We start from the raw sequence: 224294 nt of genomic DNA on the forward strand, positions 1-224294 counted from the left end.
AAAATGTGACTTTTTTTTTTTTTTTTTTTTTTTTTTTTACTGTTTACTTTAAGCATTTGATCTGCGTACATGACGACAGTATTGGCTTTTTATAACAGATTGGCATCAGCATTGGATTACAACTTGTTACATGCTAATAGATTTTAATTCCCAATTCAATAGAGGTAAAGGAGAATATGTAGAGTTTCTTTGAAATTGAGCGAAAATCACAGAATTTCCAGAGGCATTTTTATACATATATTTATAAAAAGCTTAAGTATTTCCTTGTAACTTTTGTTTAAAAAATCAATTAACGGCTACAGGTAGATAATAGTTTATCTAGATAATAGTTTATCTACCTGTAGCTCTTGCCCTAGCTAAATTCAAGCGATATCAACATTGATGGTGCTCATACAAGAGGCAAATGTGAGACGGCAGAGTGTTATAAAAAGGTTTGAGAGTAGAGAGAAAAGTGAGTTCAGATTTTGGAGGCATAACCAGCAGGTGGGAAGGACAGCTGGTGGAGTGAGGTACAGGTCTTTAAAGTTTAAATGACTAACAGTATGGAGAAGAAGAGACAAACGTTTGATAAAAACACAAAGTACAGTTGGTATATTTGTTAAGTTTTAATACTCAGTCTCTCTAATTCACCATACGACAGTCAAACTCCGGAATCCTGGAAAACAAAACGAATCTGTTACACCAGCGATCCAATCTTGAATGAGCCACCAATGGAGGATGGATGGAAGAATCCCTGTCATTCAGTTTGTACTTAAGTGCTAGTAGGTTTACTGAAACCTTAAGGTTACAATGTTGCCATCTCTTCTACTTTGACCCAAATTAAAGTTTCTCAATATTTAACTAATGCTTTGTCAAATCGGGGAATCCTTAGCTAGCATTGTCAAATTGACATTGAGGGAAAGGAATCTTTTTAAACTTTTGCAAACTGGGAATATTTACGGTATTTCTTTGTGGTGTTTGTGTTAATTAACATGACTTTTGGATATCTGTAGCTTTTTAAGTTGGTAAATGTTTGGACTATCTGATGTTTGGATTCAGTTTTTCTTTCACTACAGACCAATCCAAATAAACATTCTGATTTAGAAATTTTGGTTTTCAGGGAATTCGTCTTGATTGATTTTGCATATTTTTCTGCCTGCTGTGAAAATTTCTGATTATTTAAGTCAGTTATGTCCGAGTGTTTGGGCAGTCCTAGCCATGCTCTTCTGCTCATCGACTGGCCTGCTAGCTTGTGTTAAGGACCCAGCCTAATTGGATTTATGTGCGGGAATGTTTTGCAAAGCCACACTTGTGAAATACCTCCACATCTGCTGCCCATTAGCGGTGGACATAACACACAACAGAAAGGGAAAAGCCCCCAACGCCTTGATTCATGTGACCGCTGCCCTGCTTTTATTGCAGCAGAGGAAGAGGGCTCGTGGCATTGTTTCAGCACAGCAATCACAACCTTATCTTTTTCTCCCATGCTATCATTTCATTATTTAATTAATTTTTTTGGATAATTCTTTAATCCCAGAGTTCATATGTTATCTCTTTATGACTCCCTTTATGCTAAAAGCTGCTAGTGTTTCCACAGCTCTTGTAATTTCTCTCCAGGTACAGCCATTTCGTCCATGGAGGTTTGCTGAATCTCTTTCATCTCTTGCCTTTCGGTCCTAAGAATTCTCTCGTCGAATCCGTTTTCCCTAATCTTTCCAACAGGATTTATTTTCCATCTGCTAAGTCAGCAGAAAGTCAAGTCTTATTCTTTGTGTTCTCGTGCCCAGCATTTGGACAGTCATTTATCTACGTCAGTACAAGTTCCATCGTGAAACCCTTTCCCTTGTCACTCCCCAAGGCAAGGACGTCCTCCTGTTTCATCCTTCAGTAGGCACAAGGAGAGTCTACCAAGGGGGTCTGACAACCCCGTCGACCCCTCATCTGTCATCTGCCAGGGGAAAAGCACCCACCTAATTGGGGGGAAACCACTGAGATGTTGGAGGGCTGGTGTGGAGGTTGTTATTCTTGTGTTGGAGGGGTCAGAGGTGGAAAAGGGGAGATCACACCGGTGATTAGCCTCCTTCATGTGCAGGAGTGGAGGGACGCATGGACAGGGAGAGTGTTTGTTGGGCAGCTGGGGTGAAAAGCAATTAAAAGGAAATGGGTTGAATTTAGCTTTTAGGATCATCAGACCTGTTAATGTCTGTGCATTGGGTCAAGGTGTTACACACCGGCAGACCAACACTTGGGCTAGAATGATAAAAAAGTCACAATGGTTTTAGTCAAATATTTTAAGTGTACATGATCAAATGCAGCTCATATGGGAACTCCATGGTGCCTCAGTTGTTTGAAATATGTGATTTTACTCCTTAAACCACAGTCTCCAAAGCGCTCATATTGTCAGTAATGAGAGTCCATCAGTCTAAATCCCACACATGTTGGCAGTTCAAAATAAGGAACAAGTCAAAAAATAAGGCTGTTTGGGGAATTCTGTCAGGTTTTGGCCGCAGAAGGAGATGCTTTCACAAACCGCTTTTTCTCCCTCTAACCATCCACCTGATAATGACACATCTCCACAGGTCTTCCCACCTCCGCCTTCTCACAGTTTCTGTCCACACCTCTTTCTGTGCCTAAGCCATGAAATGAATGCGTGGGTGTGACGAGAGCAAAAAAAGTTGTGAAACGCAAAGGATCCAGGCTTTAGGATCCATGCAAAATGTCCCAGAAAGTAGTACTATCTCTTAAAAAAAAAAAAAAAAAAAAAAACTGAATAGAATTGGTTGAAAATATGAGCCCTAAAGTACAACTAACAGCATAACTAACACAAAGACATCAGTGATTATAAAATTTGGATATAGACCTCACCTGGGTCTATACAAACAAAAATTCTCAGAGTCCTCTCAGAGATCTCCTGAATTGGCCTAAAAAAATCAAACGAGGAGTTTGATCTAGCTGTTGTCTAGGGACTGTGATTGGTTGTTGTTGTTGGTAAATAACTAAATGGAACATTACTGACACCATTTGGCATGGAGTAGGGACCACTAGTATCTTATGGAAGCAAAATTTTATGAAAGAGCTGAGAAATTTGGAAATTCTACTATTTTTCTTAATATTATGTCACTGGGACCTACATTTAATCCCTTAATGATTCCTTCTTTGGTTTCTACTGAACCAAGCAGGAAGAATCTAACATATTTTGTATGTTGGCCCTTTTTAATATTAGTACCGCTAATGTCTTTTATTTGTTGTTGTTGTTGAAAATTCTGAATGGCATTTCAACCACCTAAAGAACCCATTCTGTTTACTGCCAGCCTGGCAGGTACAACTATAGGAAGCTGTAGTGCTGACTCTGCACTACAGAGGTGAAATTATAAGGTCCTGGAACATCAACAGAAGCCATTAAATAATGGTGCTTATACCTGGCACTGTGATGTTAGATGATGAAGTTATGTGACAACCCTGGGCAAAGAGATTTACTCAGCAATCCAACACTACAAAATACATTGTGAACGATGGCAACAGCTCAAAGCACATCAGCAAAATAACGCAAAAGGTCATAAAGAATGGAAAATATGAAAACTGTGACATGGCCAAGTATATCGCCTTATTTAAATCTAAGAAAACAAAAAAGAAAGAGCAAGTATGCAAACTGTCCCCTGTAGCAAAGCACAGCTGAAACCACTCTACATAAACCTTATAAAAGGCTGGATCCTCCAAGAGAAAGAAATCTTTGTTTTACAAAGGATTTAAAGCTGTCTTTAAATGTAAATCTAAGAATGATTCCTGGTGGAGAGATCTGTGCTTTAACATGACAGATTAAAAAGGTGAATACCCTGCAGCTAAACATATGCAGATAGTCCGATTCAGATCTATGTAGGATGGATCAGTTGAATTAGCTACATTCTACTTCATTGTCAGTCGATGCCTTAAGGTATTCCCAGCCTAGAAGCGGAACATAGTCATGTGTATCTTGGAGTTAATTCTAAAAGGGAAATCTCCGGAGGACCCAGAAGGCATCCCAATCTTGCTGTTGTTGAATTTTTTGCTCTATATACTGATACTGACAATGTTATTTGGTCAGTGGAAACTTTTGGTGCCAACAGTAATGGCATGTTTGAAAGTTATTTCCAGCACCTCACTAAGGTGTGTTGTTTTGATTGAACGGAAGAGTTACTTCGCTTTTTGATCAATAACAAAAGGATCTTGTAAAGACACTTTTGAATAAGCTAAACCTTTTTACTTAAAGGTAAGTTAGTTGCACCAATTATGCATTGAACCAGTAATTATAATAACATATTGATCCCATACATCACAGGGCTACCAAACGTCGCCTGATTTAATTAAGAAATGATTGACAGTTTGGAATCCTCTGCAATGATCCTGGTCTGAGAACAATAAATCATGGAAGTTAATACTCCCTTTGCTTTGCTTTGGTTTGAACAAGCACTTCTACTTCCAACATCGTCTCCCTAGATGCATAATCAGCTGTCAAACCTAACTTATTTACCTAGTGCTTTTTAAGCACTTGGGACAGGGTGAGGTGTAATTCAAAAGGTACCAAACTACAAAAACTTACTCCAAGACCGCTTTTTTTCCGAGCGTCTGGATTTCTTCTTTCCACTGACACTGATTGACGTTGCGAGCGTGATGTGTGCATGGTGGACCATGCTGCTACGTGCCTGTTGCCAGGGTTTAGAACCTTAAATTTGCAGCCCCAAGAGCACTCACACACACACACACACGCACACACACACACACACACACACACACACACACACACACACATGCACATTATATCCACATGCACCTCTACACCTGCTTGTCCACTTCTGCACACACCAAAGGGAGGATAAAAAAAAAGACCTAAGACAAAACAGAAATGACCTGCACGCGTCATAATGAGAGCAGGCCGGGTGTCTGGCATTTACCTCAAACCATTTCGTTTTCCCGCTGCTCTCTCTGGAGGGCTTTAAGTCCACCGCCCGTTAACGGCTGAAGTGTGGATTTCCTGTCAAATAAGGGTTAGAGCCCAACAAAAGTCCCCTACTCTCGTACCTAAACGGGATCATTTACAGCTGCCCCACTTAAACACACACACTTCATGTCTTACAATGTCCCAAATGGGATGTATACCAGATCTGTAGTGCTCAATGTTGTCTTTGTAGTGAGCATATTGAGCCTTTATGGTACTTTTAAACTCCAGTATCAGCGTAACATCCCTATAATAAAGGTATTGTAAATTTCTGTGAGGCAGTGGACTTTATCCAGTCATATCCTTAAACTGCATCCTGTAAAATGTCTTTATAAGGTCAGCTTCAAACGTTTCACTGGAATATGCCATGAACAGACTCTTGGCACCGTTTCTTCCCTCATAATCTGTTTATGCTTTGAGGACTGTTCGACCAGGACAAACATTCCCCCAGTCTCTGACAGATATTTTTCATCCCTTTCAAGATTGGATTTTCATCAGAGTGGTCAGCTCTTTTTGTAGCAGTGTATCACCAAACTAGGTCTGGGTAATATGGTCTCATATCTTAGACAGAATTTGATCTCAGGCTGTTTGGATTGATTGTGTCTGTGCACAGCAATTTTATGTCTCGACACTTTCTCTTTTAGATTTTGGTCTGGGGTTTAGCTGGGCTGAATTGAACTGGGTGTCTGTGGGATGGATGGGTTTAGTATAGAAATAAGGTGAGATGCTTTGTTATCTGGGCTGATCAGAGTGGAGAACTACAGGTTAGGGTAAAGGTAGAGTAGAGTAAAGGTACTCTACTCAAGGGCTCGCGATCTACAGCTTCTCTTCAAGTCCCTGGTCCAACAGACTTGAATAAAATAGATTCAGATTCTCCAAAGTCCTGCTAATAATCTTAAGTATTTCATTCAGGTGTGATAAAACAGGTGAATACCCCAGAGTTAGGGTTTTAGCTTCCTGGGAGGGTTTCTGAATCTCTGGGAGGAGATCCTGATACAAACCCAGAAATCACTGGAAGGAAGTGTCCATCAGTTATGGCCAGGAACACCTTGGATCACAAGAATAAGCTCACACTGTTCCTAGGCAGAGTAATGGATGAGTTTCCCTCCTGGGCTCATGGCCTGATCTTATAAATGGAAGAATATTTCACCAGAAAGGTGTGGAGGAAACCAGTGAATAATATATAGAATGCGATAGCTGCACTGTTCTTTGATAGATTTCTTTTCCTGTGACAGAGGCTAAGGGAGGGAATGTGGATCCCTGGGTAAAACTATTTTCCACGGGTGAGAATTTATCGCTTAACAATACAATAACCTCGAGAATATTAACTCATTTCTCTATTTTCCATGCCTCATTTGTCTTATGCAGGAGCTTCTTCCAGCTGCCTTTATGTATAGGTGTGATCTAATCCTGATGGTGTCAGATTTTAACATGGCACTATCCACTATCTAACCTGGATGGTTAGATCAAGGGTAGGTAAAAGTCAACATTTAGTTGACTTTTACCCAACTAAATGTTTAAATTGCTTTAGAAAAGCACTGAGTGGTCCTGCACACGTTTAGCCATTATCCCAGGGTATTGTTTAAAACTCATCACTTTCTGTCAAATTTAGTTGTGCTTAAACATGTGGAGAACTTGAACATAACTTTAAATTTCTCCTAGAGGCAAGAAACAGCATCGAGTTTACACTTCTGTAAATCTTTATCTAGAACCATGACTTGACATTGGTTATGTATTTTTATATTAATCTTCAGATCCTTTACCTCTGATAGAGAAGAAGAAAAGCCACTAAAAGCTATGCAGTGCACCGTTTAATAAATGAGTGGCTAAATCTAACACGGGGATAGTTAATGCTTGGAACGGATGATGGTGATCAACCCTATGTCTCTGAGTCAGAAAGTTTCCCATATTTTCCATGTATTTTCAGTTGAAATTTTCAAGCCTCAAGTCAGTCTGATTGATTGAAGCTTTATCAAAACCAGGATCTCATAGATTTCTTTGTTTGTTTCAGTTGGCAAGAGTTTCGTGTCGAGCTCTGGCAAAGCCTTTCAGTGTGTTCTAGGACCACTTGCTGAGCTACATCTGCTTGTTTTGCCAATCCATTATGTCTGTGATCCCTTTCTGGTTCTGCTTTAGATATTGTGAAACTAGCTAATTCTCTAAGGATGCAATCAATACTTTAGACCAAGTGCTTTTCTAGTGCTCCATGTAAAGAATCCCATCTGTCTTTTCAACTGAGCCAAAGGGAGGATCACTGAGGAGACACACCAGAGAACCTTGTCAAAAAGATCCCGTCTGATATTAGGTCCAGCACCGTTCAACATCATTATCTTCACAACTTCTTTATTCTTTATCTGGCTTAGCAAAGCCAAATTAAGCACAGGCTTCCGATTGTTTTTGGCTCATGAAAGGTCTTTACCATCAATAAACTCTTACAAGACAACTTAAGTACAGTACAACAAGTTGAATGAAGTTTCTGCGATTCACCAAGTCCCATCTGAAAAGTCACACTCTATCTTGAAAAGATGTGACGGCACATGAATGCTAAACAAGTGAAGCCACAAGTCAGTTAAAATTTTAAATGCATTCATGGCATATTCATTTAGGACAATTAATGATAATTTCTCTATGGCGAAAGGAGACTACACCATGCAAAAACTTTAAAGCATTGTAAGAGCAGGAGTAGGATATACATTCCATTTATCTTAATTTTTTTTTTTGTAACTCACATAGGGTCAAGTTATTAATCTAGATAAATATATAATATTCCCAACTCTCTTTTCTGGAGTGAAGTGGAAGATTTTCCTCAATTTCTCATTTTCACTTTCCCAAGATAAATCTTACTACATCTGATTCATGGATGTGCAGTCGACAAATCTGCAGCAACTGTGCGATATTATAGGCCAAGACCACAGAATGTTTCTGAGAACTTGTTAAATCTATGCCACAAAAACGTTAAGCTAGTTCTGAAAGCAATAAGAGTCCATCTTGATACCAGCAAGTTATATTTAACTATATTAGAATTTAACATTTTGGACACAAATGTTTTGTTGTTTTGTTTTTTTTTTGTTTGTTTGTTTTTTTTAAAATAGTGTTTTCACTCGACCCAGAAAAAAAAATAACCACTTAAAAATAATAAAACTCAAATAAATCACATTCAGCCTTGTGAGTGTATGTAAAGTTCAGACCGGAACTGTCGTCAGATTTAGCAAAAATTGCGGGAAAAAAATCATAATAATAACAATTTGGCTTTATTTTGAAAATGTCTTCCGGAAGCAGCGTGCTGTAGAGTGAAGGCTTTGACAGCGGTGAGGCATAGAGGAAGGCATGGTGCGGGTGGGGGGTGCTTACAAACTTTGGCGAAAAGGGGTTGAACCGAGGACGTGTGTGGCTTCTGAGGGGAAAAGTAGCATCCGTGTGAGGAAGGCGAATCTCCTGCAGATCATCAGTCTCTCTGTGGACTTGAACCGGCAGCCGTGTCAGTCACTCTGTTGATCCGGATTCTACTCTGATCCCTAAAGTCTGGATCCAACCATGAGTGCAAACGTGTGGATTTACCAGGTTTTGGTGTGCTTCATGGTGATTTTTGTGGATACAGGTAGGAATTGTGAAGCTTGGATTCTGTTGGATGTTAGATTTGCTTTTAAAATTGGACAAATAAACCAAAAAAAAATTAGATGGCATAAAGTGCATTTTTAATTTCACATTCGTGTCATAAATGTACAAAAAAATCAAATATTTGGCTAAAAATTATAATATCTGAAAGTTGCTTGTTATTTTCCTTTGAAAATGGAAGAAACTTTTATTTACAGTTTCATTTTACTTCAAATGAAGCTGAGCAGCTAATAATTTAAGCTGTTTCAACTATGAAATTTCCTAACATTTCAATTTGCAAAAAACCTTAAACTGCAAAAAAAATTGACACCATTGATGTCGGATCAGCACATCAGCTGATTTGACAACTTTCCCCTCAGAGATTTTTTTTAAACAGTTCATCATTAAATATTAAACAGTCTGACACCCAGCTGCAGAGAAGATGCCTCAAAACATGTTGTGAATTATCACTGCACCCGCCTTCAATTAAATGTATCCAAATGAGCTGGGTGTAAATTATTGGTTATCTGAACGCTTGTCCCAGCTCACATCTGTCCAGCCAAAAAGGTCAACAAGTAAAGCACTGTGTCTGTAGTTACCACCTCTAGGGGTGTTGACCCTGACCTTTGACCGCACCAGAGGTGGGAACAGTAAAAATGTGCACCCAGGACCGGGGTGTTTGTGCATCTAGATAGAAAAGATGTGTGAAACAGAGCAAGAAGCAAGGCATTACAAAGCAGGGAGTCAGTGTGTGTGCGTGTGTGTGTGTGTGGTGGACTGGGGTGGAGGGAGGTTAACATCTGGCTGCTCGATACTCCAGCACATTTGCACCCTCCAAAACAGATGTATTGTCTGCTTAATTCCCAGACAGAGCCTCTAACCTGCTTCTTTCCTGTTTTTCTTCTATGGCAACGCGCCTGGAAAGTGAATGTTTTTGAAACGGCCACAAAAATGTTGTCATCCATGGAGGCAAATAATTTTTGAACGTAGGAGAATTGACATACACCGCGCATGGTGAAGCATGGCGGTGGAACCACCATGCTGGAAGCTGATCGGATGCAGGGTAATCCTGGAGGAATTACCCTGCTGGAGATTCACCTTCCAGACTCACCTTAACACACAGCCAGAGCTATCTGAAATGATGACCTGCATCATCATCATCTCGGATGATGCAGTCAAAATTCATCCCTGAATCCAAGTTAGAATCAAAACCAGGAAATTGATGTGTGTACAATCCTTCTCTAAGCTGAGCAGGAGCTTATATGAGTTCTTTTGTGATTGTTGCGAGCTTTGTAGGGGACACAGGTAACATCAAGTGGAGTGTTCTCTGATCAGATTGGAACAAAATTAAACTGTTCAGCCTAATTGAAATGCAGTGTGTGAAAGAAAATGAACAGTACAGATCTCACTCGACGCATCATTTATACAGTGAAAAATGGCGGCGACAGTGTCATGGTGAGGAGCTGCTTTTCTTTGTCAACCGCATGAAAACTGGTGTGACTTTACAGGAAGATTTGTTGTTTTTGGGTTTTTTTTTCAGCTGAAAAAAAGGCAGCTGTGCACAATTGAGGATGGAAAGTAGTTGAGGCAGGGGGCGGAGCTTCACCTTTTAACAGCGAAGGAGAGTAAACTTCCACATCACGCCATATTCATGAGGCAGACTGGTTCAGTCAAATGATCTCCAACTTAAAGTAAAAGTTTCAGTCTTCCACTATTCCCTCCCCATCCACATTTTTCAAATGTAAATTCGAACCTGTTTCGTCTAATATGGCTGCCTCTTCCCATTAAATCCCGTCGCTCTCGCCCCCCCTGAGCACCTTTTATCCTTATCCTCATGCTTCAACAAAATACATGGGAGATATGTGGAGATAGCAGGGGTCTGAGTGCAAGGAGAGGAAGAGACTAAGTGAAATCTAATTGAGCGGCCTGGCCAGACATCAGGGCTGGAACAACACGGTGATGACTGCCAGATGTGGTCCAGTGGAGCCCAAACATTAATAACATGTCCTCCCCTAAAACCATTTTCAACCACGACAAGCCTCTAAACGGTCCACAGTTTACAGAATCCTAAGTACACACACAGCGTCTTGTGTTGGGTCTTGGCACGGGGGCATGCGGCTGTAACTCGGTAGCAAAAGATTTTCCTGGATGATTTATGTCGCACTTGCCTTTAATTACAAACTTAAAGTTTAAAGGTGCCTGGGAGCACTAGAAAACTACAGTTGCGGCAGAACTCAATCCGGCTAAAGGAAGAACTTTTTTCTCTTTTCCAGAGCAGGTAAAAATGAATGATTCGTGTCACAAAATGTTCGTTCTAAAATATGATGCTGTCCTATTTCTGAACCCTCCGTGATCCCATGTGCATTGTGCCACATTTTTTGCAATGATAGACTTCTCTTTTGATGTGCTTCTTCCAAAGAAACTCCTTTCAACAAAGCTCTATAAATAAGGCAAGAAAGAAATATAATGGGTCCATTTGCGCTGCCGACAGCTTGACGGTTCATTTTCCACACACACTGTTTTCTTTTTTCCTTTTCTTACGTTTCCAAAAGCCGAGAGGCTATACATTGAGCATCATACATAAAAAAATGTATCTTTCTACTAGAAATTGAACGTTTTTCTGGCACGCAGGGTCGCTGAAAAAAAGTTCTGGTTGCTCAATATAAGAAGAAATAAACGAAAAGTCAGCATTGTTAAACAGCAGGACTTCTCATAAGTCTTAACTAACGCTTACAAAATCAGGAACGCAAGATTATGAAATTGCTTTCCGTAGGAGTCGTGATAACTCATAAATACATCAGTAACTTAAAACTGAACCCTGCCAAATATGACAGAACTGGTGTGGGAGGAGAAGACCTTAGCCAGTAAAATATGAGATCTGCTTTCATGAGGGTATACAATGCAGCATATAGGCTTGTTGACAGGTGTCGGTTTCCTATGTCAGTCCTCACAGCACAAGGCAATTTAGCGTAAAGTGCACACGTGCTGTTTGAACAAGACTTTCATCCCTGAGAACATTTCACTTTTGTTTTTCTGACATTCTCTGTAAACCAGCAGAGATAGAAGGGATTAGACGTCCGCTGCTTCCAAAACATGCAAACATGAAGTGGTTTCCTTGAAGGGAGAACCCGGCACCGAATGGCAAAGTGCAATTCTAAAAAGAATCGGCTCTGACAGGAATTTGCTAGCCACTTTCAAAATCAAAATTGCCTTTGATGTTGTGCCAACGGTTTGCTGCAAAATTGCCACTGAAAATTTGATGAATGAGTCTCCTGAAATGTACCAAACAAGCTGCAGAATATTACGGGAAAGATTGCGCAATGTGCAGTAAGACAATAACTGTTAACATGCAAATGACTTGAGTCATGCCGTTAAAAATAAGGTATTTTGGGTGGTGATAAAATAAACAATGCAGAAGTTCAGACCTGTTTTTAAAACGTACTTGTAACCCTTTGAAGTTCATTTGAGTTGAGTGCGATTCTAAATAAAAAATGTTCCTCAGGTCTTAAGAGGTGTGTCTGTAAGTAGCTAAAGTAATTGCTGCTCTAAATTTAATTAAATAGTAATTAATTTCTGTAAATAGTACAACAATTACTTCTGGAGCTTTCCAGAAGTAATTTTCAGGATTAAGTCAGAACTAGCCGACTTAACGTCAGCTAATTGATTAAGTCAGCTATTAGCTGACACTTACACTGAAACTTTCATTACTTGTTCTTTAAGATTTTATTTAGATACTTCATAGGACTTACCTAGAAACCTGCCTGGAACATTTGTAGAACTTGCTTTTCAGTTACTTATCAGTTGTTAGTTTCTTGGAACTTACTGGATACTTTGTGAGAAAGTATCACTACATTCAGGAAAGTAATCTCTAAAGATCAACGCAAAAACTACTTGGAAGTTGTTGAAAATGTAACTCCTTAAATTTCTCCTAGAAATATAAGCCGAGTTTCTGAAAGTACCCTGCAAGTTTTTAGGAAGCAAATTCTTATAAAAATCGCACCTCTGTACGTTTTAGGTTGCTGTCAAAAACCCCGTCGTCAGTCTTTACAGAAGTATGAAAAGAGTGAGAACCACATGCTGATTTGCACAGACTGTCCTCAGACTCCAGTGGTACAAAATAGCCGCTCACAAGAACACTGCGCGCGAAAATGCAAGAAGAAAAACTCCATTTGCAGGTGAGTCATAGCTTTTTTATTTATTTATTTTTTGTCATTTCTCTGAATTCACTTGATTTCCCTGCATCCCTGTCCCGCGCAGCACCGCCGTCCCTCCTGTGCGTCTGCTTGTATTTACATACTTTTGTTGTTTATCATGTGGTCATCTTTCAACTGCGTGTGTCCGCAGAGCTTTCAACTTTCAAAAGGCCAACAGGAAATGCCACTTGCTTCCTTTTGACCGTTTCACCCACGGTGCACAGAAGCAGGCCAACATCAACTTCACTTTATGCGAAAAAAAAGGTAAATGTTATCGTTTTCAGAGGCACGTCGGTGTTTTTCTCATGAGAAAAGTGGAGGAGCAAAGGATTTTCTCAAGTTGTTTGTAGTGGTGACACATGTGTGTCAGCTCGTTAAGTCTTAAGGTGTTTGCTTTCCCTGTTGACATTTTCAAAAGATATGAATCTCTTTACGCCCAGCAGTTGACTCACTCTGGTGTGGAAAGTCAGTGCTTAAACATCTAGGCTTAGGTGAAACATAAATAAAAAAAATTAAAAAATATATATATTGCTTGCTTTCACCCAGCACAAGAGCTTTGCCTAAAATGTAAGCTGTTGAATCTATCACTTTAGAATTTATTGTGGAGTTTAAAAAAGCTCCCTCCTGTGACATTTAATGAACTTCTGGGACTTGAGATAACTAAATGCTCCAATAACTAAATATTTCCTTTTGACCATACATGGCCAACTATGTCTGAATCAGTTCATGTCAGTACAACTTTTTGGCACCTGTACAACTTGGCACAACGACAGATAATTCATAACTTGATGTCTTCCGATGTCGCCTGTATCTTTTGTTCTCAGAATATATTAGAGAGTGCATCAGCAGCACGAAGGACAACTACAGAGGGAGGAGGTCTTGGACGAAGTCAAACATCACTTGCCAAGCTTGGTCTGATAATAACATCAATGAACACACGTAAGTCCTCTTAGTATGCATGAGTCTAACAGAAGGTCATGCTGCTGTGTTTAAATCAAACCGTGCCTCTTTAGCGTTTTTTTTTAGCATTGAAACATCCAATCGTGTTCTGTCATACTTAGACGTTTCAGATTAACAAGAATGGCAATGCTAATGCTAACATGTCATGAGCACCTACCCTGATCAACTGTTGTCGAGTGTTTCTGATACCTGGCAGTGAAACTTTCATAATTTTAGAAAAAAGTTTGGCCCATTCTTCTTCTCAGAATTCATTTTTATTCAGACACGCTGGAGCGTTTTCAGGCATAACTCTCATTTCCCTTCATGATGTTCCTGGTCGGAAGCAAAAATTGTCATCACACTTACGCTTCCATGTTTGACTGTTTATGTAATGTTCTGTTAAATCCATCCATCCATCCATTTTCTGTTCACCCTTGTCCCTAATGGGGTCGGGAGGGTTGATGGTTCCTATCTCCAGCTACGTTCCGGGCGAGAGGCGGGGTTCACCCTGGACAGGTCGCCAGTCTGTCGCCAATGTTCTGTTAAATGCTGCGGTCATTTGATACCAGATGTGGTATGAGACACATTCCATAATGTTTCACTTTTGTCGGTCTGAATTATTTTCTTTAATTGGTAAACTTTTTCACTATTCTTGCCAGTTCTCTTCAGTTCACAGGCTTGATTCTGTAATAGATGATTTTTTTTATTTTTTTTTAGTTTTTGAAAACTGTATTTTGTTTGTGCTTTGGATATTTTTGTCTATTTAATTTAAAACATGTATGACACAAAAGCAAAATAAGAAATCTCTGTGGGGAAAATACGCTTCCACTGCTATTATTTTTAGTGATTTACCAATTATTTAGTGTGAACGTTTCATAAAAGGTTCTGGTTCCTTGCTCACCAGACATTGTGTTGATCATACACTTCCTCTCGCTAAATTCCTGTAGATTAAATCCAAAAAGCTTCAAAGCTCACGTCTTTTTCTGGACTTCCAGCTCCTTCCAGGATGCTTCTTGTATTTTTCTCTGTGCCTGATACTGAACAGACCTCAGTATCTGATTTATTGTTGCTCGGTTCATCCCCTTCCACCTCGGGGGTTAAGGGAAGGTGGAGGCTCAGAGTCCGTTGAACGTTTATCCAGAGTTAAGTCAGATTTCTTTCAACACATGTAGGGATGTCCTACCCGTTGACATTTTTTATTTTTTTTTTACTCTGCTGCACCAGAGGCCATCAGGTGTATCCCAGAGGTTTTTTTTTTCTCATCTACAATAGGGCAAGATGAGTGACTTTGCAGAGATGGATCTTTGCCAGCTTCTCATTAGCAGTGCTCATTAGTTACAAGACATTTTAACTGTGGCAGAGAGGGGATTTGGGAGAGGGGATAATAACAGTTTGAAGAGGTGCAGAGTGAATAATAGAAGCGGAGCAGAATAAAATAAAGAAGGCGCAACGATTTATAGACTGAAGTCATTTTTTTGTCTTGTGTCCAGCTAAGTTCACTGAGTTACAAGCATACTGAGAGAATACACAGGTTTGCTCACAATTAAAACAGATTGCAGTGTGGCTCCTCTCCTGTTCTGTACTGCCCAATCCTGTCATCACTTTCCACAAGCAGTGGTTAACATAAGGAAACCTTTGTCATCGTTTATTTGACACATGGTCTCCGTGCTCTACTCAAATAGAAGTGGACCTCTAATGTCAAATGTTCAAATAAGAGATTAACCGAAGGGAGATTTAGTACCACTGTGGGCGTGCCTAACATGGGACTGTCCTGCTGTGTGAGAATTACCACCCCAAAGAACAATGCGCCATTTGAGGTTCAGGTAACTATTATTTTCATGCTTGGCTTATTAAGATGGTGGGGAGGAAGTATTTTCTCAGGAGGTACCCGTCAAGGAGGGCAACTTCCACCTGTTGCCTGTGTTTGAGGCTTTAACCTGAAAGCAGTGTCACCCAGTCAAGCATGGAGAATGTGCAACTCCTTCTTGTTTTACATGAGAACTGGAGGTTGATTTAGCCCTGTCGTTTGTGGAGACCCACAAATTAGTGAGATGAGTTTTGTAATATTTTGAACTTTAAAAAGAGACGTTGCGTGTGAATGTTCGTGCACTGCGTGGCAAAGTGTGATCAATGCACAAGCATCTGGTTGGTTGAAAGAAGATCTTGAAATGTTGTAAAAACAGAGAGCTTGTTTTTTTATGCACAGCATCTTAAATAAAGCTTAAGCTGGTAAAAGATGTTTGACCTTCTAATATTTTCAATGAAAAGAAAACATTGGGAGTTTTGGTAAATATTTGTGAGCTTTTAAAGTGTTTATAGGTAGACTTAATTTGTGCGTTGTTGAGGCATATACTATAGATTCAGTTGCCAGATTTATAAAACTTTTATTTTTTATGGCTAATATTAGCCAGACAATGCTAACGATGGCAGAATGTGTTCGCTCTGGAAAATTTTTCAGTTAAAAGAAAGTCAAAAATTATACTATTCTATGTAATTTCAATAAGCATTAAAATTCTTCTGTACATTTTTTCAATGTGAATGAAACGGTGAGTGCAAGAGTGAATTGAGCTAAGAAAATGTTACTTAACATTACTTGCCTAGCAACAGTTGGTCAGTCATTTTTTGCATTTTGTCCAATTTTATAAGAAAAAAATGGGATGAATATTTAGTTTATGTGCTTCAGTTTGTATCCTGAATTTCTAAATTGTTTTGTAATTATATTTGTGGATATACAAAAAGGTTAGAAAAACTTAAAAGGAGTTCTTTTTTCCCCCACTGAAATCATTGGTTCACCTGAAATACAGAGTTTGTTGTAAATTCTGTTCAGACGTTTTGCAGCAGTTACTTCAGGCCCAGATTTCGTCTTCGGTGATATCCAAAATCAAGCCAATATGTGTTGTTGGCTCAAAGAAGGAAGCATGTGTGCATAGTGTCTGACTGCACTCCAGTGGGAACAGATTTTGGCAAAATGATGAATAACTGGCCAACATCTGTTAGCGAAACATCATTACAGCTAACTTGCTCCCATGCTGCAGCCTTTTTTGCTCTCCCTAAACTTTTACTTAAAGTGGGAAAACTCATGATTCCATTTCTAAATTAACAACACTGCATTTCTTATAGAGTTCTACAGTGGACTAAGTTTGTGAGTTACACAAAACAGATGTGATCTTTGGCCCTAAGCAAAGATTCATGCTGTTTTGAAACAAGTGTTTCGTTTTAGTAACATGCATAAATGAGAACTTAGGACGGAGGACGTAGGCATGACCGTGAGGTTGAATGGTTTTTGTCCATTTTCACTGTCACACTCGTTTTATTTGATGTTAAATGACTAAGTTTTCTTCTGTTATTAGATGAAATGATTTGCATAATCAGTAAAACTTTGCAGGAGCCTCACAGACATGATACAATAGGCCTACAAGGAAGTGTTTAAACAAGTTACAGAAGGAAGAACTTTCTGTTTTTTTTTTCTTATGTTACTTGTTGGACAAGATTTTCGACATTTTCTCACGCTTTATGTTTCAGTTCTTAATCATTCGTTTTGTATTGCCTTTCTTTGGTGAAGTTCTGAAGCTTCCTCCTCTGTCATCAGTCGCTGTCTTGTGGTCTACATGAATCAGGGAGTGTTGACGTGTCAGGTTTTTATCATCCTGCCGTAGGAGAAGATGAATTTTACGCACTGTCCATTTGGCTTGGGGGGGTGTGGGGGTTCTTTACCGCCCCTTCTTTTCGACACCATGTTTGCACGGGATGCTATTTTTTATTTCTAACAGTTTCCTTGACACTAATGTGGTGTAACAGTTGACAGAGAAGGATTACCTTTAAATGTTCTCAAAGGTGGCCGGCGGAGGAGCTGCTCAGGCTGCTCCAACTGGCCCGTAGCGTAACTCTGTGCTGCTGCTGGTTACCTTGCTGTGACATTTGAGCTGCTTCACACATCACAGAGTCTGGGAATGGCTGGAATTAGTAATGTGATTATGCAAAAAGTGCTAACATGGAGAAGAGAGACGTATTGATGACTTGGTTTGCATTTGACTGCTATGAGAGATCATTCCAGGATGCAAAGAAAACGTAGCCCGCTCAGACTGCAGGTGCTTGAATTTCACACAGTTATGCATATAACATAATTAAGTTTCCCTTTGAATTTATTTGAGTTGTTATGGACCGCGCTTGCAGGCCAGTGTGATACTAAAAACACGGCTGCTACAAGCGAGCGTGCAAGCACTCCTGCCAGTCTATTTTTACGGCTCATGCTATCGGTTAACACCTTCGGCGATGTCTGTCTGTGCCTCCTTAGGTTTTACCCAGACAGGTACCCAATGCAAGACCTGAGGGAAAACTTCTGCCGGAATCCCAACAACGATCCTGGTGGTCCGTGGTGCTACACCACAGACCCCAATGTACGAGCTGAGGAGTGTGGCATACCACAGTGTTCACAGGGTAAGACAAAATCTCCTCTGCGGACAAAACGTTTCAGTTTAAGTAAACCCTAAATTGAGAGGCGCTCAAGAGTTTAATTAATGTTTGCGTAGTTTATTGGTTTCTCAATGCCTTAGGATTTGTTTCCTTTTGTGACAAGAGGATACAACGTTGTGATAATTGTTGTTTCTTTGTTGGCAGATGTTTGCATGAGGTGCAATGGGGAGGATTATCAAGGCAAAGTGGACCAAACTGAAAGCGGCAAGGAGTGCCAGAGGTGGGACTCAAAATGGCCTCATGTACACCCGTTCCAGCCCAAAAAGTAAGCAGATATCCACAACGTTGATCTTTCTCACAGACACCAGCACACACCCCTGACAGATGCTTGAATAAATGACGCTAATGCTCAGGAGAGGTAGACCTCACTAGTTGTTATGACTTACTTCCCACCCGACTTCCTTTTTTTCCTCTTTCACTCTCTCCCTGCAGGTATCGAGATAAAGACTTAAGGGACAACTACTGTCGTAACCCAAATAACCGTCTGCGGCCCTGGTGCTACACCATGGACCCCAGAACTCCGTGGGAGTACTGCAACATTACCATGTGTGGTAAGGGTGTTTTATATCTCCAGCTGGGAGCTTTGTTGACTAAAGTCTTCAAAGAAAGTGTGACAAGACCAACTGATTGTTTTTGCTCTGATTTATGACTAGATTTTTTCTCAACATCTTTCACGCTCCTAACCTTCAAACAATGTGTCACACAATTGTGAATCTGTTAAAGGCCTCAGAAGTCGACATAGTCCTTTCTTTTTTGGTTTTGTATCACCAGCAGGTTTTATCATTGAAGTTGTTACATGCAAGAACTTCAGTGGTTTTGGTGGTTGTCTGAAAATATAGTTCCCCCTTGAGAAGTCTTGGAAGTCGTCGTTTAATGTGGTGTTTGGTTTAAGATGCTTCCACCTCAACAAGGAAAAAGCAAATATGTTGTTTGTTACTGGGATCGTCTGCCTGAATAAAGAGATTGAAAATTGGACCGTGACAATGAAGGCCATTGTACCAACATGCTCCACACAGTGTTTTATGAAGGCATAAATACCCATTAAACCTTTTTGACATTTTGCAACATTACATACTCAAACTTGTATGCACTTTGTTGAGATTATGTGACAGACCAACACAAAGTCATGCCTGTTTAGTGTATGAACAGAAAGGAAAATGATGATTTTTTTTTTACAAATGAACATCAGAAACATGTATGTTGTGTATGTATTTAGTCCATTTTAATGCAATAGCCCTATATAATCCCTAATTAGTGAAGACTTCAGAGATATTTCTTCATAATTTGGCCATTGTGAGAAAGTAGCAAGTGTTGAAAGGTCATAAGAGACTCTATTTGCAAAAAAAAAGAAAGGATACATCATCCATCCACAGTTCACCATAGTCACAGTGAAACACAGTATCAGCGACTGCATGCTGTGGGAATGCTACTCTTCAACAAGTACAGGGAAGTCAGTTTGAGTTATCAGGTATCGTTGATTTCATTTTCTCAATGTAAGTTTACATAGGCATATAAAGACTTGCAGCTGCAGCTGCAACAAAAAAAAAAACTGGTTCTACTAAGTATTGACTCAGGCAGCCTGAACCATGTGTCACTTTTCCCCCCTTCATAATAGCGCACTACCTTGTGTTGACGTGTCACCGAAAATCACCCCCAAAATACACCGAATTTGGTGGTTTTCTCATGACAAAATGTGAGCATGTCCAGCAGACACGAAGAGGCTTGTACGGCAATTTGGGCTCTGAAAGGGGACAGTAGTTGTTAGTGGCATGAGCGTTGGGTTTGAATCACAACATTTAGAGACAATTTAATGTGAAAGGAGGAAAGCGATTGCAGATGCTTCCTCCCAGGGCTCGGGGGGTCAGCGAATGGTGTGATGAACATGAAAATGATGTGAATCATATGCCACGGCCCTCACAGACACTAGACTTCAACCTTACTTAACAGCAGTCGGAGACTTTGGACTTCCTGACGTCTCAGGCAGAGCTCTGTCGTCTTTAATCAACGCACAAATTGAGAATAGATCTGTTGGAAATGGTGTTTCATCAAAAAGTAAATGGAAATAATTTTGGAGAAACGCTACAGACTTTCAGTTGTTACACACCTGACACACATTATTAGGGTATAGGTGAATAATATAACTTCACTTGACTCGGATAGCATTTGGCTTTGAGTTTGATTTGTACCTTTGACAGCATTTGGTCTTCAGAGGTAATAGATGCATGGAATAAACGTTCATGTCATTAGCAAATTCTTTCCTTCTTTTGTCAAAATGCTCTGCTGTGCGCATCCTCTAAACACACGCAATGTATTTCTCTCTCCGTCAAACACACGCTCACACACACGCATGGACTTTACAGTACAGCTTATGATTTACAGCGAGGGCGGAGGTTCTTCATTTGTCCAGATGTGTGCATCCCTCAATGCCTGCCCTCGGTGAGATAAAAACCACTGACCTGTACTGTGCGGAGCACACAGACACTGGCATGCGTTGCATCAATCCAAAGAATCCCTCTTTTCCAACGGCCTTTTCGTTTCTGCCTCAAAACATTCCCGTTCCTCCTCCATCTCCAATCTTCTCATCTGTCAAAGGCTAAAGAAACAAAGACAGAGTTCCAGAGGGGAGAAGTGCCGCTACCCCAGCACTGCTAAAAGTTGAATTCCATCTGAAAATGTTTGAAATAGTTTGTTGATGGTTGAAGTGGCTCAAAGCTGACTGGTAGCGGTGCAAAGGCATTTGTAACCCCTGAAACTGCTTCAATTGAGTCAAATTCCAAAGTAAACTTTGATGTATCACATTAAGATTTTAGATGCGTCATTGTTGCTCACCCTCTCTGGACTGATACTGTGTACAACAACATTTCACTGCAATTCCAGCTGCAGGTCTTTTGGGATGTGTTTCTATCAGAATTGTACATCAATGGGCTAAACCAGCAGTCTTCAAGACTCGACCTCAGGGGCACAATGTCCTTCAGCTTTTAGGCGTGTCGCTTGTCAAACACACCTGAATCAAATGCCTGAGTTACCTCCTCCATATGCAGCCGTGGCCTCCAGAGTCTTGCTCATGATCTCACTATTTGACTGCACTGTGTTGAAGCGGAGGCACATCGAAATGTTTTGGACGCTTCACTTCGAGGCATGGAGTTTTGAAGACTTCTGGCCTGAAGGGTTTTCTCATTCTTTGCAAAATAGCTCATCTCAAATTAGTCTGTGAAAATCGAGCTTTCAAGTTTCGCCAGAGACGAGACTTGACGAACTCTTGAAAGGTTAAAGGCGCACAAATACTTTTAGAAGGTCCTGTGGATGGCTTCTCTTTTACCCAAGAAATTAACAACTAATAATATTTTTTTAGAAGATGTTATTTTGCAACAGTAAGAGTGCTATTTTAGGCAAATTGAATAATTAATGCTTGTGTGCGAGAATATGTGGCACCACTGTTGTGAACACAGTAAGAGTTTCCTATGTCAATAGCAGCATGGAAGGAGTGCTACTGTTTTTGATTAACTGTCTCTACATTAAACATGACACATTTTTTAGAGGATTAACAGCTCGCTCCTTTTCTTCCTCCCTCATTCTTCTGTTACGATTCAGCTAGTGACTTTCTCATGGCTCCCCTCACTGCGACATTTTTCTCTTGCAGACTCAGACCACAGTGAGGAAATCGATGTCAACACAACAACGTCCTGCATCCAGCAGGACGGCACAAATTACCGCGGGACGATGAACGTTACTCCAGAGGGCGTGACGTGTCAGCGGTGGGACTCCCAGTTCCCCCACAGCCACTCGTTTCTTCCTTTGAACTTCAAATGCAAGTGAGCGATGGGAAGAAAAGCAAAAGTGTTGAAACCAAATAACCTAACTGTCAACGACACAGTCATCAGCATCGTCATTTAAATTGTAGCCAATGTGTTTGTTACAGAGACCTTCGGGAAAATTACTGCCGCAACCCCGATGGAGCAGATTACCCATGGTGCTTCACCACAGACCCTAACCAGAGGATTGCAAAGTGCACCCACATCCCCAAATGTGATGCAGAAGCCACACCAAAAATAGGTAAATACGTGGGTGCATTGAAAATTAGAAAGTTTCTAAGAAGCAACCATCAGACAATTGAGCTTTCAGCTTTCACTCAAAACAAAACTATTGTTGGGCTGCAACTAATGATTATTTTAGTGAACTAAGCCTTTTTTAAACAATATTATAAGTACATTAAAGAAGCAAATAAATAAATAATTTAGTTTTATTTTAAATAAGAAAATAAACACTTTATTGCCTAAAGTGCAATAAAACTTGAACTGGGTGAAACTGAACGTATGCTGCTTGAGGACTTTTGGCTAAAACATATTTACAGATAATTTTTCATTGTTGTTATTATTAATTTTGGCTTAATTACTTCTCTGATTAAGCTGTTTTTTTAGTCAATGTAATTTTTTTGCATCCATGTTCTCCATGTAACAATTAATCAGTTACTAAATTAGTTGACAATTATTTTAGTAATCAATTTATCACAATTAATCCAATTAATTGTTTCAGGCCTAAACTCCTGTAGTACACTCCTTACTAATCTACACTAAATGTTTAAAACAGTCGGGTAAAGATAGTTAGGAGCAGAAATGTGAAGTTCAAGTTTACTAAGAGCATTTTTCATGCTGTTGTTTTTAGTCTTGCTGGTTTAAGCCATGATGTATTCAATAAGAAACATGTTTTTTTTAAGTATGTTGCAGACAAAATATTTTTCATAAACATCAGAAGCAACAAACATCTTGTAATTTGTAAAGAAAACCCCACATTCTTCCTTAGAGAACATAATTCAAATACCGAACCGCAGATGCTTAAAGACACATGTCATGTTTTTGCTAAATTACTCAGACGTTTCTGTATCACTCTCACAGGACTGAGCCCCTTGGCAGCATGCTGCCCAATGAATTCCATTTCACAGGAGAACAAAAACACCAGACTTTGGCAACAGCGCTCGCTGTCGTTTCCCATGTTCCCCTGCTTTGTATTTCAGAGGACCACACATGGCATTTACTACGAGCCCTGTGTTTTAGAACAGACATAGTATAAATGAAGTTTAAATGTTCTGTTATATGTGGGGAGCAATAGTTACACAGGCTGTCATCAACGCCGAACTGCTCCAAGCCACAAAAGGGGAGCGTGTTTTTGTTTCTCTTTGCAAATGCATAATTATGCTTCTATGCCATCCAGATATGCAGGTGTTTGTGAAACTGCATGACTCTGTTGTCCTTGGCACTCTGGTGAATTTTTAATGAGATTTTGCAAAATAACTTAACCTCACTCCTCTCCAGATTGTTATGAAGACAATGGAGAGATGTACCGAGGCGCCTTATCGACAACTCGATCAGGAATTCCCTGTGCAGACTGGGCACCTCACATAAACAGGTAACAAAGTAGAGAGAACTTGTTTTTGTTGCCGTGATAGTACAGACTTTTTGGAATTTTTTACTGGGTAAATGTTGACAGTTCAGTTCCCATCACTTTGTGAAAATCTCTTTAATATTAATGAAGCAAAGCAATGAAAACAAACAGTGAAAGGAAATCGGAGTGCCTCAGGGGTCAGTACCAGGTCTAATTATTATTCTGTTTACTGATGAGAGGAAACTCTGGGGTCCTCCCCAAGTGACCCACGCTGACTAAGACATTGCCCATTTTAGGACCTGTTGCTTTCTGCTGAAGTAAGGCTGTTGGATTTACTTAATTTACAAGAATTTTAAAAGCCAAAATGGCACAGACAGATGGACATGTTCCAGAACCGACCCCTGACCCGCGGAAGTGCTTTCTGAGGAGAACAGATCAAAGCCAATCAGCTCCCTCGTAGTCACTGCAGCCAGCAAGTCTACCCCGCTCAAGGTTAAGGGTCATCCCAGGGAAAACTGCTGAGAGCTACAGCTTGTTTAACATTCTCCTGGGAAGTGGAATTATCTTCACCCCCTGACAAATTGTTGCCCTTCGCTTGGCATCATTTTTGTGCCTGTGTGTCCAAACCCCTGCCTCGTAATTACTTTTCAAGGGTATTTTGGATATTTGAGAAGATTGCATTTAATTCTTGTACAGCCAAGTGGCGAGAAGACACATGATTAGATGTGAATTCCTACCAAGAGTACAACCAAATCGTTCCATAGAGGTTGTGGCTCCTGTTGGTCTGAGCCCTGCTGAATGCTTAGACTGCATACTTTCATACTCCCTTGAGCACCCTTCAGAAAACTCTGTTTCCTTCTATGTGCTCTGTGCAGCGAAGGCAGAGGATTCATTGCGCTATAAGAAACCCAGAGCCAAACTTTCCAGGCATGATGGGATTGCTTACAGTGTGAATCTACTGTATGTGCGCAACAGCGCAACTCCATGTGCAGTATACACAGATTGGTTATTTTTAGAGCGAAAGGGTGTGTATTAATCTTCATGATGTGAGCCAGTGTTAGCTCTCTGTTACACTGTGCACATGATAACAAATGCAATATGAGAATCTGTATTTGTGTGTTTTACAGTGGGGATTCTCACTCTACAATATCCCACGTAGGGCTGGAGAGGAACTACTGCCGGAATCCAGACCGAGACAAACATGGCCCCTGGTGTTACACGAGTCCAAATAACCGCTTGGTCTGGGACTACTGCAAGCTGAAGCAATGTGAGTCAATAAAGCGCTTTAACATATGAAACAAAATTTCAGAAACTACAGAACCTGGACGCTTCCGTTTTCATAAACTTTAAGACGCCCAGCTTATGCACCTGTTTCCAGGTGTTGTATAAACAACATGATTAATACCGAAGCCGATGTAATAGGTGTGTCTCGTGTTTGTACCAAAGTTTAACCAACCTTCCAAGAAATAACTGTCTATGAAACAAGTCAGAACTTGTCTGTTCTAAGACAAGTCTTTTCACTTTTTGTTGCTAGGTACCACATATATAAATATAACATTTTATAGAATATTATGCTGTGTAGCAAACCAAACTGAGATATATCGCAAATAACAAAGCAATCTGTGGCCATAGACGTAACCAAGCTAGCTTTGTGCCTACATATTATTTCTTTCTGCTAAGCTAAGCTACTTAAAACTACATATATAAAGTTATTTTTGAGAAACAAGTCAAAATTATTGGCTTTGATGATTAGCATAATGCTAATATATCGCCAGAAAGAATTTGGGTCTCTTTTTCTTTCCTGTTTTTGGTGCTGTGCTAAGCTAACTGGCTTCTTAATGTTTACTGTTTTTTCTCAAGCACCTCAGAGGTGTCATTCAGTTATCAAACGTTAACTGGCCTTGTTGGAAGGAGAATTATCAAACATAAAAGTGTTTGTTTTACAGCTAATCCACAGGTTTAAACCAGCATTTCAGGATGCCTTAGCCACACTGACTGAAAGTTTGTGCTGGTTTTGAGGTGTGGCGCAATATATAAAATAATTTAGCTTCACAAACTTTTGAAACCACAACAGAGCACAATAATAGCACTACTCTTCTCCATCTTGTCTGATGTCTTGTGTGATCCTTAAGCTGTGGTTTTGTTCGGCAGATAATACACATTGCCCAAACAGCTAACAGATGGTAAACCCGACTGCCAGTCTTTTATTTAAAAAAAAAAAAAAAACAACATTGGTTCCTGGATCCAACATTTTCTGTGGCTGGTTTCAATCTTGGTGCTCTGAAGAACCTCTTATGAACGGCTGCATAATGATTTCCATAATGTAAAACATGTCCTCCATGAGGTTTTTAGGTCTTGGACAAATTTATCCGCAGCGTTTGCTGTCAAAGCCTCTAACAATGATTCAGACGTGCAGATAAGTCTTTATAAAGCCTGCCATTTTCTTATGTTCCCTGCTGCTGTGAGGTCTGTTCTTACTGTTGTGATTTTCTTATATTAGGCGAGTCAGCAACAGTGGCTCCTCAACCAAACAGTAAGTATACATTTTGCTCATCTGCCCTCACTAGTCTAATCCTCCTCCTTGGTGCCCTATCTCTGATCTCCTCCCTTTTCCTTGTAATTCTTTAGATCTGACCCTTCTGTGTTCATTTACCTGGCTAAACAAATCATATTTCATGGTTGATCTTTTGAAGCTATAGTAAACATTATCAAAATATCTCCTTATATAGATCTAACGAGGCCCAAGATATCATGCTTTGTGCATATAAACACCAGAATAGTCGGAGGACATGAAGTGCAAGGAACAGATGGCGGCTGGGTTGTGAGCATTCAAAGAAAGTAAGTCAGTTTCTTTGCTTTACGGAACATTCTCAAAGTTTGCGAAGATTTGCCAAGTCATAAATTATTTCTGAAAATTGACTTAGGAAGCTTCATCGGTGTGGTGGATCACTGATCAGAGAGGACTGGGTCTTGACCACCTATGAGCAGTGCTTCACGTCCTGGTAATGATCTTTTTTCTGGTACTTTCTCCAAATAATCAAGCATACCATTGTTTTCTCTGTGTCTTACCGGTTTTTTTTTTTTTGGCTCTCCTCGTCAGTGTACCAGATCTCAAGGACTACAGCATTCAAGTCGGGCTGCGTCACCTGAATGAGTCTTCAAACCGTCCTAGATTGGGGATTTCTCGCCTGATATGTGGCCCAGAAGGATCCAATCTGGTTATGTTGAAACTAGAGAAGTAAGTACCCAGCCAGCAATGATGTTTCCATTAATCTGTTAAAATATATTAACTATCAACATGCTACTAGCTCAGTTTGGGTCTCCAGAAGATTTCTGTTTTGTCTTTTTGTCTGAGGCCTCACTTGCCTTAGACAGGGTCAGTGTCCATGCATCAACAAGTCGAAAAGTGCTGGACAAAAATGGCATCCGTGGGAATGTTCCAGGGTGGAAATGAATGCTGGCTAAAAAGAACATGGGACCCAGCAGAAATATGTAAAAAGTATCTTGACAAATCCCCAAAGCATTTGTTGAAAATATCCTGTAAATTGACAAAAGTGGAATTTTCTGGAAGGTTTGGGTCCTGATAAATGTGGAGTTTGAGAAAAAGTTGGTAAAATATGTTGGTTGTAGCGAAATGATGTTCTTGCTGCGTCAGAACCTGAACAGTTGCGTGTACTTGGCTGAACCATAACTTCTACTCTCTAATAGAAAATCCTGAAAGAGAATGCCCAGCCATGAATTTGACCTTAAGTTTAGGCTATGCAGTGGGATAAGAACCGAAACAGCAAATTCACCTTTGAAATCTTAAGTGTGGCTCGATGATAACAACCCTGTAATTAAGAGCTGGCCAAACTTCCTCTACTGGAATGTAAAACACTCCTTTTCCATTTATCATACATGCGTGATAGAGTTTGTTGTTGCTCAACAGTTTCTAGGTTTAGGGAATAATTACATTTTCACATAAAGTCAGGTTGATTTAAGGTTGTTGTTTTCCCTTAATTAATGAAATCATTGTTTGGAAGTTGTTTTTGAAATTATCCTTGATATTATTTCACAGAAATGTACACATTGATTCTCAGATTGCTTGGTTGTTTGTTTCAGTCCTGCCCCGGTGTCTGAAGGTGCGTCGACGATTCATCTCCCGGTAAAAGAGTGTCACATTGCTGAAGGCACCAACTGCACCATGTACGGATGGGGGGAAACAAAAAGTACTGCCTTTCTTCACCTTAAGTCCATCACCCTTTCAATGTTGAAGGCTGTTGAAGCTCAACTATTTATACCTTACAGTTTTTATTAAATCGCTGACTGTAGATCGGTCTCTGTTCAGATACAGGCCTTGATGAAGCCCTGAACTCCGTGACGATGCCCATGGTCGACAATGAAATGTGCTCACAGATCAAAGGGGATGCAGAGAAGAGCAGAATATGTGCTGGAGGCAACGTAGGTGAAGGCGTATGCGAAGTGAGTGTCTACAGTGTGTCTGCTTCATGTGACTGAAACAGCGTTCTTGTTTAAATGTCCGGTTGTGTAATGGATTTTATAGAGATGTTACGTGAAGTGTGTCGAATCACAGTTTAGCACATTTTAGGCTCGATTTAGCTGTACAAGAGGTTCATTATTAGAACTGTCGACTTACTGCTTGTGTCTGCGTCATTTAATTTCAGAGAGATTATGGTGGCCCCCTGGTTTGCCAGGAGCATCAACGAAAAGTTATCGTCGGTGTGAGCATCCCAAGGACAAAATGCGCCTCTGCACAGCCCGCCCTGTTTGTTAACGTTGCGTTCTACTCAGAATGGATTTACAAAGTGTTTAGACTTTACCCCAGTTTGCCGAGGAACTGATGGGTCGGTGTGGGAAGAGTCGTGTTGTGGACACTACTCGAGGCTGCCGATGAAGAGGCAATCGGGACCAGAAAGCATCGCAAGACCTGTTCAAGCTAAACCAAGCAATGAGGGAAAAACTACTTTTGGGAGAGTTGCCACTCCGTTGGAGCTCAGATTTAAAAGATGGAATGTCCCCACCTTAAAATTCCTGACAATCTGTGCTTGTTTTTGTGACTGTGGTTTTTGGCACATATGTGGCAAGTGTCCTTGTTGCGACATGTTCAGAATTTCTGATTTTATGCCATAAGACAACACAAAAGACGTTTGAGAGTCAAATGTTGACCTTCTGTCCTGGAATGTACTTGAACCTGTTTTTTTTTTGTGTGTGGCTACCAGTTAAGGTAGCTCCTCTTCGACTGGGATTTCTGTGTTTCTTTCAATTTGTTTAGCTGGGCTACAAATTGTGCTTTTTTTTACTATAAAAATTTTTTAAAAAAAATTATTGTACGGGAAAGATGAAATAACGCTGAGGGCCAAAAGTTCCACAATCCAGCAATTAGAAAATCATATATGTGTAAGTTTACGTTAAACTATAAGAAATATATTAAACCAAAGGATCTATCTCTCTCTCTTTATCTTCGAATAAATAGGTGATAATTTAAATGTGGAAGAATATTGTAAATGCATAAATCTGTAGTTGTTTTATAAAATATGTAATTAATTAGGATAATTTGAATTAATCCTATACTAGAAATATAAATGTAACTATTTCAGCATTTGTTTAATGATTTGATAGTCCTGTGTTGCAATTCAACCTAATTACTATGTTTGATTGTTATTCATTTTTACCCATCGAAGTCGATCACGGTGGTTAGCAGAATTATAGCGAACGAGATTGGTCTGCAGTTAGCCAGTCTGAACCTAGGGTCCATGGTAATGAGCCATAGCAACATATTTGCATGATAGATTAAAGTTTTAGTGTATTTATTATGGTTTATTTCTAAACACACATGCATAAATATTTATCTGTCAAATTATTTATTCTTTTATTGTGGCACTTTTGTCCTCCAGCCCAGTTTATAAATGGACTCATCTGCTCTGGTTGTCAGGTACTTTGCATATATCACAGCTGTTAGTTGTTTCAGTGTGAAAGGCATCAAGCAGACAACTGTGGAAACAGCTAAAAGAATGAAAACGTAAGCATGAAAATGTCATTAGAAAATTCCTTGTAGACTCCCTGTGAGAAAATAAGTAAGTCAGATGGTTTGTGAAGCCAAAACTGTCTGACTGTAGGTCCAGCAGAGTTAGAAAAATTGGATACATAAGATACATAAATCGTTAATATTAGTACATCGAATACGCAACAGCAGGAACCATGGCCAGCCTGGCAGTTTTAATTGTGTGCAGTAGCTGAACTACCTTTTCCCCAGTTTACTGTAACTGTTGGCTTCCCCCCTAGAGAGAGAGTCTAAGTAGGACTGAGCAAACTGCTCCAGATCTTATGCTAATATTTGTAGCATGAGAGAGAGAAGAGCCATGCCAAATATAACATGGCTGTTAGGTATCCAGTTTGGAGGGAACTGTGGCCCCTGGTGGGCTGTGTGTGGTCAGTAGAATATTTTTTCTTCTTTTATATAAAAAGTGACTGTGTGTACAGACCTGCAGATTTATTTTTTTTTTCCTGATGTGTAAATTTTTATAGGTCTTATAGATCTGGATTATTGTCGGTTTATTTAGTATCGTCGGAGAGGCTTCTTTGAACTTCTGATTGTGTGGAATATTTAAAAAAAAAAAAAAAAAACGTAGTAGGATGTAGCAATTTATATTTATTTTTTTAACTGAGAGGATGAAAATTGTCATAATTGGGTTCATAATTTGATGGTATGTTTACTTTGTGGGTTATATTACAAACATGGTATCAAAGATGTTGGGAAGCTTGGTGAAATGTGAAGAAAATAAATATACGGTTTGCTCAGACTCCACAAAAAGACAGAGATGGCTCATCAGCTGCTGAAATGTGGCTGAAAAAAGGCTTGCATAGTGAGAACTTTCTCTACTATGCAAAAACAAACCGTGTTGTGCTGTTATTCTGCTATCTCGAGCATGTGGTCTCCATGAGTTCCTGCTTTCGACCTTGATCCGACAAACTAAAGAGCAACTTTCCATCTCATTTAAGTTCATTACAAATGAGCTAAACTTCTAAAACGGACAAGAACATTTCAGGACTTTCTTTTCTTGTTTTCCTCCTCGTTTTCTGTTGTAACCTTTTGGTTCTTTTCTGATTACTATGCAAAAACAGACTTTTTGTTGGTTAGGTTTATGTCTTTACCTTTTGCTATTCAAAAGAAGCATCGCAAAAATCCTAACAATCACACTGCACAGATTTAGACTTTAAGAGTCTAAATCTGTTTTTATGAATACATAACCGGCGACAATATTACAACGTAACTGCAAATTCAAATGAAATCCAGAAAATGTGTATCTCAGCTGACAGGTGAAACCAAATGCCAGATGCTTTTATTTCCACGGGAGTTTTGTTTTGGCTATGTCCTGAATGTGTTGCAACTGTTATTTAATTCAGCCTAATGTTATGTAAATATGTAGATATGAGTTGTATATTTTGTGAACAGCACACTTATAAAATGCAGCTGCTATTTCTTTGGATCATGATATTTTTCAGATTTTTGTATCCTTTTATATTCATATTTTTAATAAACAGCCCTACAGTGGCCCATTTCTCTGCCTCTCCATGTTTTAGTTCGTATAATTCCATTCATTCTGCTTTTGGCGGCCGTGACTTTCTTCCGCTGAGAGAAGCAAACTCCTTGTGTATGATGAATATTCTTGAGTGGCTGCAGCAGCAGGGGTTATCCATACAACTAGTCGAGGAGATAAATTATAACATCCTCAGAAACGTTGGGATAACAAATGTGGAGATCGTTGGCTTAAGTGGTGTGGAGTTCACTCTGGACGAGCTTTTCAGCCAACTTTGGGGTTGCTCAACATGAGATAAGAAATGGTTTGTGCTCCAGATTTAAGTTTAATATTTGTGCCAAATCATCAGTGGAGGATTTAAGAGTTTTCTAGGGATTTCTTGCATGAAAGACAGAGGACAGGTACTGAGACCCTGCCACGCTAAACATTGATAGATATACTCAAAGTAGAAAGGAAATAATCTCTCTGGAGATTTTGTGTATTCTGTTTACACAAAGTCAGCACTTGTAAAAAGTTGCAGCTGTTTTTTTTCTTACATTTAATGGATGTAACTACTCCAGAAATTATTAATGTGTTATCTTAAAATGAATCTGTTCCACTTGCATTATGAAATAAAGAGTTTAAGAGGATGCAACTGGGAATGTCCTGTTTGTGATGGACTCAGTCCATAGTTTAGATGCTCTCCAGTTTCAAGATGGTCTTCAGCCTAGGTTGTTGACAGAAAGAAAAACTATTAAATACATGTTGTGAGTTGCCAATACATGCCTCTAAAGTTTGGCAAGTAGGTGCTATTTTTTGGTTGCCGTACTGCTAATGTACAGCTAAGATAGTATTCTTTAACATGGTAGTATTGCCCCGTTGATCCACAAGAGGGCAGTGTGATGCCCGAAACAACGGGTGTGGTTACCTTGAATTTGATTAGCTTTGGTCAAACACCTGTTTGTTTGTTTGTTTTTTTTGCTTCATTCAGGGTTGCTGTTCAGTGTTTGACAAGCACGGGGATGTTTTTGGTAATGTATATTGTTGTGTTTTTTTTCTTCCTATACATTTCTGAATGTGAATGTATTTGTTTGAAGGTGTTTATTTATGCATTATTGCATTTGTTTTCCCTCTACATTTTTTGGTTAACTAACAAAAAAGTAAAAATTGCACACACTTTTAGTGCATAAAGTCTACTAAAGCAAGTAAAAAGACCAAACAGGAGAGGTTGTCAAATGCCCTGTGCTGGCTGCCATGCCCAGTTAAACTTAGGCTTTTTTTCTTACCTCTCCCAAATAAAAGGAATCCTGACTAGGAATTGGTTTATTATTTTTCTGTCTCACAGATTCTGGTCAACAATTGTGTGTATTTTTGTTTTTGTTTACCATAAACCAGTGGTGCTTGAGGGCAATCCTTGAGAGCTACTATCCTGAGTCTTTTAGATACATCCTTTCTCACACCTGATGAAAATGAGTGAGGGCTTACCAGGCCTCTCCAGAGCTGAATAACTCGTTTGGTTAGCTGTGCTGAAGAAGAATGCTTGTAAAAGTTGCATGATCGCAGCTCCTGGGGACTCTAGGAACCCCTTCCTGACTCAAAGCTTCTGTCTTACCTGTTTGTCCAGTTTTGATAGTAGACATTAACTGAATTATTGCTGCCATTAATAATCTCTACTCCTGGATTTTGTTGCCTGTGGAAATCGAAAGTGCATACTCCTTGCACAGTTCAAGGAAAAGCACTCTCTGCTTAGTCCTTATGTCTTGAGTACTGTATTGTGTTTTCCCTCAGCAAACCCATTGACGGAGATTTGCTGCAAATAACTGTCTTCTCTTTGCCTTTCTATTTAAAATACTCAGGGCTTGGTATTGCCTCTCTGTCTTGTATACAATTATTGATGCAAGTGTTACTTTCTTTATCTCTGCAGTTTGTTTTTCTTTGCCATTGAAAGGACTTCTGGTCCAGTGCTTTTGCGTTTTTACTTCATTTGGTTTAAATTGGACTGAATGGAATTCAAGCCATAAGTCTTTGGTTTTGATTTGACTCAAAATCACATTGAAAATGATGTGTCGGTATTAGGTTGGCAATGTGGCTACTCATCTCTTTGACCATATGAAAATTAAGCTCATTGTATGAAACACATCAGCACAGAAGCAATTGTACAAATTTCTGCTTAGACGCTGTCATGTGGAGATATCATTTACTTATCCACCTTCATGGTGTTATTCCAATGAGGGTCATTTGTTAGTAGGCCATTTCCACACTGCTGACCAAGCTGTTTGCATTCTGATCCTGGGCCTTCCCCTTATGGCTAATTATCAGGGATCTCAGAGTAGTGTCTCTTTGCTCTTGTAAAGGGATTTAAAGGAACTCAATGCCTTTGCCCTGTTACAGTAATAAAAACAGATGCGGAGCCATGCAGATATCAGGTCATGTTCAGAGTTTTTGAAGCTTCACTTTTAAAGTTTCTCCCACTGGCTTTCCCTCGAAAATCTTGGAAGGTTGCCTTCACCTCCTTCTGCACTTTTGCAAAACAGCAAAGCCCACAGGCTGTTAAAGCGATAGCAACCATATCACTTTATGGTGATTGCAAATGATCCGTGCAGCTTTGATTTATGTTGACAAGTCATCAGGCCAAACAAGTCACTGACAAGAAACATGAAAGCGCTTAGGATTGAGGTCATGCAACATTTTCTAATTTATCTTTTAATTTTCTCTGTTAGCACTTGATGTACCCTCTAAAAATCTACTCCCTGTGAAGCAAGGTCTGCGTTTATTGGTTACATCAGAGCATAGAGCCTAGTATTTAAGAACTTGTTTCTGGAAAGGCACATCAGTAAAACATTCCAGTGAAAGAAAGAAAACAGTTCATCATTCCAACATTATTTAGTACATCCTGGATTGACCTTTTTTATGAGGGAAATTATTGCATCCTTTTTATCTTCTCAAATAATCAATGTGACAGAACTTTTCAATGTAATATTTTACTGAATCAATTTTCTTGTATCAATGAAACAAATCTTTTCTGCAATACTGAATTTATCGTTTTACAGTATCCATTTTGCAGAAGCAGTGTGAAGGACTTGCTGCAATGTCGGTCTTTTGTCTCCATCTACTGGTCAGAAATTCTCTGCAGTCTAGAAGGTAATTTACTCAAATCTATTAGAATTACATTTTTAACTCTACATGCTAAACTCATTCACCAGAGGTAGAAATCCATTCTCACTTTCATACCATGCCACCCGGTTGATGCACATCCTGGGGAGACGGGAAGTTCCCATTTGTTTGAAACTGGCTCCACATAAACGATGTGCTCTGCTTGTTCCACTGCTGGCAAACATGGGAGTGGGTTATGATGTCCTCAGAGGCCAGCTGGAAAGTGTTCTTTGGGTACACGTTGTCTTGAGTCAGTGGGAAAGTGACTGCATCTCTGTTGCAATGCCCTGGAGTCCTATTGACGGTCTGTGGCAACGTGTCACACAGCTGCTGAGGAACTAAGGGAGAACACATATTAATACATCTGCGCACCTGTACGCCAAACTTTCAAAGCATAAGAAACTAGAAGGGAAAAAGCAATTTCACCGGAAAATTGACCAAAATGAAGCTTAAATGTATTTAAGTGACTAGGCTCTAAAGCCTAGATATATTCTAGGCTTTGAGTTATACCATTATAACTATCTCCTTCTCTCTTCAAATGTATTATCAATGTTCAGTTAGTTAAGGGTGGCAATATAATTGTGAAGTACACAACAAAAACAAATCTAATAAAGTAATAAACCAAACTTGGCAAATAAAAATATGTGTAGCTGGCAGAGAAATCAAAGTTGCAACAAGTCAACTCTTCCTGCAAATTAGTTTTATTGGAAAATTGTAAAACTGTTCAGGTGTTTGCAATAAATGGATTGCAGGAGTAGAGTGGAAGTAGTACTTATTACAGGGAATTTGTCCAAATTGAGTACTAAATTATGCTTTTGTTCATCATTGCAATGCTAGTTATTCATTGCATTCTTCACTATTGCACCCATAAATAGAATTAGTAGAACTTTGTAAGCTAATAATTTGAACATAAAAGTGATTAGATTATTTAGCAGATTTATACTCAACTCTGATAAAAGATCTCACCAGCTGCTGTTTGAGAGAAGAAGCCACTGTGTAGCTTCCTGGAGACTCTGGGCAGGAAAGCGGTGTTTTGACAGTTTATTCTTAATGCGTCCGTTTCCTACAATCAACAATGACCGTTTTTAAAAATGTGTACATCTCTCCTTGTTAAAATTAAGACATACTTAATGAAAAAGAGGGACAGTGATATAAAATGCTTTCCACATATATTCCAATGAAAATGCTGCCCATGTACCCTTCTCCTGACTGATACCTTTAATACTTTGTAACCTCTTCAGTCTTTGTTTTTAGCTACAGAAGGCAAATTAAAAAATGCTATGAAAACACTGAGCATTAATGCAGTAGTTCAAATCATCTATTGCAATAATATTCTATAGTATTAATTTTTGGGCCATATAAAGATGGTGAATGTCCTCAAAGGACCAGTTATGTCAGAATGTATTGATAAAACCCATTAAGCTGTTAAAAATATTGATATTAATAGCTGTCTCTGGATTTGATAGGCTTCTTAAAAATAAATAATGTTATACATCTTTTCACATTTGGCAGAACACAGATTGCAACTGCTTTGATTTGATTGATAAAGTAAAATATAAGGACATAACTCTTAGCTTGAAGTTTCTATTTATGTGACCCTAGAGTCTAGAGGGCCTCATCAAAACTTATGGTTGGCCAGAATTGCCTCCAGGGCCTTCTGTTTGACATGTGCCATACATATAGAAATTTATCCTAAAAAATCTGACATTTTAATGTGTTTAGAGCCAGAAAAACTTAATGTAACTGGGTTTGCCCTCACCACTGATTGAAGCAGAGATTAAAACGACAGAACTGAAGTTTAAGTTTTAAGTTCTACAGCATCTGTAAGAGCTCAATCTACAAAGTAAATCACAACCTACCTGAGACGTAAAGCTGTGTGTGAGGGCTTGATTTAAAAGAAGGCAGTCTTTTTGCAGCTGCAGGTCTGAAACTGTAGGGGAGAGATTTGTTTTCTAAAAAAATTATGAATGCAATTTTTTTTTTTCTTGTAGCTATTTATGTGACACTTGCACAATTATTTGCAAACTAAACCCTGCTTTGCAGTGTCTCCCAAATACACAGCTGTGTTGTATTTTTGCCCCAACATCCTTACTCTTTGTTCTACCTCTGTGTTTGGTTTCCCTCCTCCATTTAGCTCGTCTGTTTGAAAACCATACCTACAAGAAGGAAATTAGGGATCATATGTCATGATGTTGAATGTGTTTGAGTATACAAACTACTATGGTGACCAAAAGTGTACCTTAATGGTGTCCTCAGGAAGTTTAATTTCAGCTGACAGTTTCTCTCTTGTATACAGATCAGCGTACTGGCTCTGGGAAAATTCTGGTTCGAGAGAGATGAGCGTGTATCTTCCTGAGCGTAAACACGGCAGAATGTCACAGGATGATGAACTGGATGATTACCTTGCTCGAGTGCTCTGCTCTGCTCCGGGGTGAAAGAGGTGCGGTTCTTGTGCCGGGCACCTTCAGGTTTCTGGTCATCAGAGTTCATCACTTGCTTGTTTACTTCTGCAGCCACAGAGTAATGATCTGCAAAAGGTTCATTGGTTAGCACTTCAGTTTGATTCCTTTGATTCCATAAAAAGAATTTTTGAAAGTATGAATTAGTTATTAAAATTGCACCTCCTAGTGTGAACATGACTTTTTCAGGAAGGGGACAATAACTTATATTGTCCAAATTAACAGACTCAAGTCATTTAATTACACTATTAAAACAAATGAGCTTTAAAAATGTTGACAGTTGGCCCTGTTTAACATTTTGTTTGATGTGCATCTGACTATTCATGTGACATTGAACATCACAGTGATATTAAAATAGCTGTCTAAGACAGTAAGTCAGAAGACTTTAGTAGTTTGTCTGGTAACAGATTTAATGGTGTCTCAAGATAGCAAACATGCCCAGTTGTGACTGACCAACCAAGTTCATTGTGAAGGTAGACAGTAGAAAGCTAAAAGAAGTTCCAAACAAACAAACAAAAAAAAACCTAAGATGTCATCAAAGGACCTAAAATGGTCTCTTGCTATTGTTGATGTGAAGGTAGATGCCTCTACAATCACAAAAACACTTCACAAATGCTACTTTCAAGGTAAGCAAAAAGTAAACCTTCGCTCTGAAAACATTAGCGAATGAGCCCTAGACCAAACTGAAGTCCTCAGGGACCAGAGTCCTTTTAAATGTGCCCCTTGAATAAAGTATGAATTCTAACCTTTTATCAGAAGTTACTTGAGAAAAAAAAAAGAAAATATTTACAAAGCTGAACCATAATTGGACTTTGAAATATGTCAGTGACTCAAAGACTTCTAGTTTAAATAAAAAAAAAAAAATAAAAAAAAAAAAAAAGTAAAGCCCTGGACCACAGTCAAAGCCCAGCTCTTGGTTTTACTGAGGTGGTGTGAGTTAAGAAAAAGAATGTATATACCACAAATCCCTCAAACAAGCAAAATCTTGAAGCTTCCAAGACATAAGTCTTCTGTTTTCCTTTCATTTAATTTTAGCTTAGAGCCCTTCACATTATAATACCTTCCAAATACTCTAAAAGCATTTTAGAGTCACATATCACCAGTAGTAGTATTGTATAAATAAATGAAATGTGATGTTTGCTTTAAAACTAAACCCATGCAGAGGGAATATTTACGGAGGGAAAACTAGAGGTCCAACAATGGACCTCTGACGGAAACCCTATTTAAATGCACATTATGGAAGAGGAGTAAGCTTTGCAAAATGTCTAAAGATGTCCTTCAAATGATTAAGATTTTGACCTTTTTAAGTAAACGCACCCTAAAAAATAGATCAGAAATTAGGTAATATATTTAGGTGAGGTTAAGGATATTCAATTTATATTTATCCGTCAACAGCAGGGATTTATTGGTATATTTAAAAACAAAATATCAGCGTGAAACTCTTCATAATTAACGAGTGTCCAACATAGTTGTCAAAGTTAAATCTTTTGATAACTTACCGTGCTCAGCTCTGAAGGGAGCATTGACCTCCATGCACTTTATTCCATGATCCGGGCGGATTTCTCGCAGAATCCTATTTATGGATGACACCTTGCAGGAAACAGCGCGTAAAACGCTTTATCAACTGCAGATAAGAGATCAAATTCAAAAGCATTCTTTATTCCACTTACACTAGGAATTTTTGCGGCTTTACAAATTCTTGCAAGTCGTTTTCGTATTTCCCAAGCAAAAATAGTTGGCGTTTCCCTCTTGCACTGGATGATTGTGGAGATGACGCCGGGGGTGAGAAGCCGAGGGCGGCTGCCTCCTATGGATTTGGGCTTCACCAGCCCTGTGCGCCTGTAACGGCACAGTATCTTGCTGACGCACCCGTTGGATACCTACAAAGACGCACTGAGTTAGATGCAATTCATTACAGATCGACTTCATTTGATCAAATCCGGTTCCCGTTGTAATTAGGTTGTTGGGGGTTTTTTCTCTCCCTGAAACATGTTTTATCTGAGTTGTTTGGATTGTGCGCACCCGGAGAATTCTGGATATTTCACTTGGGCGGACTCCCTCGGAGGCCAGCTCAATCATCCTCATTCTCTTGGACTCTGGTAGAGGTCTGCCGTTGAGAAAGTTTCCTCCTAATTGGTTGACACTTCCACCACCTTGTCAAAACACATCTTCAATTTTATAACTCAGCTTAAAACGTGCCAAAGTTTGATAGATGTTCATAAAAAGTGTAAAACTAACCTTGGGTTTGCAGACCAATGCTTGTTCCGTACATCCTCGCTTTGTACCAGGCTCCTAATTTTTCTGTGTAGGACCGAATTCAGAATGAAACTCGAAGCCTTAAACTCTAAACGACTTTTAAGATTGACAGTGTGCGGAATCAAAGCTGTTGGCGGAAATTTATAAGCCTTCAAGAGCTGAATATAACGTGGTGCCCTGCGTACTTCCTGCAACGTCAGTAAAGCTGGGAGGGAGCATGAGGGTAAAACTGGGTTTAAACTGCTGGTTGTCTGGGTGGCCATTTGTTCGTTTACTAATTTCTGATGGTAAGTGGTTGCATTAGATTTTATTGAAGGGCGTCAGAGCAAGGGGCCTGAATAGAAATACACACAATTCTTCCTTTTTCTTTTCAAGAAAAACATATTTGAAATCTATTATTGTTCTCCATCTACTTCAAAAAATATGCCCAGGCATCCTTCTCTTTACACTTCAGAATTAGGCACTACTTTCTTGGTTTGTCACCTAAAATCCCATCAATATTAATTGAAGTTGATCATTATAAGGTACTTGTAATATATTTACTTGGCAATCTTCATATTTAAGGGATGAGCTGCTAAAAAAAGAACAACCCCTAGTTCATGACAGTGCAGCATTTTTTTCCCCCTAATTTTATTCCCTCCCGTGTTCTCATCAGTTCCTTTTTGCGCAGTGACTGACAGTCTTAATTAGAGAGATTGAGGCGTGCTCAATTTTATCCTTTAAACTTTCATGTTTGTTCCATCTTCATATTTGGCAACATATTGATCCTAGCTTCCCAGGAATCAAATGAATCAGCTCCAGTGTGTTTCTGGGCTTGCAGTCACGTGACACAAGCATCCTCGTTCACAACTGAAGTGCCTCGGATTAAAAGGATCTCTGGCTTCCTCTCATAAAGCAAACATTTGGAAATCTGCTCCAATGATGACTGCCATATGGTAAAGTGCTTTTGATAAATCATAAATCCATCAGGTTGTCTCGTTTTATTACATTTTCCTTCAAAACGTGAACAAATAGACCTCGCGTACATACAAGCGCAAGGAGGAGGACCAATTGGGGGGACCTCGCTTATCCAGAAGTGGGAGGCTAACATCCTCACAGATGTTCCTTGAGCAGACAGCAGATAAAAATGCGTTGTAAACGCTTTCAAGGGGAAATATTTGACAAGCAAATATTAGCTCATGTGAAAACCCCACACAAGGCTCGTCTTTGGGCCTGTTTAATGACTAATTGAATGTCATTAGTTGGGTCCACACACACCGAAGTGGCATCGACATAAAGGCTGCGATTTTACAAAGCCATATGGCCCACATTATACATTAACCATGAGTGAAAGCACTGCAACTGTGTGTGTACAGTCAGGATGACTGGATGGAGGACAGGCGTTCTTGGACACCATCATCTCCATGCCAACCAGGATAAAGGAAGAATAAGGCGGTCGTTTTTGTTTATTATAGAAGATCTGATATGGTTGTTACTTTACATGTTACTGCTTTGCTGCAGGCATGCAACGTGCCAAATAATGCAGGTCTTAAAATGCTAGTCATAACCGATTATTAAAGCAGCAACACATTTTTATTGTGCGTAAATTGCTGTCTCTCTTCAGCAGCACCGGGTGGGAGTTTTATTGCCTTTAGTGGCACAGCCATCTTTTGCGCTTCAAATAAATGTTTCAGATGTTTGTATCGTGTATTAAACATGTACATGTGAGCATGTTGGGGCTCAACTTGGTTCTAAAGCGTTTGCAAGAGGGAAAATTCTAGCCGCGTAAAAAGATCACCAAAATCTCTCCAGAGCGCACAGAGGGGCTGCGTGCGCAAAGGAGCTGCGCACCGGCTTTGTTTCCTTCTCCGTGTTTCATGAACGCAAGTCATTCCTAAGAATTCTGGTATTTCCTATTTTTTCAGTCCCTCCTGTTGCATACGTTGCATAATTTTAGTAGACTACTAAAAACACTCACTACTAATAAATAGTCAGATGTACCATCGCCTTCCCAAAACCACCGAAAAGCCAAAGAGGACATAACTACTATTTTATGACACCTCGATCAGTTTAGTTTCATAACATAAATGAAAACTTCATAAACTAAATTATAGATGGCAAACGCGTCCCCTGTCCTTTCGTTTGAACAGTGTAGAATCGGTGCTAAGACATTTATGCATTGTAAGATGTCTCCGTTTGCAACTTTCAGCAGGTAGCATACCTACATTTCCAAAGTTTTTGTTTTTTGTTTTATTTTGTTCTTTGTTGTTTGTTTGTTGTTTGGTTTTCTTTTAATGGTTACATTTTTTGATTGGTTGACTTTTTGTGCTCTAAATGCAATCGTTAAGTTATATCCTAAAAATAATTATTTGGAACGGACTATAATTTAAAAAATGAAGTACGTTTCCCATTTGAACCTTGTAATCTTTGAAAAAGAACAGAATAAGGGTTATGCTGGCCTGAGGTGGCTGTGTCTGTTGCATTCAAGTTCAGAAGTTCACAACCAAATCTTAGCAGCTCTACATCCCTGCGAGTTATTTTCTCGCTGCCTCACGATAGAAAAACAATAGAAGGGCATGCCAAGTTCTCCAACGAAAATATACCTTCTGAAAGACAATATTTTAAAACGATAAATCTGTTTATCATTCATTTCTCGGAATTGATTGTCATCTATATAATGACTCAAAACGAGTTCTAAGACTGAGGGAACAAAAGCATGGAACTATTTTAAAACTTGTTTTTTCTAGTTAACTGTTGTTACACATACATTTGAACGAAAAACACGAATCAAATAAAAATGTTCAACAAAACGAGATGCAGAAACTCCGTTGTTGTCTCTTGTTCCCAAGTTTTTTCCGTGACTAAGGAGAATTTCTTTTTTAAAAGGTCTACTTCCTATTACATCCGGTGTTAAAACTAACAAAGCGTTTCAGAAAAAAAACAAAAACAAAAAAAAAACATCGAACCGGTTGTCAAATACAGTGGTGGTCATGTTATGATGTGGGACTTCTAGATGTGAAGGACACCAGTGAGTCCGCCTCTGATCTATTTTAATTTAAATAAATAAAGGTTTTAGAATGGGCTAGTTAAAGTCTGAACTTAAATCCGATTTAGATGCGGTGGTATGAACGTAAAAAACCTTTTCTATTCTGTACAGAAGACTGGTTGCCAGTTAAAGTACAAGCTAATCAGTAGATTTAGTGGATAATTAATTCTTTGCACAGGACCAGGTTGGTTTAGGAAGCTTCCCCCTCTCCCCGCCCCCGAAAGTATTTTTAATCATCTTAATAAACAGATAAAATAAAAAAATCTGTTTTGTATTTATAAAGATTATCCTTCATTTTGAAATTTGATTTAGTAACTTGAAACAGTGTGACAAAAACATGGACTGCCATTCAGGCTACATTTGTTTCAAAAATGTAAATTTTTTAAGCAGCCCATTTGAAACCACTAGTGGAATGAATGCCACATAAAAAAAAAAGTAGATTTTTTTTTTTACTTATGTTTTCAATTAAATTGAACTTTGTGTCATTTCAAAAACTAGTGCTGTTTGCTTCTTTTTGCATTTCAGTTTAATCGTCAGGATAAAAAAAATGTCTTCCATGAGCACTTTGTAATCCCAGTGAATTTTCTGTTATGTATTTGTATATGCATAGGGTATTGTTGCCCCCATGTTGTGCATAGTGTAGGAACAGGTCACATTCCAAAACCTCCACTCCTTGTTTCTGTATGAATCTTGTGCCATACAATGTGTAGGAGATATCACCCTCAGAAAACATAGCCAAATGCCATCAGTGGATCTTAAAACAGTGTATATTTACACAGTGGACATGATATTACCCAGTGTAGGTGCAGTTAGTGCATTCCAGTCAGTGCTTTTGAAAACATCATGGAATACTTGGCTTAAACCAACTTTTTTTAATGATGCAATTTTTTAAACGGACTCATACAACACCACCAAATGTGATCATGATGACAACTCCCCCTGCACCCCCCCATCAATTTTCTGTCTACATTCGGCTCTCTTGTGGTATTGTGGTAGGTTTCTCTTCAGAAACGTATTTGATAATATTTTAACTCGACCCTTGATGATTCAAATGCAAAAATGAAGCAAAATGTGCACCATGCACACTTTTACCAAGATTTAAGACATCACTCAGTCTGTTTGTTGTAGATGCTTAATGCGCTGAATGATTAGCTTTCTTAATATCCTCTCTAGCTGCCATCCTATCTGGAGATCAAACTACAGGGTTTTGTTGAAGAAATGGCTTATTTTACAAAAGCAGTTTACTTTAAAAATTTACAATTGGCATGGCTCCCTAACAACTTTAACCTTAGCATAGTTAAGGTTAAGGTGTGAGAATCTCATATTCTTGTATTGAGGAAGATTAAGTGGAATCTCAAGGGTGGTGCTTGATTTCACTGTTTAGTGTAACCTGAACAAAGAAATACTTCCATGCTGCATTTGGTAAATGATTTTTCTTTGGGAATTAAATTAATTAGAACTATTTGATTGCAAGGTCAAAGATATGTGGTGGGGGGCTGAAATTTAAGAGTAATCAATTATAATTTGGGTTTATTTAGCATCTTTTATTCTTAAGTGAGCTTTTGCATGTCTTTTTTAACAAGCAACTGCATAATAACATCACCTACTTTAGTCAGCCGTGTGGTCTGCAAGTACTCTGGATTATTGCACATTTGGAAAACAAATACACAGAGCAAATTTCACTGAAAAATTGTGAACCTTATCCTTAGCCATATGAACACTTTGCTTATTCCATAAATTCCAATACATATACATTTAGCTGTTTTTAATCCTAGAAAAAAATAGTAATGAAGCTGCTGTCATCAACCATTGCCTTATTCATCCTTTGTCCTGATTGGAGATGATGGTGTCTGAGAACACCTGTCTGACAGCCAATCTAAACTAATTATTTGATGATGTTGTTTAGGCCTTGTCCTTTCTAATCCTCCAGCCAGATGAAGCAGGTGGCTTCTCCAGTGAACTGGGTTCCCGCTGGAGGTTCCTGTCCTCTGTCACCATATTCTTTCTGAATTGGGCTTGTCACAAAGTCAGTACCTGTGCTTCACTAGACAGGTAGCTTTTTACCAGTTGGTATATAATAAGCTGATTTGCATCCTAAGTAAGTTTGAATCTGTCTATGTAATTGTACTGACTTGATTAGATATTTCTGTACATATTATGGACGTATTTCTCTTGTAAAACGTTGTGACATTTGTTGTAAAGTGGCGCAAATAAATTGAAATTGACTTAATAATACGTGGCTATCCTCATTCTTACTAAATCACTTTGTTATATCTGTGTTCGATAATAACCAGTTGTCTTGTACTCCTCAAACACTTTAATAAAAGTATATTTTTTCATGGGACTGCTCACACAAGTTTCTTACAGGTATGTCGCAAAAGTTCTCTTCTTCTGTCTAGGGTTTTACTATATTCTATTACTATTCTGTCTATTCTTTTCATTTATGCATTGACTTAAACTCGTGGTTGTCACCTAGTGGACATAAGCATAATGCATTCAATCATCACACTTTAAAACGTATAAAAGTAATATATTATGTGCTGCCTGATAAAATGTTCAATAAAATGAAACAAACATTGGAAATCTTTTATTAATTCGGCAAATATAAGTCCCATATAAAGTAATCATTGTCATTGCATTCCTATAGGATTTTCTGTCAGATATTGCTGATGCATTACGTGCAACTTTCCAAGAGTAAACTTTTTCTTTAGAAGTGAATCTATTCCCGGACCCTCTGAAGGCAGCACTATCTGGGGTATCACAATGCTGACGTGTCGTAGCTCTTGCCCCGGATGTCGTTATTTCAATTTGCTTACGCGGTTTAGAACGCTCTCCATTCGCTCCCATTCATTGCTCTCCCTTAGACCCGGAAAAACTTTCGGCGTGTGTGTACATGCATGGCAAAGTGTGTTTCCGGTATAACGTGAGTGTAGCTCTGTGTACTGCCTTTTTCTCTTGGCTCTCAACAGATCAGCCACTCATTTCAGAGTCCCAATCCCTCACCTGGTTCTCCATCTAACAAGCAGCGTATCTCAGCTCGGTGGACATGGCATCTGTTTCGGGTCCAGCTCCGACAGCCCCTGTTCCGGCGTCTCCTTTGCAAAGAGGAATAGTGAAAATGGTATGAATCCCAACATGTGAAAATGAGAGCTCACTGGGGAAACAGCTAGTTAGCTTTGTCAACTGATGGCTAATGGAGATTGAAACTGCGACTGGTTGTCATATACTTTGATATAGTAAACCATATGACTCAACGAAAGCAATTTTAAGTTAACTTCCAGTGTTGTCATTATTTCAATAGCAGATGTCAAGCTCTTTCAGTTTATTTGGCTGCAGCTAAAGCCGGCTAACGTTAGCTAGCTTGCTGCTAAATTTCCAGCAGAGGAAACTGAGGTTAGCACGTTTGTCTGGATATTTCAATTTAAGTGAGGAAACTACTTTCTTGGTCAGACTTGGACATATGATTGCTGTAAATGTCATTTGATTGGTTAAATTTGTTGTAGTCAACAGCCAAGCTGGGGCCAGTAGATGTTGAAAAGTTGTTGACAGATGTCAAGTTTCCCAGCTAAAGGATGGCTAACTCTTAGCTAATTAGCATTTACTGTCCAGTACCTGTGAAGTTAAACGAAAGCGGTGTGTATTGTCTGTGATATCGGTGTCAGATTTATGCTCAGCACCAGCAGCAACAAAAGTAATTTTTTTTGCAATTTGGCAAGATGCTAATTTTGTCAACTAGCCTACAAGCTAACTCGAGTATTGGGTTTAATTTCGCTTTCGTCCCTCAGTTTCATCCCAGAAACTCCAATAAAACAGGTTTATGCGATTAAATGGGAATTTTTTTAGTATATCTTCGACTAGTGGTGGCCTGGTAATTTGACTTTTTCCATTTAGGGTAGCAGAGAGCATTCTCTCAGAGCTGGTCCAAACCAGCCATGGGAAATTGACACGTAGCTCCAACTTTCTTGCCCCCTGTAATCTCTCATTCGGCGTGGTTTTGTGTGGGCTGGGTCCTCTCTCATTCATGTTTCAGTGTCAAGATGGAAATTTTACTCTCAAGTCAAGCGTTTTTTCCTCCTCACATATGGGTTTGCATAGAGAGGGGCCAGCAGACCCACAGCTTTCTGCCTGCCACCTTCCAAATTCATGAGAGGAATGTAGTGTCTTGAGATTGAAATGTTAGTATTTAAATCAAATCAAATTATTTTTGAATATTTTCTAGTATATTGTTTACTTTAAGGCAGCGGGCGGTATGAGAGACTCGGTATGTTATCCTTGAGTGAAAATATTATGGTTATGTATGACATTGACTCGAAAACATTGAGCAACAAAAGTAAAACATGACCTAATTGCTGCTGTTCAAGATAAAAAACCCAAATTTTTCACAATTTTGATCATATAGCATATTGATTTAGTCATAATGTTACTTAACATATTTCAACATTAGTATATAGACTTATAGAAACTGTAATGATTCACAAATAAGTTGTTAGAAGCGATAGCTGCGCAGAATGCTGAATCTTTTTGCCATGTTGCGGCTTACAGATAAAATAAGTATATCACAGTGTTTTTAGCTAGTAAGGTTGATTTATGGAGATCACACTTATTTATTTTTTACAGTTCTGTTATTATCTTATTGTCAAAGAGCCAACTTGTGTACCAGTTTTCTTTCAGCTTACTGACCAGCAGTGCTCGGCTGTATGGAGTGGTGGCCACGTGTTTTATGCTAATCGTAGTTTTCTGCAGCTGTAAAAAAAATCCTGGTTACGTCGGGACCTTCTTTGGCATATCATGGGGGGGAAAAAGGACTTTAAAACATTGTGGAAGTTCTTTTTTTTTAGTTTTGTTACTTTAACAAAACTAACTCTGTACACCTTAAAACAATTAAATGACTCATGCCTAGTTGCAGCATCATGAAAACAGGAATTCTACTGTAATTTGTTGCCCATTTGACATGGAATCCAGGGAATCCAGAGTTCGGAGCCAAACCAGCAACTAGACTTGCTGAAGATGGCATTCTTTGTGGTAATTGATTTGGAGGCAATATTTTTTTTTTCCTGATACTTTTCCCCTTTTAGATTTTATTTTATTTAGAAAAATATAATGAGCCAGCATAATGGTGTGTGGTGACAAATCAGGTTTATTATGTCACAATCTCCGGATAACGATGCGAAATGTAAAATACCTGAGATTACGTTCTGAATAATACCCAGGCTGGTATTTAGTAGAATCTCAGAAGACATTTTGACCTCGCCACCCAGATAATGATTTACATCAGCCATGTCCATGTTGGAGCTGAATCTGAGCAAGTAAACAGCTTCTGTGTCTGCTCATATGCTGCATCAAACAGAACAAGCTGTCATTTACTTATTTAAAACAAAAACGACACCAAATCAATTCTGTTGTCTTGCACATCTAGTGATGTTAGTGCATGTTGTTTTGACAGCTCTTCACAGCAGCATTAGTTTTATATAAATAAAGGCACATTTGTCTCAGTATTGAATTCTGTGGTAATGTGATTATGCTGCTCATTCATAAAATGAATGTCATCGTAACGAAAGCTTTAGAGGCTTTGGGCTCTTTTTTCCTTTTAATTACAACAACGTAGGCTTTAGAAGTTTTTATTATATGCCTGTAAGCATTTAATTGCTGAAGTTTTGCTGTCTCTCTCAAGAAAATGGCGTCCCTTTGAAATTGGACAAGAATGTGTTGCTGTTGTTTCTCTTTTTGTTTATCATGGCTCATCATACTGCAGAAATTACAGCTACAGGTCTTCTGTACTCCAGAGTGGTTGGACAGTTGGTGATGAACTGCGGTGATTTGATGAGTTTATCTAGCTCACATCTTAGATCAACAATGGCCAGGGATGCTCCCTGCAGACACACAGAAGAGTTTGCAGATAAAGTGTTTGCTCAGTTTCATGTAAATGCCACAGTTGTCAAACCAAAGTCTATGCTATCTTTTTTTTTGTCTTGTTTTGTATTGAGCTACATTATCACATGGCATGATTTAAGCCTGGCATTTGAATATCACACCGTCACCATGGCTACGGGCCATATGAAGCGTCTACCTCTATAGAAGTTCAATCTTTTAGATTGTCGTATTTCACATTTTGCTGCACTAATATTTGTAAGTTGAAATGTAATTTGAATCTACGCTGATAAAATTCATTTTGCATAATTTTAAAAATTGTTTTACCAAATTTTTTATTTTTTTTCATTACTTATGTGTTCCTTCCCTCTGTCTGTCAATAATTCTTGGTGCTTTTGTTTCATCCCATCAAATATATATATATATTTTTTTATAGCTGAAATAATTTAGTTGCACTGCTGACGTTTCTTCTCTCTGCTTGTTTTGATTTGTTGTCCAGGTCTTGTCAGGATGTGCCATCATTGTTCGGGGCCAGCCTCGAGGTGGTCCGCCCCCAGAGCGCCAGATCAATCTCAGCAACATCCGAGCGGGGGCAATAGCCCGCCGAGCAGCACAAGGCCAGCCCGACACCAAGGACATCCCTGATGAGGTAAACCGATTTATTCCTGTGATTCATTATTTAAATTGGCCTTGCGTTACAATGGCAGTGCATTTATAATGCAGAACAATGGAAAAGTATTTAAACCTTTGTAAACTTTTTTTTTATTTTATTTTATTTTTTTTTGCTTTACAACCACAAACCTGAACGTATTTTACTGAGATTTTATATAATGGACAAAAACAAAGGATGTCCAAAATTGTGAAGTGGATTTAAATTGTCTTTGGGCCATTGTAACACATAAATATGCTTTGGTCGTTTTTTTTTACCTGCAGTGCACTTCGTATGTGGAAAGAATAACAATAGATATTGTTTCAGAGAGAGAAAAAGTAGTATTGCAATGTGACATTAACATGAGCACTTTCTGTAGTTAGAAAATACTGCAACATCCTTCTTGCTTTGGAACAAATAAGTTTTCTTACTTGTCTAGTCCAGTGCCTGATTAGATTTCACTTCCTAATGTTTATTTTTCTTTTTAGCCCTGGGCCTTCCAAGCCAGAGAGTTTCTCAGGAAGAAGCTAATTGGCAAAGAAGTGTGCTTCACTGTGGAAATCAAGACCGCCATAGGCCGGGAGTACGGCATGGTCTACCTGGGCAAAGGTGCACTTCATGTTCATTTTGCACCATTTGTTTCCTAGAGTAAAATCATGTTACTTAAACATAATTTTTCTCCTTGTTTGCGAAACATTTCTCCATTTTTGCCATAGATACAACAGGGGAGAACATCGCTGAGTCTTTGGTGAATGAAGGCCTCGCAACAGTCCGAAGGGAAGGAATCAGAGGAAACAAGTAAGATTGTTGGGAATCTGTGGAACCCCAACAAGCAGTATTGTTTATTTTGCTTTTGATGTTAATGTACAAGCATGAAATTTCAAATGGAGGAATTTTGTTGGTAGTTTGGCTGGAGAAGAGCGATTTTCCGCCGGAAATTAATGGAGAGGAACCAGTGTCACCTCCTGTTTGTGAATCCCATAACTGTTAAAGTCCATCTAGTCAAGAGGCAGTAAATATTACTGCAGGCAGTCATCATTGAACTTGAGTTTATAGTACATTCACAATGTACACGCTGTTTAAAAAACATTGATGGTATAAGCAACCGTTCATCTAGAACGAAAGGTTATGGTTCTTTGATCTTTTTTATAAAGGCGTTTTAAAATATTTCTTTCAAAAAATTTGTTGTCACGACAAGACAAAATATTAACATCAAAGTTATTACAACAATACTGGTTTTATATGTTCAACATATAAAATCTGAACATTAAAATTGAACAGACCAGAATTGCACTGCAAGTCTGCTTAGATTCTGGCACACACTGTATTTGTTATTGAGCTCCAAATACTTACCTTGTTTTATGTACTATAGTCAAACACACAGCACTTAATCATCTTGTGTTTTTAAGACTTAAACTTTTTTATGACTGCAAACATTCAACTCCTATAATCTTTTTAAATAAAGGTGTTTTTAAAGCTCTATTCTGCTTTTAAGCATACTCTGGATGATTATTTAGCACTTTAGTGTTTATGCCATTTTAAAGATTTATATGAAGATTTTTCTCATCAGCACATCCAGGTTTATGATTTATTTAGTATTTTTACACTTGTATTGACCTAACTCGTTGATCATCTCTGTATCCAGAAACGGGAGGTTTCATTGAAGGAAAACTTTATCAGCAAAATCATATTGTTGCATCCCAATTCAATTGTGGAATACACTAGTATTGAGGCCTTAATCATATACTTTAAGCAAGACTTTATTGTATCACTGAGACTGAATATTTTCACTTTAAAGCTTTAACTTCTTCAACCATTTATGTAACAAATAGAGGAAATCACTTTTGGCAGCAGGATGTAAGCTTGTATTTCCTAAAGCTTAAGGCAGAACAACCTTGTAGAATCTGCTGGGAGAAGTACTTAAGTCCTCAATTGGCTGACTGAATTTAGATGGACCCATAGTATCCCAGATGGTGGCAGCATGCCCCTACTGCTATAATGATATCCCTCTGAAACCTTTTTTTCCGCCACATTGCCTCAATGCACTAATCCTATAAATACACGCCCCATGCTATATGACAAAGTACTGTATGTGTCCCCCAGTGGCAGTATTTGCACACGACACACATTACAAGCAATTTGACTCATGCTGCTGCATTTGTGTCTTCCAACATGAACAGAGATGATGTGAACATTTTGCCCCTAATGAAGCATTTCAAGCAGCCTGTCCAATGGCCCATAACAAGCACTAATGTAAATGATGCTTTAAGTGTAAGCTAGCATCATTTGGCCAAAGGGGAGGCCCATTACTCACTGAAGACTTGGGGTCTTTGTTTTCCCTCAGTGCATTTTGCTCCAATATCATTACTCCTCGTGACTTGCTACGTTGATCACACTAACTGTGATGTGGTGATAATTATGGAGGTGATGATAATGGTGATGGCTTCGGACAGTGCAGTCAAACATGTGCTTAGAGGACGGCTGCTGCCTGCTAACACGGCCTGGCAATTCTCCCAGCAAGTTGCCGAGGGGATCGTACACAACTTTGTGTATTTACAGATTTACGTTGATGCACACTTTGTCTTCAGCTTTGAGACATGACACTATCATAACACTTTAGAACAAAGGTTGTACCAATTCAAATATTCTCACTGATCAGATAAGGTTCATGTTTATTACTTTAGTCAGTGGTCCCCAACCTTTTTATTACCGCGGTCCGGTCAAGACTTGGCAATTTTGTTTTGGCCCGGTGGGGGATACTGGATTTTCTCCTGGAATCGGGATGTTCGTGAGTGGAATCGGTTTGTGTGCAGTGTGTTGCTCCTGCTGTGTGACTGTACACACGAACCGATCAAACCTGTTGTACTCTTATTGGCTCGTGTCGTGTGTGTGTGGTCACAGAGGTTTGGAAAATCGCCCAACAATTCTTAAATCGTGCCGTGTGAACCAGACTTGAGACTTACAAGCTCTACTCCTCTCATCTCATCTCAATCACTGCCCTAACGCTCTCTGATTCTGGTCTCTATGGTAACGTTTACATATCCCTTCAAAATAAGATACAGAGGCGCCACAAAAACGAACATTTTACTTTTGTGAAAATTTGAACTCACAATAGCGACTAATGAGAACCCTGAGCTTGTTTCTCTGTCACAAAATGGTCCCATCTGGGATTGATGAGAGACAATGACACCCGAAGTGTTGCTTATGCACAGATTGCTTGGTCTCTACATGGAGACTACTGACTTTAGTCAAAAGCAGTCTCCGTTGTCTCTTTGCACATGTATTTATCACTTCAACCAAATGCAAACTCTAAAAAGTATTAAGCTAATCTCTTAAGCAGGGTATACCAGAACAATCCAAGAATGAGTGATAATAAGTAGGTATTACAGATCATTTATCTGTTAGGGATTGATAGAGTAAAAAAACAAAAAGTAAATAATGCATTCAGTTTAAAAATGACTGTGGGATTTATAAGATGAATTTCTAGCATACAATTGATCCATCCTGGATCGAAAATATCCAAGCCTGTCACAGTAAGCAATTAATCACATAAATTGAAATGAGCACAATAATTTTCTTTCTGTTTACAGCGACTTCCTAATCCATTTCATTTATGATTTTTGTTGCATTTTTATTTCCTTTGACTGATCTTTTTATCCTTGTGTTTTATTTTGGATCTTTAAAATGTCTTCCAGTGTGGAATGTACTGTGCAAAATTATAGTTTATTAGTCTTTCACAGGGTGAAATACATTACTATGCTATTACCAGTGTGTAAACTTGTAAAAGGTTTCAATTGTTGTTTATTGCAATAATTACTTTGACAACTTACCATCGAGCTAAATTTGTTATTGTGACAGGCCTAACAACATCAGTAATGGGGTTCTTTGGAAAAGCTTAGCTTTTTAGTTTTGATCACTTCCTCTGACAGCTGACATTTTTAAAAGCCTTTAATCAATTTACTCAGTTGCCTTTGGGACCCAGAATGTTAATATTAGATAAATTAAAACTCTAGGCATTAGGCCTGATAGGTTGGTTTATAGAGGCACCACTCACCGATGCAGGAATGAGGTACATTACCAGGGCTACCAACTTTTACTTTACAGTCTCCCATTGCTCCTGTTTAACTAGAGCCCTGGAGGAGGAGGAGTTGGTGGCTATAAACACAGAGAGGCTGAAAAGCTTTCATTAGAGTCTCACTGTTCAATTACTCTGGAACTCTTGTGCACAGTTTGGGGGTGAACATGGCTTCCTACAGCCTCCTTAAACAACAGGAAGCGGTAAAAATGTTTTATCTGAAGTGTGTTTGGTTGCACAAAGGAGCCATATGGAGATAAAAGATGTAGTCTATAGAAGGCTTAACTGGAAAGTATTTCTGCTTGGCCTTTGCTGGAATAGATTAGCTCTGTACTGCACCTTGTCGACCATCAGTTTGATTTGAGCCACTGTAGTGGAGGGAGTTGCTGACCCAGAAGCCGGTGTAGCTGCAAGAAGGGATAAGTTTACTATCATCAGTCTCCACAGACAAGGTTATTAATTTTTATTTAAGAAATTTGCTTTTGAATGCTCTACATCTATGCTAGGACTTTGCAAAATCCGCCTTTCTTCCTTCCTTTTTTTCCCCTTCTTTTTTTAAGCATTTCTGGTTTCTTTCAATAAATCTTTTGGAGCTTTCTGTTCCTGTTTGGTGCTTTTAAATATTTAAGTAGCTTAGTTCTTCCATAAAGTTTGACCATCGCTGCCAAGTCAGCAAGAAACTGTCTCAGTTCAGTTCAAAGTTTGTTGTTAAATTATAGCAGTGGGCAGAATGAACTTGACTGTTTTGGCTGTGCTTCAGCCCAACTGAAGTACAGCCAAAAATTGAAATATTTTTCAGGTCCTGATAATAAAAAGAAAAGAGGAATAAAAATATTTATATTCCTAACCTAATTCCCCATCCCATTGTCTTGGTGTATTGATTCACTCATACATTCATTTGTCCATCATTTTTTCCTTTGTCCAGCTTCTACCTGTCCATCAGTTTATCTTTTATTTTTCAATTCCTTCATTTAGCTTCAGTCTGTTCAACTGTTTATTCTCATATTGTCCATCCATCATCAGTTCATCCATTTGTGTCTTTTTCTGTTTGTTGAGATGAATAGACTGTCCATGAATTTAGCCATTTGTCCATCCGTTTGTCTATTACTTATGCATCCATCTGTCCAATCATATTTTTATATTTACAAAGTTGTTCCTTAATCAATCTTTCAGTTTGTGTCTGTGATTTTGTCCATCTATCTATCATCAGTCTGTTTGTCCCTCAGTTTGTTTGTACATTTACCTCCCGTCTGTCCATCCATCTGAACCGAGAACTCTGGGAAACTGAGTCTGGAAAAGTGTAAAAATTTCAAAATGAATCATTCATAATAATTAAACACCGGCAAACTACGACTTTCAGACAACAAATGAAATATTATCAACGCAGTCTTTGTTTTTATGACGCCAAACTGCTAAAACTATTGTGCAGCTTTTGCTGGTTGAAAAAGCAAAAGCCTGATGGCCATTTAAAGTTGTGAATAATTAAAGCTTTACAAGAGCCCCGAAAAGGCATTAAGCTGCACAATTAAGGAAGCCAGCATGGAATTAATTGCGGTGTTTGCAGGAAGCCGCATTTCTGCTGCTGGTGTTGTCTCGTCCCAAAGTGCGAGGGATGAGACACCACCAACATCTGCCTTTTGTTTTTAGGCAGTTGCTAATCAGTTTTTGATTTTTATTAGGCAATTATCTTCATACTTTAGAATTATCTTGTTTTGTGTTTAGTTTCTAAACTGGCAAAAGTTTTATATATTTATTTATTTATTTTTTAAGTTTGAGTATTAAAGGTTCGCCAGCAGTTCTACAGTCTCTTTGGAGATTTGACGTTTATTAAATTTAAAAGTCTGTCCACGTTACACGCAAGCATCCATTGCAAACATTAAAATTCTATACAACCAACGTGTGAATAATTAAGATGTTTTTGCGTTCCTTTTTTGTTTTTCTTTCCAGTCCAGAGCAGGCGAGACTCTGTGAACTGGAGGACCAATCAAAGGCGTCCAAGAAAGGCATGTGGAGCGAGGGGGGCGGCACACACACTATCCGTGACCTCAAGTACACCATCGAAAATCCCCGCAACTTTGTGGACTCCTTGCACCAGAAGCCCATCAATGGTAAGGACTTCTGACAAAGGCTTGGATCATTCTTGTAAAAAACAAACAAGGCAAAGGAAGTTGGGGCATAAACACAAATTAAATATTCCTTTTTTTTTTTTTTTGTCTGTAAAGATTATCAGGATTGCATCTTTCTTGTAAGACATTCGGCCCTGCTACACTTCACAAGGCCATCCTTTAATTCTCTTCTCCAGCCTGCTCGAGTTGCAACGCTCCACTCAATTTATTTTCAGATGATGGCTGGGAACGGTGGCTCAGCTCATTTCACAACTCTTTAATTGAATGGAGAAAACGAGCAGCTGATGGCTTTTCTTCTGCTTTCATCTCTTGTTGCCGTTCGTTCTCGCAAAATTCAGGGTCATTTTAAGATCAGATGAAATTACCTGGCGTGGGCGCTGAAAATATCCAAGCGGACGCTGCGGTGGAAAGCTGAAATACCCGTGGAAAAAGTGTATCTCAAAATCTGGCTCTGTGTAAAGAATACTAATTTAAATAGTTGGCTCAACATTCCCAGAGTTAGCTAAAGATGTTTTGAAATCCATGCAAGCATTTCAAAACTCATTAATAATTATGAGAGCCTTGTTTTTGCTGACGTATTTATATACTTTGAGGTCTTCCATAGCACAGACTTCAGTATATTCTGTTTGGATGGTATTTAATTTTATTGGCCAACATAATAACTAATATGCATTTGCATCCTGTCCAGCTGAGTCAGTTGTTTGTAGAACCACATTTATCTGCAGCTACAGCTGTGTGTTTCTACTGGTTTTACTTAAAAAGAAACTGAAATGGCTTTCAATTTTTGCAAAATCTCTCAAACTTTAATAACATTGTTATGTCCATTAAAAAGCTGAACTTACCAGAATATTGTTTGTTTTTCTTTCTTCCCCTCAGCCATCATTGAGCATGTGCGAGACGGCAGCGTTGTTCGTGCCTTGCTGCTCCCAGATTATTACCTGGTCACCGTTATGCTGTCTGGTGTGAAGGTAAGTAGCATTGGATGTACTTTAGGACTTTTCAATCCTTATTTTAGTTTAAGTTACTGAATAATTACCAGGCTAATCATGAGTACATTAGGAGAAACAGCACTTTTTCTTCCCTGCTCCTCATCTGATCCACTAGTGTCAAATCTGAGCAACTCAATTCCCCATCCATCTCTTTCACCCAGTCTAGCCTTGCCAGTAGACCACTCAGGATAACTAATCTTTCTCATCTTGTACTTGAGGATATTAAATCTATTTTAAGGTGTTCTTTGTCTCAATGCATAAAGGCTTGTCATTTTTATGTCTGTTTTTATGCTGCTTTCAACAAAAGATTTAATATTACAGCTACATCTGTCAGGATATTGGACAAGCACAACAATATGTTTATGTTCACTGCATGTACAAAATGCTCCTTTACCAGTAAATGGTAATTGGATGTAAAGGATGCAATTTTACGTACTTGACTGTTGCTTCTGGTGCGACTGCAGTGTCCCACGTTCAAAAGGGAAGCAGATGGAACAGAAACACCGGAGCCATTCGCAGCAGAGGCCAAATTCTTCACAGAGTCCCGGCTTCTGCAGCGAGATGTTCAGATCATTCTGGAGAGCTGTCACAACCAGATCATACTGGGAACCATCCTGCACCCGGTAACACGCGCGAATCAGGCCTTAGTGTTGACACTGGCAGAAAACTAGGCCTTCTGTCTTATTGTGTGTTTATCTGTGAATCTTTCCCTGTCTCAGAATGGCAACATCACAGAGCTCCTGCTGAAGGAGGGCTTTGCTCGCTGCGTGGATTGGTCCATGGCGGTTTACACCCAGGGAGCTGAGAAACTCAGAGCTGCTGAACGGTGGGATGTTTTAGACTTCATGTTTAGTTTTATTGTGATTCTGATATTGAGCAAAAAAAACAAAAACCTTGTAAAACATTTTCCTCCTCTATTTGAAATACATCTTGTACAACTCAAGTAAAAAAAAACCAAAACAATATATAACAAAATGACAGGTAGTTTTATTTATGCTTAGATTCACTGAGATTCATCTTTATCTTCAGCTTTTAGCTGCCAGCCTCCCTGACCACTTTTTATTATCTGGAAAGATTATGTGGCACGTACAGCTTTTTTTGTTTTGTTTTTTATTTAGATCTTTTTACATCTTTACTCATTACACATCCTCTTGTTCCTAAGCAAACTGTTAATTTAGGTAAGTGATGGGGGACACACTCCAACCAGAACAGCTGGACTATTTAGTTTATCAGATTCCTTATAGTTGATGCTTGGCTTGTGTCCAAGTAGACAAAATGTTGAAATTGGATCCAAAAGTACATAAAATTGAGTTTTTTTCTAAGGTTTATGCAACCTGGTTATTGCAGATGGATGTTTTTGACATGTTTTTTCAAGCATATGTGTTTTTAAACCGAGTTGTATGGGATTAAAGTCACACTAAAGTTAGGAATAATTTAAATTGTCTTTTGGTCTCGTTCTTCACAGAAACGTGGGATTTGAACAGGATTGTGTAGACTTTTAGAAGCAGTTGTAGCAGATTTATTTCTGTGTCGAAGAAGGTGATTTTAAAACTAAAACTCCCTGGACGGGTCGTCAGTCTATCGCAGGGCAACACAGAGACGGACAGGACTAACAACCATGCACACACACACACTCACACCTAAGGAGAATTGTGAGGCATTGGTGCTACCAGCTGCCACTGTGCAAGCCTGGGAGAAAAACTCTATTAATTTAAAATAAAAAAAGTTAAGTGTTGCAGTTATACACAGCTTCTGTTATGCTAGGATTATGTTAGTTTAATTATTGAAATTAGTTATCCTGATAGATTGCTCGCCATAAAACGTTTAGTGTTTTTTACTATCTGACAAATATTTATTTATTTATTTATTTATTTTATGGTAGGTCTGCAAAAGAGCGCAAAGTTCGCATATGGAAAGATTATGTGGCACCTACAGCCAACTTGGACCAGAAGGACAGACAGTTTGTTGCCAAGGTAAGAACCTAAAGTGCCACAACCTTATTAGTGTTTTCTGGCACTTTATAGATTTTAATCTTTGGCATTTTCTCATTTTGTATTAACGTGTTACCAATAAAAGTCCCTACAGATACTTCACAATAAATAAGTTCCAGTTAATTTACTTATATAGCTCTGGGTTACAACAAATATTGCCTTTTGTCACAATAAAAAAAAATCTAATAATTTTGTACATCAGTAATTAAATTCAACAAATAAACTTCACTATTCCTTCCCACTCTTTGATATTAGGAACTCATTATAGTGATGCTGAGTACTACTTCTGACAATTTGTGACATTTTGCATCTTGAGGATTATCCTCTGTGTCATGTGTGAGAAAACATCACATCTGGAATAGAACCAGCAACAAATATTGATGTTTAGTAAATATACAGGGTAGGAACATTGTGAGGTGAAACAATAGCACTATCATTTTGCTGAATATGAAGAAAAATGCAGCAGCCTTGAAGCTGTTTTTGGGGGCAAATGGTCCTTATGGCAATTATATATCTGTAGCAGCATCGCAACGTGACCTCAAAAGCCAAATATTCAGAGATATTGGCTTTGGATGTTATAGACACAGCCTTGGGCACAAAAAAATTTTCTTAATATCAGGTAAAGATGGATGCAGTTCCCTCTCATTGTCCTAACTTATAGATTCAAACCTGGGAAGACTGACTGCTTGATTTGTTTTGGTACTGTGCCCTAATGTGATTATCTCCTAGAGATGACAAGTTATCTCTTCAGACTTGTCACTTTAATGTAGTTTAGCAACTGTAGCTGCAAATCATCAACTCAGTCACTGAACTCAGTCCCTTCTGTAAACATTTTTCTAAGTTGATGCTCAGACCTCATTTTGTTCAAAAATATAAGGAAAGTTGAAGGGGAAAAATAATCATTTATTCTTCCTAAAGCCTGCATTTGGTCTGTGTTCCCTCCCTCTGTACCCTAAACTTTTTAAGACGCTGAAAAATTCATAGCTAGCCTGAGGGTTACATAAAAGGTGTTGCTTAGGCAATCTGCTTGCAGAAGGGTTTTAATAAACTGTACACACAGAAGAAATCCACAAACATGGACAGTGTTTTGTTTTTTTTCTCTTATTTGAAATGAATAAAACATTTATATCATTCGTGTGGGCTGTTTTATGTCTTAGAATTACCCCATAAAAGGGGTTTGATGCCAGTGTGGGATGGACCGGTCATCAACAAGAGGCACTGATGTTCTTTAGACATATGGTCTTAATGGCTTTCAAAGTTTTTGTCTGCAAGCTGAAAACCCTTTAACTGTAAACATCTATCTTTGTATATAACTTTGCGGCTGACAGTTGTCAATCAAAACATCACCACTGACAAATCTGTCGAAAAACTAAGTGCACAATCGACGGGAGTAAGGTTACTCAGGCATGTTATTACTGCACTATATTCACCCCAGTGGCATTTGTTGCTAGTTAGTCCTGCAGTGTAAGGACTCTCAGAAGGACACGTCTATCCATCAATCCCGTCATCATCCAGTCCTCCTCAATCCATGTCGACTCAACTTTTCACTTCTTATTACCTGAGGGACGGATAGATGAAGAAGCACAGAAGGTCTGATTCCCACGAGTCTCTTTTTTTCTTTTTTATGTTTTTTTTTTTTTTTTTACTTTGCCATCTGTCTTGTCTTTTCTGGGTTGAGGATACAGATGTAGCTGTTGCCTTGTTCTCAGGTAATTACTGACCTGCACAACAATGTGTGGATTAGCTGGTTTTTCTAACTTTTTCCTAATTTTAAAGCAATTTGTCAATTGTATAAACAATTCTGGGTGGAGGCAGAATAATGCATTTCCAATGCAAATATTAGCCACATCGCCAAGATTTGGAAAATCTTGTAAGTTTTAACTTATGAGGAACTTTTGGATCATCAACCTCATAGTGATAGAAGGATAACGGGGAAGACTGAGACGGATTTGTGATTTGTATGATTTAGTAACCTAATGTTGATTCTTAACCCAGTCCTGACATTTTTCTTCCTTTTATCATCAATAGAAGTATGTTCCTGCTGCAAGCAGTTTAGCCTTATGTTTGATCCATCATCTGACCCTGATTCATGAACCATGATGGCTTGATTGTTGATCCGTTCAGTTTGTTCTGCCCTCTCCATCTCTGGCCTCCGTGTGTTTTTTGTTGCTGCAATCCAAGTGGTGATCTCAGCAAAGCCCCAGGTGTTTTTTTTTCTGCAGCCAGAGTACAAGTACAACCCACTGAGGAACAAATGTGAAATAAAGTAAAACTTTACTAAACTGAATTTAAACGTTTCTTTGATGTTTGGATCCATTTGGATAACTTGTAATCTGTCGATAGACTTGAGATGATGTGCTATGAATTGGCTGAATTGAATTGCACTCTGCACTCTGTTCTGCAATTTAACACCAACTATGACTATGACATCTGTGTCACATCCATGGAAGGCAGAAGCTGAGTTGTACGGATAAATTTATTCCAGTTTTATTACAATTTACAGCGAAATGTATTGAAAAACCAACATTCATTTTGCTTTTAGAGGTTTAACCATATATTACGTAAGTGATTTTTTTCTTGTTTTGCCAGCTTGCACTTAAGGTGAATTCAATTGTGTTCTATAGAAATAAGAATGTTGTCCCACTGAGCTCTTATACAACATTGAATTGGATTAAAGTTATACAGATCTCGATAAGTAAGAAAATTGTTACATTTCTCTTGTGTCTACCCTATTCTCTAAACTTTCCACCTTCTGTTCATCTATTCACCCATTGAATTATCCATCTCTTTACCAATCAGTCCCTTTTATAGATGTATCCATCTGTTCTTGCATCACTGCATCCATTTATCCCTTTATTAACCCTTTTGACCATAAATCCATCCATTTCTTTCTTCCTTCCTTGCTTCGTTCCATGTTTGTATGTTCCACATCTAATGCCTAATAAATTTACAAATATTACAAGATATTCATAAAGCCAGATAGCCAAACAAAAGTCCAGGTCCACCTGTGAACTTGGTCTCAGAACCTTTTGATGATTTGTTTTATTCAGGATGTGACTTAAGGTGGATGTACCTGGTTTGACGGAGTTTATAGCTGCCTCTTTAAAGAAATTCTAGGAAAAGCAGTTTCTCAAGCATTATATAGAGTTTTGTTTTTTCCCTCTCCAGAATAATTTACCCACAGTTTTGTCAGCAACTCCTTTGTTCCCCTCTGCCCAGCGACTACACTGAAGTCCTCATCATGCCCTTAGGAACAATCTGAGTTGATGTTTAGCCCTGTAATCAGGCTGACAAAACCATGTCCACTGGCAGCAACACAGAAACTAAAAGCATAGTTGTTTCTTTCTGATAAGGTGATATGACTTGAGTAATGAGCGAGTCCTGGCTAGGCCTTTACTTCCCCCAGAGTAAAAACTAACCTAATAGATTCAGGTGTCAACCAACACATTTCCCTGACAGTCGCCAAGATCCCTCCTGCGCAGTGACTGATTCTGGCTGCTGCAGTTGTCATGTCCCCCTCTGGCAGAGGGTGGCAGTAGATCTCCACCTCTAGCATCAGATTAGACAAGTGAGTCATGCTGCCAGCCTATTTGTCTTCTCGGCCCTCATGGCAACAACTTTCTGCTCCATTTTCCTATCTATTCACCATCTTTTCCTCTGTCTCTGTGCTTGTGATATTTGCACAGAGATTACACTCCGTCTCCTTGGCTCGCTCAGTCTTCCCATACGTGTTGATTTGTCCATTCCCCCCCATTCTCTCCTCCCCCCGGTACACCCCAGCAGCTTCCCGTTTCGAGTCTCTCATCTCGTGCTCTTGGACCGATAATTAGGCAGTAAAAGCTAAACCGTTTTTATTCTGTTCCTGCCACATTCTCTCTCTTGCACTTTGCTTGCTTGGGCAGGCCTCAAAATGACCTTGTTACAGTGTGAGACTGGTGTGTGTGTGTGTGTCTCGCTGTGTGATTGCATGTACCCCCTCACTCCTGCTGCCACCCCCCAACCCTTGCATTTACTCATTGCACCTTCTCTCCCCATTCCCAGTCTCTCTCCTTTCTGCTCCTTGAGTCTCTGGATCGCTCCCACTCAGCTCAGTGATTAGTGTATGATGTATTTTGGCTGCTGTTGTGGGCAGCCTATTTAGCATGTGGGTTGGTCTAATTTCTGTTCTCTGGTGGCAAATGCAAAGGCGGTCTTATTTGCTTCTGCAGAATAATGAATTTCTTGATGAGCTTGACACACCTGGCTCCGTGTCTGAAATTTGTGTCGAAGAAGCTTAAACTTTTTTTCTCCTTCAAACATAGTCTTTTTAAGCATTAGCATTACTACCACATCCACGCACACACACACACACAACCAACCACATGGCCCGAACTCCAAAGCTGCATTTTTCAATTTGCGGACTTTAACCTGAGCTCAACCTACTCTTGTGCTGCAGTTAGGCTGATGATGAGTGAGGCCATTTAAAGGAGGAGTGGGTGGCAACATGTGTAGGGCGATTGATTTCTCAGTCTCCAGCAAGTGGCCTACTTAAAGGCTCGGGGTTTGGATGTTGTTTCCATCTCAATCACATTGCACCCCCAGTCTGTCTTGTTACATGAAAAAGCTCATTTATAGAATGAGTTGAAAATCTTTTTTTGCTTACCCCCAACATAGTTTATAGGGTGTCTTCATTTCCTTAAGTCTTGCATTCGTATAGTTAAAATGAAGGCCGTAAAATGTATTAAATAAAAAAATATATATCAATACATTATTCAAAGGCATATTCTGCCAAAAGTTTGAGTTGAGCTCAGGCTTCTTCCTTCTTCTGCTAACTAGCCGCTAATATATTATTACTAACTAGCTAGATAGCTTTTCTGCATTAATCATGTTTTTTGCCACTGGCTCACTTCTTTTGCCAAGCCGTACAATACTAGATGCATTCTGTGCAAAATAAAACCTTGAAGCTTGACACTATGTTTTTTTTTTTTTTTTGTTGCTTGTAGTTCAGCAAGATTCCCCAATCACCTCCTGTATTTATAGGTTTTTTGTTTTTACATTTAACTCAAGGTGTCACTGAAAAAGCCTTAAATCTGATTTGCTGTAATCTGTAGATACCCTGGTTTATGGCATTTGTTAAGTGAATCTTGCTGTAATGGAATGCAGTCTATTGTCCCTGCAAATGACCTAACTAGTACACAGGATCCACCTGAGCTATACTGTAACGGCCTCAGTGGTTTCTTTGAGAGCTTTACTGAACAAACAACATAATTTGAGAAAGGAGATTTCAGACTGGGTCAGACAACAACCAGAATTGGAGCAGAACGGTTTAGACCAGTGGAGTCGTTAAAGCTGCTTATCTGCAAGTCTTAAAAGTTGCCCTGTTAAGATTTAAAACGGCTAAATTAAATCTATAATTTCACATCCAACCTCTGTAGAGCTAAGTTTGACACAGTGATATGGCATTTGAGCCAGCTTTGAGCTAGGCCATACCTAAAGACTGCATGACCTTTAAGGACTGGAACTGGACATGCCAGCTGTGTGGATGGGACAGGCCACACTTTTCAGATAATTTGTAAAAAAATATAGATAAATCAAAATGTTGAAACCCAACTTTTCTGTAAAGTGATAAACATCTTCCTGTCCACTGTGATTTTTTTTTTCTAGTTTAGCATAAAACCTTGTAAAATGGGTAAATTTGAGGTTGTAATACAACAAAATGTGAATAAGTCCAAAGACTGTGAACACTTTCAAAAGGCACCATGGTTACTCTTGCAAACATCTCTAAGCTTGTCCATCTTTCAGAGGATGTTTGTTTCTTTTTAAGCTTTTTTTTCTCTTCCACTCTGTCTCCTCATCAACCCTCCCTGCTCCCAATCCCCTAGATAGGCGAACGTCCTCGTCCTGTCCTCTAAACCTCACTGCCCTGCTGGGAGGCCTTAGCTCACTTAGTCAGTCAGGACTTCACTCTATTTTAACTCACTTTCAGTGCCTTCTGCTCACAATTTAGCCACACTGTTGTCCTCCTACTTTTGACTGAATCTCTTCCTCTCCATTTATCCTTTTCGTGCTCCTTCACTTCCCATTTTTCTTTCAGACTATCTGTTCGCTCACTCACTCAGCAAAATGCACTGCTTGTGTTTACGCTCCTCCACTTTTCTTCAATGCAGGGCTCTGATGACCCCAAAGAGTGTGTACATGTATTTGAGATGAAGCAGGGTTTTTAAAAATACTTTCTTAGGTTCTTATTAGTGCTTCTCAGATTTGGCTGCTAATACTGCATCCTGAGCTTGTTTTGACAGGTATTGCCTTTTGTCATTGCAGGTGATGCAGGTGGTCAATGCTGACGCCCTCGTGGTCAAGCTCAACTCTGGAGAATATAAAACCATCCATCTGTCCAGCATTCGCCCCCCGAGGAACGAGGGAGAGGTACAGAGAGACCTGTCAGACTGTACATATGATCACCTTTACACACACTAACTTGGTGTTTTCCAGTTTTCAGTATACAGTCAATAATATCCTCATTCAGAGCAGTTTGTCTCTTGATTCCCCCTTTTTTCACATTGGGGATTCTCTATCTACAAACAATTGATATTAATTTTGACCACTTGATGGCGCCCCAAGTTGGGACACATGCAAACACAGTAAAACACTTGCACACACCCAGTGGTTGCAGCACTGCAGAGAGTGAGGCTAATCGATTTTTTTTTTTTTTTTTCCCCCCCTCCCCTATTTTATTTTATTTTTCTACCACACTCTACATCTTTACTTCGAATCCGCTCTGGACTGTGAAAACACTCATACACGGGCACATACCACTGACCATGTGACGCTGGGGAATGCATATTTATTGACACAGATGGAAAAAGCTGCGTCTATGCAGTGATGCCGAGACACAGATGTCTACTGTGTGGGATGTCTCTTGATCATCCGTCTATTTTTCATTTAATTCTTTTGTATTGTTTCCTCTTCGAACTGAGCTTCTGTCAAGACTTTAGAGTAAAATCTTTGAATCCCTGTTCGTCTTAGAGACTTCATTAGCAGCATGTTTACTTAGAAAGCGATCAGTGGCACCTGGCAAAAAAGGTGCAAATGTTATGCATATTTAAAATCAGTTGACGCTATGTGTAGTGTGATATTAATTAATGAGAAAGTCATGCTGCTTGTTTCTGCCGCTCCTGTTGTAAAAGTCAGCTTGCACATCTTTAAGAACTCTTTTTGTTTTGTGTGTGTGTGTATTTAAATTGTTTTTAAGTTTCTCATTCTATTCTGTTTCCTTTTAATTGTTTATTCCCTCCAGCCTTTTTTTTTTTTTGTTGCCCTTTTGGTTTTTATTCCCCGCCCTCATTACTACTCCTTCTTTCTTGCTTTCTTCACTGCCATTGTTGGTGCCTCTCATCATTAAGATGCTGCTTTGTATCTTCCCTTGCCTTTCATCTGTTTTTCTCTTCTCTCTTCTTCACTGTCACTTTCTACCATCCTTTCTCCCCAGGGCATGCACACTGTGGTTAGGATGCTGACCTGCACCACTGCCCCTTTTCTGTGTTAATTCTTTATCTCTATGTGGTTGTGACAAGCTTTTGGGTAAAAAAAAAAAAAAAAAAAAATTCCCCCTGTTTAGTCTTTCTCTCTTATTCCTCCGAGCTCACTGCTTGTCCTCGTAACTCTTCTGTCCTAGTTTTAATTTTTAATTCTACTTTTCTACCTTTCCAGATTTAATTTTCCAATTTCTTCTATTTTCCCCTTTTTGTATGTTACGTTCCATTTTTCCTGTTCTCAGTGTTTCTCTTTATGCTGTCTGTTACTTCGTCTTCTCCTGCGCCAGATGCTTCAGCAGTATGTGTTTTGTGCTTCATTACACTGTCGTATGTTACAGGGAGCTCTGGAGAGGGGAGCACAGATGTGAATCTGATGTGTGTATTGTATTGCTGTGACACTGGAACACTTGCGTTCTGCTATTATTTCACCTCATGCATATTTATTTGTGTAGCTTTGTTTCATCATCAGACTGCTGCACGGATATTAATAAGACTAATCCTGCAATGAAAATGTAATTTCTAAATATGCAGACGGTCATTAAGGCACCTGATCGCATTTTTATCTGATTAAATAGCGATAAAAGAAACAGATGCATATTGAAATACTTTGCAGTTCTTTGTTTACATGTGAATTTATTCTGATTTAGTCACTGTTGTGACTGCAGATGTGTGTTCCCTTTTTAGATCTTACATTGTTCATAAAATGTTGCAGCGTTAGTGTTATTTTTTTAACAAGGGTTGTACATGGTGCTACTGCTGGTGTTGTTTGTTAGCTAGTTATTTTTGTCTGAGCTAAAGAGCTCCCTGCCTGTCTGTACTGCTGTTTGCTCAGCTTTGAGTGTTGTCGCTATGGCAGCAGTGCAGAGTTATGATAGGTTTGCAGATGAGACCCTTTAACTGGAGCTTTTCTGAAATTTCTTTTAACCGAGCAAAATACAGTGCATTGTAAAAGTTTTCATACTATTTAACATTTTTTGGTACGTTTTATGTCACAGCTATTATTTTCTTGATTATGGGATTACTACAAAGCAACACGTCATTGTAGTGCAGAAGTAAAAAGGGTACATGGTAACATTCTTCTTTTTTCTGTAAAGCTTGACAGGCTGTTCCATCCAGACCCCCTCTACTCTAACACCCCAGATAAAATCCAGTACAAACAGTTGCTGTTGTAGGAAACAACAAATTCAAATATAAACATTGAAGTTTGAGGTTTTAACATAACAAAATGTTGCCATCTTTACAGAGCACCCTTTTTTGCATTCTGTCCAGTGTCATTTCGTAGCGGAGTCTGTGCCTGGCCACTAAATTAAGCAAGCTGTTACTGGATATGAGCTTAATTTCATGCCCTGTCCTGTCACCTTTACAGTTGCAGATGTAATGTTTCTCCTTCAGTTACTGGAGGCCATTGTGGACAGTGTAATCATCCTCTTATTACAGCTGCATGAGTGGTTTTGATAGCAAATAAAATAATTGTAAAGTATCGGCAGAGAGACAAAACGCGTAGCGTGTTTAGCCGAAAGCTGAGGGTTGGGCTTAGTGAGTGTCAGGTTGTAATAGCTGTATTTTTGCTGGCTTTTCAGCCGTAGGGGTGACTCTCATCTTAAGGTCAAGACAAGAGGAGGTCACAGCAGGTATCTTTCAGCTGGAGGCGCTACACACACCGACATCATGTTGGCTAACATTGTCATGAGCGAGGCAGTTTCTTCCTTACAGTGCAGCAGATGGACGTAAAGACATTGTTGCGGTTTGAAGCGCAGTTTTCACACACATGCACACAGACACACACAGACGTGGCCATTTAAGCTTGGTTAGGCTTTGTCAGGAAACATCTTGTAAATTGGCGTCAGACCATACACAAAGATGGGCTCAACAGACAAGCTGTACAGTTTCTGTGTTTATAAAGACATTTCAGTTGTTTGTGTTCTAGCTAATAAATGGGTGAAACAAAAGAAACAAAATAATAAAACTGCTTGGAGAATTAAAAATGTGAGAATTTTGTTAATATACTGTTTATGAATATATGCAGATTTGTTTGGATGTCTCCAGGGATTTCTTGTGCCAGTTGTTTTTGGCTGGATGTGTGCTCTGTTAGACGGTTTATTCCGCAAGCAAGCCCATTTATGTGTGTGTGTGGTGTTTAGTAGTATGCAGGCCAGATGCAATGTACCAGTGCACTGATGAACTGTGACAGGTCCTGCCAAGCCCCTTTCCACTCCCCGTCTCCTCTAGTTCGTTTTAGTCTCCCAACACCACAACTCTCCCCTTCCCTCTCATGACTATACTAATTGTGCTCAGACTGACAGATTAGTGGACCAATGGTGTGTGCCTGCAGGAAAACATGGGACACAAGTGTCCTCACTCGCTCTCATATCTCTTTATCCTCTCTGTCCCCCCCGTTACCATTATGGCATATCGTCAGATGTGAGATATTTTTAACTTGAGAGTTGAAGTCGTTATTTTTCTTTGTTTCCTCTTCATCCCCTCTAACCGCTCCCCCCTTTTTTTGTTTATTCACATGTGTAGTAGGACAAGCTGGGTGTATGCCTTTGAGTATCTCACTGTTGCACCCACTCACTCTTTTATTAGTGTGCGTGTGCCTTTACTCTGCATCCATAAAATCTCGAGTGTTTTTTGGGTGTTTTTACGTCTTACGGTTTATGTAGAGTTTAGCGGTGCTAACGGATGAAACTGAGCAGTCACCTTGCTGTTCTTGCATAAGACTGGCTCATCCCAGTGCTGCAGCGTATAGCTCTGCCTACTCGTTTAGCCTCTCTGCAGCTCTCCCCTCGGGACGCCGTGTCGCTTGAGCGGGTGTTAATTCACTGGCCACTTTATTAGGTACACCTGTTCAATTGCTTTTTCACACAAATGGCACATCAGCCAATCAATGCAGTTTGGCACCTAGACGTGAAAACAATTTGCTTTAATTCAAGCATGGCATCAGAGCAAGGAGGAAAGGCGATTACTTATTGACCAGTTCGAAATGGTCCCAGAAAGTCGAACACGTCGAACTTTGAAACACAGTGCCCACCGGGTGTCTACCCTGTCAACCAAGAACAGGAAATGCACACTGCAGCTCACACTGGTCAACTGACGAATGGGGAACAATATTACCTAGTCCAAGACTTGAAACATTCACATGGCAGAGTAGGAATTAGGCGTAAATGACATGAGCAAGCGTGGGTCCATCCTGTCTTGTATAAATAAGTTTGGCTGCTGCTGGTGGTTCAGTGTTCTGGAATGATATGTTTTAACAAGGTTTAGGCTCCTGAGTACTAACTAAATATTGTTTAAACAATTGAGTCTTGCTTACCTCAGTATCTTTGCTGTCGATGTCCATCATGTACCCACATTTAGACTTTATGTACTTGTTCAGTGACATTTCTATTACATTTTATTTAGGTATATCAGAGTAAAAGGGAGGTAAACACAAAGACTTTTCACATTTTTAGGGTTTTAATTGAGAATTTATAAACTATGCATTTGTTTTCTTTGTGTTTCTCTGTTAGATAAATTTCTAGATAAAATCAAAATTTCTTGATTTTAATGTGATAAAATGTAAGCATACAAAAAGTCTTGACATCTATGTAGCCCAAAGAGTTTACAGTGTTATAACTTATCATTATCAGCACATGACTTATCAAACAGTAACAAAAAAACGATAGTTTGCATCCAGATTTTAAATAGGAATTGTTGGTGCTAGTAGCTAAATATGAAATGAATATTTACTTCTATTTGTGTTGTTTGTCCTTAAGAAATTTTCAAAAGTTGATTCTAGCCTGTTTCTTATTGCTTTCACTAAGTGTGTGGTGCAGCAGCTACAATTGGACAACCAGTCCACACTTTATTTTTATATTTTCACAGCCCCCTCTCAGCATGGTGCATTAGTTCACATCAGAACTTGCATAATCAGAGATATTACAAACAACTGAGAAAACAGTGGCATTTGTTATGTAATTGTCTGAAGAAGCTGCAGTTTTATAATTGGTTTTGAACCAAGACTGCTATTCTAACAGATATCAAAAGGTCTTTTGGATTTATTACTAACCAAACATAAAAATACACTTTATTGGACATTATTAAACATTTGACACAATTAAATTTAAATGTGCTTTGCATGTTGTAGCAAAATTATTTGTTCTAGTTCAACACAGACACGCAACACACACACAGTCATGCAAAAGGGCAATTTTGATTTGCCAATTAAATTGACTACCAATTTTTTCGGGGATTTTGCCAGGGTACATGGAGAACATGAAACTTTACACAGAGAAACCTCAATCCAGGATGCACACTTAAGATTGTTTTGCTACAGGGATAAAAGTTTCTTTTAGGACAACTGTAGATATTAATGCTGAAACATTCTCATCTGGTGAAGTAGAGATAAAACGCTCAATGAAAATGTCAGTATTCTGATTTTGACATTAATGTTTTGGAGCACAATCACTGACGACAGAGAAGAGTTACCCATTTCATGACACAGTGGTGCAGAACTGGCAAAGTAAGACAGATTGGTAGCAATTATGCCTCCTTCTCGAATGACGGGCTGCATGTTCCTGCTTAGCAGTTGAAATGGCTAAGACTTGGCCTGCTGTTTTGTTTGGGAAAAGAAAATGGAGCACACATTCAGGAGTATTAATGTACGGTAAGAAATAAAATGTTGGTAAAAATGTTTTAAAGAAGTGTAAGAGAAATTTTTCCATTTGTTTGAATGGAACGATAAAGTGGCTGAAAATGCCATGGTAATATCCAGCACAAGTGCTTTTAAATTGCAGGAAAGTATAGATTTGAGCAAACGTCAACAGCCAGTCAAACACTAAGTAAAGGTCACCAGACACAGGGTGCCTTTTAGACATCTTAGATGGCATTACCAGCACTTAATGGAGTTTGATGGAAGTTTTGTTGAGACTTTGCAGGTGTCTGGCTTTTACAATAACATACAAGATAACACAGGTACCTTTGTGTATCGTTATCAGGCACAAGGGTACTTGTATTGGTATGTTGGAGACATGTCAAATCTCCAACATTTGGATTTTTTTGTTGTTGTTGGAGTTCTGAAATGATTCTTTTACTGTTTCTTCTAGAATGGTGGTGTGGTTATTTTTCCTCACTCCTTGTTACATTCCTATCTTTAGAAATCTGGCATATGTGTCAAACAGGGTGCAATAGCTATGACTGATCTAGCTGCACTCCTAGCTAAACGAGGTTACTTGTATTAGAAAGGGGGTAAGAAGGGTGAAATAATTGATTTATTTTTCCATTACATATTTTACAAACTGGTTAGTATCTTTCCCCAAAGACGGACCTTTTTTCTATTGTGTGCTCAGATTTGATGAACAGTTAACATCTGTACATCTCTGAGAGTCCTTTGAATTGTGAGAGGAAGCAACTTGGTTTTTAGGTCGTAGATGCAAGAGATGTCGGGATTTCCTATCTCCAAAATGAGCCGGTCATTTTGGAATAAGTAATTACTGAAACAGAGTCTCAGTCAGATACTTTGATATAGATTAGATTGACAACTCTGTATAACCCCTTCATTCCTTAATGGGTCTTTCTGCCTTGTCGCGCCCTTCTGAGCTTTTCCTCTTAGTCAGATTGGCCACCAAAGTGTAGCTTCTATACAACCTGAGCAATTTTGATCTGATTATCTGAAATCTCCCTTTTACAGAACGATTGCGCTAACCGTCCAATTTAACATTATTCTTTATCATCAGAGAAACCTGCTTAGGTTTCTTGCATTCTCTTTGTGCTGCCTGAATGTGCTGGAAATTGCTGCTTGGGAGAGAGAGGGAGAGATTGAACGTTCTCAATCAACTCCCATGTTGCTGTGCACTGCCGGTTTGCCGGCTGATAAAACTAGCCTATAAAAATGTTTCCCATTGACTTTGACCTTTGGTTTTCAATATCATAGCATTTAACAATTTGTTTTGCAACTGTTGTTGGATCATTTCAAGTCTTTTAATGCACAGATCCATAGATAATTGCCCAGAGTTTGATATTCGACTGATTCAATAATGAAATCTGCACACACATTGATAGTTGGATTTGTTTTGTGAAACTCTGATCATATGCTTTGATAAATAAAACCTAATGGGTCTTAACACCATTATTTGTAACAAAAGGTAATGCCTGATCTGCTGGATAGCTTTAGATTCACTTATTCTAAAATACTGTCCAGCTTCTTTTTTCTTTTTTTTTAAAGTTTTTCTTTTCTCTTGGGCTACATTTTTCATAGCCCCCCAAACTCTGAAGCCATTTAACGCTTATGCACGGATGTTTGAGTCATGTTGTTAAGCACACAACAGTAAGTGTTGAGTGTTTGTCTAAGACTCCCAGAGCTTTGTGTTGTCAAAAAATAATGCCCTCATTGTTTGAGACGCATGCATGCAGAGTGTTTTATTTATTTATTTTTTCTCCTCCCAAAAGAGTGGTTACGTACAAACAACACTCCACTCAATCAGCTAAATGCAAAATTGAGGCCTACTACTGTATACTCCCCCAACATCAGAAAATGACATTCTCCTGAGTCATGAGTTTGCTCTTGATGTTTTAGAAGCATAAAAGTGCTTCCAGCAGTAACATCCACACATTTGCAGCCTCAGACCCTGCAGCCCTGCGACACTGTACAATCCAGCATGCACCATGCCTCTGCAGCAGTCAAAGATGATTCCCGAGCCCTAGCCGGTAATATAGAATGAAGGGAATTCACCCCAAATAGAACAAAACTCCCCCCGAGGATAGCGAGCGGGAACAGTTTTTATTGGGTTACGGCTGAGACTTAGCTGCGACTCTCTCCTCTATCTGTAACCTTACTGCTGCGGCATAATAACAGTTTATGGATGATGGTACGGAGAGGTTGTCTGGAGTAATTTAATGACGCTGATGTTGTCAGTTTATCCGGTGAATCAAGCCAAATGTGGCTCCATTGCAAAATAATTAGACTAGTCACAATATTTTTCACTTTATCAGTGTGGGGGAACCTTTTTTGTTCTTTTTGACTGGGAAAAGAAGGCACGTTTGTTTTTCAGATTGTTTAAATTGCATTTAACCACAGATGCACGATGTTTCATTAAGTCCTACTTTCTGTTAGCAACTCCTAATGGCAGGGCTTTGTCACTTTGACCTTGCTTTTGTCGATTTTTTTAGCTGGTGTACATCATAGGATTCCTTTTTGAATGCGCCACTCCTTCTGCACTTCTTCTCTAATTGGAATACAATGCTGACATTTACGCTCTTTCAGTGATGCAGTTGTCTTTCTACAGCCTATTAGCTGAAAGTTACATTTTTAGATTCACCGCTTCTGTTTAGATTCTATTCTCCTTTTTTGTAGAAATATTACTATTGTCCTTTTGTCAGATATATACAATTATATACAATAATGAATTGAAGCAAAGCCACTGGCAGTATTGTTTTGCAATCTTAATGTATTGAAATTACTTCAAGTATTTCAATTGTCAACTGCCAGTTAGTCCAACCAATGTATTTCTGCTTTAACATCATGGAGGACTGAAAAAAATATGGGATTTAACAAAATTATGCCCCAGTAGTCAATAGTAAGATCTAATAACAAAATATAAAAGTTGTATTTGTAACACTCTGAACAAAATCTATTAAATTTAAGTGCATGGTAACTTTCACCATAACATTACTACTGATTTGATGGAGGTGAAGCACTTGGACCGTCTCGGGGGGCCTCTGGTTTAAAGTTTGGTTTTCCTGCTTCAACTCTCCTGAGTCAGATAGTGGTATTATCTCACAAGCGGGTCACAAAGAGTTGCGGGAACCTGCTAATCACTCTTTCATTTACGTCAGACATGTTTAAGCAGGAGCATATCTCAAACACCTAGGACACCTGGCCTGGAGGACTGAATTTTCTCTCCCCTGAACTCCATGAAACTGACTTTCTGAATCACCTTTTGGCTGAATATTGAGGGATTTCCACTTGGTATGTGTGAGAGCAGCTCAAGGAATTCACATTTCGCTGATTCAGCACGGGAAAGTGGATAGTAAGGAGCTGATTAAATGAGGAAGGGACAAACACATTTATCTCATAATTTAATATAGCCAGCAAAGGCCAGTAACAATTCTGTTATTTTGCAGCTTTGCCACGTCGAGTGACAAAGCATCATAGGAAGATTTGTGCCAATCAAACGCTGCCTTTTAGAGTTTATCTCCCACCAATTTCCTCATGAAGACGGTAATTGATCCCTAAACATTTATACCTCCAGATACATCTCCTTTTTCCCCTTCTTTTTTTTTCCGTCTCAGTTTGCCCCACATTTCATGTTGCCTTTCCATTCTTGCCAGCATTTTGTTTTTGTCAATTTTGTACCCATGCAGAAGGAAAACAAAAAGTCTCCAAACTCTTTTTAAAATCTCTTTTTGTCATAAAAAGTGAGATGGATGAAACATTTAATTGATTTTCCACCTGTGTGTCGTCTTATTATATTACCTTATTTTTCTCAGCAGTTTGACATTTTTAATCATAAGTTATCTTTAAGAACCTCAAGACTTATTTTAATCTTTTTTTTCTCTAGATACTTGATGTTAGTTTCCATCTCTTAGGAATGTAAGAGTTTATGACCCCTGATCAGTTGTGAGCGACCTCATTCTGAGAGATATTTATTAGTGACATATGCACAATCGGAATGGAGGACTTTAAGCTGCTTATAGAAAATGACTTCCAAATCATTGGTTGCCGAAGCTTGTATGAAATGACAGTTGTTGAGCCCTGAGGAAGATGATCTAGTCAAATCAACCAGAACCGCTTCTCTGCACATCTGTTTGTGCCCCACCTCATAGCTCGGAACAGCTGTAGTCATTAAACATGAATAAAAAGTATTTAAGTCAACAGGAGATGAGGAATAAACCTGCTGATGTGTGTTTTGTTTAAAGACTCATTATACTTTTTAAAAAATGATTAAGCTACAATAGCGCTGTACTGGATATTCAGGAAGGGAGCATACCGGTAATGTCATTCATAGTCTAGCTTTTCCTGACAGCGGGTGTAATTTTATTTCCAGTTGCCTCCTGGTTATTTAATTTATCATGCTCCAGCAAAAGGACACCTGTCACTCTTTGTGCCTGCTGGTAATTTTGCTGAAGGAGTGATGAGTTTCTAAGTTTTCTTTGAAAATGCAAATAAGTTCCATTTGTGGTCTTTTCTCAGAGGGTAGCAGAGCATTTTTGAAGGGAGTTCTTTTGTGTGCGGCCGTGTACGTTATATCTGCGGTTGGAATACTGGCTTGTTGCTGTGCATCTGTTTTTAACGTAAAGAGTTTCTGCCTTGCCCTTCTGTCTGTGTCCGTGACAACTTTGTATCGAGAGCAGGGAAGCTGTGCCTGTTTGAGCAAAAATGTGTTTGCCATTCACACTTAAATATTTCATTGGGTCCAGGCTCTTGTGTCTGCCAAAATGGATAGAAATAAAACAGAGTAAACAAACTAACAGCATTAAACCTTTTGGATGTTTTCGTATGGGTTGAAGTAGACTCTTTTTTCACATTTTGTCACTAATGATAACACACTTAAACATATTATGCTCTGCATATATCGATGCTGATGTCTTTTGCTACTCATTAGATTGAGTGAATTTTTGTACAGCAGTTTTAAAAAAAATACAAATTCAGAACTGGATTTCATGGTCTGTTCTAACACATGAATATAGTTTCATTTTAAGCATTTCATTTTAGATCATTTGTGGAGCACTCAATTAATGTTTGACCAATCTCTGTAAAACTCATTAAGCCTTTAGAGAACCAATTGCAACCAGATACAACAGAGATGACTTCTGATGGCTGGATTTTATTCTGGGGTTTCAGAGAAAACGGGGATTCATTCAAATGCATTTCCAAGATCTTTTACTTTTTTGGAAAAAAAGCCTTCATAACCAGGCATTGTTTTCCTCCCACTTTAACTTTTGTGTTTGTCTGTTGTATAATCTGAAACCTGCATCTCATGGTTTGTTATCAACCTTTAAATGTGGAATATAAGTTAAGTTTCTCTTCTTCTGTCTTTTTCTTTTCTCCTCACCTCCTCCCCATCCCTTCATCTGTATTCAGGAGAAGAACAAGGACAAAGACAAACGATTCCGTCCTCTGTATGACATCCCGTACATGTTCGAGGCCCGGGAGTTCCTCAGGAAGAAGCTCATCGGTAAAAAGGTAAGAACCTCTCTCTGATATATATTTTTTTCTTTTTCCAAGCTCTGAGCCATTTCTCTTTTCTTTTTTTTTTTGTTCTCTTCGCTATATGAATGAGTGTGATTTCTTTTTATCAGCGTCTTTGAATTCCATAATAGTTGTAGATAAAACCACGCAAAATGACTATAAGTGCTCCCTGCACCTTTTTCATTGACAGACAAATGTATTTCAGAGCTGGATATCTATTTCCCTCTGCGCCTGAGTGTGAATACCAAGTGCTCATGGTAGATGTCCTGGGGCTTACCGCTGGCCCGGATGCACCCTTTAAACAAGCGGTCTTGATTTCCCCCTCTTGTGTCTATTGATCTACTTGGTTTGTACACCTGGGGGGGCTGCTGTGATTTACTCACATCTGACCCGTTAGAGCTTAGCAGAGAGTTAAACGCTCCTCCAGACGCATAGCAGGCCTTCAGATTTCCAGCGTAGCTTGTGTAAAATATGAATATATCCAGCAATGAATGTAAGCTGATTATAAACAGAATTGACCTAAAGTTGGTAAAGTGTTTGGAAAATGTAACCTTACTTCTTCCTTTTTGTTTTCGCCAAATACAAACAGATGGCTTTATGAAAGGAACATACTAAACTTTTTTTTAGTTTTGAAATAAAGTTTGGATTGATGGGTTAGGGTCGCACTTAGAATTCCAAAAACATCTGCATAAATGCAACACTAAGATTTTTAAATTCTGGCAAAAACAAGAGTGTTTTTAAGTTTCGGTCTGTACTTCGGTGTGACTGAGAATGTACAATAGCAGCGTATTGATGACTGGACTCCGGCAACCCTGATAGTAGCTGGAGCAAACGGTTCACTTGCGCTTTCATAACAGCACAACTGAGGCTGTTAAACAAAAACATGCACCCACTCAAAGTCAAAAGCCACAAGAGTTCCTTCTGGCTCTCTGTATGGGAGTGAGATTCATATCCCCGTCCCAGCTTCTCATCACAGTCATTTTAATCCTCCTCATTAATGTTTTTTTAATGACAAAAAATTCAGCCCAAAGCCGGTTTTCATCAAGTGAAGCGAGAATAATGATTCTGTTTATTTGTTACGTTTGTGTTCCCAAATAATGGGGTGTGGAAACGGAGAAGCAGCAGCCTGTGTTTGGTGTGAATAAATTCACCACCTACTGCATTAAAACAGAGTTCATGTCTGTGTCTTATGTGCACATCTTAAAGATTTGTTGGCACCTCATGTTAAAATAAAACTTGCACATATCTACACACTCTCTGGCCATGTTTATAGATGATTTCGCAGCTTTCCTTGTGAAAAGCAAAAGCACCCAGCTTCGAACAGATACGGGGAAGTATTAACAGTTCTAATGTTTTCAACTTTAAGTTGTAAACTCGTGCATAATTTGTTATTATATATCTTGCTTTGACTTCATCGAGCTTCTAAACTTAACTCTGCTTAATTGTTCAACGCTGCCTCAAGCAAATTGCTGTTTGTGTTGTTTATTGTAGTGGGAGCTGCGCGTAATTGTTTGCTTCGAAAGGAGTTAGCTCCTTAAGTGAGTTGACTTGGCTTGTTTCCACTGGAGTCGGTGGGTCTGTTTGCAATGTATATTGGAATTCATTAAATCACATCTGAACAATTGTGAGCACATACCGGCACATCTCGTGTCTTCAGAGATATGCATCTGCTTTTATAAGGGATTATTATGTCTTGACGCAAAGTAGCCTGAATGCAAATGCAACCTGATTTATATTTTTAATATGAAAAGAGCATAGTAAACCTCAAACACACTACTGGAGGTAAATTAGCATTTTCTGTCATGCTCACATTCTATCTAGTTGCTCCTCTTCGGTATATCTACTTATGTTTCATATTTTCTGTTTAGCATTCCACAAAAGCCCATTTCTTTTGAAGACATAAAAAAGCTGCACGTTAAAGTTTGATTAACTTCACCTATGTGTCCTGTAAAAAAGAATAAAAGAATCTCCATGAAGTAGATTCCAGTAGAAACAGACTTTACTTTGTAGCTATTAATTAGGGATATAAAATTAGATTTGGATTTGGCCTCGACTGGTGACGAAAAACGTAACATCGTTTTTGTTTCTGACCAGTGAACCAGTTGACAGCAACACTCATAAATGTGGACACTGCTATTGAGTGAGAAAGAAACAGTGGCATTTTTTGTTTTTATGAAGCTAAAGGAAGCACACAGATACATGAGGCTGTTTCTGTGTGCATGTGGTTCATCAAGTTGCAAGAGAGCAAGACTTTTAGCAGGTAACCAGAATGCTGAATTGAGCACTCACAGGTATTCTGTTTTATCATTTTTAGACTTTCAACTTCTTAATAAACATGAAAACTTTGGAAATCCTGGTAGCTTTTTCGGTATTTCTTAAGGATCAAACTTTCCAGGAATGTACACACAGAAACTACAGTTTTAGTTTAGCTTTCTAGTTGTTCTTATTCACAGTATAAGTAACAAAAGATGGTTTAAGTAAAACTCTGTCTAACACACGCTAATTTAAAAAATACTAGGTTTGTTTTTCTGCATTCAGGTTGTGCACATACTGAACCTGAATGCTACAGTCCAGGTTCTTTAAGCTCCAAATGTCCCAGTCAAAATTCTGACTATATGGAGGAGCATTCTGCCTTTTTCCTCTCTCTCTCTCTCTCTCTCCCCCTCAGCTGGAAATGAGGATAATCTGGCCTCTGGTTACATGGAGAGCACATCAGTGCAGTTCTTAAAGAGAAATGGGAGTCAGCCAAAATTTATTACAGGAAAGGCTTTATTAAAAAAAAAGAAAAAGAAATGAGATTGGAAAGGGTCACAAAAATCTCATTGGTGTATCTCATGTTGCAATTTTTCTGTCTAGAGAAAAAAAATGGAGGGTTCCAATTTTTATCTTATTATGTAAATAATAAAATAATTGTGTTAGATAGTATATAATATATGTTTATAATGGTAGATAATTATTAGGTAAAGTAAATGCTACCACAGCTTTTTGGTCACTTTATGTTTGAATGTTTTTTGTTGTTTTTTTTAATGGAAAATGAAAATAGCCATCTTAGCAGTTTGGGACTGTTTCAGTAGCTTCCCTCCATTCTGCTTCCCTCCAGGCAAACCAAATTATACTTTGAATAATTTTGACACATTTTTCAAACATTTTAATTGAGTTTTTCTTTTTCTTTTGAACTCTGTCTCACTCGGTGGTGTTTCCTTGAATTTCTAAACATGATTTTCTTTCACTGTTTAAAGCAGTCAAATGCAATCAGTCTGTGGCACTTTAGCAATATGAATAATTTTTTTAATATATAAATGTTCAGGTTTCCAGCAGGGCCTTAAATTTGATCATCTCAATCACCTGCTCCAGATATGTCAAGATGTTTCATGTTTGGCCTTAAATTAAATTTTGCAATTCATTCACACTGAGCAAAAGTATCGAGATATTATTTCACAGTGAAGAAAAATACAAATGGTTACTTTCAGTGATTTAGAATCTCAATATCAAAACTGGCAAAGATTTAAGCATCTGTCTATGCATATCTCTGTATGTTCCTCCATATTTGATTAATATTGATGCTTCATCTTCCAAGTGTGCTGGCGTTTACTGTGAAGTTCTGTTCAAGTGGAGAGCTGCTGTCCGTTTTCCAGCAGCACAGCTTCCTCACTTCTTACCCTGCAAGATCAATACAAGGAAGAGGCTCTGGGAAGTTGCTTCTTTTCCATTCCTTTATTGTTGCCAAGATACAAGGCTAAACCTCCGAGTTAAACCTTCTGTCACCCTGTATCTGTTTTTTATTTTTTTTATTTTTATTTTTTTCAAATATTTTCATAAGTCTGAAAAAGCTGTGGGCTTTAGCTGCCTTGGCAACAAGAGTGATTTAGTTTGGATAGAATGAAATCTCTGTGGTGAATGTTTGAGTTCAGTACTCAACCGTCAAGTCTTTTATAATAATCTGTTCTATCACGGCCTATTTGGCTTGTCACTTTGCATGCGTGGTGCACCGTTGTGTACAGGAGCATGTTGCATGTCAACAAATGGAGGAATTTAACTGACCCACTTGCTTTATTGTCAGATAATAACAGTAATAAACTGTTTGAGGACAGGTCTGTGTCTTTATTTATCAGTAATGGCATTAATAGTGGCCTGCTGTTCATCCAAATATTTTACCACAAATGTTTAGAACAAGAAGCTGTGAGCAATTTCACATTTTGTCATTTTACAACGTGAAACTCCTTTTTTCCTGGGACTTGGTAACAGATCAACACAATGAATCACATAATTGTGATGTAGAGACAAGAATGCAAGATTATCAATTGCTTTTACAAAACAAAATTAAAAAATGTCATTCAAGTTGTATTTATTAGGAGGTCTCAAAAATAAAATTTATTGCAACTAAACTTCTTCATGCTAAAGGAAGTCAACAATCCTACATATGCAACCACATCCGTAATAGAAGGGTTTAGTTGAGGTGGCCGTCTTCATCTTCAAGAGCCCTCAAGTATCAGAATGGCCCCATTTAAAATCTAGAGCTAAACCGATGGCGGATTAATGGCAAATTTACTGGATGCAGATTCTGTCCGTCCAACTGAGTTTGAGCCACTTTGTGAAAAAAAATGAACAAAAAAAAAAGTCTCTAGATGTGCTGCTTCTAATTTCAAATCCACCCAACAAGTTTCAGAACTTTGGAAATCATTTACTGTCTTTGCACTTCACATGTGCAAATATAAACAATTGAAGTTTTTGGTAGTAAGATCAGCAAATATGGAAAGGTAGGTGGGGAATGGTGACTTTTACAAGACATTGCACAATGTTGGTTAGTTTATTTTAAAGTTATACTTCAGAATGTCTGAATGCTTCATTATTAGCAAACCCATCGTTTTTCGCTGCTATAAGCTGAGGTTTCAGCCAGTACAGTTCATTTTTTAACTTCCACAACACAAGTGACTACAATTGTAGATTTCTTTCTTTCTTTTTTTAAATTGATAAGCAATCTACTTTAGCACCATCAGGCTCAACCAGAACCCCAGCAAAATTACTGTCAATGTTTAACTACTGTCAATTCTCAGTTGAAGCCTACCAGCCATCTTAGAACAAAATATATTTCATAATGTAGGGAACATGCAGATTTTTTTGAATCTACTACATCTTCTAGGACGTGACTGAGCATTAACTGCCAGTCTCAGTGCGCTAAAGCTGAAAGCTCTAATGCCACTGCTGCGATTTAGGGGAATAGAATTACATCAATTTTTTTTTTTTACTATTAAAGCTCCCCATTTCTTTTATTTTTAAGGAAAGCTTGGTGCATTTGATCTTTTATAAAGCACATCTAATATCCATATTCAGAAGACCTTACTTCATTTCGTGGCAGGAGAAATCTATAGTTGATAACTGTGAGCCAGAAAAGAGGTGAGTCGCTACCTGGAATGGTCTTTGAAAAGAACTTCACAGTAATTCTAGCAGGTGTGCATCTTTTATCGGGTGTATTCTGTCAGAACTTGAAAATAGTTTTAAAATTTTCTTTTCAAAAGCAAGATTAAAATTCCATAGTTGTTTCCAGTCATTAGTTTTATAGCTATAGAGTGTTTTCAGACATTCTGCATTTTGCCATCTTTGAATAACTTATATTTATGCCCAATAAACCTCTTCTAAGTTATCCCCTTACAAAAAATGCAGTGAGGCATTTCCTTATTTCCCTCTTCTCCCTGTCACTCCAACTCTGTCTGTCTCGGGCTTCCTTATATCCATCCCCACCCGCATTCAAATGGCAGAGCTTGCATGGTGACATAATCCCAAAAAGCTAGATTTGGCTAACTTTATAAGTAGTGCTTTTTGCGTGCCTGAGTCTCAGCTTCATCAGAAAAAAAGAAAAAAGTCAAATGGAAATGTTGCATTAAGCCACTTATCAGGGTTGAGCACATTCGGATAATCCTGCATGCTCAAAGTGGCTCCTGTTATGCAGCTGCTTGTGTAGCACTGTTAGCAACAGAGCTTTTGCCTCTTATTGGCGGGTATATAAGTGAGCGAATGTCTTATGCACGGTTTGGTATTTGATGTAGAGAATGTGAGAGTCGACGCTGGTTCTGGGGCGAATTCTAGATTGGTTTTCAAGCAGATTTAGATATTTGATAACCTAAGTAAAGCTCCATTTTAGATCTCCAATTTCTCCTTTTTTATCAACACATTTTTGTTGTCCCAGAATCAGAGCTGGTTGTTACATTAAATTGATTATGACCTTCTAAAACACAGCCTTAAGCACTCGCCTCCCGATGGCCTCTGATCGCGTTTTTGTTCTCCTTCCAGCTTTAAAAAAATAAAAAATAATCACAACTCTGCCTCTCTTTTGTGTTTGCCTCATTATTTTTTATTGCCTGATGCAACATACAGTATGGCCGTATCAGTTCCTATGTTTAGAAGGTGCCTCAGATCTTAGAGCTTTGATGTTCAGTATTTATTTTGATGTTCCAACACACTCCTATAAAGCTTCCAGTATAGCTGCTCTTACCTGCACATACGTCTTTTCTTCTCCTGTACCCTCTGATCTGTGGCCATATCATTTCTGCCAAGAACATTATCATCCTTAAATGTGATGTGTATATTGGAAATGGCCTGCACCAATTTAATGCGTTTTTGTGGTTTAATTGTTGTCAGATGTGTTTTGAAATATGGCTAAAGCAGGAAAGACAGCTGTGTGATCATCGTTCAGTAGAATGTGCTGGAGACGGTTGCTCATTTTAGTCGCAGCAAATCTTAACCTCCCACACTTTTCAAGGTAAGCAGCCTTTCACTCTGTTCCTGTCTGGGGAAACCACTCATGTGGAACCCATGCTGGGCTGGAGTATTGTTAATCACAATGTGGCTCATGTTCACGTTTACATTACAAGGCTTTGTACAACTTGCCTCATGTAGTAAGACCACATGAACTGGTAAATCTAAAATATCAAGAATATTATTTTAGATAATAGATGTAGACAAGCAAAGGCAAGAGACTGTCTGATTTTCAGTTCCCAGCTGAAAATCGACAGCATTCACCTGCTGATCCCAGTTTTAGCCAATTTGGATTTCTCTTACTCTGTTTTGCATCTTCTGTTAGAGACTTGCATAATTTGCAATTGTAAGCATTAGTCTAATCTCTCCAGAGATCTGTGGCCCTTAACTCTTAGATTGTCAGACTCAAAATTTTTAAACCCAGCAATATGGGCAGAACATTCAGAATTAAACAGACCGATGTTGCTGTAAAATATTGTATTCCAGATATCTATCAAAGTTGGCAAAGTTGCTCCTTCATATATGGATCAAAGGGGATACTGTCCGAAAAGCAAATAAGTTACCATTTCCCCTCTGGCTTCGTCCGTCTTTTCTGAGTAACATGTTCCTCACTATAAAGTGTTGGGCCTAAATACGAGCCCTTAAAATGTCATAAAAATCAATAGTATGTCATAAAATCTGCATATTTGGGTCTTTAACTTGTAAGTTTAAGACATTTTTGGCTTCTGCAGTTCTTAACTGTGCTATGGCACTCATTTGTACTGAGATTTAGAGCTCTGGCTAAGGAATTTGACTGTTAATGTACTGTGACAAGACCCCAGACGCAGAGAAGAAATGAACCCTGTCGAAAGGAATTCCCTAAAATTCAAGTGTTCCTGAAAAATATTTTTTTCTTCCTTGAAAAGACTTGATAAGGATTTCAGGAGCTGGCTGAAAACCTTTTCATCTACAACTGCGATTGACATAAAGATTATGGTAAACTGAATGTAGGGAAAACATTGACCCTCTGTTTAAAGGCAGTCAGCAACATATAGTAATAGAGCCCCCTATTTTATGTAGGTCTTAAATTTAAATCATTGCAACCTTTGAAAGTCTTACATTGAACTTACGGGACCTTTAATCAATCAATCAATCAAACTTTATTTGTATAGCACATTTCAGCAGCAAGGCATTTCAAAGTGCTTTACATCAAATCAAACACAAAAATACAATGCAACATAGAATAAACAATCAAAACACAACATAGTCAGATTCCGTTAATAAATTTGCAATTGATTACGTTTCGAATACAACTCTAAACAAGTGGGTCTTTTAAGAAAGTGTGACATTCACTGATCCGATTTCAGAGTTTCTGACCTGCTGGTCACCTGTCAGAGCTCTTTATCACTCATGTAGACATGTTGTATACACAATTCCTTTGGCAGAAGCAGCCAAGTTTTCCTATGCCTTTCGTCACCTCAGCAGAACAAACACATTTAGTCTCACACCTCGACTGGTGTTCTTATCGCTCCTCCGGCTCTCTGATCCATTCACTGCCTTTTCCCTCTCTGTTTCCCCTCTTCTGGGGGGTTCTAATGGATGGATTTGTCTTATCCAGAGATCTGTTAGATGGCCTGTGGAGAATGGGCCTAGAACCTCTCCAGTCGAGCTCCTCTGGCAGTAGTTTGTAATATGTTCTGTCCTTGCCCAGTAGGGTTTGAGTCTTTTCAAGAAAACTTTAGTTTCTTTGTCTCCTCATCCATTTTGTTATAATCATCTCTAAGCTATGTTGCTTTTCCATTATGTTCCTCTCTTCTCAATCTTTTTCATCTTTGTGTTTTCCCACGCAGCTAACTGTGACCAGCTAACATCTCCTCCACTGCTTTGTATTGGAATAACTTGCTCTACTTTGAATCCTCTCTTTGCCATAGACATGTAAATTCTCCCCTCCTTCATTTCTTGAGATTTTCAGATCCCTTCATTGCACTTAAAATGGGAACAATCTACTTTATCCTTCATCACGCCTCTTTCACATTCTCGCTGGGAGGAGCCAAGTGTTGTGGAAGAGACGTTAGCGACAGACGACGCGCTAGCCTAATGAAAAGCACCCCTGGAGTCCTTTTAATTTCCCTCCTCCTCAGAAATTGCTAATGGTTCTTGGTGCCAAGCAGCACTCAACTGCCTCCTTCCTTTTTCTCATCTCTTCCCACCGTCCTCGTCGTGTCGCTCTATTGACAAGCTGCCATTGTTCTTTCCTGTCCCTGTAATAGGCCTGTGTGTGTTGTCTGCGCCTGAGTCAATGGCGCTGCGATGCACAGCCAGATTCCTCAGTTTTTTTTTTTTCTTGCTCGTCTGACACACTTTACATGCAGCTCCTAGTTGTGTGTGTGTATGCGCGTGTGCCGGTGTGCCTGCATTTCTCCCTATTAGCGCTGTCTACATGCGTTTGGCCCACAATACTGGCTTCCCCTGTCACATGCCTGTGGAGACGTGCACATGCACACAGCTGAGTGACAACATTGTATCTTCAGGGTGAGTGGGTTGGAGTGTGTCCCCAGGGAGCTTTGTTAGGAACGCACTGTGTAGGGTCATTTGGGTTCCATCGCTGCTCTGTGCGTGCGGGCGTGTGTGTTGTCCCAAACACCCTCAGTGTGTTAATACTACTCCTCTGGGGAGTTCCACAATGCTGCCTGACATGATTCACACTGACTGGGGGTGACCTTGAGAAATGGGACAAACAAAAACCATAATAAAAATAAGGGAGCCACATACATGGAGGAAACACTCCCCACACTAATTATTGGAGTAACTGATGCCGCTCACTGCTCTAGACGTTTGTGTGCGCGTTTATTTATTTATTTATTTTTTTGATTGGCCTGTGTGTCCTACAGGTCAATGTCACAGTGGACTACATCAGAGCTGCCACTGGTCCAGGAGAAGGAACACCTGCCTTCTCAGAGCGCACCTGTGCCACAGTGACAATCGGAGGAATGTGAGTAATAATTTAGTCTGCCAAGCTGAGAAAAAACTACTGTGTACCTTTTTATTTCCTTTTTTTTCCAGGGGAGTTTGTTACAAATACACTGCCTTGGAAAAGCTGTTTTATGTTAGGACAGCAAGCTTCAATGCCTTTAGTTGATATTTTATGATATAGGTCGACTTTAGTAGTGTATAATTGTAAAGTAAATGGAGAATGATGGGAATTTATTTTTCCATATGTCTGACAAGTGGTTGTGCGTTTACAGCTGCAACCGTGGGAGGTTTGTTTCTAACAGCACAGGACATAGAAAGGAGTGCTTCCTTGAATATGCAACAGAATCTTGATTGGATTTATCTCTCGACTTTGACTGGGCCATTCTATCTCATGCACATGCTTTGCACTAAACCACTCCTATCATAATCTGAACTACATGTTTAGAGAGGTTTTAATGCATCCATCATTGTATCCTCGCTGACGTGTCTCAACTTCTGTGCTGAAAATAAACATTCCCACAGCATGATGTTGCCACCACTAAGCCTGTTGCAAAAGGCCGTAAATCAATTAGTCACATGATGAATTAACATGGGCTTGATGATCACAAAACTGGCAGCGTCTAACAATATTTTTATCAGGGCAATTTTCTTTACAGGGACTTCATAATCCACTGTATTTAAGGCTTCAGTTGTTTGGTTTTAATCTCCATTTTATTTGTTGTTACTGGTTAAGTTTTTTGTTTTGGATATCTTTTTAGATTCCAGTTCCAGTGTTAAGTTTTCTTTGGAAATTAAAATGTAATGATTTTTGAGAGAGTTTACTTCAATTACTTTGCTGCTATTATTACAATTGAAAATGATATTTAACCAACATTATGGTTTATCACAAAAGGACCAGTAGCCACTGCAGATTTTACATCGTACATGGTGTGTGTAGGTATTGACCTACACACAGTATCTGTTAACTGCTATGCGTTTTGTGCATAGGAACCATGATGTTCTTTTAAAAGTCTCTGGCTCACAGGAGAGTGTTTTATTTTGAAGTATCAGAGTGGAGGAAGCCAAATATGAGAGCACTGCACACTTCTCTGATTTTTATTAGTAATACAGTTTGAAACTTGTGTATCATTTCTCATCGACTTCACAATAATGTATTGCTTTGTTGGTTGAAATAAAATACAATATGTTTATGGTTGTAACTGAAGTAAATGTGGAAAAGTTCAAGGGCTATTAATACTTTTGCAAAGGGCAGGACAAAATCAGATCATGCAGCAGTTCAGGTTGACTTTATCAACATATTTCATTTTACTATTTTAATTTCATCTGATAGAACACCACAAGATCATTTGCGAATGCTTTGAATTTGTAAGCCTGTTAATCAGAACTGAAGCTGCTGCTTTGTTCTGAGCAGGGTCACCTGAGTGCAAGCAATTATATTCTATCTGCAAGCCTGTCTTTGAAGGAATTTGGTTTATCAGTTTGTCATTTTCTTTACACAAGATCACAGATATAAACGCTTTTCAGAGGTTGAAATTTAATCAAAACCATCGCAGAGCTTTAATGCGACATTGCTAGAAAAGAGGCTTTAGAAGTCTGTTTTTTCCTCAAAAGAACTTTTGAAAATCACACTCGTCCTGTTTTTTTTATTTTTTTTATTATTTTTTCTTTCTATTGTTTTTTTCCCCCTCCGCCAACAGTATCATTGGAGCCATAAAGCAGCATCACACGAACACACACAGACAGGCAGGTCTCTCCTATCATCCTACCAGCTGTCTCAAATGTGGTGGCACAGAGGTCAGGTCTACTCATGTAAGCAGTTGTTTAGAGTCTTCATTTGGACCACACCACACTGTGATTCTCCTGGATAACAGTTGGCAGAGTCCCCATGAACACTACAGTCAGGGTTGAGGAGGTTAGTGAGATGGAAACTCTCAACCCCTCTGAGCCCCAGTGGGTGAGTTGGGTATTTTTGGTTATTATCTGTAATAATTACTGTATTAAAGAATTGTTTGTGGCAAGACTTGTTTCATTTCATGCTCTTACAGTTTTGGAGACATTTTCAGAATCCAGTGGATTTTTTAATTTTTTTTCAATGTTGATTATTCAGTTAGATTGTACCCACATGGGAGTTAGTAGTCACTCCCATAGCTGACGATTAAGTCATTTTCTAAATACAAGTTGGGATCAGCTGAGTTTGAGCAAAAAAAAAGTGGTGTTTTAAAATGGCTGAAAACTGCTTAAAAAATATTGATGCTCATGGTTTGTGAAATAAAGGAGTGCCACATGTCATAAGCATAGAAGTAATGCCAGTCACATAACAGTTTTTGGCAACGTATGGTACAAATAAAGAGGGGATGAAGGAGCCAGTGGACTCGAAGCCAGAATGAAGGGTTTTCTTGAATACAAAGGGTAAAAAAAATGATCTAAACTGTCTTAAATTCAAATCATTTGTTTAACTTTTAAATGCATATATTGTCTTTGCTCCTTTCTCCAGGGTGACCACACCTTCTTAAAAATATCTTAAGTTCTAAAATAATGGCCTTAGATTTTTTTATTTTTTAAATTAAAGACATAAGACCTGTTGTTCACAGGTCTTATGTCTTTAATTTAAAAAATAAAAAATCTGGGGCGTGCTCCAGTGGCGTAGAAGGTAGCGCGCCCCACGTCTGGAGGCCCTCAGTCCTAGACGCGGCCGTCGCGGGTTCAATTCCCGGACCCGATGACATTTGCCGCATGTCTTCCCCCCTCTCTATCCCCCTTTTCTGTCAGCCTACTGTTGTATAAGGGACACCTGAGTCCACAAAAAACCCCCTGGTGGGGAAAAAAAAAATAAAAAAACCAAAATAAAACTAATAAAAAGACTTGTTGTTCACAGGTCTTAGATTTTGTCTTGAGGACTTTTAACAATATAATTTAATATACTTTTGTCAGGCAAAAATTTGAGTTGCGCTTAGACTTCTACAGTGCATGTGACTCTAGACTGTTGTGGCTACTGGTAACTCACTGCTAGCATACCCTTGCTAGCTAGCCTTTTTGCGGCTATTATGGATAAATGCAGATCAATCACCAGTTGGCTGGATGAATTTCATACATTTCTGTGGAGATGCATGTTTTAAGTTTTGTTCATAATGGCCTTGAAACGTCTTGGTAACACTTTATTTGACGGCGTGTGCATAAGACTGACATAACACTGTCATAAACATGACATAATACCTGTTGTGAACATAAACGAGTTTACCTGAATGTTTGACTGTTGTCTTGAAGTGTCATTTGGTAAATAATGATACTTTAAAGCAAAGCTGCTTTAAAAGTTGAATTAAAAGTGCTTAATTTGTAAATATTGACACTTTAATGCAAAATTGGCACTTTTAATGGACTTTCAATGCAACCTTTAGAGCAACTTTGCATTAAAAGTGTCTTTATTTAGACACTTCATAACAACAGTCAGACATTCTTAAAAGACTCCTTCATGTTCATGACAGATGTTATGTCACGTTTATAACAGTGTTATGTCAGCCTTATGCACACGCCGTCAAATAAAGTGTTACCAAAGTCTAAAATTTGAGTTGGTAAAACCAGCAGAAGCCCAGTTCTTGGTGAACCTCATCCCTCATATGTTTGGGAACATACATTGAAACGTCTAACAGTTTAAAATGACACCAAATATAGGGATTCTCTTTCTCATGTCTTATGAAATGGAGTGTTAAAGTGAACTGTCCCCTTTGTTTCTGCCAGTAACATAGCCGAAGCTCTGGTCAGTAAGGGTCTGGCCACAGTCATCAGGTATCGACAGGACGATGACCAGCGCTCCTCTCACTATGATGAGCTGCTCGCTGCAGAGGCACGGTGAGGAACTCCACTGCTTTTTCTAAATCTTTTACATTGTGGATTCATGATGGTTTGTGTGTTAGAACTTGGAATAAAATGGAGCTTTGAACTACTTGAAGCACCTTGCAGTTATGTTTTAAATAAACTTGATAAATTAGTCTTTGTAATGACCCTGAGTGTTTTCCCTCTGATGTAGGTAAGGTTACCCCCTTGCTAATTCTTTAAATTTATTTTAATAGTGTCACCGTAATTAGTTCCTGCCCATCAGGCTGGTGATTCACTTCCCGAGGAAACATGTCTCTGCTCTTAAATATTTACTCACACACTTAGTAATGACCCCTGTGCTTTCTCTGCCTCTGTCCCTTTTTAATTTTTTCCCCCCTTTTTTGGTTTCTTTTTGTATGCCTGGGCACACATACACCATCCCAGGCGCCAGACATTAAATCAGAGTCTCTCTTTACTCAGGCCCTATGAATATAATTATGTGGAGGTGCAGTGGAGAGATTTAGTACAAGCTTTATTACTCTGCCATAGATTAAGATCTGCTTGCTGTAGGTAGAGCAGATGCAGCTGCAACCTTTTTTTTATAGCGTTAACTCTTCCCTTTCTCTTGTCTTTCAGTGTCACCGGCCATCTGCCCCTATTTCTCCTCCTGCCCGTTCTTGCTCTCTCTCTTCCTTTTGTTCGTTTTGTCCTTGTTTCTTCTCCTTTGCTGCTTCCCGCTATGTCCTTCTACGGGCTTGCTCTTCTGGGTCTTCTTTCCCTCATTTCTTTTTGTCACTTTTCCTTCCCTCTGCTGCTTTTTCTTTCTCGCTCTCTCTCCGTCCCTGGTGGGGTCCTATAAGAGACGATGAGCGGTTTCCGTCTATTGCCTTAGTTATATTTTTAGCTCCCATTGCATAAAGCCAATGGCCCACAGCCTTCAAGGAACCTCCTTTAGGCTATTAAAATGCACATCTTTACTGTACATGGCTGCAGAAATGTAGCTGCTTTATCTAAGCAGCACTTTTGTGGTCCATCCCAGTGACCCAGTGGACAACAGGACCTTCGACTTTATCTTCATCGAATGTAATCCGGCAGGCTTATTAAGGCAGCTCTAACTAGCGCCAATCATCATGGAAGACCCTTAGCTGCCTCTAAAGACAGATCTTTTCTCTTTTCACATTCATGATGCTAAATCATCTCACCATTATGATTCTTCTATGACTATGGCCTCTCTTTCTTTAATACTAACCCCAAGCCTTAAAATGGAGAAAGTGGGGTTTTTTTTGGGTTTTTTTTTTAATTCAATGTACAGGTGGTTTTCTGTAAATTAGAATACCCAGTTAAACAATTCAAAAGATGAAATGTTTTAGATTTTAACTTACTAATTATGGTAATTAAAATTGGGCTACGTAACCATGCAGAACATTGCTGACATAAGTCATGCTGCAGTTTCCATGAGGATGTTTACTGTTCAGGCTTCTATCAATGGAAAGTTTGGTGGAAGGAAAGCATATGGTAGCTAAAGAGACATATGTAGTAGAATAACTTTAGAATGTGGTTTGTGTTCTTAGGAATTATTCAAATTTTCTCAAAATATATTTTTGGTTTTTATTCACTGTATACCATGAATATAAACCTTATAGAAATAAACTCTAAATAAATAAATCTATGTATTTTCACTGTGACTTTTTGAATTGAACTACTGGATTAAATGAACATTTTGACAAAACCCTTAATAGATTGAGATGCTCCTGTACATTATGCATATGTGGAGGCTGTATTGTATGGATGCATTGATGGATTTCTAATGGTGGTGTTGTTTGAATGCAGGGCCATCAAAAACGGAAAGGGGCTGCACAGCAAAAAGGAGGTCCCCATCCACAGAGTGGCTGATATCTCGGGGGTATGCATCTTTTTTTAATTATTTTTAATAATACATGTACACTCATCCTACGCAGGGAAAGAAGGTGGTTTGCATGATGTGGATAATAGGATGAGCATTCATGTGCTGTGGCTATAATTGGAATTAAATCGTTTTAAATGTGGAGTCATTTGCACATAAACATCATAACTCTTAAAAGATACGTTGGGGCCAGTAATTCTCAGAAAATGATCTATAATCATTGACTCATCCTTAGTGGCCTCTAAAAATAAACCTCATTAATAAAAGCATTTCGGTCCTTGCCTGTTTACGTGTGCTCAGGGGCTTGATTGAGGCGTCATTTGGCTAATGAAGCCTGATTGGGAGGGCTCATCACACGAACATTATTGTGGGAAATCCATAAAAGCGTGCAGTAAAGGTTGATTGCTGCACTGTTTTTCATCTTTTTTCATATGCTCAAGCCAGGAAGCTGTTTTTATTTCACTGAAAGGAAGTTTAGTCTTTTAAGATTGTAATACAATAAAGAGCATTTAAATAGGTGTGCGTTAGTTTTTACCCAAATGGAAACTTGCACCTGTCTATTTTTATAAAGTGGATGTGATCCAAAAACTTCTGATTGATAATCCGTGACGTACTGCTTTTAGTTATATTGAGAAATGCGTCTAACTGGATGTTCTGTTTTTTCTTTTATTTTGATCAGCAGTGACCGTTTGAGAAATTTCCTATCAGCATATGGTATCACATGATATATGATGTACAACCACTACAGCCGTGCTTATCACTGACATGGTAGACAGTTTGAAACTGGAGCTCTTTAATAATTTCCTTTGCTTTAAAATATGAAAGCTGGTTTACAAAGACTCTGTACACACACGGCATGTTCTCTCCTCAGCTTCTAATTTAATTAGCGTCTACTAATGTCAGTAAGGCCAGAAGGAAATATTTTGAATGTTTTTATTAATCATATATTAGAGCGTGGAAGGTTTACAGCGATTAACAATTTGGAGAACCGCAACAAAGAGTCTTTAAATCACCAAGCCTCTATGAAAACCTTTGGTTTCAATAGGTTTGCACACACTTTGGCCTGTAATTGTGAAGGGCACTCGAGGAAAAAAAAAAGTGTATTTCTTCTAACAGAAAACCTTAAATCACACACTACAAATGGATTTATTTAGCAAAAAGATAGAACTGCCTTACTATAGTGGTATTTTGTGTAGCCTTTTTTATTTCCGACATGTTCTACAGCACTCTGTAGCTTCACTACATTTGTACCTATTAGCTGCACCCTGTCACTGGGTTCAGGTCAGCGCCATTATCTCGCTGCAAACCCTCCCTTTTCTGTCTGTCTCCAATAAGACATGCTTGATTTGCAGCACAATCTAGGACTGTTGCCAGCGATTGCCAGCATGTGTAGATGTGCTCTTGCGTGCACACGCACGCACACACATGCACCAGTTGTTTGGCAAGGCTAATATAATGAGCATTCTTTAAAGCATTACAAGGACCAAAATAGCATTGTTGCTCACCAGCCCCAACATACTTTTCCCCTATCCCTCAAAATACACACCCATCCTCCTTGTGGAAATACACACACCTATACGTCAGCATCCTTTAGTGAAGGTCTTTTGAAAAGGATTATGCACATTGAGTGGGATGCAGTCACAAATAGTGCAGAGATAGGTTTATAAATGTATACTGTAGGAGATGCACAGAGGTGGTGGGAGGAGAGTGGATAAAGCACTTGACTCACCTCGTGCCTCTAAAGGTTGCATAATGAGGTCCTCTTCTTTCACTTGTCTCTCCCTTTTTCTGAACCAAGTTGGGCTGCACAGCCCACACATGCTGCAGGTGCGGTAAATGTTTGTGTGAACTGGAGTGTCATCTCCCACTCGAGAGGTTATTTTGGAATGTAGTGGGTGGAGTTCAGGTGGAACATCTTATGGCTAAAGTATATACCCCTCACTAATGCATTCTGATTTGAGCCCCGCTGATGACATGAACTTCATTTTGTTTCTAGTAAATACACGGCTGCTTTGGGCTGTGTCACTCCCCCTGTGGAAAAAATAATGAAATGAAAGAAAATATTGATAAATTGTTGTTACCGGAACACTGTGAACTCTCATAAATTTGCTTTAGCAAATGGTAAACTGGTTTGTTTGCTCCGACTTTGTGTCTGAGCCTTTGTTCCTACTCCTGTGTCCACGCTGGCTCATCCAAACACAACACTGGTCCGTGACTCACCGGTCTGTTGTGCCTACATGCTCATGCCTGGAGTAGGCTCACATTAAATTATTTTTTTAGCGTTTATGAATCTTCCCTTGCTACTGAAGCACTAGTGCTGCCTGAATACACGATTTAGCTCAGCTTGTAATTTTTGGCCCGAGTACACCAATAAGTTGTGACTCACTCTTGCAGACAGAGATGGGAGCGGGAAGGGAGAGAATTATTTTTGATTGCATGAGGTTCCAGATATATCACTGAGAAGGAAGGCAGACATCATTAGGCCAACTGTGATATGAAGATATGTGGAAAAAGCAGGCTTTAACTTGGTCTTGTTCACCTTTTGCAATATGAGAAAAATTAATCTTAAAAGCCATATGCCATAATCATTTTTTTTAGAACTCTTCTCTGTCATTGACATTCTGTGAATAAAATTGAGAAAAACACCAAAATACATGGAAATGAATAACGGCAGCCATGGAAGTGACAAGCCAGTAACTTTAAATTGGCATACTTTAACTAATTCAGAACAGTTTATACCCTCAATTAGGAATACCAAAGACTCCAGGTGGGTTTGAGTTAATAAGGTGACGATTTGGAAGTTGAGAGAAATGTTACTGAAGTGCAGTAGCTTTGAGCCCAATCATGCTAGCACCATATTGATGGATTTGAACTCTTCATGTGGTATTTTTGCACAGTGACCACTTCAGGCAAAAAAATTAAACTCAAAATGCATTCAGAGGATTTCTGCTTTGGTTCTACCAGCATTTTCACTGACGTGCACAGACATACTTGGATAGGATCCTTTGCCTGCTTTGCATAAACATGATGTGCAGTGATTTTTGAAGTCTCACATTTGATGAAACAATCAGTCTGTTTTTCTCGTGAAAGTTTGAATGGATTACACTATTGTAGCTGCCAAAAGAGTCCACATCTTGTCATGCCATTCAAACATCTTTAACAATTTCCTTCTATAATCAAGAAAACTCTTCTTCATTTGGCTCAGGCACTGAGAAAGAAGTGTTTTGTTTGAAGCTAATTGTAATGGCTCTACATGCGGGGTGATTCCTTTTTTTTTTTTTTTTTTTTGGTGAGAGAATTTAAATATATAAAATAATCCAAAGATATTCACAGATATTTCTTTCAAACATTAAGTACAAAAAAATCAAGCAGAAAAAATAAAAATGATGATATAAAGGAAGCATTTTCCTTTCATGGTATATTTTTGTTGTTTTAGTAGTTTGTCTGATGACTCCTTATTATCTTGTCTTTTTTTTTTGTAAATCAAAAACAAATTTGAATTCACTTAAGGTTTTCATAAAAACAATGCGAACTCTATTTTTTTTTTATGTATTCTTCAAATATTTCAAGACTTTGACTCTAAAATGCTGCTATTTGCCTTTTAATTCTCTTTCTTTCCTGCAGGAGACACAGAAAGCCAAGCAGTTCTTGCCTTTCCTGCAGAGAGCAGGCCGGTCAGAAGCTGTTGTCGAATATGTCTTCAGTGGATCTCGTCTTAAGCTGTACATGCCCAAAGAGACCTGTCTCATCACATTCCTTCTTGCTGGTAGGTTTGCCTTTCTAATGTCAATGTCCTTTCAATTCTGCCATCTAAGTCAGTGGATCTAAGTAAATAGTCAGGTTTCCTAGAACCACAATACTGACAAAACATTTGAAAACACCAATATAGCATGACTTTTTCAGTATTTTTCCACTTAAAGGCAAAAAGGGGGAAAAGACTTGTTCTATTTGAGGGATGTAGTTTCATTGTGATTTACAATTTTACTCCGAAATACATGTTCCCAAAGTGGATAGTGAAATTGGGTTTTTCCTTTTGAAAAGAGGATCTTCCAGTATTCTAGTAGCAATGTGGCTGACTTGTGTTTTTGTGATAGCTGCAGTAATAAAACTGTTTATTTGCACTTCTAGCAACTTGTTACTTGGAAAACTATAAAAACTTCCACACAAAGGCAGTCATTTACAACCTATAGTTGTGAACATTTTGGAAGGCGAGTTAGATACTCCTAGATTCATGTTTATGCCTTCTGGAAAATAGCCACTGACAGTTGTTGTTGATTCACCTTTTTTTTAGCTTCAATTTAAACTTGCAGATATTGTAATGTACTACTGCACTTCTATTTGAGTAGGTTGAAGCAAATGTTCTCTTTCTGTAAACTACTCATCATTTTGGCTCTTTTTTATTAGCTCTTCATCAATGTTTATTAGCTTCAAATTTATTTTGCAAATGGTTTATCCCCTAATTTGTTTTGGCTCTCACTTGTCCACCAAAGTGTCAACCCTGGTATTTCTACAACAAGAGTGAAGAGACTCTTGGATCTAATAGTTCCAGCTACATGAAAGTTAATTCCTTATACCCTTCATTTTTGGAGTAAGACTATCAACAAATGGCTATTTTGCTCTGAGAGGGGTGCAGAACTAGTGAGTAGCAAAGTATTAACTAGATGTTTTTACAGCAAGAGTAAACGCATTTTTATCCCAAGAGTTTTTGCTTTCTTAAACTTTAAGAAGGTCAAGCTGTGAAGACTCGATATGTTCCCAGAATATCAACGTGTACCTTTTGGCATTTCAGCAACAGCCAGTTTATTTCCCCTGCTACAGATAGTAATCGCTTGTCTTGTACCTCATAAACAGCAACTCGGGGGATATATGTTGAACTAAACAGAACTGCAACAGTAATGCATCTGATCAAAAGCGGAACAAACTTATAATTACAGGCATATTTCTGAAGAATTCAAATATTATTAAAGCTGTCACATTAGACCCATCGAAACGCATTTCCACCCATAGAAATGTTTGCACCTTATACTTGGATCGGTCATCTTTTACATGAGTTCCTGCATCAATGTAGTGTGGCATGGAACCTCCTGATTGCTTTAATGGTAGGTTCCTCTCAAGGCTCTGGTTGTTCCTGTTGCTTGTGGATGTTTTTCTGTCTATAAAGTTGCTGCTCGACAAGCTGGCCGTTTAGACTCCTCGTGGATATCACAAACATCAAAAGTAGCAGTGAAAAGTCAAACTTTTTAAAATTCATTTTAAAAAAAAAAGTTATCTAAATGGCTAATTTAAAAATCTTAGAAGCAGTCATTTAACATAAAAATATCTGACCTTGTAATCCTGATTGAGCATAAAATCAAGAATTTAGTTATTACTCCTCATTATGGTCATATTATGCGGTTCTTGAGAGAGCAAAATTAAATCCACTGAGTGAATGGGATCCCATTGGTCATTGTTGGTGTGCCGTTAATTTGAATGGGTGATAATTAATATAATCCATGATAATAGTCTCATTTCTTTAAAAAACATTTGGAAGGACATTATCATTACACCATTTGATGAAGGTAGGAAACGTTTCTCTAAAATCTGATTTTGTAGCCTGAAGAAAAGAACATGACAATCCAATCAGGGAGCGTCCATTGCTCCTTTTTTTTTCTTTTTTTTTTTTTCTAAACACCTTTTGTGAATGTCTCTGTTAACCTTGAGACCATGGTGGTAGACATAAATCTGATGGACTTGTTGAGAAACTGGGAAGGTTTTTTTTTTAAAAAAAATAAGAAAATTCAATGTCATCAATTACAATGTGAGCATGGTACTGATGGAAAAAAGAATAGTACACAGCATTGACTCCACAATGTTGGTAAGGCATCATGTTAAGATACATTTTATATACACAATCACATTGTTGTTGGCAAATCTTAAGTTCAACAACAGAGCTTAAATCAAGGTTGTCATTGGAAAAGCATTGTCTCCAGGAAATGAGCTGTATACCTTTGAATCAAATATACAACTTTGTTTTCTTTAAGATCACAATTGATACCATTTTCATCTCTTTGCCTTTTTTCTTTTTGTTGTCAGTTTGAGATGAAGCAGTATATCTAGTAGGCCACGACCTCAATGTTTTTGTGCGTGACGTTTTTAGTTGTATACTTGATTTGTTTTGACGCAACTGATGTCAAACCCATACCACTACATATGAAATGAAGCCCATCTATCTGCGTCTAATCTCCCTGCTCTCTATCTCTGACCACTTTCCTGTCCCTGTCACATTTTGAATTTGCTGTGGATTTTCTGTAATACAAATTGACTCAAAATTGTGCTCTCTTATGGATTTGTTTAGTTAAGCCCCTCTGCAACAATGCTCTGTTTTTTTATCTTGTTGATTGATGTGATTTCTTAAGCTGATCTGTTCCACCTTGAAACAAGAACAGTTCCAGCTCTTCTGTAAAAACCTCAAATGAAGAACTTGAGTAAGTAAATGTAAACTTGGAGGGTTTTAGGAAGGAAGCTAATCATTACAATTCATTCACCTAATTTTAAAGTCAAATCATATTTATATATGATTTCTAAAAGCTGGGCCCTGTTGTTGTCTGGGTGTTAAGTAAATAGTGATTGTGCACACAGAAAATATTCAAATGATTTTGCAGTTAAAACAAGCACTGCATTATTAATCTGTTTTATCATCTGTTTAAATAATTTATTCACTCTGGCCATATTTTTTTTATTATTGTTTAGCAATATTGTGGGAAGCCATTCAAGAACCAACTGTTTACAGGAGCTCTGCAAAATAAATTATCCCAGTGCAGGAAGAGATGTAACATTCTAATTTAATTTCTAATAATACACCACAATTCTCACATTTAACATTTGCACTCCTTGAATTAAATTGACTGTTTTCTATTGTGTAGTTTGTTGTCCCATGGTAACTGTCCTTATTAGACACTTTGTCAATGGGTTTCTCCATTTAAACACCTCAGAGCTCGAGTCTCTTCCTACCTTTTCAGTGTTTCCTGTTAGATCGAGTTGGTGCTATAAGGAGAAAGAAAATAGGGTCACAGAAACAAAGCACAGCAGCACCCCCATGACTTCAAAAAAGACCGGAGGTGTGCATCTGGAGTTCAAGGGTAGTTCCCCTTACTCTCTTCCTACAGCCCTTTAACTTTCTTCTTTTTACTTGCTGGCCTATGCAGTGTCACTTCCAAAAGTAAGTTTCTAAAAGGTGAAAGAGTAATCCTGCGTGTTCATTTTTTTTTTTCTTTGAAAAAGGAGGGCACCTATACAGAATGGATAGTAGCTAGTAGCATAGCACTCTGGGTTTTAAAGCTTGATGAAAGAAGTTTTAGCGATTGGAAGGGCAAAGAGGATGAAAAGAAACATACCTATGGAAAATAAAACAAAAAACACAATTTCTTTGTGAGGTATTTGGCCATAAAGCTCTGCAGAGACTAGAGAGAGACAAAGCAGTGAGGAGGCTGTAAAAGTTTTATTGGCTTAAGTAGCTTTTACAGAGTTTCTCTTGCAGAGAGAGCAACAGACATCATAGGTGAAAAGTACTTACAAAATTACTGAAAGTTCTTTATCTCTGTCAGAGAGATGGAACAACGTCACCCGGACACAGAGATTCTAATGTCTGCAAAAAGCTTTAACCGTCTTTTGTTTGTTGACATGTTAAAATATGGAAGTGAGTGCTCTGGTTAAATTTGGAAGGAAAAAGAAAACACTTCTCATCACCCTGACCACATTGTTCTCACTCTACTGGTAGCATCAAACTGCGGGGATGCTATTCTTGCCACAGTCAAAATTCAGACTTAAATAAAGTTGAGTGGGGAAAAAATATACCCATGAATGATCTCTGTGTAATCAAACTGAACCTGGGCTATTTTTCACAACATCCAGTCTCTAGATCTAGAGAACTGATTGAGAAATACTCCAAAAAGGCTGCAGCTAAACGTTTCTTTTTTCTTGCTTACCTTGAAGGCTGCTGCTCCATCTTGATCTAACATAATAGACAGAGATTTATAGACGTTACACAGCAACATGTCAAAACGTTAGGGGTATGAAGGACACTCTTTTTTTTTTTTTCCCTTTTTTGTAAATGTTCAACCAACAATCTATGCTTTGCCAAAGGATGTGTTAAAAGGCTTACAGAAATGTTTCCCATCTTTATTGCCACCATAAGTGTAATTTAAGGCATCTGTATTTTTCTAACACTAGAAATCTCAGGCCCTGGTTACCTTGAAGTCTGGAGATGGATTTCTATAGTGGCGTAAAATTTACTGCACAATGAGCTACAGTATACATCAGCCTTTAGACAAATCAATAATCCACCATATTCTCTGTGTGCTTCCTTGAGATGAAGAAAAAGCTCTCAGAAGCACTGCAAACATGCCTAGAACTAATATTTAACTTTAATAAATAACGGATTGAGGTTGCTGCACACGCTAAATGATTTATAGATTGTGCTGCATCAGTTTGCTTCAGCGAAGGTGATATGAGATCCATACAGAGACAACAAGTTTTGCATTCGTTATGTATTTTAATGAATTGTTTTACTATGCCAGATCTTACAAATCCAGTGTTTAAGGGGAAATAAATCTCAGCATTTTTGTTCCCCTCAGGAGATTGGATTGGGTGTTTGCCTTAGGCTTGTTGGAGACATTGGGGCCTTATATTAGGGAGTCATAGAGGGATGATGTTGGGCCAGGAGGATGGATTGAGAGGATAAAGGCAAGAGGTAGTCCGACCAAATCCTTGGCTTTAGTTTTTCCCCTAACATTATACTCTTTGTCTGCTCTCTCCATCTGCCCTCTTTATCCTTCACTCACTCTCCCCAAATATTGCCACCTACATTCTTCACCCATAGATGGACCTTTTTTCCTTGGCCTGTGTCCACTGAGGCAGCTGTGAAGACGGAGATATTCAAATAGGGGATTGTCACCTCGCAGTTGCATACTGCATAGGACAACAAAGATTAATGAGATGGAAATTTAAATGGAATGATGCTGTTATGGGTGATAGAGGGAGGAAAGATGAGGTTTAGATTTGAATCCGTACACATTTAGATGCTTACACCCTCCTCCGGTTTGTAGTTTGCTTGTCACATTGCTAATTATATCCTGTTGACAGGCTGTCAAAAATCAAGACTTGGTAACTTAATAACATTAAAAAAAGACTCTAATGGCATTCATACTGAGCTGCCTCAATCCTGCAAGTATCAATTTATACCTGCAGACATGCCAAAAGCGAGAGCGCGAGTGTCTGGCGGGTTATGAGCACAAACGTCAAAGGCTAATCAATATGCACATCATTAGCATAGGAATTTGCGACATGATGTATATTTGGATAAGCTTCACTGATGAGACAAATGCACAGTAGCAGCTTCTTCCCCGCTAGGGCAATTTCCATGAGATGAAGCTCATTATTTGGCTTGGTTTATGGAGAAAGAAGCTAACTCAATCCAGTTTATTTTATGGTGGTTTAACTGAACACTGTCATTTATAAAATACAAGATAAATACCTCAAGTTAGCGCTTCTGACATTCTACAGTTACTAACATTGAAATTGTCCTTTGTTTGTACCATTTCTAAATGAATAGTTTGGTTGTCATTACAAAAGATAATAAGTAAATTACTATTAATTGATTTGAATCCAAAATATGCAAAGTATGTAAAATGTGGTTGTTTTGTTTCACAGCAGAGTAGTTGATGACTCAAGCTGCAAGGTTTTCATTGTGTTCATCAGAGAGATTGTAAGGTGGAAAAATGTGTGTGTCTGTTGGTTTTCACCAGAGACACTGTAATGCTGACCTGAAGGGGAAAGTCTTAATAGTTTGTGTCCAACATGTGTGGGGTCTGCAAAGATGTTAGTTGCTCTTTTTCTACGCCAAGTCATTAGTTAAAGTTGATGTCCCTACCACTGTTTGTAAGTCCAGGACCTATATTACTTATACTTCGACGGAGTGCAAAATTTGCATGGATATTACTTTAAAAAAATAAAAAAAATAAAATTATTTTGCCAAGCACTGCATCCAAGCAGTGATTTCTGATTGCTGTATTTCCCAAATTAATATTGTGATGATTGCAATGTGATATATTGCAATATATATTTATATATCCAAATTAAACTTAATGCATTTTCTCAGTGGGGTGACTCTTCCACTCTCTGTGGTGAAACTGCACACTTTTCAGATATGCCTTCAATCATACATACGCACTCTGAGATCAATGTCTTGTACATAAAATTGAGTGATTGATATGGTGGATTGACATCTGGTCACCCTTTTCAGGCTAGGATGAGAAGCCATGTTATTCTCTTCGCAGTCTAACATCAGAACAATCACCGTACATCTTGTTTGTCTCAGAGATCAGATAAGATGGATTTCCTGGAGTATGACCCAGATATTTATCTTGGTGTCAGGCCTGAGTTATGCATCTCAGTGGAGGTTAATGTCTGCTGTGCTAAGTGGCTCTCAGGTTGACTTCAAATGCTGTAAGGAAGAGGGACTACAGTATGTGTGGAGGAATTACAGGAGTACAATCGGGTGATGTAAAGAACTCTGCAGTGTGCATTTTATAAAGACGTCACAGCTGTGATCATTGTATCAGTGTATGACCTATAATAAGCCTTTTGCTGGGCTTTTTCCCTTTGGTATATTAAAGCTTTGTGGGCATGTTTTCTCCTCTTAAAGAGTTTTGACTTGGTTGAAAATGGTTGCTCCTGTGGGCCTGTAAACCCATGTAGTTTATAAGCTTTTCAATGAAACTTGACTTCTTTGTGTATTACATTCACGAGTATTCTTTCCTGAGGATTATGCTCGGGGAAAAACACAATTCCACCCCTTATCATTGCTGCAGCCAACCCAAGCAGAAACTTTATATCTCCCTCCCTGCAATTACTTTATGCACCATTTTTTTGCAAACCGCGTGCAGTATTTTGCCTTTCTGTAGCCCTCCCTATCTTGTCTTTTTCATTTCCTTTATCCTGCATTCCTCATCTCTTTTTTTTTTTTATATGCACACAGTGTTGTAGTCACTGAGTCCCATGTGTAAGCCCTGTCCTGGTAAACTTCTATAAATACTTCCAGATGATCTTGGCCATCAAGTGTGTCCTCCTCTTTCTCTATGAAACAAAAAAAAATATTATTTTAACAGATTTTTTTATGCATGGCTTCTACAGTCGGTAAAAAAAAAGAAAGAAAACATATGGTGCCACTGAGATTTTTGTTTTGCCTGTTTTTGTCAAATTTTAATTTAGATAATCAAAATATGCTGATATCAGACAAAGGTAACTTGATTAAATGCAAAATACAGGTTTAATAAAATCATAATTTAAGGAAAAGAGGCCAACCAAACCAAATTTGCTTAATGTGGAATTAGAATTAACCTCATTCTTAAATCATGAATTCATTGCCAACAACAACAGTTTCACCAGCCACACAAACAAGGCTAAAATATCTTGGAATACAACATACCTTGATATGACAGACATTCAGTATCTTAGAAACAAAGTCATTGACATTTATTGTTTTGTTAAGGGTTTGAAAGCAAACTCTTAAACTTTAGGTTTCCAGTGAGAACAATTACAAATGGAGGTAACATTAGACAGACTTGGCGTCAGCCTACCCGACATACTCCAAGAGTGATTATTCAAGAAGCCATCTAAGGTAACTGAGATCACCTCATTTTCCTTAGTTAATGTCAGCTAAATACCTCGTAATTATGTGCAGCATCACTATTTCACATATCCAAGTAAATACCTCTCCAAAAGCAATTACACTAACAAGATGAAAAAAAAGGTTGGATGTTTATATTAGTAAGTATGACATACTTGACTGTATAGTCAAGTATTTTACTATACAGTAATCTCAGTTGAAATCAGATCGGTTTACGGTTCGTGTCGTTTATACTACACAGCAGACTTGATGCAGATCTTCCTGTACAGGAACAATAATCTTAAACTGGACTGAACAGTTTTCTTTTACTTTCCAGTGCAGCATGTCGCATGGCCTCATTTTGCCTTTCCAGGGTCATTTTCCCTTTCCTGCCAGTGTGAATTCGCTGATAAATCTTGCTCTTGTCCTTTTAAATGGGACAGGCATGGCCATGTAAGGAACAGAACGTACAAATTGACAAAATGAGATTAAAAAAGCCGGTGGCTTTTCCAATCCAGTTATATAATTATACCAGGAGCAGTGAGCTTGCTCAGTAGGTGAATATTTTAGGGAAATACAATGAGCAAATCAGGTTTTGACTTTCATAAAAAGCAACAGTTTTTTTCTAAAAGCTGTAAGAAAATGCACCAAAAAATATTTATTTTGAATGTTACCTTTTTTTAACATAATTACATGTCCTCAGTTTCCCTGTGTCTCTATAGTAGCCTATAGAGATCTTTCTTTTGCAAGTACTGCAGCGAAGATGTAAACTCACCTGGTACATAGTGTCCTACATTGTGATTATAAGACTCTGCTGTAGCCACAAGGTTATTAAACCCCACTATAATGAAACACTTCGTAGTCATTTCATGTATTATCTTATCAATGAAATCAAAAGATAGCTGACCACACACAGTTCAAAGAAGACAGAAACTTTTTGAAGAAGCCTAATACAAAAAAAAATCTTAGCTGTGAAATCCAAATCCTGGGATTTTGCAGCAAGATAGCCACACACACCAGTGAGTCATCAGATTGCCCTAACAAATCTGATTTTGCTTCTCTGTCATGTGTATTTGCGAGTCTGGCCTGAGGCAGTATATCTGTCATCCCAGAGAAGCTCATTAAATTAAACCCCAAGTCAAATGGGAAAGAAAGACCCTAGGAGAGAGTGGTTGCTTTATTAGCAATATGCTGGAGGCTTTAACTCACAGCAGAGGCTATCATCAGATTACTCAACATTAAGCAGCTCCAACCTGCTTGTTGGTGTGTTGTGCTTTGCTGAAGCAATTAAGGTTTTTATTCATTTATTTATTTATTCATAAATTCCAACAAACAAAATTATGGGTAAACATTTAGATAGCTAAGTATTTAAGTGCACAGGTAAAACATTGTTCCTTATGCTTAACAAACATTACGGGGAAATAAGTATTTGCTCAAATAGAGCTAAAAACTAAAGTTTTCTTAAACTGTGGTCTGCTTTGTTGGTTTGAACATCAAACCATTGGCATACCCCCGGCTGTGAAGCTAATCTTCTCCCCATTATAACCTTCGAGATTTTCCAAGATGGCGTTTAGCATATTTGCTAACAAGATTGATTCCTATTGGTGTTAATGGGTCCTCCAGAGTTGCCGTGTATAAAATTTTAAATCTCCCTCATGCATAAAATTTGTTACAAAACCAACCACATTATATTAACTCTTTCATTGAGTTAATTTAAACAAATATTTAATATATTTATTCAAACATGTGGATACAACTGGTTGGGCACGGTTGAAGTAGTCATTTATGTTTTAATGAAGTCTTGGAGTTTCGTCATCTTGGCCAGGACATTCTTGGTAATGAGATGTTAAATTTTTCCTTAATTTTGACATTTCCTATGGAAATTATATGATACGCAGGCAAGTACAAATTACTAGTATGAAATGGTAACATATAGGCAAGAAATGGGACAACTTTGCCGAATTTTGACTCAAACAATTTTGTCATGTTTGTATAGGTATCGAATGTCCACGTAGTTCCCGGAACACGCCTGGTGGAATGCAGATGGCCGAACCCTTCAGCGATGAAGCCATGCTGTTCACTAAAGAGCTGGTGCTACAAAGAGAGGTAAGTAAAGACTCACGACATCCCATGCTGTGGTTTTATCGTCTCTTGTTGTTTCTCTCCCCACGTCTTCCAAGTTCTTAACGTTTGGACTTTTTGGCTCCTGCCTTGCTGTTCAACACATATATTAGCATGAGCTGTAAGTTGCTGCAGTTTACTGTAGCAGTAAATTAGTTTACTTTAAAGTCAACATTCCAAAATAGGGAAGCATTAATATAAACTCGTATAAATGCTAACAACTATCCTGAATAGCAGAAAAAAGTGTGCTATAATGCGTGTAGCAGATTTGACCGCTTTCCATTTAAGCCAATTTAACATAATGGTAGGGTTGGTTTAATGTGTAAAAATGCTTCAGCTCTCATAGACCTTGGATTTGTGTTTAAAGGGAAATAGTATTGTGTGATGCAAGTAGTGTGTCTTTAAAAAAAAACACCTAATCATTTATTCCTCTCAGGTGAAAATGCTTTTTCATATTAAAATGACAGGTTTATCCTATCTTGTCAAGACAGTTTTTATAAAGATGGGACCACTGACTTTAATAAGCTGATTAAATTGTTTACTCCCAGTTGAACTTTATCACAGCATTTATACACTGTACTTATCTCCCGAGTGATGTCAAATCTCATAAAAGTTCAGAAAAGGGTTTACACAATCTGTAAGAAAGAAAAAAAATAACCTCCCTCTCCCTTTGGACTATACACACACATACACACACCATCCTTGCTTGCTTAGTCCCTTTTGACAGAAAGCTCACCTGATACTGGATCGGTGCTCCTGGACTTTAAAAACTCCATCCAGTATGTGGCTATTCATTCACATGCTAATAGGTTTTTATAAGAAGCAGTGAACGGACTAAAGCTATGATGGAACTAGCTATAATCCCGCCACCACTTATCCAGGCCACACACATTTTCTCTTTTGCTCTTTTTTTCCACTCTTTCTTCATCCCTATCTCGTCTGAAAAGAGCTTTTCTGTGTGGGGTGGCTGACTCCACTGTCCTCTGCTGTTTAATTGTCATGGAAATGGAGTCTTAGCCAGTGGTCCAGGTGGAGCCATGTTAAAAATGATGTGTGTGGGGCAAACCGACAACCTTTGCAAAATCCTTGAGTGGGAAATAATGGATGCAGAGAGCAGGGGAATTTGATTGACAAGGATGCCCTATGAATCTATGCAGAGGTGCTGACGGACTAGATGTTGTTTTGAATTTTGGATGTTTTTACAGATGTCAATCTACATAAATGCATAGTTTGTAGGACTGAAAAGACTTTCACTGAAGCTTTGTCCAATTTCATGCCTATTAGTGCAGAATGAAATGTCTTATTCACATGGCCAACTAAATTATCAATACAAACATAAAAGAATAATCACAAAGCACATGTTTCAAAGCATTTTTCTAGACTTTTAATTTTGCCCCTGATTGTCATCCAGGAATTTTGTTCATGGTTGGTGATCATTGCTGTTCTTCTTGCAGCTATTATAGGGCATTTAGTTACCCTTTGACAGTACTTCAAACATTAGTTTATTGGCTTCACACCAATTAATGGAAACTAAATGAAAAAAATTCTGAAGTTTGCTTCAGTTTTCTGCTGCTCTTCTTCAAACTTGTTGTTGGTGATCCTAACTTCTAGTAAAAGGCAGCATATGCCTTTTATTTAGGGAACCTCAAGTCAGTAAAGCCATTTAAATAAAAAATTTCAAATGTTTTTATTTTACCTAAAATTAGCATTACAACTCAATCTACACTTCTTTTAGAGAGTATTCAAAACCCTTGAACTTTCACACTTTGTCGAATGCATTGACACACTTCAGTGTTTTCTCTTTTTTAAATTTATTTCATAAACCAGCACAACACATTAATTAGAAGTGTATGTTAAAATTATACTTGAAATAAAAGTTATTTTACAAATGTAAATCTTTCTAATGAACATCTGAAAGCTGAAATCTTGGCACTCTGCAAAAATATCTCAACCTCAGAGCATCTGTGGACAACAATTTTTGCCACAAATTCTTCATTGAAATTTGGCTTGAACTTTGAGCTATTCTGAAATATAAATTTGATCTGTGCCATTCCTGTGTAACTCTGGTTGTATGTGTAGGAATGTTGTCCTGCATGGAAAGTGAATCTCTGCTCCAGTTTCAAATGTAAATCCCCCAGGGAGCTAGTAGTTGTAATGTAACGAAATGTGAGAGTTAAAGGAGTATGAATGGCTTCACGAGGCGCAGTAAATAATTTAACACATCGCCCAGCTGTACTGTCCCTGGTCGTTTATGTACAGCTACATATTCAATTAAACTGTTATTATGCACATAACCTTTTTTGTCCCCACACACACCCTCTCATACTTCGCCTTCCCTGGCCAGTCATTCGTAGTGTCAGCAAGTTTTTCACAGGTAGGTGGGAGTTATCAAGCATGACCGAGCCATATAATGAGTCCTGAGCCCAGCGTGGGGGTTGATTGGCTGGCTGCACTGACCTGCTGTTTGGGCTAATACCAACACAAACACACTCTCACAGGAATACAATCACCTACATGGACGCAGTAAGGCCTTTCCCTTGGTCTACTGACTCTTTCTTTCGGAGTATGAAAAGAAGACCTGATGTTAACAAGACTAGAATGACAAGTGTGCAAAAACATGACATTCCATCTAGCTGGAACATTCACAAGCGCGTGTAATGTTCTACAGGATCGGGCAGCCTGAGATAGAGTTGGATTGAAGAGGTGAGAGGAAGTGCTGAGGCTATAATGAGGCAAGTTAGTTGCAGCAGAATTGAAGTGATGATGAAAGATGTTGGAGGTAGAACACATCTTTTTTTTATTTTTTATTCTTCATATTCTTTATTCAAGCAAATTCAGCTGAAAGACATTATCAAGCTGCGCCACACTCCGGCATGAATTTGGATATTTGACTGTTGATCGTCTCTGAATAGCATCTGATTGCGGGAGCTTTCAAAGCTGCTCCTAAGGTGTCTCAGGTGAATAACATTTGATTTGACTTTTGGTGGCATAGTCGTTTGCATTCATTAAACATTTTTCTCACTAGTGCTTCTCAGCACTGTTTTGCATTTTCAAGCCCTTTGAGTTAGTAACTTGTTGACTCTGTTCTTTATTTGGGGTCTTCAACCTTCTACATACAGATGCGGTTTATTGCTCTCTAATTAGTTGTTTGTCTTGTTCTTGTATCCTTTAGAAGCTAAGTTTGAATACAACCATAAAGTAATCTCTTCTGGTATATTGGGAAATACCCTTTTTATATTTTTTCCATCAGTAGTTTGCTTTCATGTCCATTTATGCAAAGCTTGTTATTTCTTTTGAGGCAAACATTCATGTTTAGTGTGGCATGTAGTAAACTGGGAAGCTTTGGTTTGTTGCCCCTGTATCTGTTCCATCACTTCCCCCTGATTATTACTCATTTCATTTGCTTCAGTCTTAATTATTTTTACTTATTTGAAAAATCCCTTTAGTGTTTATCATCTTAGGCGTCTCACACCACCCCTGCCCTCCCTTATTTCCGCCTGCCTCTCCCTATTCCTGCTCCCTCTGTGCAGTTTTAATCTCTGACAGACACTGCTCCCATTCCCAGCATGAAACCAAAACAGTGGCGCACAATTCTGAGGGGTAAAAAAGAGAAAACGTCGGTAAACACCAACCCCCAGATATTCCGTTTTCTGTTTTGATGTCTTCCGTTTAATTTCTCTCACATCCCACCTTCCATTGACAAAAAAAACCCCTCCATTCACTATCTTAGTCACAGACTCTCCGTGTTGATTTTTCTACATGCTTTAAGGTAGCAACTTCAAAGGCTCAAGCTAACCATAAGGGAACTGAGCACTGACATTTTCATTCAAACAGAGTCAGTGCTATTAATGAAAGACATAAATTGGTAGAACAATATTTATACCTTTCTTACTGCCTCATTAAAATGCCGCTCATCTAACAGTGTCATTCAAGCTGAGATCACAGTGTGCTGCTGCCATTAAAGCAATGTGCCTCACCTAAAAGTTGGAAGCTATTTTTAAAATCCTGTGCAAGTTTCTGAATATAAAATCTTCCTGTCTGTGGGAATCTGTGGAGCAGTTAATTTGCTTATACATTTTCCGTACACACAGTTCAGGTCAAAAGTTCAAGTGCGCTCACCATAGCGCTGGAGGTTATATTTGCTTTGGGCTATTAATTAGAAATTTTAACACATCTTCAACTTAAACACAGGTGTTGCTGGAATAAGTTAGAATTAGCCAATCTAAACAATGTCAAAATTATACTTGTAAGACTAAATTTATGTACACACATGAACATATACGGTTATTGTCTTGGGGATCGATAAACTTCCAGATTAGTTGGTTGATTATTTGACCTCACCTATTAGTTGTCTTTTATTGTTATATTTCATGGCAGAGATTCAAATTTAACCACATTCACAGAAAATGTTTGTGTACTTTGGATCAGGGCTGTCCAATAGCTTATAGCATGTCTGCTTTATCTATCCTGAAACTAGTTTTGATTATCATGCTGGAGCACTCAACTGTGTCTAAAGTTGAACTTAGAAACTAAGCAGAACTTAAAACTATTTCTTTAAGATGAAGACTTGAAGAATTTGATGATTGTTCCACATCATAATAGTTGACAGTTCTCTCAGGTTTGAAAACCTCACTTAACTCCTCCAAACTTACTTATTATTCACTGAAATCAAGTAACTCTGATCTGTTCAGAAAAATTTTTTGTCCAGAAGCCCTTATTGGCTGCCGCAAATTTCAGTTGAGGTTCAATTTGTCGATTTTTGGAGTCCGTAGTTATGTAAAATACCAGTGTCACTGTCTGCAGTCATCTTGGTGTTGGAGTTTTTTCAAATTTATGGCATGGCTGAGCCAAGAATGTACCAGGACCTGATACAACTCCTGTGTGGATTAGAGAGGAAAAAAGCAAACTGTGCAGTAATAATAAACTTTAGAATCCAATTCTTCTAACAGTTCGTTCATTTGTTGCTGGATAAAGAACTGTTCAAGTAAATCATTCAGAGCCATATCGATACAGATTCATGCCCTTGACTATTTTAATGTCTCACCAAAACTACAGCATAGTTTCAATATTCAATATTCTAGTAGTCTTTCTACTTTTTATTTTTGAATCAGTGGGTTAGATGAATACGATCCACTTTTAAATTCCTTTTTATATAATTTATTAAGAACTGACCACCTGGTGGGTGAGGAAGCAAAAACCGAGGAGAGGATATGAATTTGTTTAAGCGGTTACGAGAGCAGGCTAAGTGGACTGCCTAGTGTTCTGCCTTCGTTCTGTCAGTTAGTTGACCTCATTCAGTCTGGGTGGTCTCTCATCGTCTGTGCTGCCCCGGCTGCCTACTCATATCTTTTATCTTGCACATTTAAATTCTCCGGAACTTGTAGGCTTGAAAGCAAAACATGCATGGAAAGCTTTTGATTACAGCCCAACAGCTCCGACTAAATCTGTACATTCATATTCATACACATTCATATCTTGCCTTATGCTGATTTCATTTTGGTACACATTTGGTTGCACAGCAAAAGGTTGATTTTTTTTTTTTTTTTTTTTTTTTTTTAAGAAAATCTGCCTCCCAGAGTTTTACTAAACTTTAAACTAGTTGGTTTTATGCATATCCTGATTTCTCCCAGTTATTTTAACTCCACGGAAGGAAAAGTAAATTTTAGGTTCTAGAACTTACCTTTCTCTCTGTGGTCCTTTAAAAGGGGTCCCCTCACACCTGCATCCCCCAACCTTGTGAGATCAAAACTGCACCAGACTGCCACTGGTAGGGGTTGGCACAGACTGCCTTTAGACCTGCAGGAGGCTGTGTTGTCGAGCATTGATGAGTCACTCTGCCAGCGTGGTATCACAGATGCCTTGCTAATGCCTGCCTCTAGATCTCTCTGCCTTAATAACAGTTCTTGGTGAGCATTTTAATTAAATGCAAATAAACCCAGTACCTTTGTAATATCTAGAGGATTTTGCTTTCTGTTCTCCCTGTGTGTGTGGTAATCCCTATAAAACCTCTACCATAGGTGCACAGTGGCAACTGGATAATTGAAGTGTTACTTGTCTGTCTTTTGTCTATGCCTGTTTGTGGTCAGTGCAGCTCTGATCAATATGTTTGACTGTCTTCACACATTTTTTGTGAAATGTCTCCTTCATGGATTTGACCCTCTTTTGTGTGTTTATTGTCTCACTCATGCCTGCAGGATAACATTCTTTTTTTTTTTTTTTTGCATCATCCGTGCTCTCACATTGATTTCCGATCAAGCTTAAATTATTTTGGCATGGGGTCGATTGCAAAATTGCTTGATCTCACAGTCTATCTGCTCCACTTCATCCCTCCTTTGCTGTTGCACTCGATTTTTACCATATAGTCCCAGTTTCCCTGCACTGGCTTTGTTTTCCAGTCATGTGCTTCAGCATACCCATGTACTCTGTGTGTGTGAGTGTGTTTGAGAGAGAAAGGGAAGAGACATAGAGAGCGAACATGTAGACAAGATGAATAATGCATAGTGTGGTTTCCTGGTCAGTGAGACAGACGGTAGGGACTGAACTGCCCCTAAGGTCCTTTTTTCCCCAATCACGTTTTGCAGTTAAACAAACCACAAATATGAAAGGCAGCTCTACTTATGCTTTATAGCAATAGACGATATCCATCCATGTCCAATAATAACTTTGCACCATTGGACCTTGTGAGCATCTTGGATTGTGACATTAGAGCCTTGAAAAGATTTTCAGTTTTTCACATTCTATCATGTTAAATTACACATTTAAATATATTTTAGTGGGTTTTCAATGTAGTAGCATGATCCTGGCCATTTGTTTCCTGTGCCATTCTGCTCGATTTAAATCTCTCTTCACAGACAGTCTGGGTTTTCTCCCATTGACTTGGATTCCTCCGGTAGAATTTCTGCCTTATATGAATGATGACGCTGATTTTCTGTGCTGTTTTTGAGTTGTAGTCTGTGTGTAGTTTTATCAGTGGCAGCAGAGGAAGTGAACAGGATTGTTCAGCCTGTGTTGGCTACATTTCCAAATATTGAATTAATGGTTCAGCTTAGCACTTCTTTCTTCACTTCAAAGCATGGTTGTTTACAGCACATACAATATCTGGTAAGCTTTATAGCGTCAAATTGGCACATTAACGTCACGGGCAAACATTACAGATTGAGTAAAATTTTAAACTTCAACTGAGCTCACTGTATCTGTAAGCTGGACCCTTTTATGGCTTTTTTTCCAACAGTGGCTTTGCTTTAGCCCTTTACCACCATAGTTCACTGTTCAGACAGTGAACTAACAGTTCACTGTCCCACCATAGACAGTGAACTATGGTGGGTAATGTTTAGTGTTCCTTTTCTGCCACACTTGACTTTCTTTTCACCTCACAACTTTGTGCTACTTTGCGTTGGTCTCTAACATACCACCCTAGTACTTTAAGGTTTTTGTTCTAGATGGGGCGAGTACTTTTTTAAAGGTATATTATTTTAGTTGGTAGCCAAAAAAGACAGACAGCAATATATAACCCAGATGGGGCTTTTAATGATTTCAGTCGAGTACCAACAGCAAAAATCAATCCTAAGCGGTAGATGAGGATATTAAAACTTGTAAATCTTGTCTCACAGCTGTCAATTGATCGTCACATAGCACCACATTTTGCAATTAGTTTAATGGTTTGACAAACCTAAGCGGGGCTCAAAAGAATTCCTCTAAGTGCTTAAGTTATACTCCTTTTTATCAAATCCATTTATTCATCCTTCTTCTACACTCTTTCAAGTCCATCCTAGCTGTGAGTGATAATTGAGCTGTAATTGTGTCTGTTTTAGTGCTGTTGCTCAAAACAGTAGCTGCAGGACAAGTGGCAAGCCATGCTAGTTTGCAATTTAAATAGAGATTGTATCTGTAATTTAAAGGCTGACCTTGAAAACCACATTAGGAGCATAAAGCCATTAACAGTTGTAGCCGAGTACTGACCATAAGTTTCGTTCCCCATAATAGCCTATTTGCATGACTTTGGACTAATTGGTGTCACAAGTGGAGTTCATCCTCTGATTTTTGTAGCTGTTTTTACTTAAAGCCCGACTCAGCCTGTTTGTGTGTGTCAGTTTCACTGTTGGGTGACTTCGCTCCTTGAAAGTAGTGAATTATAGCCTGAAGGTGAACCGAGTGGCCCACATAAACGAATTCGCACCAACGCGGGGACGGAAAGATGGATTGTACTGAATGGAGATAGAGATTTGAGAGGAAGGGAGAAGCCTGCCCACCGCTTTATCGCTGCAATTCTTTTTACAAGAGCGACCTTCTGTGTAGAGCGCATGTGATGGCATTCCAACTTCAAAGTCCACCATGATAAGCATAACCTGCAAAGAGCGTGGACACACCGGCGTACGCTGTACTTGGGGGAACATCAGAATCCTCTTAGCCTTTTTCCTCTTCATGAAGGGCACTGCAGTACTCTTCCACATCAATAAGGGCAATAGTTTAATGCTCTTCATGAAGTGGCATTTGCTTCTTCTTTCAACTGTCTTTTTTTTTCTCTGCCTTTTAGGTTATACTTTTGCATGAAAATCTTTACCTGATGATGATAATGACTGAGATGCATAATTCAGCTGGCTGAAATTCAGAATGTGTTTCCATTAAATCAGACAAACAGAAAACAATTGAAATAAACTGAAAGCAGATTTTCATCAAGTAAGTCAGTCTTTGGTCATCTGATTCTCCATGTCCTGTTCTAGCCCATGAAGCAGCTTCACTGTTACCGGTTCTTCCTTAATTTGCTGCTATTGTTGTTCACTTCATTAGCATTTTATGTTCCTTGCTAAATTAATGACAGCATTTTCAGAGCCTCATCTCCATTCTTCTTTCTGTGTTGTGGTTGCTTCCCATTACCCTTACTTGCCCTTTAATCAGTTTAGGCTTGATGTTCCTTCAGCGTCCTTTTTGATCCAGAACTACAAGAATAAGTCAGACACTCTAAAACCACACAAGCGGCCAGAATGGCTCTGCATTTTGAATTTTCATTCGCCACCTGGGGCCTCAGTACATAGTGGCGCTTTAATACTAAGAAAAACGGAAGATGTGGAACCTCATTATATGTTTACGTGTTAAAATTTTTTTTCCTCTAACCTTTAAAATTAGAGGTGGAATTGGTATCAGAAACTAATAAACAGTCATTTTCTAATTAGCACAAAATATATTAGTCTAACCAATATTGCATCCCAACACTCCCTGGTGAATGTCATGTTGCACATGTTGATATTGCTTTGAGGATTGCATTATCAATTGATCCAAAATAGAGGTGGATGAAATTAGCTGGATATGCTGTTGGGATGTGAAATGTGTGTTCATGAAATTTGGAAGATATTAGCACTCCTAATAGTATTATTTGAACTCGGATAGTACAATGATGCTATATTCTGCATATATTGTGCAGTTCTAATTTGATCATATATTTAAAAGTAGGCTGTTTTCAAGGCGGCATGTCGACTATTTAAAATGCTGTCAAATATTTAAGAGACTTGGAATTGGCTAAGATCTGTACAAGCAGGTCAGCAATGGTCCAGCAATTTTTGATTGGTGCATCTCTAATTAACATAAATATACTGTACTCATGTAGTGCTAAGATGGCGCCCAACTTTGATGTATTTTCATACCATATTTGCCGACTTGCTGTCCTTTATGTTCTGGATAGCTCAGGAGACTGAACATACTCTGCATCCTTTATCATGTCACTCGAATCTGATTAGCCAGCCTGAGGAAAAGGCTCTAGGCATCCATGATTTATTTCTTCTCAGATTAATCCTTTGTTTTTTCCTACAGTTGAACTACTACGCAAATATGTAACACAATGGCAGCGGTGACAATCGGATATGCGCTCTCCTCATTCACATTTATCAAGTACATTTGAGGGAAAATAAAAAGTAATGTTGTCATTGCATTGAGGTCAGTTTTGACAGAAAAACTACTTTTATCATACAAATTCACATATGTGGTGTGTAAAGAGAAATCCTTTATGCAAGAAGATTGAGAGTGAGTGTATGGGTGAGCAAGGACGAAGCAGACACTGGCCTCTCAGTGCTAATAGTTCCCTTGACAACACAGCAGTTGCCACACATCGTTGCCTTGGCTGTAGGGTTAAAATGCATCACACACACTGGAGTCAGCTGTCATCATAAAGAATCTGTCAGTCTCAGTGCCTTTGCATTCTATAGTTCCTGTCCTTCGTCCTTTTCCGCATCGTTTGTTTTTAGACCCCAACAAACAAACGGATACACACCAACTTTGGTGAAGACCACCTTCACTTTCTCCCTCTCCACGCTCTCCTGCGCTTCATGTCAGTCTGCCGTCACTTCCTCAGTTATTGAGTTGTCAATGACTGGCTTCTGCTGCAGAGGTGACACACCTAGTCCACCCAGCTCCTCCTGTCAGCTCGTCTGTTTTTATTTACTTCTCCATCATTTCCACCACTATCACACATTTGCCTTTACCTTTGTGCACGGCATGTGGACCCTGTGTAAGTAGGCGTATACTATCAATTCAAAGATGTGAATAAAAAACAGCCAAATAAAGGCTTGAAAGAGGAGCGATTTTAAGTGGGAATCCTTCACCAGCTTACCCCAGCATAACTTTCTCACACCTGCAACTCTTATCCCCATCTCAGCGTCTCCTTCCATCTCCCTATTCTCATTCCGTTTCTTTATATCCCTTACCAACAAGAGAGGCTATCTCTGTAGCTGTGTCAGCGATCAGCATCTCCTCACTCCTCCTCCCCTTCTCCATCGTTTTCTATGTTTCCCAGGGGACAGTCAGGAGCATAAAGGGAAGAACAAGGCTTGCAAAATCTATTCAAAAGAAAAAAAAAAACGAACGGGGATTGGACTCATGGCTTTGAATTCTGACAGATAAAGCTAATAGCAAAAGTGGGCGCCAAGCAGGGAGATGTGCGCGTGTGTGTATGTGTGCAATAGCTTCTGCAGAGCCCAGCTATAGAAATCCAGTTTCTTTATGCTCTGTGCTGGTTGACTTTCTGAATGTGTAGGGGTGTTTGCAGGGGAAGTTCCAAGAAAGGCTGGCCTGAGTACTGCAGTGATTTTTTTTTTTTTTTTTTTAAATGCTTCTTCTGCCAGCTGGATCTCTTAACGTCAGAGTGTTTACTGTTGTTTTAGTGTGGTCAGTTGGGCTACTCTAAAAGTGATTAATACTGCCAAAGCTTATGGTTCCTTATCCCCGCTGGTGTGTTAGTCTGCTTATCTGACCATCCAATATTGAAGTGCAGTCATTAATTTTGGCATGGAATTTTTATCACTTTTTCAGGGAGATTCAAAGATACCTTCTGGTGGAAAGTTGTAGAACACAGAAATAAAGACAAAATATGTTGGCCTAATAATTTTTAATATTTCTTTTAGTCTTAGCTTCTGATAAATTTAAAACCTGAAAATGCGTAACATTTCTGTAATCTGGACATTTATTTATGTATTTTTTTACTGCTTTTTTCAAGTGAGGGGGAAAAATCTGTCTGTAGAATTGAACTCCTATAAGTTAATGCTACTCTTGGCAACCTACAAGCTGACACCGAGATTCTTATACACAAACTTTAATAGATTGTATTTTAAAAATTCTCTGATCGAGCTCCAGCTAAAGTAATTTTAGGCTTGCAACCGGCATTTTATAGTGTTTTTCTGCTGCTAGCATCAATAGGAGTTGTATTTAAAACTTGTGCTTGTTTGCTCCTTGGCCTGTAGCTTTTCTGTCAGATTGACATTTACCGCAGCCGTCTGACACACCAACATTTGCTTTCTCAAACACCTTCCGTTGCCGTATCGTTCGTCTGTCACCTCACTGTAACTCCTTTGTCACTTTTAGTGTGGAATTGACACCCTTGCTCACGTGCATTCGTTCACAGAAAGTTGTGCACACACAGTTATTATCTCCTGGAACAATACTAATAGATGCATGTACTGCTGTGAGCAAACGGTTTGTGCCTCTGCTGCCAACAGTGGGAGGGTGAAGGCTTGCCAAGTCTCTCCTACCCTGAGCTTCCTCTATCTCTTTTGCTTCTCTCCCCTTCATAAATGCTAACCTTTCCTTGTTGCTTTCCAATATCTGTTACATTCTGATGTTTACTTCAAGTGCTGTGGCTCAGAACCTGATTTAAGAGCATTGTGCTTGATTCACACCAAATGTATACTTCTTGATAAAACACAAGGACACATTACTCTTATTTCTCATTGTGTTTATTAAGCACAAGTGAGACACAAGGCAACAGAGCAATGGGGAGACTTAATGCCTAATTATTGGCATCAGTATTGAGCAGGTACAGTGGAGTGAGCCAGTTTGTTGATAATGAGGTCACTTGATTGTGGGCCCGGTCAACAGTTTATTTATTGAAAAGTTTTGCAGTGGCCAAAATGATTACATTGCAAGTTGATGACGATGTCAATAGGGTACTGGGGTAAAGGAATCCTACATAGAGAGTATGGGCTTCTATTTGTTAATGGTGTAATGCTTAAAATTAATGCTGATTATAGTTGTCTGGAAACTGAAAACTAATGTTTACTTGCAACGTTTCCTTTCATTTGGAATAAGCTTGAAAAGATCAAATTAAGCAGAAATGTTACAATTGTGACGCCAAAGTCCAATTATTTTAATTTAAAATGTCTGACCTTACACAGTCCAGGCAGGGCCTTTCCCCCCATGTCTGATAATTCTGTTTTTCATAACAGGACAATGCAAATAAAGAGCAATGTTTCAGGCTGTTCCTTCAATTTTTGTGTGTCAATAGAACAACAAAACAACCCTGTGACATTCATTTGAAAAGCTTTTCCCAGCAGTGCACACAGAGCCTAGCATTTAGTAAATTGGTGAAAAAGGAAAACATAATCTCGAAAGACAACAATAGATATGTGGAGATAAATCACCTAAAGACTGAGTTGGAGCATTTTTAGCCTAATTGGCCTTGGCTAGTGACTGGCCAGCTGGAAATCAAATCCTCTCCAGCCCCCCTCTTTTTTGACCACATTACACAGAGAGCTGCTACCCTGCCCTGACAACAACACTTATCAGTCTAGATATTGTTACTGACAGAATAGAAATCGGTATCAGTGTATGATATCTGTGACATTTTTTTTAAAATATGATCAGACAAGGAATGGATAAAAGAAGGAAACCTGTTTCCTATAACATGATCAGACATTTTTGCATGCCTTTGCAATAGAGCAAGACATTCAGCAGATAACAGGAAAGCTAAACGGCCAGTTTACTCTATTTTTATTATTTTCAACCTTTGTTTTGAAATATGCTGGATTTGTGAATATTGGCAGCCATTTTAAAGTCTTGGAAATAATGTAAGTAACTATGTTCTGTAGATATTTTACAGAAATTGCTGTTACAGTGATGCCATGCTACCTCACTAATTGCCATCATAAAGTTAATGTTGGTTTACAATGTATATTGTTTTGTAATTTTGTTTTTGTTTCACATTTTTGACATAATTTTAAAGCTTTGAAATCACACTTTGAAAGTAACTCAAATTCTCCCAAAAACACTTTTCTTTTTCTTTTCATAGTTGGAGATATTGCCAACACTTTTTTAAAAAAAATACAACTCCATGTTGTCTTAACTTCTACTGTTGACAACTCCTCAGAACAGGAACTTTAGAAAAATAATACTTCCTGTGCTTGTCTTTTGTCTTTGTATTATCAAGTGTTGTTACATTAATCAAAATTGGCTAAAATCGATAACGAAAACCCAAGATCTTGAACTGGCTACAGAATTGGAAAGGTGTAGAGGGGGAAAAAATGACACATTTGTGTGTCGTACATTTTTCACCCAGATAAAGTACAGTCATGTATCTGTAGCTCAGATGTTGAACAGAGGCCAGAATCCAATTTAAAGGAAACATGAAAAATCACCCAAAGTGGAATTAGAACTGAAATCCGGCACAACTACACAGGCCACTTCATTAAACTTCTTTTTTTTTTTTTTTTTTTTTTTTTTTTTCTATCAGCAGTTGATTTAAAAGGATTCTATTGGTGCAAGTAGTTGCATTGCTTATATTTCACTGCGTCTGGAGATTTTTGTTTTAGTGGACAGAGAAAATCTACACATGCACAGATTGAAACCCTCCCAGTGGTTTGCTGTAGCAGCTGAATAATTTTGCCACCACATGAAAACAGGCTAAATCCGCGGTTGCTGTACGCAGCTTTTTAGGGGCTTTCATCTTGGTGTTGCTTTCATTTGCCATTCTTTGCTCAGCAGTGCACATTTTCTTTGCAAGTCTTTGACATTAGCACACTGCTTGTTATCTTGACGTCCACACCAGGGCAAATTTATGATCCAACACTTAGAACAAAATGAATCCTACGCTCTTTCTAAAGTGTCAGATAGAAGGATCTTATCTGATACAATCTCATTCCAGTACCCAGTTGTTCTCCTAAATATAGTTAAGTAGAAGCCTGAGTTTGACTAAAATCCTTGGCTCTTTTTAAAAGGATATTTGTAGACTGGCAACAATGCTCGGAAAGAAAAATGGAATGATTTAAAAATTAAATGCTCAACAAGAAAAATTTAAAATATTTAACTGTTATCTGGTTAAATTAAATACATTCACAATATAATTTATTTAACAGATTTAAGCATGTTTTTTATTTGCTCTACGTCTGATTAGTTTAAGTTGGATGATGCATATCTTCCATAGGAGATACTCTTTATATATATATTTTTTATTACAGTGTAAGAAGTTTTTATGTTACAGGCTAAATGTACTGACTTCAACATCCTATTTTAGAAGGACAATGTCAAGCTTGTTAATTTTTTGCCAATTTACCATTTAAAAAAAGTTATGACATAGTGACACAGTTTTAGCATACTGGAAGGTTGCAGATATTCTTCTTTAAGAAAGTATTACCCATTTGAACAGATCTTCACTTGATTCAAATATAAATAACTGGAAACAAGGGTATTCCTCTGAAGTATGCCTCTGAAGTGAACAGCATCACATTTCAAAGCGACGCTTTGTAGGTTTTAACTTCAGGTTCTCGCAAAGTTTATAAGCAGGTGATGTATCACCTGTGGTGGATTGTAGTGGTTTACAAAAATTTTATTTCTTGAAGGTTTAGACAGTCCTTTTAGGGATTATGTAATCGGAGACTAGCAATCATTTTACGTATTAGAGGTGGAAGGCAGTACACCACCAATGACCAGGACCACCTAATCTAAAAGCATGATTGGTGCAACTGCATTGATGCAGTTTCTTGTCGCTAGTCATTTTCCTGTTTTAAATAATGTTCAAGTTTTTTTTTCTTTTGTTTGTTTTTTATAACTGTAGATTAACAGCTTTACAATCACCAATATCCCTTCACCCAGATCTTCTGTATCCTACAAAAGCAAAGTCCCAGAATTTCTTGTCAGAACATTATTCACAGGCTTCCCTTGTCTTTCATGTGCTATTCTTTTAAACAACATTCTTTGATAGTATTTTGTGGTGCGACGGACATAACAGCATGTTGTCTGGTGGTGCAGTATGTACACACATCTTTGGTGATGCTGTGCCTGTGATCATGATTTCTCTCCAGGACATAAATCTCAACAAATGCAGTGAAATTAATGGCCAGTGGCTTCCATTTTTCTTTCTTTCCTCTGCACAAATTTGTGTGCAGGCTTTGTCTTTGAGTGTTGCTGCACGCACACAAATGTCATCATATCAGACTCCCCCTGTTCTGTGATCTCCATGGACTTGATTTACTACACACACGCGCACTTGTCTCTCGGACTCTGCCATTGGACGGAATCTTAAAACTGAGGCTCCATCGTCTCAGGCTGCTAAGAAAACACAGGGATGTTTTTCACCCACCAAAAGGGCAATAAACTCTGTCTCACAGGGAGTAACACACTTGAGTGGTTCTCCTCAGAGCAGAAATAGGTCACTCAACCCACCTGCAATTCAGTCTCAGTTTTTGCTTTAGAATCTGTTTGCGTTTGACCACGACATAACCAAGTTCTTGGCGTAGACTAAAGCCTGAGCAACACTGGGATGGTAGCCAGCAGTATACTGACATTTTTATGTCTCTAGCTCGATTGACCTCAGTAATAACAAATCATTCCACAGTCTGGGTGTTGAATATGAATATTTGCATTAATTTCCGAGCAGTGAAAGTTAGAGGCATGGAAAAGCATAAATCTCTATCAACTAATTATATCCGTAATATGCCAACATCGTCATCTTTATCACTGATATTAAACCAGTCGTGATATTATTAAAAGATATAATTAATTCACATTTTGAGTGAAGTTGTACTCCTAAGAGTTTTTTTTTTTTTTTTTGTTTTGGCTTGCCTGTATGGAACCATCCATGTTTTGCTGGTATTCCTTCACCTTTCTTCCTGCTTCCTGTACATTGAAATTAGGACCAACCATGTCTTTGGCCACAACTCAAGTTGAGTCACAAAAAAAAACAACACTCAGACCGTCTTGTTTTCCAGTATCACGCAGACTAGTGTGACTACAGAAATTCTAGTCTTTGCACTGTTAATCTAATGTAAACCTGGACTGTTTGAATAGTCTGAGCAACAAGAAGTACAATATGGACAGCAATCTACTGAACAAAGGTTTCTAAGAGATGAAGCAATTACTACTTCATCTCTAAGGTGTCTCTTAGAGATGAAGTAGTAATTGTAAGTGAAGCTACAATTTTCTCTATTTGTATGTAGAATTGAAATATATTCAACCTCTCCCTCTTGTTGCTGCATAGTGCTGTTCAACTGGCTGAAAGACGGCGGATACTCTTCTCTTTCAGTCATAAGAAATAATAACTAGGCTGTTCTGAACAATTTTTGATCATGAAAAACAGTCAGATATTGGCAACTATCACTTTTATAAAGGTGTCGCTGATTAAAAAGTACCTTTGGCAAAGAAATGAAAGGAAACTACCTCAACTATTAAAAACCCATCTGGCGCCTTGTTTTTACGCAATTCAAGCTGGATGAGCAGTTTCAGCCCAAATTACACAAAATGAACTATAACTTGCACAAAGCAGAGGATAACAAATCAGGATTGCAACCCAGCATCTTTTGCTTTCAGCCTTTCCTTAATTCTAATGCATGTGAAAGTAAATCATTCCAGATAAATCACTTGAAAGGAATAGTTGTTTTGAAATGCAACTTTTAAACATGACCCTGCTTCCACAATTGTAGGTCGTTCCTGGTTGCAAAGCTCACGTCTCTATTTTCATATTTTTCAAATCTGCCAAATTGATTTGAGCTGAAAAATTTACAAAAAAACACTCAAAAATCAGCATGATGCCTTCCATTAACCGTCTCTTCTCATGAATGTACTTCCACACACTTGTAAGCATAATGTAGACAATGTCGGTGTGACCACTCTGTTAAATGAAGAGAACCTTGTGATGCATTGTAACTTGTTGTCAGTGTGGTTAAAATTTGGTTGATAAATGACTCGAGCGTCTGAGAACACTGCTTCGTAGTCCAGGCTATTTTAATGGAATTTGATTAGAGCTGTCCCATTGACTGCAGTGTGTAGTAATTAACGTTGAAAAAAAAATCTAATTAACAGATTGCATCAAAATAAATGGGTTTCAAAATGTTCGCTCTGAGTTACTAAATGAGCTTCTGCTTTAAACTGAATGGAATAGCAAGGATGCTGTTTGCTCTTCCTGCTGGTTCAAGGGCTTCTGCCTGTGAGAGCAGGACACATTCACATGGTCGCAGCGCATTGTCCCCACAGTTCCATTTTCTCTAACCTCTTGATCCTCCCACCCTCTGCTGCTTTATTTGCCAGTCTCCCTTACTCAAGTACCCCCAGTTGTCCAGTCTATTTCATGTATCAGCATTTCCTATCTGCTGCTCTCCACTCCGTGAGCCCCCACCACTACCACCCCCAAATCGCACTCCTTGTGGTGCAGTCCAGGCCATTCACCAATCATGCAAAAGCCACAGCGGGTAATCTATATATCCCCCCTTCCATCTGTAGCTGGCACTCTTGCATCACATTTTCTCCGCTCAGTCCTTCTCCAAGTGCCTTTCCTCTCTTGTCTTTCTGTCTCTTAACACATCTCCATTCTTCTACCTTGATTTTTTTTTTAATTTAATGTAAACTTTTTTTATTATGCCTTTGTTTTTATATTTATTAAAATTTTCCTATAATGAGCATGTCTCTCATTACACAATATATCTTGTCTCCTGCTGACACTACTTCATTTTCAGGCGCACTGTCCCGCTCTACTTAATTTCTTTACTGGGATCATCATCTTTCCTGTTGCTCTCATCTATTTGTATTTCTTTTATCATTCATCTAATTTGTCTTTAATTTTTATGTATCTGATTGAATTTCTCTTTAGTATAACTTTTGAGAAATCTGTGACAGTGCTACCTTATCTTCTCTCCCAAACTACAGCCTCACTTTCCCCCCCCTCCCCCAGCAGGCCCTCTCTTCCTCTTCTCTGGAGCTTTGTGAGCTGTGGTTAAATTCGTCCATCTTGCCGTGCTTCCTCTTTCCAATGGCTTCATGATTGCTAATGAAGCACACAGACAGAAAACATGATGTGGGGGAGGAAGGGATGGAGAAGAGTGTTTCCCATGGAGACGGGGGCTCCACAGGCTGGCAAAGCTGATTGGCTGATTGATGACCCTGTAGCCATTTTGACCGATTGGGATGTCAGAGCCTTTTATAGCACAGCACAGCTTAAATGTGTGACCAGATAGGACAACACAGTTTGCTTCTTGCTTTAACTTGCTAAACCACAGAGAATGCAGCACAGCATCGATAAGCTTAGGATAAAAATTTGAAGATAGACCTTGGATGTGTTCACACAGTTTGAAAGCTTCATATACATTTAGAAACGTTTTGATTCCTGTTTGGAATATGACCTCATGTTGGATAAAATAGAGAACACTTAGCTGCTTTTTATCAAAGCACTTGTGAACACAATTTCAGAGCAAATGTTGCTACAGCCTGAAATGGACATAACAATTAAATATATGTTCTTGGATTATATTATAATTTTATCCCCAGTGCTCCTTTATGAGTCAGTTTAAACTTCAAATGTCCTCTTCACTGAGGATTTTCATTCAGCTTACTATTTTACAAATAGTTCAATTAAAACACAGCTGGGAAAATGCAAACTTACAAGTCAGTAACCTTTGATTTACCACATTTTTGCAATTAAAATATACTGTTTAGATCATTTTTGCAACAAGGTGTTTTCTTTTTAGTAGATTTGTCATCAAGGTTTAAAAGTAAAATTGTACTTATTTTATTCACTTGACAGGAGATAAAGGACGCTGCTGTTCTACATCAATCTTTTGGTATTTTAATATTGTATGTCTTCTTGGTTTATATATGATTAAGACAAAACAAAATCTAAATTTCACAATTTTCTCCATGGCTCTTTTTATTTATTTTTCCCATCCTTTATTTTTCAACTATCTTGCTACTCACTTTTATTTTGCCATTAAAATATTCAGACCTGACCTACAAACAAGTATTCCCATTTTTCAGCCTCCTTGCATGTTGATTTGTATTGATATGCTGATGCTAATTTTGTCTTAAGTTTAATTATTGTAATTTCATAGGTGAGTCCTGTCATTGGCCTCAGGTGAACAAAAAAAAAAAAAAAAAAAGAAATGTTTGAGACAGATTCTGATGACTTTAATTGCATTTGGAAGTTCTTTTTACAGCCAGCTCTCAACTTGCGAAGTTAGTCAGACTGTACTGAGGGGTATGTGTTTTATTAAAAGCAGATTATTCTTCGATAAGATTTTTTTATCGCTATAGAGATTATGAAGGTAGAATGTCTTATTTTGCTGTTTAATGTTACCTGACCTGCTTCAACATTTTCTTCAAAATATAACTTAAAACTTTTCCTTTTATTTAGCAGAACCAGAAAAAATCTCAATATTATCGAGTAACAGCTTTTTAAATGCGCTATTCCTATGCTCATGAGTCAATATTTTCATTTAATCGGTTAGGTTAAGGTAGAACAAGAAGCACATTTAGACACCTGAATGCATCTGTCTCCACAGAAAAACCCTCTGTGACTGAAGGCCCAACATCTGGAAATCCCATGGGTAACTACATGTTGGCAAGGTGCTCTAAACAGTCATACAATAAATCTGTTTAATGAATTACCCTTTCTGCTTACTAGAAAAGTATGAGCACTTTGTTGTGCATAAAATATATCAGGTAACATTTTGGGCTTGCAAACTTTAGTCATACAGCGAGTGTCTCAGTTAAAATAAGATTGCTGTAATCATCCTAAGACCTCTTAATCGTTCATCTCTCTAACCATCACTGATTGTGTAAAATCCAAACCCTTTTTACTTGTAATCAATAATGAAAGCTGTGGAAAGTTAGAAAAAAGAAATGCTCCATTCACTTCTGTACTATGATTCATTATACCAGAGTTGTTCAGCACACTTAGGGTTAAAGTATAGCTGCAGCGTCTTACTGCAGTGTCTAAAGCATTCGGCTGATTGTTACAGTATGTGGCAGGAGAAGAAGAGAAGGCGAATAAAACATCTCTCTCTAATGTTTTCTTTTTTTCTTCCAAAAATCCTTTTTATTGCATTTATAACATTTGGCACAGTACAAATTCTTGGTGCTTTTACAAGATAAACCTGTAAAGATCGACACTGACCTTTATACGGTTTTTGTTAAAGAAAGTCTTCTCTGTATAAATAATCTTTCTTATCACCGCTTTCTCTCTAGCATGGTGTAAAAATCACACAGAATGCCCCATTTTAAAACAAGACTACCCTCATTTGTCAAACTTAAGACAGCATCTTAAACAACTCATTGTTTTAAATAGAACTTACAAGTTAGAAAATAGTTTCAATTTCTTTTTGATATATGTTTCTCTATCACCAACCCATGGTAGCTTCAGTTTGTCCATATATATATTTATTTATAAGCATGTACAACAATAAATTGTCAGTCTTTTAAAGTTTGCACTCTGTACAAAAAGTAGTTCCTGTTCTTTTTTGTGCATTCTATTGCATGACTTAAATGATGGAAAAAAAAAAAAAAAGGGCGAAGTGGACCAGGGTGGTTGGGACCTTGGGACATAGTTAAAGGAGTGAAAGCCTTTAGGGCAGAGAGATTTTTAAATCTGAGTCTCCTGTACTTTCTCCTTGGTGTGAGTTTTTATGACATAGGGCTCAGCCATTGCTGTGATGGCGCTAGGTAGGGTTCGAGGCAAAGAGTTCCCAACATTATTGTCTGTCCATTTAGCCCCTTGACCAGATGGTTTATAGGTGTTGTATTTGGGCTTTATAGTGCTGTAGTCCATCTTATGGGGGCTGTAGTCCATTTTATGAGGACTACAATCAAGTTTAGGTCTCTGATTGTGAGGACTGAAGTCAGACTTGAAGGCGCTGTAATCCACTTTGTGGGGGCTGAAATCGGACTTGAAGGCGTTGTAGTCAGGTGCAGTCTTGTGGGGGGTATAATGTTCCTTTGTTTTGTAGGTAATGTCCGTTTTCGGTCTCTGTGAATTGTAGTCCATTTTGGGTTTAGGCTGAGTGCTGTAATCAGGTTTGAATGGGCTATAATCAGGTTTGGACCTGGGGTGGGTACCAAAGTCATGCTTAAATGGACTGTATTCCACTTTAGACTTATTTTGTGTGTTGTAGTCAGATTTTAAGGGACTATAGTCATGTTTGGATTTTGGTTGGGTGCTGTAGTCTCGTTTGAATGGGCTAAAATCCGATCTTTGTCTTGGATGAGTGCTGTAATCTGCTTTGAATGGGCTGTAATCTGTTTTAACTTTTGGGTGAGTGCCAAAATCAGGTTTAAATGGGCTGTATTCCGATTTAGTTTTGTGAGAGTTGTAGTCCTGTCTAAATGGGCTGCAGTCTGGCTTTGTTCTGTGAAGGCTGAAATCTGGTGTTGATTTGTGCATGTTGTAATCTGCAATGGTTTTGTGGCTGCTGAAGTCCATGGTTGGCTTGTATGTTGTATATTCAGCTTTGGGAGTGTGTAGAGTAAAATCCGGTTGGTGTTTATATTCAGCCTTGGGTTTATGAAAGCTATAGTCTGCCTTGTGGCTGATAAAATCCAACTTGTGTATGCTGTTGTGGTCTCGGATTTCAGGCAACGTGAGTGATGACTCTTGAGCTGCAGATGCTGGTGGTGGAAGGTCCTCCTCATCCACCTGGATAATTTCAACTGTACGGGCAGCTGCCACTGTGCTTCTCTGCTGGTGGCGCTTTCTCAATTTATAAAAGGCAATTAGCATGACAGCAGCCAGCAATGTCACTGCCACAAAGCAACCTATTATGATTTTAGTGGTCTTCATTACTTCATCCAAACTAGGCCCAGACTTGCCTGGTTTGCCATTGGCACCTCTCAGTCCTGGTAACGCAGATGTTTTAACTGCATTTGCTGCACTGTCAGTATTTTGCAACAGCACTGTTGGTGTTGAGATGAAGACTGGCTGAAAAACTGAAGGAGATGCAGTTGTAGTTGTTGTCCCGAGGCCTGCTCCTCCTCCAGCTACTCCAACACCCACAGCAGCTGTAGTTGTAGTAGTTTTGGGTTTGGGCATCTCAGTGGTTGGACCAAGTACCTCCACAGTCACTGTTGTAAAGTAACTCAAGTTCGATGTGTTTAGCTCTGCTGCACTCACATTGAGGTATGCTGATGCATTGGAGTTCCCAGCTGCATTAGACACCATGCAAGTATAAGTGCCAGTGTCTGATCCAAGGACATTTGAGAAATTAAGGGTACCATCATTAAGGATTGATATTCTCGGGTGACCAGAGGCATGTGTCAGAATAGTCCCATTAGGTAGAAGCCAGCGCACTGAAGACATTGGGGCTGTTCTGCAACGAAGTTCAGCCACTCTTCCTGCTGAGATGTTTAAGTCCCGTGGGGCATCAGCAATGAATGGTGCAGAACACTGAATTGCAGCCCCTTCACCTCTGTCTACATCAACTAACTGTCGTCCTCTCATGATGGCTGGTGAGTGACAGCGTCCGCAGCAAGTTGAGTTAGTTGGGATGGACTCTCTTAACCACTGTGCCAACCACACAGCCTCACAGCCACAGTTCCAAGGATTATGGTGGAGGTGAAGTTCCACCAAGTACTTGAGTGGGGGAAACAGGTCGTGTGGCACAGCACTTAGATTATTATGGGCCAGATTTAGTTCCACCAGTGAAGATAGGCCATCAAAAGCATTGCGCTCTATTACAGTGATTTGTGAGTTCATCACCCATAGCTTTTTGAGGGAGCGCAGACCTCTGAAGGAACCTGGTTTTATCACTGGAAACAGATTTTCTGAAATCTCCAGCTCCTCCAAGCCCTTTAGGGGACCGAGGTTTGGCATATCACCCCTTATGTTACACATTCCCAGGTTCAGGTACTTGAGGTTTTGTAGCCCCTCAAAAGCTCCTTCTGAGATGTACTCCAGTTTCCTTAACTCTCCCAGGTCCAGTCGCATGAGTGAGGGTACCCGGTTGAAGGCATAGGAGGGAATACTCTCAATTGGGTTGTTTCGTAGCCATAGTTCTCTTAGTTTAGACAGGTACTCGAAGGCTCCACTTGGCACCACTGTCAACCGGTTGTCAAACAGCTCCAATGTGTTGAGGCTGGTCAGTCCATTAAACGCGCCCACCTCAATCTGCCGTATGGCATTTCGCCCAAGCTGGAGCACCTCAAGGTGGTGCAGATGGCGGAACGAGTCAGCCTGCACCGCCTCAATGGCGTTTTCCATTAGATTGAGGTGTCGCGTGTTGGCAGGAATTCCAGGGGGCACTCGTGTCAGGCCCCGCCGGGTGCACACCACTTTTCCCTGCTGATTACTGCAGGAACACTGGGGTGGACAGCCCTGGGGTCCTAAAGAGACCGCCGCCCCCGCCAAGGCCAGGGAGGCGCTGCTCCACGCTCGCGCCATCAGGAAGACTATACAGAGCAGGGCGGCTTTCCTGGCACGTTGCGCAGCTACCCGCCCCAGGAGACTCATGATGTGGCACATTCATAATTCAGCATCATCTGGGGGGGGAGGATGGGGATGTTTGGGGCAGGTGTTTGGTGGGGTTGAGGACGAGAATAGTAGCTGTATGACTGGTAGTATTGAAGAGGGGATCAGAGTAAAAAAAAAAAAGGAATAGGGAAAGAGTAGGATAAGGGAGGAGGACGTGCGCGTCCTCAATTATGTAGTTCTTATGTTTCCATAAATTGTCAGGGACAGAAGGACAAGTGGAGGGGGGGAGGGCTGGCTTTTCTGAAACATGTGTATGAAAAGGACATATTGGTAAATTAGGCAATCAAGAATAGTATTACAATACAGAGGGGAGAAGAGGGTGTTACAGATTGATGCAAAGAGGGGTTGAAACACTAGACACCTACCTCAAGTTATTATTACAGGTCCTTGAACTGAGATATATAGCTTCCCTCCTTTTTGCAATCAGACACAGCTGTGGTTTTCGTATCAGTTGTATTTATATCCAAGAGCAGCAAAGAAAACCTTTATTTGCTCTGTCAAAATAGGTGTCAGTGCCAAAGAGCTTAACCAAGATGAGCCCTTTTGTAAATCCATACATCCAAAGAGAAAGGTTCGAAGGCCTTTTTGTGAGTGTTTTTTTTTTCTTCTTCTCCTTTTTTTGTACTGATGAGGAAAAAAAGTAAAAAGACCGTAAGAAGGAATCCAGTCAAGCTCCCAAAGCAGCGGTGCTCCCTTGCTTGCTTCTTGCTGTCGGCTCCTCTACTCTCACTTGTCCTTGGAATCCGACAGTTGATTCCCCTGCTGTACACCTTACCCAAGTCTCCATAGTACAGGCAGCCACTGGAACACACGTGTAATTTTTTTTCTGCCTTAGGCAAAAATGAAAAATACAAAAAAGGAGAGAAGCAGTGAATGGAGGTGGGTTGAAGAATTCTCCAGTCCTGTACAGTGTTCTTTTTGCCTTTTGTTTGGCAATTAAAAGGAAGCTATAGAGTAAAAATAAAAGCAGACATTCTGCCCTCAGTATATTCCTCTTTTTTTTTTTCACTTTTTAGGAGTCAGTCAGTTGGTCGATTAGTCAGTCCTCATAGCCCTTCTTCCTTTCTTTCACTCCTGTTTTTTTTTTAAATAGTCGCGTCGTGTCCACTTGATTTTCAATTTTTCTTTCCTCAGAACGCTTGGCACAGGTTGAAAAATCTAGGCGACGCACACTGCCTTCATTAGCTTCTTAGTCCTCTTAACTAGCCACACGCTCCAGCTTCGACAGCCGTGGATGCGACATCAGCAGTTGCAGTTGCAAGCGAACACACACCATCCCTGCGAAGCACACAGCAGCAGTAGCGAGCACACACAGCAGCAGCTGCCGCCTGCCTCCCGTGTACTTCCCAATAATCCGTCAATTTCTTCAGAAGGAGAATGGGGGTGGGGGATGGAAAGGGGTGCCCAGAGAAGTGGGGGTATCGAAGCGCAGTTGATCGAGGTGGGTTAGAGGGAGAATGGATGGTGCACAGTTTTTTTTCTCCCCCTCCTCTCTCCGCTTTGTTTCTTCTTGTTTCCAGTTGTCTTTAATTCCCACTCCTTTTCTGGTGGTTTTCAGCACCCCCTTGTCAATGTAGCATCTAACTAGGGAAAGGAGCAAGGCAGAAGAGGCAAGCGCCGGGCAAGCGCGGCTTACAGGCGTGACGTTAACAGCAGCGTCGTTGTGGAAAGGATCCGTTGTAGCAGCAAAAGAGAGAGTGTGCCGTCTCTCTTGCTCACTTGGTCTCTCTCTCTCTCTCTCTCTCTCTCTCTCTCTCTCTCTCTCTCCTGCTCTCTGCAGTGTCATGAGGTAGTTGGGTGAGCTCAAAGCACTCAGACCTTTTTAGAAATACACTTCTTCAAGAACCAGTTTGCGTCTCCTGTCCTCTCCCTTTTTTAATTCCAAGTATCTTATTCTGGGGCTTTTAGGGTTCAAAGGGATTTACAGGTTGTCCAAGCAAAAAGCAGAGATGGACGGTGGTATTCCCACAGCAACCAGCTTTTAACCCTCTCATTCCCATCAACATTCCTACTTTTTCAATTGGCAAAGCTTTCCAGCAATACTGTGCTGGCATTTCATGTGGACGAAGACTCTCTTACTCTCTGGCTCTCTCTCTTTAAATTTGTCCTTTGTTGTTCGCCTAAATGTTTTATATTTTTTTGCTCTCTTTCTTGAATCGATTTTTATTTTACTTTATCTATTTTTTTTTTTCTATTCTTCTTTGGTGGAAAATAGAGCAACATGAATGGACTCCTGACGCATTCTGCTCGGAGCAGTGCTTTGGTTTGATGCAGTGTGTTATGTGCATTAACTTCCCCCTCCCACTCCACCCACTCTTCACTGTCTTTCCTCCCCTGTTCACTCTTTGTCCGTCACTGTGTCACCCTGTTCACCCTACTTCTTTTGCTTGCTTTCTGTGTGCATGCAGCAAAGTTAATATGCATGTATGTAAGCTATGGTTTGCACTAAATTTGTTTTAATTCTTGGGAATACTTTTTGTTTGTTTTTTCTTCTTCTTAAGAACGATTAATGGAAAGTTTAGGGTTTTTTTTGATAAGGTACCTACACAGTCTGGAAATATTAACTTTTTATTTTTTGGTGTTCTCCAAGATTGAAAAAGTACGGAAAATTATTTGTATTCTCTGATATTTCTAATTGTTTCAAGCATCAATACATCCATTTCTTCAGTCCTCATTTCACCTATATTTGACATCGATTCTTTCACCTGTCTGCCTTCCATGCTTCCTTTCTTCTTTGAAACGTTAATTCCTTCCTAAAGATCTGTGTGGGTTCCATATTTAAGACCTGACCACTAGCAGGTTGGCTGCTTACCATGAAACTTTGTTTTTTATAATTAAGAACTCCAAGGTGTGGACACAAAGATTAATTGTTTTAGCAGTTCCCTGTCCATTTCTTGAAGTAAAGTTTTTATTAAATTCTCTGCATGCAATGTAAGGTGTGCTACATAGTGCCATCCTCTTTCAATTATGAATGTCTTCAAACATTGTTGGAGCCCTCTAACCAGGCAGGCCATAACCCTTGATTTGAACACAAACTGTCGCTCCAGGAAGCACATACCCATAAAGGTCAAGTTAAAGAAGGGAAACGGGGAAAAAGACATGTTTTACCTCCTTACGGAAGAAGAGGCAAAACAAGATCACCCTATTGTCCCATCATCCCTCGGTCTCAGATGATTTGTACAAGCCTCGTTTCCATTAAACTAGGTAGCAGTGTTGGTAATTGATGGCTGGTAAAGCTGCCTTTGACGATGCTTGCAGTTGTGTGTTTGCGACTGAGCCATAAACTGAGCGTGTGAAAGAGAGAGAGAAATGCACATTGAAGAAGGGAGAGAAAGCACGCCAGCTAGTAAAGGTCACACTGCCTGTAGTGCAGTACGTTATTCCCACTGGCACAAGAGTATAGAGCCAACTCCTATATTATACACAGACACACATATATACATATTTATGTATACACACACACACACAGACTTTCTCCTTGAATTAACAGTAGTTGAATACGAACAGGCTTCAATGAAGCACATGTAACAGTGAGGTGGCAGCCACAGAAATATGAGAGTTTTTTTCTGTTATTAAAGAAATGTTTTTTCCCCCCTTGCCTTTCCACATGGATCCAGAAGCCATAAGGAGGGGATATCAATTTAGCAGTAGGTGGGCAATTCAATTTTACCCTTTAGACAAATTTGGCCCTGTTATCATTTAACATGATGATCTAGATATGATATCACTGTGTTCTGTTCTGCTTTTCTCTAGTGTTTTATTGTCTTAACTCTAGATGCTTACTAGACAGTTGAGTTCTATTGGAGTTATGTAAATGAAAAGGTTTTCTGTCGCTCTTCACATGGATTATCTTCAGACTATCTCTCCAGAAACATTCTTTCTACTCATCTCAATGGAGGCTATAGATTTTTTTCCTCCTCTTACTGCTGTTTTATGAACATTTGGATTAATCTTAGTAAATATGAATAAATTACATAATTAGGAAATTAAAGGTTAGTATTTATTCATTTCACTTTTGTCATCGAGTTTTTCCTGCTATTCAGAAATTCAGAGATGAATTTTGAGTTCACACACTGCCATCACAAGCAATTAATGGAGCATTAGAGATGCAAGATCAAGTGTGTGTTTGGGTTTTTTTTTGTGTGTGTTTTTTTTTCCATTCACCTCTTGATTTTTGTATGTACTGTTGAACTTAACCACATTCAGGTTTTTGCCACTCTGACCTCTTCCGAATCAATTTATGTTCTGCCCAAATCTAATCTAAATCTGATCCTTAACAATTAATAAAAATATAAACTGCTAGGGGTGTATTGATAAATTGGCCCTGATTTCCTTAATTCTGTGTGACTTGCGATCGACCGATACTTACTACTTACATGTGAAACATATCTTATTTAGCAGTCTTATCTACCCTGTCCCCATTTTCTCTGCCGCGAGAGGGCTGATGGACAAACCCACCCACCAGGTCACGTCTATAAAGTTTACAATAGTCATCCCACTGTTACCAGCTTAGCTACATTTATCTATTTTGCAGAGAAAAATATCAGAATCTGAAAAAAATTAAGGAAATTCATTGAAGTACAAAAAAGTCATAAAACGTTTTCTTTTAAAAATGCCTTCTTGAAGTTCAGATCATGCTGTTATATCTCTGGTCATTAAAATGCAAGTCAAATCAATCAATCAATCATTCAAATTTTATTTGTATAGCATATTTCAGCAGCAAGGCATTTCAAAGTGCTTTACATCAAATCAAACACAAAAACACAACGCAACATAGAACCAACAATAAAAACACAACATCAAGTCAGATTCAGTCAATAAATTTGCAATTGATTACGTTTCAAATACAACTCTAAACAAGTGGGTTTTTAGTTGAGATTTAAAAGTGTTTCAAAAGTGTGTCCATATGTTCAATGTAAGATGCATTTGAGAAAAGGTGTTCGGACCCATCTTCTGATTTCATGTCGGATTAGTGAAATGCTTGCGCTGTCATGCCAGCCCAGTCCGCCCGCTGTTCGAGGCATACCCTTCGTTCATCACCTGAGGCTCAATAGAGCTAAGGCTTGCACCAGTCAGACTGCATGGTACTAAGTGTTCTTAGGGATTCTAAACAACCTACTTTTGTGTGGCCTGTCCACCAGCTATGCAAGAAGTATATGCAGTCAGTACAGAACCCATCCCCTAGGGTGAGTGCTACCAAATCTGGGATGCAGCCAATCACATGTAGGTCAACAGCCTGTGTCTGTTAGCATGCGCTTGCATGTTTGTATTGGTAGTTCCCTTTGGATGAATGGTCTGCAGTGTGACATGCAGAAATAACAGCCGGATTAAAAGTGATGTCTAGTGATAGATCTAATGATATACAGTCAGTGGGATTAAGAATTAGCACTACAGGCATAATGATGATGTGGTTATCTGTATGGATATGCAGGAAAGATCCATTTTAGCAAAGTAAAGGAAGCACAGTACGAGATGGATTTCTGGCTGGTATGAAATAAATTTCAACAGGTCACCAAGCATGTCCTTCAATGATTCCCGAGTGTCCCAACGATTTTGGGACGAGATGGATCCAGTTGCAAAGTGTTGCAAAGATTCAACTCAAAGTTCCCAACAACCCAAAATCGGTTTAGTATTGCTTTAATATATATATATATATATATATATAATTTTATTTTTTTTCTCTTTTTTTTCAGTTGGACACAGTTATTTTGATTTCCCAGAATTAATTTGAGATTACATTCAGCGCTCTCGCCCAGACACACCATCACGTACATAGGGAAGGTCTAAACAGCTTGGTTGGGGATTTTCTTATTTCCCCCCCCCCCTCATTTTTATTACTCTTCCTCCCCTCACTTACAAACACACACATAAATCTAATGTAGCAAATCAAGGGATTATAATAGGGTGTATTAGTGGCTTCCATCTGGCAAAATTGGATGAGTTTGCATTTCCTCCTGATACCTTTACTGGATTTGACCTTGTCTGGTCTCCACTCCACACATACTTATACTGATAACTATCCGCTGCACTGCACACAGAAAACAGAATTATCTTTTCAGATAATGCAGTTAGGAAACAGATTTCCTTGGACTATGGGTGTTAAGCGGGTTAGGTTTTGCTTTTCATCTTTTCATTTGGTTTTTAATCTACTAACAAAATTATGAGTGACCGTATCTGTACATTTTATCACCCTGAATGTGCTGTGACCTCTAAAGAATGCAAAAAATGCAATATGATGTGCACAGATCTGGCACCACTCCAATATAGAAATAACCCAGATTATAATTTAATCCCTTGAAGTAGTCTTGAGCAATCTTTCTCTCAAGCCCTCTGGGGTTCTTTCAAGTTTTTTCACAGCAATAGTTTTATGTTGTTGTTGTTTTTATGCCCAGAAAGAAACTATCAGGTTTTAAAATGCATCTCTTTCTAAATTCAGTCGTTAAAAGCTTCTTGAACACCTCCTGCTAAGATTTTTATTGTATGTACTTGCTGAATAAAATACCTGTCTCAGTGTTTACTATTTTTCTTTAGCCTTTTTCTACTTTTCCCCTCCTGCCTTGCTTTCTTTTCTCAGCTTCTACTTTAATTCCTTTTTCCCCCACATCCTTAACACCCTCATCCTGTATAAATACATACTCGTGTGACCTGAGTACCTACTCTCAGATGAGGAAAATGTCATATCATGACAACAAAAGGCACACAAAAGATGAACAATTTTGCTCCTTTGCTACCCTTTACCCTGCTTTATTCAACCTTTGAGCTAAGTTAGCAGCCTTTGTCTTGAGACTAATGGGCTTCATTATGATGAGCTCTGTTCATAGTGGCTGCCAGAAAGGGGATTAGCCATAGTGCTGTTAGTGGAAAGCAGAGGACCCATATAATAAGGTTAGCACTGTTGACCCAGTCAGCACATTCAGTGTAAACCAAATCAGTTCAATTCAGTTTATTTTTATTTATTTCTCATTTTAAATAGAATCAGCTCACAACAGATACCATCTCAAGGCACTTTACAAGACTGGTTCAATTGAGATCTACAAATATCAAATTAACTCAAATACAATTCAGTCAGATGGATCCAGTTGCATCCATTTCATTACATTGGTCATAACATGATGAACTAATATTTAGTTTGTATTGCCTTTGGGGGGAAATATCCATCTGCACAAGCCCAGCCACACACTACGGCTAGTAACTGCAGTAATCCATCTTTCCAAGTAATTACATGGTGACAGTGTAAAGGAAAAACTCTCTTTTTAACTAAGTTTTTACTAGCATTGCACTGAGAAGTAGCTCGTATATTGAGTGCAGCAGATGCACTGTTCCACCAGTTGTTTGCTAAATGCTTCTGTCTAGTCTGAAGGAGCTGAACGGGGAAGACATGTGCAAATGGTACTCTGTAGTGCAGAAGTTCAGAAGCTTAGAAACAGCAACTCCGAGGAGGAGCTTCGTCTTAAAGGTGGCGCTCTCTCCCACCATGTGTTTTGCAAAACACGTCCCACCATATGGGACCCGTTGCCACGGGAGATTAAAGGATTTCTCACTCATCATCATGTCATGAAGTGGGAATAACGTAATATCCCTTTAAAGTTGATTACCAATTTGATTATAAGAGGGAGCTTGTGTCGCACCCAAGGATAACTTAAAGACCTCAAAAGTCAGTCCTTTGACATAAAGTTTTAAATTGTTTCAAATGCTGCAAGATTAGAACAGTAGTTTATTTTTTTTCCTTATGTCTGCTGTTTGAACTTCCTCAATTTTTCTTTGTAATATCCACAATTTCTATAGTTCTTTTTCTTTCTTTTTTTTCTGACACTTGGGATTTAAGAAACCTAACTTAGTGTGTCAGCCAGCACAGCATCAAATGTTCAGAGCTGCTGTACATGCAGTCTCCAACAATACTTTGACCAGCTGTTCACCCAAGCAGGTAGCAGACAAGGCAGGAAGGGGAGGGTGAAAAATGTGGGGAGGTAGGGCACCTCAGTGGACATTGACATTTTTGCTAAATGACCATGAAAAATCTAGAGGGCCGAGTTAATGTGAGAAAGAGCTAAGAGGAATGAAAATGGATCAAAGGGGGAAAAGAGTACACCCCCCTCTGCGTCGCTACACTACATGTGCACAAACTGCGCCATCTGAATTCTGGCCTCTTCAACCTTGCTTATGTGTTTTCTGTAGAAATGCAATCAGGGATTTCCCCCGGAGGTAGACTGTGGCCGGGGACCAGGCAGAGTCCCCGCTATGAAAGGAGGGGTCAAAACAGCAGCAGGCAGCACTTTCTAAATTGAAGTCAATAACACAACAGGCCATTCTATCAGAGCCGGTCCTCCCACACAACCTGCTTACAGTCGCTGAGGACAGAAGTGTAGAATGTTGATTGAGTTCTCCAAAGCAACCCTACACGTGGCAACATGTGTTTGTGTAGGAGAACCCATGAGGAAAAGGCATCGGTGGTGGAAGGTGTGGGTAGAAACTTTCTTATACCTTTTTTTTTTCATGACATGAAGAAATGAAAATAATTGCTTGCTCTGCAAGAACAATCCAGTGCTAAGGAATTGATCTGATATGAATTACTCTCAATTAGAAATCTGCAGAGATTGTGATTACAATCCTGACCAAACGCTGAGCCTACACATAAAAGTGATTATTTTTTCACATCTTGCTGTTGTATGAAATCTTGCTAATGCAGGCATATTTGAGACACATGCACACGCAGCCTTATTTTGCTGTTAATCCCTTTCCGCATGTTAGCACTTCTACATAGCTTAGGGGAATTATAAAGGGGTATGGTTGGCCTTCTCTGAGCACATCTAAAAAAAAAAAAAAAAAAAAAAAAAAAAGGAAAATTAGTGACTGGTAGGCAGACATCCGGCTGACATGGCAGGCCCTGTGTGTCGATGCACGTGCGGTAAGCTGACATACTTTTGCATCTAATGATAACTACGTGATGATTGCTGGGACATCTGCACGGCATCAAAGAGGCATGGCTCGTTTGAGAGCTTGCACTTTTTGCTTGCAATTGCTGAGCTGAACGTTTAAAAAGTTGATCGACTGCAGTTTTAATACCCTGGTTTCCCAGTACTGTGCTGATCTGCTTAGATTTGTTGTTTATGTGTTTGTTGTTTTTTTTTATTGACTATTTTATGATCAGACCCTAGATTTCATTTTCTAGGATAGAAAACTTTTAATGGCTCGTGGTATAAAAGCAACTTTTTTGTGTTTTTCAAAGAAAATAATCATCCATGAGGAATTTACGGGGGAAGTATGTTTATACCCACTTATGGAGCTTTTAGGATGTTTATGTGGATCTTTGATAATTCATTGTAAGTTGAATAAATCCATGTAGCTCACAGGCCACTGCCTCTTATCAGTCATTCTACTGCTCTTTCCCAGTATCCTGTCAACCTCCTCACTGATGGCATCAGTCTAGGTCACTTGCACCCTAGTTGTGTTTATTGGTGTGTGGCCCAGTTATTTTTTTCAATAAGTCCCTACCCCCCCCTCACTTCTCACGCACACAGAGGACTGGCTTGACACATGGATGAACAGTGGTAATTTCCCTAGGCAGACATTGATTTCACTTTCATTAAACTGCCTTGCTTGACATCCTGATGAAAATCATAATTTTGACTCGAAACGTATGCCTTTATTTCTCTGACTTATTCACCTTATTTTTCATCTAAAGTGACTGTACAATAACAGCTTATGGGCCAAACAAATTTCAGAAAGCTGTGGGAGAATTGATTTTGACAACAAACGGCATTGATTAAAGTTGATGCTGTCACACTCAAAGCACTGCAGCAAGTTTTCACTGTTTTAACTTTATTTAATGAGTGGAAGTGTCTATAAGCCTTTCGCTCCATCTTTGTTGTTCATTATCTTCTGTCTTTTGTCTTATCTGTTAAAACAAAACTTTGGAACCATAATATGAACTGGCGTTTTAAATTGAGTTACATTATTTTGACACCAGAATCTAATGAAATACTCATTACCAGGTCTCTGCAGGACTTGGTGACACACTGAGGAGGTAATTCAACCCTTTGGAGCAGGGATACATTCAAACGCTGCAGGACAGATTGTCAATTTTGAGAACTCTGTGGAGGCTTTGTATTAAGCACTCAGTTTGTTTCGGAAATTCCTTCAAATAATCAAATAAAATTCACAACAAAGTTAGAAAGACAGAGGATCCAGACCCACCTCAAGTTCAATATCCAATAATTTTGCCATGAATAAAAGATGGCAAAGTAGAATAATTTTTTTACACTTCTGTAGGTTTCTGATGCATTAAATGAGAGCCACAATGTTATCAAAAATATTCAATCCAGCTACTATCCAGTGTTCAGAAATGATCTTGGGGAAAAATCTTACTGATTTTTATATCAGTGATGCAGCAGTGTTGGTCTTATTTATTTTTCAGACTTTTTGTTGCGTATTGCTCAGTGGTACTGTGCAAAAAATAGCCCTAAAAACTAACAAGGCCCCTGATGAACACGGCTTTGAGTTTTCTTTTTTAGAAAATTGAGATCTGCCCTTCTCGGCAGCCTACAGGTTATGGTTACCTCTGTAAGAACAGGCACACAATGACTAAGAGGAAGTGGCGTGAAGAAGTAATAAGTGGCTGTGATTCTATTGTGAAATGAATTTACTCTATAAAGTGTTGTGAAAAAATGCCTTTTCAAGGAAATGTTTTCAAGTTTTTGTAAAAATGGTTGTTTTGTATTATGCATTTGTTTGGTTGTACTTTAAAACCTTGTCAAGAGCTATATTGTTTGGGTGAATTTGTTGAAATATGCAAAAAACGTACCAAACAGACATCACCTAGTTTGACTTGGTTTAAGGAATTATAGTCACATAACTCTGAACAACACAACTTTGCTTCTGTTTATAATTACATTTAAATATGTTGTGGTCTTCATATGTCCTATGTGTTGTTCAGCAGTAAAAATGTATGCTGAGCCTTATTATATTGCTTAGTCTAAGCAATGCAGGGATTTAACGGAGAAAAAAAAATTAAAGGCAACATAGACTTTGACTGTTTCACTACCTTGACACATCACTCTCTATTATACTAAATCAACCTAGATGTTGAAGACAGCAAACAAGTCAGCTACAGGGAAAATGGTGTTACTGTCAATTTAAAAGACTTTCATTGAAATGACCAATTTAGTCATGCAGTGCCTTAACCCAAAAGCAAAATGAAATGTAACTTTATTATTTTTGCTGACTCTCTTCTCTATTTCTGTGCTCAGACTCTGGTCACAACCTGTCCCCTTCAGCTCTGTCATGTTCCTGCACTCTTAGAAGGCAGGAAATGGAACTGCGTGAACTGTCATTTATGACAAGTTTTGGCCTTTGTGCTAGCAGCTCACTGTTGCAATATTAATTCTGATATCTTAGTCTAGTTTTCCACCATTCTTCTGGTGTACATGGCCCAATTGTACCCCCCGCCCCATATTTATATGTAAATATCCTTTAGATAAAACTTGTACTTGTTACTTGACTGTCTTTTAATGGCTCTATTCTTGGCCTGGTCTTGTTTGGGCTTTATATTAATGGTTTACCAGATGTCTGCACAAATGCTGAGATCCTAATTTATGCAGGTGGCAGTGATTTCTTGTCTAAGAAGCATCTTTGACTACTCTAAATGCTCCGAATCAAGGTCGTTAATGATGTTAGTGAACAATTTCATTCTCAAAATATTAAACAGATTAGACTGTATTTAACAATGATAAGATTCACTTTTTTTACACCTATTCTCTTGTCATTCAGAAACCAACAGAACACTTTGACACCCGCTTTAAGAGTCGTGGTAATCTACAATGCAAATGTTAATATCTGAAGAAACATCAAGTCTTTTTTGTATTTTTATTTTAAGTTGCCCCATAAGCTAGCCTGGTACTACAGAGTGACATATGATTGTTTGATAAATCCGACTCTTAAATATCTTAAATGGTTAGACATTTCATAGAAATATATATTTTTAGCTAACTGCAGACCTTTGAAAACTTAAAGGCTATTAAAGAGTTAAAATTGACTGTAAAAGACTGGCATGTCTCAGATGTTTAAAAAAGTATTACATAATAATGTAGATTTTAGGGAAGCTTATAGTAGTTTGGGACTTTAAATAGCCCTCAATGTTAAGTTCTGTTGACAAACTAAAATAAAAAAGACACCAACAACAAAACTTAGGACAGTGCCTTAGTGGTTCTTCTTTTGGCTAGAGGAAATTCCAATTATTAGAGAGATGGCATGTTCTAATCCAGGTTCCCATTTCGACAGAGCGCCCTCTCATTAAAGGGTACACATAAAGGTCGCCTTTTTTGACCTCGAACAGGTGCAAGGGTAGCTGTATTGTCATTTATTTGGCACACATTGCTCCTCTTAATCTCTGTGAAAGTCTGTGGTCAACTGTGTCAGAATTAAATTTGCCCCATGAATGATCATTTCTAGTCCAGCAATGGACTAACTGCATAGCTCCTAAGTTGCAATGATTTGATCTAATCAGTTCCCCATCCTATCTTTCTCACACACAATCACATGAAACCCACTGCAGATCCCATCTCATTTGTTGATCATCGCTGGCCATTTAAATGTGATTGCGTGTGAGCCAGGGTTGAATTAGATTGCCAAAAGTGAAGCATGACAATACAGCGATTTGTCTCGAGAGGGTTTCACCCTGCTTGTCGCTAAATAGGGTCAAAGCATTTTCTATTATGTAATCTCTCGCTACCTGTTGGCAAGAAGCATTATTAGCTGGCTCGATGTCTTTCCTAAGCGCCCACACAGGTGTCTTGAACAGAATGTTTCACCCAAACCGAGCCTATTGTTTTATGTTATCCCTTTAGAAAATAAATGTAGAACTAGAATAAAAGAAGTAAGATTGATCCTTCTGTCAAACTTTTGGCAGCCACCTGCCTATTATGATGAGGCTTTTTCTGTACTTGTGGAGCGTTGTGGAGTAGCTCTTCAGTAGCTCTAATCCACCACTTGTCTTGCTCTCAAACTCCAACCTCTACCTAAAAACTCTCCAACCAGCCTTGCAGCTGTGCATGGCATCTCGTTTTGACAGGCACCCAGAAATTGACAAAAAGCCATGTTGGAAAATGCATCTGTCTCCTCCTTTCCTCTCCTTTCCTCTCGTTCTCGCTCTTTGTCAGCACAGCTAGGGTCTGGGAGGACAGAAATGGTTTTTTGAGTGACGCAAGTTGGCAGAGCCATTTGGCGTGTCAACTAGTGAAAGCGTCTAGAGAAGGAGGTGGAGACAAATGATGATTGTCCTATGCCCTTACTCACATTTCCTCGCTATCTCTTCTCCCGGAGGTCATAGAGCTCTGGTAATGTCGCCAAAATCCAAGAGGGTGTAAATTTTGTTGTATTATTTCTTTATCAGTGCTGTGCAAGATATTTACTGTTTAAACTCAATTTCCTCCCAATTTAATGCATTAAAAATCATCTCTAAGATCAAACGTTTTCATTAAGACATCACTTGTGAATTAAGTTTCTAAATTGGAATTGAAGTAGGAATTGTAGCCAGTTGTATTAGAATCTTCTTTGCCTGGGTGTTCCTCTGTTATATAAAAATTTTCCTTTCTACTACAGCGGTGCAGTTAGTTTAATAGCACAACCATGGTTATTTATTATTTGCAGTGGTGTGTAGTCTAAAACATTTCTGTTGGATATTTTCAGACAAATATCCATAGATATGTCATAACATTTCACAAGAGTTTGAATTTGTAAAGCTGGAACAAGTAGTTTCAGGAAATGCCATTTAGTGAAAATTGTCTTGGAGAACTTTTAAAACGAAGGTCTGCACAGTATTTTTCAATTTAGCAGGGAATAATAAAGCACACACAAATGTTTTTTTACACTTTTTCTACAAATATTGTAATGATTGGCTTTCAGGACAAATTACTATTCTATTCAAATTCCCCAAAGTCCTCTGTCGCCCACACATGAGTTGGCTCAAAATGCAACAGCATATCAAATTGTTTCCTACATTGCTGAAAAACCATGTACTGACCTGAATTTAACCATTTTCATGGGAATTTGAAATTTAAACCATTAAACTTCAAGACAAAGCTATATTAGTTAATTTTTCTTGTTAACCATATCAAGGGCTAATTGCCTGAACTATCTAGGATTGTTTAACTGTGGACTGACACTGCCAACATTCAACAAAACCTTCAATAAAACCGGTGCAATTTAGCTATTGTCTTGGAAATCAGATTTGTCTGGCTTGAAATGGTCTCTGATTGCCGACTGTCTTGCTTAGACTACAATACAGTCTAAGCCAGTGTTTTCCAACACTGGTCCTCAAGGCACACTGCCCTGCATGTTTTAGATATTTTCTTGCTTCAGTCCAGCTGATTTCAATTGAGGACTGATTAATAGCCATTTGTTGAACTGCAATCAGTTGAATCAGGCAGATTAAAGCAGAGAAACTTCTAAACTTCTAGTAAACGGATTCAAGCAAACTGTGACGTCGAGTTTCCAACAGACGAGGGAACTGGAGTCAGGAAAACCTGAGAAGCTCAACCCCTTCAAGGACAGTGTGTTTTAAGGACCAGAGTTGGGAAACTATGGTCTAAGCAACTGTCTTACTTACACAGTTGCTTAGCCTAACTGTCTAAGCAAGAGACAGTTAGGCTACTGTTACATAATATTGTTCTACACTTCAGCTACCTATTACTACTTGAACATAAGGTTTCTAATTATTAGCTTGCGGTTGCACCAAAACATGCCAAACTTGTTGGTATAATAACAAGATGGTCACTTATGAAAAATAAGTCAAATGTGCTAATACAGTTTTAGACTGTAGTGACTCCTTATCATTTTTAATGCCTAAAATTTAGCTGCATGTTTTAAACAGCACAAGATTTTCACAAACATCTAATAAAGGAGTTCTTTAATTATTTAAAAATGGAAAAAGCTTTCCGTAGTTACTAGTTATTTATACATTCATTTCTAACAGATTTCCCTACCGCTGTGTACTCTCCTCTGTATTCCGCTGCCCATCTAAAACATAGCACAATTTAAACCGCAATCCCCTAATTTCAGGGAATGGATGATCTCCCATTTTATTAGCTCTCAAAATTAGTTGTAAAAACATGCCACTGTCATTTCCACTTCCCTTGTGTCTTTGGTGCTGCGCTGAACATTGATTGCAATATAATGACCAAACTCCATTGGTTCTGCACTTGGACGTGTAAATGGATTTGTTGGAAAGCAGTGCTGTCATTTTGCAAGGCAATGTAGCTTAATGCCCTCTCCAATAATTTTGACCTCTCCTTTATGTGCTCAATGTGGCTTGACTTTTCCCACAGAGTTTTACTGCTTTAGGCAGCAATTTTGAAGATCTGGACTTTTGCCTCTCCTCATGGGCTTACTGCACCCGGGGGGCTTTGAGGAAGTTGAATATCTTTTCCTCAGAATATGATTTACCCCTTGGGAACGAATTAAATGTCATTGCATCTAATACTGTTTTCAGCAGCTTTTTCTTTTTTTTTCTTTTTTTTTTTTTTTACATTTATTTCAAGTCTCACATTGCTGTGACAACAACTCAATAAGCACAGTTCTGTTTATGCTTTACAGCCTGCACCACCATCCAGTTAAGAAGGAATTATATGATATTAGTAATAATACAAATGTAGCTCAATATTCATCGATTGGCATGCCATGTCATCCCGCTCTTAAAAATGAGATGGATTGTAGTTATTGCTGTTATTGATTTTAATAACCAGGATGTTGAGGCCAATGTGCAGCCTTTTTCCTGCTCCGCTGTGTTGAAATCTGAGCTTTTCTGCCATCTGGATAACAAATAATCTATAAACCAATTCAACTACATGTTTAGCATGATTAGGTTTGCTGACTTCAGCATTTTTTAATCTTGGCAAAAATAAATATTTCAAAGTAACTTGTTAAAAAGCTATTTCAATACTTGTGCATATAAAAACCTGTCTGTAATTTATTGATAAAATTCTTAATGGATTCTGGACGCTTTGGACTGTGATATAGCTTCCCGATATGAACAGTGCACAAAAGAAAATATGGAACAAGGTTTGCTTAATTCTTGAGTTACCCTTTCCATTGTCTGAATGGTCTAACCACCCTTCCATCCATTTATCCGTCTGTATATCCATCTGTCCGTCCACCCATTGTCCATTTCTTTCATTCAATCTTTTTTGTCCTTTCATCCATTCTTTTCCTGAATCATTAATCCACCCAAATGTCATGTTGATCCAGTCATTTATCCATAAATTAATCCATCCGTCTATCATCTTGTCTATACATTGAATGTGTCCAATATGTTTGTCTACCAACCATTTGTCCTTTGCCAAACCCTCTGTCCATCCGTCTATCAATCTATGCTTATCAATTGTTAATCCATCTTCATTTCTTTTTCAGTTATTGCAGCCATAACATAGAAGTATCTATGTTATGGGTGGTTATTAAAAAATTGGACATAAAACATACTGATAGCTGGAAATTTAAATGTGGCATAGGAGAAATTTGGCTGTGAAAAATAGTGTAGAAACCCACGCATGGGAGACAAGAGAATGAGAATCATCAAGGTAATTCACTCAAGTAGGAAGCAACAAGGGGCATTGTGTCAGTTTAAGGACCAACCAACCTGACAACACTATTGATTCATTACAATGGCCAGATAGAGACCGACAAACCGATGTGGAATCTTGTCGGTCATCATTACATTGCAAGAGGTCTCGTATTTCTCAGTGTCACTGACCTTTTCACTGTGTTGGTGCTTATGAAAGACTACAGTGATGTAGCAGCTGCAGTCTCAGTTACACATGTACTGAAAAAATAAATAATAATAATAATTCCACAAGCTCATGGGATTGGATTATCTTGCTTATTAAAGTCTATAACTCTCAACAATTTTGTAAAAATAAAAGAATGTAGTCATTTTTTTATTTTCAGGTTTAATGCCACCAGCAAAGACGCACATTTCTTTTGACAATAGGCCACTTAAAATGCCTGGTGCAGTCAGCTTAATCCCTCCAGCAGAACAATATTTCATAATTTATTGCTTTACTTTGGTGGCCAACTGTGAGTCATTTGTAGGGCAACACACAAGAGTTGGGCCTGCTTGAGCCAAAAAGATGTTCATGGCCTTAAACTGGGCCTTTATTTTTAAAGTATGGACATGAATGAAAATGACAGTTGGTCTTTAAGTCAAACCAAAATACAAGTCTGCAACTGAACCAGCTGAGGTAATAGAATTCTTATTTTTTTGTTTGTTTGTTTCAGTAATTAAATGGTTGGCAGTGTGACCATGCTAAACTATCACCGGAGAGACATTCGAAGGATTTGTGAAGTGCCTTAAAGACCACTACTGTAAAAAGAATGCAGCTTGAATTTTTATCTCCATTTATGTCTGCCAAGCTATTCAAACACTTGTGTCAAACTTGGAATAACAATCACTTAATAGGTCTCAAAACTCAGAAAGAATTGGACTACATGTAATTTAATGAAATTGTTTTCCGCCCACCAAGTACTCTCCATGTCCACAAACCATCAGTAAAAAACCTGGGTATACTCATCTGCTTAGTCAAAATAATGTTGAGGGGCAAACATCAATTATCTATTGATGAAAGCAAATCTCATTAATGGTCATCAGGCAGGTTTAATGGTGGGAATCATGCTTGCTTTCCTAACCGTTAATGGCCTTTGCCATTTGAGAAGCAGTTTGACTTTCCAGTTCCCGCTCCTGAACAGACATCAGCCTGCTACTGACAGTGATGCATGGAACCTCCTGAGTCACATTGATCACTCTCGGAGAGACATGCACACACCTGTTCCTGTCCAACATGTACGTTTGTGCACCAATGTCAGGCCTGCTAACTTTGTTTGCACAGACTTGGGGTGAGGGGAAAGCAAAGTCTGAACAAACAATTTTCCTTGTTCTTCCTCAACTTGATGCTTAACTGGTGTAAAACGAAGTGGTTTCATTATCAAATAGACAAGTGAAAGTAAAACAGTTGCATTGACCTGCAGTTACTAATAGTTTTGCCATAATAGCTTTAAGAACTTCCCCCCACCCCGGATTTTACTATTGATGTTATTATAGAACGTGGATATGATTATCTTTAATCGTGACGCGGCCACCAGATTATGTCAGCTGAAACCAACTTCAGATGTCAGGAGCATATATGCTGCTGCTTTTCAGACTACAGTTAAAGCCAGTCTGTACTTTTCGACATATTCAAAGAAAAAATAAATCTATTTTCTAAGCATAATAATGAGTTCAAATTCTAGTGATATAGGGTAATTACATAACTCTGATGTCTAATATGAGCAGATATAAAAGAATACAATGGTTATCTTTTTGCCACACAGATAAATTTCCATCTTTAAACTATTGCTGCGGTTAAAAAGGTCAACCATTTGCCACTTGGTTCAGTTTTACTCCAACTGCTGTTGCGCTTTCTATCGTTCCATGTGAAGATATTTTTTTTAATTACAGGCTCCATTAACGCGCTATTTACATCCCTGCTTGATCTGTGCCATTAAGAAATCAATATGGGTTTAATTCATTAATTTATTTTACTCTTTCCCTGTTTGTCTGGCTCTCCTTTTTTTTATTTTAAGGTGATCTATATTTATTGATTACTTCTGGAACCAACTGGCCTTTTCTCCCTCACTGTTCGATCACAGTAACATACCAACACATTTAGCCGTTAAATATAAATGGACGGCTGGCACATGCCAAAATGTTGGTTCAGAACAGCCTAGTCCTGGGAAGCATTTATAAATACTGTGAAATCAGATCATTTGTCTGTGTGTGCATGCACTCGTTTCCATTGTTTTACATGCCACTATGTCCCATTAACAGCTCATTATAAACCTTTAGTAATGACAGTGAATGCTGGTAATTGACTGTTGAGGGATTTCTTGAAGGTCACCATTCGCTGTTTGGGGCTTTTTTTTTCGCAATCAAATGGTGTTAAGCAACACTTTGAAAAAAGCACAAGAAACCGATGTTTCCCCTGGTTTATGCTTAGCATCCATTAACAATTCTATTGTGTCACATAGTCTAATGCATATTGCATTACTAATCTCAAACTTACACTTGCAGAAACACATTTTAGAGTTGGTTTGCAGCACTCCTTTTACATATCTGTCAGCAACTCCTTCACACTATTCATCACCGTGTAGTAATGGTCTAATAAGTTGCTTTCTGCTCAGATGTTGCTCTTCATAATTTTGAGTCAGTGTGCAATATTTCTTTGCGTAATTGTCACCAATTTAATAAAAAAGAAACTACAAAATAGTGTTGGCTTTGATCATTATTGACAAATCAGAACTTTAAATGGCTTGAGATTTAATTGGTTTCTTGTTCTGCTGAATGAGCAAACCGCTCTCAGCGGGCAGGGTTTATTGAAGGACTTTTATTTTCTTACATTTGTTTTTATTAAGGGTCACAATGGATGTAAGGAGGTAGTAAAATAGTTACAAAAAATCTGCTTGGCTATTGTTTCAAGGAGTTACAGTATCAAATTTACTACTCAGAAATTGATGTTTTTTGTTTCAAGCACTGGCAAATAGAGTTGAGAGTGCCAGGCTGGTGGGAGAAAACGGTAGCAACAAAAGGACCTGCCGCCTTGTTACTTAATGAGAATGAATGAAGACATTCCCAAACATCTGCGCCTGCCAGTTTGTTCTCCTTATGTTCTCTGCACATTACCGTCAACAAAGGTCCGCTTCGACTTCCTCATATTCCCGCTGTCCATCACACACACATACACATCGAGTCAACACAGGCTGGCAGTCCAACAAACCGATGCTGAATTTGCCTCCATCCGCACTGTGGCCTTTAAAATGTTTACGATCCAAGCTAGTAATGCGACATGTGCAAAGTTAAATCTCTCTGGCGATAACTATGATTTCAGTAAAACATGCACTAAACTTTATGTGAATTATGGCCGAGCCATTTTCAGAAATGATTGAAAACTTAACTTGACCAATTAATCTCCAGCTTTGATTGTAATTTGTAAAGACTGTTCTTTCTTTTCCTGATTAGAGAATGCGTATAAACACAAGTTATGCCTGGCGCACGTCCTGCCACTTTGGACCTGATGGACTTCTAAATGGCTTTGTATCATGATTGGGACCACAGTGTTCTCCATCAAGCCTAATATGCTTTTTTTAAAATTATATAAATATATTTTGGATGAGATGTGATTAAGAGAATTTTTATTAGTTGCCAATGTTTTAATGAGTAGCAGATAATGGCTACATCAAATGACTTTCTGCTACGTACGCATTGGTTAATTTTTTCCTAAAATAAAATGAGTCGTTACTTTTCAATTAGGAGAATGAACTTGACATTTCCATTGAGATAAGAACTACACTAAGAAAGATAAGATTTTTTTTTTTTTTTACATAATAAAACCACACCTAATGCTAATTAATTATATACTCGCTATTCAAAAGTTTCACTGACAAGACTCGAAGCTAACTAAAGAACTAAAAGTTGCCAAGTTTCTTTTTTTTGTCTCATGCAGTTTTCTTTAAACCTCGATGACTTTTGGATCTCTTGATTTGCCAACAGCTTCTTGGCCGACTTGGAGGTTTTCATTAGGAAGTGCGTTTTCTTTTCTGGATTTGAATTTTTAATGCAGAACAGTTTCTCACTTGTCAGTTTAAACCCCAAATGAAGCCCAGATAGAAAAACAAACAAAAGAAAAAGTCTTGCAGAACTTTATTCAGAAATGGACAAATGGTACAAATGAAACATTTTTCGTGACTGCAGTCCCCAAAAGTTGATCAGGATTTGTGCCAGAGTTATGTTTCGTTTCCTGATGGACATAAGCTTGCAAAGCTTTCTAGTGATGGAGTCACTACTGAACAACCAATCAGAAGTCAATAAGAAGTTGACAGAGGAGGAAATATTAGATTAAAATTCCTTTATGCCTTTCTAAAGGCTAAAATTTTGCATTGTATGCAACAATGGCTGCTTATGAAACAATATTTTATCCAAGCAAAATGCAGCTCAATTTGAGAAAACCATTCAAAGGCCTAAACTAAAGGTTCATTTTGACTAGACAATAAAATCCAGCAAGGCCATTTGAAGTGGACTGTAGAGCAAAGAGTTTCTTTTTGAAAAGTCTAAAGCAGAATCTTGTTTCATGCTGCATCAAGCTGGTTGCTCCATTGTTTACTTTTAGTTCAGTATTTTACACTTGCAAGAGCTGTGGCCTTCTGTAGTTTTCTTTTTACGTTACTATCAGTTTTGAATAGCCAACTCAATTAAACAAGTTGGATTAGCTGTTTTTCCACTTCATTTGTACCAAATAACTCTTTTGCACTTCCGAAACACTGATGCGCTTGTGTTTCCACACGTGCACACAGTCATAGCCTTCATATGCGTGTGTGTTTCACCTTTTCTGGTTCCTGTCCGCTGTGTCGACACAATCCCAGCATTTATGAGATTACCAAAGCCCATTTGTGTTCCGGCGGGAGCCATCTTGGCTCGAAGGAGGCCTCAACTGGGAACCATCTGGGCTCTGCTCTAAGCAGCTTCCTCTCCACCTCCCCTTTCCTTTCTACACTGAGACCAAACCTATTTAAATTTGAAAGGAGAGGAACTCAAATTCAGCATGAAACTTTAAAATCAAGCCTTCCCATTATGAATGGTTTCTTCATGCAAAGGAGGAATGTTGGAACGGTTTTAGGGACGCATCTCGTGGGAAGCGGTAATCCTTACAGGGGATATTTTAACAGTAAATTCAGCTTTTGAATGCTTGGAGGGGGGAAAAAAAGTACTCTGAAAGATGTAAAAATGTGACATTCCTCGCATATGTTTTCATTTCACAGCCTTGACTAAAAATTATGTAAAACTGAATTAGCAGAGACAGCTTTATACTACAGGAGCAGATGGGAAATATCTATATAATTCATTCACTGGGAGACATTTTTAGAAAGCTTTTGGGTATGACACATTGACTTCTTTTTAAAACCACACTAAAAGGTCACATTATTTAATAGTAATGATTACTATTAAATAAATAGTAATCATTCAAATCCAAAATTTAAATTTTTTTATTAGTCTGATTAGTAATTCCAAGTTGAACATGATTAGCTAAACAAGCTAGTAGACTGCAATAACTCTAAACCTTGATTAAATCCTCCTACTTCGGCAATCTTCTGAGTTGTATCCATGAACAAGTGAAGGACCCTTTGTGGAACATTGATCAGTCAATTTTAACATCTTCTGTGCAAGCTCAAGTAGTCCAATACACTTCCCTTGATCTCTTATTCAGCCTTTGCTCTAAATGAACTAATCCTTTGTAATTTCACATTTTGATGTGAATATTAGCCTCCTCCATTCTCACTGTTCAGTTAGATACCAGTGTCGGTTTATTTGATGAGCCTTTCAAGGTCAGTGATCCCAGTGCTCATAAATCTGACATTTTTAATTTCACCCAGGATCTCACATTTGTTCACGTTCCTGACTTCATGGATTTAGTTGAACAGTTTGTCTGTAATTGTTTTCATATTATGGCCACACACAAATGTTTCTTTTTTTTCCCAGAGGTTGTGTATTTGACAAGTTAGTGTGGATTTTGGCCTTTTGTAAATGTGAAGTCAATTTATGTAATTTTACTGGTGTTCAGAGGATGTACTGACGTTCTTCAGGAAGACTGTTTGCTATTAATAGTGCTCTGTTCCTGCGCTAACACCGTCCCTGTAGGTGTTGACTTGAGCCATGCAGTCATCTTGTAATAATCAGTATGCTGTTGTCAGTGGCTGGCTAATTTTCCTTCCATAAGGTTAGCAGTATGTGGTAAATGAAGTTTCCTGCCTGAGTGTTCTGGGAAACAAAGCAGACTAATTTGTTCTGGTATTAGTCGAGAAGAAGTTGTCAGCATTGCCCCTGACTCTCTCTTGTTTTCTTTGTTTTTACTTTAGCATTTTACTGAACTTGTCTTGTCCTCACTTGCCTTGCTATTTTGATTCTCTACAACACTTATCACTAAGGCATTAGAATCTCAGAAAAATGACATTTTCATTACCTGGATTTTTGTTCCCTTAAACACCTGATGCAGTGTTTTTTTTCTCTCTCTCTGATATAAAATTGGCATGTATGTTTTTTTGTGGTTTTGGCCTTTTTTCACTTTTTCCCACTTTTCCATTTCACATTGTGATGTGTGAAGGCCAAATAGTTTCTTTTAACATAGTTATGTAAGTGGCTTTGCACTTTAAGACCAGGATAAAATGAAGATGGTTGTAAATTGCAAAAGGAAGAGGAATGGGCAGTGAAATAAAGCAGATGATGTGGAGGCAGATAGGATTTTGGTGAGCTTCCATGTTTTATTCAGGACCTGAGAGGTTAGGGAGGCTTGCTCCTTGCGCTTGTTTTGTATAATAATTTCATTTTTGATTAAATCAAAATAAATCTCTGGACACACAGGATAATTTCCAACTATTAAAGGCAAATGTTAAAATCCTTATCCAGTTCAGGTTTACTTTATCATGGTGTTATAGATTTTGACATACAGATGACCCAATGCAGTCCAGACTTCTTAAAACATAATCTTTTCTTATTTAACACCAATGGAAATCTTGAAGCAGATGCTAACTTTAGCGCTGTTGGAGGCTAATTGTTGTTTTCTACCAGGATGCTGGAAAGTTTATTCATAAGCTATTCTACTTTTATTTAACTTTTTTTTTTCCATTCTCAAAAAGATGCCCTTATCACACACGGGAGTTGATACCAATTGTGTTTGCTAATTCATTTAGGCAAAGGTTGCTACGTTTTGGACAGCATTTTTACCCTTTTTCTCCTACACAGACACACAAAAGCTCACATTTATAGCAAAACTTAAACTTTCTTCAGCCAAAATTTTTACCTGTAAACTCAAGTTGGTGCATATGTGCTTTAAGGTTCAAAACCAAATACCTAGGATGTCAAATGTCTTGTGGTTTCACATTTTGGGTCATTTTTGGTTTCAAAGATGAGCCTTTGTAAGGATGAGTGCTGGTTGAACTCCTTGTACCTTTTGTCAGGCAGTATATGAGCAGCCTTTATCTGCAGACGGTAGGGACTGGATCCCTGAAATGTTGGCTCTGCTAGTAGGCTGTGAATCTGTGCTTAATAATAAAACATATAACGCATGCTGCAATAAAAGCTTTTTAACTGTAGATGAGAACAAGGCAGAGCCGTTTCCAAACATAATTCCCTTCATATTTCCCTTGTGACTGCGGGGCTAAGCAGTTCAAGTCTTAATTACTTGATTTCTCCCTATCTTGAAAGCACACCTGTCCTCTGACTTTATCGCTGACTTTTGTCTTTTTAATTTGCAAAAAAAAAAAAAAAAAGCAAAAGCCTATCCTTGATCATCCATCACTTCTCAAACAAATTGTTATGGATAGATAATTAGTCTGAATAGGCAGAATTTGGTAATAGTCTATCATGAGCGACTTTGCGAGACACTTTCTACTTTGTCAGCAGTGTAAGGTCCTTTGTTGTCCTCATTTGTTTACTTAAAGGAGTCGGGGCTTGGCTGTTACTAATTGAATATGATTTACGTTGGGGGGAGGGGAAAAAAAAGTAGCATGGTGATGTTTAGACTCTTAATTAAGTTTGAAGTGCATGAGGAACACTCATTTAAAAACCCTAGCAGCCTGCCCTGTTTGTGGAGGTTCTTCAGTTCCCATTGTTGGCGTGAATAAGCACGTTATTGAAAGCAGACAGAGTTTAATTAAGAATGTCAAGGACTGCAGTGAATCTGAAGACAAGAGGGCATTGCTAGGTTTTGTGTTTGAAGAAAGAAAAGAGAACCCCATCTCCAGCAAGAGCACTCACTGGTATGTCTGGAGCCGAGCAGTGAAATGGGATCTGTCTGTTTGCTACTTAATCATTAGAAAGCCCCCAGGTCTCTATTGATGAAAAACTGCCTATTTTTCTGAATCTCAGAGCATTTTATTTGCTACTCCCAGTACTTAACAATAAATGAGTATGTTTGTCTTATTTTCTTCTTCTTCTTGTTTCATAGGTTGAAGTTGAAGTGGAGAGCATGGACAAAGCGGGCAACTTCATTGGCTGGCTGCACATTGAAGGCGTGAATCTGTCTGTGGCACTGGTAGAGACCGCTCTGTCCAAGGTCCACTTCACAGCAGAACGCAGCGCCTACTACAAAGCGCTGGTTTCAGCCGAGGAAGCATGTAGACAAAAGAAAGAAAAGGTAGGTCTCATTATCAGTGGAACAGAAACTACTGTACATACAGTCGGAGAGGTTTCTTGGAGAATTGGACCTCCAAGTCATAAAGCGGACCTCATGAGGCTGTTGGGATGTGAACATCCTTCACTGTAATACCACTGTAAATTTCATTCAGGCAGAGCAGAGATGGCATCTCGGTTAGTTTTGTTTTGGTGCACTGAAGGCTAAGGGCATCATCCTGCATAGCCAATAGTGCCATTTCTCTCAGCGCTCTTATTGAAATACACAGTTGTCACTGGAAACAGCAGCTTCAAGAATAAAATCAGTATTTATTTAGTTTCCTGTCAAGTCTGAGATGTGGTGTCCTAGGCTTGTCTGCAAGTTTGTCAGCGCAAGGTTTTATATCTCGCAAGATTTAAGATGTCAGCCCTCCTGAAACATCGATGTATGTGTAGAATCCAGTGACAGAAGTAAAAGTGGAGATGTTTGAGAATATTAAAATTAAAATTAATTACTTCAGCCCATGATGATTTATTGGTCTGGGAAGTTCATTTTAATAATTTTGCTTGTGAAATCTTTTGAAATCTAAATTGCTCTGCTTACTGTTGAACTATCACCTTACATCCATCCATTTTCTGTTCACCGTTGTCCCTAATGGGGTCAGGAGGGTTGCTGGTGCCTATCCCCAGCTAACGTTCCGGGCGAGAGGCGGGGTACACCCTGGACAGGTCGCCAGTCTGTCGCAGGGCAACACAGAAAACATACAAGACACACAAACATTCACACTAGGGAGAATTTAGAGAGCCCAATTAACCTGATAGTCATGTTTTTGGACTGTGGGCGGAAGCCGGAGAACCCGGAGAGAACCCACGCATGCACAGGGAGAACATGAAAACTCCATGCAGAAAGACCCCGGACCGGGAATCGAACCCAGGACCTTCTTACTGCAAGGCAACAGCTCTACCAACTGTGCCACTGTGCAGCCCTTACTTACATACATTGTCAATTGCGGCTGTAAGGAGACAAAATGTGAAAATGTTCTCTGTGAATGAACACTGCACCGTAAATTGGTCGACAATACTTTAACATATATTCAGAAGCCGTCGTATGTCGAGCATCACTGTTGTGAAGTTCCTCCATCCAGGCTTGCAAATGGGCACATTTGCTGTTATCATTGAATATGTCTATCCTCATTGGGAGTTGTGTGATGGATGGTGGCCTCCCTCACTCTGATCCTGATCTTGCCTTGCATTTTCATTATGGCTCCACGAGTCACCTCTGGCAGATGCACAAAGTGCCCAGCCAGCTGTCAACGTTGTCCTCCTTCTCTCTATCTCTGTAACTTATTTCTTTCACTTGCTCCGTCTTTCTCTCTCTCCCACTCTCTACTTATTTGGGTCCTTGAGGACACACAAATGCCTCCTCATCCCATATAAATGTGATGTATCGCCGGAGCTAGGAGGAGGTTGTTCTCTCTGCCGCCAAAGAATTTGTCATGTTCGTAGTTGCCGGGTTCCTACAGTGTTGTTTGCTTTCGGCTCTCTTCTTTTTGTTGCAATTACTCTCCATCTGTGCCCCCCCTCTTTACTTATCCTCCCCCAAAAATACTGGCAGCAGGAGATGAATATCTGGAGAGTGGTCTGCAGGTGAACCTTTGCTTTTTCTTTAAAAAAAGAAAAAAGGTGTGCTAGCCATGTGAACACACAGTCCCTGCCATGTTAAATCTGGCCACAGATTCCTGACACCTCTAGGAATTTCACTCCAGGTTTCCAGGTCCTGTTCCGCCACGTTGAGACAGACTGACTTGGAACACAAGGTTTTCATTCGAACTGACCTGAGGAAAGACGGCAGAATGGGGGCCTGCAGACAGATGGTGATTATGGTTGATGTTAGTGTGCCAGAGGCATCAGCGGACAGATCAGCTACTGCCCGATTTGCTTCATTGTGAATAGTTTCGTGTTTGTACAGTACAGCGCCCCTCGCTTGCATTCTGCATACTACGCAACTCCAAGGCAGAAGAGGTGGGACTTGGCGCTCTAATTAACCCTTGGAGACCACGTTGAGAAAAGTTGAGAGCCTGGCAGTTTATTTCAGTCTTTCTCTTTTGAAGTAGTGGCTGGCTAGTCCGTGTCTTTGTGTAGACTGTGGCAAGGTAGGGCACACTGCATCCTTTCCCATCTCTCTTCCTCTTTTCTCATCGTCTTCTCTTTACTGTCCCTGCGGCTGTAGAAGTGGAAGACATCAGTCGTTGCTGTGTCAGGCATCTCTACAAGAAAACAAGGTTGTCCTAATAAACTGAGGATGCGTCAGAGCTTGTGCGCGCACACACAAACACGCGCATTTATTAAGAAAAAGTTTGCGTTGGTGGACCAGCTGGGACTCAGGACAACAAGGGGGAAGAGAGGCTTGCTGCTGTAGCATCCTAAACCAAAACTGCTTAGCTGGAGTGTCTTAAGTGAATATGAGATTTTGCTAAAATGAGACCAATGGGACAAAGTGATTGTGTTCTAATTGGGAAATTCCAAAGGGTTGGAAGATGAGCCTTTTCCAGAGCTCAGCAGGTTTTAATCTTGCCCATCAGCTCCTCTTGGAACAATATTTGGAACAGTGCTCACAGCAAATTAAACTCTCCCTACATGTACAAGACATGACTTGTACATCTGGGTGCCTTTCTGAATCTCTTTGCTCTTCAATTTTTTTTTTTGTAGTTGATATGCATACAGTGGCAGTCAGAAGTATAAGTGCATTGGGCATGAATACATTACTTCTGGGCTTTTAATTATGAATTTCAACTCTTCCTTTTTTCAGAATTGATAGAAACTTTGAATTTGAGGTGGATTTTTCATTTTCAGAAAAATTGAACTCTTTTTAATGACTCCCAACAGGATTCTTGTGTAATTCTGGTTGGATGAGTTGATTTGTTTTAATCAAATTTATTTGTGTAGTGCATTTCAGCAACAAGGCAGTTTAAAGGGCTTCACGCCATAAAATCATTATACAGTCAGCAATTAGAAAAACAAGCAATAAAATACCATCATCAAACTCATCAATGCACATCAAATATCTTGATCAGTGTCCCATTTATTACTAATCAATGGCAACTCTAAACAGGTGGGTGTTAGCTTTGATTTAGATAAACTGTGTTTCAGCTTTCTAGCCGTTTTCTAGAAGTTTATTCCAGATTTGTGGTGAATAGAATCTGAATCCTGCTTCTCCTTTTAAAATGGTAAGTTTCCAGCACAGACTTCCAAATTCTCTGTACTACAAATCAACAAGAGGTTTGAAATTTGGACCCAATTGGTGTCCAAATTGGCTAACGTTAGGTCTTCTGGGATGGACGGTCCAAAGTTGTTACCTCATCTAGAAAAATTAGAAATATGTGGACCTTAATTAAATACTTTTTTCTGTGTCAAGAGACCAATCGTTTTGAAAAATATACTGATATAGAGCTGAATGGGAAAGCATTTCCAGGCTGTAAAAAGTGAATTTGTCTTTTTAATATGAAGTGTCTTATAGCTGCTGTTCATGTGTTTCCGGTTTCCTCTTGCTGCAGGCGATAGAAATAAATTTGACAAAAAAGCAACAGCATCTTGGCTCTGTGGATTGGGAGCAGAGGCTTTGACTGCAGAGATGTTGCTTTGATTTGAGTTTTCTGACTGAGCAGGTGTGGGAGTTGGTTTGTCAATTTATCGGTTATGCCTCGGGGACGATCTCATTTCAAAAAAATGAAATGCTCAGAAATTAAGAAGCGGGGTCATGAAAAAGAAATCAATCTATAATCCCAGAAGTGCTCTTTTGGAAATTTAAGCTTTGTTTTCCTCAATCCTCTTGTGTTTACAGCTTTTTGCTTATTTTCTGTATAAGTATAATGCCTATAAAAGTATTCACCACATTTGGTGTTTTACACTTTTATTATTTTCAGAAAAAAATCAATAGCAACTAAATTAGGATTTTTTGACTATAATTTACAAAAAAATAACAAAACATTTAATGCCCAACTGAAAACAATTTCTATAAAACTGGTCGTAAATATTTGACATAAAATTATTGCGTAGATTTTTACCCTCTTTTTGAAGTGACTCACCTAAATCAACAGAGGTCCAGTCAATTTTTAGTACTACTCTCACGATGAGTTCAATGGAGATCACCTGAGTGCAGTGAATGTGTCCCCTATTGATTGTAGGGTAAAACCTGGAAGTCTGAAAGGCCCATTCACTGGTCGGGATGGATACAACAAAATCTCTACAGCCCTCAATGTTCCCTGGAGTCCAGGAGAATCAAGAAATGGACGAAACATGGCAGATTTGTAAATTTGCCTATATCAGCTGATCCTATACAGTAGTGACCTAGTTTCTGCCAATTTCCCGTGGCAACCATTTTGTGCCTCATCCAATGAATGACCAATTTGAACTCAATATTACCCAAACAGGGCTTTCTTGATATTTTTTTTCCCAATGTAATTAGCCAACCTTGAAGGAGATTAACAGACTCTGATGGGTCTCAATGTGGTTGAACGGACAATGGGGTTGGGGAAGAGGGAGAAGAAAAGAGCCCAAAAGACTATGTGACAACTCTTGTTAAGATACTTCATGTCACAAGACTCTTCTTTGATCGCTGCCCGCCCCTTTTCTCTCTCAGCCCAGCTCAGTCCTCTTCATACACCGCTGTCGGACTTCAATCTCTTGAATGTTTTTGCCTCCTTACGCTCACTCTCATCACATTCCCCTTTCTTCCGTCCTCCTTCAACTGATCATTGAACCGCCGTCATGCTCCCCTTTGCTTCATTTGCTTTGACAGTTTTTGGACCGTACTGTACGGCAAGGCCTGCATAAAACTGACTGAGTCAGGCACCTGCATCAGTTGTGCTTCTATTTCAGAGAAGGGTGGAGGGAAAATCTCCCTGGAAGAAAAAAAAAGTCTAAATCTGGGATCTGCTGCCATTCCTTATGCTTCACCAGTCAATCAGCAGTACTTGTCAGAAGTACTTGAAGCAGCATCTTTCTGACTTTGAACTGTTTGACGTGTCCTTGGCAAACCCTGATTGAAGTATATAATCTTGTTTCAGCGTTCTTTTTCCCCTCCTGAAAAGTTAGACGTCCAGCTGACTCGACTCGCTGTCCCCTCATTCCAGCGCCGACGCTCTAGTACATAAACACATGGCTAAAGGCAACTGTTTTGATTCTAGAGCAACTCGCTACATTTGAATATTGCTCTGGCTGATCTACTATGCAAAAACCTTCAGTATGCCAGTACATTCCAGGTAATTGTGTTTATTTCACCCTAGATATGTGGAAGCATCACTGTAAAGCAATATTTTAAGGTTTCAAAACTACAAGACCTTTTAATGACATGGCAGACTTGAAGTAGAAGTGACCTGTGTTTCTCCAGCTATTTGTTAGATATTGTTCCTGACAAATTTAACTAACATTTAAGACACCATTGGTATAAATTACAACCAAACATATGATAATAATGCTAAACAAACACTGGCATTCTGCAATGGAAAAGAAGAGTCATACTTTATATTTTAAAGCAATTTTAAGCAACTGATAATAGATTAAAAAAGCATAGTAACACTCCTAGGAGCATTATGTCTTTTCTGCTTACTTTCAGTTCTGTGATGGTCTAGACAAAATAAAATACCAGCAGTATTCTTTATTTTCTGTGAATTATAGTGCTTTTTTACTATACTCAGTGTATTCTTCAACCCTGAAGCAATGTGTTCTTTCTGTTTTGCAGTCTTTTATATTTCTCTTTTTCATTTCTTTCCCTCTTCTTGAATAAGCTATGGTAGTCCTCAACACTATCATAAAAAAAAAAAAAACTTTTCCAGCGAAATAATGTAGTACATTTGGCTCATTTTGTAGCTGCTTCCCAAAAATTGTTTTTCAGATATTTATTTCACTGATCATATCATCCCTATTTAGGTTTTGGTCCCTGGCTGTTTTCGTTCTAAAAACAAAATTACCCAGCATGAAGTTTTTTTCTTTGTTTCATAATAATTGCAGGGCTTGTAAAGGAGTTTTAATAGAACTTTAAAGCAAATGAGTTGCTACTTTTGTTTTCATCTTCTGTCAGTTGATGGATGTGGAATACCTCAGACATTTATTGAAAAACTGGGAAGTTCTAATGTAGTAATTATAGATGTTTCAGTATTTTCTAAGCTCTTCTGACTCCCCACTCAATCATCCAAAAGCTCTAGTTAAATTTTGAGTAAGATTTGGAATAGGAGAATATTGGATTTTTAAAAAAAGCAAAGTATTGTGATAAACTGTTGATTGACGGTAAGTGTTGTCAAAACAACGAGTAGATTCTGAGACTTTTCTATCAGACTTGAGTGATGCATTTAATTAAAAAGGAAATGTGATTGAGAATATTTAAATACCCACTTTCACAATAAGTCACCTAGGCAACCTTTAACTACTAGATTAAAAAGATTTACTTTGTCATCCTACAGATGGACATCCAAGATAGTAATTATGCCAGACGTCATTTTGCATCAGTTTTTAGCCTTTTGGAGAACACTGGATAAAGCTTTGCCAGAGCTGAGCTAACTGCGTCTTATCTCACCTTTGAGCACTTCATTGACGCTGTTCTTTGTCAAATCCACAGCATCATGTTGTCCAGTCCAGCAGCAGTCACAAGTCATTGAAACTTCAAGGTCTCTGCTTCTCTGCACAGTAATTCTTTGACTCAATCACTTTGAGGGGGTGTGAGTAGCCGTGAACAGGTGTGGAGAGTCCGATGACTCATGGTGCAGCAGTCCTCATCCTGCAGTGCTCGAATTACCTTTTGTTTCTACTCTTTTGCTCCTTTTTATCCAGCATTGAAAATGCTTTAAATTACCCCTAACTATATGTCCTTCAAAGTTTGGCTAAATTTGTTCCCACTTGATGCTGATATCAACTACTCTCTGCATTTATAAAATTTTGTGTCATGAAGTGGCAGTAATAAAACAATGTGATTTTTCCCCTAAGTCTGAAAAGTAGGTCAATACACACTCTGAAAACAGTGTGCAGTAAAGAGCATAAGCCCAGATTTATTGCTATGAATTAAAATGGTAAGAAGCAGCCAGATGGTCTTTAATAAATTCACGTAAACTAATATGTTGTCAAGTTTACAGAAACTGATATTTTAGCGGCTTTCAGGTGTGGGATGATTCAGTTTGACCTAAAACAACACGAGGAGGGAAGACATCCAGAACATTCTCTGAAAAGGCGGATTTGCTACCTGTCAGTTTGGAAAGACTGAGGTTATTCCCAAACACTTCGGATTAAATTTTTCACAACAGGCTCCAATGCTTTCTGAAGTCGATCTTCGGCGGTGTCGTTCCCCCCAGTTTTGAACTCTGCAATGTTGAGAAAAATGATCAAGCCCAGGGAAACTTCCGAGACTCAGGAAGCGGCAGTAAGCATTTTAAAGATTGACAGATGGGGGGGAGAGATACCCTTCTCTTGGAGGAAAAGAAAGAAAGAAAAAACAACTCTTCGATGCAGTTTGTCTATAAAATTGCATCTAAACAAAAAAACTTCTGAACTAATCCATAACAGATGATGATGGAAAACAAAATGTGACAAAGTAAGATTTATTTTTTTTTTTTACTATAATGAAAGGCACTGTTTGGAGAAAATCCAACACCAAACAACACAAATAACTGATGTAGTCTAGCAAGCAAAGTGATTGACAATGCTAACGTTTTGGTTGATGCAGCCACTAAACCTTAACCACCCTTAGGCATTCACTCGCATACACCCAGAGCCTAATGTGAGGGAATCTGTCCAAGTGATTGGCTCCATGCAGAGGAATTATTTTCTAAAAGGGGTGGGGGGAGAATAATTACTTAAGTGATAGACCATAACATTATTAGATGCTTGAAGACCTCAAGATATTGTTGTGTAAAATCATAGATATAATTATGAATGAACTATGACATTTAGAATCGCAGGTCAAACTTCAGTCATGCTTTAAATTAAAGAGAAAACTTTCAAAACTCACCTTGAGCTATTTCTCAACATGACTTTATATTCTTGAGAAATGTACGCTTTTCAAATGTATTTAAAGGATATGTAAATGTATTTATACATCGATCTGAATCAGTGTATAAATGTTTGTACGAATGGGTGAATCTGGCTCTACTGTAAAGCGCTTTGAGTGGTCAAAATGACTGGGAAAGCACAAAACAAGTTCAGTCCATTTAACATTTACTATCCTAAGGATGTAGGTCAGGGGTCTCAAACTCCAGGCCTCGAGGGCCGCAGTCCTGCAACTTTTAGATGTGCCTCTGCTGCAGCACACCTGAATAGAATAATTAAGGCTCTGGAGAACTGATCTACACAAGGAGGAGGTAATTAAGCCATTTCATTCCAGTGTTTTGTACCTGTGGCACATCTAAAAACGGCAGGACTGCGGCCCTCGAGGCCTGGAGTTTGAGACCCCTGATGTAGGTAATGCATGTTTTTTCCTATGGCTTGAAAGCTAAGGCCAGAGTGAAGAGGTTTAGGCTAAACGCTGGTGTGTAGCCTTTTAGATCAGTGGCTCAAGTCTCATGTGCCATGCTGCAAATCATCAACACATTCAGTGAGAGAACACATTGCTTTACAGACAGAGTGTCAGTAGGCACGCAAGATGGAGGCAGCATAGTTTCTGTTGGCAAGTGTGAAAGGACAAGGATCACAGCAAGGGGACATTATTGCCCGCAGGGTGGTCTCGATGGGAGAGGTGACCCATGCGGGACATTATGTCACTGGAAAAGATGGCAAGGACTGAGCGCTATTATGTGCAACTAATTCTCCGGCTCCTCGCACAATGCATGATTCCGCCTCTGAGTGCTTAGATTGTTTGCGATTTACTATGACATGAGGATTCATCTGCTTTGAGCGTGTCTTTACTCCTGCTGTCATCTTTCTTCTCAGCATTGTATGCCCAAACTGAACCAACCACACAAAAGCAAAGAGCTGACAGAGGCTTTTTCATATGGCCAACAGATTACATAATTTGATTCTCAGTGTGCTGTGTGCACATCCCTGCTCACACTAACTTGGTTGCAGATGGAAGGAAACGCCACACATGCACACACCATACTCTCACTGTCTCTTTTCTGCTTACTCAAACATGCTCTAAGCCTGTGCAGACTTTGCGCACACACACTTCCGCCCAGACACTCTCTCTCCGAGGACACCACCACCCCCCACTTTAGTCGGCAAGCTGGACCCTTAGTGCCCGGAGGCAGAGAGGAGGAATGACGGAGAAAGAGATCAGTGGACCCACTGATGTGTGTGTGCTGTTTACACCCCAACTCCCAGTTCTCTCCTGGTCTTCATCTTTCTCCCACCCACCCCAACCTCCAATTCTGAGCTGCAAATTCAGCAGTCTGTCACCTATACTCACAGACCTGCAAAATCACACACAAATACTCTTTCCATCTTTATATGCTTCATTCACCATCTGACTGACTGTGCAACCATGCATATTGCAGTCACCTGCAAAGTCAAGGGCACAAACCTGCTTTATTTATTTATTTTTTAATAAGCAAGAAACTAAGACCTCCTTAATGACGTCTGAGCAGTCTCACCTTCTGCTTGCTGAATTATACATTTACATGAGTTGCAGGATTACATGCTGACGTTTTAAATGTCATCTGAAAGATGCATCAAGGCACAAGGACATTAGTCTGGTCCTGAGGAAGAAGTACACACTCAGAAGTAGGCCTCTTAGTTTAGTCATCTGTGCATATGTGATGTGCCTGGTCAGTTTTCCTTCTACTCTTTTCTATCTATATATCTATCGTATTTTCACGACCATAGAGCGCACCGTACTAAAAGGCGCAGTCTCAGTTTTGTGTGCCATTACTGTATTTAACACACACATAAGGCGCACCGTGTTATAGGGCGCGGGTTTTACATCAACAACACACACACAAGCATACAAGTGTGTATTTAAAAATAGAGTGGAAGCAAAACTGATTTTGGTTGTGCTTTATTTAAGTATTAATTACAAAGTACTAACATCAATCATCAATGTTTTACCGGTAATGTCATCAGTCAAACCCCTCGAAGTCCTCACTTTCCTATATATATTGTAGCGTAACTCGCCCGCCGCTGCCTTCCACTCTTGGTGAAACTGTGGTCTCCATCGGTCATCCATCGCCCCCACGCCGCTCGCAGCCTGACTTTGAACGGCCGGTTGACACCGATGTCCAGCGGTTGTATTTCCTTTGTCAGGCCTCCCGGAATGACAGCAAGCTCAGAGTTCATTTGCTTTACTTGTTTTTTGACATCGGGTGTGAGATGGGCACGCATGGAGTCACAGACCAACAGCGATGGTGATGCGTGGAAAAAACCACCTGGTCTCTTTACATACACCACCCTCAGCCACTCTTTCATCATTTCCTCATCCATCCAGCCCTTTTCATTAGCCTTAATGATGACCCCTGCTGGAAACTTCTCTTAGGCAAAGTCTTTCTTAAAATCACCATAGGCGGCAGTTTCTGTCCATTAGCATGGCAGCTAAGCACAACAGTAAACGAAGACTTTTCGTCACAGCGATCTCACCGTGGCGGTCCCTTCTTCTCCACCGTGACTCACCGATGTCGAAGTGAGCGGCACCCCCATGTTAGTGATGTGGCAGGGCTGGATGTGTTTGTCGGCTGTGTTTGCGGCAGTAGGAGCGTGAAGGCCAGCTTTTCATTATAATCCGCTGGAAGTTGCTGCGCTACCGTAGTAGTCCTGGTCCGATGGAAAATGGCACCGCTTCACGAAAGCACCAAGACGGACCTCAGCTGCGTCTTCTTGACCTGTCGGAGCTCGCTTTCAGCTTCCTCCACTTAGAACCATAGATTCATTAATCTCGTCTGAGCAGTCTCACCTTTCTGCTTGCTGAATTATACATTTACTGAGTTGCAGGATTACATGCTGACGTTTTAAAACAACAATGTCATCTGCATAACGATGCATCTTTTATACACAATCCACGCCCACTTCACCCTTTAACGCGTTCATGGTGTTCCCTAATCACCTTTACAACACAGGGCGCACTGCACTATAGGGCGCACCTCATATTTTGAAGAAAATCTAAGACTTTTATGTGCGCCTTATGGTCGTGAAAATACGGTAGTTGATTTATTTCTGTGCATCACACTTTATTGTTTTATATTTCGTTGTATGTTTCTATCTTGTTTTTTGTTGCTTATATGTATTAATGTCTGCACACAAAACATGCATTCTATGAAACGGCTCTGTGGGATTAATACATTTTGAATATCAGCTTCTAGTTTGGCTCTACATAATAACAAAACCTATTGATCAAAAATGATTATTTTTCAGTGGTAATCAAGATATAACAAGCATAAATGCCTGCACATCTGGAACAAACATCAAAAGTCACTAGTGCCAGCTTCTCAAATGAAGTGATTCCTGGTTGGTTGGATGGATGGATGTTTGATTGGGTGGGTGGACGACTGGCTGAATGGTTTGATGGATGGAGGGTTGTTTGGCTGAAAGAGTGTATGGAGGGATGGTTGGTTTATTGGATTGTAAGCCTGACTGACTGAAAATGAACGATTATCAAAATGATACTGCCATTTTTCACCATGTACACTTTGTCCGAATACATTAAGTGTATTATTTCTAGACTCAATAAGTAACTGTTAGATAATTGTGCTTTAAATATGGATCAAAGTAGTGGTCATTATATTTCTTGCAATCAAGCAGCTCTTCTCAGATCAGAGAGGTGGAGGTTTTTCACCATTGTCAGCTCATAATTATACAGATATCTTAGGTGATTTCTCTTTATGCAGTTCTTTATATCACAGCTTCATCAACCACAATGGAAAAACACCTGTGGTCTGTGCTTATGAGGCCTTCCTACTGCTTAAAAATTCAGTCTTGCCCCATTTTTTTTCTCTTTTTTTTCACTTATTTTCACCTTCATTTCGGCTGATTAAAATAGTGAAGGACTACAGTTTGGTTGGTGGATTATTTGCCCTCTTTTATTGGACTAGTTCCTCTTGGGAATGTGTGAGGAAACACTTTTCCACTTGGTTTGACGGGGAGTTGTTGTAGCCGACTCTTTTATGCCTCCGTTAAAATGAAATATGTACAATTCCGGGCGGCTCTGACCCAAACCCGCAGAGCACCGGACCATTGGAACATGTTGATTATTTTTCGTTTTAATCCACCCTGCTTTTTTATTTTCTCCTGTGTGGTGGGATGATTGTTGGTTTATACCAAATTTCATTTGGAGCCTCTTTGAGTCGTATCTGACTCTTTCATACTTGGGTACAAAAACAAGTTTCTGCAAGATCCTAAAACTACAATGACTCTGCTTCACATAAAAGTTTACTTCTTCTGCAATTTTAATATTTTTAAATTTACTATATCAATAAAAATGTTTCTGTCTGTTTTCCCCCTTTGTCCTCAACTGCCAAATATAAGCTGAATCCTGCTGGAAGATCATAAAATAATTTAAAATAAAATAATGTTTTCTTACAGTCGACTGAATCGAATGTAGAAAATTCTGTTAAATAATTTTTAGAACAGACAAGTAACATCCCAAGTCAGTCGCTCTTTGATGCTTGACACCTTTTTTTCAGCTACAACATAACCCAGATTTCTAAAGTATGAAATTACAAAGGGATGAAGTAACCATCACCCGGGAGTGACACTTCCTTATTCTTGCAAGGCTTTTAATTGAGAATTTTACCCATCATCCTCTCAGTTTCTCCTTCCTGTTTTTTTTCCCCCCATGCAAATATGACATTTTCCCCTGATGTTGATTGGCATTTATGCATTCTTGTTCCATCAAGGAAATGCTAAAACATTTAATATGCACATTTTCATCCAGCTTCAGGGCTGCTCTCTTATAGTTCTAATTTAATCATGGATGAAGCAAGACAGAGTGTGATATCCACAATTTGGCTAAAAATAAGATGCAGGCAATTTATAGTCATTTACACACACTTTGACATTTTTTAAGGCCTGTGCTTGGAGCCATACTTAACTCTATTTAATGTGGGCTGCCACTGAAGCATTCCTCCCTTACATTTTCCATGCCTTTATGTCCTTTGGTCCTCTCTTGTCTAATGAAATGGTAAATATTTATTTCTTGGGGGCATCATTTTGGTGCTCCACTTGCTGGTTAGGTTAACGTTTGTTCTGTTTGATAAATAAAGGCTCTCTTATTTTAGTTACAAAGCGATGAGAAAATGATGATGCGTCACATATCTGTTATTTAAGACTACAAGTATGTGTTGCCTTTGTTATGTCTGATATGGGTAGAGAAGCTTTAAGGTTTAAGAATGCAAACATTTTTATTTTCAATTTTTAACTGTAAATTAATTCAGTATTTGTACTGAGACCTGAAATCTAAAAAAATAAACTATTGTAGAGATGCTGGCCTTACAAAGATTTAGTCCTCATTTATTTTAAATGTGTAAAACTTTGTTTGTTTGTTTTTTGTTTAGTTTTATTAGCTTAGAACCATACAAGAAATGGGAAGTGATGACCCAGGATTGCAAATTGCAGAACAGAGACTGCTTTAGCTACTTGGAATATTTGTCAAAATAATGTAAAGCTAAAACGGATGAGGCCAGTCTACTTTTAGCAGTGGAGGAGAGAAGAAGTTTGCTGTATAACTGAAGTGGGCACAAACGCCTCATCAGTTCTCTTTATTACCTGCGCATAGACACATTGTCAGGCTGTTTCTTGGTTGAGCAGCCAGTTCTTTTCCTAAATGAATTTGCTTATTTTTTCTCCTCTGTTCACCTTCCGACTGTGTCCCTCGTGCGTCGTCCTCTTCTGTTCAACCCCTCCACTGTTTTTCTTTTTATTATTTTGCTCCTGCTCTAGTACCTGCACACTATCAACCCCTGTTTTTCTCTTTCCCAATCTCATCTTTAATTCAGCCTCTTTGTCTTTTTGATTCCCTTATTCCCTCATCTGCTTTTTACATTTTCACAATCTAAGCCCTGAATTAGGCATCCTATTTATTAATCTGCCTACCTCCACATGCGCTCTAATGCTCTGCCACAAAGAGACTACATGACTGCCTTTTGGTTTATTAGACATTATTGGTTTTTAATCTGTTTCTTTCATAGGCATCTAAATGTGTGTGTGCCTGTGCATTTTACTCTGAAAGAGAAAATGTTCTGGGTTCCTGTAAATGTCTGGACTTTCCAGTTTTGAATAAGTATGAAGAGGAAAAACAAATGTACATTCCACAATAATTTTACCGTACTTTATTCCTTGATTCAATGTCCTAACAATTCTTTATTTTCAGCCTTTCATTTTTAAACTACCGGTTTTTGTCCATTTGATCTTCTATCCTTTCTTTTCATGCATCTGTCCATTTTTTTTCCTTTCATCCAACTTTTCTTCCTTTCAACCTTTCACCAGTCCTACATTTTTCATTTATCCATTCATTTATGTTCTCCTTCTCATCCTTTCCTTCTTTCTATTCCTTCATAATGCTTCCCTCCTATCCATCCAAGGCTGGGTTCACACTGCAGCCTGAAGTGACCCAATTCAGATTTTTTTTTTGCCGGGGCCATTCACACTGCCGCCCATATGCTATCTGTATGTGTTCTGCAATTTGAACGGGCAAACGACCTGAAAGTGTCCCATATGCGCAGTAGAGGGCGCAATAGTGTCAGCGTTCTCAGTGTTCTGCCAGCCACCATAAAAAGAAGAAGTGCTCAGTGTTTGTGGAAGTAAACATGGAGGCTAACAGTGGAGCATAGCTTGTGCGTATCAGGACGCAGAACAATGAGATTTGTTGACCTTCATGTCGGAGGTATGCGACCTGGATGTTAGGTCACATTTGAATCGGTCGCATTCGAAAAGAATCCGACCTGTGCTATAGAGACTCATGAAAAGATCGGATACAGGTCGCATTAAGGCAAAACATTTCGGAATTGGGTCACTTCAGGTTCCAGTGTGAACTCACCCAAATTTCCATTCATCCATTTATCTTTCCATTCATCTATCAAGTCGTCTATTCATCCATTTCTCCTTCCATCTTTTTAAGTATGAAGTTTAATGCTTTTCCCCTCGTGCTGTACATTTATACTGTTCAATTCAAAAACACTTTTCTAATCCCAAATGGAAATTAAATATTTGTTAAATGTTAAGTTTTGTTGGGGAAAAAAATCAAGTGTTTGGTTGAGTTTGTTCTTGTGTGTCAGTGGAAGATAATGTTTTGTTTAGACTTACATGTAAAACTCTGATATTCAGAGAATAGGTCAGTGTGAATGAAGTGAAGGATTTTTAGCACATTTGCATAAAAAAAAAATAAAAATTACATCCCTAAAGACATTTTCAGTTTTTAGGCTCAATCTCGGAATTCACTAATGGCAAACCTGTTTTAACAGGTTATTTTTATATAATCTAAATTGAAACAAGAGGCTTATAAAAACATGTATGTTGGTTACATTTTCCATGTGAGCAGTCTAAAGTGCATCTTGCGTCATTCTTTTTCCCTCATTAGTCTACAGAAAAGATGTCTGAAGTGCAGTGGTTGGAGTGTCCTCAACAGGACTTTCAAGTTACCTGGGAAAAAAATGTCTCAATGTTGGAGAGATCTTAGTGAGTTCTTAAGAGTTCCCGTCTAATTTAGGTCAGACTGTGTTCAGCTCGATGCTTTCTTGCCTGCAGAAAACACTTTACATCTAGAGAATGGGACTACTCTGTTAGTTTTGGGTGTGTGTTTTTTGTGCATTTTGGAGCCACTGTCTTTTTATTTCCCTCGCTCTTGCCTTGGGGAGAGACAGTTATGTAATCAGAATCTCATCATACTTGCACTTCAGATCCCAGTGCTGTGGTAGGCTCTTTACATACCTTTTCTCCTGTTGCATATATATATATATATATATATATATATATATATATATATATATATATATATATATATATATATATAGGGGCAAGCAGTATGGTTACTTCTTGCCCCTCCTTGTTTTATCTTTTTTTATCTTCTTTTAGTTTGGGTTTTCCAGGGAATTTTACATAATTTCACCGTAGAGGTTTAGAAAACATTAGCTGTTCCATTCAAACAGAACACTGAAGTTGAGTACACAGCTTCTCTTGAGCTTTAATTTTTTTGTCTTGTTTTGATTAGAGCATATTTTGAAGATCATATTTCTCCAATGTAGACTGGGGTTGTTGATCTTTGCTGGTGAACTTTGACCAACATCCTATGATGGGATCCAAAAAAAGCGTCATTCAGTATTATCAAATATACTTATCTGAATATGTATGTTTCTTATTTTCCATAGTCAGAATGAGTCTCACACTCCCACAAACTTCATTTTGGCTATCTGCCGATGTGTAAAAAGAATGTAATCTTTAAAGACATTTAAAAGAAAGTTTTGTGATTATCTCACCATTTTTGTCATCGGTTGAAAGAGAAACTTTGTACAAGAGAAACGTCAGGCATTTGAATCATAATACAAAACACGACATGTGGGAAGTGATTCAGACTTGAACTATGTCAGATTTTCTCTTTAGCGCAGTTTCCTTCTCCTTTTCTTTATTTTCATACTTCTTGCTCTGCTTTTTTTTTCCCCTCTGTGCTCTTCAGCGCTGCCATATTAACCCCTCTGTCAGTCTGCGAGTCAGCGCCGCCGCCACTGCCTCACTCCCACCAGCACCCATCAGGAATCATCTGCAGAGAAAAGCTCAAGAAGCAACAATGCCACCATGGCTACTGTTGGCAACACATGTAGCCTTTTTAATTACCAAGCTGATTAATTGCTTTTTAATTGCATACTTAGACAAAATAAACTTCTGTCCCCATTCCCTTCTTTGTTCCTTAAACTCTTCAGTAATTTCCAGTGATCAGCAGGACAGTGTGCTCTCAATGACAATAATCCTGTTGAGCTGAAAGGCATTTCATAGACTAGAGCGACACAAAAGCAGCAAAGAGTAGAATAGGGACACATGGGCTTCAAACTGCTACCTCCTCTTAACTCTGCATGCTGCCAAGGCAGGTGGGCTCATTTCTGGGGAGCCCAACTTCACCTATACGTCTTCAAGGTTATATAAAGGACCGTTTCTGACAAAATACGTAAAGATGACATTTTTAAAAGCAATGTTATCTGTTTTGATTACATTACTTGTCACTGTGAAATGAAATAAATTAAAATTCTTACCTTGGAGACATATTCACTTGGAAAGAACTATAGAATCCAATCCGGTTGTCCGGTTATGTATTCTGCGTTTGTATTCTGAGTTTCCATTCATGACTGAACAATTTAAAAATTGTCCATCACCTGACAATTCCTCGGTGCATCTCTAACAAGTAATCATTTCTATTATGATTTTTATTATCATTCATCACTTAGTGCCCAGTCGAAATGACAGTGAGTCTAAAGATGCTGCTTGCTTGATCACCCAAATACCTGAAAATCAGTGAGGCCAAACAGTTTGTGTAATCATAGTAAACAAAACCAAATCAAGCCCTGTTTGTCTCTGTTTCCTCCCACTTTCTTTCAGTAGCAACTCATTTTGTCTTCAAGGTTATGGTGACAGTTAGTACATTAAGAGACCTTTCCTGTTCCTGACGTATTTTACTTGTCACCTCGTCTCGCCCTCCATCCCCGCTTTGGTTCTCATCATTTGTCTAATTCTTTTGAAGAATGAGAAACTCAACTGTGTTCCGCCGTGCTATGGAGTGGTGAACTTTAATTGCATGCTTATTCCCTGCTGTTGTTTTATGATTATTTTTTTCTTTATTGCTGTGATCTGTCTCTGCTTGATCATGTTCTAATGGCCGCGGACAGACACAGTCACCGCTCCGGTTAGAAAATCATGCCATTTGATGTAAGGCTCCATATGCCGGAGCGACTGCCTCCGGGGAAGATGGGTGTGTGTGTGTGTGTGTGTGTGTGTGTGTGTGTGGTGGTGGTTCTGGTGTGTGTCTCATCTGCATACAGCGCTCCGATCCTCTCAGCCGTCTGGTCTCCCATGCCAGCGGAGGAGGGTGGCACCTTTAAGCACGTTAGCGCAGGTACAGGTTATTTTTGTGCATCGCTTTGATTATACACCCATTTGCTCTGTTTCTATGGCAACCTTATGCTCCCTCTCGGTTCTCATGTTCATAGCACCCATCTTTGACAGGTGCAAGTTAGAGTTTAATTCTAATTGCATTTTGTCTGCATGATGACAAGCTCGTTCCTCCTCCAGCTGATGCAGTCGTGTTCAGGAGGATCAATTTGTGTCGATTTAAAAAAGGAAAAAAAGAAAAACCTTGCAAGTGCCCGGCATGATAGCCTCAGGTTGCATTCAAGCCCCTCACCGTCTCGTACGTGTCTGCTTGCCTGTATGCGAGTTTTGGCAGCATAAGTGGGGGTCACATTAGGCGTGTAAGCCGGGGTTGAGTAGCCTCGCTGCCTGCCTGCTGCCTCTTTGATGGGAGAACATCTGTTGGCTGTGATACGAAGCTGGGGAGGATTTCTTTCTCTCTTCTTCTCCTTCGCTCCTTTGCTTGCTCCGTGGTCTCTGTTACGAATTCCCCAGCTGCTTCGCTCTCTCCCATCTTCTGGGGGGAAAAGAAAAAAGAAAAACAGCCTACCCGTCCCCCACCACCTGTTCAGTTTTAATACATAATTTATCTGCTAAAGTAACCACATCTGAGAGACTCAACCCCCTGTCCATTTCCAGCTTTCTGTCAGCTTTCGGTCTGTTTAATTCAGCCTAGTGGCTGAATTAAAGTTTTTAATTCACTGCCTTCAACCTGCAGAAATGTGCACCATCAGGGAAGCAAAACTTTAGAAAAAGAAGAAAAAAAATTAAGAATTATTACACTAATTTACCAGGAGCGAAAATCATCTCTAAATTTGCCTGATCTGTCAACTTGTTTTACTAAGTTTAACATTCATCCAAGGACTGCAGCTGTAGATGAAAGGAGTGCACCGTCTTTAAGAGGGAGCACAGGCTGAAACTGTCAGCAATCATTACATGTTTGATTACATTTTAAATCTGAAGCCACTATTTTATATCCGAGTTTCACAGTTTTTCAGCTGGCTCAATGGAATGGATGCATGTCTCTGAACAGGTAAAGTATCTGGTGGCAGTCAGATAGGCCATAATCATTCTGGGCCTGATTGTTACGCAATCACCGTCCCTTGCAAATGTATGGATGCCTCAGTTTTCTATGCTACAGCCACAAACTAAAGTGCATTTACTTTGTATTTAAATTTGTGACTGAGCATTATATAGACCAGCACAATATACATGGTGTTGAAATAATGTTTTACTAGTTAATGTATGTAATACTTTTTTTTAATCTCTTGACTTATTCTTGCTTCCTTATTGTGGCTGACATGGGAAAAAAAAGAAAGAGTTTCTGTAAACGTATTTTACTGGTGCTGTGTGATTTCAGGTTTTACTGTTCTGAAATAAGCCTGTCTGCAGCTTGACATGTTTTGTTACCAAGTCTTGTTATGTGGCCTTGCAGACCAATAACCAGTCGTATTGTGTTATCTCAGTTTGACAGGAACTATGTTGCTACTAAGTCGAGTCTGTACCCAAACCAGTACCCAAGGTCACAGCCACACCTCGTTTGTTTGTGATCTTTTTAATGTATGTATGGTTAATTATCCTATAATTGGATAAATTACGACCAAAACCTTGAACAGCAGACAAATCGTCTTTCCAAAGTCTCCCTTTCCTTAAATGCTTCATCCTTTTGCTGAAACTGCTTTTTCTGAGCTGCCAGGGTCAATGTGCGACATCACTAACCTCTTTGAACCCCAGAGATGGGCGTCTCATGGTCCCAGAGGTATTGGGTCCATGTCTTTTCACTTTAATGGAACAGAATAACTTGGCCATCCCAGCACCTGTCACTCAACTCTAATGTCCAGCCAGGATTGATGAGGGATGTTCTCACAGGAAAGGTGTTCTGTTTGAAGCAGACATGGACGCTGCAGTGACCTAGTGTTTTACAACAAAATACAACCCAATCATTGTAAAACGTGCAGTAAATCATAGTGCTGGTAACTCTCCTTTCAAACAGTGAAGCTGGGGTTTACCTATGTGAGTTCAGAGACTTACCTGGAATCAGCCTCTCATTATATTAGTCACTGGCGGTGAGTCATATTTGGTTGAATTGCTGTTGTTAGAGAATAAAGTGTATGAAGCATTTATGACTACTTCAGTATGCGTCATTATTGAAATGACCTCATGGAAAGTATTAACTTTTTCTATTAAAATTACATTATATTATTTTTGTTTATAAATCTTCTACATATATTCCTTTTTCTCCTAAGGTATGTATCATTTTTTTCTTAGCGTCAGGCTTCAATTTGAACAAAACACTTTAATTTCAGTATTCTGACTGGTCAGTTGTTTGGGCCTTATGGTGTGTGTAACCTTATTGATGATGAGTGTTTATTCTGTAGAAACCGTCGAACGGTCTGCATCGTAATTATTGTGGTTGTGATGAGGCAAAGGATCTGATTGAAGCAGCTGTCTGTCTTGTTGATCATTCCTCGCCTCTAATTGTTTAGTCGATACAGACAACATCGTTAAGGAACAGGAAATCCGGGGTCGCCCACCTTTCTGCTTCACAAACCTGGAGCACTCATTAACATGACACCAGTGCTGTTTTTTAAATGAGCTCTTAGCATGCCAATCAAATCCTCCCCTTGGCCAAATAACAAATGTATATAAATATTTTTTTTATGTTATATCAATGAGACGTAGAGGGAACAATTTCTCCAAATTCTTAGAGAAATGTTCATGTATGGACAATCTTTTCTGTAGTTTGTTAAATCTGAGCAGTCTGAGACTTGTTGCACTTCCTAGCATGACAGTTGAGGAGCCCACAATTCATAACAGTGGGGCTCTGCCACTACCCTGCATGTATGCATATACGTCTGCATTAATGAGTGGAGAGATGAGTGCGGATTGGTCTGTAGGATATGTAGTGAGTTTTGAAGTGTGTTTCGACTGCAGAGCCTTTCCCACCTCTAACTCCTGTGTGAAAAGTGAGTCATTCTCTCTCGAACAGATTCATCAGGGACATAATGGGGCTAAATTGATTAACAAAGGGCACTTTTATGACTAACACCGCCCTATTGATTTCAATTGTCCTCCACAGCTGATTACGTGATGAATTAATAACAGAACTACGTAAAAGACATGCAAGAAGATGCACCTGGGGTGTGTTACCCAATTTTTTAGTTGGTTCACAGGTCCTTCAATTTTTTTGTTATACACAAGTGCGTCATTTATTGTGATGGAGTTACTTCCTCTGCTGATGTGTGTTGGAATCAGATTACTCATCTGGGTATTGCTGCCGTCACTGCATTACTTTTGTTGGCACTTACGAAAGGAAGACTAAGTCTCAAATGAGTAATAATATGAGTAGTAATAATATCAAAGAATAATAATCAGTGTTTACCTTAATATAAAAACAGAGTTGATGCTCCTTTTGCGGTTTGTAAAAGATTAACATGTTTAAGCGCCAGGAAGTCTGTGGTGAAAGAAACTGTTTTATTCTCCACATGTGAGATATGGAATTTAATTTCAGTAAAAATAGAAACTGGCCTTCTTGTAAACTTCATATGCATGGTGTGCCTACAGATCATTCATAGATATTACTCAGGTAAGAAAATAGGTAATGACAGGGGTAGACCCAAAAGATTTTCAATCCTAATCATCTTGGGAAAATAGCAGAAAAACATTTCTCCATGGTTTATAATCTATTTCTTAATTCACCAACACTATTTATTGCATTTGTGGACATTTAAAGTGTTACTTCTTGAGAAATTTCTGCTGTAATTTTAAGAAAATGTAGTGTCCATACACAAAAATTGGATGGAAAATAAACCCTTCAAATTGGCAAATACGATTCTAGACAAGTAGATAATTTCCAAATAAAAAAAAAAATTGAGCCAGCCAGGGTCACAAAATAAGTTGTACTAACCCATAACAAATTGCACTAGCCACCATTTTTATTTTCTTTTTAGAATATTTGTCTTCTTTAAAAGGAATTGATTTAAATTTGAGCACATCTCATGTTCCATAGTAACCATATACAACACTTCAATTGGATCTGTCATACATGCTACATGTAACACCTCATACTCATTACCATGTTGACTCAATTTTCATTCTCACCCCTTCCTCTGCCATAATATGTGTACAGTTATCCAACTGTGTGGATATTAATCTACTTGTGTTCTATTGTGTGAATCTGTTCTGATCTGCCCATATCCCGGTCTTTAGGGACACTTTGTTCACTTCAAGCCGTAAATATTTCAATAAATTCAGCCCAAGCCAGTTGGCAGACCTCTTAACTACCTAAAGAAGAGCTTTGCTTGCTGTTGAAGAGCCGCACTTCAGCCAGTAGAGTATCTCATCCACCAGCCTGACAAAGTAAAGCTCTGTAAAACTGCTCAATTGCAGATATATTTTACTTTATGGCCATGCAAATTGGAATGCAATCTTTAAATCTTCAACTTCTTAGTTGCAGTGCTGGCAATTGAATCCCAACTGTGGATTTTCTGCTTGTGGCTTGTAGTTAAGATTTACTCAGAGCAACCACAGAAAGGTCTCTGATAGGGCAATAAGGAATAGATATTAATGTGAGGGGATGGGAAAACATTTCTCTTAAAAACAAAACAATGACCTCAGTTGAGATGCAATGAGAGATCCACATAAAATTCTGAAACCAGGATCCAATAACTCTATCTTCCAGGATGAAACCTCGCTCCCACACAGAGCCAGAGTGTTTGGAGTGGAGAAGATGGAACGGCTTCCCTCAGTTTTATTCCTTATTGCTGTGAGAGGGTGCAATCATCCAATCCACCAAGCAGTTCCAAGCAAGAGTGATTACCAGGTTTTGATGGCATTAGCCACGGGTTTTGTTGTGTTGCTCATTACATGGACTTGTAATCCTTGCAAGTCTTTCCTCCAGGGTTTTTACACATTCTGGAAAACTATGGAAAAGTGTTTCCAGGTCTGAATTTGTACCTCCTAAATTCTTTCCTTCTGTGTGCTTGCAGCCATCCCTGGGTCATTACATCTTTCATTCCCTGTTCTTGGTAATTTGTGACTCCGTCTTTCTGTTCTTGCCTCATTCTTTGTCCGTCTCTTTTCTTCTTTCCCTCCTTTTGTTCTTACTGTCTTCTCTCATTACCTTCCTAACTTCAAACTATTCTTCTATCCTTCCTTTCTTCCTTTTGTCATTTCTCTTTCCCTCCTCCCTGTCGCCTTACTTTTTTCCTTGGTTTTTCTTCTCTCCTCTCTCTTTTCTATCTTTCTTTCATCTTGTGCTTTCTTTCCTTCATTTCATCCCTCTTTATGAAAACATCAGTCATAAATTCATTGTTGGTAGCACACAAGAGGGGCCGGAGAGAACAAACAGAACCAAACACATTTGCCGAAGGGGAGACACAAAAGCCAAGAAACAAAGTCATAATTTCAAGTTGGCAGCATCCAAACTCTATCAAACATGCTTGAACATTTTATCTTTTATTATGCGATTCTGATTGCCATCATTGACTATATAAGCAACCTTCTCCCCCATCATCACATTACCCTCCCAGATTAACTTGTCACTCTCTCGGGGGTAAATTTGTTCTTCATTCTACAGCTGCCATGAAGGTCATCCTGGTCTCCATCATTAGGACTTGTTCTCCCTTCAACTCCAGCTTAATTGCCTGTTGGTTAGACCCATTTAGGTGCATTTCTTCCCCCCTCTCTCACATCACTTCTGGCAGGTTGGTGGCTCTCGTCTGCGGCTGTAGTTGCCGCGTCGCATACCTGCATTCAAGTGGAACAAACAGGACGGTTGGCTGCTCACGGAAGGTCATCAGCCCTGGGCGCCGCGAGTGCATGAGTTTGCGTTTTTTTATAAAACGACTTGGACTATAGCGTCTCTAATGGTGCATTCAGGCAGGATGCAAAGCAAGTTTTTATTCTTTTGTAATCACTCTAATCACCAGCATTTTGGCAGCGTTAGACACAATTAATGAATTGAATGCACAGCGCTTTATGCTCTTTCATAAAGGCGCAACAAAGAAAGCAGCAGCAGCTGTGGGGTGTTTGTCTTTCTCTCCCCACAAATGTTTTACTGCAGACAGAAGAATGCAAACTAGTGAAGCTGTTCGCAACACCTGGGAGCTGGAAAAAAGGTTGATGTTTTTGTTTATAGGCTATGGTCCAATGGGCAATACTTTAAAAAGAGCTTTTTGTCTTCCATTCTTTGACAAGAACTTTAAAAACAAAATTAGTGGAAATTAGTTTTGTCAGCCTTTTTTTTATATATATAAACTAATAATTTTTCGCCCCCTTGAGACCGACACACCCTTGCGATTGGACATCATGTCCTACCCAGATTTCCAACATTTGCTACCGCGGTAAAAGTGTTGCAGTGATGCCCACCGGGGTAATGAATGGTGACACCTAATCTTTGTCATCCCTAATTGGTGCTGCAGGTTTGATTAAAAGCCGAGTCATGTCAGCTCCCTCAGAATGTGGGAAGCATGTTTATTACGGGACGCGGTGGATTCCAGGGTTCGTCAGCGTGCTTGTAATGTGTGCATTCGGCCGCATATGTTTGCTATGCTAATATTGCACACACCTGCCTGGTGCTGAGGCAAAAATCCTGCTTGATCTTGGGCTTTGTGAAGCGTGGCTGCGTTTTTGCTCTTCATTAACCTTGCTTGCCCTCAATCCCTGAAATTTCAACTTGTTTATTTTCTGTCAACCTTCTTTTCTCCATTTTTTATTTCTGCTTCTTTTTGAATTTTTAAGCATTTTTTTTCTAGATGAACTCAAGTTCTATATATGAATTTCCTCATTCTGACATTGAAGGTTGATAGAGAACTGTCTTTTTAAGGTTAGAATCTTTTTTTCCTATAAATCCTGCTCAATTATCTGCATATAAACACAAATTAGCAGTCAGATGCAGCAGCAAATTAAGAAAAATAAATGTTGTAGCTCTTGGCAGACAGGGAAAAAACACAAACAGCTAATCAAATGACCAACCAGATATTCCTGTGCTTTTTTTTTTCATCTGACCTTTTTAAAATAAAATCCTTTCTAAATTGCCAGTAGATAAACAGCCTCACAGAAAGTTTAAGCCCAAAGCGCCACTGCACTTCTCGACTTTAGAACTTCCTGCTTTGGTGCACCTCATCTTCCAAAGATTCCTCCACGGGGAGTTTATTAGTTTCCTTTCATCCTCACCATCTTGTGCTTGAATACATGCTTAACACCATTGCTCTATTGAAGTTGTACACAAACACGTAACATTCTGTGTTAATAACCACCCACTCAGTGCACTGCATCCCTTGCACTCTGCGAACACACTCACGCACACACCTACTGATGTCCACGCAGTTTGATTTGTGGCCCAAGGCAAAGCTGTTCTCCCTAATGAGCCGCCTGCCCTCTGTTTTTCCAAGGGAGGTGAGGGAGAACTAACCTTGATGCAGCATAGAAGGGATCCAACCTGCTTACACACACAAACTTGAACTGCTGTGCTTGTGAAAGAAACTGTGGTTGTGTCTTTTATCCGGCTTGTGACATTATCATCAAGTTGATGATGTTGAAGTTAACCTCATCATACCTGCCTGAAATCAAGCGAGATATTTATTCGTATTTGCATCACAAAGCATTTTCAGGTTTATTGAACTATGCATGAACTGTAAGTCAGATTTTGGAATAACTGAGCTGTAACTTTTTTTTTTTTTCTCTGTGTTCTTAGATCTGGGCCAACTACGAGGAGAAGCCTGTGGAGGAGGTTGTGCACGTCTCTGAGGAGAAGGAGCGTGTGGCCAACTACAGACCCGTATATGTGACTGAAATCACAGACACCTTGCACTTCTACGCCCAGGATGTGGAGACAGGTACAGACACTTTCTCCGTTTTAATACGTTTAATATGCATGTCCATGTCGTGTCGCACTGCAACCACAAACCTTGCTTGCTGTTAGATCTGAAACAAGTCAAAATAAGTAGTGGGTAAGGAAAGGAAAAGTATAATATTTAAGTTTTTTCTTTCTAATAAATATTATTTCTTACTTCTCTTCAGTTTCGCAGTTATTCACTACTTTGACTTGTCATATAATCCTAATGAACTGCATTACATTTTCTGGTTGTAACAAGACACAATGGGAAAGGTTAGAAATACTTTTGAGAAGAACTGTACTGTTACATCGTGGCTCAAAACTTATATAAAATAGAGGAAGCACCAGGAGGCTGACTGATTTTAATTATGTAAAATATTCATTTGTACATTTTAGCTTATCTTCATACTGCAGTGGCTGCTTGTATTGAAACAATCAGTGTCTCTGTAGAAAAGTGAAGACCAGGGTTCTTTAACTTTCTGCTCTGGTTTTTTACCTCCACACTGATTTCATTAATGAGAATTAATTCTGTCGCAAAGACGTTGACTGCATCTCTTACCTCCAACATTTTTCTCACTAGTGGAGATCCAATAACTGAACCTCCCTCTTGTTTCTACTAATAAATGGTTGTAGTAATGAAGAGCGATGGCTGCAGGAGCTAACAATTGGGGTCCAACTTGATTCCAAGCATTTAATCTTCCAGAAGTTGTTCAACTCAATAAGCACTTGAAAACCTACTTGGTGCAAAAATTACTTAATTTTCCACCAGGGTATTTGAACCGTCATTCTCGATGGGACTGATATCATGTGCAGAAATAGAAAGGGTGTTGTCTCCCTATTTTTGAATGATTCATTGCAGTAAATGTCAACTTTTATTCTATTTGGAAAAAGAAGACAATTCCGAGCTATTCAGATTTTGGAATAAAAAAAATGGCACAAAACTCTTAAGTTGTGTCTCGGAGTATACCGTCTCACGTTTTGAGCTTGACAATTATTACATCATGATGCGTCCACTTTGCTTTGAGTCGCTTGAAAATGAAAACCACAGAAGAAATAAAGGAAACTGGTTAACTTTCACATTAATTGCCAATTTGTTGTGCATGCGTTCATGCTGCTTTGAATGCCTAATACTTTGATCAAGAATATCTAAAGGCAGGCCAAGCTTATGTTTTGGTACAGTTTTAATTTTTTATTTTTTTTTGTGAGTGTTCCAAGAGTCATTAAATAACAGCATAAATATCCTTGCAGGCAATACCAGAAGCATCTAGAGAGTTTGCTGAAGCAAAAAAGGACTAATTAGGTTCTTTTGATTCAAAATGTGTCCATTCTAAGTTAGTTTGTGCTCAATTTCACATGTAATAAGTAGATTCAATAAAAACTACTTTCAACATATGGGGCCCCCCGCATAATGGAACAGATCTGAACTATTCATAGAAATTGTCTCCCTCTGCCAGGTCATGGGAACAGCCCAGAATTCAGAGGCCTTCCTGTCACTCCTGCCCCTTCATCTGTCTCCACTGCTGTAGATGTTCAAAGGCCATGAAATCAAAATTGTCCTTTTTTTTTTTTTTTGTCATTTGCCTCCCCCATCATAATTGATAAATTTACCTTCAATTAACAATATTTTAACTCAAAGAATATAACTCACAGTATCTAATTTGATCAGAAACAAGCATATATAAACCTTGCAGTTTGCAGCTCTCTCTATGTTTCATCTCTATGCCCTAAAATCTCCAGGTTCCTTGAAATATGTGGAAATATAATGTTATTCCTTCTCTTGCCGTGGGCTACAAATTCAAATCAAAACCGTAGCGCTGCCTCTGGCTAAGGTGCTGCTGCCTCAGTCAGTCGGGATTGATGCTCTGATTTTTGTCTGGGCTTTTATGGTTCATAATCACATTGCAGCAAAGGGCCAGAAATTTGACTTTACATATCCAAACCTGAAGTTTGGGTTAATGCCACTAGCGACCTGTGTGGCCTTTAGGGGAACTAAATGCTGAATAGTTCATCATCTTGTTTTTCAAGTTCTCTAAATATCTTGGACATTAAGGAAGAGCATGAAACGGCGTGTACACAACTTTTCCCACCATGTAAAATTGTACACAAACAGCATTTTTTCATATTGCTGCTCTCAGTGTATTTTGACAGGAGAGCTATGAGTTATTCAATCTTTTCTCATAAAAAGCCTTTATTTTAGATGATCCAGCAGTGCTGGTGGCTTCTTATATATTTATTTTTTTCATTTAATTGGCTTGTGTTCTTCAAACAAGCAGCTTATAGGGTGGTTTCATAAAACAAAAAAAACAAAAAAATTGTATTCTCAGCAGGGGAGTAAACCCTGACCGGTCCTCTGCCCCTCTACTTCCCTCTCCTGTTGGGTTGCTTGGGCCCCCTCCTCCGTCTCCTCCACTTTCTCCACCTCCTCCCCTGCTTCACAGTTCCTTTCATTTCTGCAGGTGTGCACTCAGAGCTGCATTAAGTCATCTGGGCTTCTTGAGTTGAACATCAAAGTGTTAGAGGCTATAAAATCACACGAGCTGAGTGCTTTAAAATATTGCATGCCTCCACCCTCACCCCACAACATTTCTTAGTGAGCAAGTTTACACACACAGATCTGGTGTGAAGCAGAGTACTTTAGTGTTTACAGCAGATGACAATAGGTCATCTTAAAAGGAAATACACAAGTGCCTTCCTCATGTGCGCCCATGTTAATGATCTGATCCATTTCGAATGGCTTCATTTGACTCTGTTAAGTGAATCTAACCATGTGTAAAATATTTTGGTTATATCGTGTTAACCAGCAGCCAGTCATTCATACATTTTGTTTTTGGAAGATACTTTATTAGTACATTAATGCAATGCTATCCTGAAGACTTTGATTAAAGTTTTACCCGATTTCATATTGGGGTAAGATTATCCTGATATAAAATCCACCCTTTATTTTCTTCCAGTCTCCTTCAGTTTGATTCCTATAAATAAACAATTTCACAACCTTTTGTGAAAAAGTGTTTATTTACACGTACACTTTTTAACATAACCAAGTTAAAAATGCTCTGTATTGAATTTGTTTTCCTTAAGAATTTAGCTTGTTTATGTTTCCATTAACTGTGGTTGTGATAAATCCTGATAAAACCAAATTAACTGAAGGACCCACTGCTGTTCGATAATTATACTCCCAAAAGCCTTTGTTTTTTTAAGAATATATAATTATTGCTTTATTATAGAAAATTGCCATGAATTGTTGATCGTTAAAGCAGTCACACAATGCGTAATTTCAGGCATGGCTGGTGGCTAAAAGCTCCTTTTGGTACCTGATAGTTAAGTATGTGTAAAAATAATTTTAAAAAAGCGCTGAAAGTACCGAATAGGAAATGCACCACTTTAGAAATTTGGAACAAGTTTTTGATTAAAATTTTTGTTAATGTTTGACCTGCCTGCTTTGATTTTTAGCCACTATGGATGTATTTATCAATTTCATCATTCAAGTGTTTTTAAGATGATTTAAAATCTCACTTTCAATTGTTTGTGTTATCAATGGTTGGTTATTCTCAGAGCTAAACAGTTGTACTGTTTATTTAAGCCATTTTAGCATCTTATGGTAGCATGTTCAGCATTAATAAAACAGCATTTTTTGTGCCCAGTCCGTGGAAATTGTGAAAAGCTGTTGGCCTTTCCAAATCGCATTCCATGACTCTAGGTGAAAGTTCAAAACAATAGAACAGAATTACTACGCTCCACTTCATTTGGCCTTCTTGTTACCTGCTGAAAGTCACGGTAAACTTTTCTCTCTTTTTTTTTTTCATTTTTGCCTAAATAACACACATTTAGGCATCATAGAACTATAATGAGTATGAGATCAAATCTTCCAGAAATCAGACTGATGCAAAGAAAAATTTGGAAGAGAATGCAATAAAATGAATTGAGAATCATTCAGAAGAGCAAGGAAGTACAAACAAAAGGGAACAAAAAATTCCTTAAAATTATATCTGTTTAACATGTCTGAGGCTTCACAGTGCACAAGTAAAAATGAGTATCACAGCAGAAAACATCAATTTCAGTTGGTCGTACACTTGTTTAAGTAGAACAGAGAAGATGAGGAAGGAGAAAAAGGAACATCGCCATTAATATTTAGAGCCAGTTTCCAAACCATTAACCCTGAGGGAGTTGTGTCTGTGTAATAAAGTTGGGTGTATTTATTTATTTATTGTGGTCTGTAGAGATGAGTGGCTGCTGAAAAGCCTTCACAGCTTTCTAGATGTTAAAGTTCATGCATGGGTCTCTAAAGTAGTTTCTTTTTCTGAGCTATTAAAATGTAGTCAGAAATGCAGCTTGCAGCGTCATTTTCCCTCATGAGTCCTGTATCTGCTACAGGATTGACCCTTTTCCCATTTTAATCATTTGCATTTAATTATCGTTCCCCTCCCCCTATTTCACATATGAATATATTTACACTTGGTTGATAACTGATTGCTTCCACATTAGGAATGGATTTTCCCAGAAGATTTAGGAAATTGATCTGTAATCCTGTTTATTTTAGGATTTCATCTTGTTAAGCAGTCATTTAATGTTTTCTAACCCCCCTCTACCTCACTGCAACTCCTCAATCCACCCCTTTGCTTCAGTGGGGCTCTTTCTGATCCCCCTGTTTTCCTTCTGTGTGCCGTTTTCTCTCTGGAGGCTATATGTAATTACTGTCAGAAGGGAGCCGGCACAGATCTGTGCAACCTTAGACACTCTGAGACAAAAGGCCACTCAAGACACATGAAGGGAGACGATTCTGAACTATGTAGAGCTGGTTGTATATTACTCTGCTGGAAGGAGGCTTTGTAAAAAAAACTATCCAAATGCTGGTTTGGAGTCTTTCTGGGTAGAATCCAGAATTGCAGCAGCTAGAATTGCTTGTTTATACACTTCAGGGATGTCGTATTAAGTTCTTGTTTCCCGTGGGATACAGACTATACATTTATTTGACTGCAGACAAAACTCCGATCTGTTTGACGAAGTAATGGGTCAAGGAGGTAAATCTGAATGTCCCTCATTTCGGTGACACTTTCCCAGATGAGAAGGGATATGTAGTCTCTCTGGTGAGATCAGGGTTTACTCTTGAGTGTCTTTTAGTGGGATGTATCCTGAAAACTTTCAAGCATCCTTGAAACTTTCAGATCAAATTGATCAGATATGTAGTCATAATCCACCTTTCAATAGTATAGGACATCATTTTCCTAGCCAAATTGGAAGCTCCCGGTCCTTAATACCGCCACATGTAAGCAAGAGCAAAAGATGCTTTAACTCTTCTGCTTGAAGCAGAGACATATTGTTGACCCACAGGAAGCTGACCGATTAACAAAAATAGCCTCAGACTTGGAAGAGGAGATCTTTCATCCTGGTCACTTTGAACTGGGCTGTGACTTGCTTTCATTTTCTAAGCAAGGAAGATGCTCCTTCTTTATGTTTCTAACACTTCTTGTTATATTTCTTTTTTAACCAGCAGTACTTCAACATAATGAAGATTCATTTTCTGTGTTAACTGTACAGTAATTACTATATTAGTGGAATAATGTTGGGTGGGAAATAAATTTTTCCAGACTCAAAATGGACTGAAGTTTTGTGACTTTCCACCGTGCCTCTTTTCCAATTTATCCTTAATCTTTTGGAGTGACTGGCTGTATGGAGTGTACAATAACATCTCCCACTTGTTTCTGCACACTTCTGCTAATCTGGCTGTAAAAGAACAATACTTTTTTTTTGGCTTTCAAGAAAGGCCAATTTATCTTAGAAAGTGTCTCAAGTTAAATGATGTGGAGCAACACCCATCACTCTTAGGACAATGCAGTTTTAAATATTGTTTTACCAACCAGTTCATTCAATCTTAAGTGGTTCAATAAATAGTCCAAATTAGATAAGAGTGATTGCAAGCTCAAGAGGTAAATATTAGACACCATATTCTTCTGTCAGTCTGTTTTTCAGGAGTAAATTAGGATCTTATTTCAATTTTCATGCCTGGCTCATGATCTAAATAAGTGCTAAAGTTGAGGTGACTAAAACTGGTCTGTTGAGACTGGCTCCTAAAATAGTCTCTGTCCAGCAGAGTTGAGACTCGGTAATATATCATTAAAAGTATAAGCTCTTTGAGTGACAGGTGAGTGCTGACATGCGGTGTCCTTTCAGAGGCATCGCTACACATCACTTCTTGATTCAGAGGTTCAGCGGGGTTACAGCCGAACTTTGAGCTTGGGCTTCCAAAATACCAGACTGACTAATTTGTGGTATGTGGTGCTTACTCAGCACCAATACACTTTTTAATTTTTTCTTAATCAGCTGTGCTCATGTGGTGATTACATTTCTGGGCAGCATTCCTTTAGGTTGCTCACTGATTTTTGCCCACCACACACATACACGCACACAGATCCCTACCCCACCTGCTTCAGACCTCACGTTGTTGTCACCTCCATGGTCCTGAATTGCTGGGCCTGACCCTCACCAGCAAACACACACACACACTTCTCGCTCTCACCAAACCTCAGCTGCAGTGCGGCTGGCTGAACATGCTGTCTAGAGCTTGTTCCCTGGCACCAATACAGACTTGTAATGAGTGGAGTCGTTCCCCTTCCAACCAGGTGCCACTCCGTCCACATTATTCACACTTCTACCTTTTACACACAGCAGCTGTTATTCACCTAATGATGCTGGACCCAGCTACTGATAGAGCAGCACGGCCAGATCACGGCTCCCTTTCTAGTCGCCTGAAATTTTAGTTTTTTCTTTGACTTTTTAATTTGTTTTACATGGTTTTGATGTTGTTGATAATACTTGTCCTCGCACCTTATTTGTGGTGTTTATTTAACAAAGATTACTTTCAAATTAGTACCACATATTATCTTGATAAAGATGAATTGCCCCCCTAATTGGATGTCATGTCAATGTAGCAAAGTGATTATTACTTTGCAGCAGAAAGCTTAATAAAGGAGATGGATGAATAGTTAGAAAAGCTTTGCATAAGGCTGTAAAAATTCCTGCCTTTTTCTCTCTCTTTTTTTTAAAGCAATTAATAAAAATTATTTTGGTTCACATATTTCTGTTACAGTGGGCATCAAGCCAGAGGTAGATATCATTCATCTTGTGTTGTAAGCCTTTCAGAAAGGTTTTTGTCTATTTTTGTCTTTTTCTCTTTTTTTGTAAATCTTAAGAGTTGAATAGTCTAATTACGCCAATATAATAAAGGAACCAATTGTACAGTGGAAAAATTAACTCCTCTTTGTGGCTAAAGACAAAAGGAGTGACAGAAAAGCCTAAATGTGACTATTGTTGTAATGATTATGGTGAACAGTTTAATGGTCGCATCAAATTAAAGGCGAATGGTTTTAATTGCAATACTGTTATCGTAGGGTGTATATAATTATGTTCATGCTACAGCTGTAAAACCATATTAATTTAAATTTTACATTGGATGTAATTAGAATTAATGCCATGAAGAAAGAATCAAGTGCTCTGTTTCAGTACCTTAGCAGGCTGACAAAATGGATGAGAACTGCTAATTAGAAGTCTTTACGTTGAGTCCATCGGTCTGTTCTCCTCTTAAAGTCCCATGTTTGTTAAATTGGGTTTTGAACTTTATAGGTCCCACTTGATTGAATAACTACTAAATAAAAGCAGCCAAGCTGGTACATGCATTTACTCATAGCATTTCACGTTACATATTTGATGTTAGTTTTTGTGAAAAAGACAAACTTTCTTCACTTCAAAGTCTTCAGAGTTCAGTGCTACAAGCTTGGAGTAAAGACCCATATATTTGGGCTTTTTTCCCCCAATCTATTTTGCCTTCTGTTTGTTCATTCTGCCATGGAGGCCTGTTGGAGGAGTACTGTAGATAAAAGTTCTCGTCTCTCTCTTGCGCGTTGGTTACTCGGACAGGCATGTTTAATCAGCTGATTGGAAAATTGTGCTTCATTCAGACAGGAAGTTCTTGTGTTTGTGTGGTCTGCCCTTGGGTGAATTTCTTATTATCCCTTCTGCAAAACTGTCTGCCTGTCTACTGTGATAAGTATATGCACTGCAAAACCAGTCTGAACCTCTAAAAAGGCAGAACAAGCTGCTCTTTGGGCTACAGTTAGAATGTGACTTCTTGTGATGGTTCAGAGTCGGGCATCCCCACAAAATGTCACATTTATGCAGAAGTATTTACATTTCTAACCTGCTCAGCTGAGCTTCTGTTGTCTATACTCTGGAGTGTGAGCTCTCTCTTTGCAGGTTTGAGCAAAACTCCAGAGAAAGTTGGGCTTTACATTACTGTTTATTTCTCATGGGGTCTTGAATTGGAAGAAGATTCCATAAGACATATTTTCAATTCAAAGAAGAGTTCTGGGGATTCAGTGTTTCTTCTGGTTACAGATGATGGACTCCACTGTTCCCGATGAGGCTTTCAATGCTTCAGATTTTTCTGTACACTTCCCTATGTGTGTCTATGACAATTCCTTTAACTTTGTCGCTTTGTTTCTGCTCTGACATCCACAATTGACAACAAGACCTTATATACAGATGGTGCATTTCTAAGCAATACCTAGTCAATTTTCTGTTCTGCAAGTGAACTCTAGCTGTAGAAACTCGACAGCTCATGCTGCCATTCTTCTTCCCTAGATTCTTCTCGATGTAGAGGATGGGGTGGTTAGAGGTCAGACTCTTCCTGGATGATCTCTCCTCTCTCATAGCATGCAGATAATCGGATACGCAAGTTAGCTTCTAAAAGGTCAGCTCAGCTGTCGGTCTGAGCCAGGATGCTTTTGATTTTAGGTGGAAAATGAGCATCACCCATTCTTCACTGCTCCAGCAAGCTTGATTCACGCTAATTTCAGAATTTGGAAGCGTTACCTAAATTGAAATGACTGAGTGGGATTTTTCACTGTGGTGTGCCTCTTTTTAGGTTCAAAAAGGGTTCTCTTTGAAATTGGTTCAAATGTGTGCACATTTGAACCAATTTGGAGAATACAAATCTATCCCAATGGTATTTCTGGACCTTTAAATAAGTCCATTGGACAATAAAATCAGACTATTAGCTTCAGCAGTTAGGCTTTACAGGTGGCAGAAAAAGAAGGTGGAGAGACTGAAACAAGAGAGACCACTAGATGCCTTCTTTGTTTACATTTTTCAGAGACAGAAACAGTAATTTGCTGTAAAAGACTCCAGACTGTTGGCAAGAAAAGAACGGAGGAGGGTAATTGGTTGTAGTGGGGGGTTTCAGATGAAATGCAATCTCATATCCCGCTCTAGAGGGAGCGAAGCTGTATGTGTCGAGCATTAGGATCATTTGGTTTTTTTATGGTGACAAAAACTTACATTTCATAAAACATCCGTCAGTAAAGAGAGAGGGGGAACTTTCTCCTATCTTAGCTCTCTACTCAGCATTCCCCAGATGAGTGCTGGTTCTCCTTTGACTAGCCTTACTGGATATAACGCTCAACTGTGTTTGGCAGACCTCAAGCAGTTGTGTGTTCTGGGTGTGTTTGAGTTGTTAAATGATGGACAACTCATCATGAGCTGTTACTCATTTAGAGTAACAGCAGTCAGTCCTCAAGGGTCTCTTTTTAGAGCAACAACTCTATCACTCTTTCCTCAGGCATTTCCTAATAAATGACACTGCCTTACAGAAATATTCATGCCCATGGTACTTTTGACTATTTTGTCACTTTACAGCCACAAACTTCAATGTGTTTTCTTGAGTTTTTATCTTATAGACTTGTTAGATGAGAACAAAATTGGACTTCATTCCAAATGTACAAATGTGTTGTGGAAAACAAACACTACACATCATCCTGATGGAACATTGGTGTGGTGGTTTCAAGCTTTGATATGGTTTTCTTCATTTGGGAGTTACAGTTGATGGGAAGATTGATGGCGCTAAATTCAGGACAATGGTTGTAGAAACTTGTTAGAGATTGTTAAACACTGGAGGTTCACCGCTAGGCAGTGAAGGGTGGTTCTTCAGTGTTGACTTTATGGGTTGAGTACAAATGCATAGCATGATTTTCTTTTTGTAAAACACTGTGAAACCACTGCAGTGTTTTACTCTCTCCTTCAGAATTAATCAAAACCCTTATCAGATAGTAATAAAATACCAATAAACACTGAATTCCATGATCTTTGACATTACAAAAATGCGTTGATTTTCTTGTTTGTTTCCTGATCCCCTTAAATACCTACTTCCAAAGACGGGTTTTGTTTTTCCAGATCGACAGCAATTAGGCTCATAATTTGCTGTACATGTTGAAATTTTGAGATTGGACTGCTTTTACAAGCAGTCACTCTCTCGGCCTCAGCCTGTGCGTCTGTCATACTGTGATTATTTATCCTTCTGAGTTTTAATGGCTTTTGTAAACAGCTTAATAGAATTCACCAGAGCCTTGGGGATGCCTGCTGAAAGGGCACTTGAGCCACTGTTTTCATTGGCTTTTTGTCTTCCCACCCCTCCGTCTCCGCTTCCACACCGCGTGGCGCAAGATAATCGAATATGATCACAAGCAAACTGTAAAACCGTCACCACCGCTCCCCTCCCTGTCTTCTCTCCCTCTCTTGCATTCTCTATTATTTCTGTTCTTTTAAAGCCTAATCGGTCCTTCACTTTGCGCTCGGCATTCGGAATGTAATTATATATGATTTATAAACAGCTGCAGCCATTATCATGTATAAACAAATTACAGAATGAGGGAGGGGGGGGGGGGGGCAGAGGGATAAAGAGATGAGGATTAAAAAAATTTGGCGAGCATCAGGCACAGTCATTGGTTTGGCTGCTTTTTGGATCATCGCTTTGGCTCTTGCTTCAACACAAAATGAGCACTAACGTTTGACACGGTTTACCCCTTCTGCAAGCAGATATTTGATTGTCCTGCTGCCAGCGTTGAATAGGATTCAGCCTCTGTAATACAGTGTGTTCTTGCTGTACTTCCTACTTCCTAACTGTTGCTTTTTCAGGATTTAACAGGGGCACTGTGCTTACAAAAAAAAGTTAGCTCAAGTCATTTCAGTTGGTTCATTGTCCTGCTGTGCTCTCCTGCAGCATGTGATGTTTGTTGGTTTTTGTTGCAGCAATGACAGCTGGATTACCTGGTTCTCCTGCTTTTTTTAAATCTTTTTGACATGCCTTTTGAAAGCTTGAGAACTTTGACAAATTTATTTCATGTCATTGTCTAGGATTTCTAAAGATTGGTTTAACTTTTTGACAACTTCTAATGCTGAGCAATGGTAATACTTAGACATATGTAAAAGGATAAGCTACAAAATAATAAAAATATATGTAAAAAATAACTTTTCTGTTTGACACACACCTTTATCAGAATTATTTTACAAACCCTCATATTTTATGTAAGAAGTGAAATTCACATGAACCTGAGGGATTGAACAATCAACCTGGCTGTGAAAATTCAAGTGTGTGATGCAAGAATGGCTCCAACCAGTTTGCCTCTTCTTGCATTCATACCCAGCTCTTAATTTCATTCTGACCTATTTTCATTTTATCCCCATGTTCTTAACCATATCATAGGACATTTTATCTTTTTATTTTCAGGATTATTTAAAAAAGCTCCAATCTCAGTCCAGTTTCAACTTAGGAAATAAATCACACATTTTATAATAAAGCTTTTTAGCAATAAATTGTATCATTTTTGTTTATTTTGCCTTAAATGGTGATGCCCCCGTCTCCCGCTTTATGCCAGTCAACAGCTTGGTTACTCACTGCTGTGGATAACCAGAATTTCTCAAGTACACCAATGTGGTTGTAATCTTTATTCTGGCACAAACAACATTTCCAAACTGATCAAACAGTATTTAAGAGTGTTGGGTTCAGCTCTACAGGCTCCCCATCCCCTCCTCCAAACCAATTCCTTAATAATTAATCCCCCTGCGAGAGCAAAACATTTTCATCAAATTTTGCTCCTGAAAACTTGACTTTTTAGCTGGTTGCAGAATTTAGTTTCTATGTCAATATTTGTCTGCTTTGAAATTGCCTCCAATCATAACTGCTTCTAAAATTAGAAGGTTCACATTCAGGCTCGTCTTGCATGCATTAAACCATCCTGAAATGCAATTTCTATCAATCTTCAAAAATCATGGCAAGTTTATTTATACCAGGAGAACCTAAAACATGTTTATGTCTCAGGGATGCAATGCTCATATGTTAGAACACTTTGAAGAAAAACTACCAGGGTGCTTTTATTTGTCTGCATTCGTCAGCTACCAGCTCCACAGCGGCTGTTCAGGGAGATATTTGGACACCTCTGCTCTCACTATGCAAAATCAACCCGAGCCCCCAGTTTTCTCCTCCCACTTCACTTCTCAGTAAATCCCTTTGCTTTCCTTCCTTTTTTTCCCCTCCAAGTTTGACATGCAAATGAATGTCTCCTGAGCTATTGGTTGGCAGCTGTCTGCCTGTCTCAGCATAGATAACTGTGGGAAAACAGCATCATTATTCATATTTTCTTGTTCTCCAGCAGCATAAATAATATTAGGTGCTAATGACAAGCAGGAGCTGCTGTACAGAAATAGAAAGGTGTCTGCCTGCAAGCTGTTTATTTGGTAGTAACATGCATCATCAGCAGAACTACCCCGGCTGCGTTTATTTAATGTTTCTGCAAAAAGCTCCTCGCTGTTAACATGTAAAGTGTTGGAAATGAAGCTTCTTTTAATTTTAATGCCTCAAGTGAGATGCTGGCATAAACACAACATTAGTCTTGCTTGGGTTTACTATCATCCAAATGTCTGAGTAAAGAGGATCAGATGCACATTAAATTAGCCTTCCTGCCTGCAGACCCCTCCCACCTCCAAGTAGTTGATTTGTGAAAATGTCCTCTAAAAATATCACCATGGAAATTCCTATTGGCCACTTTAATAAACTAGCTGCTGTAATTGCTTCCATACACTTCTATACCGCTCCACACCAAAACACAGAGTCAATGGCAAACACTTGCCAACAGGGATGAGCACGCCGTCTCTAAAAACACAAACACACCGCGAGCATTTCTCAAACAGCTGAAAAGTAGCTCTCGTCAAGATGCACGTTCTCTGCGTTCACAATCAGCGTCCCAATTCGCGCTGATGGTTGCAAATCAGGCAGCCACTTACCACAGTCATTGGTTCCCCATGAAGCTGTGGCTTACTCTCTGATTCCTCCGTCTCCCTGCGTATCGACAGCCACGCTCTCACCTTGAATCCACTATAATGGGTCTACGGCTCATGATATAATGGCTTGATGGGCCATAAAGGCCCACTGTGAGAGCTGGCTTAACTCAAAGCTCTACTTCACCACCAGGGTCAAACCAGAATAAGCTGCATAGTGTTAATGGGCTTAGCAGCAACAAAAGCTACTAAGTATTTCTAATAGTAATTTTGGTGTCAGTATCTAGAGGTGATAAGATTGCTTTTGACCTGGTTGTTCGTGCTTTACACTATAAGAGCTAAATTATTTTTAAATAAAATAAAAAAAAATTGCATCTCTCTCTTCTTGCACAGCTGCCTTTTGAAATAAAGCAATTTGGTTATATTTTGATGCCATTTGCAGCAGCGTGATATAACAAATGCACACCAAATTATTTAAATTGCTTCAACTTTGCTGTGTTGTTCTCTGGACAGCTGTGTTAGAACAGCTTTATAGTACACACTTAGGGTGAAATAAAAAGTAACTGTCAGATTATTTTCTTCTCACAAATAAAACCAAGTATTTACCTTCTTTAGCAATAACACTTTGCCAAAAAGATAAAAGGAAAGAAAATCAGACGCAGTCCATGCGTGGCCTTCCTATACTGTCAATTTATATTGTTTGAGGGTAATAGAGAAGCAATCAATCTGCATCAAAGATGAATCTAGAATAGGTTTGAGATATGATAATGCTGTACCTCAACACTGTAATTTAGTTTCCTCTCATTCCATCAGGAGGCCAGTTGGAGAGTCTGATGGAAACCATGAGAGCGGAGATCGCTGCCCATCCTCCCGTTGAAGGGTCTTACTCGGCACGGAGAGGAGACTACTGCCTAGCCAAGTTCGCTGATGGTGAATGGTATGTGTGCATTTCTGTCTTCAAACACTTTGCAAATTTTTAACCTTGCACCCTGCAATCTTGGTTGTCCTTCTTACTGAAGGCGTCAGACTCACACAGAGCTGAATGTCTGCCATTTAAAAAATGCTGAGTAAGTGAGTTCCATCCCATTTTAAGTTAGATCAGATGTGAAGTTGTCCTGCTGGGGAACCGGATTGTCCAAGCAGAACCTGCTCCTTATAACCACTCATTTGACCTTTTTCCTCCCTTAAATTTGAGTGGTAGGATTTCTGTGGATCACAGTGTTCCAGCACACTTCTGAACAGAGGACTTCCTTAATCAGTTTGACATCTAACAGGGAAATACTTGTACTGTGAGTGTGTATCAGTGGTGTCAGGAAAACAGCCACATAAATAGCCAGAGTTAAAAATTTCCCTGTAAAGCAGCACTTCTAACCAAAGGGATTTATTTATTTATTTATATCCATTTTGATTTCCTTTGGTGATTGAGCAACTTTATATTCAAAGGATTTTGCTTTCAGCATGTGGCACATCCACAGCAGTCACCGACAGTGTTTTGATTAGCTCCTACAAAGCAGCGGTTTCCAAGCAGTAACATACAAAATCTCTTCTCCTCGTCTCTTTGAGTGTTTAAAGTTCACAGATGGTCATGGGAGATGGATAGAAGTCAAGGAGGTGAGGGTAAGGAAAGAAAAGATCATGCAACTAATTAAAAACCAACGCTGGTGTTGCTCTCCATTTTTCTGTTCTGCTTTTTAGGGCAAAACACAAGTTAATCTACTTCATATGTCACCAGTACAAGTTGGGGGACATTTTGAACAGGAAACACGGAGTCTGTATCTCCACATCGGAGAGGGGAGAGAAGAAACGTCCGCCTCTTAAACGGCGGGAAAAATATCTTGATTTGTGTCTTTCTGGCAGCCCTTTATTATTCAGCAAGCTAATTATGTTTGCATTGTTCATTCTTTGTATCAGAGAACTGTTCGGTTCATTCTCCATGGAGACTTGTTTCTTTAGGGGAGTAATTAAAAATTTTTACCATGCAAGTCCTCCCAGAAACATGAACGGAAAAGAATAAAACCTCTGTTCATCAGTCGCTTCCTTTTTCTCAAACTTCTTATTACTGCAGTTTTTTACTTCATTATTCTCTCTTCACCCACATAAACATAATTATTTTTTTCAGCTCTGCCTGCTTTGCAGCCAATTTGTCTTTAGTGCTGTCATTTTTTTCTTACTCAAGATTCTGAGTCATGTCCAGGTGAGGTGATGTCATGCATAAGTTTCATATTGTAGCTTCTTTCTATATGTAGCTATTATTCAGGAAGGTGGTTTTGTAATTTAATTGTTACCGTCTGATTGTCGCTGCTTTAACTTTTTATTTGCGTGGATATCGAGCTTTTCAAATGTGCCAGAAAATAAAGGATCACAATGAAAAACCTCCAGGGTCTCTATGATTAACACTAATGCGCTAATGTCATTTTCTACGAGGCAAAAAGAAACAGGTTTAAATTTCTGCCTTTTATTGCAAAGAGGCCTCCATGCAATTTCCACCGCCTGCCTATGTCCTGATAGATCTCCTCTGTCCCCCCCACCAACCCGCACAACCCCAGCCTCTTCATCCTATCCCGCTCCTCTACCCCGATCACAACAGACAGATCCTCCAACACCTTCTCCCTAGGGAAATAAGCACAAAATCATTTACTCATCTCCTTTTCCTCTTGTGCCCTCTGTCTTCATCTCTCTTTTCCTACTCTCTATTCTCTCCCCCCCACCCTTTCCCCTTTTCTCTCTATCCTTCTTTCCCCCCAATTATTCTTCTGCTGCTGCAGGTACAGAGCCAGAGTGGAGAAAGTTGAGTCACCGGCAAAGGTTCACGTCTTCTACATCGACTATGGCAACGTGAGTAACTTTGTAGCAATAAATCTGATCGTGTACGTGCGTGGCGGGAAAGTGTTCTCATTAAGGCAAAGTGCTGATCTTTAGAATTGAAGAACATCCACATAGGAATTTCTTTCTTCAAATCTTTGTGGGGATTTTTATATTCCAAGGTTTTTTTTATGTTCTAAGAAGTCTCTATGTGCCCTTTTAGCTGAAATTTATATGAGAAACAAAATGCCAGCTTGTTTGCTTGCTTTTTTTTTTCTGGTATTTTATTATTGAAACTCAAAAGTTCAGAACAGAATCTTCACTTGGTCAGAAAGTAAGTGTAGATTTTATTCTAGTTTTTATCATTTATGGTGGCTTGATACACCAAAATGTTTTGAGGTTTTTAAATTGGTTAACTGCTATTTCTTGGCCTCTAGACTTAAAATTTTAACCATCAAAGTATCAGGATGTGTAAAGTTTCAGTCACAAAGTCTGGTTCTAAAACTTATGGAATATCTTGATGACAAAAAGAGTCATGTCTGCAGTTGTAACAAGTATCAGAAAGTTATTGCAAAATTTAACATTAAATATGTATTTTATATGCCTTAAATTTCAAAGCATTTTTAAACAAAAGCATCACAGATTAAAAAAGTGATTTCTTGCATCCAGTCACTTTTCTTTTTTTCTTTTTTTTTTTTAGTTTTGCACTAAAATGTCTGAAAAATAACAACTATTAAACCAGAAACCCTGGTTTTCTTCTGAATGAATTGGTTCCTGCCTTTCCCTGGGTATTTTTAATTTTACTCGTCGATGACGAAGACAGTATAGTTGTCTCTGCCCACGTGCGTGCTCATGCTTGCATCATCACCGAGTGGCTCATGCAGCCAGCCCCCGCCCTGCGGGAGTTTTCCCATGATGCAGTGGAGCGGCACAGTGTGCGACTGACCTCAGAGCAGGGGGGACAGACCACGGTTTGGCTGGCAGATGCAATGCATCCTGGCATGTTGCTGAAAGTGTTGTTCTCTGAGGCTGACCTGGTACACACACACACAAAAAAAAAAAAAACACGAACTGATTTCTGCAGCCTCTCATTTGTAGTAGTTTTGCGTCATTTCAGGTTGAGTCAGGCCGACCTTGAATTCGTGACCTTGTGTCACGAGCTGTTAGCTTACAATATTGCCACCTCTCTCAGGTACATGGCACTACCTGAATTATTACGTGATCATTAGCAAACACAGCGGAGCACTTTTGTCATTTTCAGGTTTAAAGCCTACATTCAAAGTGTAATCAAAGTCTCATATCATGCTGATAAATCTTAACATTGTGTCATTATGAATCTGAGAGGTATTTTCTGTCTAGACTGAACAGTTCTATGAACATAAGATATGAGAGGGTCGTTAAATTACCTCTTGAGTTCTCACGGCTGTATTTATCTGACTTCCCAACACGCTAAAGCCTTTATGGGTCAGCGACTGAACAGAGCTTTTACATGTTTTATAGATTTTGTGTTATAAACGTATAGTAAATATTATTCATTTGTAGCTTTGTATCTCGAAAACGACTCTAGGCTTATTATCTAGATTGCGTAGGTAAAACAAATGCAATAATCAGCCTTTGTTTATTACTTATTAAAAGACAACAAAAAGAAAAAGTGATGGGTTCTAAAATTAGCGCAATTTATGCAGGAAATTAAATTTAAGGAACATTTTTCATGTCAATCCATTTGTAGACCAAAAATGTGGTGACTTTGGATGCATTTAATGAAGTGGGGGGAAAAAAATTAGACTATTCAATATTGGACTTACCAATCAAGAGAAAATTGACATATTCAGATCAAATTAATTTAATTTGTGCATTCATACACAGCATTCCTACTTTATACATTCAAAACATGTTTTGCTGCAAGTTTCTGATGGTGAAATAAATCTGCTTCTTTACATAAGTGTCTTGCTGAGGCAAGTAAACATACCACTCCGAGTGAGTCAACCAATTCAGACTTTTCATGCTATTCACCCGGTACAGCACGACGTATGGGATTATTACATCTTACATCTTGGGCCGTCTTCATCTTTACTTTAGCTAAGCTGAAACGCATACAGAGCTTGCACTTTCACAGGTGTATCAACAGCTGTAAAATGATTACATGGTTTACTTACAAGAGTGTGAAGCATTTTATCAACCGAAAGAAGATGTCTCACACTTTTTTTTTCCGTTTTTTTCCATTTATACTGGTACTGTTAAGAGTGCAATAAGCAATAAGTAAAAATCAAATATTTATACTGTAGTCAAAACTGCTGAAACCCAGATTCATACAATTAACACTTCCCTCCATATTTACAGATTTCTAGTCTCATGTCACATTGCATTGTGGGGCTCTTTTGGTGTCAGTAAAATTCAATGATACTCAATGTACCATTATTAGCAGCACTAGCAGTTAGTCTGATGTAGTTTTTGCAAATTATTCCTCTTTTATCATTCATTCTGTTACTTGTCAAACCAATTTAAAAATGGTATATACAGACTAATGTATCCAGATAATGTCCACCAGGAAGTATTTTAGTACAGAGAAACTAAGGAGTACAAATTTTCTCATTTGAAAATAAGTCTCAAACACAAGTAGGTAGATACAGCTTAAGGCACTCAACTTTATATTTAGGACTGATAATAAATTCATGGCATCAGCAACTGAATATCGCTCCCAGACACTGTCAAGACAAGAAATATTGTGGCGTTTTAATATCACAAGATGTCGTTAACATCACATGCATGAAAGCTGCTGTGTGCCGGCTTTCAAATGTCCTTCCTGTGTCCTTCCTCAGAGAGAAGTTGTGTCGAGCACCCGTCTGGCTGCCATGCCTCCCGCCTTCAGCACCAGGACCCTGCCAGCACAGGCCACGGAGTACACCTTCGCCTTCATCCAGGTCCCACAGGACGTAAGTGCACAGATGAGCAGACATGTCTCTGCAGCCACGAGCTCCGAAATTAGCCGAGTTATCGGCTTCTTCTGTCCCCCTTTCTGCCAACTTTTGAAAGTTTGACTTTCCTGGCACAACATGAAAAGTGTTTGAGTTTCACAAATCACACCGTGTGATAAGTCTGGAGCTGATAGACAAGGCTGACTTTCCATTCCAGGCGGTCTTGTGAAAACGATGCCCGCCTTCGGATAATAGATGTAACGGAAGCAAAAGAGAGCAATGACAAACGCAAAGTCACTGGTTTTTTATGTTTGCCCAAAGATTAAAGAAAATGAAGAAGAAGAAAAAAAACTTACCATCTGTGTTCTTTTTAAACAAATTTGATAACATTCCCTTCAATTATTCAGCAGCCTGAACTGTTATGTTTCTATGCAGAGATCATATCTACTTGATGCACTGGAGTGCGTACATGGTTGAGCACCTTCCACTGTTTTCTGCAGCAATAATCATGTTTACTCAACCTTCAGTGACCACAGGCACGAATGTGTGCATGTGTGTCAGGGGGTCGGCTCGTTGGCAGCATCTTAAGCCGACTGCATACAAATCAAGCCAAAGCTGGTTTACTTTAGCTGTAGGCCTTGTTGGTGCCGACTTAAATCCTGGATTTATTCTGCTGCGTGTGATTTGCTTTTAGAAGATTTCTGTGTCACATAGGCTTCATAAGATGCGAACCACTTTAAATATGATCCCGGGATTCATCGAGTTGCAGGATTTGTTTGTTTGGCTATGTTGCTATAGTTTATCTGTGCTTATTGAGTTAAAGTCTGCTTTTGATGAATGCAAGCTGATTTGTTTGTTTGCTTTTATATATATATATATATATATATATATATAAATATGAACAGTTGATTAGATTTGAAAATGCCATTCTTTTTCCCCAAATTTCCTCCACTTTCTTCCTAAAAATGACAAATGAAAAGCAGGCGGCCTGAGGTCTGTGCTGCTACCTCTCATGAGTCAGTAATGAAGTAGCCCATCTGTTGGAGCAACCCGTGGGACACAGGGTTCACCTCCATGTTAAAGCTCCCATACACAAACATTAAAAACCTTTAGCACACCTTTCAGCCTGACACACGCCTTACACCTCTTCTGCTCAGTCGACTTTCCGTTGCTCCTGCGTCTCAACTTTCCATTTTGTCTCAGATTTCCGTTTCTTCTGGTTGCTGTCTGACACACTGACAGCATGATGCCGCGCTGGTACAGAAGCTTTGTGGGAAAGGTTGCTGCTTTCCTCCCGTAGCCCACCACCTGATGCCCCTGCACAACACATCTGTCTTCACAAGTCATAATTGGCATCTTAGTCTCTCTCTGAAAAGTTCTTCTCCAAGACTAAAAGTCTGCCATTTGGATGAAATCCCACTGCTTGCATCCTGTTGTTTCTCATCAGATACTCTGTAAAGTGACAGTATTTTCAAAAAGTGTCAGCCGTGACAAACTCCTACTGTTCTTCTGTTTTAAAGGGGGGGGGTTAGATTTTATGTTTTACCTGAGATGTGTCCTGGTGACTTGTATCAAAGCAGGAGGCATCATGAATGTCTCATCCATGACACCTCGCTGTAGCAACTACAGCTTTGGAGCAAAAAATATCATATTTTTAGATTGTGTTTTTACCTTTTAAAGGTTGTTATTCCATTCACATGGCTCCTCTAATATTGTTTCTGTCTTTTTGAGCTAATTGGAGATTACATTTTTAAAACAGTCAAAAGAAAAGGCAGCTCATTAATTTATAAGCTCCTTTCACTTATACTGCATTACCATTTCCAATTTTCCCATCACAGTCATGGCAAAATCCACTGGCAACAAGAAATGACTTTTTAAGCTAAAATCAAGAAGTGAAGGTCGACAAACACATCCGACACCTCACATCTTTGCAGTTATTTTGTGAAGTAGGGAACAGTTTATGACAGTAATTTCCATAATACTTTTCAGGCACATTCAAGAGAAGTTCGATGCCAAAACTTTATTTTAAAAGCCTACCTATGTCAAGATGAAATGCAGCCCTGACAGTTTGACTTACGGCTGACCTACAAATGGTTTGCGACAGATTCTAAGGCATTTATATAAATCGGAGATCCTACTTTTTAAATTTGGATAAGTATTTCCAAGAGTTGTAGTTCTCGTGCCCCTGATCCTGTCATGTTTCGGCTGCTTATCTATTTGTTCCACTTGTATTTTTTTCCTTGTGATTATAGAAATATCTGTTGTAAATGACTAGTTATTAACATCTGTTTTTATAGTTTAAAAATTTGCAAAAAAGAAAATGGTTTAAGATCTTGTGAAGTCTGTATCTGTGGAGGGTGAACTGTTTAAAAAATATTTTTAAGTCTTCTCATCTACACACGTCCCTATATCAAACTGCTCTTTCAACGCGTAGCGTGAAAGATGAAGACATTGAAAGGGCCTTATGAATTTTCTATTGTCTTTTGATAAGCATTACTCCATTCTTCATCAGCAGTCGTCTCCCCCTCGCCCCGAGCGTCCCCACGGCGACTGTGACAAGTTGACCAGGGGGGAGACAAGGGGACAAAAAAGGCCCTTCTAGTTTTGTTCCTCGAATAAGCCTCCCTGCCCACACTCGCTCACTCACACTTACACCAGACGCGCAGATGCCCAAGGGTGGCTAGCTGGAAGGGGGTTACCATGGAGACAAGACCAGGGCGAGAAAGAAGGGTAGCGAAGAGATAGATGGTGTAGGGAAGGGATGGTTAATGGCCAGGAGCTGATATTTTTTTTCTTTTTCTGTTTTTTGTTTGGAAGGGGAGACGGGCTGTTGTTGTTTTTTTTCTTTTTATGCTATCTTCTTTCTTTTGAAGGTGTCAATGCCAACTCTTTTAGTTTCCTTTTCACCCCGTCTGCTGAAGGACATAAGGTCAAGATTTTGTTGCAGCTGTGTCAATATCGGCTTCTCCATATGTTCATTTAATTGCTGGATTTTAAGAGTTGAAAAGTTCAAGGGAGGAGAGGACAGCTTTGAAAGATGTCCTGCACCAGTGTGGCCTGGCCGTTGACTTCCTGTGCAAAAATAAAATGTGCGCAGTCTGGGTTTTCTCCTCTTTGCTTGGATTGCCTACAGTAGATTTTCAATCGGAGAACAGAAGGAGAAACTTGTGATCAATGACGTCAATTTTCTGTGCTGTAGTTTGGCCTGTAGTTTTAGTGATAGTAGCTGAGGAAGTGAAAAAAGCCGTTCAGTCCGTGTTCGCCACGCTTCAGTATACTGAATTAACATCAGCAGCCACAGGGTTCTTAACAGGCTAGCGCTATTGTAATTAACTGTATTTGTTTTTTCCCTCTTTTTAACCAAAGTTATTATTTGACATCCCAGTGTTTTCCCTTGCAGTCTAGAAAATTATAGATTTTCTTTTGAGCACTTTCCAGGTCAGATTAACTATGGGAACATAATTGTATTTGCACACTTTATTCCCTTAACCATGGTGTTTTTATCTATTTTCATCTGTGTTTTAACCGACCGTCAATCCAGCCATCGTTCATCTATCCACTTAGCTTTTTGTCCAGACATGTGTTGAAATATCTGCTGTAAATTCACACTCAAGTTTTATAGCCTTCAAAATGAACAAAGAATTTGCATCCGAAAAATTGTTGCCCATTGAAAACAAACCTTGTCTCAGCTGCTTCAGTGTACCAATTATCCCCCTGCCTTCTCCAGGAGGACGCCCGTGCTGATGTGGTGGACTGTGTGGTGCGGGACATCCACAACACCCAATGCCTGCTGAACGTGGAATACTCAGGGGCCACCTGCCCACACGTCACAATACAGTTTGGGGACACCAAGGATGACGTGGGCCTGGGCTTGGTCAAAGAGGGCTTGGTCATGGTGGACGTCCGCAAGGAGAAGCACCTGCAGAAAATGGTGAGTGGAGTGTTAAAATGGTCTCAGAGATTTCTTCTGTTGGTGTAGCTGCTTGACTGAGAAGAGCAGTCCACAGGCAGGGAGCAATACGCTGCACGGATTGATATTTCAACATTTGTGCTGATGTTGGCTCTTTTATGTGTATTATTTTAAGTGCCTTTTCTGTTTCTTGTTTGGGTGTGAAATATTGATGGACACCAAAGTCCTTGCAGTCAGAATGGTATTGAGCGAGAGAGTGCCATGACCGACATCTCTTTAACAGCTGCTGCAGTTTGTAATATAGCGGGGCAGTTAAACACGTCAAAGTAAAAGTGCTTGTATTTGCGACAAACAGGTTTGAATTGTTTATAGCTCTGCATGACAACATGATGGAGAGGATACCTGCAACGATGGACGCTTTAGTTTATTCTTTTCTGGACCGTGTTTTTCGTTCACTTCGCTCCCTGTTATTTACAAACTGCTGCAGATTCCAATCAGAGTCGGACATAAAGGAGGTGACGGCTGTGATTTGTCTGTGTGCTATTATTTTCATATTTGAATACATCATTTGTAGTCGCATGCCAAGTTCTTTCTTCATTATATGATCTTCCAATCCACTGATCCTATTAGAGAAATGTGGCTCCACTCCTCTGAGGTCAGTTTGTTTGTGCCCTCACTCCTTTTTTCTGCAACAATTGATATTTACTTCTTACGTAATACATTTTTATGTTTGCTCAAAATGAAGTCTGAATAAAGTGTACATATTTTTTCTTCGTGTAACAGCTCCGGTCATAATTTCAAATGCTCTTGTCTTATTAATTATGGACTTTAATTGATTATTTTTAAATGTTTTTTCTTTGTTCATGGTGGAATGACTACATCACAAGCAACTTCTATGTGATATTTGGAATCAAATAAGCTTCAATTTATACAAACTTCCCTTTGAATTTTTAGCAAGTTCCAGGAAAACCAGAATAATTTTGTAGCTATCTAGAAGCTACTGACATAATTTTGCCAGAATGTTTGACTACTTCTAATATCAAAAATGGTGGAGCTAATTTAAATTGGTTGGTTTGCTGGCAAGGGCCCAGTCCATTAAATTTTCAGGTCTTCATTCCTGAAGTGGTATTTAAACCTTATTCATACATTCTTAAATCAGTTTAGGGCCATTATCCTGTCAGAACACCTAGTTGTGTCCAAGTGTTACCCGCCGAGGTGTTCCTTCATGTGAAAGTGAAGAATTTGGAACTAGTCCTCCTCATTTCTCTGATGCACCGGAATTACTGGCAGGATCGTTAAATTTAAAGACCTTACAGTGACTCCTCTGTTTCCTTATTCTTATTTTGAATTAGGCCATCAAAGTTGTTTGTAATTATTTAACCCTGGAATGTAAAAATCATTGAAAACTCAAAATTAATGGCACTTCTGCCTATTATAACTGGATGTAAAATTGTGACCCAATCAGTGTACATTTAAATGCCGCTACAGTGTCACTTTGTCAAACGGTGAAGCTTTGCTCATTTACTTTTCACTCGTTATGCTAATTCCTCCTGCAGACTCGAAGCTGCTCTGTACATCAAAGATAAAGTAAATGGGAGATATGGATTCCAGCTACAAGTACTGCTCCTACACAGCCCTAATACTAATCACTGTCTTTTATACGAGAGTCAAATGCACAAAGAAACGGTTAAGTTTTTCTATAAAGTGCAAAGGTTAACTAAATAACAACGAGGCATAGTGATCAAAGCCTAAAGAGCCCAGTTGTCCATGAAGTTTCACCTCCTTCTTCAGACTGTGCATTGTGAGAGTATTTCGGCTTCCGACCTCCACAGTGGAGTGAGTGACCATAATTCAGTCTTGGCATAATGGACCCTACAGACGAGTGACAGTGATTAAACCTTCCTAGCTATTCCACTAATAGGCTTATAGACTGCACACAGATTTAGGTTTTGTAGGATCTAATGGTTCCTGTTTAGTATGCAACAGCTGCTTCTCCATTTGCCCCCTCCTTGCTGGCTACAGTTTGATATTTTGATCTAAAGGAAGCTTAACAAGCAGCAGTGTTCCCAAAGTGCTTACAAGTTTGTGTTAAAGTAAAGCTCCACAGCTTGTCCTGAAAGTAATTCCACACATAATCTGAGTCGCGGTTCTGAGTATCGTTGAGATCTTCCATTTATCCTACTTGGAACAATGAGCAAAAGGGAGATCGGACTATTTTTAGATGCTATCCAAGTCATACTTTCTTTTTATATTGTTTTTGTTTTCTTGTTTCTCATCACCTGGTAGTCTGGTAGACTCAGTTCAATTGGGGACCAAAATAGCAACAGTTGTTACGTTTTCACACCGTACTGTCAAATAAAGCTAACCTTTTAAAAAACCTGTTCACCTCCTGGCCTGTGGTGGCGCTGCACCAAGAGCCACTGAAGGAAACATAAACACCTCTGAAGAACACATTAGTGCGACTTTCTTCTTTGTGAAATGTAAACAAAAGTAGAAAGACATCAGATTTTAACAGTTGTAGGATTTCTCTTTTGTCTTTGAAAGTCTGCGAGCCGTTCCTCCCTCTAGCTCTAGTCTATATCTCCAGTCTGCTTGGCCTTCACATATGCATTAGTTACTGGACTTAGTTTTTTTTTTTTTGGTCTGCATCAGGGTTCTACTATGCATTCACACCTCCCCGATCGAACCGGACTTTCTAGGCAAACAAAGAAGAGCTTAATTATAAAGCAGGCTAAAATGGGGCTGGTCTGAATGAACCCCATGTTAAATTCAGCTGTTAAGACATATTCCACACCTGTTCTACTTTTTTTAAATGTGAGCTGAAAAGATAAATATGTAAGCAAGTGATGAAGTGGTTTAGATGAGCTATTGTTCACAGTGTCAACTGGCTGAATTTACAGTTATCGCTGCTGCTTTTGTAAATGGTTGCGTCTTTGATCTACAGTACTTGTGTTTGTGTGGAGTCATTTGTTTACAAGGTGCACGCCGGCTTAGAGATTCATGGGTGCCATGACTCCTGCTGCTGGTGAGACAACAAAAAATACTGTCCTGCAGGAGCAACAGCCAAAAAATGTTTTAAGATATAACCTTTTGTTGCCACCTGGATCCGTGCCTCATTTTTCATCTCGTTTAGGCTTCAGTGCTACAGTATGGCACACCGTCTTCCGCGTCCTCGTTCACACCCCTCCTCCTCTTCCATTCAGACAATCAGCCTACATGTAAAAGTGACTTTCGTCCTTCCCCATCTCATCCTGTTTGTCTGTTCTTTATCCAGTGCTGGGGATTGGAACATGGTCACGGTAATCTGTACTCAAGTTCTAAAGCATTATATAACAGATGGGTTGTAATGTTCATTGGCACTTGAGCAGCCATTAATAGTCAGTCATAAGTGCACTGAAGGTTAACACCAGTCTTTGAGGGTGGCTTTGTCCCAAGAGGGAGACAGCAGGGAGGGGATTTTCATCCATTTGGAGTTTATTTCTTTTTCAAGTGCATTCCACCTTAAGCTGTACTTTAGTAGATGCTCATGATGCACACCATATGGACAGCTGCTGTTTAGCATTTTTACCCAGAATGGGACGTGCATTATGATTTAATGCCTGCAGCAGATTATTGGGAAACTAAGTGGAATTAGACAAAGGGGAAACGGATGACAAGCAAAAATTATGACCGAGATAATGTAACAATTGCACACTGTATCCACTTAGGCAGATTTAATACTCCCAAATCAAGTTAATGTTGTAACTCAGATATAGATCTGGAAGAACTTTTATTTCAGTACCAATGTTTTTTTTTTGTTTCAACAGCCCCTCAGGTGGAGTTCTGCTGTACTTTATAGATTGCCAGGTAAAGTGGCTGCCATATAAAGTGTCGGCCACGGGTACATGTAATCAGCATGTTGGTGTCATAAATGAGCTGTTAGCAAAGCTCACCAGCTCAGTAATAGTTGCCTCAGGCAGCCAGATTTAGAGCAGTGTCAACCATGTCATTTGGTCTGATTGCCCCCGATGGCAACTTGCTATTCTTGAGTTGGTGGAAGACTTCTTTTTTTTTTTTTTTTTCTTCCTCCAGTAGAATTTCTGACAATTATGTAATTAAGTGGGCATTGATTTTCCTATAATGGGAGTGGATGCAAAAAACTGATTGAATTTATTATGGTAAAGTTAAAACAATGGCTATGAAGTATAAAAAAAAAAAGTTAATACCTAAAGCAAACCAGAGATGATGAATGTTTACCATGTTGATTGATTCTGTGTGTACAAACATTTAGTCCTCCTCTCTAACAACCTCTGATGCGTCCCCCCTCCTCAGGCAGAGCAGATAAACTGAGCTTCTCTTAAATGGTCCTGGCTCTATAAACTCTTAATGGCATCGTGCCAGACGGACGCTCACTCCGATACTCACTAACACACTTCCCTCTTCTTTTATTTATCCCTCTAAATTCTGCCTTTTTAATTTTAACACTAACACACCTTGAGCTCTGCCAGATTTTGCCATGCTGTGGCCATTGACATCATGTTTTTAATGGGGGTTTTTTTTAAACTAAATTCCAGGAAGCGTTTCCTTAATTTCTACTCAACAGTGCCTGAATTGGAAGTTGTGGGTTAAATCCAGTGTGATGTCGATTTCAGTATCGGTGGATGAATATAAAAGCTTTACTAATCTGGACATCACCTTGAACTCTCCATGCCCATTGTAGAACATGGTGGTGGCAGCATTATGGTATGGGAAGGCTATTCTCCGACTGGTCAGTGTTGAAGATTTTTATCTACTTTTTCATCTATCTTAAAATAAAGTTTGCAACTTGGCAAAATGTGAAAAGTGTGTGTGCAAGACACAGTATTCTCTTCATCAACTTGATCTTGTTTCCTTTGTTCCCTAGAACTTGTATCTTTTTATCACTCGCTTCTTAATTACTTTGCTTGTTCTTGCATTTAGTTATTTTTTATCCTCTGGTGCTTCTTTTTATCGCTTGTCAAATTGCTTTTATCATCAGTTAGAAAAAAAAAAAGATCCTACCAATCTCCCCTGACTGTTTTCCCTATTTTTATTATTTTTTAATCGCCCTTGGTATTAATTTTATCTAAGAGGAGCAACAGCAAGTGATCTACACAGCATTTGGTGGGAAGCTTGTTTGGCTTTTGCGTGTTCTAATTTGCATTTTGTCTTTCAGTGCTATGTCATGATGAGTAATAATCCCCAGGAATTAGAGTGGAGAGCTGCTCAGATCAGACCTGGCAGCAGCCTGATAATGAGCTCTGATTTAAAATGTTGTGTGATTATTTGCAGCTTGCATCAGCTGATGTTGCCCTGTGAGACTTCTGCTGATAATGTCATAATGCCTCCTTTACTATTTGAAGCGAAGGTAGAGGTGCAAGACATGAACGGTGTATTCGCTCAGTGGAAGAAAAAAAAAAAAAAACAAGCATACCTGGCTCAACAGAATTAGAAATAGATCTGAAATGTATTCTTCTTTTTGCCTGATTGGTTGCACAAAAAGCGCCTGCAGCATCTATTTTTGACCAGCGCACAGAAATCTGCACCCGAACCTGATATTTCTTTGTCCAAGATGTAATGAGTCTGTCATGGCAGCTCAAGTGGAAGATGGCTGTGTGGTTAGCAGCACTATCTGTTGTGCTCCGCTGCTTTTCACCAGTGTTTTCTGTCAGCAGCTGCCAGTGACATGACTGATTCAAACTGTGGCAGGCCACTCCGTGCTAACTGACACTGGTGCTAACCCCGCAAAGTTCATTAGCGTTACAAGCTAATAATGTCCAGTTTGCTAATCACAAGTCAATTACAAATACGGATGCGTTTGTCACTTCTCTGCTGGTGCAATTATTCTAAATCACCAGCGCTCACTTCTGCTATATCGATCCAGGCCTCATCTCTAAACTGTCCCGTAGGACTAGATTAAAATATAGCAGCACCGTTTATAGGCTAAGCTCATGTATCTGAACACCTGTGTTAGACCTTTAGTGAGAGGGCGTGCGCCAGAGTGTGTCAGCAGAAGATAGACTGTGGGGAAAACAGCTGTGAGGTAGCTTTTTAAGTGTGAGAGTGACAGATGAGTCGAGGAATCTTTAATTACCCAGGAAGTCCCTTGGGAAATATAGTTTTGTTTTTTAAATTTTCTCTGCCTATATTGTTGCTGCATTTATACAGAGGTCCTTCTTTTCATGTATAAACGTTGAGCAGGGCTCTCTGAAGTTGTAAAACGCTTTAGGCAACTTGAAAAGTTGTGAGAAGCTTAAGATGCAAAGAAGATTTTTGTTATTTATGCATCTTTTTTTTTTCTTTTCTTTTTTTTGCACACACACTGCCTCATGTGGTTTGTTTTAAAGTTCACAGTTAGAACCCCCCACTGTAGTTAATGGCACAGCGGGGTAATTGTGTTAATGGAGTTTGTGAGTGTAGCTGAAGATTGAGCTGTGTGGCTGGATGTGGGGAATCCATACAGGAAATAAGTAAGGATGCTCACGCGCAGGATGCCTCCAGGGATGGCTCATTCCATTTATCAAAGCACTATTCTGCAGTTTGGCACATATACTATTCTGCAAAGGAGGCTTTGTATCGTGGAATCCACTGCAAAGAACAGCTAAGGTCACTGATTGTATGCTACATGGAAACGTAGCGCTTCTTTACTCAAGATGCACAGCTGAAAGTTTAGGTCTGTTGGGCAATCTTCTTTTCATGTAGCCCAGATGTTGCTCATTAGCAGCCTGGCCCTCATAGTAATTACACGTTTTAATGAAATACAGAAAAATTATTGGATTAAAATTAATGACAGAATGGGGATATAAGGTACATTAGAGATAAGACTATTTTTAAGCATTTTTAAGAATATTTTTGTTTTTTACTGCCACAAATCAAAGGAATAGAAATCAAGTGAAGTGTAGAATAGTTTTTAGTCCAGGTTTTACTCGTCCATTTATAGTGGTTTTTATTCTTGTCTGATTCTTCAGTGATACCAATGCTGGAAAAAGTTTCTTTATTTATTTTTTTCTGGTGTCAGGTTATGTAAACACATTGTGATTTTTAATGACAAAAAAGAAACTGAAAATGCCTATTTTCCAAGAAGTAAATTTTCTAACGACAGACTTCCCCCTCTTAAATGTGTAGACAGTCCGCCGTGCTAACAAATGTTAAAATTTGACAAGTGAGACAATTAACTAGACAAGAAACAAATTAGCATTTAAATTCACAAAATCTGCTGATTTTAAGTGAAATGGAAAAACAACAAACATGTCTATAGATTTTGAACACTTTCCGACTAAGCTTAAAAGTCCATAAGTCATCCAAACGATTTCTCAAGTTGCCATCTTTACTTTTTAACTATGGTTTCACTGTCATTGTGCTCTACGGCTGTGGGGTCTTATATGGGCAGGTTTCACTCTCGAGCCAGTTTTCACGTCTTCCTGCTACCGTTGATCTGAGGACCGAACTAGCACGCGTCTCTTCATAGACTATAGGCCATCTTCTATGATGAATGCATATAAATGTCTGCCCACCATCATTTCCAGACTTATAAGAACCAAGATGTTGTCAAGCATTTTTTTTTTTATCTGGAAAAGAAAATGCATATTCAAAGATTCTAATTGGAATTCAACTGTAATCTCCTTTGATTACAAGGTGCCTTTGGGAGAGAGCAGGACAGTATACTTGGATCTGTTGAGTTACATGAGTGTGATCTCTTAACTGTATAAACCCATGCTGGTGAGCTTGTCATGTTCGTTCCCACCAAAGTGTCTGATCTTCTCCGACAGCCATGCTGGAAGGGAGGCTAACCAGCAGGCAACAGGAAGAAATCCCAGCCAGCCTCAGATCAGTGGCACTGACCCTCACAAATATGTGCACTTGTTTCCCTTTGCACTTGTCTGACTTTGTTTCTGTTATAAAATACTTTAACAATTGTTGAATATCTTAAGACTGCCACCAGGTATGTCAAACTAATCGCTTTCTCAAAATCGATAGTAAGAAAAGAATTATTCAAAGATAGTCATTGGCATCCAAATTGATAATGACTGTTCACATTGGCGCGTTTCATCCAACAGCAGTGCCAATGGCTGTTGTACTTTGTAGATAGCAGACATTCACCATCTCGCCAAGTTTGAAACTCTAACTTGGCAATTACATCTTGAACAAAACATCTGTGACCTTTTTTAGCCAACAAGACTAACACAGCAGCGTTGTTTGAAAATACTTTTCCTGTGAGGTAGACAGACAGGACATGCTAGCTCCGCTGACATTATGAATCTGATGTTTGAGAGCAACTTAAAAGATGACTTGTTGCCATTTACTGCTCAGCACATGTATTATGATGCTTATAGTTAAGAAAAAGTAAGCCATCAGGAGCAGTTTAGCTGGGACCTGTAGGATCGACCATTTAGAAATCAACAATGTCCTTTGGCTGCATTAAGACTGGACATTATTAAACACAGGACCGGAGTCAATCAAACCTTGGTTAGACTGCTTTAATACTTGGGTAAGATGTGTCCGATAATTTGTAGAAACTTTAAGAGTACATTTATCAGCTTGAAAATAATAATGGTAGTTTTAACTATTCTGTTGGCTGATTAGCCTGTCTTCCTACTTTTAGGAAGCTAGTGCATCAAGCTTGGGCTTCTGTAAGAAACCTTACAGAGCTCACATAGCCCCTGGTTTTGTCACCAGACATAATATACTTCCATGCATTAAATCTCTTCAAAAGAGTCTTTAGGACTCCCATTTAAGCCTGAAACAAACCATTTATTCTCATGATTTTGAAATTGTAACTTACTGATCCAAACCCTAGTGATGCACATAAGCCACATGGTGACAAATTCCTCTGCCGACCATAATCGTTAAGAGGTATTTGCCTATTATTGTGGTCAGCCTCATTGATGATGACTAAGTATGGTAAGCCTGCTTTCCATTCAGCATGTTGATGTTCACTTTGGGATTCCCTCATCCCACTCAGCCATGACAGGCTTTAGAGAGTTCTTTCTCTGGCTAGCTATGGTGCTTACAAGACAAGCTCCTCTCCATCAAACCACTTGTAAGATGACAAGTCTGAAGAGACCTCTTTTTATCCCCTCACCCCCTGAAACCCCCCAAAAAAGGCCTGGCCTCTTCTCTGCTTGCCATGCAGTATTCATGCATGGGCATGTTGAACGAGAGAAGTCTCTTAGGACCATCTCTCAGCCAAGTACTCTCAACTTGAAACAGTGTGGGCTACAAACATAAAAGCCGTTATGTTCCAGTACATGCTCTGATGATGACTGTTTAGTGCAGTTTTTCTGCTCTCTGTGCAGACAGAGAGGGTCTGAGATTGCATGAGAGAACAAAACGGGATGCATTATCAACAGTTGTTGAAGGGTGTGGAATCTGATTTCAGTGTTTTCCCTCCAGTTATGGAAAAGAAAGTTGAGAAAAAATATGGGTTTACCCTATTAAAGTTGTGATTAAGCAACAAAGACAAAAAAGAACAGAAATGGTAAATGTCACAAAGGTAAAGTTGTCATTTTTTAAAAATTTGTTTGTTTAATTACAGACTCTAAAAGCTTAGCATACATTAAGGACCTCATTGCCCCTTTCCTCTTGAGGGACTTAAGTCAAGAAGTACATAAACAAACCTTTAATAATCAGCTTTTTCTGTCCTCTTTATACAAACTTAAGTGTTCCTTCACCAGCTTAAAATCAATAAATAAAGTCGTAGCTTACCTACGCACCAGAAGGACTCAACCTGCTGAAGACGTGCAGCATTAGCTCATTCTTACGTCCATCACTTTCACACCACGTTTACCAGAACACCACCTGGACATGGCACGAGGGCCAGCGTTCCGCTCACTCTTTCAGATTCACAGCCAGTCAGAAAAACCAAGCGGTGCCAAAGCTCCGGGCCCCGCACCACCTGGCGTTCAGCTCATCAAAAGCCTCACACCAACACACCATCTCTCATTTACTCTCATGTCAGTTACCTGAATCCACTCAAACTGACTTGTGGTTTTCATGGAAATATGTTTTCCTGGTATCTCATGATGAGATCAGCTCCAGGTAGTACAGGTAAGTGGGAACTGATGGAGTAAGAACTGTGAAATGAACAGTTTTATGGTTAATAAAGGCAAAAAACTAAAATACTAAACCCTTTAGGGGGCTTTCTTGAACATGCAGTTACATTTTTAGCCAAACTGTCTATGGTCACCACTCATCACACTGGCATCTGTCTGGCATATGGGAGCTCTGTTGGGTCATCCAGACAAACACCACCACCAGCTGCTCTCTCCTACCCAAGCCCTTCACAATTACTGCATTTTTTTTCCCCCTCTGCAGAATGATGTCTTCCCCCTTCCCTATGATCAATATTTAGCTCTCGAAAACTGCGCTTCATCTGAAAACTAACCATCTTTAAGTTTTCCTAATTACTACTGTCTTCCTTGCTTTGCTGAAACATTTTTTAACAGAATTCAGGATCACTCTTCACTGCCATCATCATGCATTCTCCTTCCTTCCTGCGTATTTCATGCCACAGTTGTTTCCTAAATGAGAAAAATTCCTTGTCTTCGCCACGCCGGGTGGGTTTTTGCATGCATTTGAGTCATAAATGAGCCATTATGCTACCCCACTGGAGTCCATAGAAGAGCAGTGAAAGACGGATCCGGCGCATGATACACGGCGCTGTTTAACAAAAAACCCACGAAAATCAAGAGTTCAACTGATTGGCTGCTGTGTTCACTGAACTGAAGTGTGCAGAACGGTGAAAGACGAGGGGAAAGCTGATAAAGGCACCCTCCCCACCAGACGAGTGAAACTTTCAGTACGGCAACATTTCATCTTTGCATATTGTCTTGTAGTGCTCTTGACTTTGTATCTGTTGCGAAATATTTTTGCATTTACATGGAGACTTGTAATTAGTTTTGAAAAAAAACAAAAAAACATTGAATGTATCTTGTTGAAAGACGCACGTTCCTTGTGCTCTTCTTTTCTCTCGAATTTATCACTTGTGTTTCAGCTATGCAACTGTCCTCCACCTAAGTTTTAAATGCTGCTTTTGGATGTGAACTCCGACAGCGCCCCCTACAGAGCCCAAATGGCATCTACGGCCTTTCTTTTGTGTGTATCTGTGAAATATCGTTGGTGGGGCCCTCCATATGGTGACATCTGCCTGGTGGGACTAACGCGCCATACTCGTCCGCCTTCCAAAAAATCTCTTACCTTAGTTGGCTTTGATGGATGCCTTGTGCAGGCACAGCACTTTCCTCCCCACTCACACACCCACATGCACACATTCAGAGCCGCCGTACGATCCAGCTGTAGGTCTGTTATCTTGGCCGTGCCGTGTGCAGCGCAGATATCTAATCAACCTATGTGCACAAGCTAGCTAAGCAATTAAACTCCAGAGTCCTATCCATCCCCATCCCACTCGACTGTTTTAACATCTGGCATGCTTGTTTTGGTGCTTGAGCGCACGCCAGCTCGTCTGCTGCTGTAATCAGCTACAAAAAGCAGCGCGCAATTGAATCCGTGACATGGTCTCATCTTTTGCTGCAAGTGAAATTTGATTCTGTGTTCCTCCTTTGCAGCTGATGTCTTCCGTGTTAACCCAGAAAAGGCCTTAAATTCTTTGTCTGCCGCATGAATTTTGTACCTGAAGTGACAGAAAGTGACGTGCTGTGGTGTTATTTTGTAGAGTTTGTTCAGATCCTGTACATAATGTGGTCTGATATAGGAAATGGTGAAGGACACCTTCACTGTCAGGGTTTGTCACTCAAACTCTCCAAGGTCCATAGTTCCTCTTATCCACCTAAACAAATGCTCTCTCTCCATCCTCTTCTGCCCCCACCCCGACCCTGTGTCCTATTACTCATCACTGGTTCATTCAAAGAGGCTAAATGGCTGTTCTAGCAGAAGCAGTCAATATGCTCAATGTTTGCACAGTGGCCTTCATTCCTCCTCTAACTCTGCCACATTCTGTATACTCAGTAAATCTTTTTTTTTTTCCTTTACTGTAATAATTCTTCAAAACGACAAACCTTTCAGCATCTCGCTTCCAAAAATCCATCCACCCATTGTTACCTTTAGTTTTTAAAACGCAACATATTTAACGCCTGGCCTTTGGAAAACGGTCTTCCAGAAATGGAGAGAAAATGAGATTTCATCATTGTGACAAAGTTTAAAACTGCATAGAATTTCGAAGGGTGACTCCATGACTTCACCAGTGTAAGAGTTTGACCTTCATTTAAGAAAAATGGCACGGAAAATCTTTTCTCTACTAGTTTGTCAGCCGTCTGGTTTTTTTTTGTTTTTTTTTTGTTGTTTTTTTTCCCACTACTGTACAGTAAAATCAAGATCACGTTTGGGGTCTGTGCTCCTTTTTAGCTTGTGGCTCCCTTATGGTGGCCTGCTACTGCACTTGATTATAAATTGCTACTCCAAACTGACGAGGTGTTGGCCCAAGGCTAGAGAGGCAGGAGGATTTGAGGAAGGCTCTCATCTCAGTTGACTTTGATGGTTGAAGTTGTTGCATGAAGAGCAAAGTGATGTGCCGCACGCAGCGGGGAAAGCAATGACCCTAACAAGTGAGCCATCATGTGACGTCAAAAATCTCTGCTATGCTTCCCACACTCCCTGTAGTGACATAACCAGGCTGCGTCTGTGTGTTATCTGGATCCTGTTGATCTTCAGAGAACACGCTGCTCTTCGCAACCTCTGTTGCATGGAGAGTGAGCATGTACTCTTCCTCCGAGAAATTTGGGCTTTCAACTCAACTCAGAAATCTCCCTGCATGCTTGGAAGGAAATGTCTCCAGTTGAAGAGCTGGTGGAAATAATGCATCGGTTCACTATAATCCTTTTTAAATATTAATAATAATTATAATTTTAAAAAAGCAGACATTTGACATGGTTATGTGACATGCTAATAGCTCATCTCTTTCTTCTGTAGGTGACAGAGTACCTGAACAGCCAAGAGTCTGCCAAGAGTGCCAGGGTGAGTCGCGTTTAACATTTTCCTCCTGGTGATATACTTTGTTGATGGAACACAAATATATCAGTGATATCTTTTATTTTATTGCTTTCATCAGGGAGTGTCTTGCAAAAGTATTTATACCACTTCTCTGAAAATGTTGTCAAAGTGAAAGTTTTCTTATGGATTTTAGGGGACAAACCAACATAAATATAAGGATAATAATGCTCGTTATAAAACTTATTAGGGAGAATCTAAAAATTTAATCTAAAAAAAAAACTTAGACCTAGGTTCAGTTGAGGAAGCTCTCCAGTCAGCATGAGGCGGAACAATTTCATAAAGAAGAATGTGGCAAAAAGGACAGCCACACTTGTTTTCCTTCATTATTTCTGAACTTTGTGTTGATCTATCACGTAACACCCCCATCCTCTAATGACTGCGTTGAAGTTTTAGGTCATTACATGTTCAAATGCTAAACTTTTAAGGGAACTTCATGACCTTTGCAAGACTGTGAGTTGGTAACATTTAGATTTAAATTTACAGTGGTATTGATGTGGAAGAAAAATTTATGTATTCCAAACCTGCATAAATAAAAAGTAAATGCATCTTTTTTGTTAAGACAACCTTTCTATAACAGCTTCAACTAGATAGAACAAGCTGACATAAACTGTCAACCATTCCTGCTGCAGTTCTTAAACAGTACGTTGCTCCTGTGCTCTATTATTTACCCAGCGGTTCTCTGGAGTGTTCCCACGAAAAGACAGTCATGTGACTGTAATGGTGAGCTTGAGTCACATCTGAGTCGCTGCCGTGTTTTCAGGATGTCAGGGAGGAGCACAAAAAAGTCAGCGGTGTGAGAAATGGAAAATGGCTTCATTCATCCCTAATAAGTAGCGCTAATTAGCACAGTTGCTAATTAGCTATGAATCACAGTGTTAACAGCTGAGTGCATTTGCCTGAGAACAAAACAAAAAAACATCCTACACAGACACAGTTATGCATTCAAACAAAGAGATGGGACAGTTTTATAACATTTGCATAACTATGCACACTTTTGCAGCCACTTTGTGGTAACTGCGACATTTAAAGGATGCATGTGGCGGTTTATGAGGCGACGCACTGTCTGGGTAATGGAACAGGAGAAGTAATAGACTGAGTGGTGTTCGATGGAAAAAGAAAAAAAAAGTAAAGGGAGACGGCGATGCAGGCAGCCCTTTGCAGCTTTGCAGGAATTAAGTGTAATATATGTCTGGTTGTTTCTCCCACTGTGGTTGATTAAAGTCTTTGTCTTCTCATCAGCTTAACATTTGGCGCTATGGAGATTTCCGCGCAGACGATGCAGATGAGTTCGGATACCGCCGTTAAGGAGATAAAAAACTAAAGCAACCATCCAGTTAACGCCATTCCAAAGACCGACATGGACAGGAAGCGATGCATTGACGAAAAGATTAACCCAAACGACAAGCATGGACTCACTCTTCCTCCTTTTAGACATCTCATCCCTTCTGTCTGGCTTCTCTTCCACTTGAGCATAATTTTTATCATTTCTTTTCTCCAGCTTGCTCCTTCAGTGATGCTTAAAAATTTCATGATATAATTACTTTCCATGTATTCTCTATTTCCTAATCAGCCCCTTAAAGCTAGAGCAATCTGCACTGTTGCCAATCTGTTATTTGCCATGTTATCTTGTCAGCAAATTTCCTGTGTGAATGATATTAAGTGTGTTTCAGCCAATCATGTTCTTTAAACGTGAGGTTCTATCCCAATCCCAGCTTTATCCTTCGCTAGAATGGAACGGTTGCTTTTTTTTTGTTTTTTAAGGTAAACGCTCAATTTTTCTCCTTAGCAAATGCTTCCCTAATGAAATGTGTGATTATGTTGAAAGGTGTAAATTCCTTTGTTTTAGAGACGTAGTGCAGGTGAAGCCACACAGATGAGAAAACGGATGAATTTATTTTTTGTCTTAAGTGTATATTTCTGTGACACTTTTGCAGATGTTTTTGTGGGGAGTGTTTTGTCGTTTATTCACTCTCACTTCTTCTGACCAGTGAATATAGATGCCTTCATGTGGCATTGCATCATCTCTCTTTCTGTAAAAGTTTACATTCTAATACTGGTGGTGATCCTGTCTCTCGCAGTCTCTTCTCCTTCCGTCTCTTTATGCCATATCAGATACAGTGTTTGATCTTGTTTCCAGGTAATGAATCTTTGCATTCTATTAAAAATCTACGGAATAAAAAAATAAGCAAAGTACAAATATCCTGTTTATTTTTTCCTTCCAAATCTAACTGCATTTAGTCAGAAGTATGTTTGAAGTCACTTTTTAAAGCATTTGTTCCTCTGCAGAGCAATTGCTTTAGAGAAAACCACTCTGAACACGGGTAGTTGGCAGCCAGACATGATGCTTCAAATGATTTTTTGTGAAAAATGTCAGATTAAGATTGCATTTGAATATCAGGTCCTCTGCCGAGTTCTCTTTTCCCGGTTTCAAGTGCATGTGAATTAAAAAGCTCATCAACTTCAGTACAAAACTTACGCAGTCAAGTTTAAAAAGTGTGGATTATGAAAAGCGTTTCACCATTTCCCCATCTTTGGATATTATTTGGTGTTTGCTAAATGAAACCTGGTGGAAGTTGGAACAAAGTGCTCAAAAACATTTAATAATTCCTGATTTCTAAATGGATGCTACATTAAATTACAGCTGAAAGTCGACTTCCTCTGGTTTGTTAAATCAGATCTCGACTCCCAGGTTTGTGTCCATAAACCACCATCTAAAGCTTTTTGAAACAATTTCCACAAAATGAGACATGGAGCACTTCCTTAACGGACGTCAAATGCTCTGGGTTTTGTATCTCTGCTACATCTTTCAAGGTCACGCGGCTGAAACCCACGTCAAGGGTAAAATATACATCTGTGCATTTATGTTCACTTGAACGAGGCAGATAGTTCATTTGCATTGGAGATGTACGGTGGATGTTTTCATCGCCAATGAAGATCCATCACTTTTACCATGTGGTGAGTGACAGCTGGGTGTGTGAAGCCTTCCTCCTCAGCAGCCTAGGCTGATAAAATGAACAGGAGCCTCTGCCTGCTTCACAGTGAACCCTTTAAACTGCATTCAACCCATGATAGGAAATTTGGACTGCAGTTTGTGCACATCAGTGTCATGGGGCATATCACCGCAATATTTATTGTGCCATAGACCAACTACAGATGCTGATATGGGACAATAAAGATTTTCATCATTGCCAGATGAACTTGCAGTCACCTTTGACTTCAGTCTATTCTCTTTTTTTTATTATTATTGCAAAAAGACAGAAAATGCTTAAATCTAATCTGCTTTGCCCAGGAAAACTTCAGCAATAAAAATTGTGTAAAATCAGAGCACAGCAGTAAAAGATATCACTAGATATTGAATTGTTTAATTTAAAAAGTTGTTTAAAAAAGATGACTTTGTATAATATGACATAAATTTTGGAAAAATGACTCATGGTGTAGTACGATGTTGAAAATGGGGGAAAAAATTACAAATTAAGCCAACGCGTAAATTCAAGCTGAGACTTGAATTTACCCCGACCTGCGTCATCCAGTTGCCACGCCTACACCTCAGCCAATCATCACTGAAGAACCCCTTCATAAGGCTCAACATCTATGGATCCACCTGCTTCCTAGCTGTGCTTCGACCCACCTCCCCCCCCTCTACTATTGTCCTCCGAGGCTCCTCCCTCTCCAAACTTCACTCCACCACCAGTGTCTGGGCTCTGGGAGGGAAGAGGGGGGAGACTACCCTGAACCTCACCTAGAGCTGTTCGTGCAAGCTTGCGGCAATTCTCCGCATGTAGGTGTTCTGATGGGGCCAAAGAACTTCAAGGCAAAGAAAACTTTCTTACTGTTGCTTTTTTTTCTGTGCATCTCTCCAGATTGAAATAGTTTAATATAACCTAAAATTGTAATAGTATAGTTTTTTTCAACATTTTGAAAAAAAGATGACTACAGTATGGTATTCAAAATGTTCCATTGGTTTGTAAATGCCAATTTACCAACTTGTGCGACTTTAATTTGAAACATTATGTACAAATGTGTGTGTGGGTCAACAGACTCTGCAAACGGCATCATTCACACTTTGACCAATCATGCTAAAAGCTCAGTGACATTCTTCTCTAGCTTGTAGAATCACTGGCACCTTAGTTTATATGGCAGTGGATGACTCTTAAATTTTTATTGTTCATGTTCTCTGTTTATGTTTTTAGGGTCAATCATTGTCTGAATAAATGAAATTAATTGATTGATATGACACTAAAAATATGAAAAAAATATAGAATATTATGATGTTATAAACAGACCAAAAAGAACTCATAGTATAGTAAGAAGTTCAAAACAAGTAAAAATGACACAGAACATTATTTCATTCAAAAGGGGCAAAAATGACTCATAGAATAGTATGATGTTCAAAACGGGCAAAAATGATGTAGTAAAGTATGACATTCAAAACGCTCCAAAATGATTCAGTATATATAGTATGGCGTTCAAAATGGAAAAAGATAACTCATAGTATAGTATGATGTTCAAAATGGACAAAAATGACTGAGTATACTATGACGTTCTAAATGAAGAAATTACTCATACTATAATGTGACGCTCAAAATGAGAAAAAAATGACAGCATGGTATGATGTTCAAAAGGGGCAAATTTTTTGGACATTTTTGACGTCATAGTATAGTATGTCAATTTTTTGGAAATTTTTGGCATCATACTATACTATGCCATTTTTCCAACATTTTTGACGTCATAGTATCGTATGTCCTTTTTTGGACATTTTTGACGTCAGTATAATATGTCATTTTTTCAACATTTTCAAAGCCACAGTATAGTAAAATAATTTTTTGACATTTTTTTGATGTCATATTATAGTATGTCAATTTTTTGGACATTTCTTTGGCATCATACAATAAATACTATGCCATTTTGTAGACATTTTTGACGTCATGGTATAATATGCCAATTTTTGGACATTTTTGACATCATAGTATATGGTATGTCATTTTATCGACATTTTTTTTTTCTCCCACCAGGGGGTCTTTTTGTGTGTTCTAGTGTCCCTTATATGAAAGTTGGCTGACAGGAAGGAGGAAGGAGAGGGGGAAGACTTGCTGCAAATGTTGGCCGGGTCCGCGAATTGAACCCGCGACGGCTGTGTCGAGGACAAAAAGGCCTCCAAATGTGGATTGCTCTATCCCCTATGCCACCACAGCACTGCCCATTTTTTTCGACGTTTTCGACGCCATAGTATTGTATGTCATTTTTTGGAAATTTTCAAAGCCTTAGTATAGTATGTTGTTTATTAGAAATTTTGAAAAACCATAGTATAGAATGTCGTATTTTGCACATTTTCGACGCCATAGTATAGTATGTCATTTTTGGACATTTTGACGCCATAGTATAGTATATGTTTTTTGACATTTTTATAGTATAGTATGTGGTTGCATTTTGACATAGTATAGTATGTAGTATGTGCACATTTGTATAATATAGTATATTTTTGCCATTTAATCATAGTATAGTATGTGTTTTTGCATTTTGACGCCATAGTAGTATGGTATGTCGTTTTTGCAGATTTTCAGCCATAGTATAGTATGTAGTTTTTTGCACATTTTGACGCCATAGTATATGGTATGTTGTTTTTTGCACATTTTAAATAGTATAGTATGTATTTTTACATTTTGACGCCATAGTATAGTATGTACATTTTTAGCACATAGTATAGTATGTAGTTTTGCACATTTGACATAGTATAGTATGCCGTTTTTCACATTTTATACATAGTATAGTATATAGTTTTTTGCATTCGGCATAGTATAGTATGTCGTTTTTGCACATTTAGCGCCATAGTATAGTATGTGGTTTTTTTGCACATTTCGGCGCCATAGTATAGTATGTTTTTTCATTTTGACGCCATAGTATATGGTATGTAGTTTTTTTGCACATTTTCGACGCCATAGTATAGTATGTGGTTTTTGCACATTTTGACGCCATAGTATAGTATGTGGTTTTTTTGCACATTTTCGGCCATAGTAGTATAGTATGTAGTTTTTGCACATTTTGACATATAGTATAGTATATGAGTTTTTGCACATTTTCGGCCATATAGTATAGTATATCGTTTTTGCACATTTTTGACATACATGGTATAGTATGTGGTTTTTTGCACATTTTGACATAGTATAGTATGTAGTTTTTGCACATTTTCATAGTATAGTATGTCGTTTTTTGCACATTTTTGACGCCATAGTATAGTATGTGTTTTTTTTGACATTTTTCGACGCCATAGTATAGTATGTAAGTTTTTTGCAGATTTTGGCCATAGTATAGTATGTAGTTTTTTGCACATTCGGCATATGGTATAGTATGTGGTTTTTGCACATTTTCAGCCATAGTATAGTATGTATGTTTTTTTGCATTTTACGCCATAGTATAGTATGTAGTTTTTGCACATTTCGACATAGTATAGTATAGTAGTTTTTGCACATTTTACGCCATAGTATGGTATGTGGGTTTTTGCACATTTTGACGCCATAGTATAGTATGTGGTTTTTTGCACATTTGACATAGTATAGTATGTTTTTGCACATTTTGACGCCATAGTATAGTATGTAGTTTTTGCACATTCGGCGCCATAGTAGTATGGTATATGCGTTTTTGCACAGCGCCATAGTAGTATGGTATGTGTTTTTTGCACATTTTCGGCGCCATAGTATAGTATGTGGATTTTTTGCATTTTAAGCCATAGTATGGTATGTCGTTTTGCACATTTTGACGCCATAGTATAGTATGTCGTTTTTTTGACGCCATAGTATGGTATGTGGTTTTTGCACATTTTCGGCGTCATAGTATAGTATGTAGTTTTTACATTTTGGCGTCATAGTATAGTATGTGGTTTTTTGCACATTTGACGCCATAGTATGGTATGTAGTTTTTTGCAATTTTGACCATAGTATAGTATGTCGTTTTTTGCACATTTACCGGCCATATAGTATAGTATGTCGTTTTTATTTTGACGCCATAGTATAGTATGTGGTTTTTTGCACATTTTGACATCATAGTATAGTATGTCGTTTTTGCACATTTTCATAGTATAGTATATGGTTTTTTTACATTTTGACGCCATAGTATAGTATAGTTTTTGCACATTTCAGCGCCATAGTATAGTATGGTTTTTGCACATTCGACAGCCATAGTATAGTATGTGGTTTTTGCACATTTTAACATATAGTATAGTATAGTTTTTTACACATTTAGTCCATAGTATGTATGTGGATTTTTGCACATTTTGACGCCATAGTATGGTGTATGCGTTTTTTTCAATATTTTGACATATATGGTATAGTATGTATATTTTTGCACATTTTAACGCCATAGTATAGTATGTAGTTTTTTGACATTTATAATAGTATGGTATGTGGATTTTTTGCACATTTACATAGTATGGTATGTGGTTTTTTTTTACATTTTGGCCATAGTATGGTATAATGTGCGTTTTGCACATTTTGACGCCATAGTATAGTATGTAGTTTTTTCACATTTTGACGCCATAGTATAGTATGTAGTTTTTTCACATTTTGACGCCATAGTATAGTATGTAGTTTTTGCACATTTCCGACGCCATAGTATAGTATGTGGTTTTTGCACATTTTGACGCCATAGTATAGTATGTAGTTTTGCACATTTTGGCGCCATAGTATAGTATATGCGTTTTTTACATTTTTCGGCATAGTATAGTATGTGGTTTTCACATTTCGCCTTATAGTATAGTATGTCGTTTTTTAACATTTTCGGCATACATAGTATAGTATGTGGTTTTTGCACATTTGATAATGTAGTATGGTATGTGGTTTTTTGCACATTTTAGACGCCATAGTATAGTATATATTTTGCACATTTTGACATCATAGTATAGTATGTGGTTTTTGCACATTTTCGGCATGATAGTATAGTATGTTTTTTGCACATTTTACGCCATAGTATAGTATGTCGTTTTTTTGGATATTTTTGACGCCATAGTATAGTATGTCGTTTTTTCACATTTTAACGCCATAGTAGTATGTATGTCGTTTTTTACACATTTGACATCATAGTATAGTATGTGTTTTTTACATTTTTAAAGCCATAGTATAGTATGTGGTTTTTTGCACATTTTAACATCATAGTATAGTATGTGGTTTTTTTGACATTTTGCATCATAGTATAGTATGTCGTTTTTTGCACATTGACATATAGTATAGTATGTGCGTTTTTGCACATTTTGACGCCATAGTATAGTATGTATGTTTTTTGCACATTTTGACCATAGTATGGTATGTCGTTTTTACATTTTCGGCCATAGTATAGTATGCGTTTTTGCACATTTTATCATAGTATAGTATGTGGTTTTTTGCATTTTCAGCCATAGTATAGTATGTAGTTTTGCACATTTTCGACTTCATAGTATAGTATGTGGTTTTTTACATTTTATGTAATAGCCATAGTATAGTATGTAGTTTTTTGCACATTCGGCCATATAGTATAGTATGTCGTTTTTTCCACATTTTGACGCCATAAGTATAGTATGTTTTTTGCACATTTTACAGCCATAGTATAGTATGGTGGTTTTTTCGACATTTTGACATATAGTATAGTATGTGCATAGTATAGTATGTAGATTTTTTGCATTTTGACGCCATAGTATAGTATACGTTTTTTGCACATTTACGCCATAGTATGGTATGTGGTTTTTGCACATTTTGCGCCATAGTATAGTATGTGTTTTTTACATTTTCGGCATGGTATAGTATGTTTTTTTACATTCGGCCATAGTATAGTATGTGGTTTTTACATTTAAGACGCCATAGTATAGTATGTGGATTTTTTGCATTTTCGGTGCCATAGTATATGGTATGTATTTTTTGCACATTTTTTACGCCATAGTATAGTATGTAGTTTTTACACTTTTAGACGCCATAGTATAGTATGTCGTTTTGCACATTTTGACATATATAGTATATTATGTAATTTTTTCATTTTCGGCGCCATAGTATAGTATGTGGATAGTATGGTATGTGGGTTTTTTATGT

At 38.8% G+C, this 224294-nt stretch overlaps 4 protein-coding genes and 1 long non-coding RNA gene across 9 annotated transcripts; 3 read left to right on the forward strand and 2 right to left on the reverse strand.

Annotated features, from left to right (window-relative positions):
- The first annotated feature begins 8260 nt into the window (after nt 1-8260).
- hgfa (hepatocyte growth factor a) lies at nt 8261-31660 on the forward strand. 3 transcript variants are annotated; one of them, XR_006369826.1, is made up of 18 exons: nt 8261-8549; nt 12561-12720; nt 12890-13002; nt 13563-13677; nt 17972-18114; nt 18295-18415; nt 18583-18701; nt 21791-21962; nt 22052-22203; nt 23460-23553; nt 24657-24796; nt 26030-26062; nt 26259-26367; nt 26454-26531; nt 26630-26767; nt 27631-27714; nt 27857-27990; nt 28194-28328. XR_006369826.1 is itself a non-coding variant. In XM_044108648.1 (18 exons), exons 1-18 carry the CDS (start codon nt 8486-8488, stop codon nt 28368-28370), a joined length of 2169 nt encoding a protein of 722 aa, XP_043964583.1. In that variant the 5' UTR covers nt 8261-8485; the 3' UTR covers nt 28371-31660. The 3 variants fall into 3 exon arrangements, 2 of the variants coding, with proteins under 2 accessions (XP_043964583.1, XP_043964584.1); XM_044108648.1 differs by having other exon boundaries at nt 27631-27737; nt 28194-31660; XM_044108649.1 differs by having other exon boundaries at nt 22070-22203; nt 27631-27737; nt 28194-31660.
- A 318-nt stretch (nt 31661-31978) lies between these two features.
- On the forward strand, nt 31979-44155 carry LOC122826667. Of its 2 annotated transcripts, XR_006369838.1 has the most exons (4): nt 31983-32077; nt 34097-34187; nt 36496-36639; nt 43846-44155. It is a non-coding gene; the product is annotated as an uncharacterized LOC122826667 (long non-coding RNA). The 2 variants fall into 2 exon arrangements; XR_006369839.1 differs by lacking the exon at nt 43846-44155 and having other exon boundaries at nt 31979-32077; nt 36496-37039.
- On the reverse strand, nt 34194-39340 carry pax4 (paired box 4). Of its 2 annotated transcripts, none has more exons than XM_044108799.1 (9): nt 38897-39340; nt 38681-38811; nt 38329-38538; nt 38158-38248; nt 36439-36727; nt 36304-36355; nt 36059-36129; nt 35166-35262; nt 34194-34537 (listed from the first exon to the last, which is right to left on the reverse strand). In XM_044108799.1, the coding sequence occupies exons 1-7, from the start codon at nt 38928-38930 to the stop codon at nt 36091-36093; spliced, it is 846 nt and encodes a 281-aa protein (XP_043964734.1). In that variant the 5' UTR covers nt 38931-39340; the 3' UTR covers nt 34194-34537; nt 35166-35262; nt 36059-36090. The 2 variants fall into 2 exon arrangements, with proteins under 2 accessions (XP_043964734.1, XP_043964733.1); XM_044108798.1 differs by having other exon boundaries at nt 36292-36355.
- Nucleotides 44156-44790: 635 nt separating the features above from the next.
- On the forward strand, nt 44791-217444 carry snd1 (staphylococcal nuclease and tudor domain containing 1). The gene is made up of 24 exons (XM_044107651.1): nt 44791-45060; nt 48307-48456; nt 48945-49065; nt 49173-49254; nt 54479-54639; nt 55534-55625; nt 56111-56269; nt 56366-56472; nt 57529-57619; nt 63938-64042; nt 75212-75313; nt 84943-85043; nt 88760-88870; nt 90668-90740; nt 94365-94506; nt 104381-104490; nt 153502-153690; nt 179377-179518; nt 193432-193555; nt 195384-195453; nt 198240-198353; nt 202063-202266; nt 215167-215211; nt 216487-217444. Exons 1-24 carry the CDS (start codon nt 44986-44988, stop codon nt 216550-216552), a joined length of 2736 nt encoding a protein of 911 aa, XP_043963586.1. The 5' UTR covers nt 44791-44985; the 3' UTR covers nt 216553-217444.
- On the reverse strand, nt 124084-130154 carry lrrc4.1 (leucine rich repeat containing 4.1). Its single transcript, XM_044107650.1, has 2 exons — nt 128851-130154; nt 124084-128725 (listed from the first exon to the last, which is right to left on the reverse strand). Exon 2 carries the CDS (start codon nt 128474-128476, stop codon nt 125606-125608), a length of 2871 nt encoding a protein of 956 aa, XP_043963585.1. The 5' UTR covers nt 128477-128725; nt 128851-130154; the 3' UTR covers nt 124084-125605.
- Nucleotides 217445-224294: the final 6850 nt, after the last annotated feature.

The sequence above is a fragment of the Gambusia affinis genome, linkage group LG23 (genome assembly GCF_019740435.1).
Source record: "Gambusia affinis linkage group LG23, SWU_Gaff_1.0, whole genome shotgun sequence".
Taxonomy (NCBI): domain Eukaryota; kingdom Metazoa; phylum Chordata; class Actinopteri; order Cyprinodontiformes; family Poeciliidae; genus Gambusia; species Gambusia affinis.

Bases quoted from the DNA above. Each gene is read 5' to 3' on its own strand.
- hgfa (XM_044108648.1), top strand. From the start codon at position 8,486: ATGAGTGCAAACGTGTGGATTTACCAGGTTTTGGTGTGCTTCATGGTG. The intron at 21,963-22,051 runs GTGAGCGATGGG...TTTAAATTGTAG, and splicing joins CCTTTGAACTTCAAATGCAA to CCAATGTGTTTGTTACAGAG. The intron at 26,368-26,453 runs GTAAGTCAGTTT...AAATTGACTTAG, and splicing joins GTTGTGAGCATTCAAAGAAA to GAAGCTTCATCGGTGTGGTG.
- pax4 (XM_044108798.1), bottom strand. From the start codon at position 38,930: ATGTACGGAACAAGCATTGGTCTGCAAACCCAAG. The intron at 38,539-38,680 runs GTGCGCACAATC...GCGTCTTTGTAG, and splicing joins AAATATCCAGAATTCTCCGG to GTATCCAACGGGTGCGTCAG. The intron at 36,130-36,291 runs GTAAGGATGTTG...TCTCCCCTACAG, and splicing joins ACACAGAGGTAGAACAAAGA to TTTCAGACCTGCAGCTGCAA.
- snd1 (XM_044107651.1), top strand. From the start codon at position 44,986: ATGGCATCTGTTTCGGGTCCAGCTCCGACAGCCCCTGTTCCGGCGTCT. The intron at 94,507-104,380 runs GTAGGTTTGCCT...ATGTTTGTATAG, and splicing joins CATCACATTCCTTCTTGCTG to GTATCGAATGTCCACGTAGT. The intron at 153,691-179,376 runs GTAGGTCTCATT...CTGTGTTCTTAG, and splicing joins GTAGACAAAAGAAAGAAAAG to ATCTGGGCCAACTACGAGGA.
- lrrc4.1 (XM_044107650.1), bottom strand. From the start codon at position 128,476: ATGTGCCACATCATGAGTCTCCTGGGGCGGGTAGCTGCGCAACGTGCC.